Source organism: Mesoplodon bidens, assembly GCF_964165515.1.
Source record: "Mesoplodon bidens genome assembly, chromosome: 9".
NCBI classification, from domain to species: Eukaryota; Metazoa; Chordata; class Mammalia; order Artiodactyla; family Ziphiidae; genus Mesoplodon; species Mesoplodon bidens.
This window is the reverse complement of record NC_138166.1, coordinates 30,311,544-30,516,931: the sequence shown is the minus strand read 5'-3', so window position 1 is coordinate 30,516,931 and position 205,388 is coordinate 30,311,544. Positions and strand designations below refer to the sequence as shown.

The 205,388-nt window shown below is 40.1% G+C and overlaps 2 protein-coding genes and 1 pseudogene across 6 annotated transcripts; 1 reads left to right on the top strand and 2 right to left on the bottom strand.

Moving 5' to 3' along the window:
* Positions 1-23,110: 23,110 nt before the first annotated feature.
* On the top strand, positions 23,111-102,953 carry ABCB4 (ATP binding cassette subfamily B member 4). Its single transcript, XM_081244534.1, has 28 exons — positions 23,111-23,177; positions 24,567-24,655; positions 28,876-28,930; positions 32,657-32,807; positions 38,512-38,569; positions 40,319-40,510; positions 41,889-42,060; positions 43,698-43,822; positions 46,371-46,542; positions 49,469-49,582; positions 50,641-50,751; positions 50,974-51,099; positions 53,299-53,502; positions 53,851-54,021; positions 63,390-63,551; positions 66,296-66,457; positions 68,857-69,003; positions 71,365-71,469; positions 73,694-73,771; positions 75,096-75,179; positions 76,199-76,402; positions 81,002-81,102; positions 82,600-82,740; positions 85,335-85,491; positions 87,242-87,439; positions 88,904-89,110; positions 91,895-92,041; positions 100,372-102,953. The coding sequence occupies exons 1-28, from the start codon at positions 23,133-23,135 to the stop codon at positions 100,573-100,575; spliced, it is 3,882 nt and encodes a 1,293-aa protein (XP_081100660.1). The 5' UTR covers positions 23,111-23,132; the 3' UTR covers positions 100,576-102,953.
* Positions 102,954-103,070: 117 nt separating this feature from the next.
* On the bottom strand, positions 103,071-174,289 carry CROT (carnitine O-octanoyltransferase). Of its 4 annotated transcripts, none has more exons than XM_081244539.1 (19): positions 173,770-174,263; positions 173,556-173,619; positions 173,215-173,304; positions 170,524-170,659; positions 166,874-166,998; positions 165,243-165,424; positions 164,947-165,071; positions 156,853-156,961; positions 138,328-138,421; positions 137,564-137,689; positions 135,606-135,707; positions 130,122-130,205; positions 129,598-129,705; positions 129,241-129,371; positions 121,339-121,462; positions 119,759-119,837; positions 119,577-119,670; positions 119,336-119,455; positions 103,071-105,765 (listed from the first exon to the last, which is right to left on the bottom strand). In XM_081244539.1, exons 4-19 carry the CDS (start codon positions 170,636-170,638, stop codon positions 105,645-105,647), a joined length of 1,839 nt encoding a protein of 612 aa, XP_081100665.1. In that variant the 5' UTR covers positions 170,639-170,659; positions 173,215-173,304; positions 173,556-173,619; positions 173,770-174,263; the 3' UTR covers positions 103,071-105,644. The 4 variants fall into 4 exon arrangements, with proteins under 4 accessions (XP_081100665.1, XP_081100664.1, XP_081100663.1 ...); XM_081244538.1 differs by having other exon boundaries at positions 173,574-173,619; XM_081244537.1 differs by having other exon boundaries at positions 173,556-174,263.
* A 15,539-nt stretch (positions 174,290-189,828) lies between these two features.
* Positions 189,829-192,171, bottom strand: LOC308622627 (heterogeneous nuclear ribonucleoprotein K-like; annotated as a pseudogene). The gene is made up of 2 exons: positions 190,800-192,171; positions 189,829-189,937 (listed from the first exon to the last, which is right to left on the bottom strand). The product of its transcript is annotated as a heterogeneous nuclear ribonucleoprotein K-like (transcript).
* Positions 192,172-205,388: the final 13,217 nt, after the last annotated feature.

Genomic DNA, 205,388 nt, shown 5'->3' with positions numbered 1-205,388 from the left:
GTTCAAGCCGTGGTCTGGGAAGATCCCACATGCCGCGGAGCAACTAAGCTCGTGTGCCACAACTACTGAGCCCGTGCACCACAACTACTGAAGCCTGCGCGCCACAGCTACTGAAGCCTGCATGCCTAGAGCCCGTGGTCCGCAACAAGAGAAGACACCACAATGAGAAGCCTGCGCACCACAACGAAGAGTAGCCCCCGCTCACCGCAACTAGAGGAAGCCCGCGTACAGCAATGAAGACCCAATGCAGCCAAAAATAAATTTTTTTAAAAAGAGGTAAATTGTGACATCAAAAACATAAAAGGGGGGAGTAAAAGGTTAGAGTTTTTGTATGCAAAGTTGCTATCAGTGTAAAATAAACTATTATATCTGTAAGATGTTTTATGTAAACTTCATGGTAACCACAAAGCAAAACCCTACAGCAGATTCACAAAAGAGAAGAGAATCAGACCATACCACTATGGAAAATCATCAATTCACAAGGGAAGACAACAAGAGAAGAAGAAAGGAACAAGGGAACTACAAAATAGCCAGAAAGCAATTAACAAGATAGCACAAAGAAGTCATTACCTATCAATAGTTACTGTAAACGTATGTTGATTAAATTCTCCAATTAAAAGGCATAGAGTGGCTGGATAAGACCCAATTGTATGCTGAGTACAAGAGACTTACTTCAATTTTAAGGACACACATAGGCTCAAAGTGAAGGCATGGAAAAAGATACTCCATGCAAGTAGAAACCAAAAGAGAACAGAGCTAGCTATACTTATATCAGAGCCAAAAACAATAACAAGAGACAAAGAAGGTCATTATATAACGATAAAGGAGTCAATTCATCAAGAAGATATCACAGTTGTGAATATATATGTGCCCAACATTGGAGCACCTAAATATATTCAGCAAATACTAAGAGGTCTGAAGTGAGAAATAGACAACAATACTATAATAGTAGGGGACTTCAATATCCTACTTTCAACAATAAAGAGATCATCAACAAAGAAATGTTTGATCTGAACTACACTTTAGACCAAATGGATTAGCAGACATGTAGGGAACATTCCATCCAACAGCAGCAGAATACACATGCTTCTCAAGTACACATGTAAAATTCTCCAGGAGAGATCATATGATAAGTCACAAAGCAAGTGTTAGTAAATTTAAGAAGATTAAAATGATACCAAGTATCTTTTTTAACCACAGTGATAGAAACTTAAAATCAATGACAGGAGGAAAGTTGGAAAATTAATAATAATATGGAAATTAAACACTGCTGAACAACCAATGGGTTAAGGAAGAAAACAAAGGGGAAATTTAAAAAAATATCTTGAAGCAAATGAAGATGGAAACACAACATACCAAAACCTATGAGATGCAGCAAAAGATGTTTTAAGAGGGAAGTTTATGGAGATAAATGCCTACATTAAGAAATGAGAAAGATCTCAGAAAAGCTACATTTATACCTCAAGAAACTAGGAAAAGAAAAATAAACTAAGACCAAAGTTATCAGCAGGAAGGAAATAAGATCAGAACAGAAATAAAGACTAGAAAAACAAAAGAAATGAACAATGAAAATAATAACTTTTTTTGAAAAGATAAGCAATATTGACAAAACTAGCTAGAAAGAAAAACAGAAATCAAATAAAATTGGAAATGAAAGAGGAGAAATTACAACCGATGGCACAGAAATAGGCTCATAAGAAACTTCTATAAACAGTTATACACCAACAAATAGGATAAAAACAAACTGACAAATTCTTAGAAACATATACCATACCAAGATTGAATCATAAAGAAGTCAAAAATCTGAATAGACCAATAATGAGTAAGGAGATTAAGTCAGTAAACCAAAACCTCCCAACAAAGAAAAACCCAGGGCCAGATGGTTTCGCTGGTGAATTCTACCAAACATTTAAAGAAGAATAACACCAATCTTTCTCAGACTCTTCCAAAAAAGTGAATAGGAGGGAGCACTTCCAAAGTCATTTTACAAGGCCAGCATTGTCCTGATTAAAAAGCCAAGTAAGAACATTACACAGAAATGACAGACAAATATCTGTGATGAATATAGATGCAAAAACTCTTGATAATATACTAGCAGGGGCTTCCCTGGTGGTGCAGTGGTTGAAAGTATGCCTGCTGATGCAGGGGACACGGGTTCGTGCCCCGATCCGGGAAGATCCCACATGCCGTGGAGTGGCTGGGCCCGTGAGCCATGGCCGCTGGGCCTGCGCGTCCGGAGCCTGTGCTCCACAGCGAGAGAGGCCACAACAGTGAGAGGCCCGCATACTGCAAAAAAAAAAAACAAAAAACTAACAAACGGAATTTAACTGCACATTAGAAGGATCATACAGCATGATCAAGGGGGCTTTATCCCTGGGATGCAAGGGTGGTTCAACATAGGCAAATCAATAATTTATTAAGAAATTTTATTAAATAAAATTAATAAAATGAAAAATAAAAATGAGATCATCTCAACAGATGCAGAAAAGAATTTGACAAAATACAACATCCTTTCATGATAAAAACTTTCAACAAATTGGTTATATAGGGAATATACCTTAACACAATAAAGGCCATATATTGTAAGCCTATAGCTAACAGCATACTCACTTGTGAAAGGTTGAAAGCTTTTCCTCTAAGATCAGGAATGAGATAAGAGTCCCCACTCCCGACTCCTAGTCAACATAGTACTGGGCATTCTAGCCAGAGTAATCAGGCAAGAAAAAAAAATGGCATTCAAATCAGAAGGGAAGAAGTAAAATTGTCTTTGCAGATGATATGATCATTTACACATACAGAATGTCCTAAAGTTTCTACCAAAAAATGTGTCTTTCTTTGCCTGGCTTATTTCACTTAGCATAATGCCCTCCAGGTTCATTCATGTTGCCACAAATGCAGGATTTCCTTCTTTTTATGGCTGAACAGTATTCCATTTTATGTATATACCATATTTTCTTTATCCAGTCATACTTTGATGGATACTTAGATTGTTTCCAAATTTTGGCTACTGTGAATAATGTGGCAATGAACATGCAGTGCTGATTTCATTTCCTTCAGATATATACCCAGAAGTGGAATCGCTGGATCATGTGGTAGTTCTGTTTTTAATTTTTTGGGTAACCTCCGTACTGTTTTCCATGTTAAGCCACCAAATTTGTGGTAATTGGTTATAGTAGCCTTGGGAAACTGATACAGGCTTCAAATCAGGGAAGCTAAATATAATGGTTTCTTTTCAAAACGTATAAGTCTTTCACCTTATAATGCTTTTATTTATTTTATTTTTTTAAAAAAAAGGAGTGTAATGAGGCTCTGAGTTGGGCTAGCGAAAAGAGAGAAGAATGGGTGGCTGTGAGAAATATCCATAGTCTAGATGTCAAAGGTGGAGGAAGGAAAAATATTGGCTAGGAAAATGCTGTGACATTGATGGAAGTGAGGAACTCTTAGGCGGAAGATGATGTGTTCATACGGCTTGAAGGTGACATCATAGTAGAAGGTTTTGAAAAGTGTGGCCCTTGGGTACTAACTAAACACAGATGGGTCCCCTGTGTGCTGTTTGCTTGAATTCAACTCTTATTTTCTTAGTTCCATCCTACGATTCTCCAGCTCTGTCCAACTCTAAACAATGATGGTGATTTTGTTCACCAGAACAAACATCTGAATTCAGGACAAAGTGTGTTTCTGTTTCCTGACACAAAAAGCAGCCACTTGTTTCCAGGTCTCAATAATAAGAAGTCTTTTTGACTCATTTTTCTTACTCACATCTTCATTTCAGATGCCTGCTTCTAATTTGTGAAGCTTTTGAGGAAAGGATTATGTCTTTGCATCACTTTGCTCTTGTCTGGCAACATCCTTAGTATATACTCAAGGTTCAGTGTCTGCTCTTTTTGCCAATTTTTTTATCTAGTATGTACTTTCCTCTGGGTCAATTTTGCTTTATCAAAAATTAACATCTGAAAAGTCATTTGTTAATGTAAGATATATTAACAGTATTCTTATCTAAGGCCATATAGTTTTACATAAAAAATAGGGAGGGGAGCTCATCATTACCATAAGACCTGTGACCTACCTTTACCTACTCTACCAAATAAAAGGGAAAACTGTATGGGAATTGTGTCCATAATTTTGTAAAAGAAAAAAATGTTTTTAAGAAGTTAGAGTAGTCTGATAACAGTATTATACCAATGCCAATGTCCTGGGTTTGATTTTGTATTATAGTTACTACCTGCTGTCATTCAGGGAAGCTGGATGAAGGGTACACAGGACTCTACAATTTTTGCAACTTCCTATGAGTCTATGATTATTTTTTTATATAAATTTATTTATTTTATTTATTTATTATTTTTGGCTGGGTTGGGTCTTAGTTGCTGCCTACGGGCTTTCTCTAGTTGCGACGAGCCGGGGCTACTCTTCGTTGTGGTGCGTGAGCTTCTTATTGTGGTGGCTTCTCTTGCTGCAGAGCACGGGCTCTAGGCGCACGGGCTTCAGTAGTTGGGGCTTGCGGGCTTCAATAGTTGTGGCTCGTGGGCTTCAGTAGTTGTGGCTCGCGGGCTCTAGAGTGCAGACTCAGTAGATGTGGTGCACTGGCTTAGTTGCTCCGTGGCATGTGGGATCTTCCCGGACCAGGGCTCGAACCCGTGTTCCCTGCATTGGCAGGCGGATTCTTAACCACTGTGCCACCAGGGAAGCCCGAGTCTATGATTATTTAACAAGAAAAAGTTAAAAGAGAAATAAGAGAATCATATGGTGAAACTTTACTTAGAGACTTGCTGCTCTTGGAATTATCTGGCAGTCCAGTGGTTAGGACTCTGCACTTCCACTGCAGGGGGCACGGGTTCGATCCCTGATCAGGGAACTAACATCCTGCAAGCCACGTGGCGTGGCCAAGAAAAAAAACTTGCTGCTCTTGAAGTGGTAATAATTTGGGCTAAAATCTGAAAAATGAGAAGGAGTTACCCAGGAAATGGTGTGAGTGTGAAGACAGGACATAGGGATGAAGGGACGGCATTTCAGGTGGAGGAAACAGCCTGTTCCAAAAGGATTTGAAGTACAGAAGGAAGGGTGTTGTGGTCGGAGCTGGCTGATCAAGGCGGAGAGTGGCATGAGACACTCTGGCGTGCTACCTCTGGGAGCCCTGCCTGACAAAGTGGAGTTTGGGAGTGTTTTACCCCTCCCTCTCAGAACCCAGCCACTGTGCCGTAAGAAGCAGCCCGAGTTACATGGGAAGGCCACATGACTTGACTCAGCAGAGCCCCCAGCCCACAGCCAGTATCAAGTGCCAGGCACATGAGTGGGTATCTCAGACATCCAGCCCAGTCAAGCCTTCAGATGACTGCAGCCCCAACCAGCATCTGACTGTACCCTCATGAGATGAGAACCACCCAGCTGAGCACAGTCAATCTGCAGAACCATAAGGGATCAAAACATTATTTTAAACCAATTGATAACTAGAATGAGTAATAACCCTTCTAGTTGCAGAGCCTATATATAAAGGATTTTCGCTTGCCTTAACTCTTGATCTTCAGAAGTATGCTGTAGGCTGTAATATCTTGGTGGGCATCTGGTTCATCATTGTAATCCAACACCTCCATCGATGTAGAAAGTCCTCAGTAAAAATCTTTGTTAAATGAAAACGAAAAAAGATTTGTCAGTCTTAAAAAAAGATTAGACAAAAGATTTTCTGGAGCACCATCTGTAACTGTAGTCCTTTGTCCCACTTGGAACTTCTAACACAAAGGTGAAAGACCTCTGCCCTTGGCGTCAGGAGAAATCAGAATAGCAAAGAGAAGAGCAGCCGTGCTTACAGATATGTGCAAGAGGCAAAGATAGATGATGAAATATTTTTACCAGGACTCTTTCAAAAGAGCCAGTTTGGGTCATAAGGAAAAGTGACCTTTGAATTGGAAACTGAACATTTTTGCTTTCGGCACTAGGCAGCAAAATTTAAATGTTTTCCCTCTTATTGATTGTTGCTTGTTATGTGGAGAAGCGCCAAGGCACTCCAGCGAGAAAACCTGGGTTTCTCTTCTGGCTGCCTGTTTGTTATACATGTGATTCTTTGGGCAAGTTACTTATTTTCTCTAAACCTTTATTTCCTCATTGGGACTTAAGGAATTTCAATAGCTACCTCATTGGATTACTTGAGCACTAAATATTATAATAAGATATTTAGGACAATGCTCAACAGATAGAATATAGTAAAAGAAAAATGTTGGTTGTCTTCACTTCATGTGTTTCTTGCTCTTCAAGGCCACCAATTCTCATGAAAAGGAAGTTCCTCATGAAAAGGAAGTCCTGTTTTATATTTATTCACCTAAAAATTATCTTAAGTGCCTATGGGCTAGATATTAAGAGCACAGTGACAAGAAAAGGAGCCATGGTTTAAGGAGACAGGAAAGAAGTTTAGTAATGTGTGTAGTTGTCATAACACAAGACTTCTTGGGAAACTAAGAAGAGAGCCATCACTTCTCCTGGGAGTGCTTTGAGGGTTTAAAAAAAACTTCCTAGAGAACTGAGAATCTACTTGTCAGATGGACAGTAGAGAAAATCTTTGCATGTGGAGAGCAGTGTAAACAGCCTGGAAGGCTGGATCAGAAGTGACTTATGGTGCTCAGTTTCAGGTGTTGCATGTTGGGAGGGGTGGGTGGTGGCCACCACAGGGATGAGTCTGGGAAGTCAGGTAGGAACCAAGCCTGAAGGGTCTGGTGTGCCAGAATAAGTGTATTTTTTATTCTTGCTGTGGTTTATTTGAAATAGAGAGTTGAGATACGCCCTACTTTTTTTTTTTTTTTTTTTTTTTTTTTTGCGGTACGCGGGCCTCTCACTGTTGTGGCCTCTCCCCTTGCGGAGCACAGGCTCCGGACGTGCAGGCTCAGCAGCCATGGCTCACGGGCCCAGCCGCTCCGCGGCATGTGGGATCCTCCCGGACCGGGGCACGAACCTGCGTCCCCTGCATCGGCAGGAGGACTCTCGACCACTGCGCCACCAGGGAAGCCCTGCCCTACTTTTGAGTGTCCACATTCCTACAAAGGTACCTGTGCAGTAAGATTTTATAAAATCAATCACATTTAACTTTTTTGATTTCTGTTATGCAGATGGACATACCACCCTTTTACAAACTCCTTAAGTAAAGGAAGAAAAGAACCCACTTTAGAAACCTACCGTGTAACCCCTTGCACACGTGGGAAACCTGCAAGAGAGCTTCTGCGACTGGAGTATTTCAACCACAAGCATCAGGGGCCCCAACATCCTAGCATCTCAGGCCAGAAATCACACTGTTCTTTTTGGGAAGGAGGGGAAAAGGCAAGGTGAGGGAAAGAGGGTTTTTTTTTTTCTTTTTAGTGAAGAGATAGAAAGAGAAAGCTAAACGATGTTATCAGGTCATACTTCTAATATCTATTTCTGTCATTAAACAGTCGGCATTTGAGGCTTTCCTGTTCTATCAGAATTTGCGTATGACAGTTTTTGCATTTCCCAAAGAGTTCATTGTCCCTCTTCAATTCCCTCTTAGGCAAAACATGTCTGTCAGTGTGGGTAGTGACCCCACTACTCCCACTCTTTAGAGTTTAAATAGATGACTCAGGCAGTGAGTCATTTTTCCATGGATTGTCTATGTTGCTTGGAAAAGTGGCAGTTCCAGCCAAGCTATGGCTGAGACTACCTGAATTATTTGGAAAACACTATGGCCACAGTAATCTGCCTCCTTAGACTAAAAAAACGTGGTATAAAATTCTTTGGGATCAGGGAGCCCAGGTCTGGAACATGTACATATAGATAAAACCTGGAGAGCAATATGCTAAAGGGAAATGGTTGGGTTAAAGTGAAAAAAACAGTTTTATGGATTCTCTCTGTGAGGACAAATACTTAAAAGAGTGTTAGAGGCTAAATACAAAATACTGGATGTTTCATAGAAGTTTGCATTCATGAATAAGTCTTTTGCATATATTTCAATTCCGAAAGCGATTTTTTGGAGAAGCTAAATTTTTTATTGGCTATTAACAGATGAAATTAAATTTCAAGTACATTTTCTTTTAAAATTTTTTAAAATTTTATTTATTTTATTTATTTATTTTTGGCTGCGTTGGGTCTTCATTGCTGCACACGGGCTTTGTCTAGTTGCGACGAGCAGGGGCTACTCTTCATTGTGGTTCACAGGCTTCTCATTGCAGTGGCCTCTCGTTGCTGAGCACGGGCTCTAGGCACGTGGGCTTCAGTAGTTGTGGCTCGCGGGCTCTAGAGCGCAGGGTCAGTAGTTGTGGCACATGGGCTTATTTGCTCTGCAGCATGTAGGATCTTCCCGGACCAGGGCTCGAACCCTTGTCCCCTGCATTGGCAGGTGGATTCTTAACCACTGCTTCAACGGGGAAGCCCTCAAGTACATTTTCAATTTTCAAAATTTGCATTTACACTGGAAAGTCTACTTTGGCCAACAATTTTAGCCTTGCATAATCAAGGCCAAGGTCATAGGTTAGCTATGCAGATTCTCTGCACCAAACTCCCATATACTTTCTACACCTCTTCAAGTTTATGTTTCACACTGTATTTCAAATATTTGCTTATTTTTTCTCTCTGTTTATAGGTATTTTATATACCTGAGGGCGAAGTCTTTATCTTGTAGTCTATACATCTTCTCTGTGCTCAGGGCAGTATCTTGACATAGCATGTGCCCTCTTCAAAAGTGTTGCGAGAATCATGAATAGACACAGCTAGGCAGGAAATGGTACAGTTGCCAGTTTCCAGATTCTTTCACCTTGAGACGTGTCAAATATCTTCCCTTTGCCCTTCCATATTTACTCTCCTCCCTTCTCTCCACACTGCTCTCTGCCCTGGGAGATTGACTTCTGTGGGTTCAGCTAAAGGGAAACCTGGAGGACAGTTGGAGGGGATCACTGTCCTTTTCAAAGCAGTTTTCTCTACATGACACTCATAAGGGTGCGGGGAGGGAGAAGTTCTGGTAACTTCTCCCTCCCCGCACCCATGCTAGCCTAGGAAAGGCAATGCCCCCCTCCCATTTTTGTGGCTCCAACATACTACACGATCCATTATGGTGTATCCACTATACCCTATGTTCTGCCTGTACCTTTGTAAATAGTCACTTTGTTAAATCTGCCTTGAATATCCCAATTCGGATGTCCTTTCCTCTCCTCCTGGGACTTCAACTGATAAAAGACAGTTCCAGTTATTTCAAAAAGAAGCCACCATTCTTGACAAGGTACTGATTGCTTTCTAAAAACCTCAATGATGTCTGTGAGTCTAGATTCCTACTTAATGTATGAAACCTCTCACATATCCCACCACATCCTTATCTGCCTTTTGCCTCAAATGAAGATCATACCTCCTTCCAGGGCTCCACTTTTCACTTTCTATTTTTTGTATTATTTCCCTGCTTTTGGACTTTTAGAATTATTTCTCTTAGATGTAACTTTGTATGTGAGATTAGAGAATATGAATTTTGTATTTTCAGTGGGTACTGTGGGCTGGGAGTGGAGGGAAGAAACACACCTAAAAAAAGTTAAATGGCCTTGTTACTATAGAGCTCTCAAAGAGTTTGATGTGCCTCATGACCTTTGAGAAAGCAGCATGGTAACCAGCATTTCTCAAACTTATTTGAACCATGGAACCCTTGTTATAGGAACCCTTGTTACCTACGAACCTGCTGGTACTCCTCAGGTCACAGTTTGGAAAATCTTGCTCTTTAAAATCCATCCTTCTCTTCCTCCATAAATATTTCTTGAACAAATATTGGCAAAACTGGTCAGAACTCTAAGAGACGGGGCGTGGAAGACAGTTTCCACAACCCTTTCTTTTTAATCCTTCGGTGACTGTTGTGTCAGAATCTTCAAAGATGTGTGTGGTGGGGTGGGAGGTAGCTAGCACTTCCTGCGAGATCTAGTTTGAGGTACTGATTGATGGTACTTGGATATTCAATTAGAGGTCTTCTCCAAGCCTAGATTAATTGTGGATGCAGTTTCTCCTTTGGGCTTTCTGCCTTTGATTCCTGAACTAGCTGGGGGTGGAAAAGAGGTGGGAAAGAAGGTAGAGCAGAGTGTTTATCAGGTGCTTGCAATGTGCCAGGTAGTAAATTTAGTTCATCCCCTTTCTTAAAGGAGCTCACAGTCTAGTAGGAAGAAAAAGATGTAAGAATAATTAATGCAGTGTAATATATAATATAACATAACATAAGGCTATAATGAATAAAGAGCTTATAACCTGGTTTCTTTAGTGGTACCTCGTTATTCTGTGGCAAGGTCTATAGTTACGGCATTTGACTTTATGCTTTGTTGCAGAGTAAGTTTAAGGTCAGACTGAGACAACGTCCACCTACCTGCATGTCTTACATAGAAAAACACAGATTTTTTTTTAAAGACACCAATTGTACTTGAACATTTGTTACTTTTTTAAAAATTTATTTATTTATTTATTTATTTATTTTTGGCTGTGTTGGGTCTTCATTTCTGTGTGAGTGTTTTCTCTAGTTGTGGCGAGCGGGGGCCACTCTTCATCACGGTGCGCGGGCCTCTCCCTATCGCGGCCTCTCTTGTTGCAGAGCACAGGCTCCAGATGCGCAGGCTCAGTAGTTGTGGCTCACGGGCCTAGTTGCTCCACGGCATGTGGGATCTTCCCAGATCAGGGCTCGAACCCGTGTCCCCTGCATTGTCAGGCAGATTCTCAACCACTGTGCCACCAGGGAAGCCCAACACAGATTTTTATAAGTAGCCATGATCTACTGGAGGTTACTAAGAAGGTGAGAGAGTGTGGAGGAGGGGAATGAGTAGATAAGTTAGAGAAATCTTTTTATCTAATACTTCACATCCATTTTTCTATTGATGAACAAATACAAAGATTGGCTAATTTGAGTTTAGAATCTTCTTCCTTTGCCTCGGCACCCTATTAGAGAAAATGGATTTTTAAAATCTGGTAGCAACTTCCAAGAAGATGGAGTAAACATATTTTTCCCTATTCCTCCTGCTAAGTACAACCAGAAATACAGAATGTTATTTATAAAACCATCATAGGGCTTCCCTGGTGGCGCAGTGGTTGAGAGTCCGCTTGCCGATGCAGGGCACACGGGTTCGTGCCCCGGTCCGGGAGGACCCCACATGCCTTGGAGCGGCTGGGCCCGTGAGCCATGGCCGCTGAGCCTGCGCGTCTGGAGCCTGTGCTCCGCAACGGGAGAGGCCACAACAGTGAGAGGCCCACGTACAGCCAAAAAGAAAAAAAAAAACCATCATAAGAGTACTCTGAAAAGTGAAGAGAAGACAGACCAGCTAAGGACCTTGGAATCCAAAGAATGACATGGTGGTGAGTTCTTCATTTTTGTTTTTGGCCTGTGGTTTTTTTTTTCCTTTAATTGAAGTATAGTTGATTTATAATATTGTGTTAGTTTCAGATGTATACAGCAAAGTGATTTGGTCATACATATATATGTATATATCTATATTCTTTTTTCCATTATAGTTTATTACAAGATATTGAGTATAATTCCCTGTGCTATACAGTGAATCCTTGTTTTTTTATCTATTTTATATACAGTAGTGTGCATCTGTTAATCCCATATTCCAAATTTATCCCTCTACCCTTTCCCCTTTGGTAACCATAGGTTTGTTTTCTATGTCTGTGAGCTGGTTTCTGTTTTATAAATAAGTTCATTTGTACTGATTTTTAGATTCCACCTATAAGTGATATCATATAGTATTTGTCTTTCTCTGTCTAACTTACTTCACTTAGTATGATAATTTCTAAATCCATCCATGTTGCTGCAAATGATGTTATTTCCTTCTTTTTTATGGTTAAGTAATATTCCATTATATATGTATACCACTTATTCTTTATACATTCATCTGTAAATGAACACTTGGGTTGCTTCCCTGTCTTAGCTATTGTAAATAGCGCTGCAATGAACATTGGGGTGCATGTATACTTTTCTTAAAATTTATTTATTTATTTATGTATTTATTTCTGGCTGCGTTGGGTCTTTGTTGCTGCACGTGGGCTTTCTCCAGCTGTGGCAAGCGGGGGCCACTCCTTGTCACAGTGCGCGGGCTTCTCGTTGCAGTGGCTTCTCTTGCTGTGGAGCACGGGCTCCAGGTGTACAGGCTTCAGTAGTTGTGGCATGCAGGCTCAGTAGTTGTGGCTCGCGGGCTCTAGAGTGCAGGTTCAGTAGTTGTGGTGCACAGGCTTAGTTGCTCTGCAACATGTGAGATCTTCCTGGACCGGGGCTGGAACCCATGTCCCCTGCATTGGCAGGCGGATTCCTAACCACCGCGCCACCAGGGAAGTCCCTGCGTGTATACTTTTGAACCATGATTTTCTCCAGATATATGCCCAGGAGTGGGATTTCTGGATCATATGGTAACTCTATTTTTAGTTTTATTAAGGAACCTTCATACTGTTTTCCATAGTGGCTGCACCAATTTACATTCCCACCAACAGTGTAGGAGGGTTCCCTTTTCTCATTACCCTCTCCAGCATTTATTGTTTGTGGACTTTCTAAAAAATTTTTTATTGGAGTATAGTTGATTTACAATGTTGTGTTATTTGTGGACTTTTTGATGATGGCCATTCTGACCAGTGTGAGGTGATACTTCATTGTAGTTTTGATTTGCATTTCTCTAATAATTAGTGATGTTGAGTATCTTTTCAAGTGCCTATTGGCCATCGATATATCTTCTTTGGAGAAATGTCTATTTAGGTCTTCTGCCCATTTTTTTTTTTTTTTTTTTTTTTGCTGTACGCGGGCCTCTCACTGCTGTGGCCTCTCCCGTTGCGGAGCACAGGCTCCGGACACACAGGCCCCGCGGCCATGGCTCGCGGGCCCAGCCGCTCCACGGCATGTGGGATCTTCCGGGATAGGGGCACGAACCCGTGTCCCCTGCATCGGCAGGCGGACTCTCAACCACTGCGCCACCAGGGAAGCCCGTCTGCCCATTTTTTGATTGGACTGTTTGTTTTTTTGTTATTGATTTGTATGAGCTGTTTGTGTATTTTGGAAATTGAACCCTTGTTGGTTGCATGGTTTGCAAAGATTTTCTCCCAGTCTGTAGGTTGTCTTTTTGTTTTGTTTATGGTTTCCTTTGCTGTACAAAAGCTTATAAGCTTGATGAGGTCCCATTTGTTTATTTTTGCTTTTATTACTATTGCCTTGGGAGACTGACCTAAGAAAACATTGCTACGATTTATGTCAGAGAATGTTTTGCCTATGTTCTCTTCTAGGAGTTTTATGGTGTCATGTCTTAAATATAAAGTCTTTAAACCATTTTGAGTTTATTTTTGTGTATGGTATGAGGGTGTGTTCTAACTTCATTAAATTAATTGTGGCAGTCCAGCTTTCCCATCACCACCTGCTGAAAAGACTGTCTTTTCTCCATTGTATATTTTTGTCTCCTTTGTTAAAGATTAATTGACCATAGGTGTGTGGGTTTACTTCTGGGCTCTCTATTCTGTTCCACTGATCTATATGTCTCTTTTTGTGCCAGTACCATGCTGTTTTGATTACTGTAGCTTTGTAGTATTGTCCGAAGTCTGGGAGGGTTATGCCTCCAGCTTTGTTATTTTTCCTCAGGATTGCTTTGGCAATTCTGGGTCTTCTGTGATGCCATATAAACTTTAGAATTATTAAATTGTTCTAGTTCTGTGAAAAATATCATGGGTAATTTGATAGGGATCACATTAAATCTGTAGACTGCTTTGGGTAGTATGACCATTTTAACTATGTTAATTCTTCCAATCCAAGAACATGGGATATCTTTCCATTTTCTTGAATCATACTCAACTTCCTTTATCAGTGTTCTGTAGTTCTCAGTGTATAATTCTTTCACCTCCTTGGTTAGGTTTATTCCTAGGTATTTTTTAATGTGATTTTAAATGGGTTTTTTTTTTTGATTTCTGATATTTCATTATTAGTGTAAAGAAATGCAACCGATTTCTATATATTAATCTTGTATTCTGCTACCTCACTGAATTCATTTATCAGTTCAAATAGTTTTTGTGTGGAGTCTTTAGGGTTTTCTCTATAGAGTATCATATCATCTGCATATAATGACAGTTTTACCTCTTCCTTCCAATTTCGATACCTTTTATTTCTTTTTCTTGTCTGATGTTTTGTCTTGTTTTGCTTTATTCTTGCCTTGTATATCCCATACTTGGAGCTGAAGAAGGTGAAAACCCAGAAATGCCAATGTTCACAGACAAAAAGGAGCCCCAACAAAAGCCTGCTCTCTCTAACCAAAGGACCAGGAGAGGGGCAGCCCAGCAAGATAGAAAATGTTTAGACATTTTCTAGCCTCTCTACTCTAGCCAAAACATCATAGGAAAAAAACTATAGCACCATCCAGGCCCACGCCTGAAAAGGCTGAGTGGCAAGCCTTGACTTCTACCCTTGCGAGGCTGTAACAAGGCACCCTAACCTCACCATCTGAGCCCACCACGGTGGTGTCAGAGAAAGCCAAGCAGGGAGCTGACTATTCATCCCCACCACAGGAATGAGGTACCACCTCCCCTCTCCTCTGGGATGGTATTAGAGGGGCCATAGTAGAGGCTCAGGACTTTCCCTATACAGCAGTAACAAGGCCACCTCCGCACCCCTGTGGTGTCAGTGAGACCATGTGGAGAGCTGTAACAATGCACTCCCAGTCTGCCCAGCTAGGAGGGTATCAATGGAGTCTTATTAGGGAGTCAGAACCCCCACCTCTGTTTGGCAGTAACAAGGAGCCCCTCCCACCTCAGGGGTCAGTGGAGACCAAGTGAGGAATCTGGACTTCTACCCTCACTTACAGTAATGACACCCCTTTCCCTGGTGGAGCAGTGTCCCCCAAATCAAGGAAAATAAAAGGTTTAACTAAGATCTAGGATCTCACAACATAATACCTTAAATGTCCAGGTTTCAAGGTAATACTACTCAACAGACCAATACCCCTTATCAATTTGGACACAAAAAAACAATATATTACCATTGGGGAAACTAAGAAAAGTGTACATCTGATCTCCCTGTATTATTCTTACAACTGTATGTGAATCTATAAACATCTCAAAATTAAAAATTTAATTAAAAAGAAGATGGCAAGGGAGCAGGATAAAGAGAATTATAGATTCTACCCAATATTAGTAGGGTTCCATAAATAATACACAGGTGATTGCAAACCCAAGTTAATTTTGCTTCAGTAGATTTCTGAACATTTCACAACACTCTTTAAAGTGATTGAAGAGCTCTTAAGATGCCACAATTTTAGGGCTAGGAAATAGTGCTGTGAGTAACTGAGAACTAACATCAAATGCCAACATAACACTCCTGTTCTTCTTTGTTATATTATCTGTAGATATTTTAGTATGATATGAGCAAATATTTTAATCTGTAGCAAAGTACGTACAATATTTTGAAAAGGTATGGTTTTAGAATAACCCTAAGAGTCAACATTAATGACCTAAAGCACGGTGACCCTAGCTGGTGCTTATTCATTTAATCTCTGACCTTGGCACCCTGCAGCCCTCCCTGTCCATCCAACAGTTACCATAACTTTCACAGAGCACAAGAATTCCATTAGGCAATGTGACCTTGGAACTCTCAATGTGCCGTTACTTTATCCTGGTAGAAATGATGTGACACTGTGATTGATAACAGACTCTTCCCAGCTGCTTTGAATTTTGTCGTGGTACCTTTGCAAGCCTACCCTGGTTTAAGAGGGTATAAGGAAGAGTTCATTGGTACTATCGGTGAAAACCAGTTTCATTGGAAATCAGCATTACCCTCATCTTCAACATCTTATGAATGCCTTCCAATGTGCTGGGGCCAAATTAGATGAGTTTTATAATGAGGAAAAGAAAAGTGAGACCAAAAGGAAGTGATTTTTTAGGAGATAAGAGATCAGAGGTGGAGAGGGATTTTTGTTTTGTTTTTCACGCAGGTTAAGAAGGGTTTTGAAAAGAATTTGGGGAAAAAATTACAAGATGTAACATGGTTTGAAGGCAGTGAAGACAGGAGAAATCAAGATCTATCAACTCTGAGAGGAAGATGGAAGATTTAAGCAGAGGTATTGGTGGCAGAAAATTTGGAAACAGAATGTAGTAAAGTGTGACAACATGCAAATATAATAGTCAAAGATAGCATCTAACCATCTCTCTTCAGAGATGAAAGGTCAGGGAATTGTTAGCCACAAATAAAATATAGTGGGAGAAAGACCAGAGAGCATATTACCATCAAGCTAAAGGTCAACTGGACAGAGAACTGAGTCCATCATTCTCTCTTCAGAGAAAACAGTTGCAAAGTAATTTATATTTAAATATAATATAAAATATATATAGTATATTCAATTATTGTAATATTATTACACTATAGAAACTATTAAATATTTTAAGATACTTTGGTAGGTGGAGTTTGTTCTTCCCTTTGGCCCTTACTTAGAGTACACTCTTTTTTACATATAAATCTTTTATGCTATAGCTTAAAACTGTTGATCTATTCAATACACATTTGATAAGCCTCTAGTGCTGTGGGTACTAGATCCAGAGATAGGCATGGCCTCTGCCTGGCAGCATTCCCTAGGGTGTCCTAATTCCATTCACTTACTTTTTAGGAATTCCAGTTTCCACATCTTTAAACCGAGAATGATACCGCCTCACTTGTTTTCCTTAAACATGCTTTGAATGAGGTGATATGTATGTGTGACGGGCTCTATAACTTTATAAAACACTATACAGACCTGATTTTTGTACTGGCTTATTCTCAGTTCATTTTGAGGCAGGAGCTAAGCCCCGTTTTTCTTTATATCCTCAAACCCTTGCACAGGGTCTGGTACATAGTAAGTGTGAGCAGCAAATGTTGCATATTTCATTGAACAAAACAGAGGAAAATATCTTTATCCTTGTGGGTCTTACATTACTACTGAGGTGACAATAAACAGCAAGCATAATCATTTCATAAATTGTATAGTATACTAGAAGGTGTAAAATGGTATGGGAAGAATAATTGGATTAGAGTAAGGGGAACTGGGAGTCCTGGGGATAAGGTTTTTTTGTTTTTTTTTTTACATCTTTATTGGAGTATAATTGCTTCACAATGGTGTGTTAGTTTCTGCTTTATAACAAAGTGAATCAGTTATACATACACATATATCCCCATATCTCTTCCCTCTTGCGTCTCCCTCCCTCCCACCCTCCCTATCCCACCCCTCTAGGTGGTCACAAAGCACCGAGCTGATCTCCCTGTGCTATGCGGCTGCTTCCCACTAGCTATTTATTTTACGTTTGGTAGTGTATATATGTCCATGCCACTCTTTCACTTTGTCACAGCTTACCCTTTCCCCTCCCCATATCCTCAAGTCCATTTTCTAGTAGGTCTGTTTCTTTACTCCTGTCTTACCCGTAGGTTCTTCATGACATTTATTTTTTCTTAAATTCCATATATATGTGTTAGCATATGGTATTTGTCTTTCTCTTTCTGACTTACTTCACTCTGTATGACAGACTCTAGGTCCATCCACCTCATTAGAAATAGCTCAATTTCGTTTCTTTTTATGGCTGAGTAATATTCCGTTGTATACATGTGCCACATCTTCTTTATCCATTCATCCGATGATGGACACTTAGGTTGTTTCCCTCTCCGGGCTATTGTAAATAGAGCTGCAATAAACATTTTGGTACATGACTCTTTTTGAATTATGGTTTTCTCATGGTATAAGCCCAGTAGTGGGATTGCTGGGTCATATGGTAGTTCTATTTGTAGTTTTTTAAGGAACCTCCATACTGTTCTCCGTAGTGGCTATACCAATTCATATTCCCACCAGCAGTGCAAGAGTGTTCCCTTTTCTCCACACCCTCTGCAGCATTTATCGTTTCTAGATTTTTTGATGATGGCCATTCTGACTGGTGTGAGATGATATCTCATTGTAGTTTTGATTTGCATTTCTCTAATGATTAATGATGTTGAGCATTCTCTCATGTGTCAAGACGGTATGGTACTGGCACAAAAACAGAAAGATAGATTAATGGAACAGGATAGAAAGCCCAGAGATAAACCCACGCACATAAGGTCACCTTATCTTTGATAAAGGAGGCAGGAATGTACAGTGGAGAAAGGACAGCCTCTTCAATAAGTGGTGCTGGGAAAACTGGACAGCCACATGTAAAAGTATGAGATTAGATCACTCCCTAACACCATACACAAAAATAAGCTCAAAAGGGATAAGGGTTTTTAAAGAGGTCAGGATTGGTCTCATTGGCAAGATGGTAATTAAGAAGAGACTTGTAGGAGGTGAAGGTCTCAGCCGTGTGAATATTTGGAGGAAGAGAATTTGGGGCTGAGGGAAAACCAGCACAAACACCCTGAGGTGGTACCCCGCCTCTCTTGTTTGTGGAACATCCAAGAAGCCAGTGTGGCTGGCAGGGAAAGAGGCAGGGAGAGAAGTAGAAAACGAGGTCAGAGAAGTTACGGAGAGGGTGAGCCATTGCAGGCCATGGCTCCAAATGAACTCGGGGCCACTGGGGAATTGTGAGCAGAGGCGTCACGTGATCTGACTCACTTTTCAAAAGAATCACTCTGGCTGCTGCTTTGAGAATGGACAGAGGCCGGAGAGGAGGTAAAGACAGGAGCAGAGAGACCGTTACGAAGCTCTTGTAGTCAGGTGAGAGATGAGAACGGCTTGCACCATGCTGGTAGAACTGGAGAGAAACAAGTGGTCAGATTCTGGATATATATATATTTTTTAACTTTTTTTTTATGTGGACCATCTTTTTTAAAGTCTTTATTGAAGTTGTTATGATATCGCTTCTGTTTTATGTTTTTTTTTTTGGCCGCAAGGCATGTGGGATCTTAGCCCCCGACCAGGGATCGAACCTGCACCCCCTGAGTTGGAAGACAAAGTCCTAACCACTGGTCCGCTAGGGAAGTCCCTGATTCTGGATCTATTTTGAAGGTAGAACCAATAAGATTTCCTGACAGTATGGGCTGTAGAAGAAAGAGAAGAATGCAGGATGACTCTAATATTTTTGCTGATCAGCTGGACGACTGGAGGTGCCAACTGAGAAGGAGAAAAACCTGGAGGGGCCAGCTTGGGGGAAAGGTCAGGAGTCAAGGTTGGGCACATGAAACATCCAAGTAGAGACGTCAAAGATGCAGTTATATTGATATATATGAGCCAGGAAGTCGGGAAGGACGTCTAGACTGTAAATAAAACATTAGAAATTGTTGGATACCAATGGTATTTAAAGCCCTGAGACTGGCTGAGATTACAGAGGGAGTGAGAATAGACAGAGAAGTCTGAGCATTGAGCCTTAGCACTGTTGGTTGAGAAGCTGAAAGAAGAGGAACAACATCAAAGGAGACTGAGAAAGAGTGACCAGTAAAGCAGAAGAAAATCCAAGAAATATGTGATGTTCTGGAATTCAATGAGGAAAATGTATCAAGGGAGAGAGATAAATTTGTCAACTGCTTCAATTCGTCAAGTCAGATAAGGACAAAAAATTGACCTTTGGATTTAGCAACGTAGAGGTTATCAGTGACTTACAAGGCAGCTCTGGTAGTGTGAACGGGTCAAACTCCTGATTAGAGTGTGTTTCAGGGAGCACAGGAGGACAGGAAATGGAGAAAGTGATAGAGATCACTCTTTTAAGAAGTGTAGCTGTAAAGAGAAGGAGGGAAATGTGATAGTAATTGGTAAGAAAAGTGAGGTCAAGAAGATTTTTTGTTTTTAAGGTGGAAGAAATAACAGCATGTGTACCAGCAGGGCTGGGACAGAAAAGTTGATGACGCAGGAGAGACGGGGAGTAATGGCTCCTAATGAAGTCATTTTTGAGGAGGTGAGATCCATCGCTGAAAAGTACACACACAAGGACTGCATATAGACACATGGATAGTTCATTTAGAGAAGCAGGGGGAAAGGCAGAGTGTTGGGTGCAGCTGCTGGTAAGCGGGCACATGTCCTGGCGGGAGACAATGGCAGTTCCCTTCTGAGCACCGCGATTTCCATCGATGAAATAAGAAGCATGTGACGATGTGGAATGTGAAGCAGAAGGTGAAGATATGGAATGGATGATAGAGTTGGAGGAAAGAGGAACTATGAAATAACGATCCAGGAAAGTGGAAGAGTAAATGCACTAAGGAAACATTTGCTGTTGGGCAGCAAAGGTTGGGATATACTAGTGTATAAGACAGAAAAAAAACCCTTTGTTCGTAGGAATCTTGCATCCCACAGAGTGGACAATAAATAATATGCATAATAAATACATTAAGTATATAGTAAAGGGCCATTTAGTTTCGTGGTGGGACCATTCAGATGGTTTTGTGTGTTTCTTTAGCCATGTTCTGTTGCATGGTGGAAGCTTGTAGTAGTTGGATAATTTAAATAAGCAGGGTTGTAGTTTTTATTTATTGATTTATTTATTTTATTTTGGCTGCATTGGGTCTTTGTTGCTGCGTGCGGGCTTTCTCTGGTTGTGGCGAGCGGGGGCTACTCTTTGTTGCGGTGCGTGGGCTTCTCGTTGCGGTGGCTTCTCTTGTTGCAGAGCACGGGCTCTAGGCGCACGGGCTTCAGTAGTTGCAGCACGTGGGCTCAGTAGTTGTGGCTCGTGGGCTCTAGAGTGCGGGCTCAGTAGTTGTGGCGCACGGGCTTAGTTGCTCCGCAGCATATGGGATCTTCCCGGACCAGGGCTCAAACCCGTGTCCCCTGCATTGGCAGGCAGATTCTTAACCACTGCGCCACCAGGGAAGCCCCAGGGTTGTAGTTTTACCAAGCAAGCCTGGTAAAGAGAGAAGGCAAGGGAGTTGCAGATGTTTGCAAGGTTGGTGGAACACAGTACACCAAAGGAGTGAGGAAGAGTTAAAAGGTGGTAAGATCAATGGATTGGAGGAAGAAGATGTTTAACCATCCTATACATTTGATCCATCTGCTCTATCCCCACTTCCCTGCCCTAGTTTAATGTGGTGGCTAAGAACAGTGCCAGGATTAGAATTCTAGCTCTGTCAATTATAAAATCTCTATTCTGTTTCATTTTAGTTTTGTTTATCCCTGTCCAAAACACATTGCCTTAATTACTATAGTTTTATAATAAAAGTCTTAATATCCAGTAAGGCAAATCTTTAAATAATTTTTCAAATTGAAGGTGAGATACATTTTCTCAGCTTTTTTTTTCCCTGAAAATTTATCACCGACTTAAAGGAAACACAAAAATGTTCTTTAGGTAAAAGGAAAATGATCCAAGATACTGGCTCTGAGATGTAGGAAGAAATAAAGAGAAAGAAAATGATAATAAATATATAGATAAATCTAAATAATATTGACTATAAAGTAATCTCATAAGGGTCATAAAAGAAAAACTTAAAGTACATGACAATAGTAGTGTGTAAGTCAGAGATGGATAAATGAGATTTGAGAATTCTAAAGTTCTTGCATTGTCCTGAAAGAGGAAAAAGTACCACTGATTAGTCAAAGATATGTCATAATCTCTAGGAAGGAGTTACCTGTTAAATAGAAAAATAGAAGAATATATACTTAATAAGTCAAGAGAAAAGAAACAGGATAAAAATATTTAATTGCTCCAAGAGAGAGCAAAAATTAAGATTAGAAAAGAAAGGACTAGTGGAACATGTAGAAAAAGTAAGACAGAGTGGGGGAAGGACATTAACCCGACATCAACAAGAGCAAAGCAGAAGTATCTCAATATCCTACCAACAAAAGGAAGTTAAGACTTCTTACAGCCTGAGTATCACTGAGAAATCTCCAGTGTATCATAGTGGCTTAAATATTGTTTTTGAATGAACAACCAGATGGATGCAGCAGGCAATGTTGTTTTATTGTTATCAGATAAATATAAAAGTGGCCCTTGGAATGGTCTGTAACACAGGCAAAAACATAAACAGAGTCATGTGGACATGGCTCCTCTCTCCCCACAGACATGCCTCAGATGCAAAATACACGTGATGAACACTTCTTATAGGGACAACTTTGTGAATAGACTCTGAGAGACAGACAGACAGGCACACACATCTTATTCCTGGGTCCTTTTGTTTGTTGTTTTGTTTTCGTCTTTAGTTCAGAAGCTTCCTACTTTCTCACGTATCCGCCTTTTCTCTCCCTCAAGTTGTCTTTTATAGAAACGGAACAGGCTACCATCTCCTTATAGGCTATGGAGTTTTATAATGTCCTTCAGTCACCACCAAACTTTCTTTCAAGCTAAACAATTCCAATTGCTTTAATCTCAGAGTATTTTAACCTAGTGATCTGACCACCTGTTAGACTTGTGAGGAAGAGGAATTCTGGTTGATCAAAGAAGAGAATCCTCATGATTGTGGTAGACAGGATAAGAAGAAAAAATATTTTGAGGAAAATCCGTAAATAAATTCATTTCTAATAATTCCAGAGCATGCCATAGTTTTTTTGTTTGTTTGTTTGTTTATTAATTTATTATTTATTTTTGGTTGCATTGGGTCTTTGTTGCTGCACGGGGGCTTTCTCTAGTTGCGGCGAGCGGGGGCTACTCTTCGTTGCGGTGCGCGGGCTTCTCATTACGGTGGCTTCTCTTGTTGCGCAGCACGGGCTCTAGGCACACGGGCTTCAGTAGTTGTGGCTCACGGGCTCAGTAGTTGTGTCTCGCAGGCTCTAGAGCGCAGGCTCAGTAGTTGTGGCACACGGGCTTAGTTGCTCCACAGCATGTGGGATCTTCCCAGACCAGGGCTCGAACCTGTGTCCCCTGCATTGGCAGGCAGATTCTTAACCACTGCGCCACCAGGGAAGTCCAATGCCATAGTTTTATCAACTCCCAGCATCTCTTCAAGTCAACTTCTGCCTAGCTCAAGGTAACAGGCAGAGCAGGATGGAGATGAGTGGCTTATTGAAGAGTGAGTGCTAGAGCTGCTGGCTCCTATCCCAGTCTCTCGTCATATGCCTCTTCTGATCTTTTAACTATTAATGCTAGTTATCATTTATAAGTTACCTCCTATATGCCAGGCACTTTGCATACATTATGTCTAATCCTAACAACACCCCTGTTTTATGGTTTCAGAGACTGAATCAAGAATTAAATAAACTGCCGAAGCCCAGACAGCTAGTAAGTGGTAGAGGTGAGATTCATTCCGGGGTCTGCCGACAACACCACCTCTTATGGGATGCTCTGCTTTAAGGTTCTCTGGGAACCCAAGAAAGCCATGGATGACTTTTGTGTTACTAAGACAGAGCAGCAGCAAGGACCAGCAGGTAATCCTGCTACCTGTTTGGGAGGAAGGAAAGCCATATTTATGGAGTGTGTTCTGTTTTAGGCTCAGTACTAGCTCCTTGTACATTGAGTTCATTTATTCCTCACAGTGACCTGGTAAAGGAGATGTTTTATCTTTATGTTACATATGAGGAAACTGAGGTTTAGACAAGTGAGAAAGCGTCCAAGGTCACATAGCTAATAAGATGTGAAGCTCTGAGTTCGAATCCCACTGGCTTCAAAGCCATGATAACATATTGCTCCCTGTTTTAGATTCTTCCTTTGCAAAGGAGTGCGGAGAGGTCAGTGAAAAGCGACAAGAAAACCACACGGGGGGACTCAAGTGGGCGCTAGGTGTAGAGATAACTTAGCACAGGGAGAAGTCCAAGATCAGAGCAGTATGCCACAGGAGGACACTGGAGACTGGACCCTGGTCTGGAGGATGCAGCCTCAGGCGGGACTTAACCTCTCTGGGCATCAGTTTCTTATTGTTTAAATTAAAAAAAAAAAAAAGCGGGTTTTGAATTAGACGATCTCTAAAGTCCCTTCCAGCCCTAAAGTTCTGTGTCTCTAAGAATTACGAGGGCACCGACAGAGAGAAGCTTAATGGGATGATTCCAGATGGCCCTGCCCAGCTCTCGTCCTCCCTGGAGATGGTTGGGTTTGGTGCCCCGGGGACCAGACCTGGGGATGCAGAAGCGGGAGGCGAGCCTAGGGGTCTTTCTTGGTCCTCGACTGTCCCATGATTAGTGAGCGTCTAGAAACTGTCCCCCGCATGGGTTTAAAAAGAACACTGAGCGCCGAGGGAGTGTGACAGTCACTTTGGAGGGCTCGGGTGGCCAGCCGGGCGAGGCTGTCGGAACACCCGGCGGCCCCAGGCTGGTCGAGGGCTTATCAGCAGCAGCTGGTGCAGCTGGCCCGGGGCTGGCTGCTCGCCCGGGTGGGCGGCGGCCGGCGGGGCACCTCCGGCAGCGAGGGCGGCGTGCCGGGCCCTTCTCTGCGCTTGGCCCGCCGCCGTGTGAGCCGGGCGGGCGGCGGGAGCGGCTCCTGCGGCCCGGGGGCCCTCGCCCGGCCCAACGCGTGGGGGTGGGCGGGGGCGAGGCCGCGGCGAACAAAGTCCAGGCCCTGCGGCCGCAGCCCTGGTGCGCCCAGCAGGTCGGCCAGAGACGCGCGAGGTCTCAGGTGAGGGGAGCTTGCGCGCGCCGGCTCCGACCGGGGGACTCCGGGGACAGTGGGCTCCGGGCGGCGGCAGCGCGACGTCCACGCGGCGTCCCCGGGCCCCGCGAGCTGTCAGCCGGTCCCGATCCCTCGGGCAGGGTCTGCGAGGAGGCTGGTCGACCTCCCCGCAGTGGGTGGGTGTTCTTGGACCTGAGACTGTGGTTTCTCCCTAGGCTGAGATGGATCTAGAGGCGGGAAGGCTCGCAACAGTCCGGATCCCCCAGAAAACGGAGGACGAATTTGAACGTGGCAGCAGCAACAGGTACATAACCCGCAGCCGCCGCTTCCCTGCGACACGTGGATCAGCAGGGCCAAATCTGGCTGAGGGGAGAAGTTGAGAAAATCTGATGATGCCTTTGGCCTTTGTTCTGGAGCTTCCGTAGAGTCTTGTCTGAGGTTCTGACCTTACCCAAGGAATGTCACTGAGGCTTCTTTTGCAACAGGCTCAGGAAGAAGAGGATGTGTTTCAAAGTGCCCGCCTCTCTTTGTGCAGGGTGATTCGATGAATATGTGTGGCATAACATTCCTTGCGTTACGTAACTCAAAACTTTTCCGAAAAGTCTTTCATAAACATCATTTGATCTTTTATGCTTGCAGAGCATCAGCCATCTGTCGTTGATGGCTGTGCTTTTGAAACAAGCGTAGGGAAGCAGAAACCTCCTTCCTCGCCCTCGTTATTCCTCTTCCTCCTCATTTTACCCATCCCACCCCCCTCCTCCCAGCGCCAGGCTGTTCCCTCTTTCTCCCCTGTGGGTGGTGAAGGGGGGAGGGGGCCCTGGAGCAGCCTCATTCTTCCTAACCTGTGCTTCCAAAGAAATGTTTGTTCCGATGCAAGGGGGAAACCTCTTTCTTGAACGTCTTCCTTCCTGTGATGGCTCTTGGGTTCCCAAAGGCCCTTGCTGCCCACACTTCACGGACCTTAGTAGGGGCAGGAGCAAACCAGCCAATGCCATGGTGTCATTGTCCTGCTTTCACCGTGGGAATAGTGAATCACTTTCGCCTTCAGCCTCAGTTTATGAGGCGGCTGTGGTCTCTGAGTTCATGCCAAGCCACCCAGAACTAATTGACCTGTGTCATCCAGTGATCACCCCGAGGGACAAATTTTATCATGTTCTGTAGTGTGTCCTCAAGCTGCAGGGGACCTGATTAGTCAACGGAAAGCATGCCTATCTGGTGGCTCAACGGAGGCATTATGTTTGTCTGTTAACGTTTTCATACAGTGATCTTGCCTTATTCCTTCTACGTACCATGGTATTCATTCATAGACAATTTGGCGTGCCACATAAAATTGGTGTTATTTCTGCTAGAAAATAATTGATATTATTTCTACTAGAAAAATGTGGGTTTCGTCAGCTGACAGTTTAGACTGGGATTGACTGTGAATCTATAAATAGATGGCATTTTCTGGAAGAGGGCTATTTAGGTATTGCACTGGCTGAACATCTGATGAGTGTACAGAGGGGGTTTTCCTGCAAAAGATGCAGAACCCGAGGAAGGTCTCAGAAGTGGAGCTCACGGCCTCGTGTTGGAAAGAAGACAGTTCAAAAGAGAAATACAAAAAGCTAAGAATAAGTTGAAACTGTAAGATTATGAAATTAAGTGTAAGGAGACAAATTTTTTTTTTTTTTTTTTTTTTTTTGCGGTACGCAGGCCTCTCACTGCTGTGGCCTCTCCTGTTGCGGAGCACAAGCTCCGGACGCGCAGGCCCAGCGGCCATGGCTCACAGGCCCAGCCGCTCCACGGCATGCGGGATCCTCCCGGACCGGGGCACGAACTCGTGTTCCCTGCATTGGCAGGCGGACCCTCAACCACTGCACCACCAGGGAAGCCCAAGACAAATTTTTATAAAAAGCAGACTAAAGCTTATGCATTAAAGGAAGTTCAGCTCACTTCAGTTATCTAGGGCAAATTGAGAGTTAGTTACATGCTTGTTCCAATCATGCTGTTATTGCCTATGGCACATTCTTTTGAACGTATTTCATTGCAGATGTCTGTCCTTTGATTTTAGTGAATGTTCTAGATAATTTGGGATCGAGTCCTATGAGTAAAACTTTGTCACCTACCTGGACATTTAAGCTAAATAAATGCATCTTAGGTTTAAAAAAAAAGTCAGCTCTCCTAGAGTTTGCATTTATTGTATGGAAGATAGATATAAATAATACATATGCTGAATGTGTAAACTACAGCAAATGTTAGAAGGTAATGAATGCTATGGAAAAGCATTAATCAAGGCTAAAGAAATCAGGAATGCAAAAAGGAAGTCGCTTGAAGTTTTAAGTAGGGTGGTTAAGGGCGGTCTTATTGAGAAGGCAGTATCTGAGCAAGAACTTGAAAGAAATGAGAGAGGCGTGTAGCATGTGAGGGAGACCATTCCTGGCAGAGGTAGTAAAGGCCCTGCGATGGGAGCATGTCTGGAATGTTCACAGAGCAGCGACAACAGAGACACCAGGGTGGCTGGAGCGGAGCAAGCAGCAGTGGGAGTGGGCCCTGTGGTCAGAGAGGTGACAAGGAAACATCATGTGGGGCCCTAGAGGCGAGTGTAAGGATTTGGCTTTTACTCTGAGAAAAGTGGAAGCCATTGTAAGTCTTTGAGCAGACAAGTAGCATGATACGAATTGAGAGTTTTTAAAAAATCTGCGTTATGGAAGTCTAGTTGATTTACAATGTTGTGTTAATTTCTGCTGTACAGCAAAGTGATTCAGTTATGCATATATATGCATTCTTTTTTTATTCTTTTCCATTATGGTTTATCACAGGATATTGAATACAGTTCCCTGTGCCCTACAGTAGGACCTTGTGGTTTATCCATCCTATATGTAATAGTTGGCGTCTGCTAACCGCAAACTCCCAATCCATCCCTCTCCCCACAACCCTTGGCAACCACGTGACTTGAGTTTTTAAATGATGACTGACTGCTGTGTTGAGGAAAGACTAAAGTGGGCATAAGTGGAAGTGGAGAAACAAGGCGGGAGTTCTCCTGTCTATTGGGATAGCCATAAAATTGGTGAGCAGTGGTTGAATTCTAGATGTATTTTGAATGCAGGGTTGACAGGATTTCCTGACACCACTCCCTGTAATCATTCGGAAGGGTGGCCTTTACTAATTTTTTTATTATGTATTTATTTAATATAAATTTTTAAATTTAATTTTATTTATTTTTGGCTGCATTGGGTCTTCGTTGCTGCGCGCGGGCTTTCTTAGTTGCGGCGAGCAGAGGCTATTCTTTGTTGCGGTGTGTAGGCTTCTCATCGCGGTGGCTTCTCTTGTTGCGGAGCATGGGCTCTAGGTGCATGGGCTTCAATAGTTGTGGCACACGGGCTTCAGTAGTTGTGGCTCGCGGGCTCTAGAGCTCAGGCTCAGTAGTTGTGGTGCACGGGCTTAGTTGCTCCGCGTCATGTGGGATCTTTCGTGACCAGGGCTCAAACCTGTGTCCCCTGCGTTGGCAGGCAGATTCTTAACCACTGCGCCACCAGGGAAGTCCTGGCCTTTACTAATTTTAGATCAATATGTATGATTTTAGCAAGTGAAGGATTAACTGGTCTGGAGGACATTGTTAACATAGTCATTTTCCCTCTGGGCGTGAGCTCTGCAAGACAGGTGACCATCTCCTGGTTATCCAGAGATTCCTATAGTAACTTGGATGGTTGCCTTTGCACTTGGTGATTGCCTTGCAGTTGAAACTGGATAATTTCGACAATTTGTGGACATCACTATTTTATATTTGAAAGTATAATGTTGATACCCTGAGAAAACCATAATTCAAAGAGAGACATGTACCACAATGTTCACTGCCGCACTATTTACAATAGCCAGGACATGGAAGCAACCTAAGTGTCCATTGACAGATGAATGGATAAAGAAGATGTGGCGCATATATACAATGGAATATTACTCGGCCATAAAAAGAAACAAAATTGAGTTATTTGTAGTGAGGTGGGTGGACCTAGAGTCTGTCCTATAGAGTGAAGTAAGTCAGAAAGAGAAAAACAAATACTATATGCTAACGCATATATATGGAATCTTAAAAAAAATGGTTCTGATGAACGTAGGGGCAGGACAGGAGTAAAGATGCATATGTAGAGAATGGACTTGAAGACATGGGGGCAGGTGGGGAGAGGAGGCTGGGACAAAGTAATAGAGTAGCACTGACATATATACACTACCAGATGTAAAATAGCTAGCTAGCGGGAAGCAGCAGCATAGCACAGGGAGATCAGCTCGGTGCTTTGTGACCACCTAGAGGGGTGGGATAGGGAGGGTGGGAGGGAGATGCAAGAGGGAGGAGATATGGGGATATATGTATGCATACAGCTGATTCACTTTGTTATACAGCAGAAAGTAACACAACATTGTAAAGCAATTATACTCCAAAAAAGATGTTAAATATATATATAATATTGAATATGATAACTACTCAAATTTATATTCAGTTGAAATATTTTGTAACAGTTTTTAAATTCGGTCGATTATATTTTTTTACAGCAAACAAGATAAGGAGAAAACGAAGAAAGTAAATTTGATTGGACCGTTAACATTGGTAAGCTGTGAAATATTAAATATGAATAATTCCTGCCTTCATTTAAATTTGATGTCTTGGATCCATAGTTATAGCAGTAGTTTAAGACTGTCTACCGGCAGCAATAGGTTTTCCCTGCTGCACCTGTGCTGTCCTGGATTGGCTCATCGTAGTTAATGGCCCACATTCTCAATATGGATGATAAAAGAGGTAGGGATAGGCTGGCCGTGAGAGCAGCGCTAACTGGTGTACTGGGAAATCGAAAATAGGACTTGTGTTCGTAGCAGCATACAAACCAACCAATTTCAGGAAAATGCATCTCAGCACTTGTTTCACAATAAAACCCAAATTTAGTTTAAAATAAGCTTGCATATAAAGAGATTGTTAACTACAGAAAATTGTAAATGATTAAGAAATTTATTATGTTCACGTTGGCTTCCAGGAAAATTGATTAAATATGGAGTTACTATTACGGACTCAGATATGTTTACAACAAGTCTCAGTGGTTTTCTGCTGGTCCAAGGCAAGCCAGCATACTTTTGGAAGAAGTCGAATCTGTTTTTCATTTGTAATATGTCTTAGAGAGGGGACCCATGAAAGTGTTTGCCCACTGTTGGTGAATATGATGTGTTTCAAACTATGACAGCCATTTTTTGATAGCAGAGATGTTGGTATTAAGTGGCATGTCAGCTGAAACCTCCAACTTATTAAGGAAAGGATGAGAGGACACCAAAACGTCCACACTCTGGAGCATTGCTGCATTCGTCTCATGTCGCCATAAAGCCCCTGTTCATTCTCTTCTCCCTTACGCTTGTGATGTTTTTGTTTAAAAGTCTCAGTAAGGGTAACATTTTTTCAATTTAGTACTTTAGAGAATAAATTGTCTGTGAAACTAAATCTGGTTTTAATGCATAGGTTTTATTTTTATTTATTTATTCATTTATTTTTATTTATTTTTGGCTGCGTTGGATCTTCGTTGCTGCGCATGGGCTTTCTCTAGTTGCTGCGAGTGGGGGCTACTTACTCTTCATTGGGGTGGCTTCTCTTGTTGTGGAGCACAGGCTCTAGGCGCGTGAGCTTCAGTACTTGTGACTCGCGGGCTCTAGAGCGCAGGCTCAGTAGTTGTGGTGCACAGGCTTAGTTGCCCTGCGGCATGTGGGATCTTCCTGTGTCCCCTGCATTGGCAGGCAGATTCTTAACCACTGTGCCACCAGGGAAATCCAGTGCACAAGTTTTAAATCTGCCTCCTAGAGAAAACAAAATGTCACTAACCTTAAAGTAGAAAATCATTTGAATCTAAAAGTTTAACCTTAAGTTAAATTTAAGTGTAATCTTTTTCACCCTCTGCATAGATTTTTTTGCTGTTGTTCTGCTAGAGGTTTAGGACAAAACTGTTTTTTAATAGGAGTTAGAATGTATTCTTTTGTTGAAAAATCACTGAAAACAGGTCTAGGTTTACTTAGGGTGTATTGCTGTGAAATTCATGGAGTTTTAAATTGAAGCTTGGGGACAAAGTTTTATTTAATTAATATGAAAAACTTTTAAAATTGAGGTACAATTAACATATTACATGATATGAGTTTCAGATGTACCATAAAAAGCACTTAAAACATTCCTCAGTTTCACATAAATGTTCACTAAAGGAACGTTATATGACAACCTGCTCCTGTGCTTGAACTGTGGCCCTTAGACCCGGGTGCTCTATCTCCCTTCCCCAGGAGCCATAAAACGAACCTTGGGGACACTGGTCCCTTTTGTAGCAGTTTTAGGGGCCCTTCCCCACTTGTCCTTGACTTTACCTGCTCCCCTTGTTCCATTCCAGGCCCCACCTGGCTTCTGACCCTTTGTCTCTTTCAGCACTCTTGCTTGCCCTACGTGCTTGATGATGGAATGTGGTCTCCCAGACTGAACCCTTGGAACTCTTTGAGAACAGTTTGCACACACACCCCTCACTCCCCACCTTGTGCTTTTGACCTCAGGGTGCCCCTGCATAGTGACCCCGTCTGACTCAGCTTGCACTCTCAGGGATCCCACTCCACCAAGCCTGCCTCATCATCCATTCTCCTGATTACTGATCCTTGTCCCCCAAAGGGGGTGGGGTGAGGGAAATGGGCAGAAGGAAAGGTTAAAAAGACAAGAAAGATGCAAGGGAGAGAGAGGAAGGTATAGAAATGGAAAACTTATAGACAGAAGATGTAGTCCAGAAGGCAGAGGAGGAAAGAAGAACAAAGAGAGAGCCATAGTTCAGTCAATCGGAAATGGTGAGAAAAAGTGAGAAATTGGAGAGGACTAACAAAGATGGCGGGGGACAAAGTGTTTTGGAGTATTATGACACTGATTGGCTGGTTAGTTCTTGGGTGTTGTGCACTTCACTGTAACAACTGGTATCACCCCTCTCCTCTATAGGTGGCACTAAGTCCAAGATTGTTGGTGTGGCCCACCAGGCCTTTTAGACCTTTCTCTAGTATCGTCTTCCTCGCTTTGTACTGTGTACTCAGCAATTCCACTGTGTGGAGTCACCTGAGCGCTCGTGTGGTTTCTAGTTCCCCTGCTGTTCTAAGCCTCAACATCCTCCACTTCCTCTGCACTCCCCATTTCTTCTTCAGCTAATTCCCCCTTACCTTTCAAGATTCTACAATGAGCGTCATCTCCATGAGCAAGACTTCCCTAAAGCACACACTCAGGCATTCCTTAATGTTTGTTGCACTTCACTGTGGAGCTGCCTTCTAAAAGCTAACTTAAACCTCTTAAAGGGATCTTATCGTCAAAACCCAGAGGATCTGTTCCCCCCAACCCCTTTATAATTCTCCCTTTGAACTATTCTGCATGTCTTTCTTTTTAAATTTTTTAAATTTATTTTTGGCTGCGTTGGGTCTTCGTTGCTGCGCACGGGCTTTCTCTAGTTGCGGTGAGCGGGGGCTACTCTTTGTTGCAGTGCGCGGGCTTCTCAGTGTGGTGGCTTCCCTTGTTGCAGAGCACGGGCTTCAGTAGTTGTGGCACGTGGGCTCAGTAGTTGTGGCGCATGGGCTTAGTTGCTCCGTGGCATGTGGGATCTTCCCAGACCGGGGCTTGAACCCATGTACCCGACATTGGCAGGCAGATTCTTAACCACTATGCCACCGGGGAAGCCCTGAATGTCTTTTTAAAGGACATGTTATGTGTGTGTATGTAAATGATGTCTACCCCTAGCTGCTCTTAATTCACTACCTCAGGAGCTCTGGAAAATCAAACAATATTTCTTTTTTTTTTTTTTCCTCGATACGCGGGCCTCTCACTGTTGTGGCCTCTCCCGTTGCGGAGCACAGGCTCCGGACGCGCAGGCTCAGGGGCCATGGCTCACGGGCCCAGCCGCTCCGCGGCATGTGGGATCTTCCCGGACTGGGGCACAAACCCGTGTCCCCTGCATTGGCAGGCAGACTCTCAACCACTGCGCCACCAGGGAAGCCCCCAAACAATATTTCTTAATGGAACCAAACCTTCGTCCCTTCTGATTATATTGCACTTATCCAAATAAGATAGTGATTAAATGGAGTTAGATTGATTTCCTCACAGAATCCAAAATAAATAGAATCATGAAATTAATCTGTCAGTGATTGGATTGAAATTCTTTCTTCCCTAATACCTTTATTTGCAACCGTTACAAAAGTAATGACATTAAATAAAAATCTGAAGAACATATCATTGTGAAAAAAGAGAAATCCTGTTACACAAGCTAAGTATTCTTATCTTTTCTTTTTTCTTTTTTAGTTTCGATATTCTGATTGGCAGGATAAATTATTTATGTCCTTTGGCACTATCATGGCCATAACTCATGGGTCAGGTCTCCCCCTCATGATGATAGTATTTGGAGAAATGACTGACAGATTTGTTAATATTGGAGGAAACTTCTCCTTTCCAGGTAAGCATTTCTCTATTTAAAAAATATATATGTATTATATATATATATATATATGTTTAACTGAGTGGAAGAATAGAAATTGATTTTTCTGTTCATCATCTGCTTGCTTCATGGTTCAGACATCTGGGTGACTCCAGATATCACAGAAGGGGTTGTAACATTCTCAGAAAACTTCCTCAAATACTCATTTAAATTTCAACCAATAGGTGTATGCTATTTGATTTTAAATATAGAATAAGGAAATACCCATCTCCAGAAAGTTTTGCATTTAAATAAAGTAAGGAAGTCAGTCTACGTGAGGACGGTGGAACTATAACAGAGTATGTCTGTGCAGTGTCCATCCCATTAGTGATTACTGATGAGCTTCAGAATACATCAGTTTGCGTGGTGGTACTTCTTAGCTATGCTCAGCTTGTAGGTCTGTTTATGGTTTTGTTTTTTTATCTCCCCCCATCCTTTTTGCTAAAATTAGGCCCACTTTCTGTCTGTAAGTTTTGGATCAACGAGGTTGACTGTTACTTGATAGAATGCTAAAGACTGAATGGACTCGATGTGAGAATGATGTGCTTTGAAACTCACTCAAAGGACTATAATTACTGAAGAGCCAAAGGAGTCCCATACGTTAATGTCATCTGTGTGAGAGGCAGTGTCAACAGCATTGGAGTGTGGTTTCAATGGACAAAGTTATTTTCATATTAGCCAGATTTAACATAGAAAGGAAGATGTTCATGCTTTCTATGAAGCATGATAGCTCAGTTCCTCCCAAGAGACCTGTGAGCACTAGGCTGGAGAAGACCGAGTGAAGCTTTACTGGCACACAGATGGTGGAATAGAAAGAAAACAACTGATAAAGGAAAGGCAGCTTTCATAGTAAAGATATCTGAGAAAAAGTGGACTCTATAATTTAGATGACACTCAGTAAGAGTTTTCAGTGTTCACGGATTGAGAACTACATATTTGGTTAGCATTGTAGGGCTTAATTGTAATTACCTAAGAGAACATGATTGCTTAATTTATACAACAGGAAAAAAAGCTGTACTTTACATAAATATTGATGAATATTAATGCCTTTTAGAAGTCTAGTAAAAGCATCCTTCAAAAGTTAAATCAATCTCCTACAAAAATAGTTTATTTCCTCTCCAGTACTATTGTCTCTGAGAAGAACCTCTTTATAATAAAAATAACACCAATAATAGTAACCTTTCATTGTGTGTATCATGTGCTAGGTCTTATTTCACTTAAGCCTCACAAGAACCGTCCCACAGAGTAGGTAATATTTTCTGTGACACATGAAGACACTGAGGCTTGTCCAAATTATACAGTATTAGGGCAGAATTCAAACCCAGGTCTTTCTGCTATCTCAGCCGTGCTCATGACCATATACATTATACTGCCAATGTAAATAACTTTCTCCTTTAAAAAAATATGTTTGGGAAAGTTTTAAATGGATGACTTGTTCTTGACCAGTGGCCAAAACTTCAACACAAACACCATAAAGGTAAAATTGGAGTACGATAGGATAGTTTAAAAAGCCTTCAAGGAAATGAGGAATTTTCTATTTGTTTTCCTTTTACTTCTTATAAGATCTATAGATCTATAAGACACACACACACACATACAGTAGGATGATGCCTATATTCGAACGCATCAATAAAAAATTGGTTTCAACTCAGGATTTTAAAAAATCAGATTAACGAATGAGTGGATAAACAAAATGTGTTATATACATACAAGGGAATATTATTCAGCCTTAATAAGGAAGTTCGGACACCTGCTACCACATGGTTGAACCTTGAGGACATTATGCTAAGTGAAAAAAGCCTGTCACAAAAAGACAATTATTGTATTATTCCACTTATATGAGGTGTCTATAGTAGCCAAATTCATAGAAACAGAAAGTAAGATAGTGGTAGCAGGCTTGGGGGAGGAGAAAATGGGGAGTTGTTGTTTAATGGGCATAGTTTCAGTTGGGGGAAGATGAAAAATTTCTGGAGATTGATTGTACAACAGCATGAATATATTTAATACTACTTAACTATACACTTAAAATGGTTAAGATGGTTTTGTGTATATTATCACAATTAAATTTTTTTTAAAATCTGATGCAGTGCTCTTATCACAGGAGAGTTGGCATTTGGTTCGGTTTTATTCGTCCTATTTTTGGTTTTGCTAACACCAGAGTAATTCCACAACTTTCTTATTTGGAACAGTTTGCTTATCTTTTCTGTGTTTCTAATTATGCAGCTGTATCGCTTTGAAGCTGGAATGGCAGACAGGTGCCATGTACTGTGCCCAGGGCTAAATTCAAGGTCTCTCTGGGGACTGGCACGAGCAAGTCACTTACAGACCTGTAATAGCTGGAGTGATAAACTCACCCGAGTTGCCAGCTTAGTTGCAGTGGCCTCCAAATTAAATGACACTTGGTCCTCTACAGCCACATTTGTCATTAGGCATATTAGCTGTCTTGGAGGGTTTGGAATGGGAAGTCCCTCAAATGTTATTAATTCCAATGTCCACTCTTTAGTAGTGTGTACAAATAATATTCCCGTGCCTCTTTGGAGAAGATGAAGTTGTTATATTTCATACTCAGAGAGCTCATTGGTATGTTTACATTTGTAGAGTTTAGCAAAAATCCTGGGGATTGAGAGTAGATAGAGTATTCAGCTGTACTTGGCTGAGCTCGCTAGCTCATCTCATAGAGATGATGTTTATTTAGAGTCTATTCTTTAGAATCGCTGGATTCTTGGCCAGCTAGACTAAATGGGAGCCAAATGAGAAGGGAATGTTAGAAGAAAAAAAGGTTTAATTACAAGAGGGCCTGACGGTGACTTACTGTGAACAGAGCCCATCCTTGTCAACAGAATAAAGGCTCCGTGACAAGGCTGTTCCCTCACAATGACTCAATTGCACAGAAACTATGCATAAAACATTCCTCATCCAAACCTTAAGAATGAAGTCATAGGAAACAGTTTTTCTGCAGAGTATTAGGAACCTGATATTTTATGCCAGGTCTACGTGACTGTAATAATGTAGGAGACTCTGTGGAGAAATCAATATACCCTGCGTGCCCTTGCATTGCCACATAGATGAGAGGAAAAGGCAGTTTTGAGCCCCAGTTACCTTAGTTAATTACCCACACTGCCAAAGCTGCCTGAACATGCACCAACTCTGTCCTGTGCTGAGTGTTTCTATATAATAAAAGAAGTCCTGGGCAGAATCAAGGAAGGCAGACATTGATTTACTTTGAGACTCAAAGTGACCTTATGTAATGTCTCCCCATGTAATCCTTAAGGTATCCATTTATTATTTAGGCCCCTACCAGCTTATGACTTTGGGCAAATTACTTAACCTCTATAATCCCTACTGTTCTCACCTTTGAAAAGTAGACTTACTGATAGAATTCAATGAGACAATTTATGTCAAGTGTCTGGAGCATAAATATTGGGGGAAAACTAGCTGTAAGAACTTGGAAATGAAACAACCACTCTAAGATTCTGTTTCTCCATCTATAAAATGGATGAATTATATGGAAGCTCTCTAAAATGAATAGGCGGCTTCTAGAATTCCCCATTTCCTCATTATGGGAGGCCTTCAGGCGGACTAGAGTAGGAGTTCTCCATCCTGGAGCATTAGAATCAGTTGGGGACACTTTTTAGAATTATGATCTAGACTCAGCCAGAGGTTCTGATTCAGCTGGTCTTGGATGGAGCCTGGGCATCTACATTTTTTCACGCTCCCCACGGGATTCTAACAGGCAGACAGCATTGCGAAGCATTCAGCCACATAACTACTTAAAGACTGTTTAGGAGACTGAAGCCTAATAGGTTGCATCAGAGAAGACCAGGTCGAGGCCTTTTCCAGAACTAATTCCATGAGATTTCCAGGTCTAGAATTCCAGATTTCGTTCCATGACTCTTCCAGGAACGAGACGTCAACACATGTTTGCCTCACCTTTGTCGTCAGACAGCAGAAACTCTTGGTTTCCTGAGGGCTTTTGGGGCTCCTACGGTTACTAACCCAGAATTAGATTGCCATTCTTGGCCTGGGACTCTGAGAAAGGAGCAGGTCAAACTTGGAATGTTTGTAGATTCTTATTTCCTAGGAGGGAGGGTCAATCTGAGTTGTAATATTGGTGTTGGAGGAGAGTAAAACTCATTTTAGGATTTCACCTGATTTCTACATTCAGGGGGAAAAAATAGCCAGGTACACATATATCTGCAGGTTTCCTGTGGTTTTGAACAATGGTTTCTACAAATACCACAGCTTTAGGATAGCTTGTCTGCCTCTAATTCGAAACACGGTTCCAATGTGGCATATCAAAGGTGTCAGATTTATGAACTCAGGAAGGAAATGAGCATGCAAAACTGAACGGCTAAGAGCAGAAGTAAAATACGGTCTGATTCCTCAAGGATCTAGTAACTGATAAAGAGCTAGCAGAAACACTTCACTATGAACATCCGTAGAAAGAACAATCCTGAGGGAAAAATTATGCCACCGTCAGGGCCACATGCCTGAAATAAATTTCTACCTTATTTTCCTTTGGAGGAAGATAAGAATGATAACACAGCACCCAGAAAACATGATCTAAGTCTAGAACAAAGACTAGTTTCTCTCCTAGCATCATGGTAAATGGGAAATGCCTACCCTGGTGTGTTTTCTCATCAATGCTGTGGTGACATTTTATCCTATTATTTTGTGAATGCAATAGATGTGGGCTGCTTTCTTTTTATTTTTGCACTTTGTGTTTTTGAAAAAGTGAAAATAAGTCATTACCACATGAATCAATCGCTGTAGTATAGTGTCAGGAGCTGTATGGTATAGTGTTAGGACTCTCAGCCTACTTGCTAGCTGTGTGACTTTGGGTAAGTTACTTTATCTCCTTGTGCTTCAGTTTCTTCATCTGTAAAATGGGAATTTATGAAATAGTCCTACCTCATAGAGTTGCTGTGAAACTTAAACGAAGTAATGCATGTAAAGTGTTCAGAACAATGCCTGGCATATAATAAATGCTCAATAAATCCTAGCTATTACGAAAACATGTAAACCAGAAAAGGCACATGGACATTTTTATCAAATTAGTTCAAATTAAAAGACAATTTCCTTCCAGTTAATACTGCTTTAAAAATACCAAAATACAGGACTGCTGATAACCAGGACAGGGAATGCAGGATGGTGACTGATTGCCAGTGACCCACTGACTTGTCTTTGAGCAACTCAGCTATCTTTCTTTTCTTTAACTTTTCTTCCTTTGCAATGAATGTAATTCAGCCTTTCTATTACTTACGTCATGAGGAAGCATGTAAGGGAAACACACACACATATAGTAAAGTAAAATCAAAAGAAGCAAGTATCTGGAAAGTGCTTTGCGCCTCTAAGAAAAAAAGTGCCCCTTAAATCTTGTGTTTTCTATGTGGACCATTTCTTTTTTCCTCCTCTGCCTTCTGTATGCCCTTCATCAGCTCCTCTCTGCTGCCTTAGGAAGCTGCTTTGCTTAAAGGCCCAAGACCTCTAGGAAGGGGGCTGAACATGGGAGGGCTTAACTTCCCCCAACTGGACCCTAAATGCACCTAAACCCTTGGGCCCTTTACATGAGTCAAATGAAAAGAGTGACTTGAGAGTGAAAAGGAAAGAGAAAAAAGATTTTTAAAGCCTGGCAGTGCCTTTCAAAAATGTCTTATTTTTGTTTTGTTTTGTTTTTATTTAGTGAATTTTTCCTTGTTAATGCTAAATCCAGCCAGAATTCTGGAAGAAGAAATGACTAGGTAATTGGCTAATATATGTATATATACATATGTACTTCTTTATGGTGTACTTTAAAAAACATTTTATTTGAAAATAATTTCAAACTTACAAATAGTTTTAAGAATGTACGAAGAGTCCCTATATACGCTTTACCTTTTGTTAGACTCTTTAACCTATTGTTTTCATTTATTCCCCCTCCCCTGCCATTTAAATAAGCTGCGCAGAGTATGACCCTTTACTCATAAATTCTTCAGCATGGTTCCTAAGAATAGGACATTCTCTTTACAACCATAGTACAGTTATCAACCTCAGTACATTTAATATTGATACAATACTTTAATCCAGTCTACCATCTGTATTCCAATTTGGTCCGTTGATCCAGTAATGTCATTTATGGCGTTTTTCCCCCCATTCAGCCTTCTTCGTAGAAATCCCAAAAGCCTGTCACATAACGTTTGTATGTTTCCTTATCAATTAATGCTGCTGACGTAAATGAGTACTGTCTGTTTGCCATAGCAGGCCTGAAAGGCTTCTATCTGGAAACAGTTTGTAAAATGATGTAGAAAATATATTTGAGAGTATTGAAATTGAATTTATTACTTTTAAAGATAGTAACTTTGGGGACTTCCCTCATGGTCCTGTGGTTAAGACTCTGCACTTCCAATGCAGGGGGCACAATTTCCATTCCTGGTAGAGGAACTAAGATGCCACATGCTGCGGGGCGTGCCCAAAAAAATAAAAATAAATTAATTAAATTAAAAAAAATAAAGATACTAACTTTCCTCTAATTTAGTTAAGACTTAACTCCAAATTGGTTTGAATTCATGACAATTTAGCTTTCTATCTTTTTTTTTTTTTTTTTTTTTTTGTGGTACGTGGGCCTCTCACTGTTGTGGCCTCTCCGGTTGCGGAGCACAGGCTCCGGACGCGCAGGCTCAGCGGCCATGGCTCACGGGCCCAGCTGCTCCGTGGCATGTGGGATCTTCCCGGACCGGGGCATGAACCTGTGTCCGCTACATCAGCAGGCGGACTCTCAACCACTGCGCCACCAGGGCACCCCGCGTTCTATCTTTAAAACACCTTTCAACTTCTGCCAATTAGGAAGAGGGTTTTTTGTCCTTTGTGTAAACAATGCGGGAAAACTTATACTAAGAACCATTTTGCATGCTCAGTCTGTTTAGTCCTGTATTTGCAATGTGGTGCACTTTTTAAGTACAGTAAGATATGCAAGTCTAGAATATGAATTGTGAAAGAGTCAAATTGTGTTTAAAATTGTCAATATCAGTTTAAAAATGGTTCATGAACACCATTATATTTTTGCAGTTAACCACAAAAATTTATTTTACCTTTGCCTGATAATTCAAGTGGATAGATTTGCCATTATCCTCTTATAATTTTTTTTTTTTTTTTTTGCGGTACCCGGGCCTCTCACTGCTGTGGCCTCTCCCGTTGCGGAGCACAGGCTCCGGACGCGCAGGCTCAGCGGCCATGGCTCACGGGCCCAGCCGCTCCGCGGCATGTGGGATCTTCCCGGACCGGGGCACGAACCCGCGTCCCCTGAATCGGCAGGCGGACTCTCAACCACTGCGCCACCAGGGAAGCCTTATCCTCTTATAATTTAAGAAAAGAGAAAAAAATTAATGTGTTTGTTACAATGTCCTACACGGTCTTTGCGATCTGTCTGTAAATTTACTAATTCCCAGTTCTTAATATTTCTCCCCAAAGAGATAAAGACTATATTTAAAAGAAACTTTTGAATTATTTTCCAGGTATGCATACTATTATTCCGGATTAGGTGCTGGGGTTCTTGTTGCTGCCTATATTCAAGTTTCATTTTGGACTTTGGCAGCTGGCCGACAGATTAAGAAAATTAGGCAAGAGTTTTTTCATGCTATTCTGCGACAGGAAATAGGCTGGTTTGACATCAATGACACCACTGAACTCAATACTCGGCTAACAGAGTAAGTATATTGTTAACACCACACTTTCATAAAGAAATTAACTGCTAAGTATGTGAAAATTTGTCAAAGGAAGATTTTAAATGAAAATATTTTTTTTCCCTAGATTAAGCATTTGGTGCATATTGGGAATAGATCATCTGATAGCCGTCTTTAGCAATTACAGCCTATGCTGCAGTGTATTTTCCTTATCTGTTAGCTTTTTTTGCCTTAGTTATGTATTAGGCGTATTTGAGGAATGAGCTTACATCCTTTACTTGTTTATCTCTCATGTAGTTAAACAGATATTTATCACAGGCCTGACAGATATTAAGATGACCCTCAAGATGGATGAATGAGTGAATCAATGATTGAATGAATTCACAAAGAGATTTGTCTTAGTACTTGTTGACTCTTCACTTATTCAACAAATATTTGAGGGCCTATTATGTGCCAAACAGTGTTCTAGATGTTTGTGATATACCAATGAATGAGACAAAGATCTCCATCCTATGGCTTCCCTGGTGGCGCAGTGGTTGAGAGTCCGCCTGCCAATGTAGGGGACACGGGTTCGTGCCCCGGTCCGGGAAGATCCCACATGCCGCGGAGCGGCTGGGCCCGTGAGCCATGGCTGCTGAGCCTGCGCGTCCGGAGCCTGTGCTCCGCAACGGGAGAGGCCACAACAGTGAGAGGCCCTCGTAATGCAAAAAACAAACAAATAAACAAACAAACAAACAAAAAAGGTCTCCATCCTCTTGTTGCTTACATTCCAGCAGGGGGACATAGATGATAAGCTTTTTCTGACTGGAGGTCCTGGCAAGAGGGTAGTGAGCATATGAGGTCCAAGAGGAGGGAAGATCAGAGCATGTAGGGCCTGGCTGGCCTCAGCTTTGCCACTGGGCGTTTTTTTTTTTTTTTTTTTTTGGCGCCACCAGGGAAGCCCGCCACTGGGCATTTTTGATCTGAGGAGTAGCATGTTCAGATTTCCATTTTCAAAGGATCACACTGGCTGCTGTATTGAGAATAGAGTGGGTTGAAAATATCATCAAGGGTAGAAGCAAGGAGCCCTTCCCTATTCCTGTTGCAATGCCCTTCCTAGCTCCTGCTTTGAAACAGATTGACTCATACGTTCAAAATGCTAATGTTTCTCTAACGGGATTAACTAATTGAATAGCATCAACTTTTAATGATATTAACTTCTTAGGAGCATGAACTAATCCTGAATTTCTTCCTTTGTACGGTATTTAGGTGGGGAAAAATGTCACTCAAGAGGCTAAGACTGTGAAAGAGGCTTGCAGGAGTCTGAACGAGTGTTGCCTGTCTCTGTGTTTGTTAGATGTCTGCTTCACCTTTCTGACTGAAGACCTCCTGCCTGTAACCACTTAGGTGTGATCTTTTTTAGTGACATCTCCAAAATCAGTGAAGGAATTGGTGACAAGGTTGGAATGTTCTTTCAAGCAATAGCCACGTTTTTTGCAGGATTCATAGTGGGGTTTCTCAGAGGATGGAAGCTCACCCTTGTGATAATGGCCATCAGCCCTATCCTGGGACTCTCTACAGCTGTTTGGGCAAAGGTATGTGAGATGTGGGCATTTCCATGTGTGTTAACCCCTGCAGACAGAGTTATTTTCAATATGCAGGATTCTGGTACTTGTGCAGATCCATGTTAAATGTCATTTGAAACCATATCCATGGTTTCAGTTTAAAATTTAGGAGCATATTGTTAATCTGGTGCTCTAATAAGGAAGATTGTTTTTAATGTGATGTAAAATGTCACAGTTATTACCTCAGTTACATTTTGTTTTTGGAACTGTTACTACTTTAGGTAAATCTTCTGGCATACTAATTTAAATTACATAAATGGTCATGTCCTTATTTCAGGAAACATAATTTAAAAATATGACATTCCTTCAAACTATTGCATGAATATAAAACATTTAAATAAGTTTAGATTTGTCCTATGTATTTTTAATTGTTACCTGTGACAGTTAAATGGCACTCTGACAATTTTGCCTTGCAGTAAAATCCACAAAACCTGTTCTATTTCAACCAACACTCCAGAGTTGAGAAACTTCACTGGCAATTTTTGCTCATTCTGGGGTTGATGATTTACTTAGTAGACTCTGGCATCTCTTTTGTTTCGATTCTTCCTTTACTGTTCTCCTGCAACATCTTGTTTAGCCATCTTATTCAGTAGAATACCTGTGAGTAGGTCTGGAAGTATGGTTTTCAAAGTGATTAAAAATAGTGACATAAAAAAAAAAAAGGATGGTGAATCCTTTCCAAGCAGTAAGGTTTTATTTTAGTTTATTTTGCAATTAACAGAGAACAAACAGTAGTAGATACAGAACTGGACACTATTCCCAAAAACACTATCTAGAGAATTATGTGTGGATTCCCTTTTGCTGACTCTGTTACCGAATCAAGTCTGGCTGCTGCTCGCCGCTTAAAAAAAATCAACACTTGCAAAAGTTGGTAGAAAGGAAAGTTACTTTTAATCAGAATGCTGGCAGTCTGGGGAGATGGTGGACTCGGTGTCCCCCAAAAACCATCTCTGAAGATTCTGTTCAGTCATGAAAGCTTTTCAATGGAAAAGGGGAAGTAACCTCAGTTAATTGTTGAGATAGGGGGTCAGAATCATCGCCCTCGTCCACGGCGTGCAGGCTTGTGTGCAGGCTTGTTGACCTCTTGTGATCTTTCTTTAGATGTTATCTTGTTCACACAGTTTGTTCACGAGATTATTGAAGGGGAAGCTAGGGAAAAGATCTGGTCATCTGCTAATTACTTATTCTTCATTTCTACATCTTTGATCTATGGAAAGACCAACAAGTTAGGCAAAGTATTGTGTGATCAAAAGATCTGAAAGGTGTGCTAGGGCCGGAGATGAGTAGAGCATGGGGGCGCCTGGTTTAAGGTTAGTGACAAGACCAAGGGGCCTCCTGCAGAGAGCTCTTTCCTGCAAAGGGTGCTTTCCTGCCAAAAGCTGCTTAGGACTCCCCTTGAGGAGCATATCACCAGGGCGGATCAAATCCGCCCCTTGTAGGGAGTGGAAGCAGCCGTTGGGTCGGGTACAGTGAGTGTGGTTTGCTTCATATCTACAATGTTTGATAAAGGACAGGGTTTGGGGAGAAAAAGTAATTGAAAGAGTTGGTCAGACTGTCTTTTCACATTTTCCCCATACAGAAGGCATGAATGTTTCTCTTTTTTCCAGATACTCTCAGCATTTAGTGACAAAGAACTAGCTGCATATGCAAAAGCAGGTGCTGTGGCAGAAGAGGCTCTGGGGGCCATCAGGACTGTGATAGCTTTTGGGGGCCAGAACAGAGAGCTGAAAAGGTCAGAAAGGTTCTTTGTCCACTAGTTCAAAGAACCGACTTTTACATTTTGTTACTTATTCTTTTGCGATATGTGTCTACTGCTTTCCTTTACCTAATATTAACCCCTCACCCACAAAATATAGGCACCCTTTACTGATGGCTAGAGTTTAACATCAGACCTTACAGCAGAGTTCTGACCTTTTTATGTTCCATGGACTTCTTTGGCAGTCTGTTGTAAGCCCCACCCACAACTCTTTGAAAGAGAAATTCTCTGGAAATTCTCCAGCCTTAAAAGCAAAGGTTCCAGGGCTTCCCTGGTGGCGCAGTGGTTGAGAATCCGCCTACCGATGCAGGGGACACGGGTTCGTGCCCCGGTCCGGGAAGATCCCACATGCTGCGGAGTGGCTGGGCCCGTGAGCCATGGCCACTGAGCCTGTGCGTCCGGAGCCTGTGCTCTGCAACGGGAGAGGCCACATCAGTGAGAGGCCTGTGTATAGCAAAGAAAGAAAAAAAAAAAAAAAAGCAAAGGTTCCTTACTCCCCTCTTTTTCATTTTCTATTTTTCTGTTCCTTAAGCCCTCTTCAAAGCCAGCCTATGCCTGGTTCTCTAACTCTTCCTTTTTCTCTCTCACTGCTGCTTCCTGTACACAGTAGCCCACACACCTCAGGATGAGTGTAATCAGTGCCTCTCCATTAGCAGCAGTAAGCGAGCCGCCTCAGCGAAGGTAATTACAGCATGTCCACCACTGCCCCTGGAGCCCCGTGTCACGTTGGGGCTGACGTGCCCGCACCTTGCGGCCGGGCCACCTGGGACTAAGCACAGTGCTGGGCATGGCAAGCTGGCTGTCTCCTCAGGGACGCAGCTCAGCTAAATGTATGCATCGTCCAACACTGAGGAAACAGCACTGGAGAGTAAGGTGCTTTAAGTAATTGAAAGACATAATTTTTGGTGGCAACGTACATTTTTAAAAAATGAACAAATTCTCAACATCTTATTTGGTTAAACGGAAAAAGATATGTTGTTTGTCTTTTGTTAGAAATAGAAACGCTCTGATGTATGTGGTATTTTCTCTAAAGTCTCATTGTATCTCAGTGGATTTTTTTTTCTGATTTTAGGGAGCCAAAATCAAAATTTATAGACTCTTTGCATCTAGCATGGAAGGCTTAACTGAAATTGATGGAAAAAAATGTTGTTATTTGACAGAACCATTCTAGACATTTATACCTTTATGTCAAATCCTAGAAGGCAGTAATATGAATTTTAATTAATATTCAAAAATATGACAATAATAGAATGAGCGATATTTAGGAAGACATTAAATTCTAAAACAATAATAATAGGAATAGGAATTATCAGGTTTTGCCAACTCTATGCCAGCACTGTACTAACAACTTTCTATCATTATCTGTCAACCTTATAATTGTCTTGCAAGGAAGGCATTAGTAACTCCATTTTATAATGCCATTTACAGCAACATGGATGGACCTAGAGCTTATCATCCTAAGTGAAGTAAGCCAGACAGTGAAAGACAAACATCATATGATATCGATTATGTGTGGATTTAAAAAAAAAATGATACATGTGAACTTATTTACAAAAGAGAAAGAGACTCACAGACATAGAAAACAAACTTATGGTTACCAAAGGCAAAAGGGAGGGGAGGGATAAATTAGGAGTTTAGGAATAACATATACATACTACTATATATAAAATAGATAACCAACAAGGATCTACTGTATAGCACAGGGAACTATACTCAATATCTTGTAATAATCTATAAGGTAAAAGAATCTAAAAATATATATATATATGTATGTATAACTGAATCACTTTGCTGTACACCTGAAACTGACACAACATTGTAAATCAACTATACTTCAATTAAAAAAAGAGTAACTCCATTTTACAAGTGATGAAACTAAAATCTAGAAAAGTTGAGTAAGAGCCTGTATCCCATAAGTAGTGACCAGTTTATAACCTTGAACCCAGGCTTGACAGTTGAAGGTCAGCCTGATCAAAACCAAAACAAAACCAAAACCAAACCAAAGCAAAACAAAAAAGCAAAAGCCCAAGTATAAGTACACAAACATGTAAAATTCCTGTCCCTCACCCAATGGGGCTGTGGAAGGAGGGTTTTCTCTGGAGAAGACAAATTGGCCTGTGTTAAGAATCTGTTTTAAGAATCCCAAATAGTATTTACATTTTGGCGTCATCCCTGGTTGGCTTGGTTTCTCTTCTTCCACCTTTACCTTGACTTGTGATGCTGGCCGTGAAGGGATGGTGAGGTTCTCCCAGGGATGGGAGTTCAATCCTGGAACAGCTATGGGAACATTGGTGGGACTGGTAGGGATCAAGGGAGATGGGTCCAGGCCAGTAAAGGTAAGGCTCAGATGGGTTCTAGTCCTGGCCAATCCTGAATTGGTTGAGTTCCCAGGAAGCTGGGTCTCACCAGGGGTTTCTTACTTTTATGGCTTTGTGCCTTAAACCTCCAACTATCAAGGAGGTGAATATGGCTCAGATTATGGATTGTTTTCTTATTATCATGTTTTCCCCTCATTTTCCGGTAGGTATCAGAAACATCTAGAAAATGCCAAAAAGATTGGAATTAAAAAAGCTATTTCGGCGAACATTTCTATGGGCATTGCCTTCCTGTTAATATATGCATCGTATGCGTTGGCCTTCTGGTATGCATCCGCTCTAGTTATAGCAAAAGAATACACTGTTGGAAATGCAATGACAGTAAGTTGTTTTCCTGATATTTATGGAGAATCTGAAAATGTTGTTTATCCATCTACCTTTTCTTTCATTCTCCTCCTTTTTGAAGAATAAGCCATGGTTATAGGCTTTTTTCATTCTGTAAATCTTTGCTCTGTCCTGTGGGCAGAGCTGACCTTAGAATACACAGGGCATAACATGTAGATAGACCAATTGAGAAACATATGGAGCATATAAATTTAAAAAAATGGAATGAATTTACGAATAAACAAATATGTATTGGCGCCATCCTCATTCTGCCTTTGAGTTTCATTATATAAGAAAGTAAACATTATTATACATAGGTCATACTATGAGAGAATGTTAAATTTACATGATATAAAACATCAGCTAGGGGCTTCCCTGGTGGCGCAGTGGTTGAGAGTCTGCCTGCCGATGCAGGGGACACGGGTTCGTGCCCCGGTCCGGGAGGATCCCACGTGCCGCGGAGTGGCTGGGCCCGTGAGCCATGGCTGCTGAGCCTGCACGTCCGGAGCCTGTGCTCCGCAACGGGAAGGGCCATGGCAGTGAGAGACCCGCGTACCGCAGAGAAGAAGAAAAAAAAAAAAAGCTATCCAAATACAAGATGAAAACTTATTTTAGTTTCTTTTTCTTTTACAAAATGAAAATAGCTTCATTTTTTAATTATAAATATATATACTAGTTATACAAAGGATTAGAATAATTTTAAAAATTAGAAATTACTTATAATTAGAATTACTTATGATCTAATAATCCATATATACTTACTGATAACTTTTGGTGTATATCTTCCGGATTATTTTCTGTATGTGGATTTTTTTTCCTTTCAAAACTGGGATTGTATTATGCATACCTTTCTGTAAACGTTTTATAAACTAGCAATGTATTGTGACCTTCTTTCCATGTCAGTGACGGTCAGGGCAACAGGTAACCATTCAACTAGCCATGTTTTATTTTATTTTGTTTTATTTTATTTTATTTATTATTATTATTTTTTTGCAGTACACGGGCCTCTCACTGTTGTGGCCCCTCCTGTTGTGGAGCACAGGCTCCGGACGCGCAGCCTCAGCGGCCATGGCTCACGGGCCCAGCCGCTCCGCGGCATGTGGGATCCTCCCGGATCAGGGCACGAACCCACGTCCCCTGCATTGGCAGGCAGACTCTCAACCACTGCGCCACCAGGGAAGCCCTCAACTAGCCATGTTTTAAAACCTGCACTTCCCTATCTTTCTAAACAGAGGACACGGAGCACTATTTGACCCCTTGATGATGGCTTAGGGACATTATGAAAATTTATCATTTCAAAATGTTCTCTAGGGTGGTACCTTCAGACTACATTGACGTTTTGAGGGCTGTTTGGCTGGATGAGCTTTCGTCATTGCTGAGTCTGTTTTTTCTCCTTTTGGTCTCCTCTCTGGTTGTCAGCTCGGAAGCTCTCCACCTCTCTTTACTTCCTCATTTGCCAAATTTTATGAAGAAAGGAGATTGAATCCTGACTGCCATTCACCCTTTGTGATGAGTGTGCTCTCTCTGGCCCGGTCTCCCCGTTTGTAGTATGTAGACAGTGACTTCTCCCGAGTAGGGCTACAGAGTGATACCCGTGATGCAGGGAGCCCAGCGATGCCCTCTGCATAAAGACGGAGAACTCTAGTGCATTGACTTCATAGCATTGCTTTTGGTAGAGACCATTTTGCTCTCTTACTGGTCTTTCTCTGTATTGTAGATAGTGGATAGATATTTGAGAGGTATTTGAGTTCTGGGTATGTGAAGTGTTACTGTTACTGTCTTCTGAGAAAAGACAAACTATAAGTAGATGTTTCAGCATGCCCAGAGATAAAGGAGTAATTTCTCTTCATTTATGTTTTCTTCAGTTAACGTTTGTTGATAATCTGGATTCCTGAAGCTATAGTGTTGACTTTTCTATATCAATTTATTTTCCTAGTGAAAAAAATATAAAGGGAAATGTGTTAAGTTTGTGTGCTATAGTACAGAATAATTGTATATTAATCATTGCACACAGGTGTGATTTAGTGTTTTATAATGTGTGAACTATTACTTTTTATATTAAAAGTCTTACCAAAATATGTATTAATACATAACATAGTACTTTTTAAGGAAAATTTCATGGGGCCAAAATCTGTTGTATCCTGAACATTCTGTGTAATTCCATGCATAGTTAGAGAAAATCATATAGGACTGAAAAATAATACTGATGGAAAATGTTTTCCTCTGGTGGCAATAGCTTCAGAATCAAGGAAATAGGTTTGAAAAATCTTTCTGACTTTGTCTAATTCCCGGAGAAGAGCGACAGATAGTTTGGCAAGCTAGACAAAAAAAATATTTTTTTTTCAAAAAAAATACTTTTTTTTTTTTTTTTTTTTTTAAAGGAATGAAGTACTGTTACATGGTACAACACGAAAGACTCTTTTTTTTATAAATTTATTTATTTATTTTTGGCTGTGTTGAGTCTTCGTTTCTGTGCGAGGGCTTTCTCCAGTTGCGGCGAGCGGGGGCCACTCTTCATCGCGGTGCGCGGGCCTCTCACTGTCACGGCCTCTCCCGTTGCGGAGCACAGGCTCCAGACGCACAGGCTCAGTAGTTGTGGCACACGGGCTTAGTCGCTCCGCGGCATGTGGGATCCTCCCAGACCAGGGCTCGAACCCGTGTCCCCTGCATCGGCAGGCAGACTCCGAACCACTGCGCCACCAGGGAAGCCCCCAAAAAAAATACTTTTGAGATTGAAGAAACCTGTTCATGCAATAAAATGCTATAGTAACCTTGTAAATTTTGCCTTTTGCCAGAAAAATTTTAAAGGAATAAACCTAATTGTGATCCTTTGGGTAGTGTATGTTCCAAACAAATCATATTTGAGATGATGGTGGACTCCAGAATAAGACTTATAACTTTTCCTTGTGTTCTTTTTGCTCAGGTCTTTTTCTCAATCATGATCGGAGCCTTCAGCATTGGACAGGCTGCTCCCTGTATTGATGCTTTTGCCAATGCAAGAGGAGCAGCATATGCGATCTTTGCTATTATTGATCATGTGAGTCATTTATTACTTTAATGCTGAAAAATTCTTTGAGGTCTGGCTAATTAAATCTGGCTTTTGGTTAAATGTTGTATGAAAATTTTGCCAAGTGAACAACCTCTACTTAGTAATGAATGAAATCAAATGCCTCTTATTAATATTTCTGAAAGTTTATCTTTAAATAATCAAATAGCACTGATCTCATTTTGGGGAAGTACATCTGCACTAGTGTGTTATTATTAGAGTTCAAAGCAAAGATGTTTGTCTTCCTAGTTTTCCTCCTTTTCTCTTTCATTTTGTAGCCAGACTAAGAATATTATGATCTGTATACAGGATGAGTGGATGGAAAAATTACTGGTGGGACCAAAATTGATAGTATGCTTTGCTGTGGGTTGCCCCCTGTCAAAAAAAAAAAAAAAAAGATCACTGCACATATGATATAATTTTGAATCAACTATATATATGCATAAGTTGTACTGACTGCAGTGAAATAAAGAAAATCATTTTGACATAAGTATGTCACTGCATTTACACAGAGAAAATGCAAACGAGGTAACTGAAATGTGATTGTTTAATCCAAGCAATTCCTATTTCATTAATCTAAGTCATGAGAAAATTGTTCAGCTTCGGCATATATACAAAATTTACATCATTCCTAAATAACTTGGCTCTAACCAATTGTTCAGTCTTCTCAACCCAGTCCATTATATTTGTTGTTTATGAATAAGCTAATTTTCACTAAATGCTGAAATACCTGGATATATCCATGATAGTATGTTTTTGTTATTGCAGCTGTAGGAATGTGCATGTTTGACCATTTAGAAAATTTATGAGGATATGCCAGAAACTTAAAGTGAAATATCGTATGAAATGAAATGAATATATCCCTTATGTACTTTTCAAGAAAAGCCTATTTTCTGAGAAGGAATATTTCCTTAAACACACAAACACACACTGTCTTCAACTTGAGATGCCATTCTGGGTCCTATTTTTGGAATTTGCTGAAGCATATTCCTTAAAAATGCAATTGTTTGTCCTATGATGGAATAGTCATTGAATTTTGTTTTATTTAGAATCCTAAAATTGACAGTTTTTCAGAGAGAGGACACAAACCAGATAACATCAAAGGGAATTTGGAGTTCAAAGATGTTCATTTCTGTTATCCAGCTCGACCTGATGTCAAGGTATTGTAAGTAATATTTATAGGAATTCCTAATTCAGACTGATTGTTTAATCATCTTAAAGAATCCGTAGTCTCTATTATTTTGATATGTATGTGCTTTTTTCCTTTTGAGATTATATTCCCTTATTTGGTACTTTTTTTCCAAATTTAAAATTGAATCAGATTACTCCCCTTTTAGGTTTTTGTTGTGAAGTGTGTTCTTTTTCTCTCTTTTCCCTCATAGATCTTAAAGGCCCTCAACTTGAAGGTAGAGAGCGGTCAGATGGTGGCCCTGGTTGGGAACAGCGGCTGTGGGAAAAGCACGGTGGTCCAGCTGATACAGAGGCTCTATGACCCCACAGAGGGCATGGTAAGTGGGAAGAGCCATGTTCTCCAAAGTGGGAAGCTGGATACCAATTAGCCCTTTGAAATTGTTTTGTTTTGTTGTTAACAAATTTGCATGTGAATCCAATTTTGGTAAAAAGACTATAGAATTGCAATGCATCTGGATAATGCATTCAAAACCTTGGGCTGTTTTAACAAAAGTATTCAAGATGATAAAAGCCAAAGAAGCTAGACAACACTCTCCTCTGTTCCAACTAAGCTTTTCATAACCCACTAAGTCACTGGAAAATAGTCATCCAAACCACTGGGAGGACTTACTAAGTTTGGTCAAAAATATTACATATAGCAATTATTAATAACCTTGTGTTCAGGATCACAAGAAATCTTAGGACAGTAATTAAATTCATCAAAGGCAGTTGAGTTTTCTTAAATGTTGGAATATCTGAAGGGGAAAGTGGGTTAGTCTCTAAGAAGCTTCTGGGGACATGGGGAACAGTAATGGCCTAGGGAATATTTTTTTGGCCTTTAAAAATTTTGTTATAAATTCTAACTTTTTTATATTTATTGGAGTATAGTTGATTTACAATGTTGTGTTAGTTTCAGGTGTACTGCAAAGCAGAATATATTTTCTGAGAAGTAGACATTCTCTTACATAATCACAAAACAATCATCAAAATCAGTAAATTTAATATTAATACAATACGAGCCCACAGTATATATTCAAATTTCCTCAATTGCACCAACTTTTGGACGTTGAGTTTACCTGACATTGAAATGTATTATAATTCAACAATAATGAAAACAGAAGTTTACAAGTTACAAAGAAAAACAAAAAAAAAACTAAAAAGGCATTGGGTTAGAACAGAGATTGCAGGAATGAATAAAAAGTTTTCTAGGATATGCAAATTATTTATTTATTTACTTTAATAAAATTAACAAACCTTCTTTGAAAAATCTGATACACCAAGGAGGAACATAGGGCCATCCTCATTTCCTAAAGCAAACTCTAGGTTGGTTCAAGTGTAAACAGTTTTATTCATTTTTTAAAAAGAACATAGTAAATACTAACCATTGAGGATAAGCATTTGAAAACATCTTATTTTTTAAATTATTATTGGAGTAATACATTTTTTAAAGAAAATACATGTCAGCAGGGAAAAAAGTCTTCAGAAATTCTATAACTCAGAGATATTCACTGTTCACATTGTGATTTAGCAATTTTATTACTGCTGAAATAATAGAAAAAATGCCCAGTGGTACAGTTGACTGATTCACTTTTTCCTTAACTCTCTCCGCGTAAAAATCAGTAAAACTATAATAAAAGAAAGCAATAGATTGGAACAAATAATTTATGATATATGTAGGAAAACTATTATAATCACTATTTTAGAAACTAATATGAATCTATCATAGGATATGAACATGCAAATCTTTCGAGAATAAATGTAGATTTGTAAAAAGTTTAAAGAAATGTTCAACCTCACTTATAATTGTATATGAATTAAAATAAATATAAGCTACCACCACATACTTATTAATTAGAAAAGGCATTAAAATGATAAAAGCTAATAAATTACAATGAAGCAGATATATATTTATATATTCCTGCTAACGTTGTAAATTGTTAAAAATCTTTTTAGAGGGTTGTTTATTCAACCTTTATTCAGCAAATAATAAGTGCCCAACATACGCCAGTCATTGTATAAGTTAAGCAATTGTTATCGGAGAAGAAAAAATAAATCATACACTTCGGCCTGGTATTTCTGTGCTTTTACAATGATTGTCCTTCAGTGTTCCTTGAAGGAAGCCAGATATTCAGCAGGTGGGAAATGCTGAAGTAAATTATAGTATATTACATACAGTAAAACATCATAATGCCATCAAAATGATATGTAGACTAGGTAGGTAAAGGGACATTTTTATTCAGATTTAGTAATGGTAAGCAAAAATAATAGTTATGCCAAAAATGTATAACCGAATATATAATCACTTATGGAGAATAATCCATCCATAAAAAAACTGTATATGTAAGATAATAAATATCAAAAGAGAGAATACACTTTTTATTTTTAGTCTTCCACATTGCTTTATTTCCAATTCTCATTTCTAACCACTGAAATAAGTTAAATATTAGCTAAGGCTTTTTTGGTAACAAATTAGAGTCTTGATGCTTTATACATCAGAAGGTTTAAAATATTCAGTGGAAGTATTTTGTTTTTTTCAGATTACCATCGATGGGCAGGATATTAGGATGTTTAACGTAAGGTATCTGAGGGAAATAATTGGAGTGGTGAGTCAGGAGCCGGTGCTATTTTCTACCACCATTGCTGAAAATATTCGTTATGGCCGTGGAAATGTAACGATGGATGAAATAAAGAAAGCTGTCAAGGAAGCCAACGCCTATGAGTTTATCATGAAACTACCACAGGTAAAGCCTCTGTTAATGTAGTTGCCCTCGAAATGAGAATTTCAACTCATGTGAGTTCTTTCTTCAAAGGTTAAGCTAATAATGTTTGAGGTACAAGGTTGTCCAACTTTGCTGGGTAAGTCCCTTGAATTATCCAGTTGGAGCGTATAGCTTGGTACATGAAGCATACAAAATTTTATACAGAGTATGTTAGTAGTTTGTCAGAATTTGGTATTATTTATTTTATTATAATTTGTGACTCATTACGATGGTCAAAATGAAGCTCCCTGATGTCTTCATGAATTTCTAGACTCCATAGCTTTTTCTAGTTGAAATACTTCAAAAGCTCCACCATGCTTTCTCTTGTAGAAATTTGACACCCTGGTTGGAGAGAGAGGGGCCCAGCTGAGTGGTGGACAGAAGCAGAGAATCGCCATCGCTCGGGCTTTGGTTCGCAACCCCAAGATCCTCCTGCTGGATGAGGCCACCTCAGCGCTGGACACTGAGAGTGAAGCTGAGGTACAGGCAGCTTTGGATAAGGTCAGTGGACCCTAAACACCTGAAGGCCAGCCAGTTGAAACTTTATTGAAATTCTTGCCAATGCTTTGCGAGTCTAGGTTGAAAAACGTAAACATAAGAGCAAATGAAGCTCTCCCGTGGGGCTTTCTTGGTTTCTCCTTTCTGTCAAGGCACATTGTAGAGAGAGGTGGACAGCCCATTAACTGCCTTGCTTTGAGCCCTAATCCAAACCTGTGCAGTGAGCTGCTTAGCTTTGTTTTTTTCTTGCACATAGGCTAGGGCTTTGATCAAAAGTAGTTGTGGTAAAATGTACAAAGAAAAATCTGGTTACTTACGCAGTGGTCCAGCTGAAAAGCAGTTCAAATATTTGCCTTATTTTGTAGGCAGTACATCGTCTTTATCTATTCATGAAAATGAATGGATGTTTTTCTGGAAATAAAGTTCAACTTGCATGTTTTTCTAAGCATATAAATAAGCAACACTTTTTTAAAAAAATTATTTATTTATTTATTTATTTTTGGCTGTGTTGGGTCTTTGTTTCTGTGCAAGGGCTTTCTGTAGTTGCGGCGAGCGGGGGCCACTCTTCATCGCGGTGCGTGGGCCTCTCACTATCGCGGCCTCTCTTGTTGCAGAGCACAGGCTCCAGACGCACAGGATCAGTAGTTGTGTTCACAGGCCCAGTTGCTCTGCGGCATGTGGGATCTTCCCATACCAGGGCTTGAACCCATGTCCCCTGCATTGGCAGGCAGATTCTCAACCACAATAAGCAACACTTTTTTTTTTTTTTTTTTTTTTTTGCAGTATGCGGGCCTCTCACTGTTGTGGCCTCTCCCGTTGTGGAGCACAGGCTCCGGACACGCAGGCCCAGCGGCCATTGCTCACGGGCCCAGCCGCTCCGCGGCATGTGGGATCTTCCCAGACTGGGGCACGAACCCGTGTCCCCTGCATCTGCAGGGGAACTCTCAACCACTGCGCCACCAGGGAAGCCCTAAGCAACACTTTTTAAGGCTGCTGAGCTCATGGGCCCGGCTCAGAGTTTCTAAATCTCTCACTGTTATCTTTACTGAACTAAAGCTTCAAAGGAAGAACCTTATCTTGGGACACTTTCAAGGTCAGTGCTGAAGTCATCTGTAATAACAGCACAGTATTAAAACCAGAGTCAGATGACATCATGTAAATGGGTTTCAAACACATAAATATCATAAATATATTTGATTTGAGAAAGTTTAGTAATAAAATGTGCAAGTTACTTAGTCTATCCAACCTGCCTCTTGAAATTTTATTTTTTTGAATTGACCTATTTTATTTTGTTTTATTTTTTGATTTTTGTTGAAATATAGTTGATTTACAATGTTGAACACAACATTGTAAGGAATACAGGTATACAGGTATAAGGTATACAGGTATACAGCAAAGTGACTCAGTTATACATAGTATCTATCGTCTTGATATTTTAGACATGAACTGTACGAACCTTATTTTCTCAGGAAAATTTATACCTGAATCCTAAGTAAACACAGTTGCCTTGTGTGCTATAAACTGTAGTTAATTCATGCTTCCTGGTTTATCAGATTAATATTTTGGCTTATCTTATGTAATGTAATTTAATAATTAATGAAAGATTATGATAATTATTCCTCACAAATTTTTATACTCAATTACATTGCTTTCATGTATATTAAGTCTCAATATTAAGGAACCAAAATATAACACATAGGAGAATTGTATTTTCTTAGTTAATTAGAAGTGACTTAAATGAAGAAATCATAAAAATAAATATATGCATAAATTAGACAATTAATTTTAACTCAAAACACATAAATGTCATTCATGTGTCAACATAGACTTTTTAGCATAAAGTTAGGTAGGATAAGAGAGAGATTTATATGAAAAAAAAGTCCTATTCAGCCCTAGGACCCATGTCCCAATACTTTGTAGGATACAAACATTCAGTATGTTAGCCCTTGCTGTGCTAAATGAACAGAATTACTGGAGATGTTGTTTTTCATGATACGAATTCTGTCAGCAAAAATTATAGCCTTGCAAGTGTTAATTCATATTTGAACAGGTTACTTCATTCAGTTTTAGCAATTTGTGTTCTGTAGGATTATGGCCCACTCCTCAGTTGATAACCTTTTATATATTGACTTTAAAAATAGCTGATGAATCACTCACAGTTTTTTAAAATCTCCAAGAAAAGCCATTAGCAGCTTGGGGTGGTGCTTAAGGGCACAGGTTGTGGTGCCAGGCAGGCTGAGGTGGGAGTCCTCTAAGCCTGAGATATTGCAGAAGTAATTGGGGTGGGGGGCAGGGGGAGAAATAATGTCATAGGATGGTTGAATAGATTAAATGAGATACTGCATGTAAAGTTCTTAGCACATACCTTGCCCATGAGAAACAATGCAATTATTATGGTGATTACCATTACCATGATTATTATTCCTTTTATTTATTTATTTATTTTTGTTTTTGTTTTTGTTTTTTTTTTTGTGGTATGCGGGCCTCTCACTGTTGTGGCCTCTCCCGTTGCGGAGCACAGGCTTCGGACACGCAGGCTCAGCAGCCATGGCTCACAGGCCCAGCCACTCCGTGGCATGTGGGATCTTCCTGGACCGGGGCACGAACCCGTGTCCCCTGCATCGGCAGGCAGACTCTCAACCACTGCGCCACCAGGGAAGCCCCTATTATTCCTTTTATTGAGTGCTGAATCAGTTACCTATTGCTTTGTAACAAACCCAAATTCAGGCTTAAAGCAATACTTCTGTAGATTGGCTGGGTGGATCTTCTGCTCTTTTTACCTGAGCATATGGCTGTATTTACCTGGAGTGTTGACTTAGCTAAAATGGCCCAAGATGGCCTCACTCACGTGCTGGCTGTTGGTTGGGCATCTCATACTCATGCTTGTACTCACTCATACAATAGGCTAACCCAGCTTCTTTACACAGAAGTCTCAGGCCAGCGTATCTAGAGGCAGAAGCTATAAGACATCTAGAGGCTTAGACTCCAGAACTCACACAATGTCACTTTCACCACATTCTGTTGGTCACAGAAAGTCACAAGGCTAGCCCAGATTGAAGGAGTGAGGAAATAGATTCTGTTTCTTGATGGGTGAGCTGTAAAGGATCTATGACCACATTTAATCTTCCACAGCACATTCTCTGCCACAATTATTTACATTTCTCTCAAGTGCAAAATAAATCCACCTCTTCCCAAGACCATCAAAATTTTCATACAGTTATGAGATCAGGCAAAGTCAGTACCTGAAGATGTGTATGTGGTCCAAATATGGATGAGATTCTTCATGTTAAGCTCATCTTGATCCAGACAACTATGAACTAAAGAGACATTATCTTCCACACATATACCCACCATGTAATGGCGAGGTAGGGACAGGCTAATTATAACAGACACTCGTATTCAAAAAGGAAGACAGGAAGCACATAGCAGTTACTGCTCCACAGCAATTTTGAAATGCAGTCAGATGCATGTTGCCAATTACCCCACTGCTCCAAGGAAAGGAAACATTCCTTGATTAAGGCTCAATTCTACCCTTAGTAGAATGGGTTCCCTAGTGCACTTTTTCTGCTTGGTTTGGGGCTCCAACCTCTGGGCTCTCAGATTCTCCCTCTGAGAGCTCTTTCCTTTCCCATAAGAAAGGGCCCATGTCTGCAGCTGAGTAACTTTCTCAGCATGCTCTCTGCTCATAGAAATTTGAGACCCAGAGGCCTCTTTACATTTTTAATTTTCTCAGTCTCCTTTAGTCCAAGCTGATGGACTCTCTTAAAGACTTTGTGAGTTTGCTTAGAATTTGACTGTAGTTTGCTTAAGCCCCAGAAGTTACATCTTTAATTTTTTTTCAGGGCAAGCCTCTCTCTACTTTGGGCTGTATACGAAGCTGCCATTAGAAAACCCTTTAGAGCCTTAGAAGCCCTTTTATGTAGCAGAGAGTGTCTACTAGAATTTGCCTTAAATTTTTCAGAGATTTTAACAAAAAAACCTTACACCTACACCCTGATTTGATCTTTGGTCTCATTTGATTGGATGATTAACAATTCATTTTCCAACCAGCAAGTACTGCGTCTTCTTTGTAGCTTCTAAATTCACCTTGCAAACCAAATGGCTTCTTCTTTAGCTCATCATTCTCTTCTCATACCTTATCATATACAGCCTGGCACTTTCAACATTCTGTTTAGAGATCTCTGGAATCTCCTTAGCCAGATGTACAAGTTCATTAGATAAAATATCTTTCTTCCAAGTTACTACAGGGAACAATTTTTCCAGTTATTCTAAGGTTACATAGCACAGGTCACTGTCTTTCCAGCCTCCAATAGCAATTTCCTTACTTTTCTTCCAGTCTCCACTAACAGTATCATCACCTCCCTTCTAGCCACTGCCTGCCACTCAGATCCCAGTCCCAAAGCCAATGTCACATGTTTTAGGGTTCTGTTACAGTAGCATACCAGTCTAATTACCAATTTCCATATCAGTTGCTTTAATCCAGCACTTAGTGGATTGGCTGGTGTGATTCCTCTATTGGTTTTGCCTCATCTCCCCAGGCAGCTACTCTCAGCTCAGGGTCATCTGGGCTGGAATGTTCAAGATGGCCTCCCTCTTGTGCCTGGAAACTGGTGATGGCTGTTGCCTGAGGCAGCTTGATTCTCCTCCAGTAGGCGTCTCATCCTCAAGTAGACCAGACAAGTTTCCTTTCCAGGTCGCTTTCAAAGATGGCAAACACACATGCTATAAGGCCTCTTGAAGTCTATGCTTCAGAAATTGCACAAGCATTAATTCCTTCACATTGTTTGGTCAAAGCAAGTCACAAGGCCTGCCCAGATTTGATGAGGTGGAAAAATAGACTCCACCTCTGAAAGGGAGTAGCTACAAAGTTTTGTGACCATGTTTTATCTACCGTAGTTGCTGCAAATAGTTTATAATCTACCCAGTTGACTCCATACATTTCAAGATAACTAAACTGATATATTTTGCATACTATAAACTGTGTCTTTAAAAGGGAAATCCTTGGGCTTCCCTGGTGGCGCAGTGGTTGGGGGTCCGCCTGCCGATGCAGGGGACGTGGGTTCGTGCTCTGGTGCGGGAGGGTCCCGCGTGCCACAGAGCAGCTGGTCCCGTGGGCCATGGCCGCTGGGCCTGCGCATCCGGAGCCTGTGCTCCGCGGCGGGAGAGGCCACAGCAGTGAGAGGCCCACGTACCAAAAAAAAAAAGGGAAATCCTTCATTACTGTACTCCCCCCAATGACACTAGTCAGTCAATTGGCTGGTCCATCTATTTATATACCACCTCTCTTTTAACAATGAAAAGTTGAATTTTGTAATTAATTATTTTTCCTCTGAGGAGCATAAGGATATACTACTATTATAGTTATTGTTTTTCCTCCCTTACTACCTAGCCTGGAAGAATAATATTTTCCTTTTGTGGATCCTTTATACATTTATCAATACCTCTTGTGGCACCAAGTTATTGTAGTTAGCTATTTATTTATATGCCTCCTCTCTCTTAGAAAGAATTACCCCCCCCCAAAAGGCAGAATTAATAAATGGTTCATGTTTGTGTCTCTGTAACACCTACTCCAGTGCCTTGCCCATAGTAAAGCCTAAATAAATTTTTACTGAATTGATTACCATGACCGAGCTCATTGAGATAATACATGTCTACACTAAAATAATTATTAATGACAATTTCTGCTTTTGGCTCAATAGATAGCAGCTATTCATCAAAATAAATAATAGGTTTTTCCAATATAAGGTCTTAAAGAAGAATAGAAAAGCAGACTTGATACTTTGATTTTTTAAAGAAAGTCAATAATCACAAAGTTTCATACCTACACACACTCTCCTACTCATAGTGTTTCCATACTGGAGGGGCAAGAAAAGAACCAGAGTAGTGATTTAATGAAATGATCACCAGAAGTTTCATTTTATGCTTTTTTTTCAGAAGTTCCAGAAAAGCTCATGGAATAGTACTTCTTTGTTTGGGCCTGCCTTTCATTCCTACACATCCAAGATTAGTAGAAGTTCCAAATTTCTTAATAGTTGGTGTCCTTGAATCTAGGGTATTTATTTGCCAATGTTTTGTCATCACTGGGGTGTTTGAAAATAGCCCTTTGTGTCTGATCTCCTCTACTCTGGCCAAAGAATCTCAGTCAAGGGTGACAGTTGCTAATTTTGAAATTAGCAACTTTGCATACCTTGTTTCTCCTGCACACCAGTCATTTACTCACAAGTCTGACTCCGATTCCTCTGTTTTTTTTAAGTTGATATAGCATCAACCTATTATTATCATAATGATAACCCAGTCACTGTCAGCAGTTTACTCATCACTGTTAGTATCATGAATATAATTAGGTTGATCAAAGTATTTCCTCTATGCCTTATCGTACATGGACAAAGCCATGCAGCTTCCATATCGGTAAATCAGTAAATATTTGTGAATGTTTCTTTGGGGCTCATATGCTAAAAATCAAAGAACAGTCTTAAATGTTGTCCATTAGTTATGCTCTAGTCTCTCTTTTTATGATGTAACTCTTTTATATTTATTTAAACACAATTGATTCATCTGGTTATTTTAGAGTAAGGACTGAAGAAGAAAGACCACATTATTTTTTTCCACGTGGCTACAAAATTGGCTCCATAGTCCACCTTCGGTCTACAGAGAGACAAAGCATATTTATTCATACTATCATACTAATTCTTAAACGTTGCATGTCTATTTCTGGACTCTCTATATGGTTCTGTTGATCAAACTGTCTTTTCACGAGATAGCTTCCCCCAGAATTTACTATTTTAATTGCTGTAGCTTTTTTTTGTTTTAATTAATTAATTTAATTTATTTATTTTTGGCTGCATTGGGTTTTTGTTGCTGCCTGCGGGCTTTTTCCAGTTGCAGTGAGCGGGGGCTACTCTTCATTGCGGTGCGTGGGCTTCTCATTGCGGTGGCTTCTCTTGTTGTGGAGCATGAGCTCTAGGCACGCGGGCTCAGTAGTTGTGGCTCATGGGCTCTAGAGCTCAGGCTCAGTAGTTGTGGTGCACGGGCTTAGTTGCTCCATGGCATGTGGGATCTCCCCGGACCAGGGCTTGAACCCGTGTCCCCTGCGTTGGCAGGCAGATTCTTAACCACTGTACCACCAGGGAAGCCCTAATTGCTGTAGCTTTTTATGTTTTAGTATCTGGTGGAGATATTACTCAGATACTCATTAACTTTTTCAGAATTTTCATGGATGCTCTTTTAAAAAAAATTGCGATATAATTCAGATACCATAAAGTTCACCCTTTTAAAATGCACAATTCATTGGTTTTTTCAGTATATTCACAGGATTTTGCAACCATCAGCACAGACTCACTGCAGAATATTTTCATCATCCTGAAAGGAAACCTTGTACCGATTACCAGTCACTCTCCGTTCCACCCTCACCCTTGCTCTTGGCAACCAATAATCTGCTTTCTCTCTCTATGGATTTGCCCATTCTGGACATTTCATATAAATAGAATCATACAAGGCGTGGTCTTTTGTGACTGGCTTCTTTCACTTAGCATCATGTTTTCAAGGTTCATCCATATTGAAACATGCATCAGAATCTCATTCCTTTTTCTGGCCCAGTATTATTCCATTGTATGGATATACCACCTTGCGTTTATCTTTTGATCAACTGATAAACATTTGGATTGTTCTCACTTTTTGGCTATTATGAATCTAGCCTTTTTTTTAACATCTTTATTGGAGAATAATTGCTTTACAGTGTTGTGTTAGTTTCTGCTGTATAACAAAGTGAATCAGCTATATGCACATGTATATCCCCATATCCCCTCCCTCTTGCATCTCCCTCCCACCCTCCTTATCCCACCCCTCTAGGTGGTCGCAAAGCACCGAGCTGATCTCCCTGTGCCATGCAGCTGCTTCCCACTAGCTATCTATTTTACATCTGGTAGTGTATATATGTCAGTGCTACTCTCTTACTTCGTCCCAGCTTACCCTTCCCCCTCCCTGTGGCCTCAAGTCCATTCTCTACGCCTGTGTCTTTATTCCTATCCTGCCCTTAGGTTCATCAGAACCTTTTTTTTTTCTTTTTTTTAGGTTCCATATATATGTGTTAGCATATGGTATTTATTTTTCTCTTTCTGACTTCACTCTGTATGACAGACTCTAAGTCCATCCACCTCCCTACAAATAACTCAATTTTGTTTCTTTTTATGGCTGAGTAATATTCCATTGAATATATGTGCCACATCTTCTTTATCCATTCATCTGTTGATGGACACTTAGGTTGCGTCCATGTCCTGGCTATTGTAAATAGTGCTGCAATGAACATTGTGGTACATGACTCTTTTTGAATTATGGTTTTTTTTCAGGGTATATGCCCAGTAGGGGGATTGCTGGGTTGTATGGTAGTTCTATTTTTAGTTTTTTAAAGAACCTCCATACTGTTCTCCATAGTGACTGTATCAATTTACATTCCCATCAACAGTGCAAGAGGGTTCTCTTTTCTCCACACCCTCTCCAGCATTTACTGTTTGTAGATTTTTTGATGATTAGCCTCTCATTTCTATCTTTTTAACTACTTAGGTGAATCGGGCTATACTCTAATAACCATCCTAAGGATGTGGTTTTATTGCCTCAGAGTAGGAGTGGTCTTAAGAAGTTGTTAGTCTTGATAGGGCTAATGAGTATTAAAAAAAAATAGCTATTGTTAATGACATAACATGAATAGTTTGATGGGCGTTTTCCAGGTTGTAAAGGCCCATTCATAAACCTACCAAGCCAACGACATGTGAGTTCAGGGAACTACTTGGGGGGGGGTGATTTGTAGATTTCAGCATCCATAAAAATCACCTGAAGCACTTGTTAAAAATCGTAGTTAATGGCCCCACACCAAAGTTTGTAATTCAGATGGTCTTTGAACCATGATGTGAACCATCCAGATCCCAGGGTATGTTTTCACCTAAGCTGCCTGCATGTAGTCCATTAGAATTACAGTCAAAATCAGGCACTTCAAAAGAAATCCTACAGAAGTGCTCTGGAGAAGACTGTATGTGGCAACAACTTCTGAACATGCTTCTGCTAAAGTCTCTAGCATATCGTATAACTCAGAACGAGGGCTCCTCACAGAGGTATGAAAACATTTGAGAAGGGTTGTAGACCTCCAAAGTTATCAGTCCTCATCCTGGAGGGACTGGCTTCCTGTCTGGTCCAGAACTTAAGTCTCCTTTTAGCCATTCACAGGTGAGTGAGGTCTTTGTGCCCTAATCTCTCAGGGATGGTGAGCTACTCTTGCATCATCCGCAAACACCTCCATCCAAGTGCTTAATTGTGTGTTAATTGACAGTGCTGGACATTGTAACCCTCCCGCCCTCCATGTTTGTCCTTTTCCCCTTTAGGCCAGGGAAGGCCGGACCACCATAGTGATAGCACACCGGTTGTCTACAGTCCGAAATGCAGATGTCATTGCTGGGTTTGAGGATGGAGTCATTGTGGAGCAAGGAAGCCACAAAGAACTAATGAAGAAGGAAGGGGTGTACTTCAGGCTTGTTAACATGCAGGTATCTGCTTCCTGGGAAGTTTTTCTGCTGTTTTCTCCTCAATATATTATTCTTTATTTTATTTATTAAAATATCACGTAGCTAATGCCATGTTGAGAAATAAGAAGTTTTCAGGAAGATGCCTAAAATATACATCTGAGACTTTAATTCAGAATCGTTGAAAGAATCTCTAAAGAGAAAGGTGAGGGGGGAGGAAAATAAAGGAAAATGCCCAGAACATTTTGAACTTACTCTTTAGGACAGAGATTCTTAATTGCCTGGGGAATGAACTTCTTGAGCAACTTTGCAAAATAAATAACCTAAAAATATGTTATTCTGTAAACATGATTCTTACATTTGTAAAAGTATATACATTTGCTTTGATATTACTGTAACTAGTATGTACATAATTTTGTTCTTTTTTCTTCACATTTCAGATACACATCATCCAGATCCTATCATTTTAATGGGTCCTCAGCATCTTTTCACATGTTCCTTGGCTGTTTGTATATTTTCCTCTGTGAAAGTGTCTGTTCCTGTATTAGGCTGTTTTCTGTTGAGTTGTTCATGATATTCTTATTGATTTATAAGAACACCTTGCATAAAAAGGAAATACACATTTTTCTTGCATGTATTGGAGGTATTTTTCCTGCTTTGTTCTCTCAACTTCACTTTGTTGTTTGGCTGCCATAAAAAAAGCTTTAAAATTGTATGTAATTAGATTATCATTTTTCCTCTCCATGTCTTCAGGATTTGGGGTTGTTCTTAGGATATTCACCCATATTTCCTTCCAACATTTATTGTTTTATTTTTTACGATTGAATATTTGAGGCAGCTGAAGTATATCCAGGTCTAGGAAATAAGGGCTATTGGTTTCAAATATATACTTTTTATCAACTAGTGAAAAGTGGCCATCTTGGCTTTGGAGCTCAATGACCTCAGCTCCCAGTAAATGAGGGCTTTAGGTAAGGCACAGAAAAGTATATTATGAGATAGAGAGAGGGATTATGCATTTGGTCATAGAAGAAGTCTAAAATCAGAATGGGCTTATTGGAAGAACTGTCTATTGAGATAGCATGGACAAGATGACAAAAGGAGAAAAGGGGGCTTCCCTGGTGGCGCAGTGGTTGAGAGTCCACCTGCCGATGCAGGGGATGCAGGTTCGTGCCCCGGTCCGGGAAGATCCCACATGCTGCGGAGTGGCTGGGCCCATGAGCCATGGCCACTGAGCCTGCGCATCCGGAGCCTGTGCTCCGCAACGGGAGAGGCCACAACGGTGAGAGGCCCGCATACCGAAAAAAAAAAAAAAAAGAAAAAGATAAGAAAAGGATTGATGAGAAGTGGTTCAGTTTGACTTGCCATGTGCTAGAATTTGGGGGAGCCAGGCTTGAGCATGTGGTGGGGAGCCGTGGAAGATTGTTGAGCTGGGGTGTGATTTGAGCAGGACTGCCCTTCAGGAAGGTGTCTCTGATAGCAGTGTGGGAGTGGATGGAAGTGAGGATGTGGGGACCAGTTACAAGATGAAGTCTCTAAGCTAGGTTGTTTTTTTTGTTTTTAATAAATCTATTTACTTATTTATTTTTGGCTATGTTGAGTCTTTGTTGCAATGTGCAGGCTTCTCATTGCAGTGGCTTCTCTTGTTGCAGGGCATGAGCTCTAGGCACGCGGGCCTCTGTACTTGTGGCTCACGGGCTCTAGCGCAGGCTCAGTAGTTGTGGTGCACAGGCTTAGCTGCTCCGTGGCATGTGGGATCTTCCCGGACCAGGAATCGAACCCATGTCCCCTGCATTGGCAGGTGGATTCTTAACCACTGCACCACCAGGGAAGTCCCAGTAGGTTGGCTTTTGTTGGGAGGTGGTATGAAACCGTTCCACAGAGCGTACCTGCAGTGGGGTTCAAGGCACAAGGGCAATATTCTGTTGGGTGCTGAAAGCACAACTGGAAAGTAGGACCAGATTAGATCCAGAGCTCAAGACAGACAGCCTCTGTAGGTACAGTAAGGCACTAGCCAGATAATTGGGTTTGGGGACAGGACCTGAAGGGAAAAAGACAATACCACAAGAAGTGAGGTCCTTGACAAACCATTAAGATGTGGACTCAGACATAGCGGAAGCAAACAGAGAACAAAGTTAGACTCCAGGAAGGTTGGGTTGATATTCCCTCATCTAGCATTGAGCTAAAGGTCCTTAAATTATCCCTCTCCCTGACCCTTTAAGGAGAGAGTTGATCCCAAAGTGGGCAATGAGGCTGAACCTGCAGGACTGTTCCCCTGGGGTGAGGTGTGGATGAATCTTTGCAGGACTCTGAGGAAGAAAGATGATGGTACTCAGCCAGATTAACAGCCTCCCTCGGGCAGTGACCAGCTTTTCCTTGTTTGTAAAAATGAGCCCTGGGTAATGTTTCTGTTTATTCTTCTGCCCTGTGGCGGTCTCTAACTTGTTCTCTGGATCCTGGCGTATTGAAGAAATTCCCAGTTACCTGCTGGATAATGAAAACTTTGCCTTTTAATTTTTAGAGAATATTTTTATATTCCAGGTTTCATATTGTTCACATTGAATTTAACCTTTCTCTCCTTTGTAACCTCTTTTACTTCCATGTGTTGATATACTTCTTGACACTTTGCAGCTAACTTTGACTGAGAAGCTGTGACGGAATCTGAAAGTCTTGACACGTGATATTCAAATGGCTGTATGGTTCTAAACTTGGAGGTTACATCCATCTGGACACAGGCACACACACAATTCAATGTTTTGTTCTTCTTTTAGACATTAGGAAGCCAGATCCAGTCAGAAGAATTTAAAGTTGCACTAACTGATGAAAGGCCTGCCATGGGTTTGGCTTGCCCCATAGTTAGGAGTTCTTTTCATAAAAGCCTGAGGAATTCACGAAAGTATCAGAATGCCTTTGATGTGGAAACCATTGAACTTGTAAGTTGTTTTTCACTTAAATCTTTAGTTGTTTAGTTTTGCTGTTGAAATTCTAAGTCTTGCAAGTATATTGCAGGCACAGAGGATTCCTGCCATGAGCCATACTCTTCTTAAAAAAAGGAAATATCAAATTTTAAATGTATTTGTCAAAAATTGAAATCAATTCCAATTAAAATTGGATTTCCAATGAAAAAAGATCCAAAAACATGGTCTTTGTGCTTAGATGCTTAAAATTAAAACTAGATATTCCACTTATTTTTGAAGTCCAGAGATAAATAAGGCTGGTCTAAAGTAATAGGCCCTGATATTTGCATGCTGTATTAGGTAGGATTACTTTTGATTTCTATGCTAGGAAACTCAGATTAATATCAGTTTAAGAAAAATAAGAGGTTTTATTTCTCTTTCACATAAAAAAATCTTAAAGGTGAGAAACCCAGGGCTAGAATGGTGACTCTGCCATGGTTACCATGGATTCAGGTTCCTTTCATATTTATCCTCACTATCCTGGCATGTAGCTTCCATTCTCAATGATCGAAAATGGCTCCCGAAGCTCCAGCCATCACATCTGTGTTCCAAGCAGCAAGAAGAAACAAAGATTTTCCATAAGTCCGATACAGTGCTTTTATTTATATGTCACTGGCCATAACTTAATCACATGGTGCTACTTAGCTACAAGGAAGGGTAGATAACTGAATCTTTTTGCTACATGCATTGCTACTCTGAATAAGATTGGAATTCTCTTACTAAGAAAAAGGAGAATAACCAGAAATAGCCAAAGTGTACATTCTTTAACGTTTCTCACCTGAAGGCTTGGGATGTTATTAATTCAAGTTAACAGAAGCCTTTATAATATTGATAGAAAGGGAATCCATTGCAAGAAAAGATATTTTATGATTTTAAGAAATGGTTTGAGAATACCTTTTGATGTTATTTATTGATAAAAGCTGAGTTTATTTTTACTTTTGTGTTGGCCTGAAGACACTAATCCTACCGACAATTCACTGCATCTGTTTTTCTCTGCCCACAATGTTATTTACTGCAGAGATTAAGGGGGCTCTCTCAGAGGTCTCAATCTTGGTGTATTTATGGAAAGAGAATAACAATTGAATTATTGTGGAGCTGCATTATCATACGTAAGATAAACAATTTCCCCCTTTTTGGCTGTGGAAGTATTTACTTCTCATTTCCTCATTTATCTGGACAGTTATGCTGCTAAATCTTGAGAGTCTGGTATTTTAGAGGAGCACTTCTCTTGGAGAAATGCACAGAGAAGAGTGGGAGTCAGAAAATGCCACATCGACAAGGCTGTCCTAAGTGCCATCATAGAGGGATAAACAATGTGCCCAAGGAGCAGGGGAAATTAAGTCTGCTTAGAAGGGCCTGGAAGACCTGCTGGCGTGTGAAGAGCGGCCTCAGCTCGTTTAACAGGCTGGAGACCAGGGCTAAAAGATGTTAACTAGGGAGGAAAACAACACCCTAAAACGCAGAGAAAATGGGTGGCTTGAAAGAAGAGGGCTGAATAGAAACTATTCCCATGTTCTCTTTTTCACAGAGATGCAAACATGACCTATTTAAACAACTGTAAGGCTATGGGATTCCATAGGCACCTTTTGTATCTAGTTTACTGTTAAACCACCTCTGTAGTCAGAATACTCTCCTTTATGTGACCTAAATCCTTCCTGCTTGACCAGACACTGAGTTCAGCATTTGCTGAGAACCTGATGTGTGCCAGGCATCGGGCTATTTCTAGGGATATAAAGACATAGTCTTCACCTTAAAAAAAAGCAAACAAACAAGCAGAGTCATGTAAACAAACGGGGTGGGGGGATCACAAAACAAGCTAAGCTATGAAATAGAAGAAGTCCGCAGAGGGAACAGTGGTGAAAGAAAAGGGGAGTAGTTACTTTAGTTTTGTGAGTTGGGAACACGTCACAGGAAAGGCAGCGCTGGGCAGCGTTCCGGGGTTAGACCAGGCCCAGGTCCTCAGGTTAATCATGGCGCCTTGTGTTGGTGAGGACACTTACCCATCTCTTCATGGGTCTTGTCTCATGTGACCCCAACATCATGCTGGAGTTGAACTGGACTTGAATTCTAGGGCATTTTGTGCCCAGATCCTGCTTTTGCCCACTCTGTTGAGGCTGGAATAGAGATAGGCTGGTGACACCATGAAGATCGCTTCTTGGGTGAAGGACTCATACTCAGCATATGCTGTGTAGTCAATGGACATAGTTAACATTTGATAACATCCTGTCCAACCCTCTAGTAGTTTGCTGTAGCCTGGTCATTCTCTGCACCTAGTTTGCAAGTTCCTTAAGGGTGATGCCAGGCCTTCTCTATGTCCATAAACTCCAGTGACTGTAGTGTTGTCACCTTTTTGTCCTGACATGTATGTGTTCTAGGATGAAACTGTGCCGCCGGTGTCTTTTATGAAGATCCTGAAACTGAATAAAACAGAATGGCCCTACCTTGTGGTGGGAACTCTGTGTGCTGTTGCCAACGGGGCGCTTCAGCCAGCCTTCGCGGTCATCTTCTCAGAGATTATAGAGGTGAGGCTGAAGACACCACTGGACAGCTTGATGAAATCACTTCACCATTACATCAGGTCTCATGCCAACCTGGTCCATTTTGCAGTAAAGCAGCCTCAAATTAAACTAAGCCCAAGGTTTTAACTCCCTTTTGAGGAAAGCTGTGAGACAAAAGAAAAAATAAGCAAGTTATGCTATCAATGAAATTAGAAAGTGTAAAATCCCTGAAGAAGGCATTCTGTTTCACTGTCTTCATTTGGATGAACTGGTCTCAGGCAATGATCCCCATCCCGTTTGTGGAGAGGAGATGCATGTCTCACTGGATGGCTGGGTGGTGGGGCAGGGGAAGAGTTCAAGTCTCAAGTGTTCAAGAGGCTAGGCTCTGGGGACAGACCGGCCTCACCACTTAATCGCTGTGCAAATTGGGCAAATGCTTTCCCTTGCTGTACCTCAGTTTCTTCATCTGCAAAATAAACCTACCTCCTAGGATGGCTAAGGATTAAGAGATGATTTAGGTAACTATTTAGAGTGTCTGCCTCGAAGTAAGTATTCAATAAGTTGCTACATCATTGTTTAGCAATTGTAGCAATGTTTAGCATTGTTTAGCAATTGCTACCTCATTGTTTAGCAATCCTTACAAGGCTTGGGGAGGCTAAGAAGGAAAACCTACACTATCCAGTTGTTAAATTCATTGGGGGATATTTATCAGAAGTGATCAGAAATATCTAAGGCTCCATAAAATCCAACATTTATATTTTATAACCTTAGTCAATCTCTAATGTTATTGGAGAGACTTTTTTCTTAAAGATGAATTATTCTCCATCACATTACGACTTTATTATGCTGCTGTTTTTCAGCTTTTTTTCTATCTTTATTTTTTGAGCTTCATATAATGTATTATCCTTCAAAGTTTTATTTTATTTCTTAATTAATTTTTATTGGAGTGTGGTTGCTAAGAGTTTATTATGCTTGTGACTTTGAACATTGGTTTAAGACCACAAGCTAAAAAATAAATTAGGAAGAACCCTCCAAGTGTTCTTACATTACAAAATAAGGCAATCCCTAGCTCTCCTGCAATTCAAGAGCTGTGTGGATTGTATTTTATTTATATTTGGGGGCATCTCCTTTGTGTCAAATGCTGATCTTGGAGATCAAGCAGGAAACAAAATAAACTAAGTCCTGCCCTCAAACAGTTTACCTTCTATTGGGACAGACACAGAACACAACCAAAAAGCAAATACGTAATGTGTCACAGCATAGCAAGCATTTTAAAAGCAGGGTCTGGCAGTACAGGGGCTGGAGCTGGAGGTGCTGTTTCATGCGGGTGGGTCAGGAGAGGCCTGTCGGGGCAGAGGCCCCGTGGAGTGGAGGGTGGTGAGCAGGTAGGGGTCAGGGAGGAGTTCAGGCAGAGGGAACAGCAAATGCAGAGGAAGAGGCACAAACACGAAAATGTGCAGCCACACACAGTCCGTAGGCAGTGTTTCAACCCATGTTAATAACCGCAAACAGTAAGTCTGCTACATGCAAACTTTCCAGTTGTGAACGCGTGTGCCAGCCCCTGTATGCCAGCTGTTGTACCGTACTACTGTACTTTTCAAGGTACTGTACTGTAAGATTGAGACTATTTTTTTTCTTTTTTTTTTTTTTTAATGTTTCACGGGCCTCTCACTGCTGTGGCCTCTCCCGCTGCAGAGCACAGGCTCCGGACGCGCAGGATCAGCGGCCATGGCTCACGGGCCCAGCCGCTCTGCGGCATGTGGGATCCTCCCGGACCGGGGCACGAACCCGTGTCCCCTGCATTGGCAGGCGGACTCTCAACCACTGCGCCACCAAGGAAGCCCTGTTTTCTTTATTTTTCGTGTTTGTTTTTTATGTACGTATTATTTGTGTGAAAAGTATTATAAACCTACTACAGTACAGCACTCCTGATATATACCCGACTGTGTTAGTGGGGTACCTAGGTTAACTTTGTTGGACTTACGAACAAATTGGACTTACAAACGCGCTCTCAGAATGGAACTCGTATTGTATTCCTCCGATTCATAGGGACAGGAAGTAGAATGGTGGCTCCCAAATGGCTGGGGGGAGGGTCATGGGAGTTACTGTTTAATGAGTACAGAATTTCAGTTGTGGATGATGAAAGAATTCTGGAGATGGATGGCAGTGAAGGTGGCACAACACTGTCAGTACACTTAATGCCACTGACTAGTATACTTAAAATCTACCGTTTAAACATTTTTATGTTACGTATATTTTACCACAGTTAAAAAAAACATGTATTCAAAACCTAGTTTTTAAAATGTGGTACTCTAGCCATTGTTTATGGGAGGAATAAACAAAGATCATGTAATCCAAGTGGGTGTTTTAAATGTTCTTTTGTAGATTTTTGGACCAGGGGACGATGAAGTGAAGCAGCAGAAATGCAACATGTTCTCATTGCTCTTTTTAGGTCTGGGAATTATTTCTTTTTTTACTTTCTTCCTTCAGGTAGGTACCTATGATTTGATCTTCTCATAGAGTCTATATTCAGTTAGAGAATATAGATTAATTATCTATTAATTAGATTTTTGTTAATTATCTGTTAATATAGATTAATACTTGATTAATCAAAATCCAATAAAAGAAACAGGTGATCAAAACCTTAGCTTTGATTTGGAACTTCCAAATCTTAGACTGAAATGAATTGCAGACACAGTTGGCACAAGGCTCTTTGAGAGGGTAGTGTCCTAAGCAGGGGGAACTGTGACTTCCTGTATGCTAAATTACGTCATGTTACAGGTTGGCCCTCAGCAAACATTCATTACCAAGGACAAAAGAGACTTGAATTCAGAGGACAACATAAGTCCCAGTTAAACTCAACTAGTCATAAACTGGAAAAAAATCAGTACAATAGCATTCTCTCTCTCTCTTTTTTTTAAAATAAATTTATTTATTTTATTTTTGGCTGCGTTGGGTCTTCGTTGCTGTGCACGGGCTTTCTCTAGTTGCAGCGAGTGGGGGCTACTCTTCGTGTGGTGCACGGGCTTCTCATTGCAGTGGCTTCTCTTGTTGCGGAGCATGGGATCTAGGCACGCAGGCTTCAGTAGTTGTGGCTCGCGGGTTTCAGTAGTTGTGGCACATGGGCTTAGCTGCTCTGCGGCATGTGAGATCTTCCCGGACCAGGGATCGAACCCGTGTCCCCTGTGTTGGCAGGCGGATTCTTAATCACTGCGCCACCAGGGAAGCCCAGCATTCTCTTTTGGTTACTCTTCATATAATATCAAGTAACTTCTCTGATATTTTCTTCCTTAATTGATGAACTGTTTGAAAGAATGCACATTATATTGCATTTAGATATTGTAGACCCAGACAAAATGAACTAGTAAACTTTGCTCTGGTTGTACTTGTCTACCTAGACTTTTACCAAATTTCTTTTGTCTCTTTAACTCAGTGCCTTTCCAGTACACACAGGCCTTTCTAGTACGATCCATTAAGGCCACAGGATATTTCCTAGTCATGCCCAGTGTGCTCCTCTTTGATTATTGTTGAGCCAGTGGTAAAAGTAAGCCTAGCTTTTCATTTAGAAATCAGAGCCTTGCTCGTAGCGACTCAGTGTCCAATGCAGCCGCAAGCCCTGGTGTGTTAGGGAGTAGAGTGTACATATGCTGCACCAACAATGGGCTGATGGACGGAACTGTGGAGCCCTCACGGGCCTTGAGCAATCTGCCAGCGAAGGCGGGAGGAGACCAGGGCAGTCTAGGCCTGGACCCTTGGGGCAGACTCACCCTGAGCACTGACCACCGATCCTCTTGGTTTAGTGAAGACCTAGGATGCATCCTCCCCAGAGAGCACCCCACGTGCCCACCCCAGCACTCAGCATGGCTGGAGGCTCACACCCATGCCAGTGCCTGGGAAGCAAACCCAGCTGTGGACATCTGGGCTGGTCTCCAGTTTGAACAGGATATAATTAGAAAGAGGGAACGTGTCTGGCAAGGATGCTGGGGGAGAAGGAGTAGCCTAATTGTTTGCTAATCTGAGAGCAGGTGGAGATGTGACGGGGAAGCAGCAAACTCTTCTGGAGCTTGATACTCCAGACATCCTCCCTCCCTCTACACTACAGGAGCCAAAACGCATCCCTGCATAGAATTTTGTTACTTCTGTTGGAGACTGATTTGCTTAAAGCATTAGGAACACACTGAACATTGTAATTAAGTACAGTATTCTCCTCACTGAGATGTTGTCCTTGAGAGTTTTGAAAAGGAAGTCTAGTTAGAATGCTTTAGAAGCCAGAACTGGATACTTCTAAGGATTTTTGGTCTTAGGATTCTATTGTATACCAATGAATTAGAAGTATATGAATTAAAAAAAAATTTTATGGAAGTATAGTTGATTTACAATGTGTTAATTTCTGCTGTACAGCAAAGTGATTCAGTTATACATATATAAACACTTTTTTAATATTCCTTTCCATTATGGTTTATCATAGGATACTGAATATAGTTTTCTGTGCTGTACAGTAGGTCCTTGCTGTTTATCCATTCCATATATAATAGCTTACATCTAGCAGTACATGAACTTTAAGTTAGGACTTTGAATTAGTATCTGGTCATAGACTTTGTTATTTGAATAGTTGATTCATAAATAAATATTATAGAAATCCATGCGAATACACCCACTTGTGTCAGAACGCTTGTGATCATCAAAAGGGACAAAAGCCTTTCTTCTCGCCCAGGGCTTCACATTTGGGAAGGCTGGCGAGATCCTCACCACAAGGCTTCGGTCCATGGCTTTTAAAGCAATGCTGAGACAGGTAGGTGTGTGCTCGGGAGCAATTCTTTCCTTTCAAGCCTCTTCCTGTTCTGGCTGGTGTGCGGCCCTGCATGTTGTGTGTCCCAGATGTTCATGCAAGGACTGGTCAGGGCCCTGCTAACTGTCCTGGCCCTTCAGTATCCAAAGACCTCTCAGGGTTTTCGTGGGAGTAGGCTTAATTTAGGTCACTTTTGGGGCTTATTTTGCTACTATCTCTATCCATGTGGATACTATCATTTCAAGGACCTGTATCTGTTTTCTGGATTCTACGCAGGCCCTGGTGAGCCATTTGAGACTCCAGGATGCCTTTCCACAAAGGAAAGGGTGGTTGGCAGTGTTCCTGTCCCACGATTGACCATACTAACTATAGGTTTTACCAAATGTTGGTCATTTAGTTTGTTAGAGCTCTGCTTTCACATTAATTCACTTGTTAATTCACTCAGTCATTACCCACTAGGTACCAGCCAGTGTGCTAGTAGCTGGGCCTATAAAATGCCTTATCTGCCCTCTTGGGAAGGTCACAGCCCAGTGCAGGACATGTGGGAAAATGTGCAAACATGAATTCTCTATTTTTATAGAGAAGGCTTAAGAGAGGGCCAGAATATTGTCCAACCAATTGATAGGAATTGATTACATTCCTGTTCACAAAAGGGCACAGAGCAGGTATATTTTGTGCAGGTCTGAATTTGCAGACCTCTTTCAGTGTCTTTTAAACTGTTGCTATGGAGGAAAAATTACTTTATATGTAGCTTAAAGATGCTGTGGATGAGTGGCTTATAATTAAAATCATATCTAAGACAGACTCTTTTAATCCTTGCTTCAAACAAAACAAAACAAAAATGTGAGAAACCAGGGCTGATGATCTCATGCCTAGAATTTTCAAGAAAGAGCCGTGTCCAGCACAACTCCACCGTGTCCAGCACGACTCCTTTGTGAGAGACACCACCCCATCAGGATACTACGGAAGTATCCGTAGTACAAGTTATGAGGACTGGGTGATGGACCCACCCATGGGCTCGGGCTGGGGGGAAGCTGGCAGCGAGCACAGCTGCAATCTGGATAAGCCCCGCCCCCCCATCAGTGTGTTTTCCCGGTACAGCAGAGCTGGATTCAGGTGGGGATGGAGCTTGCATCCTGGTGGGGCTCCGAGGTGTATGCTCAAGGCAGGGACTAGAGCTCCCCACTGCATGGGAGGTCTCCCCTCAACTCCAACACCCAAGTTAAGTGTGGATATTTCCTCAGCATTGAATGTTTGGGATGTTTCATCTGATTTTTTCTGCTTGTTTTAATTTGGAATGAATTTAAAGGTGTATCTTGTGCCATAGGACATGAGCTGGTTTGATGATCATAAAAACAGTACCGGTGCACTTTCTACGAGACTTGCGATGGATGCCTCCCAAGTCCAAGGGGTATGTAGACTGCACTCTACTACTGTTTTTCTTCAGCGTGGTTTGGAATAAACATATGGCATAGCTGCAGTCTTTAAGCTGCCTTCAGCTGCAAATAACAGAAAAGTCAAACTGGCCTAAATAATAAAGAGGAAGGTTGGACTTCAGGGCTCACAAGTGGCCCGAAGGACTCAGGCACCTTCTGTCTGTTGGCTCTGAATGGCTTTCAGTCCTCAGGGTTGGCTTCACCCTGAAGCTCGTTCCCTCGTGGCCACAGGGCGGCTGCCAGGAGCAACCATAGCTACAAGCTTCCTTGTTTCCCATCCAGTGAAAGAGAGCGCACACCTAGGCCTCGACTGCCAAACCAACACCCTTCCCTTACATCTAATTAAGACTAATTTGGGTCACATGCCCAACCCTAACCAATAACTGGCACCGCCGTCTTCCCGGCTTCCCTCCCCAGCTCTGGAGCTGAGGTCTGTTACCTCTGGAACTCACTGCTTCTCCATAGCGCAGGAGAGCAGCAAGTCCCCTGCAGTGTCCCTGTGAGAGCCCTCGTTTTCTCACTGGTGCAAGCAGGACTTCATCTTTATGCATGCTTTACGGGGGGATGGTCTCTTAGGATCTGTACCCTGGGTCACAGATGGTCTCTTGGGGCTCGTGAATCTCCCTCTTACACATTTGAAGCAAACAGGCTTTAAAATGACCAGAGTGCCCGCGGTGTGTTTCCTCTTTGAATGTTGCCTTCATGAAAAAGTGTGCACCCCACAGCCTCTCCCCAAAGCAGAGCAGCTGATGACTTGCTTCTGCAGTGCTGAATCCGTATGGGCAGGAGAGGAAGGAGAGCTGAAAGGCATGAAGAAACACCTGCAGAGCCTCCCAAGTTACCCACAGGTGTCTTGGGTTTATTGTAACAAAAGGGAGCAAACGTTAGTACAGGCGCAGATCCCTCTCTTGTGGTTCTGACTGGGAAGCTGAAGGCTGCAGCTCATGGATTTGCAACTTAAAATACAGCTGCCTCTCTTCTTTTGCTCTTCCAGGCCACTGGAACCAGGTTGGCGTTAATTGCACAGAACACAGCTAACCTTGGAACTGGTATTATCATAGCATTTGTCTACGGTTGGCAATTAACCCTTTTGATGTTATCGGTTGTTCCAATTATTGCTGTATCAGGAATTGTTGAAATGAAACTGCTGGCTGGAAATGCCAAAAGAGATAAAAAAGAACTGGAAACTGTTGGAAAGGTGGGTCAAATATGGCTTCAGTTGGTGTAAGTATGGTTTTTAGACATGGGTTTTCTTGGATTGATTTATTACAACATGCATGTTTTAATGATGTTAGTGCTTCCTACAACTAATCATGGTCAGCGCTGTGTATGAAATATTTTACTGTGTCAATGACTAGAACTTGAAAATGGGATAATTAATGTAAAGCTTTTATCCTATAGAAGGTGTTATATTCAGAAAATTTCTGAATTTTCAAAGTTCATTTTACCTTTTACTTTGTATACCGATGCCATTATTAGGACAAAAGTTACCCCTGTCTTACAGATGAAGAGTCCTTAAGGCAGAGAATTATAAGTGTATTGTTCAAAGTAGGACATTTGCCAGTACTTAAAAGACAGTCCTGTTCTTCTTGGCTGTGATTTCTATAGTTAATTAAGCTAGGCAGCCACCAGAGGACAGTAATGCTCTGATTTCTGGTTCTAATTATAATGGCAATTGGGCACACACTTAACTTTGTGCCAGTTATTGTTCTAAGTATTTATATGTACCAACTCATCCTCACAATAATCCTATGAGGCAAATACTCATGTTACACCAATTTTACAAATGTGGAACCTGAGAATGAAACAAGTTAAAGGCATGGCTGGGATTCAAGTCCTGGTCTAATTTCAAAGTTCTTTACTATATTACCTCTTCATATGGCTTTAAATGTGTCTAAATCTCCATATAAACATTTTATTTACGCGTACATGTATTTAAATGTTTAAATGTAGATAACAGCTGGGAATTTTGTTTACCCTTATTTATGTAAACATTATACTATATAGAAACATTAGGAGGTGAAGCAGACAGTGTATATAAATTGTGATAGAGTTTCTATAGCACAACACTTGCAAAGCCCTTTCACAGATAATACTGCATAGGCCTTAATACAATTATGGTTATGCAAGGTGGGACAGATAGTATGTCTCGCTCATGGGTTAGAAAGCAGTTAGCATGATTCCCATACCTAAGCTCTGGGGTACCCAGAGTCCCTGAAGATCCTCCTGGCTGCTGGCTGTGGGTACTTCAGGGTAGTGGTCCCCAACCTTTTTGGCACCAGGGACTGGTTTCGTGGAAGACACTTTTTCCACAGAGAGGGATTGGGGGCGTGGGTAGTTCAGGCGGTAATGTGAGCGATGGGGAGAGGCAGATGAAGCTTCGGTCCGCTTTCCTGCCCCTCATCTCCTGCTGTGCGGCCCGGTTCCTAACAGGCCATGGACCTGTACCGGTCTGCGGCTCGGGGGTTGGGGACCCCTGCTTTAGGGCATCATTTCCTTGATTTCTGTTTGTCACAACTAACTACTGAAAAAACACCCTGTAGTGTTCGTTTCCTTTATCCTCCAGAACCCTACTGCTTTTCACATTTCAGAAGGGAAATTGTCAGCAGGTAGAATGAAGATCAATTTTTCTTAGACTAGTCACATGAAAGAAAACATCTTGAGTCTAGTTAAGATAATAGAATCTTAATTCTGTGAAAAATGGCTAATGACACTGAAAGTTGCCAGAGTTTTGGCAGGAGTAGGGCAGTTAGAATGGAGCAGCTTGGCAAACAAAACACCACCTTGGACCATCCGTCCTGGCCTTGCGGCCGCTCAGAATATCATACTGGAGAAGACCCCCCACTTCTCTGGTCTTCACTTTCCACTTCTGTAACGTGAGAAATTGTACCAGATGATGTCCCAGGTTCCTTTCAGCTAATACATTGTCGTTCCAGGGATCAGAGAATGAATAACTCAGGCTGATCAGTCTGAAATATTTTTAGTGACTACTTTAACCTGATAAGGGTTTGTGTTTTTTTTAATGAGAGATTGGAAAGTTTAAATGTTAATTATCAGCAATTCAATCACAGTTCAATTTTGTTTACTCAGTCAACTCCTGATTAACCCAAAATGAGGGTTAGAAAGGTCTTGGATACCACTCTCCCCCACCAACATCACTGTTTTTAAAAAAAAAAAGAAAAAAAAGTTCTCATTGACCTGGGTGCAGATTAATCACGGTTCAAGAACATGGGGATTTGGGATAACTTCCCATTTTCATTTTCCGGAAAAGGCTTAGTAATGAGGGTGTGATTGCTGGGCTGGAAGCAGGGGTGGGAGGCTGCATAATCACCCTCTTGACTCAGGCCCTGCCTGATGCCTGAGATTAGGGGCCTGCTGAACCAGAATTAACCCTCAAAGCACTTAACCCGTGATCAAAAAATCAAGAGTTGAGTGTCAAGTCCTAACAACTAGTTTCTCCGTGTGTAAATTACAAAGCAGGGGAAGCAGAAGAGCATAATGGGTTAAGAACATGGACTTGGCATCAGATAGCCTTACAGGGGTCCCATCCTGCCTACTTATTAACTCTAGAGTCTTAGGCAAGTCACTTCATTTCTCTGTGCCTCGGGTCCTCACCTGTGCAAACAGGAATAAGAACATGAACCTCACAGTGTTGTCAAATGAGGTAATACCTGGCCCAGAGTAAAAGCCAATAAGTACTCTCTAGTCTGGCTATAATTAGTTAGATGTTTCATTTATAATAAAGATAGGGGGCTTTCCTGGTGGCGCAGTGGTTAAGAATCCACCTGCCAATGCAGGGGACATGGGTTCGAGCCCTGGTCCCAGAAGATCCCACATGCCACAGAGCAACTAAGGCCATGTGCCACAACTACTGAGCCTGCGCTCTAGAGCCGTGAGCCACAAATAGTGAGCCCGCGTGCCACAACTACTGAAGCCCACGCACCTAGAGCCCGTGCTCTGCAACAAGCCACCGCAATGAGAGGCCAGCACACCACAACAAAGAGTAGCCGCTGCTCGCTGCAACTAGAGAAAACCTGTGCACAGCAACGAAGACCCAACACAGCCAAAAATAAATAAAGTAAAATAAATTTTAAAAATAATGATAAAAAATAAAGATAGGGACTTCCCTCGTGGTCCAGTGCGTAAGACTCCACCCTCCTAATGCAGGGGGCCCCAGTTCGATCCCTGATCAGGGAACTAGATCCCGCATGCATGCTGCAACTAAGAGTCTGCATGCTGCAACTAAAGATCCCGCATGCCCCAACAAAGATCCCGTGCACCACAACTAAAACCTGGCGCAGCCAAAAATCAATAAATATTTAAAAATATATACAATAAAGATATGTCTCTTTACCTTAAGGTATTAAATATCTTGCTTTCATCTGGTTACAAAAGCTGAGAACTGAGATAAGAGTCTCCAAGCTGATAAGATTTCATTTTGGGTTTTTGTCTTGTGCCAATCGTTTAGATGAATCAACTGCCAAACTGTGATTTAGACTAAATAGCCACATCACAGACAGTTAACATTAGTCAGGGGTGATTTGGCTGTCAGAAAACTGCTCTGGCTGGTTTGGGTAAAAGGGGTTTGACGTCAGGACACATGGAAGTGTGGGGAATACAGATGGCTTGTGGCAACTGCAGTGTCCCCAGCACCTCCTCTCTTAGCGCCATAAGCTCACTGTCTCAGAGTCTGTCTACACATTTGTTCTGTTCCTCAGTCACTGAGTATTCAGACCAGCTTCCTACACATACCCTGGTGACCTTAACCTCTGAATCTGCAGGCCCCTCCCAGGACACACAGTTGCCTCCAAGTCCAGGAAACTGAATCCGAGAGGCCTAAATGTGTCAGGTGTCTGTCTCCGGTTTCATCAGGAATTTAAGGCAGGGTCCTGATGTTTACAACTGGGATGTTCTCAAATGTGGGTAAACATTTTTTTCTAAGAAGCGGTATGCTTTAGGGAAGAAATGGTTGGCACCTTCAGTAGGCCCGTAGAAATCAGCCTGATTCTCTCTTCTAAGCTACTACCGTATGAAGAAAGCAAAGTCACAGAGGGGTTTGACTAAAGCCAGTCAAGTAACTGCCTGGTGGCAGGGCTAGGAATAGAATCAGGCTTCTGGCGCCTGGGCCACCATTCTTGCCCTAAGCTGGTCTGTCTCCCAGCATAGGGCATAGGAAGACTTGCCACCATATTTAGCCCAACAAGAGGCGCTTTTAAGATTGCCAGTTTTGGGCTTTCCTGGTGGCACAGTGGTTAAGAATCCGCCTGCCAATTCAGGGGACATGGGTTCGAGCCCTGGTCCGGGAAGATCCCACATGCCGCAGAGCAACTAAGCCCGTGCACCACAACTACTGAGCCTGCGCTCTAGAGCCCGCGAGCCACAACTACTGAGCCCACGTGCCACAACTACTGAGCCCACGTGCCACAACTACTGAAGCCCGCGTACCTAGAGCCCGTGCTCCTCAACAAGAGAAGCCACTGCAATGAAGAGCCCGCGCACCACAAGGAAGAGTAGCCCCGCTCGCTGCAACTAGAGAAAAGCCTGCGCGTAGCAACGAAGACCGAACGCAGCCATAAATTTAAAAAAAAAAAAAAAAAAAAAAAAGATTGCCAGTTTTTTCATGGAGCTTGTCCTGAAGAACACATTATGCCTTTGCTTTCCAAATTTTAAAGGAATTGAAAACCTGTCAACATAAACTTCGGGCTTCTTTTGACAGAACCCTAAGGCTCATATACATATTTTTATTATTTCAGAAGTAAAAGCCCCACTTCTAATCATGATCTGTTCTACATTACAGATTGCAACAGAGGCAATAGAAAATATTAGGACAGTTGTGTCCTTGACCCAGGAAAGAAAATTTGAATCAATGTATGTTGAAAAATTGTATGGAGCTTACAGGTAAGGAGCATATGATTGTTATTAAGAACATAGTGTTTTCCTAGGCTGAATTATTGATTCCAATTTTTGTTCCTGCTGCAAACAATGATATGATTATAAGGATGACATTTTTTTCAATAATTATCTCAGTGAAAATAAGTAACTTTTTGATGCAACTGGACCACAGGATTGGATTTTTACATCTCTTATAAAAAACAGTAAGATTGGGTCTCTAAGAGCTAAAGGGTACAGAGGGCTGCACAAGTATTTGTTCACCACTGCAGACGACATAAATAACCCATCTGGTGATTCAGGATGAACGTTCTTTTAGGGAATTGCTCAAACCTTTATTTTCTTTGCATTGTGTAGACTGAACCAAAGATGAGATTTGTTGTTGGGTTAAAGTGTTTCCTTTGTTCTCTGGGTGAGGACCAGATCTGTCCTACTCTGAAAACAAAGACACAGAGCCTATTTCATTGGTTTATACTTGAACAATTCGACAAACCTCCAGCACCTGTTTGCCACTTGTTTCCAACCAGGCCCTGTTCTTATAGATGAATATGTTTTAACACTAACAAAATTGAACACGATTTGAATCACAACTTTGTAGACTAAAACAATGGTTTTGAACACTTATATATTTGAACAGGGATAACTGAATTTCTCAGTGTATCCACCTTCCTAGTTATGTATACTTCATGCAGCTATTACATTTTTCTGGTCATTTGATGTCTGACATATATCTGTCAGTAGCAGTGTAAATTGTTCAGTAACATTAAGTATTGTGACACCATGCTCACAGCACAGGAGTTAAACTATCCAGATCAGTAATACTTTAAATTTTTCCTCTTGCCAAGTGCCTGCCTTCTAATCTGAAAATAAATAAATTAATGTTCTTCTGGAGGATTTAGAATAATAAAGTAAAATAAAGTAGCTAAACTAATAGAGGATAGCAAGAGGTCTAATTAGAAATGGTTCAAAACAAATTGTGTTGGGGATGGTGGGAATCTAGCTCCGGGAAGAACTTCTGATGTGTGTCTAGATAAACCTCGGTGACCCTACTTTTCTGAATCTGAAATGTGAACTTTGATATGCGAGACTGTAACTCATCACAGAAGACAAGATAATAATATTAGACAACTGAATTTAGACAATTCAAACTTTAGTCCTAACTTTGACATCCTTTATTTTTGATAACAACAATCATGTTTGAGTTCCCAGATATTCCTGTGTAATAAAAACAGCAACTATCATTTGAGCAACCACTATGAGCTAGGTACTGTGCTAGACATTTGTATTGTCTATTTAGATCTCAAAACAATTTCGTATCATAGTGGTTATCCCCCTCTTACAAGTCAGAAAACTGATGCGTAGAGAGGTTAAGTCACTTAAATTAATTATAACTGGGGGCAGAATTTAAACACAGGTTGACTAGACTTAGAAGCTGTGCTCTTTGTACAAGCCAGTGCTAAGAGAGGTTGAAGATAATGGTTACAGATATACTGATTTGCTTTTCAGGAATTCTGTGCGGAAAGCACACATCTATGGAATTACTTTTAGTATTTCACAAGCATTTATGTATTTTTCCCATGCCGGTTGTTTTCGGTTTGGTGCCTATCTCATTGTGAATGGACATATGCACTTCAGAGATGTTATTCTGTAAGTAACTTTTAATTTATTGAGATTATTCCACAATAAAGTTTCAATAGGTCTATGCAAAGGTTTGGAGTAGACCGAAAAACTAACTTGTTTTATGATGAAGTCAGAAAGTTGAATCTACCCCAGAAATCGAATGTTGTCAGTACTCCAAGGACAGTTTCATTATCCGAGTGGACTAAAATCAACCAAGCTCATGAAAATGATCATAAACCAGAATTTCAGTAATACATAGAAGGACAGGAGGACAGCACATGTTCTAAATGCAGAGATAAATCATAATTAGAAAACTGCTGGCGACCATGGACCCAAAACAGAGGTTATAATAGCTTACTATTAACGGGCAACCAAAGATGGCCTTGACAGTGGGATGGGAACGCTTGACTGAAGTCTGGTAAACACTCTGTTCCCTAACCAGCCCTGGGATGACCCTGCCAACTTTTGCCTCTTAGCCTTTCCTATTTTCTTGGTTTCCAAGGCTAACCAATGGTCTTTCAAAATATGCTAAATACATTCAATTAGGTTGCAGTCTAATCTTGCCAAAGGGCAGCCATTCTTTTAAGATCACTTTGGCGTATTTCTGCTCTGATGGGATGATTTTTAAAAAGTAGCAAACAACTTAAAAAAAAAAACCCAGGGTCAAGATGGACAGAGTGAAAGTGTTTAAAAGCTGTACTTTTGTTTTCATCCAAAGTTAAAATAACCATGAAAAAAGAATATATATCTTTGCATCAAACAGGATCCCAGCAGGGAACAAATGGCCCTGCAGATGGGGTAATGGAGGACAGCTTGCTAAAGGGTCTGTTTATAAAGGTGTGAGAAGTATTAAGGTCAGCAGTGCCCAGCTAGGCACCACTAAGACCTTACTTAAGCCTGAAGGGCAAGAGGAGGGAAAGATTTTCAGAAGCCAGCGCAGGGGCCTTCTGTGGTCTTTGGTGGAAGGACCCCAACACCACAACTCTCCAACGGGAAAGAGACCAACACAGCAAACGGCCTGGTCCCACTCCTCCAGCCTCCTTCCCTGCTATGCTATTCCTTGCCAAACCCCATCAGGAGCCAGAGGACCAGAAAACCTTTCGATGCAGACCCTGAAGGTCAGCCTGTCAGGCATAGAGGAGGATGGTATAAGATAGAGATGGGAGAGTAGAAAGTGGTTTTGAAGAGACAGATGGAAATGGCCAGCTGGGAATTACCACTTGGAGACATTCATTGTCTAGACAAATACCAATGAAAAAATTGGCCCTGCTTTTAAAAACTGTTTTGTTTTTATCATTAAAATGTTAAATTCTGGGTAATTGGAAGATAGCTTTTAAAATCTTTCATACTAAAGCTGCATTACAGGCTGTACAGGAAAGCTAGGCAGCTAGCTACATGTGAGTTGTTCATCACTCTTCTAAAATGGGAGTTTTGATAATTAACCTCATCAAATATTTAAGGGAGAGCCTTACTCTACCCACCATTCCCCCCACCCCCCGTGTACTTAAAATACATTTTAATACCTTAGATTTACACTTTGCTGCACAGCAGTAATTAATACAGCATTGTAAATCAACTATACTTCAATTTAAAAAAAAGAATTTAAAAAATAATGTATTAAGTTACAAACCAAAACAGGGAGCCAAATGCCCTGACACCAAATCCAGAGTTATTTATCTGGTCTGTATCAGGGATACAGAAGCAAAGCAGAAAATATTCAGTGCATGGAATTTATTTAATTTTTTCAAACTTGTGGAACTTTGGTCTCTCTTATTTGAGTATAGCTCAAAGAGATCAAAAAAAAAAAAAATACAGTTTCCCTCCAAAATCTTAGATTTAGAAGTTTGGGGGAAATTTTTTTAAGTTCTCTATTAGAGATTTTCCTACCCTCCCCTCTCTCTAGGGAGCTGTGGTGCCAGAAGTAAATAGCTTTGTGGAGGCGCGAATCTCAGAATCTTTAGTTCCTCCTAGAAGTTATAATCCATATCCATTCTTTTAATTGGAGAATAGACCGTTAGCTTAATTGTTTTTTCAGGGTCATAGCCATAGTTATTTTACTTGTAAGAGAAAAGCTATTTGTAGTAAAGGCTTATTTTGCCCAGTAATAATTCTTTAACCACAGTGACGATGATTATTGTTTGTGCGGGGCTGCAGAAGAAACCACACTCTGGAGATCAGGGCTGTAGAGTCAGGAGGAAACCTCACTCCTTGTCTGGTACTGATCAAGTCCCTTCAGCCCCCAGAGCTTCAGTTCCCTCAAGTCTAAACGGGGTATGTGGCTTGTCACTAGAATTACCTGAGATCACAACTCAAGATTCTGTTAGCAGATGCCTCCTGAGACAGGAGAGCTTTACAAAGTTACATGAAATCTAGGAAATGAGAAGCTCCTAAAGGAAGCCAGAAGGCAGTAGAAAAAAGGAGACCCTCAGACAGCGGGTGCCGCCTCCCCTCCCGGTCTCCTTTGGTCTTGGAATTTTCTAGCGATGTGTGGGGGAGAGATGAGGGGGATGAGTAAGGGAGTGAAAACATCAGTACTGGCCAGCAGTAAGTCTTTGGGCTTTGAGACATCTCGGGGCTGAATTATATAAATTAATGTTTAAAATTCTTCTGCTCCCATCTAGGGTGTTTTCAGCGATCGTATTGGGCGCCGTGGCTCTAGGACACGCGAGTTCCTTTGCTCCAGACTATGCTAAAGCCAAGCTGTCTGCAGCACACTTATTCAGCCTGTTTGAAAGACAACCTTTGATTGACAGCCACAGTGAGGAAGGCCTGCGGCCTGTGAGTTCTCTGCTGTCTGATCAGCACTTAGTTAATTTTTTCCTAAAGGTTTGCTGTCTGCTAGATCATGTCGACCGAAAAAAAAAAGGCACAACGTGAGAGTTGTGAGTTAAGTTTTATTCGGGGCAAAATGAGGACTGCAGCCCGGGAGACAGCATCTCAGAGAGCTCGGAGAAACTGCTCCTAAGAGGGAGGGGGAAGGTCAGAGTTCCATAGGATTTTAGTGAAAGGGGCGCGTGCAGTTAAGCACGCATTTTGGCAGAGCCTCGCTACTGGTCACAGGAGCAGATGCCCCCATTAACGATTGTAGTGCTTTTCTAGGTACGAGAAGATGCAAGAAATTGGGTTCATAAAATTTTCTGCTGAAAATACCTAACTATCTGAAGGCCTGTTCTGCCAGTTTCTCCCAGGGCACAGAAAGCCTCGTTCCTGATCTCCTTTCAGGGGGTGTTGAAGGCTGGCGGCTGCCACAGTTTGTGACTTTGTCCTTGTAGAGGCAGATGGCAAGTGGCAATTTTTAGTTGGCAGTCGCAACCACAGGATAAATTTGTAGTGATTACACTGACATTCACTTCACTGGCTTTGTGATAGTTACAAGGCTAGTAATATTTGGCCAACTTTCCTGGCATTTTCAAATTTCATAGGGGGTTGCAAGGATGAACACATCAAAAGTAAAGAACCCCCAAATCCAGATGTACTAGAACTGAATAATTTCCATGAAAATTGTGAGTCATTTCTGCGTGGAAGGTATGTGCCTGTAGCTGTGTAATTGCACTAGCAATTTGGCTTTCATCACATATTGTCGTCACAGCGTTACAACTGGTGAGAAGGCCACTTTATTCAGAGTAGGAGGAATAACCCTTTACTATCCCCAAACTTAGATCTCAGTGTTGTGTTCCTTGCATAACACAAGCCGCTGCACGTTTTAATGCAGGCGAAGCAGCGTGGATAAAGTGATGGGGACTTAACACAACCGTTTTGGAACTTCACCAGGTATTTCCTGTTCTGAGAAAATAGCTGTGCCCAGTGAGGGAGATAAAGAGGCCACCAGGGCTGCAGGCAAGGGCTGTTCACTGAGACGGCAGGTAGAAACTGCTCTAAATCCCCAGGCCTCTGAGCCTTGGGCCATTGACTTGGCTCCAGCCGCAAAATCATCAGTTGGGAAAACTAATTATTTGTCTTCAGTGAACCAGAAATTTTGAGTTAACAACTCTGTAATATGACTCTCTTTAACCTGTACCCCTGGCTCCCATCTTCATTTTATATAACAACTTGCTACCAATACTAACTGGTGCCAGTACCCGTACTGAATATGAATTGTATGTTTCTCTGCTATAGTGTTTTGGTAAAGCTTCCTTGAAATTATGCTTTTTTTTTTTTAAATTTATTTTTGGCTGAATTAGGTCCTCATTGCTGCACGCGGGCTTTCTCTGGTTGCGGCGAGCGGGAGCTACTCTTTGTTGTGGTGCGCGGGCTTCTCATTGCGGTGGCTCCTCGTGTTGTGGAACACGGGTTCTAGGCGCATGGGCTTCATTAGTTGTGGCTCACGGGCTCAGTAGTTGTGGTGCACGGGCGCAGTAGCTCCGTGGCATGTGGGATCTTCCCGGACCAGGGCTCGAGCCCGTGTCCCCTGCATTGGCAGGCAGATTCTTAAGCACTGCACCACCAGGGAAGGCCTTGAAATTATACTTTTTATTCCAGTCATTATCAGACCAATTACAATAGCAACATAAAGATACCTATTTTTTAGGATAAGTTTGAAGGAAATGTGACACTTAATGAAGTCGTGTTCAACTATCCCACACGGCCAAACGTGCCCGTGCTTCAGGGGCTGAGCCTCGAGGTGAAGAAGGGCCAGACGCTGGCCCTGGTGGGCAGCAGCGGCTGTGGGAAAAGCACGGTCGTCCAGCTCCTGGAGCGGTTCTACGACCCCTTGGCTGGAACAGTGGTGAGCACACTTTCTTAAATTAGTAACTTGATTAAAGGCAGTATTTCAAGTGGCTAAACCAATATTCCCATAATGGAAAAAACTGGACAAGACCTATAACCCTAGCTGATGCGATGACCACATTCTATAAACCCCAAGGTGGCACCCATAGTCAGACAAATATATGGGGACGACAGGGTAGAACATCAGGAGTTGAGTGAAGTTCAGAAAGTACTGAGTATGAAGTGGATCTGTGCCCTGCCCTGGGCCTTCTGAGCCAGCGGGAGCCTCCTGCGTGAACACTCACTTGCTTCCTGGGTTATAAAGGTAAGCCGCACAGTCCTGCCAGAGTTCTGAGTAGACTCCCAGGACTCCCTCCCCTCCTCCTGCATTGCCATCTCTCTCTAACCCATACTCCAGCCCTCTCATATTTGGCTTTCAGCATTGATGTTGTGGTGTCTAGCCCCTGGCCCTCTTCCATGAGGGGAGACTTGGCTCTTACCAATAATGCCTGCATTTCCCATTACCTTGGGATGGTACCCACTGACCTAGCCCAGGAAGCCCACCCCCATTTAGAATCACCAGAATGTTAAACTTTGTTGTTTCTTTGGGGAAAATCTTATGCTTCCACTATTACAATTACTCTGAAGGTATGAATATGGGCAAACCAGCTCAACAATACTCTGTAGGTATGCTGTGCTAATACTACAGTGGGAATTTCTTTCTATAGAGGGCAGGACTAGTTGGACTTGTATTTCTTCACCGTGCCCTTTGCATTGCTGGAAGCTGTATTCTCAGCACATCACAAGGCTCCTCTAGAAGCATCATGCCTCCTGCTTACAGCAAACAAAAAAATAATCAAAACCATCATCAACAAAGCCAGTTTTCCAAAGATAAAGATACTGCCCTTTGAGCTTGTCCACTTTCCATTGAACTCTTGTCCTTAGTTTTATCAAAAAGAGAAATGGGGGAAGTTGAAGGCTGGTAGTTCTCAAGTGAAAGAGAGGTAGAGGTAGGAAAGGAGATAACCAGCTTTCAAAATCTGGGGCCATGCTGCTGATCTGCTTTTTTTCCTGGTGTGCCTGGAAGAGGGGGATACAGTCAAGGTGAAAGGTTGCAGTTGTTCAGGTGACAGCAGGTATGAGCAGGACACCTAACCGCATACTTCTTAAAGGCAGAGGACGGTACACTTGCCTGGATGAGGGCAGGTAGGAACAAAGAAAGTAATGTGGAAAGACAGGGCCAAACGTGCCACCATTTTTCCAGGTAGAACAAGAAAGGGATGGCCTAGTCAACATAAAAAAAAAAAAAAAAATCGTTTTGTTGGCTGTGTTGGCCTCCAGCAGTGTAAGAGCTTACAGGCTGTGAGGGTTGGTATTTCACAAACTGCTGATACCCATGTGCAACAGTCCTCCTAGTAACTTACTGTTTAGTTGGTTTTTTTTTTTTAAGCCCTTCTTATAGTTTGTGGGCTTTGGTTTTCAGCTCCTAGATGGTCAAGAAGCAAAGAAGCTCAACATCCAGTGGCTCAGAGCCCAACTCGGAATTGTGTCCCAGGAGCCCATCCTGTTTGACTGCAGCATTGCCGACAACATTGCCTATGGAGACAACAGCCGGTCTGTAAAGATGTCTGAAATTGTGAGTGCCGCCAAAGCAGCCAACATCCATCCTTTCATCGAGACCTTACCCAAAGTAAGTGAACTGGTAGCTTCCTAGGCTGATACCAGAATCAACTGCAAACTGTTTTCCTCCTCCAACAGTTCCCAAAGTTATACTTCAAAGTCTTGTAACAGAACTTGCCTCTGTACTAGCACTGTGACCTTGGAGAAGACACTGAAGTCCATGATACCAAGTTTCCTTACTGGTAAATGGGAAAATTAGGCGTGGTGTCTACCTCATACAAATGTTGTGAGAAGCAAACGAGGTGATGTTAAGTCACCTCAAACTGGTGGTTGAGGGCTGTGTTCGTACTGTAGCCATGTTTGCTTTATTCCTTACGGTACTTTCTTTTTTAAACATTTTATTTTGAGATAATTATAGATTAATGTGCAGCTGTAAGGAATACAGAGATCTTGTGTACCCTTGACCCAGTTTCCTCCAACTACATCTTGCAAAACTAATAGGGTATTGCAACCACGATACTAATTTTGATACAATCCACTGATCTTGCTCAGACTTCCCCAGCTTTATTATACTTGTCTGCATTTGGATACGTTTGTAGTTCTATGAAATTTTATTGCGTGTGTGGACTCATGTATCCACTACCCCTGTCAAGATATGGAATGTTTTCATCACCACAGATTCCTCATGTTGCCCTTTCATAGCCACACACCCCTCTTCCCTGCCCTTACTCCCCATGACCCCTGGCAACCACTAACTGTTCTCCATTTCTGTAATCTTATACTTTAAGAATGTTATGTAAACATATGTACAGTACATAACCTTGTGAGATTAGCTTTTTCCCTCAGCATAATTCCCTGAAGCTGTTGTGTATAACTGTAGTTCATGCCTTTTTATTGCTGAGTCGGATGGCTCCATGGTCTGGATGGCCCGCAGCTTTTTAAATTTGTATTGGGGTAGAGTTGATTTACAATGCTGTGTTAGTTTCTGGTGTACAGCAAGTGAATCACTTATACATATACATTTATCCACTCTTTTAGATTCTTTTCCCATATAGGCCATTACAGAGTACTGAGTAGAGTTCCTGGTGCTATACAGTAGGTCCTAATTAGTTACCGATTTTATATATAGTAGTGTGTATGTGTCAATCCCAATCTCCCAATTTATCCCCCTCCCCTTACCCACTGGTAACCATAAGTTTATTTTCTACATCTGTAACTCTATTTCTGTTTTGTAGAGAAAAGGGAACCCTCTTGCACTGTTGGTGGGAATGTAAATTGATACAGCCACTATGGAGAACAGTATGGAGGTTCCTTACAAAAAGTAAAAATAGAGCTACCATATGGTCCTCAGCTTTTTTAACTAGTCACCTGTTGAAGCACATCTAGGTTGTTTCCGTTTGGGCTATTAAGAGTAAAGCTGCTATAAATACTTGTGTACAGGTTTTAGTGTGACCCTACATTTTTATTTCTCTGCGATGAATGCCCAGGAGCACAACTGCTAGACCATATGCTAATTGCTTGTTTAACTTTTTAAGAAACTGCTAAACTGTTTTCCAAGGTGGCTCTGCCATTTCATTTTCCCACCAGCAAGTATGAGGGATACAGTTGCTCTGAATCTTTGCCAGCATTTGCTGTTGCCACTATTTTTTCTACCATCCTGATAGGTGTATAGTGATATCTTACTGTGGTTTTAATTTGCGTTTCCTAATGGCAGAGGACGTTGAACATTTTTTTATATAGTTATTGGCCATCTATATTTCCTCTTTGGTGAAATGTCTTTTCATATCTTTTGCCCATTTTCTAATTGGATTATTTTTTACTGTTGAGTTTTGACAGATTTTTATATATTCATGTTACTAGTCCTGTGTTGGAAATGTAGTTTGCAAATATTTTCTCCCAGTTTGTAGCTTATTTTTTCATCCTTTTAACAGGGTCTTTTTCAGAGCTTCGGTTTTTAATTTTGATGAGGTCCAATTCATTTTTTCCTTTTGCAGACTATGCTTTTGATGTCAAGTCCGAGAACTCTTTGCCTAGCCCTTGGTCCTGAAGATTTTTCTCCACTGTTTATTTTCTAAATTTATGCTTTTACATTTTACTTTCAATTTCACACTTCATTTGAGTTAATTTTGGTATAAGGTTGTTTTTCTTTAGTGTTTTCTTTCTTTGGAGGACTGTACTCTCCAATTTCCACGGTCCCCAACACTCCCTATTTATTACCTCATTATAGCAGCTATGACTATAGCCAAATTGCAGTGAAATCAATATAGATTTGAAAAATAAGAGTTCAGTGAAACAATTTTCACAGTGACTAGTAACTTCATCTTATATTGAGTGCTGTGTATGTATTTTTTTTCTCTTGATTACATATTCTTTAAGTGTAAGAACACAGACAAATTCATTTTTATACTTCCCACAGTTCTGGCATAATAGGTAGCTGGTAAATATTTAAGTGAATGAATGAGTTTAAAAAAGAATAAACTAGGCTCCATGTGAGTCACGTGAATATTTCAAATAAAAAATGTTATACCTTAAACACTAACATGTAACCATGTTAGGACTCCAATGATAGCAGATCAACTGACATTTTGATAATGGTAGGAATTGGAGAATCTGTTGCAGCATACCATTGAAAACTAAGGTCATTAATTTTCTAGTTTGATTTTGAAAATCAATGTCCTGTTAAAAAAATTAAATGGACAACTTGGTAGTTGTTACAGAAACTTTTTAGTGATTCTAAGTAATTTTTTCTTATAATTAGAACTGTCAAGTGTTAAGAAGTAAAACTTTATTCAATATGTCATTAGAATTTTTCTGAGCTAGAACTTTATTAACTTTACTAATGGCTAACTTGCAGAAATATGAAACAAGAGTGGGAGATAAGGGGACTCAGCTTTCAGGAGGTCAAAAACAGAGGATTGCTATTGCCCGAGCACTCATCCGACACCCCCGAATTCTACTGTTGGATGAAGCTACATCAGCTCTGGATACTGAAAGTGAAAAGGTATGGCCTCCTACCTCATGTCCCATTTAATTTATAAAATAGACTTCTTTGTGCAGTCAACCATGAAAAAAATAGATAAACACAGTAACAGCTCAATATCCAGGGGGAAAAAGAAACCCAATCAAGAAATGGGCAGAAGACCTAAATAGTTATTTCTCCAAAGAAGACATACAGATGGCCAACAAGCGCATAAAAAGATGCTCCACATTACTAATTAATGGAGAAATGCAAATCAAAACTACAGTGAGGTACCACCTCACACTGGTCAGAATGGCCATCATCAAAAAGTCAACAGGGACTACCCTGGTGGCCCAGTGGTTAAGAATCCACCTACCAATTCAGGGAACATGGGTTGGATCACTGGTCCGGGAAGATCCCACATGCTGCAGAGCAACTGTGCCACAACTACTGAAGCCTGCGCACCTAGAGCCCATGCTCTGCAACAATAGAAGCCGCCACAATGAGAAGCCCATGCGCTGCAAGGAAGAGTAGCCGCTGCTTGCCACAACTAGAGAAAGCCTGCGTGCAGCAACAAAGACCCAACACAGCCATCCATCCATAAATAAATAAATAAATAAAATAAAATTTTATTTACTTATTTATTTTTTAAAAAGTCTACAAATAACAAATGCTGGAGAGGGTGTGAAGAAAAGGGAACTCTCCTACACTGTTGGCGGGACTGTAAATTGGTACAACCATTATGGAGAACAATATGGAGGTTCCTTAAAAAACTAAAAATAGGGCCTCCCTGGTGGCGCAGTGGTTGAGAGTCCGCCTGCCGATGCAGGGGACGCGGGTTCGTGCCCCGGTCTGGGAGGATCCCACATGCCGCGGAGCGGCTGGGCCCGTGAGCCATGGCCGCTGGGCCTGCGCGTCCGGAGCCTGTGCTCCGCAACGGGAGAGGCCACAGCAGTGAGAGGCCCACGTACCGCAAAAAGAAAAAAAAAAAAAAAAAAAACTAAAAATAGAGTTGCCATACGATCCAGCAATCCCACTCCTGGGCATATATCTGAAGAAAAACATGTTCTGAAAGTATACATGCACCCCAATGTTCATTGCAGCACTGCTTACAATAGCCAGGATATGGAAGCAACCTAAATGTCCATTGACAGACGAATGGATAAAGAAGATGTGGTACATATATACAATGGAATGCTACTCAGCCATAAAAAAGAACAAAATAATGCCATTTGCAGCAACATGGATGGGCCTAGAGATTATTATACTAAGTGAGGTAAGTCAGAGAAAGACAAATACCATTATGATATCACTCAAATGTGGAATCTAATTTAAAACTGATACAAAGGAACTTATTCACAAAACAGAAATAGACTCACAGACATAGAAAACAAACTTATGGTTGCCAAAGGGGAAAGGGGGGGAGGGATAAATTAGTCTGGTTTTAAAATGTACATACTACTATATATAAAATAGATAACTAACAAGGACCTACTGTATAGCACAGGGAACTATACTCAGTATTCTGGAATAACCTATATGAGAAAAGAATTTGAAAAAGAATACATACCTGTATGAATACATACCTGTATATGTATAACTGAATTACTCTGCTGTACACCTGAAATTAACACACCATTGTAAATCAACTCTATTTCAATAAAATTTTTAAAAATACGCAAGCACAGAAAAAAACAAATGTAGATAGCGGTTATTTTGAGGTAGAATATTTTTATTGAATCCCTTCCAGCATTTTCCAAATTTTCAAAAATGACCACATATTACTTGCATAAAATGTTATTTTTTGCACTTTTCATTTCCTTTAGCACATTAATAATGGAAAACCTGGGAAATAAAATACTCAAAAGTGAAGTAGTTAAGTTTAAATCATTTTGTGACTAGTGTGAGAATCCATTTTTATTATAAAGAACATAACTATATGCAAGATGGATTATGTAGCTACCCACCACCAGTCCCTCCCATCAGGAAATTTGCCCAAGCCTCTCAGATAGCCTCATCCACCAGAGGGCAGACAGCAGAAGCAAGAAGAACTACAATCCTGCAGCCTGTGGAACAAAAACCACATTCACAGAAAGATAGACAAGATGAATATATATATATACCAGTTGAAGGAACAAGATAAAACCCCAGAAAAACAACTATATGAAGTGGAGATAGGCAACCTTCCAGAAAAAGAATTCAGAATAATGACAGTGAAGATGATCCAGGACCTCGGAAAAAGAATGGAGGCAAAGATCAAGAAGATGCAAGAAATGCTTAACAGAGACCTGGAAGAATTAAAGAACAAACAGAGATGAACAATATAATAACTGAAATGAAAAAATATACTAGAAGGAATCAATAGCAGAATAACTGAGGCAGAAGAACAGATAAGTGACCTGGAAGACAGAATGGTGGAATTCACTGCTGCGGAACAGAATAAAGAAAAAAGAATGAAAAGAAATGAAGACAGCCTAAGAGACCTCTGGGACAACATTAAACGCACCAACATTTGCATTATATGGGTCCCAGAAGGAGAAGAGAGAGAGAAAGGACCAGAGAAAATATTTGAAGAGATTATAGTCAGAAACTTCCCTAACATGGGAAAGGAAATAGCCAGTCAAGTACAGGAAGCGCAGCAAGTCCCATACAGGATAAACCCAAGGAGAAACACGCTGAGACACAGAATAATCAAATTGGCAAAAATTAAAGACAAAGAAAAATTATTGAAAGCAGCAAGGGAAAAACCACGAATAACATACAAGGGAACTACCATAAGGTTAACAGCTGAGTTCTCAGCAGGAACTCTACAAGCCAGAAGGGAGTGGCATGATAGACTTAAAGTGAAGAAAGGGAAGAACCTACAACCAAGATTACTCTACCCCGCAAGGATTTCATTCAGATTCGATGGAGAAATCAAAAGCTTTACAGACAAGCAAAAGCTAAGAGAATTGAGAACCACCAAATCAGCTCTACAACGAATGCTAAAGGGGCTTCTCTAAGTGGGAAACACAAGAGAAGAAAAGGACCAACAAAAACAAACCCAAAAGAATTAAGAAAATGGTCATAGGAACATACATATCAATAATTACCTTAAACGTGAATGGATTAAATGCTCCAACCAAAAGACACAGGCTTCCTGAATGGATACAAAAACAAGACCCATACATATGCTGTCTACAAGAGACCCACTTCAGACCTAGGGACACATACAGATTGAAAGTGAGGGGATGGAAAAAGGTATTCCATGCAAATGGAAATCAAAAGAAAGCTGGAGTAGCTATACTCATATCAAATAAAATAGACTTTAAAATAAAGAATGTTACAAGAGACAAGGAAGGACACTACATAATGATCAAGGGATCAATCCAAGAAGAAGATATAACAATTATATATGCACCCAACATAGGAGCACCTCAATACATAAGGCAACTGCTATAAAAGAGGAAATCTACAGTAACACAATAATACTAGAGCACTTTAACACCTCACTTACACCAATGGACAGATCATCCAAAATGCAAATAAATAAGGAAACAAATTTTAAATGACACAATAGACCAGCTAGATTTAATTGATATTTATAGGACATTCCATCCAAAAACAGCAGATTACACTTTCTTCTCGAATGCACACAGAACATTCTCCAGGATAGATTACATCTTGGGTCACAAATCAAGCCTCAGTAAATTTAAGAAAACTGAAATCATATCAAGCATCTTTTCTGACCACAATGCTATGAGATTAGAAATGAATTACAGGGAATAAAACGTAAAAAACACAAACACATGGAGGCTAAACAATATGTTACTAAATAACGAAGACTGAAGAAATCCAAGAGGAGATCAAAAAATACCTAGAGACAAATGACAATAAAAACACGACAATCCAAAAGCTATGGGATGCAGCAAAAGCAGTTCTAAGAGTGAAGTTTATAGCTATACAAGCTTACCTCCAGAAACTAGAAAAATCTCAAGTAAACAATCTAAACTTACACCTAAAGGAACTAGAGAAAGAAGAACAAACAAAACCCAAAGTTAGCAGAAGGAAAGAAATCATAAAGATCACAGCAGAAATAAATGAAATAGAAACAAAGAAAACAATAGCAAAGATCAATAAAACTAAAAGCTGGTTCTTGGAGAAGATAAACAAAATTGATAAACCATTGGCCAGACTCACCAAGAAAAAGAGGGAGAGGACTCAAATCAATATAGTTAGAAATGATAAAGGAGAAGTTACAGTAGACACCACAGAAATACAAAGCATTCTAAGAGACTACTACAAGCAACTCTATGCCAATAAAATGGACAACCTGGAAGAAATGGACAAATTCATAGAAAGGTATAACCTTCCAAGACTGAACCAGGAAGAAACAGAAAATATGAACAATCACAAGTAATGAAATTGAAACTGTGATTAAGAATCTTCCAACAAACAAAAGTCCAGGACCAGATGGCTTCACAAGTGAATTCTACCAAATATTTAGAGAAGAGATAACACCTATCCTTCTCAAACTCTTCCAAAAAATTGCAGAGGAAGGAACACTCCCAAACTCATTCTATGAGGCCACCAACACCCTGATACCAAAACTAGACCAAGATACTACAAAAAAAGAAAATTACAGACCAGTATCACTGGTGAATATAGATGCAAAAATCCTCAACAAAATACTAGCAAACAGAATCCAACAACACATTAAAAGGACAATACACCATGATCAAGTGGGATTTATCCCAGGGATGCAAGGATTCTTCAATATATGCAAATCAAACAATGTGATACACCATATTAACAAATTGAAGAATAAAAACCATATGATCATCTCAATAGATGCAGAAACAGCTTTTGAACAAAATTCAACACTCATTTATGATAAAAACTCTCCAGAAAGTGGGCACAGAGGGAACCTACCTCAACATAATAAAGGCCATATACAACAAACCCACAGCAAACATCATTCTCAATGGTGAAAAACTGAAAGCATTTCCTCTAAGGTCTGGAAGAAGACAAAGATGTCCACTCTCACCACTATTATTCAACATAGATTTAGAAGTACTAGCCACGGCAATCAGAGAAGAAAAAATAAATAAAAGGAATACAAATTGGAAAAGAAGTAGTAAAACTGTCACTGTCTGAAGATGACATGATACTATACATAGAGAATCCTAAAAATGCCACCAGAAAACTACTAGAGCTAATCAATGAATTCGGTAAAGTTTCAGGATACAAAATTAATGCACAGAAATCTCTTGCATTCCTATACACTAATGATGAAAAATCTGAAAGAGAAATTATGGAAACACTCCCATTTACCAATGCAACAAAAAGAATAAAATACCTAGGAATAAACCTACCTAAGGAGACAAAAGACCTGTATGCAGAAAACTATAAGACACTGATGAAAGAAATTAAAGATGATACCAACAGATGGAGAGATATACCATGTTCTTGGATTGTAAGAATCAATATTGTGAAAATGGCTATACTACCCAAAGCAATCTACAGATTCAATGCAATCCCTATCAAATTACCACTGGCATTTTTTATGGAACTAGAACAAATCATCTTAAAATTTGTATGGAGACACAAATGACCCCGAATAGCCAAAGCAGTCTTGAGGGAAAAAAACGGAGCTGGAGGAATCAGACTCCCTGACTTCGGACTATACTACAAAGCTACAGTAATCAAAACAATATGGTACTGGCACAAAAACAGAAACATAGAGCAATGGAACAAGATGGGAAGCCCAGAGATAAACCCACACACCTATGGTCAACTAATGTATGACAAAGGAGGCAAAGATATACAATGGAGCAAGACAGTCTCTTCAATAAGTGGTGCTGGGAAAGCTGGACAGCTACATATAAAACAATGAAATTAGAACACTCCCTAACACCATACACGAAAATAAACTCAAAATGGATTCGAGACCTAAATGTAAGACCAGAGACTATAAAACTCTTAGAGTAAAACATAGGAAGAACACTCTTTGACATAAATCACAGCAAGATTTTTTTTGATCCACCTCCTAAAGTAATGGAAATAAAAACAAAAATAAACAAATGGGACCTAATTAAACTTCAAAGCTTTTTCACAGCAAAGGAAACCATAAACAAGATGAAAAGACAACCCTCAGGGCCTTCCCTGGTGGCACAGTGGTTGAGAAGCTGCCTGCCAATGCAGGGGACATGGGTTCGAGCCCTGGTCTGGGAATATCCCACATGCCACAGAGCAACTGTGCCCATGAGCCACAACTACTCAGCCTGCGCGTCTGGAGCCTGTGCTCCACAACAAGAGAGGCTGCGATAATGAGGGGCCTGCGCGCCGCGATGGAGAGTGGCCCCCGCTTGCCACAACTAGAGAAAGCCCTCCCACAGAAACGAAGACCCAACACAGCCAAAAATAAATATACATTAAGACAACCCTCAGAATGGGAGAAAATATTTGCAAACGAATCCACGGACAAAGGATTAATCTCCAAAATATATAAACAGCTCATGCAGCTCAATATTAAAGGAAGAAACAACCCAATCCAAAAATGGGCAGGAGACCTAAATAGACATTTCTCCAAAGAAGACCTACAGATGGCCAAGAAGCATATGAAAAGCTGCTCAACATCTAATTATTAGAGAAATGAAAATCAAAACTACAATGAGGTATCACCTCACACCAGTTAGAATGGGCATCATCAGAAAATCTACAAACAACAAATGCTGGAGAGGGTGTGGACCAAAGGGAACCCTCTTGCACTGTTGGTGGGAATGTAAACTGATACAGCCACTATGGAGAACAGTATGGAGGTTCCTTAAGAAACTAAAAACAGAACTACCATATGATCCAGCAATCCCACTACTGGGCATAAACCCGAGAAAACCATAATTCAAAAAGACACATGCACCCCAATGTTCATTGCAGCACTATTTACAATAGCTAGGTCATGGAAGCAACCTAAATGCCCACTGACAGATGAATGGATAAAGAAGTTGTGGTATATATATACAATGGAATATTACTCAGCCATAAAAAGGAACAAAGTTGAGTCATTTGTTGAGACGTGGTTGGATCTAGAGACTGTCATACAGAGTGAAGTAAGTCAGAAAGAGAAAAACAAATATCGTATATTAACGCATGTATGTGGAATCTAGACTAATGGTACGGATGAGCCGGTTTGCAGGGCAGAAGTTGAGGCACAGATGTAGAGAACAAACATATGGACACCAAGGGGGGAAAGTGGTGTGTGGGGGGGATTGGGGTGGGGGTGTGATGAATTGGGCGATTGGGATTGACATATGGACACTGATGTGCAGAAAATTGATGACTAATAAGAACCTGCAGTATAAAAAAACAAACAAAACAACTAATACTAAACTTTCTTTGGGTTATTATTATGGAAATATGTTAATATAAATGTTTCAGACATTATATGAAATTTCTAAAAATCTTATATGTTCTGGTATAATGTTATAAGTAATAATTCTAGTTATTAGTATGGAAATATGTTAATATAAATGTTTCAGACATTACATGAAATTTCTAAAAATCTTGTATGTTCTGGTATAATGTTATAACTCATAATTCTAGTTATTACTTTAAAATGTATATCCCAGAAATAACTAAATTTCCTTGTCAATTGCATTATTATGAACTTTCATCAAATCTTTAACCGTGCTCATTTTTAAGTCTTTTGTCATTTACAGACAGTTCTGGGTGTACTCTGATGCTTTTGCAAATTTGTTCCTATAAAAGGGTTTCATCTTCAAGGAATTCATGGAAAAGACTCTGACAAGTACAGGTTTCTGGTAACTGACTATACTGCTTAAGTGAATGAGTAAGCATTTTCAGAACTCTAATGGAAAACTGATGAACTCATAAAAGTGCTAACAAAAGATCAAGATAAAAAAATTAATTACATGGGACTGAGTGAACTGATGAGGATTATAATTTTTGTGACTTTCTGTTTGAATTAAAAAAAATCCCACAAGGACTCAGAGGCAAAAAATATACAAATCAATTTTCACTGCAAAGTAAAGGAGCTGTTACAGTGGAGGATTACTGGACTGAATGTCAATATTATGACATAGTATGAGTGTGTTTCATGTTTGGTAATTGCAATCATTGTTGCTTTTGTTGTGGTCATCCATTTACAATGCTTGGTGTCAGTCTATTTATCTCTTGTAAAAATAAAATACAGTGTGTGTGTGTGGAAAAAAAAAGATGGATTATGTAAAAACATGCATAAAGCTAAAGATTCAAAATGAGACAAGAAAGGTAATTTTCTTTTGTACATATGGTAAAATATTTAGATTTCCTTTACAGTTAAAACTTATTTCTACAATTTTTAAGATAAGGCTTCTGTTTCGATTTATCAATAGATTGTCCAAGAAGCTCTGGACAAAGCCCGAGAAGGCCGTACCTGCATCGTGATCGCTCACCGCCTGTCCACCATTCAGAATGCAGACTTGATAGTGGTGATTGAGAACGGCAAAGTCAGGGAGCACGGCACACACCAGCAGCTGCTAGCACAGAGAGGCATCTATTTCTCTATGGTCAATGTCCAGGCTGGGACACAGAAGTGATGAACTCTTGTTATAGTGTATCTTAAAAATAAATTCAAATCATTCTACAACTTTTTCTGATTTAGAGACTTCTTTTCTAAGTCATCATAAAATATAGGTATATCTTATTCCATATCAATTTAGAACATCCAATTTGGGGTTGGATATTACAGCATTTGAAATGTAGGAGTTAAAAGTAACATCTGGCTTGATGAAGTATGAAAACAGCCTAGCTATGAGTTACCAAAAACATATGGAGAGAATATCACTCAACCATAAAAAAGAATGAAGTAACGCCATTTGCAGCAACATGGGTGGACCTAGAGATTATGATACTAAATGAAATAAATCAGAGAAAAATACCACATGCTATCACTTATATGTGGAATCTAAAAAAAATATATGATACAAATGAACTTATTTACAATACAGAAAAAGACTCAGAAAACAGACTTATGGCTAGCAGAAGGGAAAGGGGGGAGGGATAAATTTGGAATTTAAGATCAACAGGTATGCACTACTACATATAAAAATAAACAGCAAGGATCTACTGTATAGCACAGGGAACAATATTCAATATCTTGAAATAACCTATAATGGAAAAGAACCTGAAAAAATATATATATATATAAAACAGAATCACTTTGCTGTACACCTGAAACACTATAAATCAACCATACTTGAATAAAAAAATTTAAAAATCATATGGAGAAAGTAAAGAGCAAAGTTTAGGTATATAAAACTGTAGAATTAAGATTCAATGCAATCCCTAGCAAATTACCCAGGACATTTTTCACAGAACTAAAATAATCCTAAAATTCATATGAAACCATAAAAGACACAGAATTGCCAAAGCAATCCTGAAGAAAAAGAACAACCCAGGAGGCATAACCCTCTCAGACTTCAGAGAGTACTACACAGGTACAGTAATCAAAACAGCATGGAGGAACTTCCCTGGTGGGGCAGTGGTTAAGAATCCACCTGCCAATGCAGGGGACACGGGTTCAAGCCCTGGCCCAGGAAGATCCCACATGCCACAGAGCAACTAAGCCTGTGCGCCACAACTACTGAGCCTGCGCTATAGAGCCCACGAGCCACAGCTACTGAGCCCGTGCGCTTGGAGCCCATGCTCCGCAACAAGAGAAGCCACCACAATGAGAAGCCCACGCACCGCAACTGAGAGTAGCCCCCACCTGCCGCACCTAGAGAAAGCCCGCCTGCAGCAATGAAGACCCAACACAGCCAAAGATAAAAATAAATTAATTAATTTTTAAAAAAGTACTTAAATGTAAAGGTTTAAAAAAAAACAGCATGGTATTGGCACAAAAACAGATATATGGATCAATGAAACAGGACAGAGAGCCCAGAAATAAACCCACACACCTATGGTCAATTAACCTTTGACAAAGGAGGCAAGAATATACAATGGGAAAAAGTCTCTTCAGCAGGTGATGCTGGGAAAGCTGAACAGCCACATGTAAATCAATGAAGCTAGAACACACCTTCACACCATACACAAAAATAAACTCAAAATGGCCTAAAGACTTAAACATAAGACATGACACTATAAAACTCCGAGAAGAGATAATAGGCAAAACATTCTCTGACATAACTTGTACCAATGTTTTCTTAGGTCAGTCTCCCAAGGAAATAGAAATAAAAACAAAAATAAATGAATGGGACCCATTCAAACTTACAGGGTTTTGCACAGCAAAGTAAACTATAAACAAAATGAAAAGACAAGCTGCAGAATGGGAGAAAATATTTGCAAACAATGTGACCGACAACGGATTGATTTCCAAAATACACAAACAGCTCATACAACTTAACAACAACAAAAAAAACCTAATCGAAAAATGGGCAGAAGACCTAAACAGACATTTCTCCAAACAAGACATACAGATGGCCAACAGGTAAATGAAAAGATGCTCAATTTCACTAATTATCAGAGAAATGCAATTCAAAAGGACAATGAGGTATCACCTCACGCTGGTCAGAATGGCCATCATTAAAAAGTCTACAAATAACAAATGCTGGAGAGGGTGTGGAGAAAAGAGAACCCTCTTACATTGTTGGTGGGAATGTAAATTGGTACAGCCACTATGGAGAACAGTATGAAGGTTCCTCAGAAAACTAAAAATAGAGTTACCATATGATCCAGCAATCCTGCTCCTGGGCATATATCCAGACAAAACTCTAATCCAAAGAGATACATGCACCTCTACGTTCATAGCAGCACTATTCAAATAACCAAGACATGCAAGCAACCTAAATGTCCATTGACAAATGAATGGATAAAGAAGATGTGTAAGAGATATACAATGGAATACTACTCAACCATAAAAAAGAACAAAATAATGCCACTTGCAGCAACATGGATGCAACTAGATTATCATACTGAGTGAAGTAAGTCAGAAAGAGAAAGACATACCATTATGTTATCATTTATATGTGGAATCTAAAATATGACAAAAATGAACCTATCTATGAAAAAGAAACATAATCATGCACATAGAGAACAGACTGGTGGTTGCCAAGGCGGAGGGGGTTGGGGGAGGGTTGGAGTGGGAGGTTGGGGGTAGCAGATGTGAGCTTTTATATACACAATGGATAAACAACAAGGTTCTACTATACAGCACAGAGAACTATATTCAATGTCATGTGATAAACCATAATGGAAAAAAATATAACTGAATCACTTTGCTGTAGAGCAGAAATTAACATAGTAAATCAACCATACTTCAATTAAAAATTAATTAAATAAAACTATAGAATTCGAAGAAGCCACAGGCATAGGGAAAATTCTTATGGTCCTGATTCACTGGGTAGATGATAGGGTAGTTTGGGAACAATTTTCCTTGTTACAAAGTTCAAATATATTGTTCAATAGCATACTCTCTTCACTGGTAAATTTTCAAGTTATTCTATTAGAGAATTGAGGTTTTAAAAAAAGGAATGTATTCCCAGCTTTATCATCAAATTCCAAGAGAAAATGGAATTGTCCTTAGACAAGCTAACTGTAGGCACACATTTGTTCCATATAAAGCAAGAAAGAGGCATACTTTTTAAATGTTTAAAACACATTAATAAAAACTGTACATATTATCTCAGTGCAATTAGAAACATTTGAAAGAAACATCAATAAAATGCTGTTTCTATAGAACTGCATTACTTTTACAAATAGTTTTATTTTCCCAGAAGATTAATCCACTTCAACAAGAAGGAATATGTTTAGATGGAGACCAAAAAGAAATATTCTAGGGCTTCCCTGGTGGCGCAGTGGTTGAGAGTCCGCCTGCCGATGCAGGGGACACGGATTCGTGCCCCAGTCCGGGAGGATCCCACATGCCGCGAAGCAGCTAGGCCCGTGAGCCATGGCCGCTGAGCCTGCGCGTCCGGAGCCTGTGCTCCACAACGGGAGAGGCCGCAACAGTGAGAGGCCCGCGTACCGCAAAAAAACCAACCAACCAAACAAACAAACAAGAAAGATTCTAGGCAACCCTTGGAAGCTAACCACTCTGAAATGTTTTTTCCTTAATTTACTGCAGCAATAACCATTCTCACTGCTGTGACAGGTTGTTTAGGTCAGTAATCTATCCAAATCAGGTCTTCTATATGTAATAAATCATATACACCAAGGAATTTTTCAAATGTAACCATGTGTAGCAGTAGACTGAATTTCAGTTAACCAAGAGAGGAGTGGGGCAAAGGGTACGCTACCACAGTGACTCAAGGTGAGAATTCAACCTACTCTTATGTAATTATTCTCAAACTTGCCTGATAAGGATCATGGGGCATTTGCTCCTAGAAATTCTGACTCAGTAGGTGTGGGTAAGGCCCAGGAATCTCTTTGTAAAAAGCATTCCAGACGAGGCAGGTTAAATGTTAAAGCATGAGTGAAAAGAGGTTTCTCTGCAGGAGGTGATCAGCTTCTAAAATACCCAATTCTTTAGATATTATTTAAAAACAACCAAAGAAGCCTTACAACTTCTACCTTTCACTCTTGGAACATTCCCACTGCCCAGTATGAAGTCCAGGCTAGAATCCTGAATGATCAAAGACCATGCAGAGAGAGTCCCAGCCAGTAACTTACCAGGTGGTGTTGAGCCTGTCTCAGACTTCCCAGCCTCACCCAGCAGCCTGGTGATGGCAGCGGCGTAACTCACTCAGGCAAGACAGAAGCAGAGCCATCCAAATGGGCACAGTCAACTGACACAGTCATGAGAAATGATCATAGACAGTAGGTTTTGCATGGTTTACTACACAATACATAACTGACCAGAAAGTACAAGGTCAAACAGGAATGAAGCAATTACTAAAACACTAAACAAGAAGCTATATGATTTTGAGAATTTTATTTTCTGAGAATAGAAACTACAAAACAGAACAAAGGAAAAATAAATCCTGAGAATCTGATTTAGTATTTAGTCCTTTTAAAGTCACTGATTTTAAATATAAATGCTTTAATTTCATATTCACAAAACTAATTATAATAATATACTATAATAAATTTTTTTAGGGTTTTTCATGTATGTCAGAGGGTGTAAACCTCCTTACTACAACCGAATTCTTTTATCTGTTCAACATAAACTTTTTTTTAGACTAAATTGTAGTGGTCTTTCCCAAACATAGTAGACTTATATCCCTGTGGTGAATGTGGAATCATTGATTTCAGGGGAATTAGCATCCAATCATGTATTTCATATCCTTTGGCAACTAGAAAATGTTAAAGTGCTTGAAAGATAGAGTCTATGATGATGTTCAGAGAGAAGATTTATTACCTATACAGGTACCAACAAGGTATTTAAAAGTTAGATTTGCATTGTTAAAATCTGTAGATTTGCATTGTTGAGGCTAACTTTCAAGTTTGCATAGTTCTATAGTCATAATTTGCATTGCTGCTGCATCACAGGAAGCTTAAAAATATTTCTACTTTCTATGTCAGAATAAATTTAGAGAGCATAATTCTACTAATTTCTACATTCAACAAGTTTCCTTCAGTCAACATCCCTTCCTATCTCATCACCAACCCACTCCCGGCATCCAGTTTTATGATATGTTTTGTTAAGTGCTTACTAAATGATTAGTCTCTAAAGACGAGCAATGTCCATCAGTTGCATCATATCACTGAAAGCACGAAAAGTCTGCTGAACTAGCTTTTCTGCATCAGTCTCTGGACATGATTTCCAGGCTGTACAGGCCACAATAAACCTGTGAAGCACAAATAATAAATGATGAGGTACAACACAAAAATCAACACAAAAAGGCTCCAAATAGTGATGGTGAATAGAGCCATTACCTTTATTCCATCTGGCTGTTCACATATGAAATATGATTTATTGCTCACATTAGGTAAATGTAACCTGACACAATAGAAAGTATAGCCATATTTATATATAATGCTATGAACACTTAATTTACTGCGTGACTAGAGCCTAAGGACAAAAAGGAAACAAAAAACTAGCCAGAGCTCAAGAGTGCTCTGGGGTCAGGTCTTATTGTGTTTAACAAACTTACCTCTTCCCGTAAAAGACCTTTCCAACATGCCCCAAATGGAATGAGTTAGAATATGAATTCATGCCACTGTCTGCAATAAAACTTGACCTATTTTTTTTTTTTTTTTTTTTTTTTTGCGGTACGTGGGCCTCTCACTGTTGTGGCCTCTCCCGTTGCGGAGCACAGGCTCCGGACGCGCAGGCTCAGTGGCCATGGCTCACGGGCCCAGCCGCTCCGCGGCACATGGGATCCTCCCGGACCGGGGCACGAACCCGCGTCCCCTGCATCGGCAGGCGGACTCTCAACCACTGTGCCACCAGGGAAGCCCTATTATTTTTTTACTCTCTTCAAGCACTGTATTCTTCTTCTTTAAAAATAGGTCAAGTTGGGCTTCCCTGGTGGCGCAGTGGTTCAGAGTCCGCCTGCCGATGCAGGGGACGCGGGTTCGTGCCCCGGTCCGGGAGGATCCCATGTGCCGCGGAGCGGCTGGGCCCGTGAGCCATGGCCACTGAGCCTGCGCGTCCGGAGCCTGTGCTCCGCAACGGGAGAGGCCACAACAGTGAGAGGCCTGCGTACCGCAAAAATAATAATAATAATAATAATAATAATAAAATAGAGAAAGAAGGATAAGAGGAGAGAAAGGCTCTTGCTAGAAAAACCAGAGAGAAACTTTCCTGAAACCAAAATATGCCTTCCACCACCATATCCTTCTAGATCCTCCTGAAGAAGAAATCCCCTATCTGGCCGGTGATAAAAGTGGTCCCAAGAAGCTGAAACACACAGGAAAGAAGTGTGGCTTCTGGTGGGCTCAGAGCTGAAACCTCACTACTAACACTCTTGGAACGAGCCTTCCCCTTTCCAGACACACAAATTTTCTACAGCAAAACATGCATTATGCTCAAGTTAAAATCAAAATGTTGTGTAATGTAAAGCTTGTGGACGGCCATGCAATTTTCACATCACTAAAAATTAAGACTGGAAAGTATGTATCTTTGACATGTACTTTAAGCAGAACAAAATACAAACATGTTCTGGTCCAGTATATAATGATGAAACCAATGTTTGAGTGGATTATATTTGCTGAAAGATAGACAGCAACCTACAGAAAGTCCTGCCTTGTTTTCACATAGTGATTCATGATCAGTAGGCATTTTCTAGCTATGTTGTGCATACACTTCTCAAATATTTAGCAAGATCTAAGTATTTCTTTGCAAATAGTAACGATTTCTATTTATGTGTTAAATTTTTTTTAAATTCAGTTATATTTTTAAATTATAGAAAGAACAATCATTCCTACATGAACAATTCACAAAAGAATATACACAGATGCCAATAAACAAAGAGAAAATGTTTTGCTTCATAAGAATTCAGGTCAGGTTATTTTTCCCTATAAAATTTGTACAGACTGCTTTATAATGTCTAAAGCTGGCAATTATGTGATGAAATAAGGAAAGACATAATACTATCATTATTTGTAATGAGAAAAACTGGAAATAGTATGGAAGTGGTAAAATTATGAAATCCATAAGACTAGACATTCCTCAACCATTAAAATACCTCAAAGGATATTTAATGGCATTGGGAAATGCTTGAAGTAATATTAAGTGAGAGTGCAATTCACAAAAAGGACACTAAAATATTTACAATATGATCTAAATTTGTAATAATTACACACACACAATCTATGTTTATTATAGATTAGAAAGATAACAGTCTTATGTCTTATAATGGAAATGTTAACTTTGTTCCTATATTTTTCCATATTTTACAAATTTTTTTACATTGAGCATGCAGTACATTTAAAATAAAATGTTGCTCTCCCTCTTGCAAGAGCACTGGAATCACAACTAACTGCTGAACAATCATCGACAGGAAGACACTGAAACTCACCAAAAAATATACCCCACGTCCACAGACAGAGGAGAAGCCGCAGTGAGAAGGTAGCAGAGGCGCAATCACAATAAAATCAAATCCCAGAACCGCAAGGTGAGTGACTCACAGACTGGAGAACAATAATTCCAAAGAAGTCCACCCACTGGAGTGAAGGTTCTGAGCCCCATGTCAGGCTTCCCAATCTGGGGGTCTGGCAATGGGAGGAGGAATTCCCAGAGAATCAGACTTGAAGCCTAGTGGGATTTGATTGCAGGACTTTGACAGGACTGGGGGAAACAGAGGCTCCACTCTTGGAGGGCACACACAAAGTAGTGTGCGCATCAGGACCCAGGGGAAGGAGCAGTGACCCCATAGAAGACTGAACTAGACCTACCTGCTAGTGTTGGAGGGTCTCCTGAAGAGACGGGGGTGGCTGTGGCTCACCGGGAGGACAAGGACACTGGCAGCAGAAGTTCTGGGAAGCAGTCCTTGGTGTGAGCCCTTCCAGAGTCTGCCATTAGCCCCACCAAACAGCTGGGTAGCTCTAGGGCTGGGTTGCCTCAGGCCAAACAACAAACAGGGAGAGAACATAGCCCCACCCAACAGCAGACAAGCAGATTAAAGTTTTACTGACCTCTGCCCACCAGAGCAACACCCAGCTCTACACACCACCAGTCCCTCCCATCAGGAAGCTTGCACAAGCCTCTTAGATAGCTTCATCCACCAGAGGGCAGACAGCAGAAGCAAGAAGAACTACAATTCTGCAGCCTGTGGAACAAAAACCACATTCACAGAAAGACAGACAAAATGAAAAGGCAGAGGACTATGTACCAGATGAAGGAATAAGATAAACCCCAAGAAAAACAGCTAAATGAAGTGGAGATAGGCAACCTTCCAGAAAAGAATTCAGAATAATGACAGTGAAGTTGATCCAGGACCTCAGAAAAAGAATGGAGGCAAAGATCGAGAAGATGCAAGAAATGTTTAACAAAGACCTAGAAGAATTAAAGAACAAACAAACAGAGATGAACAATACAATAACTGAAATGAAAAATAAAAAATACACTAGAAGGAATCAACAGCAGAATAACTGAGGCAGAATAGATAATGACCTGGAAGACAGAATGGTGGAATTCACTGCCACAGGACAGAATAAAGAAAAAAGAATGAAAAGAAATGAAGACAGCCTAAGAGAACTCTGGGACAACATTAAACACAACAATTCACATTATAGAGGTCCCAGAAGGAGAAGAGAGAAAGGAGCTGAGAAAATATGTCAAGAGATTATAATGCAAAACTTCCCCAACATGGGAAAGGAAATAGCCACCCAAGTTCAGGGCACAGAGAGTCCCAGGCACGATAAACCCAAGGAGAAACATGGCAAGACACAGTAATCAAATTGGCAAAAATTAAAGACAAAAAAAAATTATTAAAAGCAACAAGGAAAAAATGACAAATAACATACAAGGGAACTTCCATAAGGTTAACAGTTGATTTCTCAGCAGAAGCTCTACAAGCCAGAAGGAAGTGGCACGATATATTTAAAGTGATGAAAGGGAAGAACCTACAACCAAGATTACTGTACCCAGCAAGGATCTCTTTCAGATTCGATGGAGAAATCAAAAGCTTTACAGACAAGCAAAAGCTAAGAGAATTCAGCACCACTAAGCCGGCTCTACAACAAATGTTAAAGGGACTTCTCAAAGTGGGAAACACAAGAGAAGAAAAGGACCTACAAAAACAAGCCAAAAACAATTATTAAGAAAACAGTAATAGGAACACACATATCAATAATTATCTTAAATGTGAATGCATTAAATGCTCCAACCAAAAGACACAGGCTCACTGAATGGATGCAAAAACAAGACCCATATATATGCTGTCTACAAGAGAGACGCACTTCAGACCTAGGGACACATACAGACTGAAAGTGAGGGGATGGATAAAGATATTCCATGCAAATGGAAATCAAAAGAAAGCTGGAGTAGCAATACTCATATCAGATAAAATAGACTTTAAAATAAAGAAGGCTGCAAGAGACAAGGAAGGACACTACATAATGATCAAGGGATCAATCCAAGAGGAAAATATAACAATTATAAATATATATGCACCTAACATAGGAGCACCTCAGTACATAAGGCAAATGCTAACAGCTATAAAAGAGTAAATTAACAGTAACAAAATACTAGTGGAGGACTTCAACACCTCACTTACACCAATGGATACATCATCCAGACAGAAAATTAAAAAGGAAACACAAGCTTTAAATGACACAACAGACCAGTTACATTTAATTGATATTTATAGGACATTCCATCCAAAAACAGCAGATTACACTTTCTTCTCGAATGCACACAGAACATTCTCCAGGATAGATCACATCTTGTGTCACAAATCAAGCCTCGGTAAATTTAAGAAAATTGAAATCATATCAAGCATCTTTTCTGACCACAACGCAATGAGATTAGAAATCAATTACAGGGAAAAAAACGTAAAAAACACAAACATGTGGAGGCTAAACAATACATTAATAAATAACCAAGAGATCACTGAAGACATCAAAGAGAAAATCACAAAATACCTCGAGATAAATGACAACGAAAACACGATGCCCCAAAACCTATGGGATGCAGCAAAGGCAGATCTAAGGGGGAAGTTTATAGCAATACAATCCTACCTCAAGAAACAAGAAAGTTCTCAAATAAACAATCTAACCTTACTCCTAAAGGAACTAGAGAAAGAAGAACAAACCAAACCCAAAGTTGGTAGAAGGAAAGAAATCATAAAGATCAGAGCAGAAATAAATGAAATAGAAACAAAGAAAACAATAGCAAATATCAATAAAACTAAAAGCTGGTTCTTTGAGAAGGTAAACAAAATTGACAAACCTTTAGCCAGACTCATCAAGGAAAAGAGGGAGAGGACTCAAATCAATAAAATTAGAAATGAAAAAAGGAGAAGTTACAACAGACACCGCAGAAATACAAAGCATCCTAAGAGACTACTACAAGCAACTCTATGCCAATAAAATGGACAACCTGGAAGAAACGGACAAACTTTTAGAAAAGTATAACCTTACAAGACTGACCAGGAAGAAACAGAAATTATGAACAGACCTATCACAAGTAATGAAATTGAAACTGTGATTAAGAATCATCCAATGAACAAAAGTCCAGGACCAGATGACTGCACAGGTGAAATCTACCAAGCATTTAGAGAAGAGCTAACACCCATCCTTCTCAAACTCTTCCAAAAAATTGCAGAGGAAGGAACACTCCTAAACTCATTCTACGAGCCACCAACACCCTGATACCAAAACTAGACAAAGATACTACTAAAAAAGAAAACTACCGACCAATATGACTGATGAATACAGATGCAAAAATCCTCAACAAAATACTAGCAAACACACTCCAACAACACATTAAAAGGATCATACATCATGATCAAGTGGGATTTATCCCAGGGATGCAAGGATTCTTCAACATACACAAATCAATCAATATGATACACCATATTAACAAATTGAAGAATAATAACCATATGATCATCTTAATAGATGCAGGAAAAGCTTTTGACAAAATTCAACACCTATTTATGATAAAAACTCTCTACAAAGTGGGCAGAGAGGGAACCTACCTAAACATAATAAAGGCCATGTATGACAAACCCGCAGCAAACATCATTCTCATGGTGAAAAACTGAAAGCATTTCCTCTAAGGTCAGGAACAAGACAAGGATGTCCACTCTTGCCACTATTATTCAACAGAGTTTTGGAAGTCCTAGCCATGGCAATCAGAGAAGAAAAAGAAATAAAAGGAATACAAATTGGAAAAGAAGAAGTAAAACTGTCACTGTTTGCAGATGATATGATACTGTACATAGATAATCCTAAAGATGCCACCAGAAAACTACTAGAGCTAATCAATGCATTTGGTAAAGTTGCAGGATACACAATTAATGCACAGAAATCTCTTGCATTCCTATACACTAACAATGAAAGATCAGAAAGAGAAATTAAGTAAAGAATCCCATTCACCATTGCAACAAAAGAATAAAATACCAAGGAATAAACCTACCTAAGGAGGTAAAAGACCTGTATGCAGTAAACTATAAGACAGTGATGAAAAAAGTCAAAGACGACAAACAGATGGAGAGACAGATACCATGTTTTTGGACTGGAAGAGTCAATATTGTGAAAATGACTATACTATCCAAAGCAATCTACAGATTCAATGCAATCCCTATCAAATTATCAGTGTCATTTTGTACAGAACTAGAACAAAAAATCTTAAAATTTGTATGAAGACACAAAAGAGCCTGAATAGCCAAAGCAATTTTGAGGGAAAAAAACGGAGCCGGAGGAATCAGACCTCCTGACTGCAGACTATACTACAAAGCTACAGTAATCAAGACAATATGGTGCTGGCACAAAAACAGAAATACAGATCAATGGAACAGGATAGAAAGCCCAGAGATAAACCCACGCACCTATGGTCAACTCATCTATGAGAAAGGAGGCAAGGATATACAATGGAGAAAAGACAGTCTCTTCAATAAGTGGTGCTGGGAAAACTGGACAGTTCATGTAAAAGGATGAAATTAGAACACTACCTAACACCATATACAAAAATAAACTCAAAATGGATTAAAGACCTAAATATAAGACTGGACACTATAAAACTCTTAGAGGAAAACATAGGAAGAATACTCTTTGACATAAATCACAGCAAGTCTTTTTTGACCCACCTCCCAGGGTAATGGAAATAAAAACAAAAATAAACAAGTGGGACCTAATGAAACTTAAAATTTGCAGAGCAAAGGAAACTAGAAACAAGATGAAAAGACAACTCTCAGAATGGGAGAAAATATTTGCAAATGAATCAACGGATAAAGGATTTTCTTCAAAATATATAAACAGTTCATGCAGCTCAATATTTAAAGAAAAAAAAAAAATCCAAAAATGGGCAGACCTTAGTAGACATTTCTCCGAAGAAGACATAAAGATGGCCAAGAGGCACATGAAAAGCTGCTAAACATCACTAATTATTAGAGAAATGCAAATCAAAACTATAGTGAGGTATCACCTCACATCAGTCAGAATGGGCATCATCAGAAAATCCATGAACAACAAATGGTGGTGAGGGTGTGGAGAATGCAACAGTGCATTCCCACCAAATGCACTGTTGGTGGGAATGTAAATTGATACAGCAGCCACTATGGAGAACAGTATGGAGGTTCCTTAAAAAACTAAAAATAGAATTACCATATGATCCAGCAATCCCACTACTGGGCGTACACCCAGAACAAAACCGTAATTCAAAAAAGACACATGCACCCCAATGTTCACTGCAGCACTATTTACAATAGCCAAGTCATGGAAGCAACCTAAATGCCCATCGACAGATGAATGGATAAAGATGTGGTACATATATACAATGGACTATTACTCAGCCATAGAAAGGAATGAAATTGTGTCATTTGTAGAGACGTGGATGGACCTAGAGACTGTCATACAGAGTAAGTCAGAAAGAGAAAAACAAATATCGTATATTAACGCATACATGTGGAATCTAGAAAAATGGTACAGATGAACTGGTTTGCAAGGCCGAAATAGACACACAGATGTAGAGAACAAACATATGGACACCAAGGGGGGGAAGGGGGGGGCGAGGGATGGGGGGATGAATTGGGAGATAGGGATTGACATATATACACTAATATGCATAAAATAGATAACTAATAAAAACCTACTGTATAAAAAAAGAAATAAAATAAAATTCAAAAAAAAATTATTGGCCGAATATCCACATGCCGGGTGTTCATTAATTCCTCTAACAAATAATTTCACTTCACAATAAACATGGCATTGTGGTTCTAAAAATAAAATAAAATGCAATTTCAAAAATAAACCAATATTCTTTTCAAGCTTAACAGTGAATGAAAAAATTCCTTTCAGAGAATTTCCATGTATTGTTATTTCATTTGAAAACTATTTTGGGTGTATACATAGTAATGACTCATAAATGTACACTTCGAGATCTGACCTCTTTTCTGAGCTCCAAACATATATCCAACTGCCTATTGGCATATTCTCTTGTATATAAATTTTTTTTTTTTTTTTTTTTTTTTTTTTTGCGGTACGCGGGCCTCTCACTGCTGTGGCCTCTCCCGTTGCGGAGCACAGGCTCCGGACACACAGGCTCCGTGGCCATGGCTCGCGGGCCCAGCCGCTCCGCGGCATGTGGGATCTTCCGGGATCGGGGCACGAACCCGTGTCCCCTGCATCGGCAGGCGGACTCTCAACCACTGCGCCACCAGGGAAGCCCTGTATATAAATTATAATAAATTTCTGCATTAGCAGAAATCTTGAAGTCACCATGTAGAAAACGAAATTGTTGATTCTACCCTAACATGGCTACTTACTTCTCCCCTAATTTTCTCCATCCCAGTAAGTGCCACCATCGGAATCGGCAATCCATCAGTAAATCTTACTGGTTCTACCTCCAAAATACCTCTCAAATACCTCCACTGCTCTCCACCCTCAGTATCAACTGCCTCGTTCAATGTATCATCCATGCTTCCTGATTTCCTTCATCTCATTCTTGCTCATAGTACTGTCCACCTAATTTATATTGCATGTAACAGCCAACGATCCTTTTCACATGTAAATAAAATGTACCTTTCACACTTAAAATTGGTAAAATGCTTTCCATTATTTTTAGGAGAAAATCCAGACTCCTTAGCATGTTACAAGGCCCTACATCAACTGACCACCGCAACCAAATCAGTATCTCCAGGAGTGCTGTTTTTAAAGTTCTCCAGGTGATTCTTGTGCACTCAGGGCTGAGAACACTGCCCTCCCTACCAGATTTAGCTCTTGTCTACCGCTCTTCAATCTCTTCTTCTACCACCCTCCCACTCAATTGTTAATGTATAGCTATAGTGCCTCTGTCCCTTAAAATTCCAACCTCTTCCCTACCCTCAGACCTGTATGCTTATGTTAAACAACAAAGTCATCGTGAAACGTTTACTGAGTGCAACATATTTATGAGGTATTGTTACAGAGCTGGGGATACAAAAACAAAGACCACGTTTGTGGGATTGTATTCTAGGAAGGAAAGATAGGTAACATGCAAATAAGTACATACATACACATACACACACACACACACACGGTGGTTAAAATGCAGCAGGTGTGTGTGGGGAAGGGGGAAAAATGCTATTTTAGATGGTTAGGGAAGGCCTCTCAGATGAGAGCAAATACTTATCTGAGATAAGGGAGTCATCCTTGCACGTATTTCAGGGAAGAAACTACTAAGCCGAGGAAATCATGACCGTGAAGGCCTTGACGAGGGCGCTTGCCTGGCACGTTCAAGGTACAAGGGAATCAGTGACAGCCTTCTAGGAGACAGGGTGAGAGGTAGATGAGACCTAGATCATGTAGGGTCTCTCAGGAGGACTTTGGATCTTACATGAGTGAAAGCAAAAGCCCTCGGAAGGTTCTGAGTAGGAGAACAATTCGAGTTGAGTTCCATTTGGCCATCAGGGCTACTGTGTAGAGAATGGTCTGTAGGGAAGGACAGGTGGAGGCAAGAAGACTGCAGAGAACTTGCTGCAGTGACCTAAGTGGGAGAAGACGGTGGCTCAGCCAGGGCGGGAGAGTTGGAGAGAGCAAGCAGGGATCAGATTCTGGAGAGCTGTTTTCCTGGCTATTCGTATGACAAATTCCTTCCCATCCTTAACATCTCAGTTTCATTATCCCTCCCTCAGACACCTTCCCTGACCACATACTATATAAAGCAGTGCTCCGTCTCTACCAGTTTTTCTCTATTACCACAACAATTTGATTATTTGCTCTACAACATTCATCACTATTTGCAGTTATCCTGCTTACTTGTTTGCTCTTGTTCCTGTTTCCCAAGTAGGAAATACTATCTTTAAGAGAGGGGTTTTGTCTGTCTTGTATCCTTAGCACCTAAAACAATCCTTGGCACATTTTAAGTTCTCATTAAATATTTCCTGAATAAGTGAATGGAAACTGTCCCAGGATCATTAAAAATACATTTTTCAAAAAGTCAAAGAGCTGAGGCATATCTGGCTTAAACTCTTATCACTGCATGCAATGTAACATCCACGACTTGTCAGAGAATATGTCAGAATCCTTAGTTATTCTCTGTATATGATGATGATTTTGGACCTGGTAAAGGATAAACATGGCTAATAAGATCCATGTTTAACTTTTATCATTCAACCTTTAATTTGTAGATTAACGTATAGAAACTGAATACTATGGGAATACATCATCTAAGACTTAGATGCCAACAAATACAAGCACCCCTGGTATGCAAAAATCACGCTTGACATGGAGACAGATGATAAAATTTTGAAAAAATAACACTGACTGTAAACTCTTTTAAAAAAGGAAAAATAGAAAAACAGTATCTTAGAAACTGAACTATGTCACACTTTTTTTAAAGAAGACAGAATTTATGAGAGGGAAGGGTCACTGCCAGAACAGTGGGCTGACTTCCTATTCCGAACATGTGCTATTAGTCAGTTTTTATAGCCAGAGAACAAAGGAATGGTCCCAGGTGAAAATTTCATTTACTGATTGGTCAAGGCATATATACCTTCCTTCTATAGAGTGGGACAGGGCAGATGCCTTTCCTTATTTGGGACAGGTCCCATCACCCAGGTGGGCTCAGGAATTTCATAACCATCGCAACACGGTGGGGAGGGTGATTAAGAGTCCAGTAGGCGGTGTGACGCTAAAACGTTTGCAGGCAGGGTCGTCCTTTGTCCTTGAAGCACCCTTGTCCTTGGAGCACCACAGCACGGAGTCTTGCTCACTGGACCACGAGGGAAGTCCCAGGAGGCTGATATTTAGAGAGGAAATTCCGGGGGAACATAGATGTTTAAAGGGAATTGCTGTGATGTTTGCCACGTGGTATGCAATGTCACTCTTCTTCCACACCTTCTCCAAAAAATCTTCAGTAAAACTTTATTGCTCCATCATGTACAGTAGGCTGGAACTGGTGTCCTAGCATTGCATTTACACACTGAATGCAGCCTCAGAGTGGACCAAGGGTGAGAGCTCTGGTTACCGTTGGGGGCCTTGCCACATCTGGCCACATCCGATTTAAAAAAATTTTTTAAACATCTTTATTGGAGTATAATTGCTTTACAATGGTGTGTTAGTTTCTGCTTTATAACAAAGTGAATCAGTTATACACATACATACGTCCCCATATCTCTTCCCTCTTGCATCTCCCTCCCTCCCACCCTCCCTATCTCACCCCTCTAGGTGGTCACAAAGCACTGAGCTGATCTCCCTGTGCTATGTGGCTGCTTCCCACTAGCTATCTATTTTACGTTTGGTAGTGTATCTATGTCCATGCCACTCTCTCACTTTGTCCCAGCTTAACCTTCCCCCACCCTGTATCCGCAAGTCCATTCTCTAGTAGGTCTGTGTCTTTATTCCCATCTTGCTCCTAGGTTCTTCATGACCATTTTTTTTTTATTCCATATATATGTGTTAGCATACGGTATTTGTTTTTCTCTTTCTGACTTACTTCACTCTGTATGACAGACTCTAGATCCATCCACCTCACTACAAATAACTCAGTTTCGTTTCTTTTTATGGCTGAGTAATATTCCATTGTATATATGTGCCACATCTTCTTTATCCATCCGTCGATGGACACTTAGGTTGCTTCCATGACCTGGCTATTGTAAATAGAGCTGCAATGAACATTTTTGTACATGACTCTTTTTGAATTATGGTTTTCTCAGGGTATATACCCAGTAGTGGGATTGCTGGGTCGTATGGTAGTTCTGTTTTTAGTTTTTTAAGGAACCTCCATACTGTTCTCCAAGTGGCTGTACCAATTTACATTCCCACCAACAGTGCAAGAGGGTTCCCTTTTCTCCACACCCTGTCCAGCATTTGTTTCTAGATTTTTGGACGATGGCCATCCTGACCGGTGTGAGATGATATCGCACTGTAGTTTTGATTTGCATTTCTCTAATGATTAATGATGTTGAGCATTCTTTCATGTGTTTGTTGGCAATCTGTATATCTTCTTTGGAGAAATGTCTATTTAGGTCTTCTGCCCATTTTTGGATTGGGTTGTTTGTTTTTTTGATATTGAGCTGCATGAGCTCCTTGTAAATTTTGGAGATTAATCCTTTGTGAGTTGTTTCATTGGCAAATATTTTCTCCCATTCTGAGGGTTGTCTTTTCATCTCGTTTATGGTTTCCTTTGCTGTGCAAAAGCTTTTAAGTTTCATTAGGTCCCATTTGTTTATTTTGTTTTTATTTCTATTTCTCTAGGAGGTGGGTCAAAAAGGATCTTGCTGTGATTTATGTCATAGAGTGTTCTGCCTGTGTTTTCTTCTAAGAGTTTGATAGTGTCTGGCTTTACATTTAGGTCTTTAATCCATTTTGAGTTTATTTTTGTGTATGGTGTTAGGGAGTGTTTTAAGTTCATTCTTTTACATGTAGCTGTCCAGTTTTCCCAGCACCACTTATTGAAGAGGCTGTCTTTTCTCCATTGTATATTCTTGCCTCCTTTATCAAAGATAAGGTGTCACGCATATTATTATTCCCATTTTTCACATTCCACCTGAAATGCCTCTAAGCCTGCTCTCTTCTTATTCATATGGTGCTATATGTGGCCCCATTATCTTAATTCCCAAGCTCTGACAGACCCCTGTGAAGAGACGGCCAGACTCTGTGAAAGGGGACTTTCTAAGCCTTTCTGTCAATTCGCTATTACCTTGTTCTCCACCTCTCTTTCCCCTACCAGGTTTTAGTATTTTCTTTCTCATTCTTCCCACAAATTTAAGTCAAACCCCATACAAGCAAAATGAAATGCATCTGAATTGGTAAAACATCCTTTTCTGAACACAAATTAATTTACCTTGTCTCTTGTCTTGGTCTCATTAGTATTGTCTATGACTGCACTAACCACCACGTATTTACAGACCATCAAATTTTATCTGAACTTGTCATCAAATACCTTGGGTAGAACAAATATGGTAATATGTGTACTGATTTTGGAGGATGATGATGACATGATCACTGAGTCAACCTGAAACAGTGCTCTGCACAAAACACCTAAAGGACTGATTTGACAAATGTCTCAAAAGCAGGAAAGAGAAACAAATACGCATTAAACGCCTAAGTGGTAAAAAAATAATTGCCCATGCAGCAAGTGACAGATGACAACACCATCAGAATCATAGTGTAGGGAAGACAAACAACAAAAGTGAGCACAGTTAAGAATAATAAAGATGTTAAAAAAATAAAATAAAATACTATTCTAAAAATAAAATTTATAGATGCAAATAAAATATACTAAACTAAAAAATTTTTTAAATTAAAAAATAAAAAGAGCAGCCTCACCTGTCATCTCTGATATGATAGAAAAATCCATATCCATTGTGTACCATGGGAACCACCACTCCCTGGACTCTTAAATAACCAATCAGACTTGTTGAGAGAACGAAGTTTCCACCTCCTCCACTGTATGGCACAAAGAAAGGATATTTTACTAGGCTTACAGAAGCTTACATTGTTTCTGAAAAGCTTTTAACATTCAGGAAGAAAGAAACTGATGAGGTTACAAAACACTACATTATATTACCTTCTGGAGAAAAGTGGGTCTGTAAAGAGTTCTGGAACAGGGAGACATTCCTCTTTTGCTATGAGTGAGAGACCTAACAAATGACGGTCAAATCCTGCAATAAAACCCCAAACCTGAAGTTAGAAAAATGTTTTCAGCACAAGAGAATTTTTTTTAAGTCAGAAAAAAACCAGTATAAGTACCTTTTCCAGTTGAACAATCTTTCATCATTTTATTATGTTTTGCAAAAGCTTCTAACATCCTGTGCTGCTGCTCAAAAAGCTGTGTTAAAAATCAAGAGATACTTCAATAACAAACTGTACAGAAACCAAACAAAAAACCTGAGCTCAAAGTAATCAGAATTTGGCAGGACTTCCCTTGGGGCACAGTGGTTAAGAATCCACCCGTCAGTGCAAGGGATACGGGTTTAAGCCCTGGTCCAGGAAGATCCCACATGCCGTGGAGCAACTAAGCCCGTGCGCCACAACTACTGAGCCTGCGCTCTAGGGCCCGCGAGCCACAACTACTGAGCCTGCGTGCTACAACTACTGAAGCCCGCATGCCTAGAGCCCATGCTCCGCAACAAGAGAAGCCACCGCAATGAGAAGCCCACACACCGCAACAAAGAGTAGCCCCCGCTTGTTGCAACTAGAGAAAGCCCGCACGCAGCAACAAAGACCCAACGCAGCCAAAAAATTCATTAATTAATTAATTTTAAAAAAAGTAATTAGAATTTGGGTAATTTTGGAGAGACATAAGACTCTGAGAAAGACCTTGAGATGTATAACTTTTCTGTCTTTTTCCTCACTTCTTCCACTGCCTTTATTTTTTTAATTTTTATTTTATATTGGAGTATAGTTGATGAAGATGTTGTGTTAGTTTCAGGTGTACAGCAAAGCGATATAGTTATACATATACATTTATCCATTCTTTTTCAGATTTTTTTTCCCATTTAGGTTATTATAGAATATTGAGCAGAGTTCCCTGTGCTATACAGTAGGTCCCTGTTGGTCATCTATTTTAAATATAGCAGTGTGTACACATCAATCCCAAACTTCCAATCTATCTACCCCCTTACCCTTACCCGCTTCCTCTCTGCCTTTTCTTTCCTATATGCCCTGCAACTTGATTATTTCTTTCCCAGAACAAGAAAACAGAAACTTGTGGGCAGCACTGAAGTGATATCAACAAGTGTAAAGACAGAAGCAATTACGATTTCAAAACTAAAGCATAGGTGTACAAAAATGATAATGAAGCAGCTCTATGAAATTAAAATAAGTTAACATATACATAACTATGTCAATCAAAACTAAAGAAATAAATGCAATACCAAAACAGCAGTGGGAAGGAACTACCCTTTTGTGTAAATGCTTAAAGTATAAAACAAAACATATAAAGCTGTACTGGTTCTAATATACAAAAAAAAATCTGATTTCAAAAATGTTCCACCACATCAAGAAAAGCTTCCTTTAAAGGCACTTTGGGAGAGTCTACATTTTATGCGTGTTATCTAAAGGAAGATCAACAGTAGTGAAATACTCAAGGTGTTGAAGTTACTTTGCCTAGAAAATGACACAAATGGGCTTCTTATCAGGTCTTCCCTGTTTCTTATTCTTTCCAAGTATATACTTCACTGGCAAATGAAGAAATGTTTGAAAGTTTCCAGAAAAAAGGGTCTGAAAATATTTTACTGATCCAGGGATTTGAAGAAGTTAGTTATTTAAGAGCCAAGTTTCCTTTAGAACAGACAAATTCTGTTAATTTTTTCTTTTCAAATACTCACACTGGTAGAAGGATCCTGCATGGATTGGCACCATCTGACTGCTTCTACTGTACATGATCGCACAGTCTCTGTACGGCCATGATAAAAGTATCTTGTCATAGCTGTTTCATAGCAGCAACCAGGGCTACAAGAAAAAATGAAAATAAGAAAATGTATCATGAGAAAGAAAATGCTCTAATGTTATTACAAAGAGAGTTTACCTAATAAAGCTGGCTTTGGTCAGAGACTAAGTTCTACAATACAGACTACAACTGAGATTTTCAATAACAAAGAGGCTGTTTTCAACATCAAAGAGCAAAATGTACTGTGGCCTGGTATAACAGGAAATGTTTCAAAGGCTTGGCTGCTGTCAGGTTGTGTACATTGGCATCTGTGGCAGGTGGCGTGAGATGCCCCCAGTGATCCCCGCCTCCTGCAGATGCCCTGGGATAACCCCTCACACTGCGTGTGGGATGCATTTAGTGTCTTCCTTCTAATGAAAGGAATATGACAGAAGTAATGAGATGTCACTTCTGAAATCAGGTTACAAAGAGAGCTCTCTCATCTCCTTATTCTGAGGAAAGCCTGCTGCCATGCTGGGAGTTGCCCTGTAGAGAGGCCCAGGTGGCAAGAAACAGAGAGGCCTCTGGACAACAGCTTGGGAGGAAATGAACCTTACTAATAACCATGTGAGTGAGACTGTACGCGGATCCTCTTTAAGGGGTGCCTTCAGATGAAGACACGGTCCTGGCTGACACCCTGACTACAACCTGACAAGAGACCTGAAGCCAGAGGCACCCAGCTAAGCTGTGCCTGGACTCCTGACAGACAGAAAATGTGAGATGATAAATGTTTGTTGTTTTACGCTACTAAGATACGGGATAATAGAGTCCTTGGCCTTTAGTTTCCTCCTACAGAACATGAATGACTCTAGAATTAAGTAAAAGCATTATTTAAGAAGTTCCCTAGAATGATGACTGTTTTCCTGGGGTGGAGAATGATTTAACAATTTTTGGTACAAAGCTCTCTTACTTTCCTGGTGACAGGAATTTAGAGTTAAAGCAGTCAAACGGAAGAGTAAAAGGTCTGAACGTGGGCACTAAGAGGGCTCAAACAGTTGTTTTTTTTTTTTTTTGGCCATGACATGCGGCTTGTGGGATTCTTAGTTCCCTGACCAGGGATTGAACCCAGGTCCATGGCAGTGAAAGCACCGTGTCTTAACCACTGGATCACCAGGGAATTCCCGCAGTTATTGAGCCTCCTCTGTTCAGTGTTTCTATAAGACTCTCCCTGAGCTGAAATAGTATCCTTTCAAAATGTGAAGGAGAAAGTGTAAATAAAAATTTAAACCACCAGGCTTCCTTGGTGGTGCAGTGGTTGAGAGTCCGCCTGCCGATGCAGGGGACACGGGTTCGTGCCCCGGTCCGGGAAGAACCCACATGCCACGGAGTGGCTGGGCCCGTGAGCCATGGCTGCTGAGCCTGCACGTCCGGAGCCTGTGCTCCGCAACGGGAGAGGCCACAACAGTGAGAGGCCCACATACAGCAAAAAAATAAAAAATAAAAAATTTAAACCACCACTAAAATAGCATTCTTTAAAAAACGAAGATAAAAGCAGTAAGAATGAATGACAAAATATCACTACTCTGCAACCTGTAATGAAATAATAGATCTTGGTAATGATCATCAATGGCCACTAAAACCATTAGGTAAAAGAATCAGGGAGGAAACTTTATAACGGATGTTGGCTAACAACTGAACTCACCCTCAATCTGAATAGGATGTGATAGGAAACAAATAATATTAACTATTTGATTTACTGTTATAAAAAATAATAAAAATAATCGATTACTAGTCTCAAGTTGCCAAATCTATCTACCAGTTTATAGGAAACATGGGAGATTGAACAACAATGTTTAACAGTCTTTTTACTTAAAGGGCAAATACATAGAACAGTAATATAAATTTATGTTAATGGACACACAATGTAAAAAGATGTAATCTGTGATAAAATAAAGAGGGTGGTACAGAGATGGATAAAAGCACAGTGTTTGTATACTATTAAAAGTAAGCTGGTATTATTCAAACTAGGTTGTTATAAATTTAAGACGTTAAATGTAATTTCCAAGGTAGCCATAAAGAAAATGGCTTAAAAAATACAAAGAAAGAATAGGGAAATCAAAATGGTACACTCCAAAAAAAAATCAAAATCACTACTACCAAAAAAGAAAGTAACGGAGGAATTGAAGAACAAAAACACGTAAGACCTACAGGATACACAGCTAAATGGCAGAATTCTCCCTCCTTATCAGTAACTCTCCAATCAAAGGCAGAGATTGGCAAGATAAACAAAAAACATCATCTATATACTGTCCACAAGAGATTCTGTTTAGAAACAAAGACAGTAAGAGGTTAAAAGTAAAATGATGAAAAAAGATAGTAACCAAAAGAGAGTTTGAGTGGCTATACAATTTTTTTTTCCATTAGGAGTGGCTGTATATATATCAGACAAAATATATTTTAAGTAAAAAGGATGAATGAGACAAACAGGACATTATTTACTGATAAAAGATTTAATTCATCAAGATATAACAATTATAAAAATATATGCACCAAACAACAGAACTATAAGATATATGAAACAAACACTGACAGAGTTGAAGAGAACTAGACAGCTCTAAAATACTTGCAGACTTCAGTACCCAACTTTCAATAATGGATAAAACACATAGAAAGAAGATCTAATAAGGAAAGAGAAGACTTGAACAACACTATAAATAACTACACCTAAAAGACATATATAGAATATGCTACTAAGAACAGCAGAATACAAATTCTTCTCAAGTGCACATAGAACATTCTCCAGGACAGACCATATATTAGGCCACAGAATAAGTCTCAATAAATTTAAAAAGACTGGAATCATACAAAGTATCTTCTTCAATGGCAATGGGATGAAGCTAAAAAGCAGTAACAAGAAAAACTGAAAAATTCACAAATATGTAGAAATAAAACAACAAACTCTTAACCAATTGTTCAGGGAGAAATCACAAGGTAAATTAGAAAACACCCTGTGATGAATGAAAAGTAGAACATACCACAATTTATGGAATGAAGCAAAAGCACTGTTCAGAGGCAAATTTATGGCTCTAAATACTTACATTAAAGAAGATCTCAAATCAGTAAACTAACTGCACACTTTAAAGAATTTAAAAAAAGAAGAGCAGGGCTTCCCTGGTGGCGCAGTGGTTGAGAGTCTGCCTGCCGATGCAGGGGACACGAGTTCGTGTCCTGGTCCGGGAAGATCCCACATGCCGCGGAGCACCTGGGCCCGTGAGCCATGGCTGCTGAGCCTGCGCGTCCGGAGCCTGTGCTCCGCAACGGGAGAGGCCACAACAGTGAGAGGCCCACGTACAGCAAAAAAATAAATAAATAAATAAATAAATAAATAAATAAATAAAGAAGAGCAAACTAGCCCCAAAGCCAGCAAAAAAAGAAATTGAGATTACAGTAGAGATAAACAAAATACAGAAATGAAAAATAAAGTTAACTAAACCAAAGTTGGTTCTTTGCAAAGATCAACAAAATTGACAAGCTTTTAGCTACACTAAGGAAAAAAAGGGAGAAGACTCCAATTACTACAATCAACTATGAGAAAGAGGGCATTACTATTGACTTTACAGAAATAAAAAGGATTGTAAGAGAATATTATGAACTGTATACAATAAATTGGATAGCCTAGATGAAATGGACATATTCTGAGAAACACACAAACTACCAAATCTAACTCAAGAAAAAATAGAAATCTGACTAGATGTATAACAAGTAACAAGATCAATGAGCAATCAAAAACCTCTGAACAAAGGTAAGTTCTGGACCAGATGGCTTCACTGATGAATTCTAATACTTAAAGAATTAACACCAATCCTTCTCAAACTCTTCCAAAAACACTGGTGAGGAAGGACCATTTCCTTACTCATAATATGAGGCCAGCATTACCCTGATACCAAAACCATGCAAAGACACTGCAAGAAAAGACACTGCAAGAAAAGACACTATAGACCAATACCCATTATGAATATAGATGCAAAAATCCTCAACAAATTACTAGCAAACTGAATTCAGCAGCAGATTAAAAGGATGATACACCATGACCAAATGGGATTCATCCCAGGAATCCAAGGATGGTTCAACATATGAAAATCAATGTAATATACTACATTAATAGAATGGAGAAAAAGACCTATATGATCATCGCAATTGATATAGAAAAGCCTTTGACAAAATCCAACCTATCTCTAGTCACAGATATGTGGTCTTATACATAAAACGCTAGAGTCCACAAAAAACTGTTAGAGCTAATAAAGGAATTCAGCAGTTTCAGGATATAAAGTCAAAATGCAAAAATCAGTTGCATTTCCATACACTAGCAATAAATAATCTGAAAAGAAAATCAAGAAAACAATTTACAACAGCATCAAAAAGAATCAAATACTTAGGATTAAGTTTAACCAAGGAGGCAAAAAGACCTGTACACCAAAAACTACAAAACATTGAAAGAAATTTAAAAAGACATAAATAAATGCAAAGGGACCCCATGTTCATGGATTAGAAGACTTAATATTGTTAAGATGACAATACTACTAAAAGGGATCTACAGATGCAACGCAATCTCTATCAAAATCCCAACGACATTTTTACAAAAATGGGAAAACTCATCCTAAAATTCATATGGAATTTCAAGGAACCCAGAGTCGCCAGAACAATCTTCTTTTCAAGAACTAAGGTGAAGGGGACTTCCCTGGTGGTCCAGTGGTAGAGAATCCGCCTTCCAATGCAGGGGACGCAAGTTCAATCCCTGGTCAGGGAACTAAGATCCCACATGCCTTGGGGCAAATAAGCCCGTGTGCCACAACTACTGAGTTCGTGCGCCTCAACTAGAGAGACTGCATGCTACAAACTACAGAGCCCGTGCACCACAACTAGAAAAGAGAAAACCCACAAGCCACAACTAGAGAGAAGCCCGTGCGCCACAACGAAGAGCCCATGCACCTCAAAGCAAAGATCCTGCATGCGTCAACGAAGGTCCTGCATGCCGCAGCTAAGATGCAACACAGCCAAAAATAATAAATAAAATAAATAAATAAATAATAAATAAATCTTAAAAAAAAAAAAGAACAAAGATGAAGTACTCATTAGTTCCAGATTTCAAAACTTACTGCAAAGCTACAATAATCAAAACAGTGTCGTATGAACACAAGAAGAGACACACTGAACAACACACTGACCCAGAAACAAACCCTCATCTATGGTCAATTGATTTTGGACAAGAGTGTCAAGACCACTCAATAGGGAAAGGACAGTCTCTTCACAAATAATGCTAAGAAAACTGGATATCCATATGCAAAAGAGTGAATTTTGATCCTTACCATACCCCCTACACAAAAATTAACTCAAAATGGATCAAAGACCTAAAGTAAGAGCTAAAACTATAAAACTCTTAGAAGAAAACATATGGGGAAAGTTTTGTAATACTGGATTTGGCAATGATTTCTTGGATATGACACCAAAAGCACAGGCAACAAATGAAATAAACAGATAAATTGGACTTCAAAATTTAAAACTTTGTGCATCAAAGCATACTCTCGAGAATGAAAAGACAACCTGCAGAATGAGAGAAAATATTTGCAAAACACCTATCTGATAAGGGTTTCATATCTACAATACATAAAGAACCCTTAAAATTCAACAACAAAATGACAACTGAATTACCAAATGCACAAAGGATTTAAATAGACATTTTGCAAAGAAGATATACAAATGGCCAATAAACACACGAAGATATTCAACCTCATTAGTCACTAAGGAAATGCAAATAAAAACCACAATGAGATACCACTTCACAAGTACTCTGGATGGCTTTTTTTTTTTTTTTTAATAGAAAAGTAAGTGTTGGCAAGGATGTGGAACAATTATACATTACTTTGTATATTGCTGGTGGGAACGTAAAAATGGTATCCACTGTGGAAAACAGTTGGGCAGTTCCTCAAAAAGTTAAACACAGAATTACCACACAGCCCAGCAATTCCACTCCTAGTTATTGACTCAAAAGAATTGAAAACAGGGATTCAAACCAATACATGTATGTGAATGTTCACAGCAGTGTTATTCACAATAGCCAAAAGGCAGAAACAACCCAAGCATTTGTCAACAGATGAATGGATAAACAAAATGTGGTATATTCATACAATTGAATATTATTCAGCCATAAAAGAACAAACACTGAAAATACTATCCTAAGTGAAATAAGCCAGATACAGAAGGACAAATAATGTATAATTCCACTTAGAGGAAATATCCAGAACAGGCGAATTCATATAGACAGAAAGTGGATTAGAGATTACCAGGGGTTGGGATAGAAGAGAGAATAGGAAATTATTGCTTAATGAGTACAGAGTTTCTGTTTGGGGTGGTTAAAAAAAAGTTTGGAAATAGACAGTGGTGATGGTTGCACAACACAGTCAATGTAATTAATGCCACTGGATTATATACTTAAAAATAGTTAAAATGGCAAGTTTTATTTTATTTATATTTTACCACAATAAAAGAAGATAACTGACTGTTGAAGGCAAAAATAGTAGTGCATCATGAGGTTGTTAACATATGTACAAGTATAATGTATGACAACAATAGCACAAAGAATGAGGTAAGCATAACAGAAGCATTGTTTTAAGGTTCTTTCATTATACTTTAAATGGAAAATATCTGAAGGTAGATTGCAAGTTTAAAGATGTATTTTGTAAAACCCTACCAATAGAAAAAAAACCAGTGTAGCTGATAATGGAGATAAAAGGAACAATAAAAAAAACTAGGAATTCAAAAGAAGATAAAAAAACAAAGAAACAAAAAATAGATGGGGGCCTCCCTGGTGGCGCAGTGGTTGAGAGTCCGCCTGCCGATGCAGGGGATACGGGTTCGTGCCCCGGTCTGGGAGGATCCCATATGCCGCGGAGCGGCTGGGCCCGTGAGCCATGGCCTCTGGGCCTGCGCGTCCGGAGCCTGTGCTCCGCAGCGGGAGAGGCCACAACAGTGAGAGGCCCGCATACCGCAAAAAGAAAAAAAAAAAAAAAAAAAAAAAATAGATGGGATAAAGAGAAACAGCACTACTGTAGACTTAAACCCAACCTTACTGATAATTATATTAAATGTAAATGATCTAAACACCCCATTTAAAGATACATATTCTCAGGTAAAATTTTATTTTATTTTATTTTATTTTATTTTATTTATTTATTTTTTTAAGCTAATTGGGCCTCTCACTGTTGTGGCCTCTCCCGTTGTAGAGCACAGGCTCCGGACGCGCAGGCTCAGCGGCCATGGCTCATGGGCCCAGTCGCTCCGCGGCATGTGGGATCTTCCCGGACCGGGGCACGAACCCGTGTCCCCTGCATCAGCAGGCGGACTCTCAACCACTGCGCCACCAGGGAAGCCCCTCAGGTAAAATTATAAAAAGGAAGATCAAGGAGCTTCCACTTCTGCTTAGGATGTAGAAATTCATAACATACCATCTCTCCTATCCTAAAAATGAGTAAAGACTGTCTAATCTATAAAACCATACCTTTTCATGAACCCACCTGAAAACAGGCTGCAAGAAAACCAAGCGATCTGAATTCCAAAGAATGACAAATCTCTCTCAGAAGAGAGCAGGCACCTCAAAAATATCAAGGTAATGAAAAACAAGGAAAGACTGTTAAAGTGTCACAGATGGAAACTCTAATAACACTGTTGATGAAAGTACAAATTAGGGCACAGTGCCAACTGGGAAAAACGTAAGAAAAAACACTGGGGAGTTATGACAGAATAGCTATAGTAAAGATAGCCTTGGACTTCAAGACTCTGAAAGTGGAAAATGAATGGTCCTCACCGTCCATGAAGTCTATAATAGGCCAGCTGAAGTGCCAGCTGAACAAAGGTATCAGGGTGAAGCTTCTTCTTCTTGGTTAGCTTTTTGCCAAAAGACGTAAAGGCATAGACCAAAAGCTGCAGATCCGATGCCTAACAAAAAGAATGAAAGACGAACAGTGAAAAAACACCTAAGGAGAATACCCCAAAGATAACCAAAATATCATTTGCATTAAAATAATCATCAGACATAAATAAAGGTATCAAAGTTGTAATTTTTAAATGTTTTATGCCGTCATACTTGCATGATAGCCAAATATTCATATATAGTAGTTATAAGATAAAGTATCACTATCAAAGAGAAAAGTGAAAAATCTACCTGCTTGAAATACTGGGCTTTAGCTTGACTGATATCATTTAATACTTTTTCATCCACAGTGAAAACAAGCTCCTCTGGAAGTGGTATATTCCGCACTTTATCTGAACCCTGAAAATAGGGAAAACTTAAAAATATTATATCATACAAAAATATGAGGAGAGCTTACCTGGTGGCGCAGTGGTTAAGTATCTGCCTGCCAATGTAGGGGACACGGGTTTGAGCCCTGGTCTGGGAAGATCCCACATGCCGCAGAGCAACTAAGCCCATGCACCACAACTACTCAGCCTGTGCTCTAGAACCTGCGAGCCACAACTACTGAAGCCTGTGCGCCTAGAGCCCGTACTCTGCAACAAGAGAAGCCACCACAATGAGAAGCCCACGCACCGCAACGAAGAGGAGCCCCCACTCACCGCAACTAGAGAAAGCCTGCGCACAGCAACGAAGACCCAACGCAGCCAAAAATAAAATAAATTTATTAAAAAAAGTTATGAGGAGAAAGGGATGAAATATTTGTTCTAACATACCGTCCATCTTCCTTCACTCTCAAAAATTTTCTGATCAACATAATAGCTGATGCTTACGATAACCATTGCATCATAAGGAGCATGCTAAAATGAAAATACACAAGATTGTGAATAAGTTTTGTAAGTTAAAACTTGACCCATCCTTAAAAAACTAAAAATAGAACTACCATACGACCAGCAATCCCACTACTGGGCATATACCCTGAGAAAACAATAATTCAAGAAGAGTCATGTACCACAATGTTCACTGCAACTCTACTTACAATAGCCAGAACATGGAAGCAACCTAAGTGTCCATCAACAGATGGATGGATAAAGAAGATGTGGCACATATATACAATGGAATATTACTCAGCCATAAAAAGAAACGAAAACTGAGTTATTTGTAGTGAGGTGGATGGACCCAGAGTCTGTCATACAGAGTGAAGTAAGTCAGAAAGAGAAAAACAAATACCGCATGCTGACATATATATATGGAATCTAAAAAAAAAAAAAAAAAAAAAATTGGTTCTGAAGAACCTAGGGGCAGGGCAGGACTAAAGACACAGTTGTAGAGAATGGACCTGAGGGCACGGGGAGGGGGAATGGTAAGTTAGGATGAAGTGAGAGAGTGGCATGGACATATATACACTACCAGATGTAAAACAGATAGCTAGTGGGAAGCAGCCGCATAGCACAGGGAGATCAGCTCGGTGCTTTGTGACCACCTAGAGGGGTGGGATAGGGAGGGTGGGAGGGAGATGCAAGAGGGAGGAGATATGGGGATATATGTATATGTATAGCTGATTCACTCTGTTATAAAGCAGAAACTAACACACCATTGTAAAGCAATTGTACTCCAATAAAGATGTTTTAAAAATTTAAAAATTTTTTAAAAATGGAAAAATAAATAAATAAAAATTAGAGAAAATAAGAAATAAATATTAAATGTTTAAAAAAAATAAAGTACCTCTTTCAATTTTTCCTTATAAAAGTGGAAGACATTGAAGGGTTATGAACAGAGCACTGACATGATTTGTCTTACAATTTAAAAGGATCACTCTGATGGTTGTGTTGAGTTAAAAAGATAGTGTAATGGGAAATGAATGGCATTATGCATTTGGCAAAACCATAAAGCTGTACAACATAAATAGTGAAACAATGTAAACTATGTAATTCAGTTAATAATAATGTATCAATATTGGTTCATCAAATGTAACAACATATACCAATGTAAGATATCAATGAAAGGAAAAACAGGGTGCAGGAAAGAGAGCAAGTGAGCACTTTGTGCTTTCTCCTTAATTTTCCTGTAAATCTGGAACTTGCTCTAAAAAGTAAAGTCTACTAATTAAAAAAAAAAAAAAAAAACTTGACCCAATATTTTATTTTCACCTTCCCTCCACTCTTAACACATAATAAAATGCAGAATTCTCAAATACCTCACTTTGTAATGATAAAGAGATAGATATTCCACAGTATAGTAAGTAACTGATATATTTTATTTTCTGAGAAAGAACAAATATTTAAAGTCACAAGCACCTAATTAGGGCTCTTGAGGTAATGGGAAGGGATGTAAACATGAATAATCTAGAGAAAATAATTGCTATTTGTATTGGAAGTCAAAGGAGGTATACGTATGTACATATACAACGCTAAAATGTTCTGGAATTGTAAAAGCACTATGGAAAAGCAGATGGGGGTGGCAGACTAAATCTGAAGGCTAAATGGAGGATGGGTATGAACTTCTTTTGGTAAACACACAGTCCACTAGATAAGTATTTAAAAGCATAATGATTCTGTGTACATATCTATAAGAGTGTTCAATGTGGCAGAAATAATTCTCAATGTTTAAGGAATGTGGGAAAGATGCGCTGAGTTACAGGGGTGTCATAGTTTTCACAGCTGTATTTAGAGAAAGGAACTGTGGCTAGTGAATTTTCCCATCATTTATTCTGGAGGATAAACTTTTTGCCTTATCTTCTCCATGTTCCTTTGATGACAATTACATCACATGGGGTTTTTTCCCCTCTGGGTTAAGGATACCACTTTACATTACACACAGTTACCATTCATGAACTGAAAATGACACCACTAGCCTTGGAGAGAAAGAAGGGAGGTTTAAGATATGAATCCAGCACACTTGGGCCCAGTTTCAGAGGGGGTAATTAGGTGTCTTAAATATCGCCTTAACACTTCACAGCTTTGCTGCCCTGTATTACGGGCCCATGGAGCCTAGAAACACGGTATATCATTACCAGGTAAGCAGCCACCAAAGCACCAGGAAAGGCTTACTAGGGAGGTCAGTATAAGATGCAAGAGCAGTTCATCCTGCCTGCCAGCAACAGCACGTATAACAAGACACAGAGGTCATGGACAAGACCCTTTTCTAACAGCATCTCACAACTGTGTAGTACTTTGTAGCTTTACAAAGAACTTTCACAGATATTGCATATATTATTTCATTGAAGACAACAGTATTATACTGGAACCAGTAAGAAAGAGCATGACTGAAAGATATAAATCTTTGACTTATAATTTTATCCATTCATCTCCTGGCGGAAAGTTAATCATCAATTAAAAAAAAATGTTAGGAAATAGAAAAATAGAAAAAAAAGAAAATAGAAATAGAAAACAGAATAGAAAAATAGAAAAAGTTCAAATGCTTTCCTGATGCTTTCTTTGTTCATGTAAGTTTTATCCTTTTTTTTCATTTATATGGAGGCAATATGTGTAATATACTGTTTAATAATGTGGACTTTGGTTCTGAGTCCAAACCTTACTACTTACTAGCTACATAAGTAAGTTAAGTTCTCAAGTAAGTTACTTGAGAAAGTTAGTTAATTCTTTAAGTAAACTGCCTCATCTGTTAGTAGGGAAAACAATACCTAGTTGCATACAGCAGCTGTGAAAAATGATTTTAATCATGCTCATAAAGTACTTACTACAGATCCTGGCCCACAGCAATAATTAGTAACTACTGTTATTAACAACTAATGTTTATCACATGCTCCCTATGTACTTCTACAAAAGCCTACAACAAAGCCTATATAAGGAAGACAAAATAGTTGACCCCAGGATTTTAAATCCCAACAGGGAAATGCTATTATGTAGTATAATCACAAAAGTATATATTCAAGCATCAATGGAAGAGAGCAGCAATATGAATTTGGATTAAGAACAACTTAACTTTACAGTACACATACTTTACTAATAATGTTTTACATTGGTTAACTAGCATTTTCAGTAATCATCGTAGGTTGCAAGGGGAACCTACATGGAATTTTAAAAGCATACTGTCAAGTGGAGATCATCAGATCAATCTGATAAGTATATGGGTGACAATGCATACACATGAAACATGTCCATACACTTTACTACAGGAAAGCATTTCAGTTTTGCAAAGATATATGCTCATTATGGGACCAGTATTTTTATTCAAAGATAGAAACATCATTAAAGTTATTTTCTCCTGAATTTGAGCAAATAGCAGGATGTTGGTGCCATCAGTAAAAATCCAAGTAGCGCAAGGTGGTTTTTTTAGGGGGTTGGGAGTGAAGGAGGAAAGCAAGATGATGAGTTCTTGATGATGAAAGTAACTAACCCTTACAAAACAATGTAACATCCAGTTTGGACAATTTAACATATGGTGAAACAAAACTCTCAAGATGAGAATAATAGGTAAAAACTGGAAAAATATAACTGCAAGCTACCTATGTAGAAATGGTCAGTGAAACTACTGAACCAGAGAAAAGAGCAGACACAGGGGAAAACAGTTATGAATTAAGCTCAGTTTTAGAATCCAGAGACCCAAAAAGACTGTTAGGAGGTTGATGGCAGTGTCAGATGCATATGAAGAAGAGGGTAATCAACTGCAGCTGACAAGTCAACGAGAAATGGAGGGAAGAAGCCAGAAGGTAGTTAGCTACTTTACAAAGGACAGATTCCAAGGAATAGTGAGGCTATGAACCAAACTGAGGAAGTCAAGACGAATCAAACAAGGAGCTGAAGACAAAAAAGCTGAGGCAACTAACACAAAATCTTTTGTCAACACTGGACTCGTAAGGAAGAGGACAGACAACAAATCTTCAAAATGACTCATGGCAACCTTTCACCCTAATGATTTACTGTAGAAGATATTCTATTACCTGCACATCAACCACACCACCTTCCTCGGCAATAACAGCTACTTTATTTTTCTTTAGGCAATCAGCACACATCTCTGTGGTGGTTTGAATGAGTGATTCTACCAGCTAGGTCCCAAGGTTTGGTATGTGACCCAGGCCAGGCGAATGAGAGCAGCTAACTCCCTGGAATGTGCACGATTCACACAGGCCAATACAACAAATGAGCATTATTCCCAGGTCTTTTGCTGGAACAACTGGGTTTTAAAAAAAAAAAAAAAAAAGCTGGCTATTACCACAGAGAACACTAATCTACGAGGAGAGCTGTGAAAACATGAGACTGTAGGTACAACCATCACATGGTGTAGTCTACATAAAAATAAAGCCTAACATAGGAAAGTAATGCCAAAAAATGGAGAGAGAAATTTCTAATGAAAGCAGCTGGACACTGGAAGTCAGCATTACCCAAATTTAGCTGTACCCCTATGCCATAAATACCTTTGTAAGCTAATGCCAATTTGACTTAGGTTTCAATCACCTAAAACTGAATAAATACTGATTAATACAACTATTGAACCCAGATCAAGGTAACAGGATTTTTTTTAGTATCTTACAGTCACTAAATATCAATACTTTGGAGGAAAGCCCCCAAATACAAACAAAAAATCTACCTCATACTACTTTATACCAAATCATATACTTTATGAAAAGTATTATAATGAGGTTATAAGTATATATTGCAATTGTGACTTAGGTTGATTTTTTAATTTTCTTGGTTCATAGACCTCCTGAATGTCCATCAGAAAATGGCAAAGTAGAGCTAATAAAGACAACCATGGGAGAACAGAAAAGAAACAAGTTGTGTGTGTGTGTGTGTGTGTGTGTGCATGTGTTTGTTTTATGAAGAAGGTAAAAAATGGCATTCAGTAACAGACATTTTAATATCCAGAAGTAAATAATGTTCCAAAGATCATGTGTCATTTTTTTTACAAGGTTACAAAATTACTAGGTAAATGTAGAAATATATCCACATACATTTCTCTGTGCATAGAACATATACTAATGCTGTATCTTTTAAAATAGGTTGTAATTTTCAACAACAGGTAACAGTGGATTTTAAAAGAGCTTATACTACATAAAAATGCATGCAAATTCCACTTTGCAGATACACACCACACCGTTATCCTGACTACAGATGAAAATAATTTGTCCTATACTCTATTTTCACTGAGAATTCATAACTAAACCTTTTACTCTAATGCCATAAAGCTAAATAAGTGTTTACTTATTCTACCACAGGACAGTGTAAGTATTGTAGATTACTGCCATTAAATTAACCTAAAAGAATAAAAGGAAAAAATAATTTCAGTAGTTTACTTACATCACAATTACAGCCAAATACTCCATTAGAAAAGGAAATCAAGTTATAAGATTTGTCACCCCAGCGTACTGTTGGATCTCCAGTAAGAACCTTTGTAGCAACCTAAAATAAATGTAATATTTCCAAATTTAAAGGATTTTAATATTGGCTTTTAAGTATTTATATCTTAAATACACACAAACACACACACACACATGATCTCACTTTTCCTCTTCAGGTAAACCAAATTTAATAAAATATTAGTTATACTCAAGAGATAATTCCGGCCTTGACTTTAAATAGTACTCAAAATCCAAGAAATTCTACCAGAAAAGAGAATGATGGTACAACATTCATGAATGTTTAGAGAATATACAATTGAAAGGACAAGGTTTTTGCAACTTGAATAGGATAAGAGGCATGATAAGTTTAGTCATTAAAGTCTAGTTACAAGAAAAATATTTCAAGAATTCATATCCTACTAAGCCAGTTTCTCAAATGGTAAGTTTGGGCCATAAGTGAGTCATGAAACCACAGTAAACATTCTTTACAAGAAATAATAAAATAGAACATAAATATCAGAGTACATCGCAGATAGTCAAAGTAATTATTACTGTTTTGTGAAACTTATGTATGTATGTGTAAGTGTGCACACGCTTGTGTGCACGTGTGTGTGTAATGGGCTGCAATCTAAATATGCCTAACTGTAGACTGCAACAAAAAAGTTTGAGCAACACTTCATTAAAAGACATTCTTCCTCAAGAAGCTTGTTGATTCTCCTTAAAAACAAATGCAGCGGGGCTTCCCTGGTGGCGCAGTGGTTGAGAGTCTGCCTGCCGATGCAGGGGACACGGGTTCATGCCCCGGTCCAGGAAGATCCCACATGCCGCAGAGCGGCTGGGCCCGTGAGCCGTGGCCGCTGAGCCTGCGCGTCCGGAGCCTGTGCTCCGCAATGGGAGAGGCCACAACAGCGAGAGGCCTGCATATCGCAAAAAAAAAAAAAAAAAAAAAAAAAACAAATGCAGCTAAGGAAGAGGAAAAATTGTTTTCTAGCTACAAGGTTTTTCAATCCTATATTATTTTATTTCTATCATTTAATATTGATGAATGTATTATGAAGTAACTTCAGTGTTTTCAAAAGACTCTGAGATTCCTACAAATATGACTACTACCTTTTATTTTTTTCCCAGGAAATGATATTGCCCCAGAAAAAAAAAAGTAGGCCACAATTACCCTTAAATTCACTAAAGTCAGTGTGTTCTATAAAACCAAATGATAAAATAAATCACAAGAATGATATAATTCTTAGGACAGACCTCACCAACTAAGATATCAAGGCCCACTGGTGTGGGTTATAGGTAGGTTCTCATGTCACCTTTGGTATGAAATCTCTTTAGCCCAGCGACTTATGCAAATTTCCTGTATATATAAATCAACATAAAGGTTGGGAACCACTGACATCTGATATGCAAATAATAGACATACTTCTTTAAACAACATATAAGATATGTTTAAATGGAGCTAAACAATGTGGCAAGAATTTACAGAGCATTATTTATGTATGATCTTCATTTGATACGTGTGTGTGTGTGTGTGTATGTGTGTGTGTATATATATATATATATATATATAGCTAAGAAAATGTTTTAAGAGCCTGCATTAAATATTTATATTTTATGACGTAGTATTTGCACTTTCTTTTCTTAGCTGATCCATTCTAAGATAAAAGATATTTCCAAGATACAGGAAACAACTGTCTTCACAATTATGTTTCACAGTGGTTTTATGGGTGTATATTTCAAACTCAGTAAGTTGTATACATTAAATATGTACAGCTTTTTGTATGTCAATTATACCTTAATAAAGTGGTTTAAAAAAAAAAAGCCTGCATGTAACAAAATTCTTCTCATGTTCAATTTACACAAGAGTCCTCCAGAAAAATCTGTGGGAAGAAATAACAAAATAAGATAGTTGAATACCTGAGAATAATCTTCCGGTGTTACATGTGGACTGCCATCATCTAAACAAAATACCAGTAAACTGCTCTGAATTTTTTCTAACATAGTCAAGTTCTCTGGATTAAGACTAATCAAATATTCTCGTGCCTAAAGGGCAAGGAGATAATAATAAAATGTTACAAATTAAATACAAAATATCCAGAAAATCTCAATAGGTTCTCAAAAAGTTACGGAAAAGGTTCATCAAGAAAAGTGTGAATTCAAGGACGTCTCTGTTGACTCCTGAACAGGTTTTTCCTCCAACTGCATGGCTGGTCCCTATACTTGTGCTACTAAATGTATAAAGGTATAAAGTTATGCCAACCCCTAGATTTTCTCTAATAGTTTAATATTGTACAATGTATTTAATGCTGCTTAAAACTTAAAGCTGTCTGTCCATTTATCTTTATTTCAAAAATCTGAACAAAAGGCCAGCATATACTTGAGCTCAGTGTTTGAAATTTAACTGTAAATAAAATAAAAATAGCATACCCTCACCCCAAAAGTGTAAATTATAGTTAATAATATTGTATTGCATATTTGAAAGCTTCTAGAGAGTATATCTTCAAAGTTCTCATTACAAAAAAAGTATTTTTTCGTTTTCTGTATGGTGATGGATGCTAACTAGACTTACTGTGGTGATTATTTCTCAATATATACAAATATTGAATCCTTATGTTGTATAGTTGAATATAATGTTGTAAGTCAATTATACCTCAAAAGAAAAAAAAAATGTAAATTATAACCTTAGCCCATCGAGTTCGCTCCTCACTAGTTAACGCTGCTACTCCAGGTCCATCAGGTTCACTATGGCACTTCTTTTGGATGTATGTCAATTGCCTTTGGAAGATTAAATAAAGAGGATTCAAAAAGAGCACAGGCAGGATCACTAGCTACCTTGGCCTTTAATAGGTTATAAAGTTTGCAAGTATTTAAATGTTTTGATATATTATCCAAAGAAAGAGATTATGGTCTCAACAGCAATGGAGTTATTCACTACACATCTTTTTTTTTAAGTGATTATGTGGCCTATTAATACCATAAGTATACTTGACACATCTCACAAATATTATGTACATTTCATCTAACTAAAAACTATGTGTATATATTAACAGAGGACTTATTCTGTACCCAATTCATACTTGGGCTTAACCCGCAAAATAGAAAATACCATGTAGTTAGTTCTAAATGTTTTCACATATGTCATTCTTACTTAAAATCATTACAAAGACTATTAGCTAAGGATAAATTATTTCCCCCCATAGCATTCTATAATCCTAGTCTGATAAGTTTCATGTATCTTTAAACATATAGCAGGTAAATAACAGGGTTCTTCCACAAAGAAATATTCATCAAAAATCTACAGCTTATTTTCATCCCTACTTCCTCATAACACATGCTAAGAAATTACCTCAATTTAAACGCTTCCACAGGTTTCTTAGAAAGTGAGCTAATGTAGCTTAATAAATGGTCAAAAGGCACCACTAGTAGCCATCCCTTATTTGTGACTTTATCATTCAAGAAATGAATTCCTTGCTGCAAAACTCCTCCCTCTTTATTTGAAACTGATGGTGTCCTGTGGAGCAGATGAAGCCTTCTATAACAAACAATCTGCATCTATGGTGGGAGCAACTTGCCTTATCTCTTCCTGCTTACTTGTCTTTACTAACTCTGATTTTGCTTCAATTACAAATAAAGCTTACAGAGTTGGTGGTTAAATGGCGGCCACAGTAACTAGGATAAATCCTGAAGGCTTAAGGAATAAAATCTACCTCACTGTTTTTCTCCATATGGTATGAGTTGCTGCCCTTCCCTTACCACCTGAGAGCACCAGTTTTGACTATGAAACTTTTCCCCACTCCCTGATATAGCCATTTTAATATTCAGTAGGAAAGGACCACGTCATAAAAAAGCAGTCATTATCAGAGAGAAATCACCAGGAAAAATGTATTAAACCTGAAATGACATTTTAAGTTTGATAATAAAAGGTCAGATAGTAACTGTCAAATCTTCACCATTAAGAAGTCCATCTTACCTAAAGTGATCTACAGATTCAAGGCAACCCCTATTAAAATCCGATGGCATTTTTCACAGAAACAGGGAAAAAAATCCTAAAATTCATATGGTACCACAAAAAACTCCAAATAGACAAAGCAGTTTTTTTGTGTGTTTTTTTTGGGGGGGGGACAAAGCAGTTTTAAGCAAGAAGAACAATGCTGGAGGCATCACACTTCCTGGTTTCAAAATATATTACAGAGCTTCAGTAATCAAAATAGTATGGCACAAATAACAGACATACAGGTCAATGGAACACAACAGAAAGCCTAGAAATAAATCCACTTACATACAGTCAACTGAGGTGCCAAGGAAGCCAAGAATATACAATGGGAAAAGGATAGCCCCTTAAATAAACAGTGCTGGGAAAATTACCATATACAAAAGAATGAAACTGGACCTCTATCTTACACCATACAGAAAAATCCATTCAAAATGGATTAAAGGCTTAAATGTAAGACCTGAAACAATAAAACTCCTGGAAGAAAACATGGGGAAAAATGCTTCTAGACATTGGCCTCAGCAAGCATTTCTTAGACATGATACCAAAAGCACAGGCAACAAAAGTAAAAACAGACAAGTAGGATTACATCAAACTAAAAGCTTCAGCACAGTTAACAACTAAGTGAAAAGGCAACCTACAGAATATGAGAAAATACTTTCAAACCATACATCTGATAAGAGGTTAATATTCAAGGAACTCCTACAATTTAATAGCAAAACAACAAACAACCTGATTAAAAAATGGGCAAAGGGACTGAACAGACATTTCTCCAAAGATATAAAAATGGCCAACAGTTTTATGAAAAGGTGCTCAACATCACTAATCATCAGGGAAATGTAAGTAAAAACCACAATGAGATATTACCTCATTCCTGTCAGAATGGCTATTAACAAAAAGATAAGTGATAACAAGTGTTGACGATGATGTGGAGAAAAGGGAACCCTTCTGCACTGTTGGCGGGACTCTCAATTGGTGCAGCCACTATAAAAACTATGGAGGTTCCTCAAGAAATTAAAAATAGAAATACTATATGATCTAGCAATCCCAGTTCTGTGTATATATCCAAAGGAACGGAAATCAGGATCTTAAAGACACATCTGCATTCCCATGTTCCTTGCAGCACTTTTCACAATAGCCAAGAGGCAAAAGCAACTTAAATATTCAACAATGGATGAATGGATAAACGAGATGTGATATATACATACAAATGAAATTTTATTCTGCCTTAAAAAAGAAAGAAATCCCACCACTTGCAACAATGTGAATGAACCTGGAGGACACTATCCTAAGTGAAATATGCTAAACACAGAGGACAAATACTGCATGGTATCACTTATACATGGAATCTAAAATAGTCAGACTCTTAGAAGCAGAATAGAATGGTGGGTGCCAGGGGCTGATCTAAGGAGGAAATGAGGAGGCATTAGTCAAAGGATACAAAGTTTCAGTTATATAAGATGAGTAAGTCCTAGAGAACTACTGTACAGCATAGTTCCTGTAGTTAATGGTACTGTACTGTACACTTAAAAATTTGTTAAAAGGGGGGATCTTAACGTAAGTGTTCTTACCACAAAAAAATTATTAAAAATAAATTAAGAGGGTGGGACACCTTTGGAGGTAATGAATATGTTTAGGATATAGATTGTGGTGATAGTTTCATCAGTGTATACTTATCTCCAAACTCATCCAGTTGTACACAATAAATATGTACAGCTTTCTGTATGTCAATCATACCTCAAAAGTGGTTTAAAAATCATTTCTCTATTCATATAAGAAAAAGAGGTACAGATTTGGTAACAAAAATAACCCTTCTTTTCCTTTAATTTGGCTATCTATGCACCTGTTTTCAGCTACACATGCAATTTTTGATATTTAAAAGCACAAAGATTTGTATTAACAATGTTTATATTTCAGAATCACACACTTCTAAAATATTCTACCCTTGAAATGTCCTTACAATCTTGTTTCTGCCTTCATTACTTCCCACTCATTCTTTAATTTACTGTAATCGGGTTTTGTCCTCCAGTGATTATCTTGAAAGTACGTTTCTGAATGTTACCAATGGCATCCCATAAAATCTAGCAGCTTTATCTGTCTTATTTTCCTCATTGCAGAGTGTTTAACACCCAGGAGTCAATATTAAAATTCTCTCTGCCTTGGCTTTTGTAGCATTGTTCCACTGTGGTCTCCCTAACTCACTGACTACTTGGTCTTTTTCACTAACCATTTGTTCTCACTCCACTGTCCAATGTGTGTTTCACCAAATTTCTCTCAGTGGCCTCCCCCAACCTCTTCTAAAGGTTCTCCTTTGATAATTTCATCCACTACTTTTTTTTTTTTTTTTTTGTGGTACACGGGCCTCTCACTGTTGTGGCCTCTCCTGTTGCGGAGCACAGGCTCCGGACGCGCAGGCTCAGCAGCCAGGGCTCACGGGCCCAGCCACTCCACAGCATGTGGGATCTTACCGGACCAGGGCACGAACCCGTGTCCCGTGCATCGGCAGGCGGACTTGCAACCATTGCGCCACCAGGGAAGCCCTCATCCACTACTTTAATAGCTTCAACCATCACCATTATATAAGAGGCAACCAAATCTCTAACTTCAACCCATTTTCTCTCTAAATTTCTGATACCAAATTTCCAAATGCTTATTGCATCTACCTCAATTTCTGTCAACATTCCCAATTAAATTCGGAATTTAAAAATTATCTCCCTGACCCCTCTTTATTAATACAAATTTTTAATAAATTGATCTTAGAGGAAAACATAGATATAAATCTTCAGGACCTTGGATCAGGCAATGGTTTCTAAGATATGACACTAAAAGCACAAGTAACAAAAGAACAGATAAATTAGACTTGGTCAAAATTAAAACATTCGTCCTTCAAAAGAGGCCATGAAGAAAGTGAAGAAACAACTCTAGAATGAGAGAAAATATTTGTAGTTTATATATCTGATAAGGGACTTATATCTAGAATATATAAAGAAGTTTTACAACTCAATAATAAAAAAGACAAATAACCCAATTAAAAATTGGCAAAGGATTTGAATAGACATTTCTCCAAGTAAGATATACAAATGGGCATAGGCACATGAAAATATGTTCAACATTGTCATTATGGAGATGCAGCTGTAAACCACAATGAGATCCTACTTCATACCCTCTAGGATGGCTACAATCAAAAAGGCAGACAATAACAAGTGCTGGTGAGAATGAAAATAAAACCTCAAATACTGCTGATGTGAATGTAAAATGGTACAGTCATACTGGAAAACAGTTTGGCAGTTCCTCAAATGGTTAAACACAGAGTTATGATCCAGCAATTCCACTCCTAGGTATATATACCCAAGAGAAATAAAAACACATGTCCACAAAAAAACCTATACACAGATGTCCAGGACAGCATTACTCACAGCAGCCAAAAAGTGGAAACAACCCAAATGTCCATCTGATGAATGATTAAATAAAATGTGGTATAGCCTCAGAATGAAATATTTCTCAGCCAAAAAAAGGAAGGAAGTACTAACACATGCTACAACATGGATGGATGTTGAAAACATCATATATGCTAAATGAAAAAATGCAGACACAAAAGGCCATGTATTTTAAGATTCCATTTATATGAAATGTCCAGAATAGGCAAACCCAGAGAGGTAGAAAGTTAAGTGAAAGATAGAAAGGTTGCCTAGGGCTGGTGGGGTGGAAGTGTTTGGGAAATATGAGACATGTCTGCTAATGGATGAGGTAAGAGTTGGGGAACAAACGAGTTACTGCTTATGGGCTCAGGGTTACTTTTGGGGGTGACAAAAATGTTCTAAAATTGATTGTGGAGAAGACAGCACAATTCTGAATATTCTAAACAATGCTGAACTGTACACTCTGAATGAGTGGACTGTGTGGTGTGTGAAGTGTCTCAAAGCTGTTACTAAAAACGAGAAAAAAATTGAAAAGGTACCTCCTTGTCTATTGCGTCCTCCTGTTACAATACTATCTGCTTACTCATTCACATTTAACAGCTTCCTTTATTTCTAAATCCAGTTACCAATTCATATTAATCTTATCTCCAAAACATTTTCTGCATTTATCCCATCTTTTAAAAGAATTTTTTTAAATTGAAGTATAGTTGATTTACAATGTTGTGTTACTTTCTGAGGTATAGCAAACTGATTCAGTTATACATGTATATATTCTTTTTCAGATTCTTTTCCATTATAGTTTATTATAAGATACTGAATATAGTTCCCTGTGCAATACAGTAGGACCTTATTGTTTATTTTATGTAGAGTGTCCCACATTTTAAAGTCCCAACCTCTTACTTCTTTACTGGATTACTGAAAATTTTAATACATCTCTTTTCAGGCCCCAACTCACTAAGATTCAGAATCTGACCAATCTATGTTCTACTTCTAATATGTATCTTATGTTTCTAAATAAAATTTCCTAATGCATACGACTGGCCTAATCACTCAATTCACTCACAAATGCACACCCACACACTTCTGCTTTGTATTAAGCAGAGGGAATTTAAAAAAAAAGACCTGATAAGTAGTCTCTTAGAGCTCCATCTGCATGTGAAAACACAGAAATAAATGACTTCAATACAATTTAATAATCAATATAATAAAGATAAATATGAGGCATACAGAGAGTCTAAAGGAGTCTAAGTCCTTGGGCCATGAAGAGAAGAAAGGAAATGGGAAATCATGAAATAGGACATAAAATAGGAAGTAGTGACCTTGTGGTGACCTATGAACAGAAACATAAAGCACGAGGAGGAATTCTTACTTAAAACTGGACACGGCAGGAAAAGGCAATCCAAACAGAAAGCATGAGCACATGCAAAGATCACAGATAACTTAACATGTTAGAACTGCAAGCAAAAATGGAGTAGGAGTGTAGGACGCACAGGGAGGAAGAGCAGGACAAGGCTCAAGGTACAGGCGAAGGTCAAATCCAGACCGCCACTAAAAAACTAGGACTGTATTCTAGACCCAAAGAAACCATTCAAGAATTAAGCAAAAGTGAGATACAAAAAAAATACCTAGAGACAAATGACAATGGAGACACAACGACCCAAAACCTATGGGATGCAGCAAAAGCAGTTCTAAGAGGGAAGTTTACAGCAATACAATCCTACCTTAAGAAACAGGAAACATCTCAAATAAACAACTTAACCTTGCACCTAAAGCAATTAGAGAAAGAAGAACAAAAAACCCCCAAATTTAGCAGAAGGAAAGAAATCATAAAGATCAGATCAGAAATAAATGAAAAAGAAATGAAGGAAATGATAGCAAAGATCAATAAAACTAAAAGCTGGTTCTTTGAGAACATAAACAAAATTGATAAACCATTAGCCAGACTCATCAAGAAAAAAAGGGAGAAGACTCAAATCAACAGAATTAGAAATGAAAAAGGAGAAGTAACAACTGACACTGCAGAAATACAAGGATCATGAGAGATTACTACAAGCAACTTTATGCCAATAAAATGTACAACCTGGAAGAAATGGACAAATTCTTAGGAATGCACAACCTGCCGAGACTGAAGCAGGAAGAAATAGAAAATATGAACAGACCAATCACAAGCACTGAAATTGAAACTGTGATAAAAAATCTTCCAACAAACAAAAGCCCAGGACCAGATGGCTTCACAGGCGAATTCTACCAAACATTTAGAGAAGAGCTAACAACTATCCTTCTCAAACTCTTCCAAAATATAGCAGAGGGAGGAATACTCCCAAACTCATTCTATGAGGCCACCATCACCCTGATACCAAAACCAGACAAAGATGTCACAAAGAAAGAAAACTACAGGCCAATATTACTGATGAACATAGATGCAAAAATCCTCAACAAAATACTAGCAAACAGAATCCAACAGCACATTAAAAGGATCATACACCATGACCAAGTGGGGTTTACTCCAGGAATGCAAGGATTCTTCAATATACGCAAATCAATCAACATGATCCACCATATTAACAAACTGAAGGAGAAAAACCATATGATCATCTCAACAGATGCAGAGAAAGCTTTTGACAAAATTCAACACCTATTTATGATAAAAACCCTGCAGAAGGTAGGCATAGAGGGAACTTTCCTCAACATAATAAAGGCCATATATGACAAAACCACAGCCAACATCGTCCTCAATGGTGAAAAACTGAAACCATTTCCACTAAGATCAGGAACAACACAAGGTTGCCCACTCTCACCACTCTTATCCAACACAGTGTTGAAAGTTCTAGCCACAGCACGCAGAGAAGAAAAAGAAATAAAAGGAATCCAAATCGGAAAAGAAGAAGTAAAGCAGTCACTGTTTGCAGATGACATGATACTATACATAGAGAATCCTAAAGATGCTACCAGAAAACTACTAGAGCTAATCAATGAATCTGGTAAAGTAGCAGGATACAAAATTAATGCACAGAAATCTCTGGGATTCTTATACACTAATGATGAAAAATCTGACAGTGAAATTAAGAAAACACTCCCATTTACCACTGCAGCAAAAAGAATAAAATATCTAGGAATAAACCTAAGGAGACAAAAGACCTGTATACAGAAAATTATAAGACACTGATGAAAGAAATTAAAGATGATACAAATAGATGGAGAGATATACCATGTTTTTGGATTGGAAGAATCAACACTGTGAAAATAACTCTACTACCCAAAGCAATCTACAGATTCAATGCAATCCCTATCAAACTACCACTGGCATTTTTCAAAGAACTAGAACAAAAAATTTCACAATTTGTATGAAAACACAAAAGACCCCATATAGCCAAAGCAACCTTGAGAACGAAAAATGGAGCTGGAGGAATCAGTCTCCCTGACTTCAGACTATACTACAAAGCTACAGTAATCAAGACAGTATGGTACTGGCACAAAAACAGAAATATAGATCAATGGAACAGGATAGAAAGCCCAGAGATAAACCCACGCACATATGGTCACCTTATCTTTGATAAAGGGGGAAAGAATATACAGTGGAGAGAAGACAGCCTCTTCAATAAGTGGTGCTGGGAAAATTGGACAGCTACATGTAAAAGTATGAAATTAGAACACTCCCTAACACCATACACAGAAATAAACTCAAAATGGATTAAAGACCTAAATGTAAGGCCAGACACTATAAAACTCTTAGAGGAAAACATAGGCAGAACACACTATGACATAAATCATAGCAAGATCCTTTTTGACCCACCTCCTAGAGAAATGGAAATAAAAACAAAAATAAACAAATGGGACCTAATGAAACTTCAAAGCTTTTGCACAGCAAAGGAAACCATAAACAAGACCAAAAGACAACCCTCAGAATGGGAGAAAACATTTGCAAAGGAAGCAACTAACAAACGATTAATCTCCAAAATTTACAAGCAGCTCATGCAGCTCAATAACAAAAAAACAAACAACCCAATCCAAAAATGGGCAAAAGACCTAAATAGACATTTCTCCACAGAAGATATACAGATTGCCAACAAACACATGAAAGAATGCTCAACATAATCATTAGAGAAATGCAAATCAAAACTACAATGAGATATCATCTCACACCAGTCAGAATGGCCATCATCAAATAATCTACAAACAATAAATGCTGGAGAGGGTGTGGAGAAAAGGGAACACTCTTGCACTGTTGGTGGGAGTGTAAATTGATACAGCCACTATGGAGAACAGGATGGAGGTTCCTTAAAAAACTAAAAATAGAACTACCATACGACCCAGCAATCCCACTACTGGGCATATACCCTGAGAAAACCATAATTCAAAAAGAGTCATGTACCAAAATGTTCACTGCAGCTCTACTGACAATAGCCAGGACATGGAAGCAACCTAAGTGTCCATCAACAGATGAATGGATAAAGAAGATGTGGCACATATATACAATGGAATATTACTCAGCCATAAAAAGAAACGAAACTGAGCTATTTGTAATGAGGTGGATAGACCTAGAGTCTGTCATACAGAGTGAAGTAAGTCAGAAAGAGAAAGACAAATACCATATGCTAACACATATATATGGAATTAAAAAAAAAATGTCATGAAGAACCTAGGGGTAAAATGGGAATAAAGACACAGACCTACTTGAGAATGGACTTGAGGATATGGGGAGGGGGAAGTGTAAGCTGTGACAAAGCGAAAGAGAGGCATGGACATGTATACACTACCAAACGTGAGGTAGATAGATAGTGGGAAGCAGCCGCAGAGCACGGGGAGATCAGCTCGGTGCTTTGTGACCGCCTGGAGGGGTGGGATGGGGAGGGTGGGAGGGAGGGAGATGCATGAGGGAAGGGATGTGGGAACGGATGTATATGTATGACTGATTCACTTTGTTATAAAGCAGAAACTAATAAAAAAAATTATAAAAAAAAAGATGTGGCACATATATACAATGGACTATTACTCAGCCATAAAAAGAAATGAAATTGAGTTATTTGTAGTGAGGTGGATAGACCTAGAGTCTGTCATACAGAGTGAAGTAAGTCAGAAGGATAAAAACAAATACTGTATGCTAACACATATATATGGAATATAAGGAAAAAAATGTCATGAAGAACCTAGGGGTAAGACGGGAATAAAGACACAGACCTACTAGAGCATGGACTTGAGGATATGGGGTGGGGGAAGGGTAAGCTGTGACAAAGTGAGAGAGTGGCATGGACATATATACACTACCAAACGTAAACTACATAGCTAGTGGGTAGCAGCCCCATAGCACAGGGAGATCAGCTGGGTGGTTTGTGACCACCTAGAGGGGTGGGATAGGGAGGGTGGGTGGGAGGGAGGGAGACGCAAGAGGGAAGAGATATGGGAACATATGTATACGTATAACTGATTCACTTTCTTATAAAGCAGAAACTAACACACCACTGTAAAGCAATTATACTCCAATAAAGATGTTAAAAACAAAAATTAAAAAAAAAGAAACTAGAAATCCAAATTTTTGTGTGAATTCAACCAGAAATCCATGTTTCTGTGAATTCTCCTGATTTTAAAATAGTAATGTAATTTCTCTGTTATCCAAGTAAAACAGGCCACAGGCTGAATTCAGCCCACGGATCACATGTTTCTGGGAGAGTGGCTTTCAGTAATACAATTAACAAGCCTGATCTAATAATTTTATGTCAAATTTGGAAATTTTAAAATACAGCTGGAACATACAGAAAGGTTATCCGAAACACGAAAGCCAAACACCTAAAAGATGGATAATTTTGCCTACATCAAAATTAACAATGTCTGTTCAATTACCAAAATAAATTTGTTAACTGGAAGAAAATGCTTGCAATCTGTATAACTGATAAAGGATCAGTGCCCAGAAATATAAATACTACAAATCAATAAGAATAAAAAAATAGCCAATAGAAAAATAGGCAAGCCTACCTCAAGAAACAAGAAAAGTCTCAAGTAAACAATCTAAACTTACACCTAAAGGAACTAAAGAAAGAACAAACAAAACCCAAAATGAGGGCCTCCCTGGTGGCGCAGTGGTTGAGAGTCCGCCTGCCGATGCAGGGGACGCGGGTTCGTGCCCCGGTCTGGGAGGATCCCACATGCCGCGGAGCGGCTGGGCCCGTGAGCCATGGCCGCTGGGCCTGCGCGTCCGGAGCCTGTGCTCCGCAATGGGAGAGGCCACAGCAGTGAGAGGCCCACATACCGCAAAAAGAAAAAAAAAAAAAAAAAAAAAAAAAAAAAAAACCAAAATGAGCAGAAGGAAAGAAACCATAAAGATCAGAGCAGAAATAAATGAAATAGAAACAAAGAAAACAATAGCAAAAATCAATATAACTAAAAGCTAGTTCTTTCAGAAGATAAATAAAATTGATAAACCTTTAGCCAGACTCATCAAGAAAGAGAGGGAGAGGACTCAAATCAATAAAATGAGAAATGAAAAAGAAGAAGTTAAAACAGACACCGCAGAAATACAAAGCATCCTAAGAGACTACTACAAGCAACTCTATGCCAATAAAATGGACAACCTGGAAGAAATGGACAAATTCATAGAAAGGTATAACCTTCCAGGACTGAACCAGGAAGAAACAGAAAATATGAACAGACCTATCACAAGTAATGAATTTCAAACTCTGATTAAAAATCTTCCAACAAACAAAAGTCCAGGACCAGATGACTTCACAGGTGAATTCTATCAAAATTTAGAGAAGAGCTAACACCCATCCTTCTCAAACTCTTCCAAAAAATTGCAGAGGAAGGAACACTCCTAAACTCATTGTATGAGGCCACCATCACCCTGATACCAAAACCAGACAAAGACGCTACAAAAAAAATTACAGACCAATATCACTGATGAATATAGATGTAAAATTCCTCAACAAAATACTAGCAAATAGAATCAACAACACATTAAAAGGATCATACACCATATCAAGTGGGATTTATCCCAGGGATGCAAGGATTCTTCAATATAAGCAAATCAATCAATGTGATATACCATATTAACAAACTGAAGAATAAAAACCATATGATCATCTCAACAGATGCAGAAAAAGCTTTTGACAAAATTCAACACCAATTTATGATAAAAACTCTCCAGAAAGTGGGCATAGAGGGAACCTACCTCAACATAATAAAGGCCATATACGACAAACCCACAGCAAACATGATTCTCAATGGTGAAAAACTGAAAGCATTTCCTCTAAGATCAGGAACGAGACAAGGATGTCCACTCTCACCACTATTATTCAACATAGTTTTGGAAGTCCTAGCCATGGCAATCAGAAAAGAAAAAGAAATAAAAGGAATACAAATAGGAAAAGAAGAAGTAAAACTTTCACTGTTTGCAGATGACATGAGAGAATACATAGAGAATCCTAAAAATGCCACCAGAAAACTACTAGAGCTAATCAATGAATTTGGTAAAGTTGCAGGATACACAACTAATGCACAGAAATCTCTTGCATTCCTATACATTAATGATGAAAAATCTGAAAGAGCAATTATGGAAACACTCCCATTTACCATTGCAACAAAAAGAATAAAATACCTAGGAATAATCCTACCTAGGGAGACAAAAGACCTGTATGCAGAAAACTATAAGACACTGATGAAAGAAATTAAACATGATACCAACAGATGGAGAGATATACCATGTTCTTGGATTGGAAGAATCAATATTGTGAAAATGACTATACTACCCAAAGCAATCTACAGATTCAATGCAATCCCTATCAAATTACCAATGGCATTTTTTATGGAACTAGAACAAAAAATCTTAAAATTTGTATGGAGACATGAAAGACCCCGAATAGCCAAAGTGGTCTTGAGGGGAAAAAAAAGAAGCTGGAGGAATCAGACTCCCTGACTTCAGACTATACTACTAAGCTACAGTAATCAAGACAATACGGTACTGGCACAAAAACAGAAACATGCATCAATGGAACAAGATAGAAAGCCCAGAGATAAACCCATGCACCTATGGTCAACTAATCTATGACAAAGGAGGCAAGGATATACAATGGAGAAAAGACAGTCTCTTCAATAAGTGGTGCTGGGAAAACTGGACAGCTACATGTAAAAGAATGAAATAAGAACACTCCCTAACTCCATACACAAAAATAAACTCAAAATGGATTAGACATAAATGTAAGACCAGACACTATAAAACTCTTAGAGGAAAACATAGGCAGAACACACTATGACATAAATCACAGCAAGAACCTTTTTAACCTACCTCCTAGAGAAATGGAAATAAAAACAAAAATAAACAAATGGGACCTAAAGAAACTTCAAAGCTTTTGCACAGCAAAGGAAACCATAAATAAGACGAAAAGACAACCCTCAGAATGGGAGAAAATATTTGCAAACGAATCCACGGACAAAGGATTAATCTCCAAGATATATAAACAGCTCATGCAGCTCAATATTAAAAAAACAAACAACCCAATCCAAAAATGGGCAGAAGACCTAAATAGACATTTCTCCAAAGAAGACATACAGACGGTCAAGAAGCACATGAAAAGCTGCTCAAAATCACTAATTATTAGAGAAATGCAAATCAAAACTACAATGAGGTATCACCTCACACCAGTCAGAATGGGCATCATCAGAAAATCTACAAACAACAAATGCTGGAGAGGGTGTGGACCAAAGGGAACCCTCTTGCACTGTTGGTGGGAATGTAAACTGATACAGCCACTATGGAGAACAGTATGGAGGTTCCTTAAAAAACTAAGAGTAGAATTACCATATGATCCAGCAATCCCACTACTGGGCATATACCCAGAGAAAACCATAATTCAAAAAGACACATGCACCCCAATGTTCATTGCACCACTATTTACAATAGCCAGGTCATGGAAGCAACCTAAATGCCCATCGACAGACGAATGGATAAAGAAGTTGTGGTATATATATACAATGGAATATTACTCAGCCATAAAAAGGCACGAAATTGAGTCATTTGTTGAGATGTGGATGGATCTAGAGACTGTCATACAGGGTAAAGTAAGTCAGAAAGAGAAAAACAAATATCGTATATTAACGCATGTATGTGGAACGTAGAAAAATTGTACAGATAAACCAGTTTGTGGGGCAGAAGTTGAGACACAGATGTAGAGAACAAATGTATGGACACCACGGGGGGAAAACTGCGGTGGGGTGGGGATGGTGGTGGTGGTGTGATTTATTAGGTGATTGGGATTGACATGTATATACTGATATGTATAAAACTCATGACTAATAAGAACCTGCAGTATAAAAAAACAAACAAAAATAAAAATACTAAACTTTCGTTGGGTTATTTGTATAGAAGTATGTTAATATAAATGTTTCAGACATTACATGAAATTTCTAAATATCTTATATGTTCGGGTATAATGTTATAAGTCATAAGTCTAGTTACTACTTGAAAATGTATATCTCAGAAATAACTAAATTTCCTTGTGAATTGCATTATTATGAACTTTCATCAAATCTTTAACCGTGGTCATTTTTATGTCTTTTGTCATTTACAGACAGTTCTGAGAGTACTCTGATGCTTTTGCAAAAATGTTCCTATAAAAGGGTTTCATCTTCAAGGAATTCATGGAAAAGACTCTGACAAGTTCAGGTTTCTGGTAAGTGACTATACTGCTTAACTGAATGAATAGGCATTTTCAGAACTCTAATGGAAAACTGATGAATTATAAAAGTGCTAACAAAAGATCAAGATGAAAAAAAATTAATTACATGGGACTGAGTGAACTGATGAGGATGATTATAATTTTTGTGACTTTCTGTTTGAATTAAAAAAAAAAAATCCGGGCTTCCCTGGTGGCGCAGTGGTTGAGAGTCTGCCTGCCAATGCAGGGACACAGGTTCATGCCCCAGTCCGGGAAGATCCCACATGCCGCGGAGCGGCTGGGCCTGTGAGCCATGGCCACTGAGCTTGCGCTCCACAACGGGAGAGGCCACAACAGTGAGAGGCCCGTGTACTGCAAAAAAAAGTCCCACAAGGACTCAGAGGCAAAAAATATACAAATCAATTTTCACTGCAAAGTAAAGGAGCTGTTACAGTGGAGGATTATTGGACTAAATGTCAATATTATGGCATAGTATGAATGTGTTTCGTGTTTGGTAGCTGCAATCATTGTTGCTTTTGTTGTGGTCATCCATTTACAATGCTTGGTGACAGTTTATTTATCTCTTGTAAAAATAAAATACAGTGTGTGTGTGTGTGTGTGTGTGTGTGTGTGTGTGAAAATAAAAAAAGAGGTTTCGTAAATTCTCTCTTAAATTTTCTTTTACTAATTGCTAGTATATAGAAATATTAATTTTTATATGAAGACCTCATATCCAGCTTGCTAAAGTCACTTATTAATTCTAATTCTATACATCATTTTAGATTCTTTAATTATATGGAAATAAAGTGTTATTTCTTTTTTTCTATCTTTAAAAAAAAAGAAAAATAGGCAAGGGACTCCCCTGGTGGCACAGTGGCTAAGAATCTACCTGCCAATGCAGGGGACACAGATTCAATCCCTGCTCCAGGAAGATCCCACATGCCATGGAGCAACTAAGCCCATGCGCCACAACTACTGAGCCCACATGCCACAACTACAGAGCCCACACACCACAACTACTGAAGCCTGCTTTCCTAGAGCCTATGATCTGCAACAAGAGAAGCCACCGCAATGAGAAGCCCATGCACCGCAATGAAGAGTAGCCCCCTCTCGCTGCTACTAGAGAAAGCCTGCATGCAGCAACAAAGACCCAATGCAGCCAAAAATAAATAAATAAATAAATAAATTTTTAAAAAGAGAAAATATCTTCCTAACACTGGGTTAGGAAAAAAAAAAATTTAAACAGTACACAAAAAGTACAATCCGTATGGTAAAAGACTGATAAATTAGACTACATTCAAATGTAGAGCTTCTGTTGATCAAAAAGACACTTTGAAACCCATGAAAAGCTCATATCCAGAATGTATAAGGAACTCCTACAACACTCCCAGTGTTGAACACACTAGTTCAAGTGCTTATTAGCACAACTACTTTGGAAAGCTGGCACAACCACTGAGGCTGAACATACACATACACTATGTCTCCCCAAGTCCTCTCCTGAGTGTAATCAGACAGAAGTGCATGCATGTATACATCAAAGACTTATACAGGAATTTTCACAGCAGCATTTTTCGTACTAATAAAAACTGCAAGCAAGCTAAGTGATTATCCTTGAGAAGGAACAAAAGCCCAGTAACTGGGAAGTGGTACAAGGGGGATTTCTGGAGTAATGGAAACGTTCTGTATCTTGACCTGCGTGGTGGCTGGATGAGTAATTAGCTATGTACTTCTGTATGTGCTTGTGTACATGTCTGTAATACTCAATAAAAATAATTTAAAATATATATACTTCATATAATTCAACATTTAGAAGACAATCTAGAAAATTTGAATAACTGATTGTACTGATATATTAACATATTAATAAATCCTTGATTAACTTTTTAGAATAAGCAAGTCATTAGGTGTGATAATGGTAATGTATATTTATGTTTTTAAGACTCCTTATATCTTAGAGAGTCATACTATTTATAGTGAAAGGATATTATGTCTGAGATTTTCTTTAAAATAATCCATGGGGCACAGGAAGTATAGTTGAAACAAGGCTATGAATTTATAATTATTGAAGCTAGGAGTTAATAACTGTTGAAGCTGGGTGTGAGTACATGGAGGAGCTTCATTATGTAATTCCTGCTACCTCTGGAAATTTTCCATAATACTAACTTTAAAAATATAAACATATGCAGCACTATTTACAATAGCCAGGTCATGGAAGCAACCTAAATGTCCATCAGCAGATAAATGGATAAAGAAGATGTGGTACAAATATACAATGGACTATTACTCAGCCATAAAAAGGAACAAAAATGGGTCATTTGTAGAGACGTGGGTTGACCTAGAAAGTGTCATAAAGAGTGAAGTAAGTCAGAAAGAGAAAAACAAATATCGTTTATTAATGCATATATGTGGAATCTAGAAAAATGGTACAGATGAACTGGTTTGCAGGGCAGAAATAGAGACACAGATGTAGAGAAGAAATGTATAGACACCAAGGGGGGAAGGGGCGGATGGGATGAACTGGGAGACTGGGATTGACATATATACACTAATACGCATAAAATAGGTAACTAATGAGAACCTGCTGTATAGCACAGGGAACTTCACTTCGCTGTACAGTAGAAACTAACGCAACATTGTAAAACAACTATACCCAGGACTTCCCTGGTGGTGCAGTGGTTAAGAATCTGCCTGCCAATGCAGGCGACACGGGTTCGAGCCCTGGTCCGGGAAGATCCCACATGCCGCGGAGCAACTAAGCCCGTGAGCCACAACTACTGAGCCTGCGCTCTAGAGCCTGGGAGCCACAACTACCGAGCCCGCGTGCCACAACTACTGAAGCCCACACACCTTGAGCCTGTGCTCCGCAACAAGAGAAGCCACCTCAATGAGAAGCCCGTGCACCACAACAAAGAGTAGCCCCTGCTCGCCACAACTAGAGAAAAGCCCACGCGCAGCAACGAAGACCCAACTCAGACAAAAATAAATAAATAAATTTATTAAAGAAAAAACAAAAAACATACAAAATAATACTCTCTCTGTATACACTATTATATGTACATACTATTTGTATATATATGTAATATATACTACATATAAAATATACATATATGTTCTTTTTTTAAAATCTGTATGTGCATATAAATTCACTACAACAGATCTGGAAGGGTAGAATATACCAAATTAGCAACAGTGATTAATTTGGAGACCAGGAATGGGATGAGTAGTATTTGTAATGTTTATCTTTTCTCCAAGGAGAATATATTCATATACATCCAGTAAAATTTAAAGTTAAGTTAAATTAAAAATAAAATAAATAGATTTTTAAAAATTAGCATATATAAAATTATTTCTCACCTTACCGTCACCTTTTAAAAAGGTAATTTTGAACATTTATTTTTTAACTCAAGCAAAATCTTAAGACCTAATGAGACTCAAGAAAGTAGTCTGAGGGACTTCCCTGGTGGTCCAGTGGTAAAGAATTCGCCTTCCAATGCAGGGGACGCAGATTCGATGCCTGGGCAGAACTAAGATCCCCCATGCCACGGGGCAACTACTGAGCCCGCGCACTGCACCTAGAGAGCCTGCATGCCACAAACTACAGAGCCCACATGCTCTGGAGCCCAGGTGCCACAACTAGAGAGAGAAAACCCACACACCACAACTAGAGAGAAGCCCAGGCGCCACAACTAGAGAGAAGCCCCTATGCCACAACTAGAGAGAAGCTCATGCACCGCAACAAAGATCCCACGTGCTGCAACTGAGACCAGACACAGCCAAAAATTAAAAATAAATAAATAAATAAATAAATAAATAAATAAATAAAAGAATGTAGTCTGAGGGACAAGGGACTGCCCTGGTGGTCCAGTGGTTGAGAATCCACCTTCCAACGCAGGGGACGTGGATTCGATCCCTGGTCCTGGAACTAAGATCCCACATGCCACAGGGCAACTAAGCCTGCGCACCGCAACTACTGAGCCCATGTACTCTGGAGCCCACGTGCCACAACTAGACAGAAGCCCGCATACCACAATGAAAGATCCTGCATGCTGCAGTGAAGATCCCGTCTGCTGCAACTAAGACCCGAAGCAGCCAAAAATAAGTAAATGAAATAAATTTTAAAATATATAGAGATTTAAAAAAAAGTGTGAAAACCTGAGAATCTCTGGTGGAGTCATCAAACATCCTTCATGCATTACATCGAACACAAAAACTCGGCCTCGACACACCACTGCAATGTGACTTGGGCAATGCCCTTCACTCTCTGGAAAAAGAAAAACAGAAGACTCAAATCTCTCAAAGTTAAGCAAGAGTAAAGCTGCATATTTATATCCAACAGAAAAAAAAAATTCCTCCAATACTTTATCTATCATATATATTCATCAAATATGTCACATGGGGCTTCCCTGGTGGTGCAGTGGTTGAGAGTCCACCTGCCGATGCAGGGGACACGGGTTCGTGCCCCAGTCCGGGAAGATCCCACATGCTGCGGAGCAGATGGGCCCGTGAGCCATGGCTGCTGAGTCTGTGCGTCCGGAGCCTGTGCTCCGCAACGGGAGAGGCCACAACAGTGAGAGGCCCGCGTACCACAGAAAGAAAAAAAAAAAAAAAAAAAGTCACATGAATAAAAACACTTTAATAAGGTGATAAAATTTCAGTTATTATGTCATAAATACATGTTCCTGAAACCCATCTATGTAAAACATCTAGAAATCCATGGAAGTTTCAAATATTTGTATACCTTAAGAGTCATATAAATTCCATATTATTGCAGGGCTTTCTAGTTTTATTTATGGACAGGATGGGAAGAGAAAAGGGTCGCAGAGAAATCCTGGAGGAGAGCTATTTGAGTTAAGTTTCTTTTGGGGTTTTTCTTTTTTTCTTTTAACATCTTTATTGTAGTATAATTGCTTTAAAATGGTGTGTTAGTTTCTGCTTTATAACAAAGTGAATCAGCTATACATATACATATATCCCTGTATCTCCTCCCTCTTGCGTCTCCCTCCCACCCTCCCTCCCTATCCCACCCCTCTAGGTGGTCACAAAGCACTGAGCTGATCTCCCTGTGCTACGCGGCTGCTTCCCACTAGCTATCTATTTTACATTTGGTAGTATATGTAAGTCCATGCCATTCTCTCACTTCGTCCCAGCTTACCCTTGCCCCTCCCTGTGTCCTCAAGTCCATTCTCTACGTCTGCGTCTTTATTGCTGTCCTGCTTGGGGATTATTTTAATGTTTATTGATCATCACATAATTTAACTGCAATAGTATCTATCTGTGATTTCTCAATAAAATAGTTTTCAGTAGAATAAGGACACTGTATGCCTGGGTGGCAAGGAGAAAGCATTTTGCCCAATCGGTAGCATTACTTAAGGCTCTGATGACACCTGGTAAGCCACTGATAATTGATTCTATGACTCATTTGGCACCTCTTAATTCCCCAAGAACTATTTATTTTTGAGATTTGTAAATCTCAGACTATTCTGATTTAGTCCCATTTTTCAAGTACTAGTCCCTTTGACAAGGGTCTTCCTATAAGATCTCTGCTCCTTCCCTCTCAAAAAAGAAAGAAGAGGAAGAAAGTTAGGAAAGACATATACTGCCACTGGAAGTAAATTTATTGGTTGACATTACATACAAGGAACTGTGCTAAATGTTTTACACAGATTATCTAATGAAATCTATTCATCAGCTAAGAGGAAGAGCCATTTCCTGATAGCACTATTATTTTTTCTCTTATATCCTATTTCCTCAAGTCCTTGTAGGTGAGGTATGTATTTCCTTTGTCCCTCATGGCTATTTCCAAACCATTTTTTTTTCTTCCCCTTCAAAAACGTCCATATCCTTTTACATTTACCACCACTACCTTTTATTGCTGTCCTCTATTACCTAAAATTTCAGGCTTCAAAAGAAAAAATAAACCTGATGCCAAGTTCATCAATAAATATTTGGGAAGAGGACGACAGAAGGGTGCCGCCACAGGATGAGCATAAGAGGGGATATTTGAGCAGAGAACAAAATGAAGCAAAGGTGTGAGTACAGAAATACCTGCAGGAAGAGAGTTCCAGGTAGAGGAAACAGCAAGTACAAGGGCATTAGGACAAAAATGAGCTGGTCTGCTTAAAGGGAAACAAGGTCAGTGCAGCTGCAGCAGAGAGAAATGGGTAGAATGGTAGAAAAAATTGGGGCCAGACCATATTGGCCTTAGAAAGGGCTTGCGATTTGAAGTATGATGGAAAAGAAGCCAATGGAAGGTTTTAAGCAGGACAGTAATAATGTCACCTAATTAATACTTTATAAAGGGCACTCTAGCTGCCATATGGAAAAGAGATTTTAAGAGGGAAGAAAATATACAGCAAGATCAGTTAGGAGGTAACTGAAGTGGTCCCAGTGAGAACCACCTAAGTGAGAGTTGATGGTGGCTTTGACTGGGGTGTGACACTTGAAGGAAGCAAGAGGTCAATTTTTTCTTTTCAAGAAGGGAGATATTACAAATTGGTACAACCCGCTAAAGAGGGAAAACTGTTAATGCAGCACAGAGAGAAAGGATAATGCAGAAGCAAGGTCCTTGATTAAACAAGAGGTGGTAGAGCCCAAGGCACCTTACAGAAGGGTTATCCTTAAGAGTCAGAACAGTTCCACACTCTTAGAAAGAGAAGACAAAGGGTATGAATGTGCAGGAGGTTACAGAATGGGCCAATATTTGAATGAATGTTTCTATGACTGCTGTAATAAATCACCACTAACTTAGTGGTAAATAAACACTAACAACACAAATTTACTGTCTTACAGGTCTGGGGACCGAAGTCTGAAATGTGTCTCACTGGGCTAAAATGAGCGTGTCAACAAGTCTGTGTTCCTTCTGGAGGCTCTAGGGGAGAATCTGTTTCCTTTGCTTTTTCAGCCTCTAGAGGCTGCCCACATTCCGTGGCTCAGGGCCCCATTCCTCCATTTTTTTTGGGGGGGGCTGCCCCACACGGATTGCAGGGTTTTAGTTCCCTGATCAGGGATTGAACCTAGACCCTGGCAGTGAAAGTGCTGAGTCCTAACCACTGGACCGCCAGGGAATTCCCTCCATTCCTCCATCTTCAGAGCCATCAAGAGAGGATCATGATTTTCTCATGCTTCCACCCCTTTGGTTCTCTCCTCTGCCTCTTTCTTCACTTATAAGAATTCTTATGATTGCTCTGGGCCCACCTGAATAATCCAGGATAATCTCCCTATCTCAAGGTCAACTGATGAGCAAACTTAATTTCATCTGCAACCTAATTCCCCTTTACCATTTAAGGTAACACATTCAGTCGGTTCTAAGGATTAGGAAGTGGACGTATTTGGGGGTCATTATTCTGCCTACCAGATAGGTTGGCAACTTTGGTGATAGAAACATTGCTTTACATTTGTTGAGAAATAAAAGAGTTCATTAGCTGGGAATAAAGAAGGAGAAAGGCATGAAACAGTCTTCTCTGGAAGTGAGAGAATAGCTTGACAAAAGAGTACAGCAAGGTAGTGCTTTGCGTCCACTTGAGGTTTGACTGAGAAAGGTTAAGTGATGTTTTGTGGTTCCCTCTGGCCAAGTAAATTGCTAGGGTAGGTGTCTTGACTATGTGGAGGAAAGACAGGAGACTGAAATGTAAAGTGCTGAGGCGGGGGTGGAGTGGGGAGGGAGGGGGCAGCTGAGCAAAGGTTTGAATGTGTACGTAAGGAGGGGTGACAGGAAAGAACCACAGAGATGTGAACACGTGGCCACGGGGAGGGAGAAATGAAACAGCGAAGAACTGCAGAGTAAGTGAAGTTGAAGTCAAGATGTGGTCAGAGAAATGGCTGAGGTGGACCGAAAGGAAGTGAGCTGTGAAGAGAAGGTGGAGGTCAGAGTGAGATGCCTAGAACCACACTGTTGGAGCTGAGAGGTGGAGGTGATTACAACAGGGTCTATGGCTGGGCCATGGGAGTGGGTAGCTGCTTGAGAAGGAGAGGAAGGAAGGAGAAGCCACGGGTCATCCACAAATGGAGGCTGAAGCCAGCAAGAATGTGACTGAGGTAGTAATGGAGAGACAGACAGTGAGACTGGTGCTAAAGCAATCAATGAATGAAGGAAAGTGACCACAAGAGAAGTCACTATGACAATGACAAGCAGGGGTGACATAACCTGATAGCATTTTTTTTTCAAGAGCTAAAATTGCAAGGGAAAAGAAAACATGAAAAGGGCAACAGGAAATAAAGAAGACACCAACATCTCCTACTTGCCTTCCAGTACCAAAGTGTAAGAGAAAAACAAAATCCCCATTTGAGATGGTTATAGGAAAAGCGGTGTAAAAAAAATAACCAGGTTTCATGAACAGCACCTTTCAGAAGGAAAGGGGAACTTTCTGAGAAAAGGTGGAGAATATAATGGATTCTGCTGACCATGAGCTCCATCAAGTACAGCAGAAGGGTTTGGGGAAGGAGTGGAGGGTGGGTCCCAGCAGTGGGGAACTTGAGTCCAATTAGGCTATGCACAAATCCATGCATCTAGATGACAACAGATGACATTCGAAGTCTGAACTTCTTGGGCAAAATGAGGTGCACACTAAAACTGAATTAGTTCACTAAAACTGAATTAGTCTTAATGGTCTCGTAAGGTAAAAAACAAAAAACAAAAAACAAAACTAGGTCTAACTTGCCTCCTTATTGAGACTAGCCTCTTATCTGCAGCAGCCTGCATGCTGCCGTCCCCCTCAACACACATAATTTCTTCAATCTTCTCCTTATCCAGGATAGATTCTATAGCCAACATTATAATTTCTCCCTTGCAAAACCTTCACTCCCTCTTCCTCTGCACCTGCCCCTGTTGCTGAAGGAAAAAACACAACACACCATATAGTCTAACTTTAAATTCATAAAAACACATCTCAACACTGTTTAGCTACCCTATGTTTCCACAGAATGTTTGCTTTTCCCACTTTCCAAAATGACCATTTCAAACCATCTCCTTTTTTCCTCAAATATTCCACCCCCACCTCAGTTCTTATTTCACCAAGGAAAACACAAGCAGTACATGGAACAGCCTCCTCTTTCTACAGCAAGATCAGCCCATCTGTGTGCATCTGGACGCACACTTTCTGCATTGCCTCTCATCCCTGCTCCTGCCAAAGACCAGTTCTTCCACAATTTCTGCTCTTATATTCCCAATGTCTTTGGTTCTTTATCCTTTCCCCTGCAAGATAATTTTTCCTTCTCTATGTCATTCCTATGATGTATCACCCATCTTTTTTAAAAAAATAACACACACACACACACACAATCTCCCGCTGCACATCCAAACCTTTTCTGCAAGCATTATTTCCAAATGCTGCCACCACTTCTTCAGTTTGCTTTCATCTCCTCCAGCTGAGCTCCGTTCCCCGACTTCCACTAACACTGCTCTTGTCAGGGGCAGCCTCTGTCCACATCACTCTGACAAATCCAATGGTCACTTTCAATTTCTACCTCATTTGACCTCATGGGAGCATTAGGTAAACAGTTCTTTCTCGTGGCTTCTGGGAGACCACTGTTCTTGTTTTCTTCCTGCTTTGGCCTCTTGTGCTGGTTCCTCCTTCTCTGACCACCAAATACTATATTTGACCGTGATCAGGATCAGTACTGGTTCCCCAGATCATCTTCAGCTATATGTATTCCAAAAGTAATCCTACTTATTTTTATGGGGGTAGAAATGATTTCTATGCCTGCTAATGATGACTCCTAAATCTTTATCTGCAGTCCTGAATTCTCCCCAGTACCCCAAACTCTGTACCCAACTGCCTATTTACATTCCCACTTAGATGTCTAAAAGGCATCTTAAATTCAGTGCAGTCTAGGGAACTCTTTATTTTCTTCCCTAAATATTTCCTCCCAGTTTTCCCCACCTCATGAACCAACACACCTATCTACCCTGTTAGCTTCTCAAGCCCAGTAACTTGAGGTCATCTGATTCCTCTTTTTCTCTCACATCTCACAACCAATCTATGAATAATTCTGCTTACTCCATATCCAAAATATCTCCAGAATCTAGTAACTATTCACCACCTCCATGCTACCACCCTAGGACAAGTCATTGTTATGGCTCACTGGGACTACTAAAACAAGCTTCTAATTCATCTCCCTGCTGCTACATGTCTCTCTCTTAAAAATTTATTCTTCAAACAGCAGGCAGAATGATCTTTTTTAAAACATAAACTGTTCACATCACTCTCTTGGTCAAAACCCACTAATAGTATCTAATCACATTTTAAATAAAAGCCAAAAAACCTTAGTTGGCTTACACAGTACTATATGATCCAGACTCTTTTACATCTTTACAATCCGCCCCCTCCTTCTTGCCTACTACTCTGTTCCCTCCACATTGCCCTTCGAACATGCCAAGTTTATTCATGCCCCGAAGATTCCCCCCTCAACACACACACACACACTCACACCCCACCACCACCTCCACCTCCACCACCACCAAGCTGAACTAAACAAAAACAAAAATGAAAAGCAAAAAACTGTGCCAGATCATCTTATTATTCAGATCCTCAGTGAGGTCTTCCCTGATGACCTAATCTAAAACAGCCACCCAGTTACTCATGTGATTTGAATTCTCTATATAGCATTTGTCACAAACTCTACGATATTTTTTCATGTTTACTGATTCCCTCAGCTTTATCCCTATTTGCACCTCTTCAACTAACTGTAAGTTCAAGAACATACTAACCATGACAGCTTAAACCACTGTATCAAGAAGTACATTATTAAATTAATGAATCCCCACCTTATGCACTGTTACTTAAAGAACTTACCTTATCTAAAGACGTAAGTACTAAGCGATAAAAGATTGAATTCAAAGCCAGGTCTATTGATAATAGTTCTTAACTAATATGCATATTATTTCTATTTGCTACTACTCTTCTCCTATCAATTTTCTCCTGTTCATCTTTTCTTTTTTTTTTTTTTTTTTTTTGCAGTACACGGGCCTCTCACTGTTGTGGCCTCTCCCGTTGCGGAGCACAGGCTCCGGACACGCAGGCTCAGTGGCCATGGCTCACGGGCCCAGCCGCTCCGCGGCATGTGGGATCTTCCCAGACCGGGGCATGAACCAGTGTCCCCTGCATCGGCAGTCGGACTCTCAACCACTGCGCCACCAGGGAAGCCCTCCTGTTCATCTTTTCAATTCACATTTGGATGTTCAACTTTATGCCATAAATAACCAGGTTCCTAATTCTTTCTTTTAATTCTTTCTCTTGCAACATCAAGGTAAATGTGTCTGGTCTTAAGGACATTAAATATCTCAAGCTCCTACAGAGTTTTATACACAAGAAGTTGAGTTCTACATGAAAGTAAACTTATACTTCTCACACTACAAGCAAAATTGGGTATTGAAATTTTACTTTTAAATAAAATTTTATATAAGAAAAATACCCATTCATAATGACATTCTGCAGTAATATAAACTATGTTATCAAATTTATAAGAAAAGTTCCAGAAGTAACTGGAAACCAGCAGTTACTACAACAGAATTTTCCCTTTGAAGATATGCTAGGACACCAAGCAGAAAGCGCCATTAAACTAACTGTAAAAACAAAAACTTTGATGGGTCAGTCTGAACTCATGTGCCTTCAAGAAGATTGGTATCAGGCTCTTACCTCATACGAAGAAGAGGGGTGGGTTGAGGGGAGGAAAGCATACTCACAAAGACAAATGGGACATGATGAGCATATACAAACACTCAAAAAGAGAATTCAGATAAGAAATGAGGGTAGAAAGAGAAGGATCCAGATCATATGCTCCAGATCTCCTAAAACTGATTCATAATTCTACTCTTTAACTAAAATTTAAACTCTCAAATGATGCAACATAAGCAACAGGTTTGTACAGAACCATGTAAGACAGTTTCAAAAAATCCATTCCCACAAATTACTTCCAGCTAATCACTATGACTGAAAAGGTTCATAGAAAGCTTCTGATTAGTCAAAATCCAGTAAGAAATATTTTTCAAAACAGTATGTTCCAAATTAAAAAAAAAAAAAAGTATGTTCCACAGTGTCATGGGAATTCTTTGTGGTCCAGTGGTTAGGACTCGGCACTTTCACTGCTGTGGGCCCAGGTTCTATCCCTGATCAGGGAACTAATATCTCACAAGGCACACGGAGCAGCCAAAAAAAAAAAAAAAAAAGTATGTTCCACAGCATCACAGAAGAAACTGCAGCAAAACTACCCAAATTCCAATGCTTTTACATGTGTTTGTTTTCTACTTACCAGTTCTAAAATAATTAATAACTGAATCTCTAGTAATTCCTGGAACCTTGCAGGTGGAAAACAGCATTCGGAATTGATTCATATCTAGAGGAGTATTTCCAACTTTATGAACAGGCAATTTTTCTCTATTAAAACAAACCAAAAAAGTATATTGACCAAGAAATCATTATAAAATTTATAAACCAAACAGTCACACCTATAGTATTCATCCCCATATGAGTAAGTTAAGCTTCTCAACATTGTGCGACCTGAGACCTTGGGTAAATATGTAACCAAATTGATGTAACTATCCTTACTTTCTTAATAGCTGCCAGTAGTTCAAGATATGCCAAAGACTTATACTTCCTCTTTCCAATTGCGTGCCTTCCTTTGGAGGCCAGTAGTGTTCAATATGGCTTGCAGCACCCCCAAAGTTGACATGCAGTTGTGATGGTATACGAACATCCAGGTAGGCAACATTTAGCCACCAGTCTTCCAGCTAAAAGAAATTAAGAACATCAGCCTAATGTTACTGATAATACTTCAGTGTGTAACTGCTGGGGGGAAAAAACCTCTATTTGTCCTTTTTTCTTTAATTAGTCTTCAACACTTAAAAACATGTTGTGTTTTAAATCATCACAGATATTAAAAAACGGTACTGTGATCATTTCTTTCTTTCAGAATTATGGGATCTGAATTAAGTACTATTCAGTTCAACTACATTATCAAAAATAAACAAGAAAGCACTGAAACAAACACCTTCAGACCGATCATACTGAAATCACCAAGTACTCAGAGTACCAGGAGTACCCGACAAAGTACTCTAGGTGTGTTTTCTCAGAGTACCTGGGGTACAATAGATATTCAACAAATCCTCAATTATAACAATTATTAAGGCACTTATAATTTTCCTATTTCCTTTTTCATAGAAATATGAAAACTTTTCAGTAGGCTTAAAACTAATTTGGATTTTTCAAAGACACCACTTTCTATGCATCCCTCTCTCATGACATGCAATTGAATTTCATGTATAAGTAACTGAATGTCACCAAATTACCTGGAGCTCTTTTTGAAGAATTTGATGTTATAAACTATAATCAGTCATTTGGAAAAAGATATAAGTGAAAAGGATACAGGCAGAACAACTTCTTTACCTTTAGCCTAATTTAATTAAAGTCACTCAAGGCTCAAGATTGAGAAAAAAGGCATCTTGAGGTATAAAATTTTATTATTCCATCATAGGTATCAAAGGACAATGAGAAGATCAGCTTGCTTTTTATTTCTACAACTAAATGACAGTTACAATCAGTATTTCTAGATTAAGGCAATATCTTAAATTATGAAAACTCATCCTCTGGTTTGTACTACAGAAGCAGAGTAGTTAAGATGAAAAAGTCAAAGAAGATTCGTTGTGGCAAATTACTGACATCCTCAGTAATTATGAAACCACTGTCTCCTCAATCTATCTAACTGAAACATAGAATACTTATAACCATTCTCCACTCCAGTTTTATAATGCCCCTTTTCTCCTACGTACTGTTTAAATATTTGTATGCCACCAATGTGATGTTTATTTTAGTGTTGTGGGACTTTGATTATCTGCGCAAAGTGTTTTTCTCAAGCATGGTCTACAGATGACCTGCATCAGAACCACATGGAGTAGTTGTGAAAATAAGGATCTCTGGGCCCCCATTCCAGAGATACTGAATCAGAATCACTGGTCCCAGGAACTCTGCATGTCAACAGGTTCCCCAATAGGAGAGGAGCCGACACACAACGCTTACTTAAAGCTGCCCAGAGTTAAACAATTCACTCATTCTTTTGGATGATGATAAAGACAACAATAACTAAAAGGATTTTACAATACAGTAATAATTTAAAAGTGAAAGCCAGATACACTTCTATTTTTCATTAAGTATCAATATTCTAAGTACAATAACATAAATACCCAATTTCTTTTTTCTTTTGCCCTTTCAAGTAATTTCTGCTGCAATTTTTCTCCAATACCATTTTGAAATTTTTGGACAATTGCTTCAGTTTTCTTATATTCTTCTTCATTTGCAAATGGCTTTACTATAAAGAAAAAAATATGCATTAAAGAACTTAGATATCAAGTACCACAAACTCACCTCAATTATTATTGCTTACACAAATCTTGACTCAGTTATATAAAATATTTATGTATTAGAGCAGTCCACTAAATTATAATAGAGTTTACAACATGAAAATGGCTGAAAAGCAATAATGCAAAATACTGGAAAAAAATAAAACAGTGGATCCTATGTAGTCTGCTAACTACTTCCCCCAAATTATTTAAAAATCATTCTAGATGATGATAGTTAAAATGACATATAGGACTATCATCTAGCTACTAGTCCAATAGGAAAGTAAATCCTGTTTAGCCATAACTGAGAGAAATTAAAGCTTCTTTCCACTAATGTTGAAGCAGAGCCTTAAACATTATCAATGTAAGTGCAATATGTATGTAAATTTAAGTGTAAAGCCTTCCCAGAGCAGTGTAGGGTCCCTTCTGGCCAATAACGATTTCCCTCACACACAGACACACACACAAAGTATACAGGGGTCCTAGTCCATGAAAACCAAGTGTTCTGAAAATTAAGCTATAAATGAAAGTAAATTAGAAATCAAGGGACATTAATATCTTCCTTTTGTTTTATTTTTGTCACTTCAAAGTCTTCTCTTAAAGTTAATTTAAATAGCCGCATTCAGAGAGCACAAGTGAATAATCAGTGAATTTTTTTAAAAAGAAACTAGAATTCCAAGATGAAAGTAGGTGTGAAAAAAGAATTAAAAAGAAAAATCAGAGGGCTTCCAATTAAACAAAGGGAACTAAGGTCATAAATTTATCTTCACTTCTAGAAACTCACTAAAATGAGAGTAATTAAAAAGGCATAAATTCTTAAGGACATAGAAAATGCAAGAAGAGAGGACAGCAGACAAGTTAACATTTTACAAATTAGAAAACACGTGGGAAAATGGTGACTGACCGCAGAATGGAGAAAGCACCGACAGCCTGGAAAGTGGAATGTAGTGGGAGACAGGGGAGGGTTAGGTGCAAACCAACAAGCAAGCCAACTCCTGCAGCAGAACCCCAGGAAAGTTCAAGAATTCAAGACACATGGACTTCTAAAGGCAAGGGACAAAGTGAGGCTGAAGAAAGGACGACTGCTTCGACATCGGTAAAAGAGGCAGACAACCAGCCCATCCACATACGTCCCTGTAGATCTTCTCCATCCTAGAAAGCCAGGCAACTCCTTCCCAATGGCACTAGAAATCTGAAGGTTTACTCTTAGGAGAAGTTGTACCAAACAAACAGAATACGTGGATTCTAGCTCATATTTTAAAAAGAGGGATTACAATGAAAGTGCACACCAGAACAATGAGCCCTCCTGCGCCCCTCTCCACTCAGCTCCCAAAATATTAACAGTCAGGCTTATGCCTTCGCAACAAAAGATGAGAGAATTCTTCTTTGGGGAAGCTGATTAATCAATCGGTCCACGAGAAAGGAGTACTGGTATTTGGATATGTCCCAGTGGAGCTGCTAGATCTCTGCCCTATTACCCTTCAAGGCTCATTATAAGGCCCACTTGTCGTCAAGGTCTACCCACGCACACGGAGCTCCCAGTCAGCTTCTTAGGGTCTGACTCAAATATGAATGACTAAGGATTGCCAGATATTTGAGGAAAGCCACTAACATAACAGTCAGAGAGCAGAACAAACTAAAAAAGGACTAATGATATCAAACAGTAAATGGACCAAAAAGGGACAGGCACCAAAAATGAAAGGAAAACAACTTTTTAATTAAAAGCTTCACCCAGAAGGACCCAGATCCAAGTAATAGGAGTTGCTCTCAGAAAAAGAAAAGAAGGGAGGAGAAAACTATCAAGGAAATGAAATTTTTAAAATTTCCTAGAACTGAAGAATATGACTTTTTAAATGGAAAGGACCCACTGAGTGTTCAGAGAAATAAATGACAAAACCTACACACCATGGAACATCACTGAGATATTCAGAATAACAGGGGTAAAGAAAAGCTTTCCAAATACATCCAGGGAGTGAAAAACAACAGATCACATATATAGGATCAAATACCAGAATGGCATCAGATTTCTCAAGAGGAGCAAACGAACAGTGACTTCAAAACTTAAGAAAAAGTCATTTCCAACCCAGAATTCTATACTCAGCCAAACAATCAAGTATGAGTAGCATAAATACATTTTTAGGTCATAACATTATTTTCCTCCCAGACACCCTTTCTCAAATAGCTACTGAAGATGTACTTCACCAAAATAAGGGAATAAAAGAGGAAGACAGAACCCAGGAACCATGGAATACAACACAGGAAACAGAGGTGAAGAGAACCGCCAGGATGATGGTTACACGAGAGCCCCGGGGTAAGCGTTGTCCAGCCAGCTTGAAAAAAGTGAACACTGATTGGAACAAGAAGGTAGGGGGCCCCAGGAGGGATGTCTCCAAGAAGAAATAAAACTGAGGGACTATCCTATGTACTTAAATGGATTCAGGGATTTTAGGTGTAGTGAAGTATTTGGGAGTGAATTAGTTGTGGATACAAAGCATACTAAGCAAATGAAAAATGAGGAAAAACCCAAAAATGCAGCAAAAAGGTAATCAAAGTACTGTACACTGAATGGGTCTCTTGTGAATAATTGCGTAACCACAAACCCTTAATGGTCAGGTAAATTAATTTGGGTAAATACTGATTTATATCAGGTGAACACTAATCTAACTGCAAATGGTGATTTCTTACAACTACACTGAGAAAATGAGAGGGAAAATGGGGATATGTTAGATTGCATAAACGTTGGGAAGCGAAGGTGGAGGTTAGAGGGTGTAGGACAGCTAAACCTACATCTTTTTAGGAACTAATATATAACATCTACAACTAAAAAAAAAAAAAATCCAAGAAATAGTAGTATAAGAATGTTAGTTTAGGGCTTCCCTTGTGGTGCAGTGGTTGAGAGTCTGCCTGCCAATGCAGGGGACACGTGTTTGAACCCTGGTCTGGGAAGATCCCACATGCCACGGAGCAACTAGGCCCGTGAGCCACAACTACTGAGCCTGCGCGTCTGGAGCCTGTTGTCCGCAACAAGAGAGGCCGCGATAGTGAGAGGCCCGCGCACCACAATAAAGAGTGGCCCCCGCTTGCCGCAACCGGAGAAAGCCCTCGCACAGAAACAAAGACCCAACACAGCAAAAATAAATAAATAAATAAATAAATATTTAAAAAAAAAAGAATGTTAGTTTAAATCTGGAGGTAAACACAAGAAGCAGATAAAATATTTCAAAATGCTTGCCTAAGAGCGTGGGATTGGCAGTGGGGGAAATGAGGCAGAGGACTACGACTTACTGTAAGCCTAAAAGTACTACCTGGCTTTTTAAACTACGGAAAAATTAACATGAGAGAGAAAGACAGAAACGTTTTGGACATTTTAAGGATAATTTTAATTATCATAAGCCTAGAGGAAAAAGCAATTAGACCCTCATCAACTTCTAACAATTTCGCAGTTTTCTAAGTTGCCAGCAATATTAATATATGCTAAAAGATTACAAACATACCTGATTCAAGGTATTTCTTTAATGATTCTTCAAGTGAAGGAACAGGCAGTGATGGAAGAGAATCCTGGTACTGAAATGTTCTTTCTTCACTTGATTTAGCCAACTGATTTTCCATGATGCGATCACAACAGGAACACTAAAGAAAAAAAAAAGCCCTCATAATTCAATTTCATAAATATTCTTTTAGATGCTAGTCCCAACTCACTACATCACTATTTAGTGACCACAGTATATCTAGGACTTGGTCCTAGTCCTTAGGAATTCATGAACTTGTCAGAGAGAGAAAACCAATTAAAAAAAAAAATAGTGTAGCTCAAAAGTGCTAGAGGTCAAGGAGTGATCAGTAAGACCAGTATAATTATCATTTATTGAGCACCTACTATTTGCCAAGTACTGCAACAAGTGTTATAGAAAATGTGTTACCTCTCTCATATTCATACTATCTCTGAAAGGTGGCGTTCACTGCCCTTTTACCTAAGAAGTCAAAACTCAGAGAGACTTAGTAAATTGCCTAAGGTCAAACCAACAACTCAAATCCACACCTGTTTGACCACAATCTTCCTCCCATACAAAGGCTACATGATAGTGGGTGAGGTCTAAATGGGTAGGTAGAATTCAGATGTGTAGAAAAGGATAATGGGCTGAGAGAAAGAACTCTGAAGAGGAAAATATGAAAAGCTGTGGAAGAGTCATCCAACTATAGAGTTACAAAATGTTACAGAGTACATAAGTCATATGACAGGCAGCTGTAACCTAACCCTGCAGTGGTGTGAGGCCTAAACAGAATGATCTCAAGTATCCCAAAGCAATCTTGTACATTTTCCACAGATGTATTAATTTTCAGAAAAATCAAAGTAATACAAAATGTGAATAAAGAGACTCCTCAAAGAAGCCTTTATAAATTATATATTAAAATAGCAGTTGAGAAATGAAGAAACATTAATATTGAATAAGAATTTCCTGTCCTTTCAAATACTACCTGTTAAAACTAATAGCAAAGCCAAACAAAATATTCCACTCAGAAAGTTATAGAGTAAAACATTATAAAAAACAATGGTGTGGCAGAGACTGTTTTCAGCCAATGTAACTTTCCCCTTTCTTTCTTAACAGAATCCTGAGTTTCAGCTGGGTAGACAGCCATATAGCTGTATCTTTCCTACTCTCCCTTGGAGCTCAGTATGGCTTTGCGATGTGTATGTTGCCTCCAGATCATTCACCTGTAAGGAACTACAGGTGTTCTCCTGTGCTTTCTCTCCTCCTCACTGCCTATCAGGAAAGTCCCAACTAGAACAGCACTTTGTACCCATTTACGGGAGCCAGGTATTGAGGCTGTCAGAATCTTCCTACTAGCCCTGGACTCCTTCTTCTAGATGTATCAAAAAAAAAAAAAAGATCTTTTATTTATGCCATTGTAGTTTGGCTTTCTTTGTTAGGGGAGAAGAGCTTAGCCTACACCACTAATATAACCCAAAACTGAGGTACAACAAAGATCTCAATTCCTCTGCTTCTTCCTATCTAAATAGGAAGAAGCACTTCACTTTGACCATCCGCAAACACGCCTTTAGATCTAATAGAAATGTAGATCTGGGTCCAAATACCAACTCGCCATTTTCTAGCCATATGCCCCTGCACAAATAACTTTACCTGAATTTCTTCATCTGTAGAGAGGATACTCAAATAAGCAGACAGAGTTGTTGTTAGGGTTTTGGTTTTTTTTTAAATACCTGCAAAACTGCACTGTAAAAATAATCTAGCTTTGAGACAACCACATCAGGCTACGTAGAATTTCTGTAAGCGGCCCCCATGATTCTGCCCCCTCGAATACGCAGAACCTGTGAATATGAGATTAGCACTTCCTTGACTGTGATGGTGTTATTGCACAATTGACCTTATTTGAAGTAGGGAGGTTATCCAGGTGGGCCTAATCTAATCACTTGAGCCCTCTGGACCAGAAAGCTTTCTCCAGGAGGTAGCAGAAGACTAGTCAGGGAGATTAAAAACATGAAAAGGATTGGAGGTGCCATCTGGCTTTGAAAATGCAGGTGGTCTTGTGGAACTGAGACAGGCCCCAGCTGACAGCCAGTAAGGAAACTGGAACCTCGGTCCTACAACTGCATGGAAATTAATTCCGCCAACAACTTCAATGAGCCTGGAAATGGATTCTCCCTCAGAAAGCCCAGACCAACAAACTTTTATTTCAGCTTTGTGAGATCCTAAGCAGCGTACCCAGCTAAACCTACAGAGACCTCCCATCTACAGAGCTGCTAGTTAATAAGTTTGTGTTTTTTTAACTGTTAGGTTGGTGATAAATTGTTATGGTAGCAATAGGAAACTAACACACATATACAGAAAAAATAAGCTATTCTCTGTATACATTCCTGCCACTCACTAGACTCTAGGAATCTGAGACCACGACTACCAGTACCATACTCACTAGTCTTAACTCACCAAAAGGTACACAGTGAAAATAGGAATTATCAGATTCTTTCATGGAGGATTGTTTTGAACTCTCAATCACAAAGATTAAATAATACAATTCTAAAATAACCTACAAATGCATTAAGAAAATGATGACGCTGGATTTAATTACAGTGGGCCTCCTGGGAGCAATAAGATGTCAACTCAAAGTAGAAAAACAGAATAAGGTAAACAAGAAACAGAAACAAGTAAAATAAATAGATTTTCACATACCGGTACACCAAGATCAATTGTTTAGGACTGCCAAGAGCGTGTTGCAACAAATCTGTTTTGGAATCACAGAGATTTGAACTGGGCTGGTGACTGTGGGCAGGAAGAAAAACAAGTTTAACAATTGCAGGGGTAAAAAATCAACAGAAACTAGTAAAAGAAGGTGGAAGACAGACAACTTAGGGGTTGGAAGCCCCAAGCCTCAAACTTTTGGCAATCACAGCAAACACACGCAAACAGTCCAGCTGCCAGAAAGCTGGATAAAAATTACTACACTATTAACTGGGTTAACTACTAGGACAACTACACTCCCTTCCATGGGACAGTCCCCAGAAACGATGTACCTCCCGGTGCCCGGGTACCTGGTGCCGGCGCTTTGTCGCAGGGCTGCAAGTTCAAAGCTTGGCTCTAGAAACAGAAGGAGTAGAGGTCGACGAGAGGTCGGAGACTCCTCCCACCAACGCAAAGGCAGCTCCGCATACTCCAGAAGCCACCAGGTGAGAGAAATTCAACCAAGCACCACGACGGCCCAGCCTAGCGGCCCAGCCTCAAGGATACCTCTCAGACCCCGGCAAGCGAGATGCCTGACGCCATCCCCGCCAGTCCTGGCAACTCTGACGCTCTCCACAACTTAACGCTGTTCTAACGCCTTAACTTTTCCCCACCCGCGAAGGGTTAGCGGGGGAAGGAGGGAGGAAGAAGGGAGGGAGGGAGGAAGACGTGAGAGAGGGAGGGAAGGAGCGCTCCTCTAACGGCTGGCTAGCCCCGACCCCCAGCGGCTGATAAACTCCGCCGCACCGCACAGCTGCGCAGGCGTGTTTCCCTGAGGCCGCCCCGGAGCGGCAATTGGACGGAGAGCCGCGAGGGTCCCGCCCCACGGGCACTGGATAACGGGGATTGGCTGGGAAGCCGCGACGGTTCCTTCTCCCACCCCCACCCCGCGTACTTGAAGGCGGCGGGGGGGCGGGCCGGGCCTGCGCTCTGGTGCGACCTAGCTCCGCCTCCCGTCCTCCGTCGGGGGCAGGGTCCTAGGCTGCGGGCACCGGAAAGGCTCGGCTGGGCGGACGAGAGGAACAGTCCAAACAGAGCCCGACAGCAGTCAACTGCTTGCTGACGGTGGAGGTCAGGGCGTTGCCAGGGACACGGAGGGCGCTAAGGGCCGTGCTCCGCTCACGCAGTTACCTAACCATCTGGAACTGATGTAGGAACAGATGGCCCATTTTCACCTGTTCCTCTTCTAGCCCCACCTATGCCTTACCAGCCGCTCTTACCCCGTTCCGCGTGTGACGCTTTTTGTAATCCCCAAGTAAGAATGTATACCAGCGCCTTAAAAAGGAATCCTGTTCTTCACTCCGTGTCCTAGGAAGAGAACAGTAACCACATAAATCCCTACTTGACGTCTCTTTTCCTTCATCCACTGAGGCTGAAATTTGCCCAGCGTGGAGAGGCTGCAGCCCTCTGCTCCTTCGGGGCTTCCCTACCTTTCCACAGGTCTCCATGCTGCCCAAGGTCCTCCAAGCCCCCAGGACGTACACTGCAAGCTTGAGGTTGACCTGATGTCTCTTACTATCGCACCAAGAAATGAAGTTCTTAACCAGAGGGAACTAGGCAAGTTCTAGAGGAAGATCATAATATAGTTAACTTACTTTCACAGGCAAATCATTTTTACATTTACCTCCTGAAATATACTGTTTCATTTTTCATTTTAAATACACTTTCATTTTTGTGGAAGAAAAGACAAATAGTTTACAGTGGCTCTGAACTGGATATCAAATATAAATAACTGGATTCCAAATTAACTTGTCATTACAGGTCCTTTATCTGTTTTTCCTAAGTCCCTTAATAGTAAAATCTGACCAGAAGGGAACTGAGGCTATGTATAACTGAATATTCATTTGGTGTGAATATTCATAAGTTCTCTACAGAAATATTAATAAGTTTGGTTACAGTGCAACTTCCGCACTTGCTGGAGATGTTACTTAATATGTGGCAGACACACTTCTCCGATAAAAGTTCTGAATTCTGAAATATATCGGGCCAAAAAAGTTTTCAGATAAGGCATTGTAAAGTTGTAGTAGTAACTTCTGAAGGTGCGGTAAAGAACTTTTCTCTCATAGTATTTAAGTTCTGTGTTCTGGATAATGTTCAAATTGGCTTACAAGATATTATTCTTAAACAGAATTTTAAAAATAGTCAAAAAACCTTCACTGTATTTTTTTTTCCTTCCTAGTGAATTTTGGCACCTCTTAAAGTTTATGCATGTTTAATGACTGTGGGTGCTTTAGGGTCACTTAGCTTCACTGCCTCTCTCCTAGTCTTAATGTTTATTTAAAGGGAAACAAGATATTTCTGTAAAGATTCCTGGATTCTTAGAAAGAGAAAAACCTGTGGTACTGAGTGAAAAGGAGTGGAACAGAGACTTGGGTATGCAGGGAGAGAAAAGGTGATTTTAAAAATATACTGATAAGCAGATGTACTAATAATCCCCCAAAGCATATATTTTAAAATGATTTGTTTTTCTTCAAAATACATAATATGTGTTTTATTGGCAGATTCCAAATTATGTTCTGTTCAGGTTAAATTTGAACTAGTTTTCATCTCCTAGAGTGGAGTGGGTGATAGTGGCTAGTGAGGCACATGACATATATTGATAACAAGAAGTTGTCCCAAGATTAAAAATTGATTGTTGAGTCAAAATATTTTCCTAGAGGAAAACTTGTAAGTATTACAAGTGGTGATAATAAGGTTTTTAAGTTGCCATAAAAGATCTTTCATTTTTACTCCCATGAGATCTTTCATTTTTAATCCTATGTAGCTCTTTCTCAGTATACTACAAATAGAAAAAGCTCTTTGTAGACAAGTCTATAGACAAAATCTTATAGACAAGTCTGGATAAGTTCCACCATAAAAAGTATTAAAAAAACAGAAATTTACATTTTGATCTGCATAGCTAGTTTACTGCTAAGACTTGTGGCTCTAAGAAGTAATGAGTTGTAGTATAAATAGCTCTAATCTATGAGACAGATCTTTAATCTACTTTCATCCCAATGTATAAAATGAACATATTGAAGAAATAATTCTGTGATATTTTCTTATTTTTAATGAGGGGATGGGGGCAGTAGACAGGTAGTCACTTCACAAAGCAGCTAACAGCAAATTAAAATATACTGGATGCTGAGAACTCCAGCACCAACAGCAGATGCAGCAGATGAGCATACAAAGGGCCTCTTCTTAGTACTAGTCAGTGGTTTGGACTTGCCTTTAGTGATATTTACTGTATATAAAAATTTACCACCGAAATCCTAGGGAAGAGTTAAGATAACTATTATGTCTTCATATCTCAGAAAAATTCTGTATTACTAACAGAACATGAATTAACAGCTTTGTCAAGATATAACTTACATACCATAAAGTTCCCCCATTTAAAGTGTATAAATCACTGGATTTTACTATATTCACATGGTTATGCAATCACCATAAGCTAATTTTAGAACTTTTTTTAGAATTATTTTTTTAAATAAATTTATTTATTTTATTTATTTATTTTTGGCTGTGCTGGGTCTTCGTTGTTGCTCACAGGCTTTCTCTGGTTGTGACGAGCAGGGGCTACTCTTTGTTGCGGTGCGCGGGCTTCTCATTGCGGTGGCTTCTCTTGTTGCAGAGCACAGGCTCTAGGTGCATGGGCTTCAGTAGTTGCAGCACGCTGGCTCAGTAGTTGTGGCTCCCGGCCTCTAGAGTGCAGGCTCAGCAGTTGTGGTGCATGGGCTTAGTTGCTCCATGGCACGTGGGATCTTCCTGGACCAGGGCTCGAACCCGTGTCAGGTGGATTCTTAACCACTGCGCCACCAGGGAAGCCCCCTAATTTCTTCTTACCAGGACATTAGTCATATTGAATTAGGGCCCACCCTAACAGCCTTATATTAACTTAATTGTCTCTATAAAAGTTCTGTCCCTAAATACAGTCACATTCTGAGGTAATGGGGATTAGGGCTTCAACATATGAATTTTAAGGGATAGAATCGGTTCATAATAACATGAAAGTAAAAGATCCACAGGTCCACTAAAGTACTGCTAGTACTTGACTAGTACATAAATACTGCTTGTACTAGTGAGGAAGAAGAAAGGATTCTATTAAGGTTTCTTTTTAAAAGACCTTAAGTTTGGCAAAGCATTCTTTGAAATGACACCAAAAGTGCAAGCAACAAAGGAAAGAAAAAACAGATAAATTGGATTTCATCAGAATTAAAAACATTTTTGCATCAAAAGACACTATCAAGAGGGTGAAAATATAACGTACAGAATGTTAGAAAATATTTGCAAATTGTATATCTGATAAGGGTCTAGCATCCAAAATATATAAAGAACTCTTAAAACAGTGAGACAAAATTTTTTTAAAATCTGTCTGATTAAAACAATGGGCAAAAAAAAAAAAAAAAAATGGGCAGAGGGTGACTTCCCTGGTGGCACACTGGATAAGACTTCATGCTCCCAATTTAGGGGGCCTGGATTCGATCCCTGGTCAGGGAACTAGATGCCGCATGCATGCCGCAACTGAGTTCTCATGCCACAACTAAAGAGCCCTAGAGCTGCAACTAAGGAGCCCACTTGCCACAATGAAGGAGCCTGCCTGCTGCAACTAAGACCTGGTGCAACCAAATAAATAAATAAATATATATTTTTTAAATGGGCAGAGGACTTACAAAGACATTTGTTCAAAGAAGATATACAAATGGCCAAAAAGAGCATGAAAGGATACTCAGCTCATTAGTCATTTGGGAAATGCATACCAAAACCGCAGTGAGAAACCACTTTATACCCACTAGGATGACTATTAAAAAAAAAAAAAGTAAAATAACAAGTGTTGGGGAAAATGTGGAGAAACTAGAATCCTTGCATATTGCAGATGGAATAGAATAGTGCAGCTACATTTTTTTTATTGACGTATAATTGATTTACAATGTTGTGTTAATTTCTGCTGTACAGCAAAGTGATTCGGTTATACCCCTATATACATTCTTTTTTTAATATATTCTTTTCCATTATGGTTTATCATAGGATACTGAATATGATTCTCTGTGCTATACAGTAGAACCTTGTTGTTTATCCATTTCATATATAATAGCTTACATCTGCTAACCTCAATCTCCCACTCCATCCCTCCCACAATCCCCTCCCCTGTGGCAACCACAAGTCTGTTCTCTATGTCCTTGAGTCTGCTTCTGTTTAGTGGATAGGTTCAATCGTGTCATATTTTATTTTATTTTTATTTATTTATTTATTTATTTTTAGATGTTGGGGGGTAGGAGTTTATTAATTTATTTATTTATTTTGGCTGTGTTGGGTCTTCGTTTCTGTGCGAGGGCTTTCTCTAGTTGTGGCAAGCGGGGGCCACTCTTCATCACGGTGCGCGGGCCTCTCACTATCGCGGCCTCTCGTTGCGGAGCACAGGCTCCAGACACGCAGGCTCAGCAGTTGTGGCTCACGGGCCCAGCCGCTCCGCAGCATGCGGGATATCCCCAGACCAGGGCTCAAACCCGTGTCCCCTGCATCGGCAGGCAGACTCCCAACCACTGCGCCACCAGGGAAGCCCCCGTGTCATATTTTAGATTCCACATATAAGTGATATGATATTTGTCTTCCTCTTTCTGACTTACTTCACTTAGTATGATAATCTCTAGTTGCATCCATGTTGCTGCAACTGACATTACTTCTTTCTTTTTTATGGCCAAGTAGTATAGTGCAACTACTTTGGAAAGCAGTTTGGCAATTCCTCAAAATGTTAAACATCGAGTTACTATATGACCCAGCAATTTCACTTCCAAATATATACCCCAAAGAATTGAAAATAGGTACTCCAACAATACTTACATACAAATGTTCATTGCATCACTATTCACAGTAGCCAAAATGTGGAATCAAGTCAAAAAGTCTGTCAACAGACAAATGGATAAAGAGACTGGAATAGAAAGGAACAAAGTACTGATAAAATATGGATTAACCTTGAAAACATTACATTAAGTGAAAGAGGGCAAACAAAAAAGTCACATACATGAAATTCCATTTATATGATTCCATAAATATTCCATTCGTAGAATAAGCAAATCCACAGGGACAGAAAGTAAATTTGTAGTTACCAGGGGCTGGGGGGTGAGTGGAAAGGTGAAAGACTGCTAGTGGGTGTGGGGTGTCCTTTTGGAGTGATAAAAATGTTCTGGAATTAGATAGTGATGATGGTTGCATAACCTTGTGAATATATATTTTTAAACACTGGATTGTATAATTAAGAGGGTAAGTTTTATGATATGTGAATTATAGCTCAAATTTTGAAATTAAAAAAATGGATTATTAAATATAATCATATGCACAATTTGTTTCTTCTCCTCACAAATTCTTATTTTTGAGTGTTAGAAATACAGGATAAAAAGAATGAAATTTTAAACTGATTAATTATCAGACTCACATTTATAAACAATCTGATTCATAGGAGAATGTAATTTAGATAGCAATTCCTCTTTTGTAGGGAAGAGAACATTTTTAGGATAATAAAAGGAGGTTCAAAAAAAAGGAGAGAAGTAGCCTATATCTCTTAAAGAAGAAAATAACGTAACTGTACAGGGTTTGAATATGAAAGGAATACTTGAGACCAGAGATAGCTATTTACTTAATAGGAATTTCTAAAACTTCAATGGATGTTTCCAAATCTAGTCAAACTTTCAGTTACAAGATGAACTCATTCTGGGGATTTCACAACATGGTGACTATAGTTAATAATATTGTATGGTATACTTGAAATTTGCTAAGAAAGCAAATCTTAAGTGTTCTCAGTGCCAAAAAAAAAAAAGAAACAAAAAGAAAAGAAAGTAACTATATGAGGTGATGGATGTATTAATTAACTTGATTGTGGTAATCATTCACAATGTATACATATACTAAATCATCAGGTTGTATACTCTAAATATATACACTTTTTATTGGTCAATTATACCTCCATAAAGCTGGAAAAAAATGAAATAAAACCAGTCATTCATGAACAGTTTTGCTGAACCTTCAGGATCCACGTTGGAACAAATTTTCATTTTGAGAGGAGCTTAAAAATAAAGGCAGTCAGGTCATTTTTCTAAAGGTGCTTCTGAAAGAATAAAGAAATACTGTTTCCATGGAAACAGAATTAAGCCTAAACAGAGATGGCGAAGTAGAAGGACGTGAGCTCACTCCCTCTTGTGAGAGCACCAGAATCACAACAAACTGCTGAACAATGATCGAGAGGAAGACACTGGAATTCACCAGAAAACATACCCCACATCCAAAGACAAAGGAGAAGCCACAATGAGACGGTAGGAGGGGCCAATCACAATAAAATCAAATCCCATAAGCGCTGGATGGATGACTCACAAACTGGAGAGCAATTATACCACAGAAGTCCACCCACTGGAGTGAAGGTTCTGAGCCCCACATCAGGCTTCCCAACCTGGGGGTCTGGCAATGGGAGGAGGAATTCCTAGAGAATCAGACTTTGAAGGCTAGCAGGATTTGACTGCAGGACTTAGACAGGACTGCGGGAAACAGAGAATATACTCTTGAAGGGCACACACAAAGTAGTGTGTGCATCAGGACCCAGGGGGAAGGAGCATTGACCCCATGGGATACTGAACGAGACCTACCTGCTAGTGTTGGAGGGTCTCCTGGAGAGGCGGGGGGTGGCTGTGGGGACAGTTCACCACGGGGACAAGGACACTGGCAGCAGAAGTTCCAGGAAGTACTCCTTGGTGTGAGCCCTCCTGGAGTCCACCATTAGCCCCACCAAAGAGCCGGGTAGGCTCCAGTGTTGGGTTGCCTCAGGGCAAACAACCAACAGGGAGGGAACTCAGCCCCAACCATCAGCAGACAAGTGGATCAGTTTTACTGAGCTCTGCCCACTAGAGCAACACCCAGCTCTACCCACCACCAGTCCCTCCCATCAGGAAGCTTGCACAAGCCTCTTAGATAGCTTCATCTGCCAAAGGGCAGACAACAGAAGCAAGAACTACAATCCTGCAGCCTGCAGAACGAAAACCACATTCACTGAAAGATAGATAAAATGAAAAGGCAGGGGACCATATACCAGATGAAGGAACAAGATAAAACTCCAGAAAAACAACTAAATGAAGTTGGGAGATAGGCAACCTTCCAGAAAAAGAATTCAGAAAAATAATAGTGAAGATGATCCAGGACCTTGGAAAAAGAGGCAAAGATCAAGAAGATGCAACAAATGTTTAACAAAGACCTAGAAGAATTAAAGAACAAACACATAGAAGAATTAAAGAACAAACAAACAGAGATGAACAATACAATGACTGAAATGAAAACTACACTAGAAGGAATCAATAGCAGAATAATTGAGGCAGAAGAACGGATAAGTGACCTGGAAGACAGAAAGGTAGAATTCACTACCTTGGAACAGAATTTAAAAAAAAGAATGAAAAGAAATGAAGACAGCCTAAGAGACCTCTGGGACAACATTAAATGCACCAACATTTGTATTATAGGGGTCCCAGAAGGAGAAGAGAGAGAGAAAGGACCAGAGAAAATATTTGAAGAGATTATAATCGAAAACTTCCCCAACATGGGAAGGGAAGTAGCCACCTAAGTCCAGGAAGCACAGAGAGTCCCAGGCATGATAAATCTAAGGAGAAACACGCCAAGACACATAGCAATCAAACTGAGAAAAATTAAAGACAAAGCAAAATTATTAAAAGCAACAAGTGAAAAATGACAAATAGCATACAAGGGAACTCCCATAAGGTTAACAGCTGCTTTCTCAGCAGAAACTCTACAAGCCAGAAGGGAGTGGCATGATATACTTAAAGTGATGAAAGGCAAGAACCTACAACCAAGATTACTCTACCCAGCAAGGATCTCATTCAGATTCGATGGAGAAATCAAAAGCTTTAGAGACAAGCAAAAGCTAAGAGAATTCAGCACCACCAAATCAGCTCTACAACAAATGCTAAAGGAACTTCTCCAAGTGGGAAACACAAGAGAAGAAAAAGACCTACAAAAACAAACCCAGCATAAATGTGGGAAAATAGAAATCTCTTATTATGCTCCCAGCCTTGTGTGGATCCTGGGCTTGGGGCACTGTCCCCTGCATCCTTAGAAACCACTGAGAATGGAAACTCATGCTCAGCTGGGTTAAGTTAAAGTCCTCAAGGTGAAAACCAGTTTTAGTTCTTTGCATACTTCTCTTATTTTTAGTTTTTCTTAGCTTTTTTTGACTCTGAGAAGTCCTTTCTTGCTTGCTAACTCTTCAGTGCATTTTAAGTTTTTTCCCTTATTTAATTCAGTATATTAAAAAAAAAACTAGTGGAGTGTTTCTTAAAGATAGCTTAGGACTTCCCTGGTGGCGCAGTGGTTAAGAATCCGCCTGCCAATGCAGGAGACATGGGTTTGAGCCCTGGTCCAGGAAGATCCCACATGCCACAGAGCAACTAAGCCCCATGCGCCACAACTACTGAGCCTGTGCTCTGGAGCCTGCGAGCCACAACTGCTGAGCCCAAGTGCCACAACTACCGAAGCCCGCGCGCCTAGAGCCCGTGCTCTGCAACAAGAGAATCCACCGCAATGAGCAGCCCGTGCACCGCCACAAAGAGTAGCCCCCGCTCGCCCCAACTAGAGAAAGCCCGTGCGCAGCAACGAAGACACAACAGAGCCAAAAATTAAATAAATAAATAAATTTTTGGAAAAATAAAAAAATATAAAAGATAGCTCATCCCTAATACTGCTGGGAATTGATTTTCATGTTCTTTTAAAAAGATTACAAGAAATCATATCTGAAATTTGCTTTAAAATAATTCCATCCAAAAAATAATAATACAAGGTTGGCAAAATGTTGAAGCTGGGTGTTAAGTACAAACGGGCTCATTATACTACTCTTTCTACTTTTGTGTTTGAAATTTTCTTTACCTTTTTTTCTTAGTTTTTTTTGAAGTATAGTTGACTTAAAACATTGTGTTAAGTTTCAGGTATAGAGCATAGTGATTTGTGGTTTGTTTGTTTGTTTGTTGCAGATTATATTCCATTATAGGTCATTACAAGATATTGGGTACAGTTCTCTGTGCTATACAGTTGATCCTTGTTGCTTCTCTGTTTTATGTATAGCAGTTTGTATCTGTTAATCCCATACTCCTAAAATTATCCCTCTCCTCCTCCCTCTCCCCTTTGGTAACTACAAGTTTGTTTTCTATGTCTGTGAGTCTGTTTCTGTTTTGTATACAGATTCATTTGTATTTTAAAATTTCTTTAATAAAAAAATTTTAATGAGACATAGAGGAAAAAGGAGAAATCAGATGTTTGATCACAAAATGTCTCCCTCCCTTTTCCTTTTCCCTCACGGTTGTCTAACCCTCACCACTTTTTAGCCTCCAGCCACAGTGTTGAACCCCTTCAATCCTTGTACACGAACGAGTGGGCTTCATGCCCAGATACCAATGCCGAGGGAACGGTCTTTGCAGGGAGAAGAGGCTTTATTGCAGGGCGGCCAAGTCAGGAGACAGAGGCAAACCTCAGGTCTCTCTGCCCATCTGGGATCCCCTCACCCTTTACAGAGTTAGGCGAGGGGGTTGGTATGATGAAGTGCCGGCGGGCAGGTTTTGATTGGCAGGCTTTGGAATGGCAGGCCATTTATGGTCAGGTGTGGGAACGGGGCTTCAGCACCGGATCTTCCTGGACAGCGGACCGTTCATTTCTGAAAGGATTCCAGTGCTCATGTTTAGGTCATGTCTGGTCCTTTGGTTCCGTGAGGGGAGAAACTTTGGTTCCAGGTCTTGTTTGAGGTCAAAATTGTCTCCTCTGTGCATACTTTGGCTGCATGACTTACAGTTTTGTTCTGTTGTCTCTAAAGAACAACTCAGAATAGGGCTAGTTTGGGCTAGTTCTGTGGTTACACTCTCAGTACATATAAAAATAGAAATACATGAAAATAATAATTATAGTTTTACCAATAGCTATTATTTATTATCTTTGCTCTGGGTGAATATTCTCACAAGGGACCTAGTTAGAAGTTTTCATTAACATGTCCATTTACAGATGAGGAAACAGAAGCATAACTAGATTAAAAGTAATAGGGGCTTCCCTGGTGGCGCAGTGGTTGAGAGTCCGCCTGCCGATGCAGGGGACACGGGTTCGTGCCCCGGTCTGGGAAGATCCCACATGCCGCGGAGCGGCTCGGCCCGTGAGCCATGGCTGCTGAGCCTGCGCGTCCGGAGCCTGTGCTTCGCAACGGGAGAGGCCACAACAATGAGAGGCCCACATACCGCAAAAAAAAAAAAAAAAAAAAAAAAAAGTAACTTGCTAGGGCTTCCCTGGTGGTGCAGTGGTTAGGAACCCGCCTGCCAATGCAGGGGACACGTGTTCGAGCCCTGGTCCTGGAAGGTCCCACATGCCGCGGAGCAACTAAGCCCGTGCGCCACAACTAGAGAAAGCCTGCACGCAGCAGCGAAGACCCAACACAGCCAAAAATAAATAAAATAAATAAGTTTATTTTAAAAAATAAATAAAATAAAAGTAACTTGCTGATCATTATCCCTTCCATCAGTGGTGAAGCCACTAACTAAAAATCTGTGACTAAAAATCATTCTACGTATGTCTGACTGCAAAACTCCTGCCCAAACCACTGCCGGAGATCACCTCCCACTGCACCAGACTTTACTGAAAGAAAGAAAAAGACAAAGGCGTGACCTCCTTCTCCTCCTCTTGGAAATCTTCCTCAGCTCAGAGGAGGAAGTGTTTCTCCTCCTTTCCCCTCCCCTGTTTTGTGATTCCACTGTCTGCCCTTCACTGGACACTTTCCTCACCTCCTCCACCTTCAGGGTCTGTGTCACCAGCTTCCTGTGGGGAATTTTCTATCAGCCATTCCTCACAACCGGCTCTGGTAGCCATAACTTCTTCGTGTTCACTGCCAGGACCCAAAGTTAGGCATGAGGCCTTGCATACTATAATAGCCTCCTAACTGACTTCCCTCCTCCAATCTCTTATTTCTCCAGCCTACTCTGTATTTCCCCCAGGTTATTTGCCCTAAAACACTGCTCTGTGTTGACTCTGTTCAAAAACCTTCAAGTTGGGCTTCCCTGGTGGCACAGTGGTTGAGAGTCCGCCTGCCGATGCAGGGGACACGGGTTCGTGCCCCGGTCTGGGAAGATCCCACATGCCGTGGAGCGGCTGGCCCCGTGAGCCATGGCCGCTGAGCCCGCACGTCCGGAGCCTGTGCTCCGCAACAGGAGAGGCCACAGCAGTGAGAGGCCTGCGTACCGCAAAAAAAAAAAAAAAAAAAAAAAAAGCATTGCAGAAATCAGATGTGGTGACTGTGATACTTAATTCAACTAAGATGTATTGGGACCAGTTGTGTGCAGGACTTGTGCTCAGCTAGAGTGGAAGATTCAAAAGTGAGACTTTCACAGATTAATGGGGACATAGTCACATGTAAAAGTAACCCAACATCAAGACACACTCTCAACGTGCTCTGCTGGAGAGTCAATATAAATGATGCATAAGCACTTGAAAAATTATTCTACGTCACTAGTGATCAAAGAGAAGCAAATTTATACAATAATGGATATCATTATTTCCCAATCAAATTGCCAGGACTTTTTGTTTTAAATCATAACACCTAGTGTTGAGTAGAGTTTCTGGGAAATGGACTCTCAAACACTGGTGGTAGGAGATCCTGTCAGGTAGATAATATAGCAAAATTCTTTTAAAAAAACCTTAAAAATGTACATATTTCACCTAGCAATTCTATTTCCCTAAGTAGACTTAATAAAGTCTGTTTCCAAAGATTTTGTTACAGAAGTATTCATTGAATCAATATTTTTACTTGTAATTGTGAAAAACTGGACACAATCTAAATAATGATAAGTGCTAACATTGAACTGAGTATTTACTATGTCATAGACACTCGTCTGAGCACTTTACATAGGTTGATTCAATCAGCCCTCCCAGACAACTCTGAGGGGAAGGTACTATTATTATTATCATGCCCATTTTACAGATGAAGGACTGAGGCACAGAGAGGTTAAGTCACCTGGTCACACACCCAGTGAATGGCAGAGCCAATCTAAACAGACAGTAATAGGAAAATGGTTAAGAACAGTAATGCTCAATGTGTGTGTGTGTGTGAGAGAGAGAGAGAGAGAGAGAGAGTGAGAGGGGGCGGGGGGATGACGGAGGAGGAGGAGAAGAATGGAAGGAAGGAGGGTTGGAGGGAATGAATGTGTGTGTCACATGCAAGACAGCTGTGTCCTAAGAGTGTATCCAAATCACTTAGGGCCTCTCGTAGCGGCGGGACTGTTTCATATTCCTTGGGAGTAAAGAGGAGGGAAAAATAAAAAAGAGGCAGGACCACTAGGTTGCATGAATTATAGCACATTTGTACAAATAGGACGCACTCATTAAAATTAAAGTTAAATAACTTTATTGAGTTCTAGAACAGTGTCTTTCAAATTCTTTTGACATGACTGATATTAAGAAACACGTTTATCACAACCATGCCCATCCATAACAGGTTGAGGGTCAGCTGTCTCCCACCAGTTCAAATGTACTAGTTATTTACCGTGGGTGTCTATTCCTGTGTCACGCCAGTTTGTAAATTTTTTTTGAATATCATATACATTGTTTTATACACACACACATCTGAAATGTTTCATGAAACAATACTCAATCATAAGAAGTGCGATGCACTAATATATTCTGTTCTATTCTATGCTATACTATTCTGTTTTGTTCCTTTCTGTTCTGTTCCATTCCATTCCACTCTATTCCATTCTTAAAATTCTGGTTATCAGCCTCGAGTTGATTTTATCATCCTAAATTAATGCACCCGTAATCTGAAAACAATTCTAGAAGAAAATTATGGTGACTGTAATACCTAAAGTTTCCACAGCAGGGCACCACAACTCTAATCAGAGACATTTTATAGGAAAGGATAAAGCGCAGGCCGTGGGGCAGGGGCAGGACACAACGAAACAGACCAGGAGTGGGCAGGCATCTGGCCCGAGGACAGCCAGTCTCTTGACCATTAACATATCTGAAGTCCTGACACAAGAGTCCCACCCCTAAGGAGACTATCAGGATCTCTCAGAATGTCAGTCTTGTGAACCTGAAATGGAAACTGCAGAGAGATTCAAGTGGTTGACAGAGTGAGACTAAAGGTGAAACTCCACCAGATAAGGAGAGGCTAGAAGGGTAATAGTGGGTCACGAAAAAGCCAAAGGTTTTGATAGGGTGAAGTCACTGGAAAGAAGAAACTGAAAAAGCAGAAGCTATAAGGACCTGAAAAAGATACGTACGGCAGGGAAGCCTGTCAGTATAAAGAAGAGAGCGCCACCCCAATACACATTGATGTGTAGTCACTTTAGCGGTGGAACCCTAGAGGGAACTTCTCAAGCTTCTGCTGCCAGTGTCCCTTCTAGGGTCTCATGGATTCCTGTATCCCTTAGTGCCAGGCATACTTACAGTAAACTCTTCTTCCTTCTGCTGATCTAGCAGCTGTTGAATCTCTTCTGTTTATTCCTGCAAAAGAATCTAATTTTTAAAAAATAACAAAAAAGAAAAAGATGTTTCCAGTACATTAAGGTTTTTTGTTTGTTTGTTGCGGTACGCGGGCCTGTCACTGTTGTGGCCTCTCCCGCTGCGGAGAACAGGCTCCAGATGCGCAGGCTCAGCGGCCATGGCTCACGGGCCCAGCCGCTCCGCGGCATGTGGGGTCTTCCCAGACCGGGGCACGAACCCGTGTCCCCTGCATTGGCAGGCGGACTGTCAACCACTGCGCCACCAGGGAAGCCCCCAGTATATTAAGTTTTAAAGGGATATCATTTAGTAGCACTTCTTTATAATGTAATTTTGTTTTAAAATCTATAATAGAATATAAAGTCCAGAAGGATAGACATCAAGATATTAACAGTGGTTACAGATGAATATAGATGATATAGTGAGCATACTTTTTTCTTTTTTATTGCACAAGCTTTTTTTCTAAAATAAGCATATACTAATTGTTAAATGCTTTAAGTGCAATGCTCATACAAAAGGAAAGAATTTTTTTTTATATAATTTAAGATTATTGTATTTCCTTACAAGAGGAATGTTTTAACAAATTTTACAGGTGTCAATCAACCCTTGTTCAAACCCACATCGAATCTAGCATTATGAGAGTTTTATTTGGAAGTGAACTTTTAACTATCAATACAAATGCCAAGATACTATACAAAACATCCACAGGAACTTTTTTCATCTTTTTTTGAATTGTTCACAAACATTTCCTACATGATCCAACATACAACAGGGAAATGGTACATCTTTTTCTTTCAATTTTCATACAATGGAAAAACAAGAATATATGTACATATTTTTTTACAAAGTTTAACTAATAGATACTACCAAGCTGACGGTTTAAGTCTATAGGAGAAAAATTATCTAATAAAAAATAATCAGGGGCCTCCCTGGTGGCGCAGTGGTTGAGAGTCCGCCTGCCGATGCAGGGGATACGGGTTCGTGCCCCGGTCCGGGAGGATCCCATATGCCGCGGAGCGGCTGGGCCCGTGAGCCATGGCCGCTGAGCCTGCGCATCCGGAGCCTGTGCTCCGCAACGGGAGAAGCCACAACAGTGAGAGGCCCGCATACCGCAAAAAAAAAAAAAAAAAAAAAAAATAATCAGAATTTATTTAGCATCAGTCACTTCCATAACCAAGTATTATTCTGACTAATAAAACTTGCCGCCATTAATTAGGCTTCTGGTATATACTTATACCAACTACTCCATCTGTTGTCTTGCTCCCCACCTTGGTTCTTCACAATTACAAACAGAAAATTGTTGCAAGGTAGGGGCAAGCATTTGCAAAAACAAACAAAAATCCCTAGCTTATTATAAGCATGAATGTGTGGTGGAATTTCCTCCCAAGCAATGGACTTTGAAATCACTTAAGAAATCACCAGAACTGAATGTGTCAAGATATTTTGCCTAAGGCCAAGAAGAGAGGCATTTATTTATATGCAGTAGAGGACTGAAAATTAAACTTAGTGTTTAGTTTGGGGGCAGGTTGAGGGGAATTCAGCCATTTGAAAAATGACCGTCTTAAAAAAAAATGACCACCAAAAATACGTTCACTAAATTTATTTTAAAAATCTAAAACTTTTCTTACAAAAGAGCATTACATTGTGCACACTGCTCTGAATAGATGCCAGGGACATATGGACTATTGTTACTTTTCCTCCCTGCCGCCCCCCCCCAAATGTTACAGTGACCACAAAGCAAAGAGTTCACAATAATTACATGGGGAGATTTTTTTTAAACCACCAACAGTGAACAAAAATGAAAAGTCACTCTGCTGCTGTTTCAAAATTTCAAAGTTAGGTTTTGCACACACTCCCTCATCCCCCAACCCTGTTTGTAAGGAACTAAAACAGTACATGTGGTGAACAGCAAAGATTTCACTACACCTCAAATGCAGAACACCTATGAAGCAGAGGAATGTTGCCTTTTTAAACAGAAGCAGATTAAAAAAAAGTGATGCAGGACTCCTTCACTAGTCTTAGAAAAGCTTTCCAGAATACTGCTTCACACTATAAAAAAGAAAAAAGTATCTTGCATTAGAATACTTCAACATCTGCATACTTCTTCACACTGTTCTGCAGCAAATACTATGCATTCTGTATCTGGTCCTGTGTTCCTGTAATCGTAATGATCTGATCTTTGTCCCTTCTAAAGGCTCATCAGTTTTTTGTTTTTGTTTTTTTGCTTTATAACAAATTTAATCAGTTATACATATACATATGTTCCCATATCCCCTCCCTTTTGCGTCTCCCTCCCACCCTCCCTATCCCACCCCTCCAGGCAGTCACGAAGCACCAAGCTGATCTCCCTGTGCTATGCGGCTGCTTCCCGCTAGCTATCTACCTTACGCTTGGTAGTGTATATATGTCCATGCCGCTCTTTCACTTTGTCACAGCTTACCCTTCCCCCTCCCCATATCCTCAAGTCCATTCTCTAGTAGGTCTGTGTCTTTATTCCTGTCTTACCCCTATGTTCTTCATGACATTTTTTTTTCTTAAATTCCATATATATGTGTCAGCATACAGTATTTGTCTTTCTCTTTCTGATTTACTTCACTCTGTATGACAGGCTCTAGGTCCATCCACCTCACTACAAATAACTCAATTTTGTTTCTTTTTATGGCTGAGTAATATTCCATTGTATATATGTGCCACATCTTCTTTACCCATTCATCCGATGATGGACACTTAGGTTGTTTCCATCTCCGGGCTATTGTAAATAGGGCTGCTATGAACATTTTGGTACATGTCTCTTTTTGAATTATGGTTTTCTCAGGGTATATGCCCAGTAGTGGGATTGCTGGGTCATATGGTAGTTCTATTTGTAGTTTTTTAAGGAACCTCCATACCATTCTCCATAGTGGCTGTACCAATTCACATTCCCACCAGCAGTGCAAGAGTGTTCCCTTTTTTCCACACCCTCTCCAGCATTTATTGTTTCTAGATTTTTTGATGATGGCCATTCTGACTGGTGTGAGATGATATCTCATTGTAGTTTTGATTTGCATTTCTCTAATGAAGGCTCATCAGTTTTGATCGAAGTTCCTGACTCATGACGGATTTGTTTAATCCACTGACCACCTTTGCCAACGATAGATCCAGCCAAATCTTTGGGAATAGTTACTTGTGTAGTAATAATAGGTCCACCAAGATCACCATATGAGCCATGACCCCCAGCATAGGAATAATGATATCTAGAGCCACCCTGTGGTTGATAAGCTATCTGCCACTCTAATGGGCTCCATGTATCTACTGCAGAGTCCCAGGTTTCATCAACACTGAAACCAACCATGCCATCATAACGGTCTCCAGGTCTCCTGCTTCTGTCATAAGCCATTAGATCTCCTCCTCTAGGTGGTGATGGAGGAAGAGGAAGATTCCGAGCTCTGCCACCACCCAGGCCCCCTTGTCCAGGAGGAGGTCCTCGGCGAGGGCTCCTATCAGCACAATCTCTTCTGGATTGAGGCGTGGGACGCCCACCCCAACCAGGAGGCATTCTGTCAAAACCACCTCTTCCCGGCATGGGAAATCCCATGGGACATCCACGGCAGTCATCGAACATCATTTTAAACCACCATACTCATAGGTTTCATTGTAAAAACTGGGATCATAAGGCTGAGCACGTCCTTTGATGGGAGACTCTGATATAAGATCAAGAATGATGTTTATGCACTATACAACCCCTTCAGGTTTTCCTCCAATAAGAACGACTCTGTCAGTGGATTGAGGACAGCATTCCTGGAAAAGCTTGATTGTTATCTGAGTGTTCTCTCAAAGTTCTTTGATTTTAGCAACTTTGACCCCAATAATTCCTCCAGCCAGACTCTGATGAATCAACAGTCTCAACTCGAAGTCAAAGTCGCTTCCTTTATAGTGTTGGTAATTTAAGCATTCCACAGCATCAGATTCGAGTGGGAGCTGGCTGCTTGCAGTGGGTGATGGCAACTGCAGGCCCTCTTCCAAGGTAGGGATGATTTTCTTCAGAATTTCTCCAACTGTTTCAATATCAGCAATGATACTCAACACGCGCTCGGGGCCACTGCTGTCTGGGACTGAAACACTAGCATTGCAGTCTGTATGGAGAGCCTTAATATTCTTGCCTCCTTTTCCAATCACTGCCCCAGCATTCTTGCTCTGAAGCAGAATATGCATAATTCAACCACCAGGGTTTCTAGATCTTTTAAAAGCTTGTTCCTCTTCCATATCTTCAGCAGGGCATTTACCAAATTCGCCATTGGTTTTGGTGTTGGGGAAGGTTTCCTCTGGCTGTTCAGTTTCCATTTTCTTGTATTAAAGGGACACACCAATCAGTTATTAAATATATACTTGCAGGGCAGAACTGAAGTGTTCTGGGCGGGACCGACTGATACCCTAGTGCTGCAGTAGTAGCCGGGCAAGGCTACCGTCCCTATGCTGCCACGCCGCCTCAGCCGGTCACAGCTAGACCTTTTTAAAAAATAAATCTATTTATTTATTTAGTTTTGGCTGCGTTGGGTCTTCGTTGCTGTGTGCGGGCTTTCTCTAGTTGCGGCGATTGGGGGCTACTCTTTGTTGCGGTGCGCAGGCTTCTCATTGCGGTGGGTTCTCCTGTGCAGGACCACGGACTCTAGGCGTGCGGGCTTCAGTAGTTGTGGCGCAGGGGCTTAGTTGCTTTGTGTTATGTGGGATCTTCCTGGACCAGGGATCGAACCAGTGTCCCCTGCATTGGCAGGTCAATTCTTTTTTTTTAAATTTATTTTTAAAAATTTTTGGCTGTGTTGGGTCTTCGTTGCGGTGCGCGGGCTTCGCATTGTCGTGGCTTCTCTTGTCGCGGAGCACAGGCTCTAGGCGCGTAGACTTCAGTAGTTGTGACACGTGGGCTCAGTAGTTGTGGCTCGCGGGCTCTAGAGTGCAGGCTCAGTAGCTGTGGCGCATGGGCTTAGTTACTTCGCGGCATGTGGGATCTGCCTGGACCAGGGCTTGAACCCACGTCCCTTGCATTGGCCGGCAGGTTCTTAACCACTGTGCCACCAGGGAAGTCCCAGGAAAGAATTTTTTTTTTTTTTTTTGGTACACAGGCCTTTCACTGTTGTGGCCTCTCCCGTTGCGGAGCACAGGCTCCGGACGCGCAGGCTCAGCGGCCATGGCTCACGGGCCTAGCCACTCCGTGGCATGTGGGATCTTCCTGGACCGGGACATGAACCCGTGTCCCCTGCATCGGCAGGCGGACTCTCAACCACTGCGCCACCAGGGAAGCCCCATTCTACTTATTTTTGAATCACATACAAATAGAACCCTACTGTCTTAGTTTTGTTTGCCCAGAAGCACATTCTGAGACACGGATTCTAATACAAGTAGTGTAGTTGGGTGGCAAGCCACTGTATTAGTCAGGGTTATCCAGAAAAATAAAACTAATAGGATATTTATAGATACATATAAGAGGAGATTTGTATTTATTATAGGAATTGACTCACATGGTTGTGGAGGCTTAGAAGTGCCACCATTTGCCGTCTGCAAGCTTGACAACCAGGAAAGCTGGTGGTGTAATTCATTTCGAGCCTGAAAGCCTGAGACTCAGGGCCCAATAGTGTAAGTCTTGTTCTGAGTCTGACAGCCCACGAACCAGGAGCACCAGTGTCCAAGGGCGGGAGAAGATGGGTTTATCAGCTCAAGCAGAGGAAGCAAATTCGCCCTTTCTCTGCCTTTTCTTTCTGTTCAGGTCCTCATCGGGTGCGGTGATGCCCAGCTGCATTGGTGAGGACCACCTTCTTACGTAGTCTGCCCATTCAAATGCTCATCTCTTCCCAAGGCATCCTCCCAAACACACCCAGAAAGGGTTTACCAGCTATCTGGGCATCCCTTAGCTCAGCTGACACATAAAATTAACCAGCACAGCCACAGAAGGCCAGCAAGGGAGTGGGGAACTGAGACAAGGAAGAGAAAGCAGCCAACAAAGAAGTTACTAGCCCTGTGGGCGCCTATATCTTAATCGCACTGAGGAGACGAGTAGAGTATACACTTTGGAATTAATCCTCTCAAGTATTTATACACAGGTCCTGTGGATCATTGGTTGAGGGCTGGCTCCTGGAGGGTGTTAATTCCCTGGCACTTCTGACCTGCCTCGTGTGCAGGCAGAGTGGGCTTTGCAAACAAAGGAACCCCTATGGCAAAGGGTTGAAATTACTGACAGTTAGGGGTTGGACTGGCCTGTGCTGAAATGATAAGGCCTAAGGGTTTATGAGCAGGGTGCTTCCAGTGTGTTACGTACTCATGAGCATTCTGCAACTTACTTTTTTTGGTTACTGTTCACCATTATGGTTGTGAGCTTCATCCATATTGTCATGTTGATACATGTATATAATTGCGGTTCACTCACTTTGAGTGCTATATTCCACTGTATAGATCTGGTCCACTGACTTATCCATTCTTTTGTTAATGGACATTTGGGCTGTTTCCACTCTTTGGTTATCACAAATAATGTTACCTTGAAACTTGCAAGTCTCTTGCTGCATTTGTGTAAGAGCTACTTCTACACACCTAGGTTTAGAATTATTGGGGTGAGAAGTATTGGCACCTGCATCTTTATGATCTAATGAGTATAGCAGTTCTTCCAGTAGAAGGGCCAGCAGCAGAGATGTAGATGTCCTAAAGTTTTATATCTTTGCTTAAAAATGATATTGTCGGACTTCTCCACCGGTCCAGTGGTTAAGGCTCTGTGCTTCCACTGCAGGGGGTGCAGTTTCGATCCCCGGTTGGGGAACTTAAGATCCTGCATGCTGTGTGGCACAGCCAAAAAAAAAAAAAAAAAAAAACAAGGTACTGTCACACTTTTAATTTTTGCCAGTCTGGTTGGTATAAAGTTATAAATAGTGAAATTTCTTCATCTTTTGAGGATCCATCTATCTATCTACCTAATTTTTTAAGTTAAAAGTCATGTGGATTCAAGTTCAGTATTCATTCCTTTAATTGTAATTTAAATTGCCTAAGAAGAAAGATGATTTGATAATAACTTTGGAATTGTGACTATAAATGAATGATATTGTTTTGCTTGCATAACCTGTATGATGCTTAATTTTAACTGTCAACCTGACTGGGTCGTGGGGTGCCCAGATATTTGGCTAAACATTATTTCTGGGTGTGTCTGTGATGGTGCTTCCAGATGAAATTAGTATTTGAATCAGTGGAGTCAGTAAAGAAGATTGCCCTCTCCAGTGTGGGTGGGTATCATCCAACCTGTCGAGGGTCCAAATAGAACAAAAAGGTGGGGGAAGGAATAACTTGGCCCTTCCTGCTGATTACTTGAGCTGGGACGTCCACCTTCGTCTGCCTTCAGCATGCCTGGTGCTCAAACCTTCAGATCTGGACTGGAATCTACATCATCAGCTCTCCTCGTTGTCAGATCTTTAGACCAGACCGAACCACACCACCAGCTTGTAGACAGCAGATCGTGGGATTTCTCAACCTCCAAAATTGCATGAGCCCATTCTTTATAATAAATCAATGTCTCCCTCTCTCTCTCTCTCTCTCTCTCTCCCCCCAACCCCCTATATATATATATATATATATATATATATATATAAATTACTGGTTCTGTTTCTCTAGAGAACACTAATACAACTTCCCAACAGATTCTGAAGTCAATTACAAAAGAAGACTTTCAGAAGTGTGAGTGAAGGTAGCAACTTGAATTAGGTGTAGCGTGTAAGGATAGCATTGTAGGAAGACACTAAAGTTCCCTGTGTCTATTAAAAATTCAGTGTCCTGGGGCTTCCCTGGTGGTGCAGTGGTTGAGAATCTGCCTGCTAATGCAGGGGACACGGGTTCGAGACCTGGTCTGGGAGGATCCCACATGCCGCGGAGCAACTAGGCCCGTGAGCCACAACTACTGAGCCTGCGCGTCTGGAGCCTGTGCTCCGCAACAAGAAAGGCTGCGATAGTGAGAGGCCCGCGCACCGCAATGAGGAGTGGCCCCCGCTTGCCACAACTAGAGAAAGCCCTCGCACAGAGGCGAAGACCCAACACAGCAAAAATAAATTAATTAATTAATAAACTCCTACCCCCAACATCTTAAAAAAAAAAATTCAGTGTCCTTATTTTATAGGAAAGTGTCATTCTCTACAGGCAATAGGTTTCCTTCTCTGTACTCCTACTTAATGGTTTCCTTAGGACCCTCTTCACTTTGGAACAAGTGGTTCTTCTGGGGGACTTACTACAAGAGAAAGCTTTGCCAACCTTATTAAATTCTTGCAACATTTCTAGTGAGAGAGGAAGCAGTTCCCAGTAGAAGTGCCCAGTATTAGTTTCGTAGGACTGCTGTAACAAATAACCACAAACTGGGTGGCTGACAACAACACACATTTATTCTCTCCCAGCTCTGGAGTCCAGAAGTCCAAAATCAGGGTGTCAGCAGGGTTGTTTCCTTCTGGAGGCTCTGAGGGAGAATCTGTTCCATGCCTCTCTCCTAGCTGCTGGTAGCTGCCAACATCCCGTGGCATCCAATGGCTGCATCACTCCAACCTTGGGCTTTCTTCACATAGCTTTCATCTCTTACAAGGGCGCTTGTCATCGGATGTAGGGCCACATTAATCCACGATAATCTCATCTCGAGATTCTTACCTTGATTTTACCTGCAAAGATCCTGTTTCCAAATAAGGTCACCGTCACAGGTGTTTGGTAAACATATCTTTTGGGAATCCACAATACAACCCACTACAGGAGGGAACAGAAGACACTGTTGGCAAGAGAAGCTAATTATATCAGATATTCAGAGGTTCTGCTCAGATCGCTCTTTTAGGGGATGGGGTTGAAAAATACCATGCTGGGTGTTATAGATGAGATTTCTTCCTTTGTGTATTCTGAGCGTTAATACCTTTTCCCTAAATAGAGGCTCAGTAACAGATGTCTTCTCTCACTGTAGGGAGTGTCAAGGAATCCAGCCAAGGGGAAGTGGTGCTAGTATTTTCACGGGGGAGAATATAAATGACTCTCGAAGAAGGAAAAATGGGCGTGCTGTTGGATGGACATGTTGTACGAGAATTTCTTTACCTTGGTTGTTATTTATTTAAGTTTTTCTTTTGGATCTTAATGTGTTTCTTTAAAAAAACAAAAAACAAAACAAAACAAAAAATAAAAAACTTCCCCAAAGTTCTTCCCTGTAAAATAAACCTATTCTGTAATGTTCTATTTATTTTATTTAACAAGTCAGAAGTAAGAATGACAAAAGGTTAACTTTTTCATTTTTTTTAACTTTTCTGTATTTTTGTAATTAAAGTTAATTTGACAAATTTCCCATTATTGACAGGAGACATCATAGATATTTTTTTAAGCGATACTATTTACTTCTTCAGGGGTTTTTCACTATGAACCTGGATTGTTAAACAATGAGATAGTTGGATTCCTGTCTAGTCTCCCTTAAAAAATTAAAATGACATTATTCTAAGAAAAGAAGTGTGATTACCCTGTTGTTAGGTCTATTTAGAGAACAATTTAAGCCACATGGGAAGGGCACCCTCAGAAAGGCTAGCAGGTTAGGGCTTGAGCGTGTGCGATGCTGTGCTTACGGCCCTAAAAATATCTAATTGTCACAGAGAAAATACCTTTGTGAAAAAGGATCTTAACCCTGACACCCCCAAAAGACCAAAAATATCCAATGTCACTATGTAAAAAGCTAATACAACTACACTGCATCTGTGAACTACATTTATATTTTTCTTTCTTTCTCCTCTTTAACTTCAGGCCTTCCTCTCTTATGGCCAAAGAGTCACACGATGTTAGTGTCACAGATCTTTAAAAAGCGATCTGTCCCATTGTGCTCCTTTATAATGAGGAAATGACACCTGTAAGGTTAAATAAATAACTGAACGTGACACAATTAGTGACAAAGCCAGGGCATACTACACACTTCTCCTAAAGCTAAATGCCTGAATTTTAAATAATTTACTCAAAATCATTATCAGGAATATTCTAAATCTTGAATGAAATGGTAACAAAAAATAACTGCCTAATGTCATTCCCATCATTTTTTCCTGAGCTTTCTTAAGAAATGTATTTTAGTTCAAAACCTAAAAAATTCTTTACCTTGTCCATGAAACTGTGCTTTCAAATTTCTAAATCATGAAATTGATTAGTTAAAAACAATACACACATACAGTTTAAAACTCAGAAGTTACAATATTATAGGAACTTGAGTAAACTGTTCATCGGCTAAAAAATCTATTTGCTCCTATTCAAGAGGACTGGCTTAAATTAGTATATTTGTTTCTTTGTTCTAATTTCTCTGTGCAAATTTTGCGCTTTCAAATTGAGAACAGTGTTTCAGCTGTGGGCAATAGACCCTGTTTCAGATTTTATCCACTTCAGGAGCAGTGTTAAATCAATTATTTAAAAAATGTCTTTTTATCATGTGTGGCTCATTCCTGTGAATAGCACTTCGGAGTACAAAAATCAATTTCACCTACCATACCTCATTTAATTTTCACATCCTCCGGGGAAATTTATTTTCCTTAGTTTTTTTTTTTTTTTTTTAATAAATTTATTTATTTATTTATTGTTGGCCGCATTGGGTCTTTGTTGCTGTGCGCAGGCTTTCTCTAGTTGTGGCGAGCGGGGGCTCTTCTTCGATGAGGTGCACGGGCTTCTCATTGCTGTGGCTTCTCTTGTTGTGCAGCACCAGCTCTAGGCGCTCAGGCTTCAGGAGTTGTGGCTCGCGGGTTCTAGAGCACAGGCTCAGTAGTTGTGGTGCACGGGCTTAGTTGCTCTGCGGCATGTGGGATCTTCCCGGACCAGGGCTCGAACCCGTGTTCCCTGCAATGGCAGGCGGATTTCTAACCACTGCACCACCAGAGAAGTCCCTTCCTTAGTTTTTATTGGATATAAAACTGAGCCTCTGACAAAGCCACAGTTCTGTACTACACAGCAGCCTTATTTAAAAATAGGAAACTCCAAGTAAAGTATGTGATTTAGTTAATAGTATTATAGCAACGCTAATTTCTCAGGTTTGATAAATGTGCCATAGTTGTGTAAAATGATAACATTGGGGAAAGCTGGGGGTAAGGGTATGTACTAGAACTCTCTGTGCTACCCCTAGAAGTTTTCTGTAAATCTATAAGCATTTCAAAATAGAAAAATATTTTCAAAATACATCCTCCAGTTATTCTCACAGTTTGTTAGCATTTTAGATCTGTCAGGGTAGAATATAATCTTTCCTTTTACAGTTGAGGAATCTAGTGCCCAAGCGGACTTTTTTAAGCTCAGACCAGGCAAGTGACTCTCGATCACTGAGCTGGCTCTTTCATGACACCTGCCTGATTTGCAGGTGATGTGTGGAAATCTCATTCTTTTATTCAAAATAATGTTAGCAATAAACCCACAGATCCTATCCACTCCTGGGAGCACATTCAGACTGAAAGGTGCAATCTGCTGCAATGCCTAAATTCGTTCTATTTGTGAATCCATTTTCCTATCACATGACTGTTCAAACTATGTGTGCCTTGTTAAAATTCAGCCGAGTAAATTTAAGGCTCAAATTGGCTTTATCCAGTGATTCATGAATCGGGCATCCTCCCAGGTAGCAACAGAAAGGACTGTCACCAAGTTGTAGAAGAGGAAAGGTTTTTCAAGGTGGAGGAAAAAGGAAATTATTAGCAAGGAATGCGTTGTTTCAGGCAAGGTCGTCTTCCTAAGGGGAAGCCAAGGGCCTCTGAGGGGATTACCTCACCAGTGCTGACCAGGGCATTCCAGGTGGACTTGCTAAGGGCTACACTCCTGGGGGTCAAAACTGCAATTAGGTTAGGTATCAAGTCTTGGTTTGTTATGTGGAGTTTAGTACAGGTGACTCCACTAGGGGCCTGTTGTCTCCTGTTCAACCTGAAAAGGCCCCCAGAAGTTATTTCCATCTGGTCCCCCTTGTTGTAGGAAGACACTTTCTCCCTCCTTCTTGTTCTTTTTTTGCTTTTCTTTGGTACTGCAGCCTTTATGCCATCTTGATTTGTTTTACCCCCTTACCTTTTTTCTGGAGTCAGCTGAATGAGGCTGTGATGGTCATACTCAGAGCAGAGTTTCGAAGATGTGTCCTTCTCCCACGCCCTGCCCTTAAAGAGACATCCAGTCCCACCAGACTCAGGCACGGATTCCCTGCCTCGCCCTCCTCTGGTCCCTGAGCCCTGGGAACAGGGAGAAACACATCTCTTCAAAATGCTGCTGGGCGACCCTTCCTCCATCCGGCTCTCGAAATCATTCTATATACCATAAAGACGGCCTGGGGGTAATTACTTCATTCCTGCTGTAACCCACCTTGCTGACAGGTACTGGATTCTGATTTTTTCCTAGTTCTCACTTCCTGGAATGACTATGGACGCTGCTTCTCGCCTCAGCCTTTCTTGACCTCTATCTAATTTCAGTTTCTGAAAACTGTTGCCCTTGGCTATGAAGGAGCATATGATGCCCCTGTTTCTACTGAGCATACATTAAGGGAAGAAAGGAAAAAGGAAAACAAGAAAGAAGCACAAATGCATTATTTCCAGTGTTCCTATCTTCTCCAAAAGCCTGGAACTTCACAACCATTCAGGAAACCAGAGAAAGATTAATATTATTTATTTATTATTTATTTATTATTATTATTTTTAGAAAGATTAATTTTAAAAAACTGTTTTTATGTTTTCCATGTTCCTTTCCAGTCTTGGTTCACATGCAAAGATATTTTACACAATTAGAGTTGACCCTTGAACAATTCGAGGGTTGGGGTGCCACGCCTCTGTGCAGTGGAAAATCTGCGTATAAATTTACAGTTGGCCTTCCCTCTGCATCCCTGGTTCCATATCTGAGGATTCAACCAACCACAGATCGTATATTATGTGTTTATTGAAAAATATCCACAAATAAGTTGACCGGTGCAGTTGTTCAAGGGTCAACTGTATACTGTAAAGATTCTATTTTATATTTTGTTTTTCCCTTTAACATTGTCATATTCGTTTTTTCCATTTTGCTACAATCTCCATTATATTCATTGTAGTAAATGTGTAATATGCATAATTTACAGAGCTTTAACTATGTGTCAGGTGTTTAAAATATTTTATTTAATTCTCACAGAACCCTACAGGGCAAGTATTGTTTTGCTGATTTCACGAAAGTCCAAACTGAGGCCCAGAGGGGTTAAGTAACTTGGCTCAATATCATGCATCTATTCTATTTACTTAGAATCATTGGACCTGATGTTATGACTGCCAATGACCCCTCAAGTGAAGCTCCATCTCAAACCAGTTCACCAATTATGTAAATGTCACTGGCAAAGTCCATTAACAATTCCCAGGAAATAAAAATAGAATTGGTTAATAAAAAAAAAATCATGCCAGGATTCAAACCAAGGTCTGTCAACTCTACAGGCTATACTATTGACTTGTCAGATAATATAATAAGGATCCACAGTGAAACCCAGGCCCAGATTCTGAGCCCAATACTTTGTTCTTAAGCCGTGTTTCTCTACTTAGCTGCACACCAGAATCATCTGCAGAGCTTTAAAAAATACTGGTGCTGAGTCTCATCTCCAGAGATTCTGATATAATTGGCCTGGGGTGTGGCCCCAAGCATCAGGGTATTTGAAAATCCTAAGTATTTTAATGTCCAGGCGGAATTGAGAGGCACTGCTCTTTAGGAGAGCTTTACTGTAGAGATAATGAAAGAGGAGAAACATGTGGTTAAATCATACCTGAAATGAATGAGTTATTTAACTTCAAAAGTGGCTTTCTTCATAAATTATCTATTTCCTGACAAATTGCTGAAGTCCATTCGTATAGGCTTGTGTGTCATTAGCATAGAGATATAAATTGAAGCCATGGATATATGTGAACTGGCCCTTGCAAAACATGTAGTGAGAAGAGAAAAAGGCGAAGGACAGAGCCCTGGGAGATAATATTTAAGAGACATGCAGAGGAAGACCAGAAGAGCTATAGTAAAGGCTATTTCCAGAATTTTAAAATGCAAAGTGCTGCGGAGAGGCCAGATAGGAGGAGGCCTGTAAAGGGTCCAGTGGATTCAGCAATAAAGTCCGCATGCGAACCTTCATGAAAGAACAGTGCTGCTGGGCTTCCCTGGTGGCGCAGTGGTTGAGAGTCCGCCTGCCGATGCAGGGGACACGGGTTCGTGTCCCGGTCTGGGAAGATCCCACATGCCACGGAGTGGCTAGGCCCGTGAGCCATGGCCGCTGAGCCTGCGCGTCCGGAGCCTGTGCTCCGCAACGGGAGAGGCCACAACAGTGAGAGGCCCGCGTACCGCCAAAAAAAAAAAGAACAGTGCTACTAAACCAGATTTCAGTGATTGAGGCAAAGGCGGGAGGGAAGGAAGTGGATATAATCTCTATGGACCTTTTCACAGAAAGTTTGGCTTTTAAATGTGTCAGTATGCTTTCAGCTGTGAGCATGGGAATACCCAAATAAAAATGACTTAGACAATAGAGACACTCCCATTCAACACACACACACACACACACACACACACACACACAAGAAGCCCAGAGGTGGGCGGTTCACAGTTAAGATTCTAGTTGGTTTCTCTGGGATACTCTTGGCCGCCCTTCATGGTCTTGAGACGGTAGAAGCATCTCTAAATACCACATCATCACATGACACTGTCTAGAGGGATAGCTCTCTTCACGTGCCTCTCTTTTTATCAGGGAGGAAACCTTCCTAAAAGCCCCCAGCAGATTTGCCCTAATGACTCACTCCTAAAACTCACATTCCCCTCCCCCAGCTACAAGTGAACATCTGGCGTTCTTTCCCTTTATAGTGGGAGGTAGGCTTTCCGGTCAAGGGAGAGGGGGAGGGGTAAGATGGGTACCAAGGCAACCAAGAGTTCCAGGAGGGTGTGGAGGAGTGTGGTAGCCAGAGGGAGACACAGGTTTCATGCAAGGCTTTTGCTTGTTTGTTTTAACACGAGTGAAACTGAGCATGTTTAAATGCTTTTCACAGAAAAAATATAAACATAACAGTGAGACCCCTATGACTGTGGAATGGAATGGGATGTAAAACACGAGAGAAAAACAGGCATCTCTTCCATTCTCGTTGGACGGAAGGAGGAGTAGAAGGGGGTGCACAGAGGTGAACGTGTAGGTTTGCTGGGAAGTCGAGGGAATTCTCGTGGGATGGCTTTGGTTTCTTCCCTGTGAAGTAGGCAGCTGAGTCATCTGCTGAGGGTCAGGGAGAGTAGACAACACAAAAGAGAGTTGTCCAGGCAACACAGGATTTCCAGATGATTCTAAGGGCACAGTTGAGGTTGACTGCCTAAAATGTAAAATTACTCTAATTAGGGGCATTTATGATTTTTTCCCCCTCCAGCTGTGCTAGACATCTGGCCACAGGTGTTCAGAAAGCAGAAGGATTAATATCTCAGGGGACTTTCTGCCCAGGTGTGGTAAAATAAATGGGACAAGGGAACTGAAGATATCAAAAGATCAATTGCAGCGATAGAACACAGAATCTAAGCTGGAAGAAAGTGAAAGTGGGAGAGCAGATCCACTGAGAAAAAGTCAAGAGACCAAAGGATCAGAGACACTAAAGTGACCAAAGGACTGATATATTGACCAGGAGGGAAAGATTTAAGAGGATTGGAGGAGAAGGCTTACTAAATGGTGTGTCTGGGCTTATTTCAAACATGGGTGTTGCCAAAGTCCAGAATTTGCATTGGAATGAGTGGGTGAAGCACAATGCAGATCAAGAAATAAGAAGTGATGGTTATTGGGAGGGTCATGTATGTGGCCTGTGGCCCAGTTTGTAAAAATAGAGGCATATGAAAGAAGCGCTTTTCATGTTTCAATGTGTGTACGAATCCCCTGGGGATCTTATTAAAATGCAGATTGTGATTTAGTAGATCTGGGGTGGCTCTGCATTTCTAAGAAGTTACCAGGTGATGCCATGCTTGTGGTCCAGGAACCACACTGTGAGCAGCAAGACACTGGATAATCCTATCATTGACTTGATACATACACACTCTCTTCTTTATTTAAACTATCTTCTATCCTACCCTCCTCAAGGGGGTGGTCCCTAGAAAATATGTTCTACTTGGTCCCACCTGTTGGCTGTTCAGGGTGGAAGACCTCATGCAACTTGAAATCAGTCCATCATCTGGACTCAGCCAATTGAAATTTCTCGTGAGAATCTGAACTCAAAGATAGAGACTATGCCCACTAAAACACTGGTGGGCACTGGAGTGATAAGATACATTTTCCCCGAGTTTAGCACCAAAAACAAACTAAAGCCACTGGTATGTTATAGTGTGGGGTGAGTAGTAGTCATGAGGAAGCTGGTTTTTTTTTTTTTTTTTTTTTTTTTTGCGGTACGCGGGCCTCTCACTGTTGTGGCCTCTCCCGTTGCGGAGCACAGGCTGCGGACGCGCAGGCTCAGCGGCCATGGCTCACGGGCCCAGCCGCTCCGTGGCATGTGGGATCCTCCTGCACCGGGGCACGAACCCGTGTCTCCTGCATTGGCAGGCGGACTCTCAACCACTGCGCCACCAGGGAAGCCCAGGAAGCTGGTTTTTAGGAAAACCAATGGAACAGAGGCACAGGAAATTGATGAGACAAGAGAATAAGCAGCTCTTGAGCAAGATGGTCACTATTCCTGACTCAACATTCCTTCTCAAATACACCCTACACGAATATCTAGCCTCTCTGGCCTGTCTTCTTGACTCTCCTCCTCACCTTGGCTAACAAATGTTTTTCTTTGGGGGTCTTGATTTAGAAGGCTCCTCCAGGAAGCTTTACCTGCCACCCAAATCTGGTGGGTGCCCTCCCATATACCTCCATAGCACCCCTAGTGTCCAGATCACAGCACTAGTCACCATTGATGACAACTATCATTTGGATACTTACTTGCCAAGTGTCTGAAATATTCCCTATTAGATTATTAAAAAAAAAAAAAAAAACGGTTGAAGTTAGATATTCTAGTTCCATTTTTCATTATCTTCACTTTTTACATAGGAAGGAGCTCAAGAGAGTTTAGATGTTAGATAACTTTCCCAAGATCACATTGCTTGTAGATGGTGGCATCAGGGTTTGAGGGCAGATATGATCAAACTCAAAGCTTGTGCTATTAGTCACTCCACCGTACCTGCTCCTTTCTCTACGCTGTAATCACGTGTCTCTATCTGCACTCCAGCCTCAACAATATGGCCTTGACTGTCTCTTGATTACTGTATTACCCTGTCTGGTGGTTGCCTGGTACAGAGCAGGTTCTCAGAAGTATTTGTTGAATGAATGTGGTAGCATGTGAGTGACTTAAAATTATGTATTGGGTCAAACTTCTAATAGAGCTGGGTGCAAGATTGTGTAGCATTCCTCTTAGAACAAAAAGTCCTGAACAAAGAGAAGATCAGGGCTTCCCTGGTGGCGCAGTGGTTGAGGGTCCGCCTGCCGATGCAGGGGACACGGGTTTGTGCCCCGGTCCGGGAAGATCCCACATGCCACGGAGCGGCTAGGCCCGTGAGCCATGGCCGCTGAGCCTGCGCGTCCGGAGCCTGTGCTCCGCAACAGGAGAGACCACAACAGTGAGAGGCCCGCGTACCAGAAAAAAAAAAAAAGAGAGAAGATCATTTATAAAATATATAACTGGTAGATCAGATAGGCACCATGC

Excerpts from the sequence above, each read along its gene's own strand:
- ABCB4 (XM_081244534.1), top strand. The coding sequence starts at position 23,133 with ATGACTTTTGTGTTACTAAGACAGAGCAGCAGCAAGGACCAGCAG. Across the intron at positions 46,543-49,468 it reads CTGTTGGAAATGCAATGACA|GTCTTTTTCTCAATCATGAT; the intron begins GTAAGTTGTTTT and ends CTTTTTGCTCAG. Across the intron at positions 75,180-76,198 it reads ATGCCTCCCAAGTCCAAGGG|GCCACTGGAACCAGGTTGGC; the intron begins GTATGTAGACTG and ends TTGCTCTTCCAG.
- CROT (XM_081244537.1), bottom strand. The coding sequence starts at position 170,638 with ATGGAAAATCAGTTGGCTAAATCAAGTGAAGAAAGAACATTTCAGTAC. Across the intron at positions 129,706-130,121 it reads AGAGTGAAGGAAGATGGACG|GGTTCAGATAAAGTGCGGAA; the intron begins GTATGTTAGAAC and ends CCCTATTTTCAG. Across the intron at positions 121,463-129,240 it reads TATTATAGACTTCATGGACG|CCCTGGTTGCTGCTATGAAA; the intron begins GTGAGGACCATT and ends TTTTTCTTGTAG.